Source organism: Eublepharis macularius, chromosome 5 (genome assembly GCF_028583425.1).
Source record: "Eublepharis macularius isolate TG4126 chromosome 5, MPM_Emac_v1.0, whole genome shotgun sequence".
NCBI lineage: Eukaryota > Metazoa > Chordata > Lepidosauria > Squamata > Eublepharidae > Eublepharis > Eublepharis macularius.
In genome coordinates this window covers 112,261,910-112,550,267 of record NC_072794.1, presented here as the reverse complement: position 1 = coordinate 112,550,267, position 288,358 = coordinate 112,261,910, and the positions used below count along the sequence as shown (strand labels likewise).

Genomic DNA, 288,358 nt, shown 5'->3' with positions numbered 1-288,358 from the left:
GCCTACCCACCTAGCATCCCATCCTCATCACCGGTATTACGTACTGAGCTTGGTACTCAGAATGATTTCAGCCCAGAGTGCTTTCAGCTCAACACAACATGCTTTATTGCAAGCCAGAACAGACAGATGACAGCAGTCTGACTCAGATGCTCAATGTGAGCCAATATATACACACAAACTCCGCCCTGATAATAACCAGTAACCAATAGAAACGCGCACTCTACAATCCTATCATTTGCATGAACTATGTACAATGTATTAGATTGGCAGGCCAGTGATTGGTCTTCATTAGAGAGGACCGATTGGCTGCTGCCTACAGAATGTAACCAATGAGAGTAAGAACATTAGGAACCATGACTCAACCTGAAGCTCTACACAGTGCATAACACTCAATACTTTCAGAGGCTTTGCTAAGCCCTATTCTAACCCAATACATAACAGTAAGAATCCAATACAGAGTTGATTATACCACACTGGCTAAATTTACTCTAACTCTCAAATTAGAATCAGTGGTTTAGCTTCTATTTAATGAAGTAGTCTTGCAGTTGTGTAGCGGACTGTTTATCCTCCTCACTCCTTGAGTATTTATTTTCTAAGGTTATGGCCAACTGGTCTAATCCCTGCTGCTTCTACACATCCTGTATTTACTGAGAACATGAAGGAGGGAAGGATCTGTCTTCTGGATTTAGAACCAGAGAGTAAGCAAACATGAAGACAAATATAATATAAAAAGTAAACTCACAACATGTTCCTCAGTTATGGAATGGTTTTCTTTGACCTTCACAATTTAAGCGACAGACGTGCCAGTGAATTCGGCATGGGTTCTGCCATCTTTCCCCCATGCTTCAGGCAATCTGTCTGCTTTAAGCATTTTTGTTTAAAGAAGAACATTTTAAAAAGTACTAAGCTGATGTAGGGATTAGGGGAATGTCTTAGGGCCAAGCTACACATGACGAATGACACTTGAACGGCAAGTGTATTTCTCCCTGTTCACTTGCCCTCCACTCAATCCACTTGCCGTTCAAGTGTCATTCGTCATGTGTAGCTTGGCCCTGAGTAACATCTCAGGCATTAACCAGTCAAGTTTATGCACAAGTGACTTCTCCAGCAAACTTGCAGAACTATTTTTTCTAGAATTCCTCTCCAGAGAATTTGAACTGATTAGTTAACCCCACCACTCTATACCTTTTACAACTTTAACTATTCTCCCAATTTTTTTGTTTGTCATTTGGCAAGGCTTGAATACTCCTCCCCTTAATTTATGGGCAATTCAAAGTAAAAAAGTTTAAGACCTCCTACTCTAGAGCTGTAGAAAATATCACAATAGTATTGTACAGTACTATTTACAATTGTACAATACTGTTGTACAACACTTTTTTAAAAGCATAGATCTGGAATGGAACAAACAAACGACCTCTAAGCCGATTACTTCCTATGAAGAAGGGCTGCCTAGCTACCCTGCCATCAACCTACACTATGCAAGCCACAGAGTGCTACAGAGAACAAGTACACTGCAGAAAATGAAAGGTAGGGCTGAAGTTTGGCGTCATAGGGAATAATCCTATGTATGTCTACTTAGAAGAAAGTCCCATTTTATTCAGTGGGTTGTACTCCAAGTAAAATGTTCTTAGGATTGTGAAATACCATCTTTCCTTGTTGTCCTGCCTTCTGATTCTAGATATGTTGAGACAGGTTCTGGTTATTCATTTGTGAGAGGAAAAGGCCCTCTGGAAATGTTCAGAAGTCCTTTTGTTACTTCTTCACATGGCCCTTGAAATTATTTATTTATTTATTTATTGTCCACTTTTCTCACTGATATCCAAGGTGGATTACACAGTGCAAATTAAATACAATACAATCAACAGGTAGGACATTCACTGAGTAAGTACAATAATAAGCATTCAGTGAAACAGATTCAGTAGGGTACAGTAGCAGAAAATTTGAAAATAAGCATAAAGTTGAGCATAAAGATGAAATCTTCCTGAAATAACTCATAACTAATTTACATGGCATGTTAAGTAACATGGAAACTCCCTAGTATCAAATAGCGTAACGCTTAGTCCCTGTCCCTACCAAAGCATCCTTCTGACCAATTTCTTATGACAGCCCTATAATCTGGGTAGAAAGGCCTCCTGAATAATTCAACTTGGCATAGTTTGTGGAAAGCCAGGAGAGTGGGAGCTTTCCTGACCTCCCCAGACAGGCTATTCCATAAGGTGGGGGCCACCACCGAGAAAGCATATGTGTGGGCAGCTGTAGATTTTGCCCAACTGCAGGGTGGTATCAGATGAGCAAAGCTGCCATAGCAGAACATAGGAGGAGAGGCGGTCACACTGATATGAGGGTCCAAGTCCATTAAGGGCTTTGAAAGTGATAGTCATGATGACCTTGAATGGACCCTGGTAACTAATGGGAAGCCAATGGATGGACTGCAGAATGGAAGTGATATGCATGCCCCATCTAGCTCCTGAGAGTAAATAAGTTGCAATGTTCTGCACCAGCTGGAGTCTCTTGAGTTGACTTTGAGGGGAGACCAATATAAAGTGCATTACAGTAATCTAGTCACAATGTTACTGTGGCATGAACCCAGGGGGCCATATAGGGGGCCGTATAGCCATGCCAACGTAGAGGGCCATCTTCCAAGCTAGACTGAGTTGGGAGAAGGCCTTGTTTGCAGCTGCATTTACTTGCTCCTCTCGCAGCAGAGCTGGATCCAATGTAACCCCTAGGCTTTCACTGAGGGCCAAGCTACAAGCGATGAATGACGCTTGAACGGCAAGTGCACAGACTCACATGTATTCCTCCCTGTTCACTTGCGCTCCACTTGCACTCCACTTGATCACATCAATTGACCCTATATCAGCCAGGGTCAATTGAACCCCATCAAAGGTCAGGAGCACAATGTCCTTCCAAGATCTCTTCTTTCCCAACCAGCATCACCTTCGTCTTGTCCAGAGGATGTGTCCCTGCTCAGTTCGAGCCCAATCGTAGCATCAGTCATTGCCACAGCCTATAAATATCCAGAATGCAAATGAAATCTATTACAAGAATTGGCGTATTTGTTTGTAAGGTGGCTGTGTTCCTTTGTATTATTAGAATTGATTGATTTAAATTAATTTTTAAAGGGATCTTGTTAAGAGATGGAGTATGCATGCACATTTCCATATCTTCTCCTTTAAATAAAAAATTTCAGTGCCAATACAGATGAGATAACCTCACAGTTGATAACAAGGTCAATAGAAGATGCTTTCCTCATAGGGTTGCAAATTGGAATTAATCAGACTTATTGGAAAGCTTTCCTCTAGAGGATTATTTGTATACAATAAATACAATGTTGTATTACCTGTTAGTTGCAGAGAGTTCAGATTTACTCTCAGAAGAGGGCACTCAAAACACAGTATCTTTTTTTTTTTTTGTGATACCTGTTCCTCAAAACACAGTATCTGGTTGCTGGGACAGTACAGCACAATACTAGCTGGTTAGCATTCGTGTTGCTCTTGCAATTGACTTGTGTGATATTTGGTTATTCAAGTTTGTCATTATTGGCTATGAATGATGCTACTCACCTCAAGACATGTAGCAGTTGTGACCTTTTCCTTAGGGCACCTCATTTGTATCACATGGATCACTTTTTAAATACAGTGAATGCCAGCGCAGCTGCCTTTTTTCCATGCGGCTACATTTTGCATTTCGTGAGGCTATTCCTTTTTTAAAAACTGGGGAGAAGGCAGGAATATTTGCTGTTTGGTTTTTGAGGGCTGGGTGTTCTGGTCCCCCTTCCATGGCTTCCCTCCAACCTCTCAGCAAGGTTTCTCCTTCCCACTTCCTACTCCCGTTCCGTTCTACCATAAGCAGAATAATGTGCTATTAGCCATATAATGCCAAGGACAAAATTGTGTGTGAGAGAGAGCTCTGACACTTTTTAATGAATGAATTTTCATTTCAAATTTAATTTAACTCAGTTCTTCTTACATTTGATTGGTTTGATTGTTATGAATGCAAAAACTGAGTCCAGTGCGTTTGCAATGGACTCAGTCTTTAGTAAGGCATATCTGAGGTAATAACTATTTAAGTAAACATATTTATAACTGTGATGTGTTTAGTCTTTGATATGGATTTCAAGGATCTAATTTTTGTCTTGTGTGTAGCACTCTGATATCCGAAAAGAAAGGTTACTAAACATATTTTTAAAGTGTAAGATAAATGCAGTGTAAGTTGAGGAATGAAGTATAATATACTGCAGGAATTCTCAGCTTTGAGTTAGCAGAACTTAAGTGGATTTGTGGGATCCTGAACTATTTTCTTGGTCAGTCTTAGGAGTCTTGAAGTTTGGTGATGTACAGTGAGATCAAATGCATCTGTATTTAGAAGCAAGTCCTACTTGAGCTCAGGGGGTTGGGTCCTACAAGATTTTCCACCTGATCTCACCTGATTCACCTGTATGCTACAGCCCCCCTCTCATTTTTTTGTCCACATTGGTCCCATGATCATCTCCACGTCCATGGGTGTTCTCTCGGCGCGTATATGATGCAACTGTGTACGGAAATAGCTGGATGCCCCTGAGGAAGTCCTTATGGACGAAGAACTATAGGAAAATCTGCCGGTCTTAGTTCTGGGCACCACTGGGCTTTCCAACTTAGATCTTTGGACCAGCCACGTACTTTTCCATCTTGGCTTTTGAAAAATTTGAAAAAAGAAAAAAGAAAAAAGCTAAAGAAGACACGTTATTTTGAGTCTTTAAAGACTTTTCCTGCTGCATTGCCGTCACACCCTTAGGTCCTCTTGCAGAGGACTCTTGTTTCTATGTATTATGAATAAGATTGCTGAAAAATGTTGAAAAAGGATATGATATGTAATATGATGTAATTATGTATTATTGTTAAAATCACTTGAAAAGATTTATAAACTGTTGCACTATAGTATTGTAGAATTTTCCTTCCCGATGGTCTTTTGACCACTTTTATTTAGTCCATGTATTACAGCATCCTGTCTCACACAGTGGCCAACCAGTTGCTATGGAGGGCCAACAACAGGGCAAAGTTGCCTAGGCCTTCCCCTGATGTTGCCTCCTGTTATTCAGAGATTTATTGGATCTGTAGGTGGAAGTTCCCTTTAGTTGCCATGGTTAATAGTCATTGATAGGACTATCCTCCATGAATGTGTCTCATCCTCTTTTAAAACTGCCTATACCTGTGGCTGTCACTACATCCTTGGCAGCAAATGCCATTTTAATCTCTCGTTGAATAAAGAAGTATTTCCTTTTGTCCATCTTGGGTCTACTGCCCATCAGCTTCATTGGATGCCTTCAAATTCTAGTATTTTGGGAGAGGGAGAAAAAGCCTTTCCTGTCCACTCTGTCCAATGCATAGTTTTATACATCTCGATCATGTCTCTCCCTTAGTTGTGTCTTTGCTAAACTGAAAAGCCCCCGACTCTTCAGCCTTTCATCATATGAAAGGTGCTCTGTCTCTAACCCTCTAATCTTGGTTGCCCTCTTCTTTACTTTTTAAACTTTTTCCAGCTCTGCAATGTCCTTCTTGAGATACAATGACCAGAACTGTACACAGTATTCTAAATGAGGATGCACCATAGATTTATACAGGGTTATTATAATAGCATAGAATTTGCCTTTTCACTGTTGGGGCACGTTGGGTTGATGTTTTCATTGACCTATCCACTACGACTTGAGGTCTCTTTTCCTCTCAGTCTTAGCAACTTCAGACTCCATTAGCATATACCTGAAGTTGGGATTTTTCTTCCAATGTGTATCACCTTACAATGTTCATGAATATATTGGTTAATTTACAAGACGACGGCCAGATTTTTTTTTTTTGGTTTGTTTTATCCCCAGCCAGCATAAAATGTTTCTTACTCTGTGGAACTTAATAAAAGGCTCCTTATTCTCAGAATCTTTCAGGATGGGTGGGTAATTGTTGCTGATCTCTGCTCGTAGGTCTTTACTATATTTTCTAGCATGTTTTATTTCTGGTAAACACTGTTTAGGTTTTGTTGGGTTGGCTCCTGTGGAAGATTTCCACTGATGGAAGGAAGGGTGATTTTTGCTGGTTTTCCCTCTTGCTACTGAGCTCCAACTTGCCCATATGTTGGTTCTTGCAGGGCAGGGGGTCCCCTGTCCTTCGGGAAGAACATGGCGGTGCTTTGGGCTGCAGTGAAAAGGTGAGAGGCAAGGATGTCACACTCTGCTGATGGAAACCATTCTGTCACTGGCAATTTTCAGCCGGATCCAGCCATTGAACAAATACGTTCAGAATTTTTTCCCCAGGTCCAGTAGCTCCATAATGACCAACTAGATTTCCAATGCATGAGCTTCTGAGAGTCTGAGTGGCTTTACAAAACCACCGTGAAATCACAAAGCAATGGGTGTGATAAGATTAAAAGTTTGAGGGGGAAAGGCCAACACTCAGAATCCTACACAATTCTGTTCAGTAGAGCTGGACTCCTCAGGTGCACATAGCATTAAACTGCCTATTTGTTTTTTTTTGTTTTTTTAAATTAGTAATCAGACTCCCAATATTGCTCAATAAACTGTTGTGGTGAGCAATTTAAGGGAGAACATTAGCACCACTTGACATTGAAGATGCATTAGTGAAAGAAGGCAGGAAAAATAAATAAATGTGGTTGAGTGCCCCGAATCAAGACAATTTTTCCAAAGAAGCCATGTACTCTTTATAGAAAATAATATTAAGAAAATTTGGTTGCACTTCTTAGCCTTTTTTATTTACAGAGCATCCGATTTCCCTGACTCGCAACACGCAGTTCCACTGAGAAAGTAAGCAATGACCTACAAAATCTCATGCTCTGCAAATAAAAATAATAATTAATCTGAAGGCTGTAACAGAAATCTACTCAATGTGCTTGTAGCTTCTTTCTATTTTATACCATATTTTCAGTCTAATCGTTTACTTTTTTAAAAGTTCTCTAACCCACACTGGATTCCTAGGGAGAGGATAAGATGGGAATCCAAATAAAGGCATTGCTTAGTAGACTCTCTCTACTTGACAGGCCGGTCTATTTATGTGCATCTTTGCAGCAGTGTTTGTAAGGCAGGGAGGATCAGTTAGAGAAAGTTTCCTAGCACTGTAGAAAGAAGTATAGTGGAAGACAATGGCAGGGTTCCCTAGTTTTCATTTTCTGTCTTTATAAAAAGCCCTCGCTCCTGAAGTACTGCGGTCAGGTTAAAACCTAATTTTTCTCCAGCTGCACCTTCTTTCTTTTTCACCAAACATTTGGACGCATATCGATACCCATATACCCTTCACCTTTCTCTCCTTAGCGGAACTGAGCTCAAAAGCTGTCCTCCCTCCCTCCCTCCACCTTTGCCATGCCTGCTGGCTGCTGTTATTGCTGCATGTGAGGCTGAGAGCATTGTTTGAATGATGAGGCTGGACTAGGTTAGAGAGACCCTGGTGCCTCGAGAGAGGGAGAGAGCTGCCGCCTCTCTCTCCCTCTCTCTCTTGCTTGCCCAGAAATCAGAACAGAAAAGCAGAACGCAGCTGCTATCGACACTGAACTCAAGGGGGTAAGGGAAGTTGAAAATGAGGAGGCACATAGGACCACCAGTGCAAGACATTCTGCTGTGGCATACTTCCTAATGCCACGGAGGCACCGGCAGTGTTCCAGGAGGACATACCGTTCACCCACCTTTTCAGGGACATGGTTGTGATCCAGGATTGCAGCTGAGACCTGCTACCATGCTAAAGTTTCGAGCAGACCGCCGAGTCAGGTAGGATTTCCCAGGTGATGATGCAAAACTGTAGGGGGAAGCAGCGGATTGTGGCCTTGTCCTTTCTGCTTTAGGGGCTTCTGTATTTTTTTTTTTCATATAAAAGCTTGGGGAATTTCATTTTAGTTGGTGTCTGCTGCATTGCAGTGCTTGGGGTAGCAGATGCTTAACTCAGGAGTTTGTGGAACAAGACCAGGCAAGGCAGCTGCTTGTGAGGAAATATTTAGGGAGGTTCTGGGGAAATTGGCTTTTTTCTAGTGCCTGAACCCTGAAAACTAGAATGGGGGGGGGGGGAGATAGAGACAATTGGACAAATGCCAGTAGGAGCTGCAGAAGCCACATACAACTACAAAGGATGCTGGAGGGAGGAGGAAGGAGTCTGAGAATAAAGGGCAGCCTGCTTCGAGTTGAACTGATTAAAGAAAGCTTCCAGATTGAGGGCTGCAAAGCAAAGCAGTGCAGTGGCTGAGGAGCATTGCCCCAGCTGTCTCTGCCTGGGACTAGCACTCTTGATGGTTTCAGCAGCTCCATGAAAGTTGGGGGCTTGTCATGTTCACAGTCTCTACCTATTTCTCCAGTTTAGAAATTTAGCTTTCAGTGTTGGTTGCCTCTCCTGTTGTGACACAATAATAGGAAATGGATGGTAAATTCTAAACATACACACTGGTATATTGCAAAATAGCTGCTGTGGAATGTTAATTGCACATGGAAGACTAGTGCTCATCCCCATCATCTTCATCCCATGCACCAGGTCTGTTCTTCAGTCAGCCTCCCCCTTACGGTGGCCTCCCTTAGGATTGCATGTTCAAGTACTGTGAGATGATGGGCCTTTTCTGTGGTGGTCCTTTAGAAGGGCCTGCCGAGTGGGTGAGGAGGGCACCTTCACATGCTACATTTAGGAAGGCATGCCAGGTAGTCTTATTTCAGAGAGCATTTAGAAGAGGGTGAATTGTTCCAGAAAATCTGGCTGGGAGTTTTTAATTCTTGTGTGTTCTATATCTGAGGGCTTTTAAATTTGTAATTTCTGTCTTTCATCTACTTCAGTGTTGTTAATTGGACTGTTATTTATGTCCTTGTAACTTGGTCGCTGTGTTGTTCACGGCTTTGAGTCCAAGGAGATACGGTGCGATCAGAGTTGCCAACTGCCAGGTGGGGTCTGGGGTTCTCCCAGAGTTACAACAGATCTTCAGACCACAGAGATCAGTTCCCTTCACGAAAATGGCAGCTTCAGAGAGTGAACTCCATGGCATCACATCTCTGTTGAGCTCCCTCTCCTCCCCAAACTCCACCCTCCCCAGGCTCCACTGCCCAATCTCCAGGGATTTTTCAAGCTGGAGCTGACAACCCTAGGGGGGATGAAAATGTTTGGATAAATAAATAACATTATTATAGGTGTTGCATTTGCATCATCAGCATGCGCAGCTCTTTCCAGAACAATAAAAAAGACCTTTTCCTGACACAAGGACCTTATATTTTAATATTTGACAGGGGTGGGGAGGTGGGAATGCATGAGCATAGGGAAGGGTAGGGTATCAAAGGCAAGGGAGGCAAATGATGAATGTAAGCAAGTAGAATGAGAAGAATGTAAACTTGGTTGTGTTTGGGGGTGAAGCCCGGGGCTTTTGATCTGATATTTTTATTGCAGAACACAGTGTTCATGGGTGCAAACCCAAATCTCTGTCTGATCTTCATGCTGGGTAGCAGTGCTAAAGTTTGTGCCACTCTTTCCATTTGAAATGTTTTCTTTATCCTGGCTTGACTCTGCAGTTAAGTGATAACTTGGCTGGCTATGCCTCATTGTCAACCTGGCAGAGCCCGCTGGTCTCAGCGTAATTCTTTTTTTGAAATGCAGTAAGAGAAGCACTACTTTCCTCTTTTTATTTATTTGTATTGAAAATTATTTGGGCATTGGCGGGTGTTCACTTGTTTCTGATTTGAAATACAATGTTTAAAATATAACAGGCTCAGTCTTGGGCAGAGGAGAACCCTATTTCCTTGGGGGAAGCGAGCTAGTAAAAGTTCCTTACCCTAATTGACAGGAACAAAGAATGAAATGAACTGGCTAATTTTTTTCCCAGGGGGAAAAAATTAATAAATTTGCTGGTGCTATTGTGCACTTTCAAGTGGATATTTGTTGTAATTTGAAGGCCAGAGTTTAGTCACATCGGCTATTTGTCTTGACTCAGATCTTGAGTGTTCCACTGACACTACACAGTTGCAGTGTGTTGGTTGCTTGCTGTCATTTGAGGTGCTGGTATGGGATATGGAAGGATTCAAAACAGAACATTTTAGTGTCCTTGGGCATGGTATTTATTCTCTCTGGGCTTCTTTGCCTGTTCTTTAGCTTAATGTGGACATTTTAAATCCAGAATTGACATCCAATGTCTGTATTTTTATTCCATCCTTCCTCCAAGGAGATTGGGACAGAATACATGGCTTTCCCTCTTTTCTCCTTACAACAACTCTGTAAGGTTACATTGAGAGAAGGCGACTGTTCCAAGGTTATCCAGAGTTTCATGGCAGATTTGAATCGGGGTCATCCAGGTCCTAGCCCAGCATTCTAACCACTATACTGGCTGTCATTACAGATATGTTTTGAATTATAGAGTACTGGGTTGTTTGTGTATTCTTGTGAAAATGGCAGAGGCGAAACTAGAATTGATTTGTTGAAGAAGCATTAGTTTTTATAGATCTGTATAATGTGTGAAGTTAAGAATATCTACTTGTAAACAAAAGAAAAAGATCACAGTCCCAAGTCTTCAGCATGCATAGTCACAAATCCCCACAGCTCTGCTTTCCTGAGATATCTTAACCCAGCTACAACTGCTCCCCCCTCACTTTCTAAGTCATCAGTGTCTTGAACCTCACTAGTCCTAGTGTCCCAGGTTGTAACTCCTTTTTTCTCTTTCTTTAAGCATGGCTAAAATTGCTTCATATCTGCCCCAGTTTTTCAGATCTAATAATCATGCCATGACCCAAGACCTGGATCCAGAACCTCTGCATTGGAGAAGTCCTTGGACATCATGGATTCCCATCATCAGGAAGCAGCTACTAGGGGCTCCCTTTAACTTGCTGTTCTTCTCTAGCAGGAATATTTCAGCTTTCAGTGGGCTTTTGACCAGTACTAGAGCAGTAATAATTTAGAGTACCCTGCCTCCTAGCCTTACCCTTGTCCCTGGCACAGGTGGGTTCTGTCCAGGGTCCTGATGCTTTAACTCCCACACACTCTCTTGGATTGCACAGCATAATCATTATTTATTTATTTATTTATTTATTTATTTATTTATTTAATGTCATTTATAGTCCACCTTTCTCACTGAGACTCAAGGCAGGTTACACAGGATGAGATTAGTACAATCAGTATCAAGTACATTTCAATACAGTATCAAGGACATTTCCATAAACAATGCCATAGGGTAAATAGAGACAAGTTTAAAAGACATAGTATTAGCAAGAAGCCAATACAGAGTAGAAAAAATACTGATGCGGAACATAATCAATTCTAGGACTAACATTAGACAACATGGAGCACTGGTGGTACATAGAAGTACATGTTTAAAGCATCAGATAATATCTAAGGCAATATAGTGATTATGGTCCCTAACTCATTAGCAAAACATCTGAGACCCCATCCCTACAATACAGCCCTCCCATTTGAGTAAAAAGCCTTTTTGAATAGTTCAGTTTTGCTTGCCTATCCCCCTCCCCAAACACCTAGTTCTGGGGCTTTGCCCTCCACTACTCTACCACCTCTATAGGTCTCTGTGTTGATCAGAAGATGTATTTCAGGAGACCATGACCAGGTCTGCTACAGGCCCCTAGTAGCTGCTTCCTAAGCAGGATGACATGATTATTTCCTTCCTTTGTCATCTCCTATTTCCCACAATTCCTTATATTAGGAGCTGAGTAGCCCACCCAATACATTTTTCTGTATTATTCAATGTCTTAACATCATCTGTCTAAGTTACATATTATCATTCAACTGAAAGTAAGATGAGACACTTATAGCATGTGCCTTTCGTCTGCTCCAGGCAATTGCTCCTGGTCTCTGTCCTTGAATCCAGCTGAATCTCCTTGATTGCAATGGTCTTTGTCTTTGCCCCTCTTTGTGCCCATACTAAGAATATCTTTCTGCCACTACCAAGGAGTTAACAGATCTTGCAGTGCCAATTTTGCTATAATGAAATGGAATCTGTATTGCTTTGGAGATGGGGGTGGGTTCCAAAAGTATACTGATTGCTTTTGGAGGAGTTGATAATGTATTAAAGGTTAATTCAGCTTTTATATATCTATTTCATAACTGCACCATAGAGCATATGATAGCTAGAGCTGCAAAATGGTGCTAGGGTCAGACCAGAGGGGTTTCAGAAGAAAGTCCCGAGATTGCAGACAAATCTAAATTTTTTAAAAAATGCATCAGGGTTTTAAATCTCCCCAAAGTAACAGAAACAATACCTGTAGCTTTCAGAAAAGAACACCCACTAAACTCTCAATGGCTATTGGAAGTTGCTAAGTAAGCACAACAGTATTGCCAATCCTTCCAAAAGTTTGTTTTGTTAAAGCAAAGTTGTGAGGGAAGGGGGGGGGGGAGCAGGAGTGAACTAGGAGACCATAACAGTCCTGTAAAAATTCCCATTCCCCTCCATCACCACCACTGTCATGATGACCCCTGATGGATGTGGGCATGCAAAGACAGGCCCGGTGGAAACTACTGGAGATGCACTGCCCACACAACTAATACTAATACTGCCCACACAACCTATACTATGCCAGCTGCATTGGTTGCCGATTGAGTACCAGGTCTGGTTCAAGGTTTTGGTGTTGACCTATAAAGCCCTATGTGAACTGGGCCCAGCATATCTGCAGGACCTCCTCTCCCCATATGTACCCCAGAGGATGCTTCATTCAACAAATAAACAACTGTTGTTGGTCCCTGGCCCAAGGGAGGACCGCCTGGCCTCGACCAGAGCCGGGGCCTTTTCGGTCCTGGCACCGACCTGGTGGAACTCTCTGTCTGAGGAAACCAGGGCCCAGCGGGATTTGTTATCTTTTTGCTGGGCCTGCAAGACAGGGATGTTCTGCCAGGCTTATGGTGGCGGCTAGGTTGGGCCCCCACCGGCCACACTAAAGATCTGTCCACCATCCTATATATGAGCCTATATATGAGCAAGGCCCTGAAATGTAGTATTTTATTGTCACCATCTGAAGAGAAGCTGTATTGTATTTATTGTATAAAGTTGTTTTAATGTTATTTGTATAATGTTTTATCTGTTTTTAACTGTTATTTATGTAAATTGAAATGTTGTACTCCACCCTGAGCCCACCTGGCAGGGAGGGAGGACTAAAAATCTAATATAATAAATAAATAATAATAATGCTTTGGAAAGTGAGACACATGAAACAAAGCTTTTTCCACACATTGAAAGTGGTTTGGAAACTTTGATAAGCTCAGTTTAGTCTTTTAGCCTATTGATTCCATGTAACCACAGTTGTGGTTTGGGAAGAGAAGGCTTTGTGTGTGAGTCTGTGCATATGTGTACGCTTGTGGTTGACCCTGTACAGCGATGTGAAGCAGAATTTTTTCCAAAATGGAAAATTCTCCCATAATTTTCTTTGACAGGTTTTCCACCCCACATACGTATAGTTGTTGGGGCTATTATGCTGCAAATGAATCATGTTAGATGGGCTAAATGTGGGATATGAGGCTTGGACAAACTTCAGTGCTTGCACATGGTTCAGGCTTGTACATCGTGTATTTACCTTTTTTTGCTAACTTTATTTAACTGTTTAAATTATTTATCTCCAAAAAATTTTCCCATTCATATCTCTCTAGAAAATCCACATCACTGAACCAGTATAAGTCTCCTGGGTTTAAGAATTAGGCTTTAGTTGGAAGAGATTTTAAAGCCTCTATCATCTGACAAGGAAGAATGTGTTTTGTACATCAGTGATGATGCAGAGGCAATTATCCTGAGGCAACTGGCTTTCCCCATCAGGAGGGGCACCTGTGAGAAACGTTTTCCAGGTCCGGCATCTTAGAGGGTTAGATTTTACATGGCACAACTCAGGACCATCATCACTAAGGGTTTTGACCCCTAAGCCTCTTGGCTAGGGAAATGTTTTCAACACAGCCCGAAATAGTTGATTGTCACGTTTCTATGGCATCAGGTGATGTCATTTGCATACACAAACCATCTCTTGCAGGACTTGGTGAGCAGACTTTGCTTACACAAGAATGCTGTATCTGTCTTTTTTCTTCCTGTGGATCTAAATGCAAGTGTATGAGAGGGGGGGGGGGCATTAAAGTGTGGTAAAAGCATGGAAGGAGAAGGTTAAATACTCCCATCCCACATTACCCTTCTCAGATCTTCAACACTACTAAATGAGGTGAATGATTGTTTAATGGGAGAATCCAGTCGTGGATCTCCCACTCATGTCTAATTTGTCCCAAGCCTACCTGATTCATCTGTTTGGGACTGGGAGGGAATTTTCCAGCAGGCCTCCATTGGCTAAGGTCTCTGGCATCCTTTGCCATTCCTGTAGTATCTGGGATGAGTCAACTTCTCTTACTTGCTGGTGAAACTAGCTAATTGCTTTGAGGAACTTTTCTTTAGTGTATTTGTTCTCTGGTGTGGTCTTTGCTTTAAGATGGTATCTGTCTCAGACTAGTCACCAAAAGAACGTGACCAGCTGCATTTCCTGTCTTACTTCTTTCCTGGCCCACCCTTCTGACTGTTCAGCAGTAGCACAAAACTGAAGACTAGTTTCAGTGGAGGGTGGGAAAGGTACATTGATGAAGGGACTGCAGTATGGTGGAAGGACAGCTACATCTTCTCTCACTTCCTCAGAGTGTTTAGAGGAAGAGGCGTCATCTTTGGGTAAAGAGCAGGCAGCCTTGCTCTGCTGGCATTCTGGATCAAATAGATTTATGGGTAACTGTCGTCCCACTTTTGGACAGAAGGTGAACTGATTAACTACTTTTGTAGTATCAAGGGGGTTGCATGGGATTAAAAACCATGGAAGATCATGTATTCGAGTCACAGGGTGAATTATTCCTCCTTATCAAAGCAGTCAGTTCCCCCTCCACAACTACATGTATGTGGCAAGCATCTGAATCAGTCTCTATGAACCTTTGGGTATCATGTGTGTTATACTGGGTGGGATCAATCTCTTCCCACTCCCCACCAATGAACACATGACAAGTAAATTGGTGGCTTTTGTTTTTACTTTTGCAATTCACACAACATTATTATGGTGTGTGTTTTCTGTACATGGTAAGGATAAAGACAACTACTCTGATTGAAGGGAGCACAGAAGGGGGGGCTTATTTTTCCTCCAATAGAAAAAATAAAAACCCATGTTTTGTGAACAGGCACAGAAGTAATCAAGCCCTGTAGACCAAGATAACATAATTTGTTCTAATTAAAACCTGTGTCCGGAAAAGCACATCCCAGAACTCTGCTGCCTTGATTTATTTTGGCTTCGGTAATTTAATATTTTCTTCTGTATCCAGTGTGCTGCAACAGCATTTGTAAAAGAACAAAAAGCTTATGGTAAGATCTGTTGCAGATCTCTGTTGTTCACACTGAGAGCTGTTCTATATAGAATGCAGACTCAGATGGCGGACTTCTGGACCGTTCCCCTTCAGACTTGGGTTTGTGATAGCCAGTTTGGTGTAGTGGTTAAGAGTGATTAAGAATGTTTATATCCTACTTTTCCTCATGGCTCTATATGCAAGACTGTAGTCCTGTGCAGTTTGATGCAGTGGGTAACAGCTGCAGGACTCTAATCTGGAGAGCCAGGTTTGATTCCCCACTCCTCCACTTGAAGCCAGCTGGGTGACCTTGGGCTAGTCATGGCTCTCTGGAGCTCTCTCAGCCCCACCCACCTCACAGGATGTTTGTTGTTGTGGGGATAATAATAGCATACTTTGTAAACCACTCTGAGTGGGTGTTAAGTCATCCTGAAGGGTGGTATATAAATTGAATGTTATTGTTAATTTTATTATTTGCGTGTCTTGTTTTTAATGCTTCATTAGGTAAAAAATATTCCCCAAAAGTAGTGATTTAGCTCATCAGGGATGGGACTATACTAAATTTTTCTCTTTTGAGTTCACTACATGCATGAAATGTTTACATGGGGGAATGTTTGCAAATAACCCTCTTCCTATCTGCCATCTGAAGTGGCACTATCCAGCAGCATTTGTAGTCTGGCTCTTGTTAGCCTTGCAGTAGGCATTCTTTTCTTACTAAATATTCTTTGAGACAAGTAGAAAAACAAAGGTTAGCCTGAAGTATCTTAACTGTGCACTGCAATTCATGTGGTGCTTTCAGAAATGATAGATACTCTCTTTTGAAATTAGCGGTGCAGTCCTGTCCAGAGTATTCCATTCTAAGACCATTGATTCAGTGGGTTTAGAGACCAGAGTAGCTCTGTGTAGCTCTGCCTAATTGTGAACAGGAAATTAGGAATATGAAAACCTGTGTTAGAAGGTTAACAAGGTAGTTGACATCCTTAGGGAGATACATGAAATGAGAAAAAGCACATTCTGAAAGCTCCAGTCATCTTTGGCATGTGCTCTAAATTATTGACATGCTCCTGTAATTAGTATGTTCTAACTGCCTACTTCTCAAAGTGTTTATTGGACAAGGTATGTGGAAGTTTCCAAAGTATGTTTCCACACTTCTGCAAACAAACCATACAACTGCTATAACCATACAACTGCAGTAAAAACAGTATGTGTGTTTCCTGTTAACTTCATCAATGCACATTCATGGAAAGGACTCTTTTTCATAAAACACTGTAAGGTGATTGGTGTTCCATGCAGAGCTGGATCTAGGTTGCCCGGTGCCTGGGACAACCCAAGTTCGCGCACGCATGCTCCCGGCACTGTGTGATGACATCACAAAGTGCTGCTTGCCCTGCAGGACAGGGAGTATGCAGCAAGCTGGCCGCCCCCTCAGCTGGGCAGGCAAATGGCACGTAGGGCTGGGAGGCCACCCGCACCATTCGCCTGCCCCACAGGACAGGGAGCACAGCAAGCCGGCTGCCCCCTCAGCCGGGCAGGCGAATGGTGCGGGCGGCCTCCCAGCCCTCTGTGCCATTCGCCTGCCCGGCTGATGGGGCGGCCAGCTTGCCTCATGCTCCCTGTCCTGCTGGGCAGGCAAATGGCACGGGTGGCCACTTAGCCGCCTGCGCTGCTGCCAGCGCACTCCTGGTGGCTGGCAGCTGTGCCTGGCACCCCCTCTTTGGCAGCGCCAGGGGCAGACTACCCTCCTGCCCCCCTTGATCCAGCCCTGGTTCCATGGATTGAATGGTGATGCCTACACCACATCAGAGTTATCCAAAAGTAATGACAGTGACTAGGGTGTGTTTATTTGTGTACGTGTACAGTTAGAGAACGGCAAATGAACTAGGACTTTGAACAAGGCTTTGGTCTGATAAGCAGGATAAAATTGTTGAATTCATAGTTTATTTTCTGATGCTCGCAGGAGTCCTTTGTTGAGGTATTATATATGTGATATAATACCTTTGATGAGGTATTATATATGCAATTTACTTTTCGGTATAAGGCATCCATGTCGAAGCTTCTTATTTACTAGTGGAGACAGATAAAGAGGGAAAAAATCCACAAAAACTGAGATTGAAGAAGCTAATGGTAGGGTTGCTAGGTAGTATGATAACTTGTTGAAAGTGAGCAGTTATATCTAACCCTTCTCTAAGTATATATACTTTGTTGATTCCAGGGAAGCATCCTGTACCATAATTTAGATAGGGATAATAAGATGAAGCCTTGACATGTATAGTAGATTCTTATTTCTGAGCTAAGCACAACCGAGTGAAATTTCGTCTTGGACAAGTACATGGGGGGTGAAGTGCAAATATTTGTGCTATTTGCTGTAAAGTGGCTGTGATCACCAGGCAATATGATGGCTTGAGATTAAAAATGAAGGGCCTCACATATACCAAACTTTGGAAATCTAGGACAGGTCATAAAGAAGAAATATTTAATTAGAATTTGCCAAATAGGAGAAATGACCCATGTGGGCTGTTAGAATAACCAATTAAGTTAGATACCACAATGTGTGTTTGATGTTTGGAAAAGGTTAGATAATTAGCACTGCTCTGTTAAGAACATTTTCCTGTGAGTAAGGCCCATTGAGTAAGCTTGAGTAGGATTTTAAGTATAATTGCTTAGGATTTCACTGTAAGTAGTTTAGATAGGTTTATTAATATAACATTGGTATTTATGAGTGGTTTGACAACAAAAATGGAATACCTGTCCATGCATTATTTTAAGTGTTCAGTGGGCAGTGCAATCCTAAGGCCTGAGTCAATGCCCCCTCCTGCACGGCAACGTAAAAGTGGCACTGCTCCACCACTCTCTATGGACTTTTGCAGGAGAACCATACCAGCGCCAGAGTTCGGCAAGGCAAGGCACAGCTGCCACCAAGAGCACCCGCCTGCCATTCTCCTGACAACCCCACCCACACCAGCCAATGGCCACACTGCTCCACTAACAGGTGGGTGAGGGGCACAGCCAATGGGGAGGCCACGATCCCCGCTGCCCACCAACACCCCCCCCCCCATTAGGGAGCAGGCATCCCTGCCGGGGAGGGGAAGCAGAGGTAACACTGAAGGTGCAGATTAGGCAACCACACTCTCACCCGTCCAACCCCCATGAGGAGCCAGGCTGATGGCTGCTGCTCCACATGCCTATTTATCCCTCCGCCATCACTGCCACCATGAGAAACAGGTTCCCCCTCCCTAAAAAGGTGGGACCAGAAAGGCAGCCGGACCCAGCAAGCCTTGCACTTGCAGCCTGTAGCACTTGGGATCAGCCCCCGGGTTCTGGAGAAGCAGGTGCGGGGGCAGTTCTTCAGTGAGTGACAGGAATGCCCATTGGAAACCACACAAGAGGCCAGAAGGCCCATTGGAGGTGATGGGAGTGAAAAATGCCCACAGACTGGGGGCAGCGCCATTTGAACACATCACTGTATCACAAAGATGCAAGAATGCGGGTTGGACCATGAGAACCATGCTCCGGTCCTGCAGTGATGCCCCCCAGAGTGGAGTGATGGCCTACGCAAGCAGAGAAACTGCTCTGGGGGCTGTCATGCACCTCCTCCCTGCGCCAGATTTCCCTAGTCCTTTCCTGCCTCCATAAACAGTGAAAAGGAGGGTGGTCCTTCCTCCTGGAGGTGAAGCCCTGGAGATCCCAAGATGTCACTCCACATCCCCCACCTCCCAGCAGCAACTTACCCCTTCCCCTCACATGCAGCAGTCGTCTGCCTGGCTTATCAGATCCCAGCAGCTCTATCTGTCAGAGAATGAAAGTCCTCCGTGGTGCCCCCTCACCCCACCAGACATTTATGGGCCACACTTCAATTCCCACCCCACTGTCTGCAGTTACATTGAGGGGGGGAAGGGGGCAGGGGAGCTAGACCAGGCCCCAAGGCACAACTTGACACCAGCTCCTTCTGGCAGCAGAGCCCATCCCAGCCCTGAGCCAGGAAACATTTATGGGGATGTGTGAAAAGACATCCTGATGGGGAATTGTGGGGGGGGGGGGGCGCTACTGTCTTTGTCAGGAAGCAAGCAAACAGACAGGCAATTTGTTGTTTTTTCAACACATATTTTATTAAACTGGAGAAGGTGAAGAGGTTCTCTGGATGTGTTTCTTGCCAATGTTCCCTCAACTGGAAAGGGAGCAAAGGCAGTTTGAGCAGCAGTCAGAGCAGCAAAAACCATCCCTCATCCTGCCCTTGCAGGGGCAAGGGTGAGATGCGGGCTGCTGTGGGAAACTGCTCCTTGGGCTGGATCTGAACGGCACTTGAGGAGGATCATCAGGGGCTGGAACAGCCATGCTCCTTGATCTCCCTGATGAGTTGAGACCTGCCTGCAAGGGAAAGAGACATGTGTGGCAAGAGACCCAGCCCTGTCTGAGTCCCAGCCCAGTCTGCCACGTCCTGGGAAGGTGTCCATGGGTGAGAGCGGTTGCAGCCGTTCCAGTATCACAGATCCAGCCCACAACCCAATGATGCATGACCCTCTGGTGAGAAAGCGCTGTGCATCAGAATGGACTTATCCTGTGAGGGAGAAAGTCAAGGGGATGAGCACCCTCAATCAACACAGAGTTACGAACACCTTGTCAACCTGACCTGCGGCTGCACTTCCTCCTCTGCTGGGAGGGGCCTTGGCTGAGGGAGTCTGAACAGAGCCCCCAAATGGGTAGCTGCCCCCCCCCAAATGGCTGCATCAAGAGCAGTTTTCTGCACAACTGTCTCTGTGGTAGGCAGCCGCTGCTGCTGAGCCCCCCACCAGCAAACCTCATCTGCAGAGGCTGGCATTTGGGAGGACTCAGGTGAGGAGGGCAGCTGGCACAAATCAGCAAGCCGGGGTAGCCACTACCCCACCTCCTTACCTGTCAGTGCTCTCTCACCTCGTCTGGAGCTGGGATTCCACAGAGTCAGATAACCTGCAAGGGGACTTCGGTGGTTGTTGTTAGTCAGACATTCTGGACTTTGCTCTTCTTCCCTTGAGCGAGTGCAAAGTGCTCCCAATTCTTCACTAAGTCTCCCCAGTGCACTTGTGACCCACCACCATGTGTACCCACTCTCCTGCCTTGTGCACAAAGTCCCCGTGGCAAAAGGCTGCTGGGCAGAGCCTCCAGCCACCACCCACTTACCTGAGTTCATGAGCGGCACAGTTGGAGGTTATGTAGGGTGTGTGGACAGCCGATTGGGCATGGGGAGGGGGACTCACCCACCCCAGAAGCACATGCAGATTGGTCCCCATGGTAGATGCCATCCTATGCCCCATTCGAGCTGTGTGCATGAAGCTGGGTGCTGGGAGGATGGCCCAAATTTTCTCATTCAATGGGCGCCTATGGGCTACTCCTTTTTTCATGGCATAACTTTCTGCCGCTGCAGGAGGTGTTCGTGGGCCTGGAGTGGCTTTGGAAGCCAACTAGCTTGCAGCCCGCTCCCCACACCACCCCCTCTGCTGCTGTGCAGGACCTTGCGTCACACTTACATCTCCACTGGGCTGCCCAGCGTGCCCGCTGGTGGTGACCCCTCTGCGGTAGTGTGCCTTGGACTGCTGCTGGCAAACAGCGGGTTATGCCCACGTAAGTGCCATTTATGCCTGCACAAGCCTTAGTTCTCTCCCTGTGCACTTTTCACACCTCCCCTTAGGATTGCACAGTAAGAGTTTAAAGTTTGCACTTAACAATGTACAGTGTGAATTCAGGCAAACATATAATATAGGTGCGCTTCTCCAAGAACCAGAATATGCTGTGGCATATGGCATAAAAACTGGGGTTGCTGCTATGTAATGTATAAAATGGACTGGCCCAAAATTGTAGAACTAATCATTCCTGTCTCTGCTATAGATTTTCTCATGTCACTGGGAATGCCATTAACATTTTGAGCTTCAGTTATCCCTGTATGAAATAGATAGAACAGTACTGTCTTGTTTTACACAGTAATTATGAGGGAAATGTCTTAAACTCTGTGTGATGCCCAGAGACTTTAAGGTATTAGATTACAGCCTTGTGCAAATTGTCTTCTATCCATCCAGAGCAATCTTTATGCTTGTACTAACCCCAGTCTGGCAGCAACAGCATCACAGATTTACAAACATAAAGATGTACGCATGGGTGTTCACTTTAGTGCAACGGAAAAGGCTTTCCCCTCTCTTTAAGGAGAGGTGTTTTATTTATTTATTATTATTTTTAACTCTGTCTTTCCTTCAAGGGTAACTTACAAATTTTCTCTATGCTAGAGAAGAGGAATCTATAAACTTCAAAACAATTATTAAATTTGTGAGGCATTGTTAACAATCAGCCTTTTTCTTTCTTATATTCTTCTTGGGGAAGAGGGCAATGGGTCAGTGACAGAGAATCTCAAAGAATCTCCAGCAGAAAAACTTCTCTCTGCTTGATACCCTGGAGAGCTCCAGTCGGAGCAGACAATGGTTATCTTAATGAAAGGCAGCATCATATAGCTGTGTGCGCTCATGTAATATATTTATGTAATACAGTGAGAAAGTGCTGTCCTTTTAACCAAGTAGTATTTTTACCAACCCTTTAAACTGCACGTACATGGAAGGATATAGTAGAGGAAGTTTCTTGTCTTAGGTGATGCCACCAGCACAGACATTCACTGCCTCCAAATAGTGCTGTGTGTGATTTGGGGGGAAATGAACAAGACTTAATTCTGTGATCTATATTGAATTCTTGGTCCACAGGTATTGTGTGCTTTAGCCTGTGCCATCTAATTAATGCATAGTTTATCTCTTTTTATGTTTCCACAGCCATAATGAAAGGCAGAACACTTTTCTTCACCCAGTGACTGGCCAAATTCCAGAAGAAAACAACCAATTTGATCTGCAAAAGTAGGTTTACCTTAGTTATCTGCCATTTGGGGCCTAGAACTATGGTTCAGGAAATCTCTGAATCAAATGAGCCAACTGAAAACCAGCAACATTCATTCCACAAACCCAGCTCAAGAGATAATGGCAGGGATTTCCTATGAAGCAAAAGACAGGCAATTGTGTGTATACAGGAAAATTTCCAGAATATAGAGCCATATCCCACTGCAGCTGATTCCTTCATTGCTTTCAATGAATCTTGTCGAGCATGTATACACTGTGTGATCCGTCTTCTCTGTGAGAAAGGTGGACCATAAATAATGTAAATTTAAAAAATTAAATATGCATAAGATTGTGCACACGACAATATTATAGGTAATATGTACAGGTGCTGGAATAGTATTATTTAGTATATACGCATCTAACCTTGCCTCTCTCCATTCTAGTTCTGCCTTGGACATGTCAAACAAAACTGGCAGCAAGCGGCCGGCACCAGTCAGTAGTGAATCTTCCAATCACACCATGGTTTCAGAAACTCCTCAGGAACGACCCAATGGCCGGGTATGTTTAGCAGAGTAATATGGCCTCTCATGGCTTTGATTCCTGCTTTTCTGTGTATCATGGGGACAGCTGTATTGACCTGCCATTGTGGCTGGAGATATAGAACAAAAATAGATTATAGTTAACCATAAACATAACAAATATGATTTGTTATAATGACCATCCATAGAGAGCCCACTGATAATAGAATTGTATTTAACATAAGTGGCCCAGTGGAGGAAAAAAGACAAAGATAGGAGCTGGTTTAAATGCAATAAAAAAGATAAATAACATCTGCAGTTGTAATTGCTGGAGAAAATTTACCAGTCTCTACTTGTTGTATACCCAAACCAATGATTGCTTGTAGTGTTTGGAGAACCACTGTGATGTAGAGGCTAGAGTGATGGACTAGGATCAGAGAGACCCAGGTTCAAATCCCCTCTCTTCTATGGAAGCTTGTTGGGAGACCTTGGGCCAGTCACACACTTTCACAGAACAGTTGTAAGGACAAAAAAAGAGTAGAGGAGAATGATGTAAGCCATCTTGGGTTCCCTTTGGGGAGAAAGGCAATGAAATGAAATGAAATAAATGAAATAAAATAAATAACAGTGTTGTCTGGGGGGATTCTTCATTAGCTGCTGTTTATTTAGAGGAAGATGTGTTCAGCCATCTATTTCCCATAACGTTTTCTCTTTCATTTTCCTGAAGGCTTCACGCTCTTCCAGGAAGGGGATTGCATTTGGGAAACGTTCCAATTCGATGAAGAGGAATCCCAATGCTGCAGTGACTAAGAGTGGCTGGCTTTTCAAGCAGGTGAAGCTCCCACCTTCATCTGCACTGTGATCTGACCTTATTCCTTCCCAACCTTTCCTTTTCCTTTGAACATCACAACTCACCCTGCCCCTTGCAAGTCAATGTCATTTCTCCCTCCACCATGATCCTCCTTACAACATTGTGGAATGAGCTGTTTATTGGATACTCAGTAGTATCTATCCATCTGTGTAACCCAGCTTCCCCACCCCCCACCCCCCACCCTCAAAGATCTCTAGGTAGAAACCTAGCCTAAGTGGACTTGCATCCTATGTGGATTCTTATTCAGTATATTCCGTGGAGTTGTAATTGTAAGTACTGGGCATCATTGTCCCCATCTTGCACCTTGACAAGCTCTCCATATGACTTCAAACATCCTGCTGCACTGTTTTCTCTGGAAGTCCCCTTACTGTATTCAGGGCCACATCTATGGAGTTCTGTTGGAGGCAGCTGAAGAATTACACTTTTCCATCAATTCTGTAGGGAACTGTCATACTCTCTTTTCATGGGAAGTGTTTGGAGCATTGCTGTGGATGATGTGCATAATGATATAATACTTGTTTTTGTTTTTTAATGTCTCTTTTCAGGCCAGCTCAGGGGTGAAACAATGGAATAAGCGTTGGTTTGTTCTGGTGGATCGCTGCCTCTTCTACTATAAAGGTATGCAGCAGAAAACATCTGAACATTATGCATATGAATATTCATTAAGAGCAAGTCCTGATGCCCACAAATAGTTTCAAAGCAAACTCAGGAATATATGCTGTAGTTCTAATCAAGCACAACAGCTGGAACATTTCCATCCATTATTAGTGTCTGGGTCTCTCTTTCCCATGGGAGTAAATCTACATTCTCTCAGAATTCTTCTGGCATTATCCTCTTAAGCAATATTTCCACATCCACATAATGGATGGAGACAGGGTGACCCTTGGACATACAGGAATACATGGATATATGCCTTATACCATGTCATACCATTGGTCCATCTTGCTCATATGGTCTACTCTGACTGGAATTGTTCTCCAGCCTCTTAGGCAGAGAAAAGGGTTTCAAACACCTCTTGCCTGAGAGATTTTTTATGAAGTGGGATTAAATTGTGGTGGAAATACATGTGATACTACTGGTACAGACAGAAGGATGCCTATCATATAGTTTGAATATATTGGTCTGTGTGCTCAAATATTGTCTAGTCTGAGTGGCAGTAATTCTCCAAGGACTCTGGCATAGAAAATGCTTGCTCTCTGAGATCCTTTAACTAGAGATAGCAAGGTCTAAATCTGGACCTTGTAAACACATGCTCTCCTATTTGCTCTTGGGAGATATTTGAACACAAAAAGCTTCCTTCTACTGAGTCAGACCACTGGTTTATCAAATATTGTCTGCTCTGACCAGAAGTGCCTGTCTGAGATCTCAGGCTGAGGTCTATTGCCTGATCCTTTTTTAAATGAGAGCTGCTTTTCTTTCTTTTTAACTCCTGAAATAACATATTGGCCCAACTATAAACTAAAGAAAGAGTGTGCTTATGTGGTGAAAACAGTGAACATGCAGAAGAGAAAAGGAAAATAGAAATATATTTAGAATTGTATTCAAAGTGCTTGCATGGAGAAACGAAAAGATGTTGTAGGCAACCCAATAGGTGCTGCAATTCTTGCACAACCACACAATCAAGTTCACTGCCCGCCCCCCAAATATAGCTTACTAGCAAGTTGAGCTCATGATTTGAGAACTCTCTCCACAAAGCTCTTTCCACACAATGGGAATATTCATCAAGTTGTTTGGAAGATGACTGCATAATCTGAGTGAACCACAATATTTAGAAGGACTCTATCTTTCAACATCCTGTCAATCCTTCATCTCTGAATAAAAGATTAGCCCTTGCCATTCAGGCCCAAGTCTAGTTGAATGAGCTGATAATGATAGTGCAAAAAGGTAGGGGAGCTAAGAAAGAGTTCATGAGGGCAACACATGCAAGATGGTGGCTTCCAGTCTATTGGGTAAGTGGCATATTCTGTTCTTCAGATGTGTACAGAAAGCATGATAAGAATCCAGATGTTAGTAAATTCCAGCTAAGCAAATGCCAATCATATTTTCTTTCCATGCTCCTTTTGCCAAGTTATGACCCCCCTCCCCAACCCTGAGTGGTAGAAAGACTCTACACCTGTTTGCTTGATACCCCCAATATCATTTTCATGTCTGTCATTTTCTTTATATATTTATGGACACCTCACAATCTTTAGTTCTCAGAGTCCTTCTGTGTGATCCTTCTTCCTGACAGTGTATCTGGAGAGTGAGCATGAATAATTAAGTGGACAGTATTGTGAGCTATAAATGTAACTGATACGTTCTGGAGTGTATAAGTGAGCTTGCCAGTCTGAGTTAGAGGGAATACAAGGCACACAAAGAAGTTGTCTTCTGCAGGTAGAAATTGTTGCTCTCAGGACTCTGTCCCTTATTTTGGCAGTCCCTGGTTGTTTCTTGCTCTGCACTGGGAATGAAAGAGCATGCTTGAATGAGATGCTCTATCTCCACATCTCTGATGTGGTAGCTGAGAGAAGTGGATGTTCTTACATGCCTAATTCTTTGGTCTCCGGCCTTCCTTCATGCAGATGAGAAGGAGGAAAGCATCTTGGGCAGCATCCCACTTCTCAGCTTCCGGGTTGCAGCTGTCCAGCCATCAGATAACATCAGCAGGAAATACACCTTTAAGGTCAGTACATGACTGAAGTAGCATGGCGTTCCTTCTCATTCAGTGATTGAGGTCATTGGATGTGTAAATCCAAGTGTGTGATAGAATCATAAATAGATCTTAGGCAGTAACACTACTCTGCTATTCTTGTGCTCCTGCTCTTAGTCTCCTGTGGCGTGGCCAGTTGTCTGGAAACTGCATAGAATTCTGTACTGAAAGTCTAAACTCAGCAGTTAGGTCAATATTGTGCCACAGGGACGCTGTGTTTGTAACAGTTCTACTGCAAGGGTTAAATTCTATGTTTGTAAGTTGCCTTGAGTAGATCTCTGGTGAAGCAGGATATAAAGGTACTAAATAAATAAATAGAATAAGTTGCTTTAGCACCAGAAAATAAATGTTTAAATGATTATCCAAGCAACATGAACCACTGCTTCATTAAGGGTTACTAAGTTTTTGAGCTAAGGCTCCTGTGTCTTTAATAGCTGCATGATAGTAAAACAAACAAAACAAACTGCATCTGCAAAACTTTCATTAGTCCACTCAAAATTGGGGTCAAGGCGTTTGGGAAATCTCCAGGTGAACTAACAGATAGAATCCCAGATAGGATGGGGGGAAATAGGATCACAAGATATTAATGGGCCATGCTCCAGAAAGATAAGGTTCTGAGGAACGCAGATGGAAAGCAACAGGACTGTGAGGGCCAAGTTGTATAATGATAATTACCATTCAGACAGCAGGAGTGGGATACATGTTTGAGTGTTTCTGCATGTTAAGTACTCTCTGTCTGAGGAAAGCAAATGTGACAAGGAGAAGGGATGAGCCTAGCTTTCTTTCTGAAGCTTTCTTTTTGTTGCTTTCATGGAGAACTATTCAAAGATGCAATCCTGCAACTTCATCTTTGAAGTATTATGGTAGAAGCACACATAAAGTTTTGCTTCTTGATTCTGGAGGTTGTATGAAGTAGCTTGAAGGTACTAGTAGGCAATGGATGCAAGGAATAGGTAACAAGGACCCAGTAGATCCCACCTGGGGACCAAAATCTGCAGCCCAGTATCACTGGACTGGAGGCTTCTAGAAATGGCTGGATTTGCTAAAGCCAGCCCAGCTGATGAGATTTGTGACCGGGCCACTCATGGCAGGCAGGCTGAAGCACTGGGATTCTCAAGGACATAAAAGTCGGCTAAGGGATTGTTCTGATATCATCACAAATGACAGAGAATATGCTTAAGATTTCTTTACAATTGTCATCCCAACGACAATCCACAATGCCAACCACCCATTTGTAAAGAATTCAGTTATTCATATTCTTTCTCTAATATAAACTAACAGAGTAAATGTTTTTTGAAGGATCATGATATCCCAACATTTTAGACCCAGATGTGTTGTACATTTTTGGCAGTCCATGTCTGTAGTCCAGTTCATGTCTCATCACAGATATCACAACAAGGAGACAACGTTACAAAGTGCATGAACACAATTTATTGCCATGCTTGTGACTTCATATCACAGAGCATGGTGAAGATCCTTTTTGATACCAAGTATTCTTACCCTGATGCTGGCATGTGGGTTAGCTGGAGTTACGCACCCCCCTTCAAACTGAGGTTTATTTAAAGTTGGACTAAACTGTAGCTTAGAATCCATGCACCTACACTCAGGGAACTGAACATAATTTCTTGCAGTGATTCCTTAATCATGCTGTCCAAGAGAAGTGAGGAGAGATAAGGGAGGAATGAAGCCGACCTGCAAACTCAGCTATAAACCACGTTTGTTCACATTTTGTCTTAATGTTGCTTGGTTATATTGTTGTTGAATGCAGCCAAGGGGGCCTCAGGCAACCCATTATTCTCTCAGCATCATCCTCTTCCATCTGCAATATGGAAATATTATCACTGATCTGCCTTGCAGGGTTGCTGTAAGAATTACTGAGACAATGAATATGAAATGCTTTAAAGACTGTAAAGCTCCATATAATTCATCATTCGTAGTAGCAGTAGCTGAGCACTAGTTGATAATGATGGTGATGGTAATGCCAGGGATGATAGGATGTCAGGGAGGGAGAAATTATTAACCCATCAGGAGATCATTAGCTTCAGGTCTACCCTAGTTCTTCAGTTCCTCATAATGTTCAAGGATATGTGCAGCTAAAGAGATTACAGTCCCTTTTCTATTTCCCATTGGAAGCAATGCTGCTATAGAAGCCTGGCAGGCAAACCCCCATTGGTCTTTAGACTGGCAATAGAATTGCCACTGGCATTTTTGCCACCTTATGTAATGTCCATATTTTCCCTGCAAAGCTGTGTGGGAATGCTCTTCACACTTTCTGAATAATGGCATTGGAGTCTTGCCGAGAAGGGAGGGCTGGCCAAAAGGGAAGACAGTAGCAGCTAAAGTGCGTTATTTCTGGTTGCTTGACCACAGTCCCTCAAGCTTGTTGCAGGGACTCTGAGACTTTTTCTGAACCTAGGCCTCTGAGGGAAAACATGTCTTGTTGGCTGAGGCATTTACTATAAAGACTCTTTACCAACTATAAAATATTAAGAGCCATGAGAGCACTTCCTGTTCCTATAAATCAAATCTTGACTGGCTCCTCAGTCGTAATTGGCTCAGTAAGGCAAAAGGGTCAGGGTGGAGTCTTGCTCTACAGGAGACAATCTAGCTGCTGAAAAGACCTTTGTGTATTATGGTGAAGGGTGTGGGGGAAGATATCACTTTCTATCAATCATTTATTTACTTATACCTGGCCAGCCTTCCAGTGAACACAGGGTAGCACACCCAAAGTCCTCCATTTTAATCTCCTGTGAGGAATAGTGACGTCGATAGCCATTTATGGGAGAGGGAGACGTTGAACCCAGGAAGTAATAAATGAAATCATACTGGGAATCCCATGAGTAGCCGCAGTTTCCTCATTACTGAGGATGATTCCATCCATCTCTGCTTTGCATTCTTATTCCTTCTTCTAAATAAAGACAGCAACCTTAGGAAAGCCAACAATGTTCCAGAACTGCCCCTGTGGCAATGCTATAATTAGGTTGCCCTAAGCTTCAGATGTGCCTCTTTCTGACTTTCTCTGACTAGTTTCAACTAGAGTGTTAACGAAAGGCATTGCAATTTGCTTAGCACATAATTAGTTTCTACTTGTCAAATTTCCCTGGAAGGGGTGTGACTCTAAAGGAGCAATGAACTAAGCTGTGAAATGCAAACACCAGGAGATGGGGCAAAGGTAAGGTTTCCCCCCTGTGAGAATAAACAACCTTTCTAAGTCAGTGCCAAGTGAGGAAACACATAAGTTACAACTCTACTGTTAGTGTCACTCCTTCACAATCCACCCAGACATTTTTATCTGTAACTTGGTTGGCACAGACACTTTCACAACCTGAGTACTTGCGAATGTGTTCACACCCACCCACACTTACATTGCTGTAGTATGTTGCATCACAGCAACTGAGTACAATACTGATCAGTCACCTCCAAACACAGACACAAAGAGAAACCTGGGCTACACTGACATGCCATTGGATATTGTTATGTTATACAAATCACTTGCAACTGGATTCTCCTGTGTGCACAAGAAAATCCAGCAGATGCATAGCTGCTATGGGTGCAGTGATAGTGCAATATCCAGTGATGTCTGGGGGCAGCCCTTGTCTCCTTTCTTCTGCACTGGTTATTTGGTGCTGCCTCTTATGTCAATAGCAGCTTTCTGTCCTGCTATGCCAGCTCTAGGAAGAAACCCAAATGCGTGGTTTATAGCTTGCATATGGTTTATAGCTTATTTTTGAGAGCAAGTGGAACAGAGCCGAAAAGCTTTCCCTCTTCTAGTGGTGAAGGAGGGTTGCTTTTTCTATCACAGCCCAAGTTTTCGCCCATGAAGCCCGATCAGGCTGCCAACACACTACTAAGATATAGATCCAGAGAAATTAGTCATGTTAGTCTGCAGTGCAAAATTGCAAAGAGTCCAGTAGCACCTTTAAGACTAACCAACTTTATTGTAGCATAAGCTTTCGAGAGCCACAGCTCTCTTTGTCAGATGCATCTGACGAAGAGAGCTGTGGCTCTTGAAAGCTTATGCTACAATAAAGTTGGTTAGTCTTAAAGGTGCTACTGGACTCTACTAAGATATGTAATAGTCTCATCGAGGCATACCTGACTATGCAAGTGTTGCAGGCCTTTCCTGTGCAATAAAATTAATGGTAATGTTTATTAATGAATGTAGATATTCTCCTAAATGGACCTTAATGGCTCTGGTCAAGCAACCTCCCCCCCCCCCAGGCTTATGGAAGGTGACCACCCCTCTCAGCTGAAGACAGCAAGCAGGCATGTGTGTGCATTAAAAAAGGCATGCATAAATTCTGGCGGAGATAGAACGAAGAGCAGACAGACTACTGTGAGTTAACTGAATTTCCTGGAAGATGCAAAAACATTCTCTGTATGGGGATCTGATGTGAATAGTGCATCTGTTCCCGTGTAGCAGTGCCTCTGTGCCTTCACTTGTGTTCTACCTGTATATTTTTAAATGAATAAAATACCACTAAACACTATGAGCCTCCAGTGCTCTCTCCTCCATATGGAACCAACCTCGGTATGTGCTCTCTCCTGGAACTTCTCACCATTCAGAGTGGGGGACACATAACAATATGTATCCCAGAAACATACTGTCTATATTCATATGTGCACAAATATATTCATTTCTAAAAAAAATCAAATAGGAACTTGTCTATACTCTAATAGTTAAGTAATACAGAGCCAACTCATTTGTATGCCTATAGTTTTCGTTTGCAAACATATGCTTCCTTTCCCCTGTAAATGAGGAACTATCAGGAACAAATAACGTAATTGTGTTAAGAATCAGGGGCACAGCAAGGGAAACAAAGATCAGATAAAAAGTATACTGAAATTAGAGATGCCTCCGGCTATGAGGGTACTTGAAAGGTGTTCTTTCCTATGCAGACACATCCCAGCACACTTAATAAAGTTCATGATGTACATGCACACAAGCAAATCCATAAGTTACCCATATACATTGTTTTCTTTATGAACATCTACTCAAAATGTCCTTCCATTATATTGCATATAAATTCATAAACTGCCTGCTGCTTCTTGAAATGGCATCATAAAGCTTTTTTTCCAGTGAGATTCCTCAAGGGTATGTCATAGTCTTTTTGTCCTATTTAATGGATTCCCAACTGCTATCAACATTCTGTATCTCTTGGAGCATAATCTGTCTAGTTTGTGGAAGGGGGTCATGGGGGACCTTTAGTTACTTTACAGTCATAATTTGCTGCTTATTTTTACCATGCCTGTAATCCTTCAGGTGCCAAGCAAAGACATGATTATTTTCTCAAGCTTTTGGATGAGTGACTTTTACTGCTGTGATGTCTTCTGCCTGAGCCTCATTATTTTAATGCAACATTTTAAGTGGATGCTGTTTTAATATAACTATTTTTGTTTTTAAGTGGTATGGTTTTATATCCTCTTGGTTTTAATCTGTTGTGGTTTTAATCCTTTGGCTGGCAGTGCTGTTGTATGTTTTATGCTGCTAGTTGTTTGTATTTGTTTTTTATTATTTTTATTGTGTGGATTTTTAATATTGTAAGTTGCCACAGACATACAATCTTTATGAAAAGGTGGGGAATAAATATTTTATTTTCCAGAGAAGAGGGAATTTGTGTGAGAGGCTCACCTCTGGAGATACTGACAAGAACCTAATATTCCCATTTGGTGTTGAACTGAAGATATCATTGTTCATGATTAATCATAGTTTCATAGAAGATGTAGGGTAATCTACAGAAGGGAATCTTATAGTTGGCTCATAATCATGCTTATTCAGAAGCAAGTTCCCCCAAATTTAATGGACCTTACTGCCCCATAAGTATAATAATAATAACATTTGATTTATTTACCACCCTTCAGGACAACATAATGCCCACTCAGAGCAGTTTACAAAGTATGTTATTATTATCCTCATGGCAATCACCCTGTGAGGTGGGTGTGGCTGAGAGAGCTCTGAAAGAGCTGTGACTGACCCAAGGTCACTCAGCTGGCTACAAGTGGAAGAGTGGGGAATCAAACCTGGCTTTCCAGATTAGAGTCCTGTAGCTCTTAACCACTGCACCAAACTGCACAGGGCTATAGTCTTGCATATAAAGCCATGAGGAAAAGTAGGATATAAACATTTTAATAAATAAGCACAGAGCTCTGAAATTTGGTACTTTCCCCAACTTCCGGCAAGCATTGGGCAGCAATACAAGGAAGCATTTTATCCTGTTGCCTGTAGATTTTGTTCCTCCATGTGTTAAAAACAAGAATGGGACAATGAACCAACTTTTAAGAGGAAAATCTGTCGTTAAATGGATAACCCACCATAGCAATGCATGGCCTCTTTGTACATGTGTGCTGTGGGTTCTCCTTGATTCTGGTGTGTTCAGTAGTGGATCAGGACAGTGGTGCTTCAGCCTTCTCCCAGCCAGGAACAGTTCCAGTGGAAGCACCATTTGCTTCCACTGGAAACCCAGGGTTTCATGCGTACTATCCTGCTCCTAATCAGGCACCACGTGAAAGGGAATTTAGAAGAAGCTGCTGCTCATGTGTGATCATGTTATGACTCCAAATCTAACCTGTGTACTGGCTGAACCATGGGAGGTGCAAATTCTCATAGATTATTTTAAGGTTAGATAGGGATGATTCTCTAGTTTTGAGAAACCATTAAACATGTCCACAGTTCTGCTTCAGCTACGCTTCCATGGTGACCAACTCTACTCCTGCTGCCACTTTGCTTGCTTCATACTCCTCCCCATTGAATTGCTCATTGGGTGTGGCTGACCTGTTCTCTATCTTCCCTCTTTTTCCGTGAGAGGATCCCTCGGACAGGAGATCTCTTCTGATACCCCGTCTGCAATGCCATCACCCAGGCACCAAATAGGTAGTATTTTCCTTCCATTTCCAAATGCATGCATGCCACAGAGAAAAGATAAAGACTGATGAGTGCAAATTATCCTGCATGCTTTATTCACCTCCAATCATTCCTAAAGGAAGGTGTGATGGGGAAATCCTGGATTTGTTTTGTCAGTCTAGTTAAAAACCTAGACACCCCTAAAAATGGAGACTGGTGGGAATACAGAAATATGTATGTGCAACATTACAGGGAAATGTTTTGCTCTGGTTTTATTAGGTTTAGGCATGGAAAGTATTTTCCTTTGAACGGTGCAATTGGGTGCCATACAGGATACCACTGTTGAATGCTTTCAAGCACATCTCACTCTAGATAAAAGTTTATAGGTGACTTTACTGAATGAAGTTCTTCAACATTTGTACATCTATAGTCAGAGATGAGGAAAATGCAATTTGTATCACCATATCTAAAGATCAGTTTTCTAGGTTCTGTCACATTTTAGCAGGACCAATAAATGGTCTGTGCATATAGAGAAGTAGGCCCAGATATTAGTGAGTCTCACTGACTTCTGTAGGGCTAATAAAACGGACTGCAATCTGGGTTACAGTTGCTCAAAACCTGTACTCACCCCAGACTCTGAAATCATCAAGGATGGGGTTAGGTTTCAGTATCCAACCCAGTGATGTCCTCGAGTTAACCTCCTTTAATGCACTGAGACAGTGGGCAGTGTTGCAGTAAAAGCAGAATCCCAGAGGGATCCTGCAAGCAGGTGCAATATCTTTCTGTGCTGAGGTGTCAACACAGGTGCTGCAGTGAACCAATTCCTCAGGGGATTTGGGCAACAGCATGGCTCTTTTGCCCCCCTCTCTCTACTCACACATCCTTGCCTATAACAATGAAGGCGTGTTTGCTAGTATCAAATGCACTGCAGTGCAAACATATTCCAAGTAAATCTAAAACATTTGGAAAGGAATTAGGAATGTTCAAAATGTTCGGGGTGGAGGCAGATTTAAATATCCAAGAACCGCTTCACATGTTGTGGATCAGTGCGAGAGGAAAATTTGCCTCTTTTAACTCACCAGAAGGTTTTTTATTGACCTTGAGTCTCTACATGTTCATTTTTTTTAAAGTTTGGTTTGTCTTTCTCATACTACAGGTTTCACTATTAAACAAGACAATGGATTTACTATTTTCCTAATGTGTGAAGCAGCCTAACATTAAAGGGAAGGGGGAGACCTCCCCACCTGACCCCCATTTTGCATTACAGTTAGGACAGTTGACATCACGAGTTTAACAGCTACTCCAGGGAATACGCTGTTCTATTATATATGTATATTGTACAATAGCGTGCATATACACACACCTGCTCCCCAGTCCGACAATGATGATCCATGTACTGAACCAGATTTTTGCATGCTTTCACCCTCTAGATATGGGCTTGTGCATGCAGAAGTGTGCTGCTGGGGGAAGGATTGCCATCCAGCATTCAATGATGCATGCAAGTGGCTTCTCTGTCTTTCTGGATCAAGGCCTTGGGCTGCAGTGTCATTTGCATGACTGAGCTGCTTAAGAAATAAGAACTTGCTTCATCTCCTTGACAATTGCTGCACTTCCAAATTTATGTTGGAACAGAAGTTTAAAATGTCAAAAGACAAAATCCCCACATGGTCGGTCTGTAATCTGAAACAGTCTAAAAGGAAAATCAAGCATTTTTACAGAAATGTTTCAAACACATATTCTCCCCTCACCCAAAAGTATATTCATTTTGATGTATGACCTGAAAAGAAATTTTTCATTCCAATTTTCCCTAGACATAAAGTTGATTAAAATTGTCATAGGCTATGCTTCCATGTAGAAATGAGGCTACAGGAAAGAAAGTCCAGTTTCACCTATGATCCCTTGTAATCTTAATTAATGATACTGAGACTAATTTGTGACCTCTCTTTCTGTGCACTTCTTCCTACTGCTCAACAGGTGACTGTGTGCTGGATGGAAGAGACAAGAGGGAATAACAAGAAGTCACTTTCTCCCCAGGCTGAGCACGCTGGCATCCGGACTTACTTCTTCAGTGCTGAGAACAACGAGGAGCAGGAGTGTTGGATCCAAGCCATGGGCGAGGCTGCTCGGGTGCAAATCCCACCCACTCAGAGGTCAGCTCTCCAAGGAAAAAACTGACACCATGGGATGTGACCTAGTACTGTTGGTGTTCTTGTATTTGACTGTAGGATGGGTCACAGGTAGTATTAGTGGAGAGTGAGAGAGCAAGATTGTGCCCACTGTCTGCACTTCCCATTGCTGCATGTAGTCAGCAGAATTATGGGCATACCCTAATGAACATACAAGTGTATGCATGTAGGCTTAGTGTACGGGATCAGGCTTTGCCAGATTTCCCAATTGCATGGACAAAGCCTATATGTTTCAGCTCTGTTCATAAGCTATGCAGAGGGATTGTAGTGTGGCCAGTGGATGCAGTCCTACCTTGCGTTCTCATTCTTCCTTAATGTAATTTATGAACATCCTTGGTGTCTTTGGATTCCCCACCTTGGCAGTAAAGTGCAACTTTGCATCCCAGGTGAAATCAGCAGATACAAGCAGAAGCAAATGGCTGTTAGTCCAACAGCTTGGCATTCTGAAAATCTGATTTTCATCCTCTGCTCTTTTGTTGATACTCTGATCAAATAACATGGCATTGCTATCCCTCCAATGATAGTTTTAATGTTTCCCCCCAAACTTTTTCAAAAACTGTGGGAACAAATGATTGGAAATAAGACGTGCAGATCTTGCAGCAGTAGAAAAGTGATAAAGTTCTCTAAAGTAGATAATGTTCAAAAAACATTGACAGCCCTCAAATGAGATGTGGGGAACAAAAGTTGGAGGCTTTTCAGAATCCTGAAATGCAGGTCTCTTAGGAGGATACAGCAACCTATAATTTAAGGAATCTAAACTGCAAGGTTAGTAGTGAAAAGGTTTTGGGAGAATCACCAAATCAACCCTTCCCTGGGATGGAGTGGCACACCCGGGTTGTTAGTGACCCTTTTTCATGCTTACCAGGCATGAGAAGGCTGATTCTGAAAATATCCCCCCCAGCAAGAACCACCAGCACCAGCACCAGCACCATCGCAGTGTTCCAGCCAGGGAGACTGCCAAAGCTGAGCCAGAAGCCAAAACCAGAGGTGAAGGTGATGGGCGCGGCTCAGAAAAGATCGAAAGGAAACTGGAGAGAGCAGAGAGCAAGAAAGAGCCACTGGTGAAGGCCAATGGCATTGTGAGTCAAGAAATGCCCTCAGAGCCTGGAAGCCCTTATCCTGAAGCCTCCCATGTACCAGCTGGAGTGGAGAGGCCAACACAGCCAAATGGCTGGCAATATACCTCTCCTAGCCGGCCTGGCAGCATGGCCTACCCACAACATGATGGTGAGACTGCTATGCCTCATCGGGGCTTTGCTCCCCGCACCAATCCTGAGAAGATTGCCCAGAGGAAGAGCTCCATGACACAACTGCAGCAGTGGGTGAACCTGCGCCGTGGGACTGTACCTCCTGAAGATCTCCATAGGTAATATGACGGAAGATAGCTTCTCTCTGAGAATGCAATAAAATTAGGAGCCTCACAAAATATAGTGAGAAAAGGATGTGTATGCTACAAACTTAAACCAATATCGCTGCCACAGTTCCCTTGCCTTTCATCTCCCCTTGGGGAGTTCTAGGAACAAATAATTTCTGTGAGGTATAATTTCTGAAGGCTGATTCAGACCTTACTGTTTCCATGTGGAGCCTACTGTAAGCAGCTTACCATATGTATTGGCCTGATTGTGTGGAGTCTCCCTCACAGCAGTAGTATAAATTCACAGCAGTATAAATTCATGCTGGCATGAAGACATTTCAGAGGATCAAAATGATCAATATGGTTAGCAGCTTTAAAGGTTACAATTCCTATGTCCAACTATTTCCATGTAGATGCATTTTTCATGACCTTGACATGGAGCAGAATAACATTAACCTGCCCGAACAAAGGCTTTTCAGTACTTCCCCCGCCTGCTTTGTTGGGAGCGTGCCTATTAAACAATTGTTTTCAGTTGAGTGTGGCCATGCCCAGAGAAAAAGAGAGTGGCCTTTACTTTCTGACTGAAGAAATAGGCTTACTGACTGAGGTAAAAAAGTGGAGTACTACCTCGCTTGCAGTTACACTCTGACTGAGTCTTAAGGCAGCTGATTAGTTTCAAGGTTATGTTTTTAACATCAGCCTTAATGATAGACAAATGAGTAGTTTAAAAATTAAGATTCATTTACACAATTGGTTCCTCCCCCATCCCTAGTATAGGCTGCAGTCCTAAACACTTTTGTGGTATGTAGCCCCATTGAATAAAATGGGACTGACTTCTGAGTAGACCTGGGCCATTTCCACAAACCCTTAAAGGGACAGTCCCTTCACAGAATGCTGGTGACGTCTCCATTTGCAAAACATTTGCAGGCTGTTTGGCTTCCGGTTTTTTTGGCGCCTTTCTGTGACAGTGGAAAGTGCATTCCCAGAAAAGGCGCTGGAAAAAATAGAAGACAAATGGCACGCAACCATTTTGCAAATGGAGATGTCTGGATTCCTGGGGGAAAGCTGCCAGAGTTCAGTGAGTGGGCCATCCCTTTAAGGGCATGTAGAAATGGCCCTGCTTAGGACTGGCGTGTAACAACTCCATTCTCAGCTGTCCTGTTTTTCTGATTAATGAACTGAAAGCACTCCTAATTCATCTATTTTATTCCACTATTAATATTCACCCAGCTGACATCTCTAGCTACAATACACATTGTATCCCACAGTCCTAGTCTTCTTCTTTCCTTTTCTGAAAGATGGATAGAAGGCTGAGCATCAGTAAGCAGGTGCAGTTGGAGTTACAAGCCCTTGCTTCCTAGGCAGTGGGAGGTATCTAAAGATGTGTGCCAGAGTTGTAGCATGGATTTCTGCAGAACTGAATCGCTTAAGTTTTATAGATAAAAACAGGTTAATCATGTTAATCAAGTTTGCAATCCAATAAAGAGAACATTGTAGACCTATTATTAAATAAGGTATAATTCAGAACATATCAATATACATGCCTTAAAAATGGGCATTGTATCTATCATTTTAATCACCACCTTTAGAAAGCGTCCCAAAAGCTCTAATTACAAACTAGATTATGTAGTAGATTGATATCCTCCTTGGACATAGTCCAGTGTCCAGCAGATAGGTTGGGGTGAGGCAGAAGAGTTGGTCAGAACATTTACAGGTTCTTCTTTGAAAGCTTCAGAATTTAATTTCTTCTCATTCTTTCCTTTGGGGTTTCTAGCCCCACCAGGTTCTACCCAATGTCCCGAAGAGTTCCTGACTACTATCCCCCATACTCACCCCAGTTCTCTGAGGATTACCAGTATTACCCTCCTGGTGTGCGTCCTGACAGCATCTGTTCTATGCCTACCTATGAGCGGGTGAGCCCTCAGTGGTCTGTGGATGACAAGCGGCACTCCTTCCGTAACAGTGGCACATACCAGCTGCGTGACTGGAAGGAACAGCCTGGCTATGGCAGACAGGATGTGCCTGTCTGGATCCCAGGCCCCACACGACAGTCAGTGTATTATGATGAAATGGATGCTGCCTCAGGCTCTCTACGCAGGATGTCACTCCAACCTCGCTCCCGGTCGGTCCCCCGCTCGCCAAGCCAAGGTTCCTACAACAGAACCAGGGTATACTCCCCAGTCAGGTCACCCAGCACCCGCTTTGACAGAATGCCCGCCCGGAGTGAGGAGATTTATGCTGAGCCAACAGCCTACATGATGAGGCGATCAGTCAGTTCCCCAAAGGTAACCCCATCATGACTCCATTCCTTCCCTCAATGTTTTCAATCATCTTTCAGCTGAAGGACAGTAATAGATTATCAAAGAGATCCTGTGCCAACCGACTAATACAGTCCTGATGACCAAATTCTTACTTATGTCAGCATGTTTGCTGCCTATTGAAACTGAAGAATATTGATAAAGATGAGTAAAATTACTGTTGCTAGTTATGGGATGTTCACTAGTTCATGATAGCCTCAATCAGAGAAGCAATCCTGGGCTGGAACATCAGGGTCAGTTGTGTACAGGGATGGCAGGGATGGGATTAACCAATGCTTAATTTCTAAAATGAAAATTGTTAGGGCTAACAAATTTGATCTAGAAGTCTTTCCCTCTAATCCCACACATGTAGGGGTTATTCTGGTCACTGTGTTGTAAAGGAATTACAAATCTGTACATGTTTAAACACAATCTATTATTTATTTCACATGACCCAGGAAGTGGAAAACAAGTGATTTGTACTAAACCATAATAAACATTCATTCAGATTAAATACTAGCTACAAGTGGTTCCAAACTCTCAACAGTTTCCAGAAGACATAGTAAGACTGAAAGGAACTGGTGTTAGCTGTGTGAGGGATATAAAATGTAGAATACTGAAAATGTTGATGATGAGGATTAAAATACCATTCATCGCTATTAGACCTGTGGGTTTAATAAGCATGAACTGCGGGTTAATATTGAGGGATATCATCAGAATCAAGGGGGAAGGCAGCCCAAGAACTGAGTGGTAATAGAAATTTTGAGGACAGGAGCCCAAGGTAAACTTGCCCTTTCTTTTCTTCCTCTGCTATGTTTAGATCCCACTTGCAGAACCAGTTACTCTTTCCAAGAAATATCTTTGTCTCACATCCAGGACACAATTCATTGATATTCCTAATTGGCCTTATCCACCAAAACTTTCCCAGTGACTCTGTCTAGCCACCTGTTCTTTCCATTTCTGTACTGCTGATCATAACAGTTTTGTATCCTGGGAAAAGTGGGTGGAATTACAGTAACTGCAGACAACAGTTTTATTGAGAGATATAAAGCACTCATGCACATGTATGGTTTCTTCTCTTTCCTCAGTATGATTATCTGGGTGACAGGAGGCCTGTCCCTGCAGGAGTGTTCCCCTTCAACTATCCAGCATCCCCTACAGTCCACGACAAAATGGTACGTGCCAACTGGCATCTCAGCATTCCACTAGAGATGTTAAGTTCCCTAGGCGGGGATTAATTCAGAGGCTGGGATAAAGGAGGTTGTCGTGTGATGGAAGGTTGATTATGGGACACGGAAAAACTTATGATTTCCCAGAACATTCCCTGGTATGAGACCAAGCAAGAATACTTCTGTCTTTGGTATGCAAGGTACCAACTATGCAAACTGACAGAGACATGAATTATTGGCCTCATCTATTGTAGATGGATTAAGTAGATGCCCTTGATTGGAGAGAAACAATTAAGTGCCTTTTTATGGATGAGAAAAAATCATAGTTCGAGTTCATACTTACAGCCACTGCTGATGTGTTCAGCAGTGATGGGAGAGGGCACTGTAATACCATGATGGAGAAGTAGTGCATGTGTCTCCCATTTCCCACACAGATACCATGCAGTGTGAAATAGACCTTCTAGATGAGCACTCAGTCATAAAGATGAACAATTCATAAGATTTTTTTCTCTCGTAATGGAAACAACAGAACGTCTCACAAACCAGACCTTTGTGTGACTGGAAGGCCTATTTCCCACATCCGGCTCTCTAGATGTGACAGACGATGGGCTTATGCCTTTTCTCCTTTGTGCTCCTTCAACATAGGAACTGGGCACATAGCTCACTGTTGTTGTACATGTAACCCAGAAATCCCCCCTTTTAAAAGTGATTAAAGGTTGCTGTTCAGAATTTGTTCTGGCATGTAGACTGCATCCATAATCAATAAGGTTGCCAGCCTCCAGGTGGGGCCTGCCGATCTCCTGGAATTACAGTTGATCTCCAGGCAACAGAGATCAGTTCCCCTGGAGAAAATGGCTTCTTTGGAGGGTGGACTCTCTGGCATTATACCCTAATGACGTTCTTCCCCTCCCCAAACCCTGCCCTTCCTAGGATCCACCCCCAAATCTCCAGGAATCTTCCAACCCAGAGTTGGCAACCCTAATAATCAATGGTGCCATTTTGCCCCTAAAAAATGAACATGTGGTCCCAATTACTCGGTAGTGAGCCTATGTTATCTCCAAGATTACATACCTTCCCTATCTCAAGGACAAGCCATTTAACAGCCCATGAAGAAAAACGTAGGAAGAAAAAACCTGGAGGGTGGCTTTACTGTTGATCTTTGTAATACTCTGATGCAGTATAGGAATGAATCGACAAAGGGTCATGTAAAAATTGTAAAAACTCCCGTTCCTTGTTCTTGGCTGTAGTTTCTTTGCTGCTTTTCCTCACTAGTTTTACTTCTTTCTTTGTTTGGATATTTCACTGCGGGGGAGGATCCATGTGGTGGGGGCAGAAACCACTGTCAGTGGGACTCTGTCAAGTGAAACTGCCAACTTCATTTGCTCCATGCCAAGGTTCTTGATCCTGCCTGACACCTTTCACCTGTGAGAGATGCCAGTAGATCCTGGACTGGATTAAGGTGCCCTGTGGAACAGACTCCAGTTGCACGCCTGTTGCACGCAGCTTCTTCCCTCACTCCCTCCCTCCTCCCCTCCTTCTCACCAGCTATATATAAAAGCAGATGCATGTGGCTGAACTAGAAATGCAATGAGATGATCCTGGTATCACTGCACAGATCAGGAACGGTGCTCAGTCCCCATCCCCAACTGCTTTGGGTAAAATGAATGAAAGCAATACATGTGGAGAGAAACAGCGGGATTCTCTTCTTAAAGAGCACTTAGGGTCTGGATAGTTTCACCTCCTGCTTACACATGAACATACAGCCTAGACTGCCCAGTAATGACCTTGAAGTTATCTTTTTTTGAGAGAAATTCTTTCCAAACTTCTTTCCAAAATTGACCAAGATCAACTTTATACTTACTAGAAGAAGTAGTTTAACTGGACACAAGGTTGTGATATTATAGATTCCATTTTGCCTAACAGGAGAATACTATAGGAGTGTTAGCTTTGTAAAAGAATAGCACTTCCCATTCACCTGTTTTCTAGCAGGTGATACTGTAGACAAGGAATTGCAAAATCTTAGCCATCTGGAATGGGGCTTGTACACTGTAATGATTTGGGGGAACTCACAGTTTTTCCAGTGGACATCCATACACAGGTTATGAAAAGGATGCGTAAGGACCAATTTGTACGCCCAAACTGGGGTGCTGAGAATGTGGGTTGCATGGATTGTGCAGAATTCAGTATGTGCTACTGAATTCCGGTAAATAATTCAGCACACTCCCAGTTTTCATTGCAGTCTTCTTTTAATCCATAACTGCAAAGCTACTGAACATGGACTGAGGTGAAGGGTGGTATGAAAAATGTGGGCAGAACCAGTCACATCAAAACTTACCCAATCTGTGAACTCTGCATGAATGCACTGAGCCCGCATTCCCAACATGCCTTTGAAATCATAAAGATTGACATTTGGGACAGAGCAGTACTGGAGAAGGGGGAAATTCCACCTACTCCCAGACTTTCAAAGCAAGATGTCTTGCAGTGAATAATGTAGAATTGCTAGCAGTGCAGACACACTTCTTTATACCAAAATTAGCCTCAGTAGGAGGAGTGGATTAACAATTTTTGAGCCCTGCACCTCACACCAACCTAATGATGACAATGACTCCACAGGTACACCGGAACTATCAAAGTAATTACATTCACATACTCAAATAGCACTCAAACCAAATTCACACGTGACTCTTAAGATGGTATTTATTACATGGGGGAGCGTTCTTATTTTTAGCAGCCTGATAAAACACCTGCGTGCCCTGACTTAGATAGCCCAGGCAAGCCCAATCTTGTCAGATCTCAGAACCTAAGCAGGGTCAGCCTTGGTTAGTAATTGGATGGGAGACCTCCAATGAAGACCAGGGTTGCTGTGCAGAGGCAGGCAATGGCAAACCACCTCTGTTAGTCTCCTGCCTTGGAAACCCAGCAAGGATCACCATAACTCAGCTATGACTTGAGGGTACTTTCTACCACCATCCAAACAACTAGGTAGTCCTCTTTTGCCAGGCATAATGAAAGAATCTGACCCTTTCTAGTGGAGGAGAGTATGGCTAGACTGTTAACCCACACCTGCCCAGCAGGAGGTGATGCATATTACTTGGGGACAGAGCACTGACTACACAGGGAGCTACCAGGATCTCCCATTGAGAGTCCCTGTAGGGGATGTGGAACTACATCTTGTCCTGAAAGGGCTGCTGATCAGCGACCATCCACCCACCACCCCTCTCTTTACAAATGCTTGTGAGGCTGAACGTTCCCTTTTCTGTTTGGGGAGCTCTCTGCTGTCTCTAGCTAAGTTGCACCTAACTGCTTTTGCTTCTTCTTTGTGTTTGTTTGTTTGTGTTTCCATTTTGCCGCATGCCTAATGGCTCCTAATAGGATGAACTTTTAGACCTTCAGTTGCAAAGAAACCTAGAATATTTGGACCAGCAGGTAGGCTCAGCTGCCTGTGTTGCTCTTTCTGCTCCCCCCTTCTCCCCTGCCTCTTGCCCTGCTACCCTCCTACCCTAAACCCTGCTGTCAGGTCAGTGTTATTCCCCTCCCTCTCCTCCCCCCCCCCTTACACCCATCCTACTACTTTTCTTGGCATTGTGGCAGCAAGAGGTGGTCTTTGGTTTGTTTCTCTCATCTTTTTCCTTTGACAGGGATGCCTGTGTTTAGGGGGGTGGGGAGGTGGTGCTTGGAAACCTAAATGTTGTCTTCACTTGGAAGTCTGTGGTTTCTGCAGTGCTCACAGAGGGAGGGGGGGACCCTTTCCATTGGTCTGTCTGCCACCTATCAGCCCATCAGTGGCCAGACATTTCAGCATGAGAGGAAGAAAGAGAAAGCCAGGTTTCTTCCTTTAGCTTGCTGCCACCCATGTGTATTTCACATTTCTGGCTTCAGTTTTTCATTTAGAAAGGAAAAGGCATATACATAAATTGTAGACGTTTTATTTACATTCGGGCCACCACACAACTGTTTAATAAAAAAAAGAGATCAGTGGTACCTTACAACTAGCAAAATGAATTCCAGCATAAACTTTTGTGAGTCAGAGCTTTTAAAATTTGTTTTTAAATGTGTTACTCTAAAGTTGCCCCTGGAGTCTGCTTTCATTTTACTACTACAGACTAACTACCATCTGACATTATGCACAACTGTTGGTTTGGATTTGGATTTTTGGAGTTCACACACAAGAGCAATTTGTCAAGGTACATAAGAAGAGACCTCTGATAGAGTTCACATTGCAGAGTGAGTGGATAAGAGGCCATTGGATTGGATCAAACCAGTTTTTCCATTGGTGAAAAAAGGGAGGAAGGGGTCCTCTTTAAGAACTAAAAAGGCTAAGCTTGTCTGGGTTTAGTCAGTGACTGGATGGGGAACCTCTTAAGAACCTTATGAATTTTGTGATGGAAGAAAGGTGGGGGGTCCTTGGGAGTGACAGCTATGATGGGAGCCAGATGCAAACCTCTGGCATCAGGTTGAGCCTTGGGTTTGCCAGCTGCCTCTCTCTACACATCAGAATGACTGGAGGACCTGACCCTCATTGATGTCTAAGAGTAGCAGCAACATCTGAATTCATTCTTGATCTTTTCCTTTAAGGGCTAGCTCCTTGTCAAGCCCTGGATTTTTCATCTTTCCAGAATAGCTTTAAGTACACACTGTCCACACTCACCCCAGCTGCTGCCAAGAACTGTCATATTCTGCCCCAAAAGAAACCATCTTACTTAATCGCCTGATTTCAAGCTAGAGGCTAGAGAGAAGGAAGCCAGAGGAAATCTGCTCAGAATATGTTACAGTTCTCTGTACAAAGGATGCTCCAACTGCTGTCTTTGTCCAACACAGCAAGCACTGTTATGTCCTAGATTTGTCCATTGTGAGCTGAAAGGCAAGAAGCATGGCACCAAAACCTCCTTGCTTGCATTCCTGCCAGCCAGCTTTGGCCTTTCAAAATGACATCGGGAGCTTTACCATGTCAGCACCCACTCCTCCTCTGTGGGGAAAATTTCCTAACACCAAAGACTCTGGCCATTTAATATGTGGAAAGTTCCTTATAGGCCGCTGCCCTGGAGGACACTGAGCGGCAGAAGCATGCTCAGCCAAGCGGCCACTGTGGCTCTTGCTATACTCCAGCCTGAGCCATAGCAACAGTGCATGCCCAGACCTGACTTCCATTGCAGCTATCGCTGCCAGGGTCACTTGGCTCAGCTTGCTGCAGGGCTGTTTAAACATCCCAGTCCACTTTTGCAATCTGCCTAGATAGGGAGAGAAAAGGGACATATTGTTTGCACTTTCCCTGCCTGTTCTTAAGAATCTGATTAATCAGTTGAAAATGTACAGATCAAAGACCAGGAGCAAAAGTTAGACCCTGCTCCACCAGGTCCATGCTGATCTACTACGTAGCCTCAGAATGTGATTGTTCATAGGAACGCTTTTGGCACAGGAAATAGTCAGAGGCTGAGAAATAGTTGGAGGTCTATGCATGAATATGAGCATAAAAGAGAAAATAATAACTTTCCTGTGCAAATTCATGTTTTGAATGTGACATCATTTCTATGTTTTTATGAATGTTTTTACATGTTGTGAACAAATCTAGCTATCTAATTTTCTTTAGATATATCTACGCTACTCAGACAACTCAAGGTTTTGGGAAGTCAAAACCGGCTGTTAAGTGCAGACAGTACTTACCATTCAGATATTAAGGGCAAGAATAGATGGCTAAGTTGAGGTTTCTCATAGCCAAGCGGTGAATACACAGAACAAAATTGTGCAGCATATATACATGTGACTCTGGCCAAATCCACACGTCTCAAGTTTTCTGCTTTTTTCCCGCCCATTATTCGCTTCTCAGAGGGCTGTTCACATACTCTTACCTCAATCCCGCCATTCTCTCGCATCTTTCGCGTTGCACCTCAGATGAATTTGTCATGCATTCAAACGCTTCTCTTGCGCGGTTCTCACCGTGGATGTGGACAAATAGAAGCGTTTCACAAGGAGACCGCCCCCTTCAAACCACCCCACTTCCGGGTTTGCAACCTTTCTGGAACACCATCCCTCTTTGCCGTGCAATTATCAAGCTTTTCCACTCTCTCCACATCATGCCTGCCTGCCCGCCCTTTCCATTTTTTTTTTTATAAAGGGGACTTTCCCAGCATTGTTGCACAATCCCGGCCATAAATCTTAATCGGGGTGCTCCAAAATCCCTGCGGAGACATCAAGGGGTGGCGTCATTTCCATTTCTGTGTCATTTTTAGGATGCCGAATAGTCGGAAATATCGGTGGCTGTTAAAAAAAAATTTTTTAACTGTTGAAATTACCATTATAGCGGAAATACATCATTACATTCAAGCATCAAATAATTAGTCTGCCTGTTTAGAGAGTTTGGATCACCCCCACCTTAAATATCAGTTCAAATTAGCCTGCCAGAATAATGGTCCAATGGATTTCAAAGAAGAAGGCATAGAATAACATTAACCAATCACAGGCATCATAGGGGTGTGGCCTCACCATAGCAATTTAGCAAAAAAACGCTATAGTGGAAATCTGATGAAAAAATGGGGGGAAAATGAACATGATGTCGTCATCGGCGACGTCGGATCTAAACCTGCCCCATATCGTGTGATTCTACCAGGGATGTGGACGAAGTATAGCGCAAGGCAGCAGCAGTAAGAGAAGGGATATGAACACAGACTGGGACATTGCAGAATAGAATCAAGCATGATTAATGCACATGAAAAGCGGAAGGTAGGGAAGTGTGGATTCAGCCTCTATGTTAAACAGAATGTTTTGTCATATCTGTAAAAGGGGGGGATTTCAGATGTCAAGAAAGTGGCTAGTATATAAAGCAGCCTTACCATAAGAATTTTGTTCAAAGACTCCAGGAAAGTGAAGATTCCAAATTAATCATGATACTAATACACTAAGCAACCAATTCAAACAACCTCCCTCATAAGCCCTAAATAGAGCTGAATCATCCTTGCTCAGTACACTGGAAGATAGTATCGTGTAGAGGTACCTATGATCCAGGAGGTACCTGGTTCTAATCTTGCCTCTGCCACCAACTTTGTAAATGGCCTTAGGCAAGCCACTCCCTCTCACCCTCACCCCTCACCCTCCACACAGTTGTTGCAAGATAGTGCCTGTGAAGTGCTTGAACACGGAAAGCATTATATAAATGCTATGTATTGTTATCACTGCACAAGCAGATGGTTGGTGACCAAGCCCCTCAGAAAAGCAGAAAAGAACAAGAATTTTAAGAAAACATCAGCAGATATAATTAAGTTGTAGGGAAGAAATGTAAAATCCCATTGCAAGAGCTGATGGGTGATGCTGGCCTGCCAAAGTCTGCATTTCAATAAGCAAGCCTACTCCAGAGACAATCTCATGAGGGCTTTGGAAGCAGTAAATCTCCCATCAGTGGAGTCATCATGGAGATGCCTGTGTCTGTCTTGGAATGAAGCCAAAGATGAAAGGGGGGAGAAGTTCTCCAGATTGCATTACCATCATTGACAGCAGGGTTTTCTCTTCCTGTCCTTCTAAACATTTTATTTTGAGGCTTTCTACTCTTTCTCTTCTCTTTCTGACCTTCTGAGAGGCAGGCTTTATAGTGCAGCCCCTTCCTAGCCCTGTTTGTTTGTTCTGCGCTGTGATTTATGTTTGGGTCTTGGAAAGAGAGTGTATTGAATCAAGTCTTCAGTGCAAATGATGGCGATATAAGCCAGAAGAGTCCCGTGGCACAGAGTGGCAAGCTGCAGTACTGCAGCCCAAGCTCTGCTCACGACCTGAGTTCAATCCTGGTGGAAGCCGGGTTTCAATAGCCGGCTCAAGGTTGACTCAGCCTTCCATCTTTCCGAAGTTGGTAAAATGAGTACCCAGTTTCCTGGGGGTAAAGTGTAGATGACTGGGGAAGGCAATGGCAAACCACCCCATAACAAATAGTCTGCCAAGAAAACGTTGTGAAGTGATATCCCCCCCATGGGTCAGTAATAACTTGGTGCTTGCACAGGGGACTACCTTTACCTCACCTTAAGCCAGAAGAAGAGCTGACTTTTGGGATGTTTAAACAACTGTTGATTTCTTGTATAGATGTCTTGTTGCTCTGTCTCAAATGGAAAGGGATCAAATCCCCTTCCCCTGACTTACAAGACAGGATATTCAAACATCAGCCTCTACATTTTTCATAATAGTTCTATGTAACCTAGATAAACCCAGAGCAGGGATCCAGTCGAAATGCACCTTAAACACAAGGAACTTCAGATAACACAAGCAAGCAAACAAACTGAGGCACAACCCCCCACCCCCATTCACTAGCTAACCAGAATAGGAGGAATATTCTTTGCTGAACTGAGATATGGCTTGAGGCAGACGTGAATTAACAAAAAAAACCCAAACCTATACATTCACTGCTATGTGCATCCTAATAAGGAAATCCCTCTGCCGGAGCCCTCCTCTGCCTGTTTTAGAATGCTTAGGCGTACTCTCCTTGACAGTCATCAGAGTGTAAGAGGGACTTACGCAGACTGGTTGATCCTAATTTTGCTCCTGCATTGCTTGGGAGAAATCTCCCCTCCACACCTTGGCCAGTCCTGATCTTCAGCAGCAGCAGCAGCAGCAGCAGCAGCTAGTAGTTGCGTCTTGTTTACACTGGCAAGAACCGTGCTGTCCTTAAGCTAAAGTGGCTCATGCTGGGATAGGCAAGATATTGTGACTTTTACAAAATCGAGAAGGTGCTGCTACAAAGAAGGTTCTGCTACACCCTCCTCTTCCTTTCCACATCCATGAGGCAAGGTAAAAGGGGGCAAGCCAATTCCTCAAAAGCCTCTCTTGTTCTCACTGCTTGTTTTGGCCATTGGTAAAAGAGGGTGTGATCTCTTAGGGCCAAACTACAAGAGGCATCATACATGTGGCCTTCATGTGTTGGGTCTCGCGAGCTTACCTGGGAGGAGTAGTCTTAAAAAACTCCCAGCTGCTCAATGTGATTCTCAGCCGAGCAGAATTGCAACCAGAGGGATTCTCTCTCTCTCTCTCTCTCTCTCTCTCTCTCTCTCTCTCTCTCTCTCTCTCTCTCTCTCTCTCTTTCAAGAATCCTCCAGGAGCTTGGGATGGGGAGGAGACAGAAGGCCAGTCCCTCCCATTGTTTTTCTCCCAGAAAGGAATCGCTCCACTGATTTTTTTCTTGCAGGTTTTTTCTTGCTGCCTCCTGTTACTCCCCCACCCCCCACTCCTGAAGGAAAACTGAGCCAAGTGGATTTTTGAAAGAGAGGATCTCTCCAATCGAGTGGCTGTTCTTTGTAAGAAAATCCACTCGGCTCCGTTTTCCTTCAGGAGCTTGGAGATGTGTGTGTGTGTGTGTGTGTGTGTGTGTGTGTGTGTATAAAAGGAAGCAGCAGGGAAAAAACTGTGCAGAGAGAAAATCAGTGGTGCAATGGGAGGGACTGGCCTCCTGTCCCCTCCCCATCCCAAGCTCCTGGAGGATTTTTGAAAAAGAGAGAGAAAAACAGAGACAGAGAGAGTCCCTCCAGTTGCGATTCTGCCCAGCTGAGAATCATATTGAGTGGCTGGGTTTTTTAAAAATTACGCTTCTCAGAAATCCTTTCAGGGTCTGACACGCACCCCTGCGTCTCATGTAGTTCCACCCTTGGTTAGGGCTCTGGAAGAGGCAGAGGGGAACCAAGCAAGTGTTCCAACAGGAGAAATACATACCATAAATAATAGAGTACTACTCTCCACTGCCCATTATCTTAATTCTAATTGTTTTTGATGCCCCAGAAAAAGAAGGATTAGAATATCATTGTCAGCTTTGGGGGGGGGGTGACCCAATGGGCCAAGACTTGTGTGATTTGTGTCTGAGATTTATGTGTGTAAGAGAGACAGGAGGGATTTGGTGTAGTGGTTAAGAGCACGGGACTCTAATCTGGAGAGCCGGGTTTGATTCCCCACTCCTCCACTTGAAGCCAGCTGGGTGACCTTGGGCTAGTCACGGCTCTCTGGAGCTCTCTCAGCCCCACCCACCTCACAGGGTGTTTTGTTGGGATAATAATGACATACTTTGTAAACTGCTCTGAGTGGGCATTAAGTTGTCCTGAAGGACGGTATATAAATTGAATGTTATTATTATTATTTATCTGCTAAGATTTGTTCCTCCCCAGTTGTAACTCCAGAGTTTCAGTGACAAATCTGTATGTATGAAAATAGGACAGCTCCAAGAGGATCTATGGCATCTTGCTTTGGGTCTGTGTGTTTCCCTTTAGAATATGGTACTAAGCCAAGGCACTGATCCAGATGTTTCCCAGCTGATGTCAATAGTCACACATGTTCAAGACTGAACAGAGGTGACCGTCTCTCCGCTAGTATCTTGACTTTTCCTTCCTTATCTGCCACAGATGAGCGAGAGCGAGACTTTGATCAGTATGGTGAACAGAATGGTGGAGAGCTCCTCCCCTAGGGCTCAGCTGTACATGCAAGTAAGAAATCACAGCAGCTCGGCCACCCACCATGCCATTCCAGCTGCTTTTGCATGGCAGAACCATTCCCAGTATCATCCCATGTACACTTTGTCCATATTCATCTGTGAGATGCCCATTCAACATCTCATCCTACAGTAGCACTGCTATTTGAAGTCTCACAAAGCACCAATGCTTTAGGGAACTAGTGGTTCTATTGCAGACTCCTTGAAGCCACTTACAGTCCCCAAAAGTACATTATCTTACAGGATGGCAACAGCTAGAGCTTGGGAAATATGCTGATTTTCAGCTATACCAACAGCTCTGTGTTGCGTGTTGCCCAGTTCTTTTTCTCTCTCTCTCTTGTTACAGAGCTATCCTAAGAACAGTTTCTGGCAGTAAGCTTCTTTGAGTAGACCTGCTTAGGATGGCACTGGTAGTCTCTTCATACATTTGTGGAAAGCCTAAGTGAAAAGGCCAGAGTTTTCACCCATGTTCATATGTTTTGCATTTTGTCAAAAAAGCAGAATTCTATCTGTTGGTGAGGGGAAGTTGGCAGGGGGGGAACAAAATTATTTTCCTCATTGTTGTCAGTTATAAAATTTGCACAAATAAGTTCACTTCTGGACAATGCTTAGATATTATAATTAGCCTCTGTTATTATTTACTGCCTTTAACCCACTCAGGGTTCTGAGCCAGGATTCTCTTCTGTTTTCTGTTGGCAGTGCTTAACACTGGAGCATATGAAATGGAATCCTATGACTTTTGAGTTGGTATCTCTTGCTAAAGGAGAAGAGGCTCATGGCCTCTAACTAACAGCTATCCTAGACAATCAGTTAATTGAAAATCTAGTGCCTACATGTCCTCCAACTAGGTATGGATGATAGCTCACTTGCACAGATGAAGCAAGCATGTCAATGCTTAATTTCACTCAAGGCTCACCTCTATGGAGCCCTGGAATCTGATTCATAAATCAGTCTTGACTAGTCTTGAAACTAGAATATGTCATGCATTAAGAGTGACTTATTTGTGCCTTCATATCCAAATTAGCAAAGGAAGAGAATTCCTTTAAACATATTGAGCGTGCCATTCCCGAGCCTCTGAATCACCATAACTAGCACCTTCCATGAAGGGGTAGTGGTGTGTGCTAAAAACCCTTAGTTTTTTCAGATTTGGGTATCAGGAAGGCTGAAAATATCAGTTTTCCCAATATCTGGGTTAAAAAAATACTGGTTTTGTATTCATATCTAGCTTTTTCAGGATTCTGAAATTAACTGGGTCCATTATTCCTTATGGGGGAATCTTGCTAAGGGTCTGTTTCTAGAGCAAATGACACCAAAATTGCAGTGGTCTGAGGGGTGCCTGCCCTCTAAAGACCCTCCAAGTTTCAAGAAGATTGGGTCAAGGGATCAAATTCTACAAGTTCCTAAACAAGGTGCCCTCCAACCACACTCCATTGTTTCCAGTGGAGAAAACAAAATCCAATGCTTTCTCTAGGGAACAGAAGACTTAGACAAAGTAAGTAAACAGATCCAAAGTAAACAGATCCAAAAAAATTCCAACAGAGCCAATGCCAAACCAGAAAATCCCAGTAGAACCGACCTGGCAGCAGCAGGCACTCACTCTAAAAACTGCTCTGGTTTGGCAGCAGGTTGCAGCAGCTTTTACCATTTGCAGTTTTCCCATGCAAAAGGAGAATGGGGGTCGGTGACTCTCACAAGTGAATGGTATTACACATCAGGGAGAGCTCAACTGTTTCTCCAGTCACAATGATTTTCTGATAGACCACATGAAAGAATCGTTGTGATTGAACAGACCCGTTGAGCTCTCCCTAATGGGCAATTCTATTCTCTTGTGAGAATTGTCCCCCCCCCCTTTATTGCCCAGGAAGTACTGCAAACAGTTTTTTTAAAAAAGCTGTGAGCTTTAAAATGTTGGCCCTGATTATTTCTGAATATTTTTGAGATTGATCAGAGCCAGCAATACAGCTTTACCCAAGAATTCCAATACTGATCATATTGATCAGGATTCCATAATGTACCTGAAAAATACCGAAAAGATATTTGGGGGGTATATATATTTTTTTAATGAATCAAATCACATTCCACTAGTTATGGGTTCAGGATTACAAGTTTAAGAACTTCTTTCTGTCATATTTGGCACTACAGATTTTATAAATTAAGCAGTACAGCCATTAGTATCCTGAGTTACAGCTGCATTTCATTGTGATTTCAGCCAGGCAACCACCATCCATTTATGTTTTCATTATCACATTAAAATAATGTCTTGCAACTTGCAACTCTGTATTTTATCAAGTCAGAATGCAAATGCTTATAATTGCTGGTCTCTTGCATAGGTTTGGAGTAGATTCACCACAGCTTTTTTGAATGAGACAATAGATTTCTCTGTATCCAATGGAACATTCTAGGTGCTATCTCCAGCTGGGACTTTATGCATATTACTGTGCTAGATTACCTCTGAATTAAAGAACATCTTGACTGAGAAGCGTCACAAATCCAGATCTGATCTAGTTATACCAATAGGTTTCTTACTCTTGGCCCAGGGTAACTTTCAACATTTGAGACAATAGCCTAACTCCATTTCATACTGGTGCTTCACCACTCCAATTAAAATTTATATCCAAGTAGATAGGTTTTGGCAGTATTCAGATATTCATATTTAAGAAAATGGACAGTCTGCTAGCTATGTAGTGGTGAAGAGTGCTATCCAGTTATAGCTGAGAGCAAGTTTGGTGTAGTGGTTAAGAGCAGCAGGACTCTAATCTGGAGAACCTGGTTTGATTCCCCACTCCTCCACTTGAAGCCAGCTGGGTGGCCTTGGGTCAGTCACAGCTCTTTCAGAGCCTTCTCAGCCCCACCCACCTCATAGGGTGATTGTTGTGAGGATAATAATAATACACTTTGTAAACCACTTTGAGTGGGCGTGAAGTTGTCCTGAAGGGCAGTATATTGATCAAATGTTATTAGTTATTTATAAGTTATGGCAACCCCTGATAGGGTTTTCATGGGAAGAGACTGACATTCCTCAGCAAAATAGGCCACTGTCATATTCACAGCATCTGACAAAACGAAGTATCTACTCATTTCCCAACTGCTGTCCACCATAAAAATAATCTTTCCATTTTATAGGAGGAAAATATTCAGGTATAGTTAGTGCTAATCCAATTGCATTTATATCAGGAAAAAAATAAATGTACAAATTTGATCCCACCTGAAAACTAGAAGAGGAGATGGGTAGATGTATTGTCGAAGGCTTTCACGGCCGGAGAACGATGGTTGTTGTGGGTTTTCCGGGCTGTATTGCCGTGGTCTTGGCATTGTAGTTCCTGACGTTTCGCCAGCAGCTGTGGCTGGCATCTTCAGAGGTGTAGCACCAAAAGACAGAGATCTCTCAGTGTCACAGTGAGACTTCTGTCTTTTGGTGCTACACCTCTGAAGATGCCAGCCACAGCTGCTGGCGAAACATCAGGAACTACAATGCCAAGACCACGGCAATACAGCCCGGAAAACCCACAACAACCAGAGATAGGTAGAATTAATAAGATTTCCAAAGAATCCAGAATCTGCCTGATAACACAAAATGACATTAAATATTATCAAAGGCTTTAGTCTGAATAGTTCCCATATATAAAGGCAAAATACCTGTTGTACTTTGGTCAAGAGTTGTTATAATCATAATTTAGAATCAGTTGTTTCTCATAACCAGGGCTTTTTTCCAGCTGGAATGCAGTGGAACAGAGTTCCAGCACTTCTTGAAAATGGTCACATGGCCGGTGGTCCCGCCCCCTGATCTCAAGACAGACGGGAGTTTAGATTGCCCGCGGAGGGCAATCTAAACTCCCATCTGTCTGGAGGTCTGGGGGCGGGGCCACCAGCCATGTGACCATTTTTGCTGAGGGCGATTTAAACTTTAAAAAACTCCCCCCCCTTGTTCCAGCTGACCCAAAGTGACGTCATTGTGCGGTCCTGAGTTCCACCACTGAGTTCCACCACCTCTTTTCCCAGAAAAAAAGCCCTGCTCATCATAACCCCCTATACGAAGAAAACAACAACAAACCACCCTGTTTGAATCCTCATGGGGGAAACAGAATTGTGCTCTCTTACCCACCCTGACCTATTTGTTTATGGCCAAACTAGCCTATACATGCATCTATACAAACTGAGGATCCTCCAACCAAGCTTGAAGTCTCACTTAACATCAGTAAATAACATTCCCAAGCACTCCAAGGCCTAATTCAGCTCAGGAGTGTGGTGTGGAAGGAGGAGGGGCTTCAGCTGTCACCAATAATAGGCTTATCAAGTTGCTTGCTACAGTGGGCAACCTCCCACTGCCACACTTTGTCTCCTGCATTGGATTGATGGTGCAATGGGGGAAAGGGGGGATACAGCAATATGAATGCCATGATGTCACATCTGGGTATGCACCTGGAAGTGACATCATGTTGTCCTCAGTGCTCTAGGATCTCCCCCAATCTCTCTAATAATGACCATAGAGATGGGGGCATTCCTACAGCATTGCAAATGCCCTCACATAATTTCTGGGTGTGCCTTTGAAACACTAGCTGTGGGGCACCATGGAAAATGGTGCAGAAGTGAAGCTGAAGCCGCTCCTCCACATATGTATTCCCAAGCCAAATTGAGCCTTGTAGTGCTTGTAAACTTTAGTTCCTCAGTGTTGTCTGTGACTGCAAGCTGGGTTGGGGGACTTCCAACCTAACTTGTGTCACACATATCATCTACATGAGCCTTTAACTAAAAGAAAGAATAGAGACCTGCATGCATGAAAATGTATGCATGTATGCTTTATATAAATGATTGGGACCCTGTTTTTTGCATAATCCCTGATTGCATTGAAGAATCTACATGCATATGACTGTTCAGCTGAACATGTAGAAGTTGGGGGATGGGCCCAGCAAGCACAATCCTCACCTTATATTCATGCAGCTTACATGTGTCTGATGGTAGGAACAGGGCTAACATTATAGGCAGTACTTACATAGAGTATGGCACTTTGTTTTCATGGGTAAGATTTCTCCCATATCTGTATTCTTGCATTAGAAAAGGTGCCCTTTCTTAGTTCATACAAGCAATCAAGAACTTATTTGCTCCTATTGTGTTATATACTGCACTGTTTGCTTTGTAACGATAAACGTTGGTTCTGATGCAGTGCCTTTCTTCTGTGCTGCAGCATTCCTATTCCAGAGGAAAATGATGCCCTCTTCAGTTTTAGTTTTAGCAATTCACACCAAAGGCGAATGCAGATGAGCGCCAGACTCAAGTAATCTTTGAGCCTGGCTTTCTCTCTGCGTTAGTTTTCCTGTGTGTAAAATGGAGATCACTAATAAGCTGAGGAGCTGGATATTGTGTGAAGAACCTCAAATCCAACCACAACTTGGCTGCATCTTGTGAAGCACCAGCCTGTGGAGGCCTGATTTTGCAACCTTAAAAGACCTTCTTCTTTGGGGTTTCAGTGCAATGTCTCATGTTGGAAAGGATATTTGTTCCTTCTCATTTAGCCCGGCCTTCCACTGATCATCCTGTTTTGACCCCTTGAGCCTGACAACTTGTTCATCAGCCACCTTCTTATACCGGCATCTTGGATATTTAATTCTTGTTTGGCCCGTAAGGAGTTGCACCTAGGGCTGTACTCCATATGCACTATAACCACTGCAATATTAGACCTAGAAAGTCCACCAGACATTTCTCGAGGTCTTGCGTTCTCCACGATATTAATTTTGTATATTGAATAATTGTGTGTATGATAATAAACCTACTATCTACATCTACATGGTATAGCCTATTTTAAACAATAGTGACTCTCACATTTTAAGGACTTTCCTGGATTTGGGGGGGGGACAAGAAGTCATGCCTTTAAAACTATTCAAATTGCTGCCACTGTGGTTGTGAATTTAAATGGCTATGATGGTATGATTGGGTTATATAACTGCCTGTCAAGCTGTAATGACAGTTGCACGTCTAATATGCATGTACTATTTTGTTCATAAATTTGACCAGTTGCCCTTTATTTAAATGCTTATTTCTTATCAGCTTGACTGCTCCCATTTATGCAGATAGCAAAGGAGCAGTTTTTTTGCTGGAAGAGCTGCCTCTCTTGATAAGGTACAAGATAGCTAATTTAAAAAGACAGCAAGTAGACTGCTTGAGATCCATGGGAACTATGGAGTAGGATTGTGAGAGTTGCAAGACCATGTATGTCTTTCTTTCAGTGATTCCACCCTGCAAATGTTGCTCAATAGAAGAAATTAGGTGCTTGAGTTGTAAGACCGGAAAACCTTTTTTTTTACACAAAGTAATTTTCCCCAGGGGGTTGTTATGCTGTGTTAAAAAAGAGAGAGCAGTAGTGACTTGTTTCTGTTTTTGCAGGTGTCTCATTTCCCTGACGCTTATCGAGAAGCACTGCACACCTACAAGATAAGCGAGCAAGATACAGATGTAAGAGCACTTCTCATTCGCTGTTGCCTACCTGCCCACTCCATCTCCCCTCCTGCCGCCCACCTCTCCATCCTCCACTCCTTGGAGGTTACGCCTTTTACCATTTTTCTTACTATCATTAGAGGAGCATCTTTTCTGCTAGTGAAGCTGCCAGGGTCCTTTGGTCATGCTGCTGATCACCAGTCCTGTACTGTGTTTCCTGTCACATCCTTCCCTTATACTCAGATATGTACGTTTCATGCTGGTGTCATTGTTTGTGAGTCAACCACCTCACCTGCTATTCTGATGGTGGAATGCCAGAAGCCATGAGTCTTGATTGAGCTTCATTATGGCGGGACCTCTTTGCTAGGCACCCAGTGAATGTCATCCCTCCTGTTTTATTTCTCTTCTTACTCCATGGCAGAAGCTCCTGGGAAAGCTGTGTGAGCAAAACAAAGTGATGAGGGAACAGGAGAGGCTGGTGCAGCAACTTCGTGCAGAGAAGGTAAGAGGCAGAAAGCACAGGACAGGCTAACATGATATTCAAAACATTTTCTGCTACCCTAAATAAGCCCAAATTCCTAAAATCCTTCTGCTATGGAAACTTGTCACATGGCTGGAAAATGCATTTGTCCAGCTGTGGCCTTTGTAATGAAGTTGTCATTTTTGAGGCAAATGTTTCCAGGAGGCAGAGGCTAAAATAGATTCTTCAGCACAGATAGAGTATAGAGCTTTCAGATCTCACAGCAGTGTCTCAATGCAGGGCCATTAGGGATGTGCGTTTCGGCATTCAGAATGCCGAAAGAATGCCGAAACAAAAGTGTTTCGGCTTCTTTCGGGGAATGCCGAAACGTTTCGGGGAATGCCGAAACGTTTCGGGTAGCCGAAAGAAAAAAGCCGAAACGTTTCGGGATTCTTTCGGCTTTCTTTCGGCTTTTCTATGGGAAAATGCCTCCGTCTTCCAGGACGCCTGGAGGAGGCATTTTCCCACCGAATAAGCCCAAAATTGGTGGGGACCTTCCTCTAACCCTTCTCTAACAACCACCCAAGTTTCAGACAGATTGGACTTTGGGGGGCCATGTTATGGCCCCCCAAAGCAGGTCCCCCCATCCTCCCATAAGAAAGCGAAGGAGCAGCATATTGTTAGCATGCTGCTGCTGATCTTTCTTCATTATTTCCTATGGGGAAAAAATGAAGAGGCAGGCTTCCTTTGCCAGGGGTGGCATTTTGCATGCAAAATGCCCCCCAGCCCTCAGGGGCCCTTCTCCCACCCCTCCTCCCACCCCCCACCAAGGCTCAGCCTGCTCCCACTTGGGGGGGCCATTTCATGGCCTCCCCAAGTAGGTGCTCTAATCTCTACCACTGACAGCTGGGGGAGGCTTGTGTTGCCAGGGGTGGCCCCAACCCTCTGGGGCCCTTCTCCCACCCCTTCTCCCACCCCCCACCAAGGCTCAGCCTGCTCCCACTTGGGGGGGGCATTTCATGGCCTCCCCAAGTAGGTGCTCTGCTCTCATCTCTACCACTGACAGCTGGGGGAGGCTTGTGTTGCCAGGGGTGGCATTTTGCATACAAAATGCCCCCCAGCCCTCTGGGGCCCTTCTCCCACCCTTCCTCCCACCCCCCACCAAGGCTCAGACTGCTCCCACTTGGGGGGGCCATTTCATGGCCTCCCCAAGTAGGTCCTCTCAGCCCCTAAAGTCCACCCCTTACAGCCCCACACAAACCCAATTCCCCCCCAGCTGCCACACACAGACCCAAATCCCCACATTAGCCCCTCACAGACCCAAATCCACCCCCACCTGCCCCACACCCATAACCCCAGGAACAGGCTGGCAAAGGCCAGCCCTCTCCCTTTGTTCCCTATGCTGGGAACTTCTAAACTCTCTTTCCCTGGGCAATTCTGCACAGCCCAGGGGTGCCACAATGGTGGGCACACTTCTGAGTGCCAGCTGGTCCCTGTGAAAGAGCACCTGAACCACAGACACCCTCCCTCAAATTCCCCCACCACCTACAGAGATGGCTGGCCAGCCAGCCCCATTGTTCCCTATGATGGGAACCAACTGCACAACAAAGAATAAAACAAGAACAACACAAAATAAAGTTTAAAAAAAATTATTTTCTCCCTTCCAAAGTACAAGTAGGCAAAGCATTATGACACATTACACCAGCAGTCCCCCACACAGAAAAATTAAAACAAAACTCACTTAACATCAGAGAATCACAAAGCATGATTCCTGTCAAAAACACTTTATTTCTTGAACAGCTTTAGGTTACACAGCAGGGGGGAACACCAAAGGGCATGGCAGCACTATCTTACACAAAAATAACACAACTCACTTAACATCAGAGAATCACAAAGCACAATTCCTGTCAAAAACACTTTATTTCTTGAACAGCTTTAGGCTACACAGCAGGGGGGGAACACCAAAGGGCATGGCAGCACTATCTTACACAAAAATAACACAACTCACTTAACATCAGAGAATCACAAAAACACAATTCCTGGCAAAAACACTTTATTTCTTGAACAGCTTTAGGTTACACAGTAGGAGGGCACAACAGGGCATGATAGCAATGTACTACAAAAAATAATACAACCCACTTCACCGTTTTTGACAGCAATTGTGTTTGTGTGATTCTCTGATGTGAAGTGAGTTGTGTTATTTTTTGTGTAGTACACTGCTTTCCTGCTCTGTGGTGCCTTCCTACTGTGTAACCTAAAGCAGTTAAAGAAATAAAGTGCTTTTGACAGCAATTTTTTGGGGTGATTCTTTAATGTGAAGTGAGTTGTGTTATTTTTGTGTAAGATAGTGCTGCCATGCCCTTTGGTGTTCCCCCCTGCTGTGTAACCTAAAGCTGTTCAAGAAATAAAGTGTTTTTGACAGGAATCATGCTTTGTGATTCTCTGATGTTAAGTGAGTTTTGTTTTAATTTTTCTGTGTGGGGGACTGCTGGTGTAATGTGTCATAATGCTTTGCCTACTTGTACTTTGGAAGGGAGAATATAATTTTTTTAAAACTTTATTTTGTGTTGTTCTTGTTTTATTCTTTGTTGTGCAGTTGGTTCCCATCATAGGGAACAATGGGGCTGGCTGGCCAGCCATCTCTGTAGGTGGTGGGGGAATTTGAGGGAGGGTGTCTGTGGTTCAGGTGCTCTTTCACAGGGACCAGCTGGCACTCAGAAGTGTGCCCACCATTGTGGCACCCCTGGGCTGTGCAGAATTGCCCAGGGAAAGAGAGTTTAGAAGTTCCCAGCATAGGGAACAAAGGGAGAGGGCTGGCCTTTGCCAGCCTGTTCCTGGGGTTATGGGTGTGGGGCAGGTGGGGGTGGATTTGGGTCTGTGAGGGGCTAATGTGGGGATTTGGGTCTGTGTGTGGCAGCTGGGGGGGAATTGGGTTTGTGTGGGGCTGTAAGGGGTGGACTTTAGGGGCTGAGAGGACCTACTTGGGGATGCCATGAAATGGCCCCCCCAAGTGGGAGCAGTCTGAGCCTTGGTGGGGGGTGGGAGGAAGGGTGGGAGAAGGGCCCCAGAGGGCTGGGGGGCATTTTGTATGCAAAATGCCACCCCTGGCAACACAAGCCTCCCCCAGCTGTCAGTGGTAGAGATGAGAGCAGAGCACCTACTTGGGGAGGCCATGAAATGCCCCCCCAAGTGGGAGCAGGCTGAGCCTTGGTGGGGGGTGGGAGGAGGGGTGGGAGAAGGGCCCCAGAGGGTTGGGGGGCATTTTGCATGCAAAATGCCACCCCTGGCAACACAAGCCTCCCCCAGCTGTCAGTGGTAGAGATTAGAGCACCTACTTGGGGAGGCCATGAAATGGCCCCCCCCAAGTGGGAGCAGGCTGAGCCTTGGTGGGGGGTGGGAGGAGGGGTGGGAGAAGGGCCCCTGAGGGCTGGGGGGCATTTTGCATGCAAAATGCCACCCCTGGCAAAGGAAGCCTGCCTCTTCATTTTTTCCCCATAGGAAATAATGAAGAAAGATCAGCAGCAGCATGCTAACAATATGCTGCTCCTTCGCTTTCTTATGGGAGGATGGGGGGACCTGCTTTGGGGGGCCATAACATGGCCCCCCAAAGTCCAATCTGTCTGAAACTTGGGTGGTTGTTAGAGAAGGGTTAGAGGAAGGTCCCCACCAATTTTGGGCTTATTCGGTGGGAAAATGCCTCCTCCAGGCGTCCTGGAAGACGGAGGCATTTTCCCATAGAAAAAAGCCGAAAGAATGCCGAAATAATGCCGAAAGAATCCCGAAAGCCGAAAGAGATTCTTGTTTCGGCTTTCGGCTTTAACGATAGAGAATCTTCTTTCGGCTTTCTACTTTCGGCTATAGCCGAAAATTTTTGGCTTGCACACCCCTAAGGGCCATACTCCTGAGCATTCAGTTCTGGTGGCTGTGGATGAAGACTGCTTTGTATTTCTGGATGGATGTATAAATTTAGTTCTGACTGTTGTTTTAGCCCTGTCATATATTTAAAAATTTAGAAACTTTCCCTGCTTTCCTTTGGGCAGGGCAGGGAAAGGGATAATCCCCACATTTTAAAAATAAAGATGTGGGGATTGAGACCCTGAAATTAAAATATGAAAGCAAAGACTTTTGAGTCCTGGGTTAGCTTCTGAATCAGCATTTTAAGAAAAAAATGTTTCCTGTTCTTAATGCTTAGGAGAGTCTAGAGAGTGCACTGATGGGGACACACCAGGAACTAGAAATGTTTGGGAGCCAACCCGCCTACCCTGAAAAGCTGCTGCACAAGAAGGAATCCCTCCAAAACCAACTGATCAATATCCGGGTGGAGTTGTCCCAAGCCAGCACGGTAATAAAAAAGCCACCCATCTCGAAGGCATTCCCCCGCTTTCTCTCACAAAGACCAAGACACCTTCAGGGATCAAAGACAATTGCTGGAAGGGTGGGGAAGGGATGCATAGGGGACACTTGGCCCTTATAGCCTCTGTAGATTTGATCCATTCAATCATCCATTTCCATGCTAAGCTGTGCCCAGTAAGTTGGTTTTTTAATGGAGCAAAGAGTGCAACTTAGTCACTGAAGCCTATGGCAGAAGAGTGTGAGCATGACCTCCCATCAGGCTGTGCATGGGATTTGACCCACCATATTTAGTGCTTCTGCAGCAGCATGAGCTGTACCTCTGGAGCTCTGTGCTTCCAGCTGAGCCTGCATGGGCTGCCTGCTCTTATGGTGTTGCCAGCACAGGCACTGCATGTGCCAATGTGGAGTTGGTATGGAAGAGAGGCATGTTTGCTGGTTTGGCATTATCAAATAAACCTCTTTTTTTGCCTCTGTCTGAGGGTAAGAGAAAAGGAAATTTCCTTCAATCCCATGGGAAGGCACCAAAGCAATATGCCCAAAGTAAGCTTCTCAGCTCTATGAGTGCATGGAGTGAAATTGCTGTGTGTTCAACATCACAGTAAGAGGATTGCTCAAAGTTTCTTGTTTATTCACTTTGAATTAATTCCTATTTCTATTGCTTCTCCGTTAGCTTTTCCTGGCACTCAGATTTCATGCCAATTTGAACTAAACCTGGTTTTCCCCCAACAGACACATTGTGCAACAAGACATTTCAGCAAAGGGGGTATTAAAGGGCTTTTCCTTCCCAAATTCAATGATTAAGAGACAACAGCTTTCACCAACATAGCTCTCACTTCTGCTGTAATGTTTTACCCAGTGCCATAGTGCACACCCACTGGGCTGGTATCCTAATGGATGATTGGATAGATCAGTTGTATATCAGTTAATTCTTCTGCACTCCAGGGACACACAGAGGAGGAGTTTGTGAGTGTGTTGGTATCTTGATGGGACTGTTTGCAAATCCCCACAGGCATTGGCCAACAGCACCATAGAATATGAAAACCTGGAGGGTGAGGTGTCAGCCTTGCATGATGACCTGTGGGAACAGCTGAACTTGGACATCCAGGTGAGAGAATGGGGCCACCAAACTAGCACAGTCTGAAAGGAATGCTAGAGAATCCTGAGTGGAACTGGTCACACTCATGGGGAAGACTAAGTATTTTGGGTTGTCAGACGGGCAAGCAGAGGAGCACATTCTACTTCACTATTCTTGTCTCTTTGTTGACAAAGAATAAGACCCTCTGTGCCCAGTACAGTTGCCCCTGTGTAAATTAAACCATTGAGTGCAAACATCATAACATCATGCTGTAGGAACTCTCATCAGTGGGTTGTGTTTATTTTATGGATTCAAGAAAAGTGTTAGACCCTGGTTCAGAGAACATGCATGTGAACATTCTGTTTTGGGCACTGCTGTCATGACCAATCACACTTGTTATGCATGCACCTAACAGTGGTTTGCAGAGTTGGTCACTTGCATGTCTGACTGGGCTCTCATGCAACCTCTCACTTAATTACTTCTACAAATCATAAGTAATGACATGCAGGAAGAAGTGCAACAAGTCTATGCTGCTGTCTTTTTACAGCCAGTCCTAATAGAGAAGCCCTGCATTGGCTTTAGTAGTGTTGTTTATCACTGATATGTATTTCCATATACCACAACTGAGTTGGGCCTTGATACTTTTACTTGATACTGTTGGAAGATTGAACATTTTTAATACAGCCCTATACTGGAATCTTATACCCCCCCCCAAAAAAAAACTGGATTCAATATGCAGCTTCTTTCCCCTTTACACTTTGCGGCTATCACAGAATAAGTTCCACTCTGCTTAATTCAAACTCTACCTCCAAGCTCTGCCAGGCATTTATGAACTCTCCCCACCTGTCCCCGCCACCCTGCACACGTGCAACAATCTGAGTTTTAAAGCAGCCAGAGCAATTCTGCAGTCACACTGTAGGCTGTAGCCTCTTTTTAAAATTCCACTGTAGTTCTTATTGTAGTCAACCATGCTGACTGGGAGGTGAATCCAGTGAAAACTGCTAGTTCTGGAGAGCAGGCTACTGATCATGCAACAGATGTAAATAGCTAAAGTGATGCTTTACTAGCCATGGAAACCTTGCAAAGATTTTGTAAACATTGTCCAGTTCAACTTCCAGCCTCTCTGAGTGCCTCTGGTACTATGTTGCAAAGGCAGTTTGTGAGATATAGAGGAGATTCCAATAAAACTTGAGCACAGAGTTTGGTCCTCCTGGACAGGATATCTGTGTCCTGTCATGTATCATTGACACCAGACAGAATAACAACGTCTAATCCTTGCTTTCCTTCCTATGTAAATGACACTTGACCTTCTTGCTGCCTCAGTGAATGAAGCCATTGTTTTCTTTAGCTGCTGTGAGGTCGGCTTAGTCTCCAGACTCCACATATTCAAGCAACTCTTGGGTTTCTGTGAGACTCTTTTGTGTGTGTGTGTTTAGTGTGAAAAGAAAACTTCTGTTCTTGCTATTTATTTACCAAGTTAAATTAGGCAGAAGCAACTGGCTCTTTCCTTCATGTTGTCTTCTACACACACACTGTCAACTTGGGTCAACAGGGTCTCTTTGGTCCTTAGGGCTTGTCTAAACAACTCTCTGTCCTCAGCAGAGTGTTCTAATATACAAAGTCCTCCAGTATATACCAGTCCTTGTAAGTTATGCAGTCTGTGTGGCTGGTGTTTGGCACACTCATTGTGCAAGGGTATCCCTGGAAAGGGGAAGTCATGCTCCCCACTGAACCATGAATGGAGGATGCTTCCGTCTGGATTAACTCTTAAAGCCAATTCAAGCACTGAGTAGGGCACATGGTACAGGTTGCACCACATCAGGTATGTGCAAAAGCAATTGTTTGAAGGAGTCCTCACATGCAAAGCTAGCACTTCAGAAAGGCAGAAAGCTTTTCCCAAGTGTGCTACCTTTGCATATACTTGAAGATTTTGACACAGCTGTCTGGGCTTTTATTCAGCACTCCCCTTGTGCATATCCGAAATACAACAGTCACATGAGGAATGTACCACATGCTCTGTTGATTTGTTTTTAAAAACACCTGGACTATCTGATCACAGATCTCCTAGCATCTTACCTAGTTATGCCTAGGGATGCTTGAACATCCACCTGTTCAGCTCATCTCCTATTCACCAATCATGATCAAGCAAACCATTTTTCAATTGACTTTTTGTTTGTCAACCTGTCCCTGGGTGTTTGGCAGGTTACTTCAATATATTCCTTCCTAACCATACATCACAGTGCAATCAGCTTTTTGTGCATGCCCAGTGGAGTTCTGCTCCCTCCATCTTTGCTTTCAGATAGGTAGCAGAGTTGGTCTACCGTAGAACAACAGAATTTGAGTCCAGTGGCACCTAAGAGACCAACAAGATTTTCAAAGCTTTCAAGAATTAAATCTCCCTTCTTCAGATACATGGAGAAGTAGAGATTCCAGTCTGGGGGTGGAAGGATTGAAAGAAAGAAAGAAGTCAGGATGTGAAGGTACAATGCAGCTGATTAGAGCAGAAATTGGCATCTGTAGTGAGATAAGAATTATATGTCTCTATTCAGCCCCAGGGATTCCATTCTTCTGAACTTGCAAATGAACTCATATTCAGCAATCTCATGTTGTAATCTGCCCTGGAAACTTCTTTGTTTGAGGACAGCCATTTTGTGGTCAACAGCGGCATGTCCTGGAAGATTAAAATTTTCTCCCACTGGTTTTTGAGTGCTGAGATTCTTTAAGTCAGATTTATGTCCATTTATTCTTTTGCATAGGACCTGTTCGTCCAACATAGAGAGTGTGCACCCAAAAAGATTTGGGTTTCTCGCTTCAAGTTTACCCGAAGCGGGAAAACAATTCAGAAGAACCCAATTCGGAAGAACCCAGTTCAGAATAACCCAATTTGGAATAACCCAAATCCTGAAGCAGCAAGCCACCTCAGGATTCGGGTGTTTATACCGCTCTGGTATGCTCTGTAAAGATTCAGTAATCTTTAAGGAGCACACCGAATCTCAAAGCCACCCTTTTCTTGCCACTTGAAAGTGGCATGAAAAGGGTGACTTTAAGTTTCAAACACCCTGCTGATTTCTTCACCCAATGGGAGAGGGACTCTCATCCCTCTCCTATCGGGTGAAGAAAGCAGTAGGCCATTTGGTACTTAAGGCCACCCTTTTCTTGCTATTTGCAATGCAAACAGCTAGAAAAGTGCTGTAGGCACGGCTGTTGCTGCTTTACTCGATGCTTCCCAAAGCAATACGAATCACTTCAGAAAGCTTTGCTTCAGGATTCCCGAATCGACTCAGCAATGCTGGGGCAGATTCAGGAATCCCAAATCTTTCCAAATTGGGCCTGATTCAGGTTAAAAACCTGAATCCGAAACCAAAGCACATATCCCTAATAGAGGGTGAAAGGGCATTGTTGACACGTGATTATCTTATATAACATTGCAAGATGAACAAGTTAATGAACCTGAGATGATATAACTGGTGTTGTTAGGTCCAGTGATTATGTTGTTGGAGTATATATGGGGACAGAGTTGGTATCTTGGTTTATTGCAGGCTCTGGTCCCACAGTCTATGTCTGTGTTAGCAAGTACATTATTGTGAGTGAGAAGTTGTTTAAGACTTAGGAGTCTGTTTGCGGGCAAAAAGAGGTTTTCCCCTGTTCTTTTCCAATTTTTATTTTTTTTTAAAATTAAGCCCTTATGTTGATATAATGTTATAAATAGGCACAAAAAACCTCTTTTTGCCCGCAAACAGACTCCTAAGTCTTAAACAACTTCTCACTCACAATAATGTACTTGCTAACACAGACATAGACTGTGGGACCAGAGCCTGCAATAAACCAAGATACCAACTCTGTCCCCATATATACTCCAACAACATAATCACTGGACCTAACAACACCAGTTATATCATCTCAGGTTCATTAACTTGTTCATCTTGCAATGTTATATAAGATAATCAGAGGTTATAAGAGGATATAAGAGGTTTTCCCCTGTTCTTTTCCAATTTTTATTTTTTTTAAAAATTAAGCCCTTATGTTGATATAATGTTATAAATAGGCACAAAAAATAAAGGGGGAGGGGTTTGCCGTAACATCACTGATGCTGCTGCCAATGATGACAGTGCCCTCACCTGAAAATCCTGATTATTTAAGGCACGTGCAGAACAAAATAAACCAACTCCACAACTGTAAAAATGCAGATGAAGGGCAGATGTGCAGAAAAACGGTATCCAAACCATTTGAGGACTGACTGCTAAAAAAATCAGGAACAAGTAGAGGGTGTGGGAAAGCCTCTGGAGTATTATAAAAGAGATTACTCTTCATTGAGAAGAATCCACTGTTTGGCTAGCAATTGCATGTTAGGTTCAATTCTGTTTAAAGACTGTAGTTCTGGCATAACTGCAGACAGAAATCTGGCATAGATGAAAAGGTGAATCTCAAGGTATGTTCTTGCATTGTCGCAGCATCTGAAATCTTCTACTGCTGGAGAATATCCAGCATCTGTTCCTAACTGGTATAAACATCCAGTTCAGGACGTTTGAGTGACTCCATCAAATGGAGGGCATTTGTGTAGCTCCTGATGGAACTGATTATAATAGTAGAAGGCATAGGCTGTGGTTGTGCTTTAGCAGGAAAGATGATGGGCTCAGTTTGTTCACATATTTTAAATAATGATAAGGCCATGCTTGTATGTACCCTTGTCCACTGAGTAATTCCAATAGATTTTAACTCACGTTGTAACTATCCCTCTTCTGATTTGTCCATTTATTTTTATTTATTTTCTTCATTTATAGCCTGACTTTTTCCACAATGTGACACAGTTTACATCCTTCTCCTGTCCTCCATTTTATCCTAATTAAACTCTGTGAGGTAGGTGTCGGGGGGGGCGCTGGTCAGCACAGGCAGGATAGTCTGAGTCCGGTCCAAGGTCAGTGCACGAGTCCAAAGCCAGCAGAGAGTTCCAAGTCCGAAGTCCAGAGTCTGAAAGCCAAGTCAGTGGTCTGTAAGTCAATTACCAGTCAGAACAAGGGCTATCCAGAAGCAGAGTCAAGGCACAGTCCGGAGGTCACACAGCAAGGCAAGAGCAAGACATGGTTCAGCAGAGTGGTCACAGCAAGAACAAGATTCTGATGTGTTGCTTCCACGCCTCCTGGCTGCCTGTGGCCAGGTTTTATAGAGAGTCTGGGCTTGCAGCCAGCTGCTTGGGAGCTATCCTGTGCTCCTGATCACTCTCCACAAGCAGCTGGCGTCTGGCCAGGAGGCATACACTTTGCCGCCTCTCCTGCAGCTCCATGCATTGCTTCTGTCTGTGCTTCTCCCTGTGGGGAGCGGGCTTTTTTGGTGTCCTGGGTTGTGCTTCACCAGAGGTGCTAGAGCTGAAGGGCAATAGTGTCTCTGGCTCAGCTGCCGGCTGGGCTTTACTGGTGGTGCTGCTGCTTGAGGGAGTCAGGGATTCTGGCTCAGCTGCCGGCTGTACACCCTGATCTGTCAGCAGCTGTTCCTCCTGATTGCCGGCTTCTGCTGCACCAGAGCTAGCTCGGCTAGTTACCCAAGGCCCTTCTTCCTCCGAGGAGTCCTCAGCCTCACTGTGCCCCGTGACACCAGATTAGGCTGAGAATGGATGACTGCCAAGCCCAAGATCACCCAGCATGGCAGAGTGAGAATCTGAACTTGGGTCCCCTAGTTTCTTGTCTGACATGCTAACCACTATGCAATGCTAGCTCTCTGCACATATTTCCAGTCTGATTCAACTAATCTTGCTTTGAATAGCTGTCTCCATGCCTGAATAAAAACAACATGGTTATGGCTGGAAGTCTTATGAGCAGAGTATCTCCTAGACTTTGTAAGATGCAACAGAACAGCTGCATCTGCATATGATTCTCTTGAAAAGTAGAACACAAAAGACACTGCTTGTTTGTTTATTCTGTGCTATGGATTAGACACAGACAGGACTGTGCTAAAAAGAAAAAAAATCAAATTCTGCACTCAATAGTAATTTATGCAAAATAGCGTACTTTTGCATAAACTGGCCATGTTGCATGCTTTGCTCTTAATTACTTTTTGTAAGATTTGGTGTACTGGGGCAGGACAAAGTAGGAAGGGACAAAGTAGTTTTGTAGCATACAGTCCTACCACCTTAACACTAGTGCATTTTGTGTAAGCTACCTACACAAGAAATCTGTTTTCAAAATCCATATTTTGCAGCTCAAATCAGTTTTGATATGGAATTTCTATACTTGGGATGCTAAGAAGCATTCTCATTGTTAAGAAAACTCTAATTTCTAAGTCAACAGCATTGTTTTCCTGGATCCATCTTCTGATTTGTAAAGTTGTTGAGCTGGTTGTGCATGCTAGTTGGTTCCTTTTTTTTCTCCATCTGTTCCTGGGTAGGAGATCACTTGGAGAAATGTAATGTGTGAGCTGTAATGTGTGAGCAGGAGCAGTGAACTCTGGGACTATATGGATCTGCATTGCACTGCTGTGACTGCAGAAAGTATTGCTGTAACTTTAGGAACCACAGCAGAATACATCCATGCTCTACCTTAGATTCACACAAAATATTTCTCCTTGTAATCCTGCATCCAGAGACAGCCAGGAGACCATTTTCAGAGAACTCCACCAGGGTACATAGCCACAAAAGCGTATGTTTCTGGGTCCTTCCTTTAAAATCCCCACATCCACTGGTATCTGCAGGTAATACTTCTATTTAAAACTGCTTCACTGAAGGATTCTTTGCTGCTGATCAGTTTCCCTGGTAACTGCCCAGCGTTGAATGGCACAGTCTCTTTGGAGACCATGGGTCAAACCTGGAGAAAAGACCACACAGGATATAGGTTACGAATGCATAAAAATCACTCTAAGTGTCTCTCTTACAACTTTTATTAATTTAAGATGGCTGCATCACTACATTAATAACAGGAAATCAATTTTGTTCCAGTTTTAACCTTTTTCAGTAAATCTGCCTTTCTTTTTGCACTTTTAAAAATCATAACCAACCTCCCCGAATTTAGAATTTTTTTGCTTCTCATTCTATGCCACACTTTCTTCTCTTTCTTTATCTCTCTGCACTTCCAGAAGTTTGCACCCCTATCTCTTATTTCCTTTTTCTGTTTTCTTGCCTACAGTTTTCACTGCCCCCCTATTCTCTGTTCGCCGCCTTTTCTTCCTTCAAGGGTCCTTGTTTCCTCTATTTTGACCCCCTTCTCCTTCCTGAATTACGTTTCTCTGGGCATAGTTTAAAGGACATATGTAAACACAAGATAACCCTACCTCAGGAGCAACAACAGGGAGCACTGGTTTCCTTTAAAAAGTGTAGAGCTGCCATAACTTCAGGTGCCTTGGACCTTTCAGAATGAAATGCTCAATCGGCAAATCCAGAAGGAGATCTGGCGGATTCAAGATGTGATGGAGGGGCTGAGGAAGAACAACCCTTCTCGGGGCACAGACACTGCAAAGCACAGAGGTAAGGCCCTCTCCTCACTTATGGCCTTGGGGGTTTGCTCTTATCTTTATACTGTGAGTTGGAAACAGAAAGCTTAACTGTTATTTCAATATCTGCCGCTTCTTCCATGTACACCCATAATTTGTTATCTGCCATCTGAAGATATTTTCTTCTTTCTGCTGTCCTCCATTTGATTGTTATTTCACACCAGAACTTTGGTGTCAGGGTTTCCACACTGGCCAGATATTGCCCAGATTTAAGATATACAGTGAGGTTCCTGAACTATGTAGATTTTGAAGGGGATGGGGGAAGAAGGATGAAAGAAACCCTAATATTCATGGGAGCTTCTGAGCCCTGAGACACAGAATGATAAATGTACCTGAGTTTCTCAGATATTATTTCAGAAAGTGTTCAGTTGCAACACCTATTGTTGTGAAAGATGACTTTCCTTGCTGCGTCCCAGAGCGTCTAAGCAAGACAGTGTTTTTAACAATCTGCACAAAGAACTTTAAACTTCCATTTAGCAGATGTCTTAGCACTGTGTAACTTTTGGAGTCTGCTGGAATGTTTTAAAAATAGACTCAATCACATGAAATCAACAAACATCTTTACTGACTGTGTAGGTACTCTAGTAACTTGAAAATTCAATAGCTACAGAGGGACAGGTTGAATGGCTGCTTACAGGCAAACTGTAGCATAACATACAGTACAACTATCTAGTTAAGGTGTGGACTGTTCATGTTAGAAATCTAGATTCTAATCTGATCTGTGATGCAATGTTTCTAATAGCTGTTAGAAAGATGCCCTGATGTGCGCCTAGGCTTAGGATCAAGTCTCACATCTGTCAGTTATGGGGATACTGACATTCTCCTTTCTGTTCATCCCTGATTGAATTGACTCTACTAAGGATAGTGAAGGCTTTACACACTAACACTAAAGATTTATGGAAACAGATAAGTTCCACCTGCACACATGAAATTCTTTCTTTGCTAGTAATTGTGTAGAAGGAAGTTTGAAAACCCAGGGCTGTTGGTGCAGGCAAAGTAGAGGTAGTGGTGAGTCATGGTAGTTTGTCTTGTACACAAATATACATTATTAGAGAAGAATGTGGGAGTGGGAATGGAGGCTCTCTTCAGTCATAAAAAGGGGGGAAATGACCTCTTTTGCTTAGCAGGAACAGAGATAAAGTGCCTACTACAAATTACAAATTAGATGTTCTGATTTAGTGACCTCTCCAATTTGCATAATTAGTACATCTGTTTAATCATAGCACCTGGGTTTGTGAAGCTTGGAACATATCACCCCTAACCTATAATTTCTGGAAAGCCTATAATCTGCTTCTGGTGTTCAGTGTTACCTCCTCTGAACAGATGTACCAGGCATGGATACCTGACACTGACATGGAATCAGGTTGAAGCCTCTGCTGTAGTACCCTACAAGCACAAGGAAGACACAAAAGTGTAATTTGGCCCTAAGATTCTCTAGGATTCTCTAAGAGCCAAGCTACAAATGACGCCTTACACAGGTTGGACACTTGTCAGCTTACCTCAAGTTTTGATGGGAAATGTAGGCGTCCTGGTTTTACAGCTTGGCTCTCCATTACAGCTACAAGACCAGGATGCCTACATTTCCCATCAAAACTTGAGGGAAGCTGACAAGTGTCCAACCTGTGTCAGGCGTCACTTGTAGCTTGGCTCTAAGTCCCCTTTTTAAAGCCACCTTAGTCAATGGTCATCACCATAAATTGTTCTGGTGAATTCTATAAATTTCCTTTGCACAGAAATGTTTTTTGTATATACTGAATTTCTGCCACACAATTTCATTGAATGACTGAATTCTAGTGTTATGAGAAGGAGAAACAGTTCTCTCTATCTACTTTTTCGATGTTACCCTTTATCATGTTCCCTGGCTTACTTTTTCTAAACTAAAAAAAGCCCCTTCTAAATACAATGATTGTTCCTTGTAAGGAAGGTGCTCCAACCCCTTAATTGTTTTAGTTAACCTCTTCTGAACCTTTCCAGCTCTCTGATAGCCTTTTGGTGGAGGAATGGGGTGATCTGAACACAGTACTTCAGACATCGCCAACATTTCCTGAGCAGTGTGTGGCCTTGTATCTTCTGCATCAGTGGATGAAACTCTTAAACGCCTCCAGTAAATTCCATCTCACAAAACTGAGGGTATTCCTTTAAACATTGATATTTCAATAGTTTTCATGAGACAGTATACGCTGATATATGCTTTCCCCCTCTACACCCATAGGGGGAAAATGTCAGTGTCTTGTTAAAAGTTCCAGAGCTCCAGTTCCAGCAATGATGCTGCTCATGCGTACCGTGGCAAGTCTGTGCAAATCCAAGACAGTTAGGAAGGATACTTAACATATTCCCCAACTTGCCTAGAAAGGTGCATCAATGCATGATAAAACAGAGAAGGGAGCAATCCTAGGCAAGGCTACTCAGAAATTAAGTCCCGAGTTAATCAGTGGGGCTTATTTCCAAGCCCAAATGATCCAAAAGTGTTGTAGAAAACCAGTTTTATTTCAAAATAGTCGGATGCATTTTGAGATTTTCCAGGCTCTTTTTAAAGTATATTTTCTTTTTCATCTCTTTCTAACAAAAGACTGTTTATTTGTTTACATGGATTTTCACCATGAGCTTTCGGCTGTTTCAAAATGATAAAAAATTACCAGCATTAGTAAAATCAGTCAGTTTGTTAAAATAGTAGTATAGCAGCAGTACTCCTAAATTGAAAGGGGGGAAAGGAACATAAAGACATGAAGCTAACTGTAGCAGCAAATAAATAAATAAGCAAATAAAAAAAATATTAAAACAGCCAAGAAACAGTAGATGAATAAATACTTAAATACCTAGGTACTAAAACTGTTAAAACTGTGGCCAAAATACAAAGCTAACAAAGAGCCTGGATACACAACAAAGGCCATAGCATGGAACCAGAAACTTTTAAGGCTCAGTCAGCTGAATAGGTGCGAGGGTGTGGGCTGTCCACGACTGAAAGAGACGGCTCTGTCTCCATCATCCACTTCACCAATCAAGAGCCCTCAGAGCATGGTTCTCAGAAGATTGTCTTAGTAAGAAGGCCTTTCCTTTTCCCACTTACTTTTCTGTCTAGTTCCCCCTCCTGATCCATCCAGCAATGAAAAAAAAAATGGGTTATTCATCCAGGCCCTTTTCTTGTATTCTTCTGCAGTGACCCTTGGTCCAACAGGAACCTACAGCTCCAACAGCCCAGCCAGCCCTTTGAGCTCAGCCAGCCTCACAAGTCCACTGAGCCCTTTCTCCCTTGTGTCAGGTTCTCAGAGCTCCCCTACCAAGCAAGGCAGTAATGAGGTGAGTGAATCTGTCATTGTCCAGCATGAGGAGATGAAGCAAAATGGCAGAAATGGTATAGGGAGCAATACAAGACAGTTATGTGAGTAAGATGGCTTCTAGCACTTGTTGTCAATATCATCATTCCACCAGCAGATGGCAACACACACCTTGTTCTGGTATGGATAGTGGAGGAAGCGGCGATAATTTTTATGGCTGAAACTCAAAAGACCATTATTTATTTGTTTACTTAATCTGTACCCTGCCTTTCTCCCCACTGGGGATCCAACATTAAAGTATTCTGAAACTGGCTAAAAACTCTTGAGGGTTTGAACTCTTCTAGACATCAGTTCCAGTGAAAACAGTAGTGCTGATGCTGAACTAAAAAGTACATCAGTATTTCCTGTTGTGTAGCATGTGAAAATACTGTTGCTGTTTTGATGTAACAGTAGTACCTGTGCTTCTTCCATTATGCTTGAGCATTGGTTGTGAGGCACCTAGTGCATGGGGGTTCCATGGTAATATTAATGGAGAGTCGTCCCTATTCAGAAATGATTTGGGTGAAGCTTTGCCGAGCCATTAATTTTATTTATTTTATGTTATTCATAGTTGTGTGATTTTCTCTACAGCACAGAAAATGCATAAACAGAATCTGTGGTGGCATAGAGAGAAACTTCCATGTAAATAGTTCACCATATGGTGACAGCTGCCACATGGTATGATTGAAAGTGGATTTCCATGTAAACTGATGGTTGGAGTTTATAAAGGATTTAGATATTGTCACAATAGGCATGTGGGTGTAAAAGCATTGTGGGAGCAGTTCAAGCACTCTAAAACCTTTGGAATTATTTGAACGTGATTGCTGAGCAACGTGACTCTTGAATCCTGGTCTTTTCTACACCAGGTAGCTGGAAGCCTGGTCCAATGGATTAGGCCACAAGGCAAAGGTATGGTGCTCCCATACCATATGCCATCAGATCCAGACTTCTGCCTCCAAACAACCGCTAACTTTGGTCCTACTCACTTTTCATCCCTATGCATGTGTGGAGACATCACTTCCTGTGCTGCTAAAACCTTTTGGTATCACTGCATACAGAACCCTCATTGGGTCTTTCCAGTGTACAGGAGTTATGTCACAGATATCAGCCTACATTGTATGGTGCACAGCAGAGTGCTTGGATATACTTTATCTACATTCTGAATAAGGTACCTTGAAAAATACGCATTTTTATTTGAGGGGGCAAAAGTCAAATCTCCTCTGACATTTTTATTGCATACGTGATTCAGTAATATTGGGCTAATAATAGGCTTGCATGGCTAAGCAGGGAAAGCAGCCACTTATAAGATCTCTGGGTTTTTTGGGTGCTCAGCCGCAGCTGTCCTCTTCTGAGTTTAACATCTGTCTCTGTGTTTATGTCTCACTAATTCTCTTTTCCTTCCCATTCTCACAGTTTCTGTGCTCTTACTCCTAACACTTCTTGGCTTCCTCTCCACTTCAGGAGCCTGGTCCACCTCGACCTCCCCTCCCCAAATCATATGTGCCCTTGGAATCTCCTCCGACTGTCCCTCCGCTTCCTACCGAAAGCCGTCTCTGGCCGTATCCTAATTCCCCTTCCTGGCAGCAAAGCAGTGAGGCGAAGAGGGGACAGGTATCAAAATAGTTTGAGAGCTAGAGGCATGCTCTATCCCTTACCACACTCCGCAGGAATTGGGGAAGGACGTGGAACGAATTGAGTTACAAAGTGTCTGTCTTGGTCAAACTTTGTCTCCCTAAGCCTATTGTGAATAAAGTCAGATTCATGGTTGACATTTTTCCTGTGGTAGATTATATCCAGGGATAAAAAATGTCATGTATGAAGTTGACCTCCAGCAATGGCTTCTGGGGCAGTCAATTCTTTGGATACTGTCATGAGCTAAACTCTGTAAATGGCTGCTTGTGAACCACTCTAATCATGGATGGGGCTAGAAGGCAGGAATGGGGCTCAGATTTCAAATTAGAGGCCTAGGCTAGAGACATACAATAGTGTTTTTCAGAGAGCTGATGTTGGACTGAACATGTCCCTCACTTTTGTCTCTGGTAAACTGGTTTTTGCAATAGTACAGAAACCTGCAAAATCTGTTCAACAATGACAATAATGGAAGCCAAAAGAAAAAGTGTATTCATGGAAATGCCTCTCTAGTCCCACAGTTCATTTAAAACTATTGTTTGCCTCCAGTTCTTGGTTGCAATGCTATAATTATACTGATGCTCAAGTTTTCTGTGCTTCCACTACCACCTCTGCCCAGTAGAAGAGTGATATATAAAACATGTCCATCATAGATATTATCACCAAGAATATCATGGACAAAAAATATTTTTCCCAATTCAATTTATAACACAATTTTGAATTGACATTCACAATGAATACGATATATCCGTTTACCTCTCAAAAAGGTAGTTGAAACATGTTGAATTGGCTTTTCATCTCAATGTTGAGATGGGATATCATGTCATAAGAACCTTGGAGGTGCAACCATTATTGGCTATGAGCAATAGGAGAGGTAGAAGAAAACCTCCAGACCTTCTGCCATTATGTATTGTCGAAGGCTTTCACGGCCGGAGAACGATGGTTGTTGGGGGTTTTCCGGGCTGTCTTGCCGTGGTCTTGGCATTGTAGTTCCTGACGTTTCGCCAGCAGCTGTGGCTGGCATCTTCAGAGGTGTAGCACCAAAAGACAGAGATCTCTCAGTGTCACAGTGTGGAAAAGATGTAGGTCATTTGTATCTACTCAGGAGGGGTGGGGTTGAGCTGAGTCATTCTGTAAGAGTTTCCCAGGGCGTGGAATGCTAATGGCGGGAGGCTTCACTGTATCCTGAGGCGGTTCTTTTGCATATGGATTGGTGCTTGATGTGCTAATCTTCTCTGCAGGGCTATTGTCGGGTGTGGAGTGTTTTGTTGGCCTGGTGTTTTTCAGAACTGGAGCCCATGCTCTGTTCATTCTTAAGGTTTCTTCTTTCCTGTTGAAGTTTTGCTTATGCTTGTGAATTTCAATGGCTTCCCTGTGCAGTCTGACAAAGTAGTTGGAAGTGTTGTCCAGTATTTTGGTGTCCTGGAATAAGATACTGTGCCCTGTTTGAGTTAGGCTATGTTCAGCCACTGCTGATTTTTCAGGCTGTCCAAGTCTGCAGTGTCTTTCATGTTCTTTTATTCTTGTCTGGATGCTACGCTTTGTGGTCCCAATGTAAACTTGTCCACAGCTGCAGGGTATACGGTATACTCCTGCAGAGGTGAGGGGATCTCTGCTGTCTTTTGCTGATCGTAGCATCTGTTGTATTTTTCGGGTGGGTCTGAATACTGCTTGAAGGTTATGCTTTTTCATAAGCTTTCCCATCTGATCAGTAATTCCTTTGATATATGGCAAAAACACTTTTCCTGTGGGAGACTGTTTTTCTTTGGTTGTTTGATTCATCCTGGGTTTGATTGCTCTTCGGATTTCATTTCTGGAGTAGCCATTTGCCTGAAGTGCGTGGTTTAGATGATTAATTTCCTCATTGAGAAAGCGCGGCTCACATATCCGTCTTGCACGATCCACTAATGTTTTCATTATGCCTCTTTTCTGTCGGGGGTGGTGATTGGAGTTTTTGTGTAAGTACCGATCAGTGTGAGTTGGTTTCCTGTAGACCTTGTGACCTAACTGAAAGTTTGCTTTGCGGATGACCAAGGTATCCAGGAATGAGAGTTTTCCCTCACTTTCTTTCTCCATTGTGAATTGTATGTTCAGGTGGATGTTGTTGAGATGATTCAAAAACTCCATCAATTCTTCCTCCCCATGGCTCCAAATGATGAATGTATCATCCACAAACCGGAACCATACACTGGGTTTGTGGGGTGCTGATTCTAGAGCTGTTTTTTCAAAATGTTCCATGTAGAAGTTTGCTATAACTGGGCTGAGTGGGCTCCCCATGGCCACCCCATCCATCTGTTCATAGAATTCGTTGTCCCATTGGAAGTAACTGGTTGTCAGACAATGATGGAATAAGGCTGTTACATCCTCTGGGAAAATCTGATTAATCAGTGCAATAGTGTCTTTTACTGGAACCTTGGTAAACAGGGATACAACATCAAAACTGACAAGTATGTCTTGTGGATTGAGTTTCAGAGAACTGATTTTGTTGATGAAATCTGCTGAATCTTTGATGTAAGACGAGGTTTTCCCGATGTGGTCCTGCAGGAGATCTGCCAGATGTCTAGCTAATTCATATGTCGGTGAACCAATGGCACTCACAATGGGTCGGAGTGGGACTGAATCTTTATGTATTTTGGGGAGTCCATATAGTCTAGGTGGCTGTGCTTCTGTCTTGCATAGTTTGCTGTGCGTGTCGGGATGTAGTGAGGAATTCTTGATCAGCGCATTTGTTAGCCTGGTGATTTTGCAAGTGGGATCTCGTTTTAGTTTTTTGTAGGTGGAGGGGTCCAGGAGTTCCTTAATCTTCTTTTTGTATTCCTCCGTTTTCATTATCACTGTAGCATTGCCTTTATCAGCTGGTAGAATGATGATGTCTGGATCTGCATTGAGGGTCTTGATGGCACTTCTCTCCTTGCGTGTTATATTGCTGGTGGGAAGCTTTGCCTTTCGTAGAATCCTGGCTGTCTCTCCTCTTATTTCCTCAGCTTCCTCTTCAGGTAGATGACGGATGGCAGCTTCTACATTTGCAATGATGTCTTCCACAGGAATTCTGGTGGGGGTGACTGCAAAGTTTCCTCCCTTTGCCAAGATGGAGGTTTCTTCTGGTGAGAGTTGACGGTCTGTCAGATTGATGACAATGCGTGCATTGTCGAGCATTGGGCTTGTCTGTCTTTTTTCCTGTAGTTTGTTAAACTTTCATTAAAGATTTCGTTAAAGATTTCATCAACAAAATCAGTTCTCTGAAACTCAATCCACAAGACATACTTGTCAGTTTTGATGTTGTATCCCTGTTTACCAAGGTTCCAGTAAAAGACACTATTGCACTGATTAATCAGATTTTCCCAGAGGATGTAACAGCCTTATTCCATCATTGTCTGACAACCAGTTACTTCCAATGGGACAACGAATTCTATGAACAGATGGATGGGGTGGCCATGGGGAGCCCACTCAGCCCAGTTATAGCAAACTTCTACATGGAACATTTTGAAAAAACAGCTCTAGAATCAGCACCCCACAAACCCAGTGTATGGTTCCGGTTTGTGGATGATACATTCATCATTTGGAGCCATGGGGAGGAAGAATTGATGGAGTTTTTGAATCATCTCAACAACATCCACCTGAACATACAATTCACAATGGAGAAAGAAAGTGAGGGAAAACTCTCATTCCTGGATACCTTGGTCATCCGCAAAGCAAACTTTCAGTTAGGTCACAAGGTCTACAGGAAACCAACTCACACTGATCGGTACTTACACAAAAACTCCAATCACCACCCCCGACAGAAAAGAGGCATAATGAAAACATTAGTGGATCGTGCAAGACGGATATGTGAGCCGCGCTTTCTCAATGAGGAAATTAATCATCTAAACCACGCACTTCAGGCAAATGGCTACTCCAGAAATGAAATCCGAAGAGCAATCAAACCCAGGATGAATCAAACAACCAAAGAAAAACAGTCTCCCACAGGAAAAGTGTTTTTGCCATATATCAAAGGAATTACTGATCAGATGGGAAAGCTTATGAAAAAGCATAACCTTCAAGCAGTATTCAGACCCACCCGAAAAATACAACAGATGCTACGATCAGCAAAAGACAGCAGAGATCCCCTCACCTCTGCAGGAGTATACCGTATACCCTGCAGCTGTGGACAAGTTTACATTGGGACCACAAAGCGTAGCATCCAGACAAGAATAAAAGAACATGAAAGACACTGCAGACTTGGACAGCCTGAAAAATCAGCAGTGGCTGAACATAGCCTAACTCAAACAGGGCACAGTATCTTATTCCAGGACACCAAAATACTGGACAACACTTCCAACTACTTTGTCAGACTGCACAGGGAAGCCATTGAAATTCACAAGCATAAGCAAAACTTCAACAGGAAAGAAGAAACCTTAAGAATGAACAGAGCATGGGCTCCAGTTCTGAAAAACACCAGGCCAACAAAACACTCCACACCCGACAATAGCCCTGCAGAGAAGATTAGCACATCAAGCACCAATCCATATGCAAAAGAACCGCCTCAGGATACAGTGAAGCCTCCCGCCATTAGCATTCCACGCCCTGGGAAACTCTTACAGAATGACTCAGCTCAACCCCACCCCTCCTGAGTAGATACAAATGACCTACATCTTTTCCACACTGTGACACTGAGAGATCTCTGTCTTTTGGTGCTACACCTCTGAAGATGCCAGCCACAGCTGCTGGCGAAACGTCAGGAACTACAATGCCAAGACCACGGCAAGACAGCCCGGAAAACCCCCAACAACCATCCTTCTGCCATTATTTTTTTAAACTACATCTTATGACAGCTCTGAGTTACCCTTTTATTTCTCATAACAGAGAAGTAGGTTAGGCTGAGAAATGATGACTAACATTGCTTATTCCAGGGGAATTCCACATCAGAGAGAACAGTAGCAACCAAGTTTAGGGAATTCAGGGGAAGTCTAGAAAAAAGTCAGAGGAAAGGATTGTTTTAATAAGGGTGGAATTGAAATCGATTTTTCAAACCACAAAGGGTCCGTCCCCCCCCAGTCAATGGGTTGGATCCTATCTAAAACTTTTATGCATGGAAGAACTTTTGTGCAGATAAACACAATCCCTGCCCCCTCCCCCCACTGCAGCCAAAAATGCAGCCTGAAAATCTGCTCTTGGGAAATGGGGAACCTCCAGTATCAGCCTCAGGGGCAGGGCTTTTTTTCGGAGAAAAGAGGTGGTGGAACTCAGTGGTGTAGCATGGGTTGCCAGCATCCAGGGCAACTCCTGGCAAGAAGTGGCACCCTAGCACTGCATACATGCTCCTGGGACTGTGCAATGACATCACTTCCGGGAAGTGATGTCATCGCACAGGGCGCAGCCACCCCCAGGAGTGCTCCCATGATTTGAGCTCACTTGCCTACTCACCTGTTACCTGGCAGTCCTCTGCCACAGTCGCCCATCCCCTAGAAGTGCTCCCACAATTCAGGCCTGCTCACCTCCCTGCCCCTTATCTGGCAGCTGTTCGTTGCAGCTGCCTGTGCTGCCACCACCAGCTTGGTGCGCTCCTCAGCCAGCAGCTGCTGAAGGAGGGCCAGCTCAGTGCCCAGCAAGCTAGCCACCCCGTTGGTGTGGCAGGTGGCATGGGCAGCCTCCTGCAGACGCAGCACAGGCTCTCCTTGGCATGGTCCCCCCTAAAAATGTTGTGCCTGGGGCAATTGCCCCTCTGCCCCCCCCACACACACACACTATGCCACTGGCCCAAGCAAGCCCATGAGCTTGGGTTGCCTGGGTGCAGGACTGAAGCAGAGGAGTGCCGGGAAAGGAAAGCACCAGCGCCTGATCTCCATGCCCAGGACAGGAAATCTCCTGTGCCGACTGGCCACGCCTGCTGCTTTACTGCCTGGCACGTTTTTGGGAGTGGAGAGGCTCCCTTCTACTTCCTGCCAGTGGAAAGCACTCAAGGAAGCTAAGGCAGAGGCAAACTGGGGCATGGGGTCCACTCCTGTTTTGCCGCTGCTGAGGCTCAGTGTGCCGTGAAACAGCCGAGCACCTTGGGCTGTGCATGGGGAAGAAATGGGATCGGGGGCGGGACCATCAGACATGTGATTACTTTTGAGAGGTGCCGGAACTGTGTTCCGGCTGGAAAAAAGCCGATTCAGGGGGAAATTGGAAGGTTGCTGTGGGAGGGGGAAACTGGCAAAAATCAAACACTTCCATACACCTTGTTTTGATGAGTTCCAACCCATAATGTGTATTTTAGTGAATACAATATTTTTATTAGTATCAATAATACTGAGTTCCTTTAAAGGATTTGGTAATTCTCATGAAGTGAGCAGAAGTAACAGAGGGAAGATGTGGGTCAAATACTCATTATGGACTGAATCCACAAAGAGCCTTTGAGCCAACTATAATCTGGAAAGTATAGTCTGGAAAGACAGCTCATGCATACAGAGGCTCCTATCTTGGTGCTGTAGGTTAATTTTCTAGATGGCACAAGAAGCGGAGCAGGTGATGATGTACAAAATGATTGCCTGGCAGAGAGAGCGCAAGGTCCAAGTGGGCAGTGTAATGGTTGCAGCTCTGTTTCCTGTGACCCATTTTTGGCAGCACATTCTATGCAATCCATCCTTGTGGCTTTCATTCTAGTGTCCTTTTCCATTCCTCCGCTCATTCCCTGCACTAGCCTTCCATGTTTTGGCAGAGATTGCCCTCAGAGATGCTATGAGAGATGAAGCAGAAGGAGAGGGACTTGAGCAGGTTTTGTTGCAGACATTTGATGAGCGCACGACTTTCCCAGCAGAGAAATACCTCTTTGCAGAAAATGCCTTTCCCAGCTGTTGCCGTTTTCAGCTCAAGAGCACAATATTCTTCCAAAGCTTCATTGCTCTTCTACAGACTTTTTGCCTCCATTTGCAGGTGGAGGTTCCTGTCATAACCTTCCTCCCTAAATAGAGTCCTAAACTACTAAATGATTTGTGATTCTTTCACATTAGGAACTGGTGCAGGGTGGAGGCAGATTATCTGTCATACCTGGGCCTTGTGCTTACCAGGGTTTGAGCTTTCATTGAACTAAAAGCAGTGGAAATCTTTCTACAGAGTGTAATGGAGTCTGGATTTTGACTGTAGGAGATGCAACTGTATGACGCACCCAGCTGTTAGCATCTGCAAGGAACTGAGCACCTCCCTCTGCCAATGTGAGCTTAAACCTTTGCAACCTTGTTTTGCTTTGAAATAGGAATAAGAAAGTGTTGCCGATCTTCCCAGTTACAAATAGTGGTGATTTGGATGCAGCTGACTCTGAACCCTTTGGCTTGGGTTCTGATTCTACAAACATGAGTCGAGCATGAATTTGGTCCACCCTGCCTCTGAATGTATTGATTTTTTCTGAATTGAGCATTTGTTGATTTAATTTGGAAGGGAAAGAAAACCTGCACAGGTGCATCTTCATGTTACTGTTTCTTCTCCTCGTTGTGTGTGGGCATTTCTGTTCCTTTTTGGTTTTGCATGTGTGTTTGTCTGTGTCCGAATCTGAGGTCTGTGTGCTTAAGGAAAATGGCAGCTGTCCTGAGGCAGGGCCTCCCTTCAGCTATCCCTTCAGTTCCTCACAGGAAATGTATTTGCTCCCTCAGTCCAAGTCCAGCTTCGAGCACAGCAAGAAAGACCACCATCGGACAACAGCCTCCAACGCAACAATGGAGGCAGGGCTTTTGCAGACGCGGCAAGAGCAGGAAGCTGACAAGCAAGTAGCTCTCAACAAAGGTGCATATCAACAGTGTGACTTCTGTGAAAGGACTTCACTTTTTCTGTTACTTTTAACCTTTCCGACTGCTCAGGTTCAGTGAAATGATTCAGTGGAAGAGCACATGACTTGCATGTAGAAGGTCCCAGGTTCCAACCTTGTCCAATAAAAGGATCTCAGGTAGCAATCTGAGATCTGACTTGGCGTAAGACAGCTTCATGTATTCATCAGATGATAACAGTTTCGAAATACATAAAGACAAAGAAAATGTTTATGGATCATGCAACTAAAATGCCACATCCTCTTATCCTTAAACTAGGGTTATTACCAGTTAAACAAAATCTTAGCTGACTAATTTATGAATTTTACTCTATTGACTGGTCAATTCTCTTAGCATAAATTGACATACAAGTTAAAAAATAGTTCTAAAGCTCAGTATGATATGTTGTATTTTGTAGTAGGCATCACCTTAGAAAAGGTATTCCCTCCTGTGTGAAACGAAAGGGAAGTGCCACTTCTGAGGGGGGGGCTTGCCATCTGCAGGGTTTAAAATATATGTATATATCATATTAAAAATAACATTTTTACATAAATTGATGCCTGTTGACTTGGGACACATTTATAGTTGATCAACTGTCTTATAGTCAGCTAATCTAAAGATGATTTTATTATTTCAGAAACTTGTGTCTTGTCTTTCTATCATTGATGATGCACAAGGTAGCTAACAGCAGTGAAAAGTATTTTGTTAGCAAACTTAAGCTACAATAGAACCTTTGCATGAATGATAAGGTAATACCAATGTTCAATGTGGCAGCCATGTAATAAGGATGCCTTGAGTCGCTGCGAGAAACCTGCCGGACCTCAAGTTTCTCAGTGGGACTAAAGAGGGTAAGCATGGCAGTTTAGTGTTCCAAAGGGAAGAAGCTGCCCCTGTAGACTGGGTCCAGAGCTTTTTTACCGCAGTACATTTTCAGTTGAAGCTGCTGCTAGAATCTGGAAGGATATAGAACATGGATCCAGCCAAAGCTATTGGCACTGATTTGCTATGTCCACATGACAGTTTTAATTGTCAAATTCTGCTGCCCCGACTTTTAAAATGAAAAGCAGTGTAGCTTTGCATTGGAAAAAAAACATGGAGAATGTTAGGATGGTAGTGGAAGGGGACATCCTGCCTCTATTTGGAATATGGTGGTTTCTATTTATTCCTGACAGAAACCTGACTTTTTTGCTTCTTGCCAATTAAATTTCTTTTTGCCCTCTGTATTTGCTTAGTTGGCATTGTTCCTCCAAGGACCAAATCACCCCTGGATGAAGAGACCATACCCACATCAGGTGTGATAAGGAGAAGTGCAAGCAACCTGCCCAATGGACTGAATTCCCGGGTAAGGTGAAATTCTGAGCTCATTTCAAGGAAAATGTGTCATTAAGGATACTTAAATCCCTGGGTGATTATGGGCCAGTCAATCTTTCTCAGCCTAACTTCCCCACAAGATTGTTGTGATGACAAAAAGGGAGTGGAGAACAATGTATGCTCCCCTCACCTGCTTGGAAAGGTGGGATAAAAATCAACACTAATCGACACCAGCTCCCTGCCCTTCCTGACTAGAAGCAGCATTGCCAGGGCAGGTCAGCGGGATTTAAGTTAATTAGTGCTTAACCTTTTGTTGCAATGCTTAAGAAAATTTCCCTAAAATGTTGGTGTTGATCTGAATGCCTGAACTCAAATCCAGCATCTGCTCCTCATGCTTCCCTTCTTATTTCTGTCAGTAACACCCAGCTCCAGTTTTGCTCCTGAATAGCACACAGGGTGTCATAAACCCACAGTGCACAGTGTTACCAATGTTTTTCATTACCAATATTCCCTGTTGTGTTCTGTTTCCAAATCCCTCATTCTTAATGAGACGGCCTGCCAACAGAACTCTGGCGGGCTCTCTCACTCATTACACATGTCATCGTTTCCCATGCACGAGCAGGTCATAATGATCCTGGTTTTTAAGTGTTTTTTGTGAGACCTGTTTTATTCTGTTTTCATTTCTGATGCTGCTTTTTCTGCGTGATTATCTACCGTATCAATGCATGTGGAGGCTTATTTGTGCTTTTGAAGTCCCCTCCCACAAACCTCCAACCCCTCATCTCACCATTACCCCTCTCACACGTGTCTAGCTTGCATGTGCAATTGTATAATCCTCCCTTTTTTACATGTGTCTGGCTATTATGATATCTATGTATACAACGGGAATCATACTGCAGTGCTTGCTACACTGGATTGCTCAGCCATCGGAGTATCAGTCTAGGATCAATACAGAAAATAGAATGCCATTTCTGATTTTATTTCAAACTATCAATAAGGTCCGTTGTTTGGGAAAATACCATGGGCCCTAGCAGCGCTTCCTCCGCCCCCGCATCTCCCCGCAACATCAGTCAAGGGGGGATCGGGGAAGAGAGCAGGAGCTCTGTCCTCTGACCCCTCTTATAAAATGTTAAAAAATTGATAAAGTTAGCTTAATTTTTGGTCTTATATTGTACATTTAGCGCTACTTCCGGTAGGGTTTCCCTTTGTGTTTAGTGTGCAGTTTGATTCTGGAGGTTCCCTTTGTTTTCTTTTTGACTTGACAGGGCTAGTTTAACAGCTGCTGTTTCTTTGTCCCACATGGACCAGTTTCTCTCAGTCAGAAAACTTGCAAGAGTCATAAGCACAGAGGTGTAACTGTCCGTCCTCCCCCTACTGTTTCCCATGGCTGTATCGCTGGCATCCACCTGCACAATGAACTTTTTGTTTTCGTCTGGGTGACACAGGATGACACAGGATAGAGCTTTTAATTTCTCAAATGTCTGTTGTCATTCATACAGCCAGGTCAGTTTGGCACTCAGCTTCACACTGTCTAAGTCCTTCCCCCTGGTTTTCAGCAGGTCAGTCAATGGCAGTGCAGTCTGGGCTTCAGGAAACAGTTCGCTAAGTTCAATAGATGAGCAGCAGAACAAAGCAGAGATGATGTGTTGGAAACTCCAAGGCCATGAGGCCCAGTTTTCCAAGCAACAGGGAAACCAAACAGATAACAGCAGGATCTCACATTTCAGGCAGAGAACAGCAAGCACATTCCAGGCAGCTTCAGCTTCTAACACCAGAGTCAAACAGAATCAAACAGTACACAGGCCTTGCAGAGTACAAGCAATACACAGGACCTTGTAGACTATGACAGAAGACATCCTGACATGTGTCTTATACTCGGATTTATAATCCAATCAGTTATCCAAACCAATGCTGCTGCCTGGTGGTACAGTTTAATATTTGGTACTGCAAATCCTCCTCGGTTTTTTTTCCATCTTGTAATACTTTAAATCTTATTTTTGGTTTCTTCCCTTTTCATATAAAATCATTTATTACTTTCTGCCACTTATTTAAAATCTTTTGATCTATGTGAATTGGCACCATTTGAAACAAAACAAACAATTATCTGATCTATGTAATGGAACAAATATTAAAATTTGGACTGCACTCCAGATATAAATTGAATAAAAAGAAAAAAAAAGAAATGTTACTTTCAGCAACGACAGAAGAACAAGAAGAGATTGGGAAAATAACGGACTGTGCTATTACTACAAAGCCTGTAAAATACTTAGGAATAAATGTATTGGCATGAAATGAGAATCTATATAAGGACAATTATCAGAAAATGTGGACAAGCATTACTGAAGACTTGCAAAGATGGGAAAAACTGACTATTTCATGGCTAGGAAGAATTTCTGCTGTTAATATACTACGAAAATTGAACTTTTTGTTTCAAATGGTGTCCACATAGGTCCTTTGACCTCAAGAATAAACTTTCTCAGAAGTCAGAAAAGACTTCTGGGGGGAGGGAAACATGGGAAATATTCATGAAGCTTGCATCCATGGATTGCTGGATCCAGCCACATCTCAGTTCTCTTGCTATTCCAGAGCTCTTTCTCCTAGCAGAAACCAAAACTGATTTCTATAGGACTGTTTTTCTTAAGAATGAAATAGGGGAAAAAATGGTTTCTAGCAGTTAGGACCTGGTCCTTATCTGTATATACCCCCAATTCCCAGTCCAGGTGCAAGAAATGTCCCAAGGTTGTAGATAACCGCAAGCATCCTGTGTTTCCCTCCTAGGACAGGCCAAAGAGCGCAGTGTTCGCCAATGAGATGAAGGCAAAGATGAGCGTAGAGGAACAGATTGATCGTATGAAGCGCCACCAAAGTGGTTCCATGAAGGAGAAGAGGCGAAGCTTGCAGCTTCCAGCCAATCAGCAACAGATAGAGAGCTCTGTCTCCAAAACTCCTTCTTACAAAGTGGTAACATCCGTATATTGAACCAATATCAATTTTGCTAGATTTATCTACCAGGCCTACTCTGACAAGCATTTCTATGACTATTTTTTGATCCCAAATGCTTCTTAGGGTCTGTCTAGCAATAGGGATGGTTTTGTGTTTCAAGGGCTGTTGTCAAGATACTATCTCTCAGGACCACACCCTGTCTTAACCATAACACAGAGAGCAGGCAAGAGAAACACTGAGACCACTTCCACTCAGTCTTCTTGCATACTTAGTGATAAATTTCCTGTTTTTGTTAGAAGCTCCGCCATTTCAGTTTTGAGTTCTTTAAGAACTCTTGGGAGTTATACCATTTGAACCTGTTGATTGCTTAACTCTCAGCCATTCGGTCATACAGGCCCCCTCCTGTAATCTATAGTGATATAATCCAGACACAGGATTACCACCTCATCTACAGTCTGTGCAGCTTTATTTAAACAGAGTCTGGTGAGACAAAGTTTTAAATGTCTCATTGAAATTGTGTTGCACTATGAGGAAGGGATGGAAGCAAAATGGGAGGAAGAAGTACTGGCCAGGTTTTATGGGGTGTAATCTGTACCTCCTGTTGCCATCTGACTCTAAAGTCAGATGATCTTGATATGTTCTAGGTTCGCAGACACCGCAGCATCCATGAGGTAGACATATCTGATCTGGAGGCGGCATTACGCTCGGAAGACTCTGGCAAGATGTATGAGACCCCCCGGGAAGAGATTGCTCGGCTGCGTAAAATGGAGCTGGAACCAGAGCATTATGATGTAGATATCAGCAAAGAGGTGAAATCTGATGTTCATCTACACTACAGCCTGCCTAGAATAGGATGTCACTCCTTCTCTCTCTCCCTAGAATTTACATTGGGTAGTGAATTCCATGTTTGGAGGCCACATTGGTGTCCCCATGAGTTACCATCATTTTGTATATGATGTCGGCCAGGCTAGATGGTCATCATGTGTGACTGAACTAAAGTTTAGTCTATAAACCTATGTCTGTTATTCGGTGCTGGGACCCAGGACAATCTACAAATGGTAACATCACAGAAATAGGTTAGGTTTGAGCCAGGGTGCTTTGTAATGTACAACATCAAGCCAGGTATTAGAAACCTTTGCCTGAATTAAGATCATTTACAAGAAGTCCCTTTTTTTTTACTTTTTATTTTTGAGGATTTTTTTAATAACAATAATAATCATAACATCTCAAACACAACATTTCAACACGAGAAACAAATTATCAACTATATACAAAGGCAAATGTGCATAAGGTAATTGCATTAATGAATGTCCACTGATAGACCAAAGGTTTTTGATGGTTATTCTTTATATTGATATCGGTTTTCAAATACTAAAAGGATCAATTGGATATGGTTTGCAGGGTTTTATGTTGTATCTGGTCATATAGTCCAAGACAGGTGGCCAGTTCTCCAAGAAGTGTGATTGGAGATTCTCTGCATCTTCTTGTTTAAGTTGGTAGGTGATCTTCTCCATGAAGAAATAATCTCATAATTTATTATGCCATAATGCAATTGATGAAGGTTTGGGATTCTTCCACAAGGTGGCCTTAGCCGCAGCTAGTAGAGAAGCTATAAAGTCCCTTAGTCCTCCTGGTAGATCATGTTCTGACCAGAGATTGAGTAAAATTAGCTCAGGTTTCAAAGGAATGTCACACCCTGTAATTTGCTTAATATGCATTAGTACATTTAACCAAAAGTTTTTTATGAACTTGTAAGTCCACCAGCAATGAGAAAAGGAACCCGTTTCCCCATATAATTTCCAACACCTAGGGGAAGTTGATTTGCTAATGTAATGGAGTTTGGGGGGAATGAGATGCCACCTTGTCAATATCTTAATTGTGTTTTAATGTTTATTCATCTGGTTTTGAAGATTGTTGAATTCCAAATATTAGACCACTGGGAATCAGAGATAGACAGGTTACAATCTAGTTCCCAAGCTGTCTGGTAGGAGAAAAGTTTAGATTTTTTATTAAGAAGCAGTATTTTGTATATTTTTGAAACAAAATCTTTGCTATTATTGTTTTCAAGTTTTAATAAATTTCAAATTCAGTTGCTGCCTAGGCCAATGCAAGAACTCCCTCTTAATTGCCATGTTTTGAACTCACAACCTGCCTCTGCCTGGTCTTCAGCTTTCCACTCCAGACAAAGTCCTCATCCCAGAAAGGTACATCGAGATGGAACCTGATACCCCGTTGAGTCCTGAGGAGATGAAGGAGAAGCAAAAGAAAGTGGAAAGGATAAAGACTCTCATTGCCAAATCCAGGTGCAAATGCAAGCTAGAGCTGTCTTTTTCATATTTCATACATTTCTGGCTGCTCCCACACGACGAGGATTCTCCATGTTGCCTTTGTTACCGCTGCTAATGCAGAGGCATGCATGTTGGCAGTGGAACTTCCATACATGATAGTTTTTGGCACACTTTCCATTGCCTTTGCCTCCAACTTTTCCCTTCCACATGTGTTCTGCAGTGGTTTCTCATTGGCTGTTTAGGGCATGGTTGTCATGACGACTGACAGCCACACTTTTTTGTTCTTTTTGGTGTAGAGAGCCAGTTTGGTATAGTGGTTAAGAGTGCTAGGACTCTAATCTGGAGAACCGGGTTTGATTCCCCACTCCTCCTCTTGAAGCCAGCTGGGTGACCTTGAGAGTCACAGCTCTCTAGAGCTCTCTCAGCCCCACCCACCTCACAGGGTGATTGTTGTGGGGATAATAATAACATACTTTGTAAACCACTCTGAGTGAATGTTGTCTTGAAGGGCAGTATATAAATCAAATGTTATTTTTGACATACATGCGCTATAGCAATTCTATTAATATTTAAAATAGAAAAGTGGCAAAAGATTGTTGTATTGCTGTAGTGCAATATCAATTACCATTTTTTTAAAACCTCAGAAAGCCCATGGCAAGAAAAAACTGGAAAAATTGTGCCCATGAGGTGAGCAAATGGTGCCAGTGTGCACAGGCAGAGCAGGAAAATGAACACCTTTCCTTCTAGATGGCATGCTGAGGTGTTTGGACTGAGTTCTTTCCAAAAATATCTGAGTAAAGCACGTTTGAGGCAGATATTGAGCGAGGACCAGGAAAATGTGTAAACAGAACAATTACAACAAAATGTTGTGCGGAAGCCTCAACATTTCTGGTTTTTAAAATTTTTGAATGCTAGGAAATGCTAGACTAGGAAATTGACTTTATTTATATATTTGTTAATTTATTAATTCAATTTTTAGCCCACCCTCCCCACGAAAGGGCTCAGGGCAGACTAAAACTTATAGTTTTAGAACGTGCTGTTGGGGCATTGTTTTTAATTTTTAATTGGTTGTCTGTAAGTTTCAATGTTCACTAAAATGTCATTTTATCTTTGAGAAACTATCTTGGTCATCTTACCTGCCACTGAAAATGCAATATAAAGCATGTTCTACATTTAAACATGATGTATAGAGAAATGGGACTGGGGTCATATTTTGAACAGCTATCTTCCAAAAATTAATGGTCTTTCATCTGGATCCCAGCATCCCAAGTTCCAAACAAACGGTTTAAACTGAAAGTCTGCTGTTTCATAATATCTCTGCTGTTCTCCTGACCCACTGACCTGTGAGCCGTGCAACTGTTCTGTTCGTCAGGCATGTTCTGGGACAGTCACTTTCTGGAAGTAATGCCAAGATTCTTCTCCCACAGCCTGCAGAATGTGGTCCCCCTCAACGAGGGAGAGGTGGACTTGCCCCAGGACCCAGAGACCCAGCTACAGGAGCAGGAAAAGCGAATAGAGATCTCCTGTGCATTGGCAGCAGAAGCCTCCAGACGGGGCCGCATGCTATCTGGTAAGATATACTCAAAGAGTAGGCAAGGGAGTATTGCATCCTTCCAAGAGGCAGAAGCTTCCACTCTCTTCTCTGAGTTTTGCCAATCACCGCGCACACTGCGTTGAATTGTTAGTTGAATTTGTATTTGATAAAACAGCTGACAACAGCCATAAGTTCTAATGAGTGTAAATTGCAAGATTGCAGGTTTAAATGAGCTGATAGCAATCGATGAGTGCCAAAAAAATATTCTGCAAAGCAAAATGTGATGCTAAACTGTGCTGGTTTTGTATTGATGTCAAAAGGGGCATGTTTTGCATATCACAGTAATTGGTCTGGGCAATCAAATGGCCTTGTGCAGTGGTCAGCATTGTAAGTGGTAGGTACTTTGCTACCCTCTCTCATGATTCATGGCCTATAAAAAGATCAGTCAATGAAGCATAGGCAAGATCATTTGTGTGTGTATATATAGTCTTACCAATGTCAAATGGGACATTGGCTGGCTAAAAATGGCTTGGAAACATGCTAGCCACATGTGTTTGATCATTGGTAGCTTTTCCATCCTCTGTAGCCTTGCAGAAATAAATTTCCAGATGGTGGACATTTGCTGCCGCTGCCACTACTCGAGTTTTATGAAGAAGCTGCTGTGTATGACAGTCTCTACTTTGCTGCCAGTTGTGTGCAGGAGACCAGATGAGATCATTTTTGTTCATGGCACATCTAGATTCAGAATCTATTATGAATATCTTCACATTTTAGGGTTGCACTGTGGATATTCCAGTTCCTTTTAATATTAATGCTGACAATTGTTGCTGAAGAAACGCTGAGCAGAAAAAAATCCGTCTTGGCAGGCTGTGATTTATGGTGACTGTCCATCCTATCTGATGCAAGTGCTGTGCATGTTTTCTCCTTGCCACATTCCATGATGTTCGCTGTGCAGCATGCAGTGCCCATGAGGCATACCATGTGCACACCATGGAGGAGCTCTTATGTACTACTCTTTTGTTCCTAATCATGTTCCTTGTCCCTTATATTAACTTCCGTGGCTCTATACAATGTGTGCCTTTGCCTTTGTTTTCCTTTTCCTTCTTTCTGGCTGAAGCATCATGTTCTTCAGGCACTTTCTTCATTTCTTGTTTCCAGCTCAATGTGCCACCCCGAGCCCTCCCACCTCCCCAGCCTCCCTGACTCCACCGACCAAGTCCCTCTCGTCTGACTCATCCCAGGGCACCGACAGCCATTTTATGCGTGTCTGAGCCATAAAGTAAGCACATTTTCTATTATTCTCCATCTCATTCTCTGTTTACCTCAGTCTCTTGGAGAAAAGAGTTGGTAAGCCTCTTTTTCAAGAGTTTCCTTCCTCCACCAACCAATCCATCCATCGATTTCCACTAAGCTAACATTTCTTGCTTTTCCATATAAGCCTGGTCTCCTTTCATGGAGACAGCAGAAGATTGCTTCAGCAATGAACCAAGCTATCACCTATTTTCCCTGGACAAGGTTTCCATATTAGAACATCAAATTGTTTTCCATGCAAAATTTGTTGTACAGTATTGTGGAATAGGTTTTCTTGAATGTCTTGTCTCCAAGAATTATAATTCACTTGTTGCTAGGCCTGCAAGCACGGAAGAAGTGGGGTGGGAGAAATCAAAATATTCTTCAGTCAGCTATAACTGCATTATCAGAAGACAGGCATCAACCATTCAGGACTCAAATTACATGATCTTTAATATTTATTTAAGGAATGAATTGATTTTAAAAATCAATTGAAGTGATATATGCAAACAAACCATTAAAACATGTTGAGAACTTGGATAATTTGTACTTTTAGAGGGAGTCTATGTAACCTAGCAAAATTAACCGCTAAAACCTTGGCCATGTTACACCTCAGCCAGGGGAACTTCATGTAATAATGGTGTTGAGCTTCATAAATCATTCATTCTATGCCAGATCAATTAAATTTGGCACATAATAGCATCGTGGTATTGATTTTGTTAAAAATTTGCAAGTTGTTATACATGTTGAAATGTATGTGTGGACATTTTTTAAAAAGAATCACTGGGAGCAGGGCCACCCCTTCAAAAATCTGTCCAAGGTAACATTTCCCATAAAGCACATGTCCATTCTTGTTGCCATACACTAAGACATATTCTATGTACAACAGTCAGGACGGTCTTAGTTGAACCACAAATGCAGTGTGTGGCATGTTAACATTCACAGAATTGCCACAGTATTTATGACCAAACATTAAGGAAATGTCAACATTTTCATGAATGCCTATGCCTGTTATCTTCTGCATGCATGCAACTAGGTCCATAATGGATCTGGTTAAGTAAATGTACCCCCATCAATCAGTTCACCCAGCACATTTCACTGTAATCTTTTCATGTACACATGTTGTATGGGTCTGCTGAATTTCTGATTAATGCAAAATAATAACAACAATAATAATCTCCCAACTTTGCTCCCTTGAAATCAGCATGTGTGGAAGGTACTAGTTCAAAGTGTACTTGTCTGGGATGTGTTTAGCAACTCCAAGAAAAATCTTTATATTCCAATCCATCTTATGTGCCATTGCTAAACAGAGCAATTTTTCTCCAAAAATACAGAAATTTGTGCAGAATTTTAGAAAAGCATTGTCCTGAAATGCACATCTCACCACTGTAATACATACACATTACACCTAGTGTTGAAATATATTTAAATAGAATCATAGGGTTGGAAGGCACCTGTAGGGTCATCTAGTCCAACCCCCTGCAAAATGCAGGAAATTCCCAAATACTTGCCCCCCCTACACACATTGACCCTTACTCCATGCCTAGAAGATGGCAAAACTCCATCAGGATCCCTAGCCAAACTGGCCTGGGGAAAATTGCTACTTGACCCCAAGGTGGCGATTGGCCTTACCCTGGGCATGTAAGAAGGGGCTGCGAGAACTAAGCACTGATGTAACCCTTCCTGCCCTTCCTCTCATGATCTGCCTAGGTTCACAGAATAAGCATTGCTGTCAGATGGCCTCTGCTTAAAAACCTCCAAAGAAAGAGAGCCCACCACCTCTCGAGGAAGCCTGTTCCACTGAGGGACTGCTCTAACTGTCAGGAAGTTCTTCCTAATGTTTAACTGAAAACTCTTTTGATTTAATTTCAACCCATTGGTTCTGGTCTGACCTTCTGGGACAGTAGAAAACAAGTTCACACCATCCTCTATATGACAGCCCTTCAAGTACTTGAAGATGGTTATCATATCACCTCTCAGTAGTCTCCTCTCCAAGCTAAACATACTGAGCTCCTTCAACCTTTTCTCATAGGACTTGGTCTCCAGACCATTCACCGTCTTCATTGCCCTCCTCTGGACACGTTCCAGCTTGTCTATATCCTTCTTAAATTGTGGTGCCCAAAACTGAACACAATACTCTAGGTGAGGTCTATCCAGAGCAGGGTAGAGTGATACCATCACTTCACATGATCTGGACACCATGCTTCCTGGAAATATGTTGCTTTCTTCTGGGGAGGGTGGGGTTTGAGGAGGGGAGGGAGCTCAGTGGAGTATAATGCCATAGAGTCTACTCTTAAGTGCAGCCATTTCCTCCAGAGAAACTGACTTCTGTCATCTGGAGATCAGCTGTAATACTTGGAGGTTGGCAACCCTAACATGGAATGATATGATGGTGCAAAGCCTTGAGGTAGTACAATGGACCTTACCACTTCAGACTTCCAGTGGACAATCATATAATAGCTTATTTTGAAATGCTTCTCAGTGTTATAGCTCCCTGCAAATAGAAAACCAATACAGCAAGCAAACTGTAGTAATGTGTACATCAGGGAGGAGGGAACAGAGTCACATGACATTAGGCTTGCCTTTTGCCTGAGGGTGGTGGACAAGCTCCCACCTTCTGGGCTCCATTCCCGTGGCAGCAAAAAGTGTGGGCAGGGAGCAATATCACGACATCACTTATGAGTTGTACTCTATGTTAAAAACCACAGAGATGGGGCCATTGCTACAGCATTGTGCCATCACTACCAGGTACAAACCATGTAGTAATACTGCACATTGTCCTGCAAAGTTGTTCCCTGCCCCCAAAATACTCCCCAGGACTTTCAGCACTTGGCTGGCAACCCCATACAATGACACTGCCATTTCTGGTTAAAAACCCACAAGGGATGTCACCACGTTGCAGAGTGCTCCAAGAATTCCCTAGATCTCTCTGGTTTTTACCATAGAGACCTAGGAAATTCCTAGAGTGTTCCACAACTCAGAGCCAAGCTACAAGTGACGCCTGACACAGGTTGGACGCTTGTCAGCTTCCCTCAAGTTTTGATGGGAAATGTAGGAGTCCTGGTCTTACAGCTTGGCTCTCTATTTAATTGAAGTTTACAGAAACTGCCCCCACACACCCAGCAGAGGGGAAGGGGGGCTCCTGGAAAGACCCTGATGCCTGCACTCCCCTCCCAACCATATGTTCTCCCTCCCATAGACTGCCGCTCTGCAAACTTCAATTAAATGGAGAGCCAAGCTGCAAGACCGGACGCCTACATTTCCCATCAAAACTTGAGGGAAGCTGACAAGTGTCCAACCTGTGTCAGGCGTCACTTGTAGTTTGGCTCTAAGTGATGTAACTTTCAGGTTTTTGACTGGAAATGACTTTGTGGCGCTGTGTGACATCATTTATGCCGCCGCGCCGCCCGCCCCCGTCCCTCCAAGGCTCATCTCATTGCCAGTGACTGGCTGGCAACCCTAATTTTTATGGTGTGTATTGAGAAGGAATATTCGAAGCTGGAATTCACACAACTGAGGTGGAACAGTCCATTCTACCACCTCACTGCCACCTCACTCTTCGGTATGTATGAACTGCATGTAAGGCATGCCTGTCACATGTATAGCCTCCGCAAATTTTGCAACTCTGCAAGGAACAATGGAAAAGGTCTATAAGGTAGGCTACTTCCTGTGGCTTCCATTACTGCCCCTGACTGTTTTCTCCTCTCCTTCCAGCACAAGCCCTGGCTGCTGTGAATGCTGTGAAGTTCCATGGAGCCACCTATTAACACACAAGTGTGCATCCCAATGCAACCACGTAACAATGTGCTCATTGTTGTCGTGGTTCTCTCTGAACCCCTCCTTTGGCTGAGCTGTAATAACATTCAGGAAGGAAAAGCTGCCTCTGAGAAGAACAGGGATGCCTCTCTCCTGCCCCCCGTTTCGTCCCTGTGCCCCCTACCCACTGCCCAAGCAAGCCCGTGGAAACAGCAAGGGGCGCTGCACACGGGAACTGTTTCATTGTCCAAGACCTGTCTGAGTCAGCAGCATAAACTCCAAGGCAACGACCAGCAGCTAAAGACCAACCGTTCACTCCACTGCACTGGAAAAGGGTGGCAGTGACATCAGAAGATGTGAGTGAAGCTGCATCCTGGAGCTCAACCCCCTTTTACCATTCTGGAGGGGGGCAAGAGGGGGAGAGGAGGAAGTTGTGTGAAGAATGACTTGTCATGCAGCCGGGGGGGGGTCAGAACCCTTTAATGAAGTGAGCACCCAGTTTTTCACTCCACTGCACTGGAAAAGGGTGGCGGTGACATCAGAAGATGTGAGTGAAGCTGCATCCTGGAGCTCAACCCCCTTTTACCATTCTGGAGGGGGGCAAGAGGGAGAGAGGAGGAAGTTGTGTGAAGAATGACTTGTCATGCAGCCGGGGGTGGGGGGCGGGTTCAGAACCCTTCAATGAAGTGAGCACCCAGTTTTTTCTCCCTCACACACCTTTGATCTTCTCCAACTAGAATGGCTTTTAGTATCCTTAATCTCTGGAGCTGAGCAACCCATGAAGTCTTGCACGGCCATGCTTCTCTGCATATGCTCACAACCATTCACGAGAAAGGAAGACATATGAGTGGCCAAATAGAATGTTAATGGAAGCGGTAGGTGAACAGAAGGCTGTTAGTGTGGGAGGGAAAAAAGCAGAAGATGCTTGGGAAGCAGCTGGCTTGCAGGAATATTGCTGCAGCTGTGATTAGGATGGCTTTTCCTTCTTCAAAGCTCTGGGTGGGGTGGACCAGCAGGTGTGTTCAGTGTATGTGGGTGAAAGGTGCACAGGACAGGGGTGTGTGGTGAAAGCTCTGTTGGCTGAGAGTGGCCACTGGTGAAGCTTTAATGCTTTCTGCATCCCAGTGATGTCTATTTGCCAGTAGACACATTGGGACTAGGTGGGTGACATTTCTTTCTCGCATCGAAGCCAATATACAATAGCGTCGCTGAGCATTTTCCTTCTGATTGCTCCAGGGCATGAATCAATCTCAAAATAATGGGGCCAGAAAGAGAACTGTATGCTAGACACATCACTGCATTGACCATGCTTTTAAGAGTCTCTTGTACCATTCCTTGAAACAGCTGGTACTGCTCAAGGAGAGAGGCTATTGAATTAGTGTTGCACCCACATATATATAACTTGAGCAAAGCTCATTAGGAAAGCACACGCACTGTGCTTTGTACAGAGATACGGTTTTCTCTTGAACATAGGAAGCCTCCTTACACTGAGTCAAACCATTGATTCTTCTGGTTAAGTATTGTCTGCTCCAGTTGGCAGCAGCATTCCAGGTAAAGAATGTTCTTTCCCACTGCCTGAGATCTTTTAACTGGAGATGCCAGTGATTGAACATGGGACTTTCTGCATGCAAAGCAGGTGCGTTGTCACCAAGCAAGCTGCAGGTTCTTGTCAGGGTTGGCATCAATGGAAAACATTTCCTCCTGTTTGCAACAGAAGCCAGCCGTGCAGAGCATCAGTTGGATGAATCCTCTGATCTAATAAGATATTTCCCCTTTCCTGGAGCTACTTTCTAAAAAGTGGGGGGGGGGATTATGTTGTAGGCTTAAAAAGACACGTAATCAGTGCCCCAGTCTCTAAATGCTGTGCTTTAAAATAATTCTAAAGGTGGACAGCATACTTGAAACATAATAGGAAGGACAATATAAGCCTTTGATTCATTGAACTGTACGTTTGCAAATGGGTTGTCAAGGCAGAGGAAAGCCAGGCTCATGATGTCAGAGGAAATGGAGCAGCAACCTGTGGCTTCATGGTATGGTGGAATAAGGAGTCTGAATTAGATGAGATGAATCATAAGTCAGTTCCTATGATGTACATGAAGCAATCTTTCCCTGGTTTTTATGGGTTAGACCTGATAGCTCTCTGCCCTTCGGAATGTCTGCATTCTTACTGAATCCCTTCCATACATCATGTTCTCTGCTGTGCCCTTGCAATGAAATGGAACTCCTGTGACAACCGTGTAGGGCCACTGCTGCGCCTGCTCCAGCCTCATAATACCATCTCAAATGAGCCGGCTCTCCCAGATGAGTCCTCATTGTTTTCTCAATAGGAGACATATAGACCTGAAGAGTGGGGACACATAGGCGGCTTGGGAGATTTGCTTACCCTCAAGTAAGTACAAAGAGGCTTTTTAAAAAATTCAAATACCTCTGGCCCTGTTGTCATGCCCTGAATTGATCCAGGAATCTTACCAAATCACAGGTCTAATTTAGAAATTCTTTCACAGGGGTCAGATGTGAACTGCTAGATCAAACCCATGATCCATCTCTTCTACTGTCTTGCTTCCTGCAATAGCTGACCAGGTGCCCCATCACAAAGCCTGTCTGAGTATCCTCTGGAATAAGTATACTCCGCCTCTCTCTAGATCCTCGCTCAGGGGCAATCACTGCACAGTGATCCAAGGGCTGGAAATATATGGTGCCTGATGCTTTCAGAAGTGGTCAGGCTCCGTTCTACAGGTCTACAGCACAACACTTGAGCATGGATGGGGCGTTATATACAAAACATATACATTGGAATCTCTCACACGCAAATTCTGAAAACCAGTGCTTTGGACAAATTTTTTACCATTAAAATTTAACAGGGCCACTGGAAGGAGTGGCAAATAAAATTGCTTCAGAGGTTCCAACCAGCTTGCAGATCATGAACTGGCCATACCCAAACTGGAAAAGTCTTCCCCAGCTAGTTTCCACATTTCTTCTCAGCATACATCTGCATGGCATTAACCATGATGAGGGGCCCTGCTGTCAGGCTCAGGACAAAAAGTGCAGGCCTTTGCAAAGAGCTACTTCCCCTCCATTCCATGGAGTGGGATTTTCTGGAGGGCTCATGGCCAGCTTCTCAGAAGAAGACATCCCCGCCTAGACCTGCCTTCTGCATTCTTCACTGTTACAACATAGAAGATATGAGGGGTGCTGGTCCTTCAAACTGACTTCTCAGTGGTACTTTAGTTCTCTTGAAATGCTGGTGTGGGACAGTCAAATAAATTAGTGTCAGGGCCTATTTGTGGTGCAAGCATTTTAGTCACTGATTTTATTCAAATCTGCATTACAGCTAGCCATTCTGCCTCCATACTGTTAGTTAAGATAGCACCACTTCAGCTCATGAATTCTGCCATCCTTAAGCCACATTAATCAAGGCTATTTAGGACTGAATATGAGTTCCCAAACAGTGTCATTTCTAAGTAAGGCACTGAATAACTCTGGTTGAATGAAAAGCTTGTTAAGATTTGAATTTGAATCAGAAAAGCCTTGATAAGTGAGGGTTATGAATGTCAGGGGACTGTCTCTGACCTTTTGCCTATAAATTGTCACCAACTTCTCTGTGGTAGCCAGTTAACTGTGGCAAGGCCCAAGGACCTCCAGTTTTTTGTTTCTGATTCTTTTCTCACCATGCAACAACCAGGAGCAAGTTCAGTATCTGTAAAGTGGTCAAATAAGTAGACAGAAAGTCCATTTTAAATCACAGGCACAACTAGTGTGACAGCAACGGACCCGCTCTTCATACGAGGGTTTTCCCCAAGCACATGTGAAGCCAGGAGGGGATTACGTGCAAGAGGAGCATGCAGGTGAGGGCTGCTGAGGCCTCCCCCACTCTCTACACAGTTCTTCCCTTTCCCCCAAGGGGCTTTTGTCCAGTCAAGAGGAAGGTGGCAGTGGGGAACAAACTGCAGGGATGGAACTATGACAGGGAGACAACTCCATGTATACAACCTTTTGCTCTTTGGCATGGACCCCAGTCTGTTTTATATGTGACAGAGGCAGTCAAGAGACAGATTGATCACCCACATGTCTAGTTTGGCCTGAAAGACTCAGTGAACTCCCGTCATGAAACAAAAAAAGGATAACTGCAGAATCTCCAAGTAATCTCTTCCAAAGGTAAAGAATTTATAATTGATCTTTGCCAAGACTGGAGATTGGGTTTTTATGTAGTTCTAGTTTAAGGGCTTGTCTGTGGGATGGGGCTGACTCAGTCAAATCTCTGCAAGCCAACCAGCAGTTGTTCTGAACGAGTCTGCTGGTCTTAGTCATACTAGAGAATTGTGAAGTGTGCTGGAACAGCACAGTTTCCTGCACGTTTGTTTTAGCACCAAAGTAGCAAGGGGGGCGGGGGTAGCGCACACTTGGACACTTCTGTGATCCCCCTTCATTAGAAGCCAATAGGAATGATAGATCTTAGTACCTAACTAACCTTCTCACATATCACAATGGAGAATTGTTGGCTGGGTGCCTTTAAATGGGGAATTCTTCCTTCTTGCTGTCCAGTAGAAAGTATGAATCTCTTTTTTAAATTACTGTTATTATCATTATTATTATTATTACCCTTTCGGCAATATACAAAACACTCCAGGAATCATTCTTTTCCATTCTTTGTTCTCCTTTAGCAATATATGTGACATTCCAAGATTTTAAACAATTGCTTGGCTCTGCTTCAAAAGTAACACTTTTTAGCTCTTTAAAGCTGCCCCTTCATTATCCTCTACATGCCTTAATATATGTTTTATGGAATTTATACAGTGGTATGTGTTTATATGTGCGTGTTTGTGTGTGTGTGTGTTTTCTTTTTTCAGCATACTGTTTTGTTTTGTGCTTTCGTTCTCTGTGTACAGGGCCACTGAAGTCAGCCCTGCCACTGAGTTAAACAGAGTCACTTTGGGCAGTTTATCAGAATAATTAAAAAGAAGACATATTTAAATAAATATATATTTTTTCTGCTTTTATTGAAAAGCAAATTTATTTAAAATAAATAAAAGCTGTCCATTTTAAGGAGCAATGTGTTTATTTCCCTGTTGTTGGAGATGATGGTAATTTGTATGTTTGGGCCCACTCCTCAACTGATGCTACTTAGCATAGTTCATTTAACTCTAATGATGCTAAGTTCATGCCTGAGGTGCTGGCCTGGAAGTTATGTGATATGAAGACTGTATAGGACTGTAGCATATCAGGGACCACAAAGATTGTCTGGCTGGTACACAGCTCTCCCACTGGGGATTCTTGCAATAGAGGTGGCTTTTTTTTAATGCCAATGCCACTTTGTTTTTACCTCCCTTTTGTTCACGTGAATGTGTTTTGATGTGGTTAGTGGAGAGGTTCCCGCTGCAAAGCAACTGAGATTTTCTCCTTTTCTTCACTGCTATCACTCTCCTATCTGCTATCCTTACCTCAGCACACCCTGTGTTATCAGGGAGAGGTGCACCTTTCAGATGGGGCGTGCATTTTTCCTTGATGTGAAGGCTTCCTTGAAATATTCTGAAACAGTTGTAGCTCAGTAGACTGGGAAGGAAAGAGCTTGACGTTAGCCTCCTGAAAAGACTGTCCACTTAGGCTTGATCCTTGCCTCCCCTTTCCCCAAGTCACTGAAAGGCCTCCCCATTCTACCTCTTCTGAGGACTCTGAGATTAGTGGTCTTATTTGTTTGCATCTTTGAGAAAGGTAAAGCAATCACCTTGAGAGGACACAGTAAATTAGTGGAACCACTTTACCAGTGTTTAAATTTCAGGGAGTAAAGCAAGGACTGTATTATTTTTGCAGACTCTTTTTCGTTCAGTCATGAAAGTGTTGGGACATAGTCCTACTCTCCCAGCAATTCTAGTACTTCTCTCAGTCACTAAGGAAGGTTGAAATAAATGGCACAAAGGACATCAAGGAATGTTCTCCATCACCTCTCACCAGCCCTCTGCTCAATAGCTAGATAGAATCTGTGACCAATTATTGCTAATGTCACTTTAAGCATTTTGAGGTTACAAGCTCTGAGCTCTCAGCACAGTACATTTAGGGTCACAGTTTTGCAGTATTGTGAAATATGTTTTAAACTATTTTGGTTTAAGATTTTTTTTCCTTTTAATAACACTTTCATATGCCAATGGCCTCACCTGTAATCATTATTTATGCACATTATTTGGAGAAAAATTTTGCTAGTTTTAAATACTATCAAAGAAGCAATGTGATGTTGGTGTCTATTTTTTGTATAAAAGTGACCTTAGATTATGACAATATTAAGATTAGCAATCTGTTATTTAAAAAGAAACAAACCTATGTCAGTGGCTTGGGGTTCCTCCCACCAAACCAAGGGATAATCTTTCCAGTAATTAAAATCTACCACGGCTTGCTTAATATTCCCTCTCAACAGCATTCATTCTACATGTAGCTACTTTAAAAGGTCAAATCTCACACAAGGAAAACAAAAAATGCATTTGTACCTTGCAAGTTTGTATAAGGCAAACAAAATAAAAATTGATGTTTTGTAAATACATTGTATGTTCCTCTTATTCTTCTTGGTATGTGCATGTTGGGAAAGGAGAAGGGTAGCAGCAAGGTGCCCCAGAGTTCTCTTCCTTGTGTCCTTTTCTTCTCTCTCTCTCTCTTCCTCTCTTTCCCTAACCCCAGCTGCTACACATAGGAAGCAACAGTGGTTATTTTAATGGCAAGACACTTGGAGAGTGCCTTGTCCCTTTCCTCCCCCCAAATAGCTTATTGATAGGACCATGTACACAGAAGGAAGAACCTGGGCTCCTTGGAGAAAGGGAAGGATAAAAATGCACTAGGTAGAGAGTGAGTACTTTGCCTCTGATGCCACAATAATCTCTAATAAACCAAAGTTCATTTCAAAGTTGGATTTTGGAATGCAAACTCCTTTGTACAGTTCAAACATGCCAAACTAGCATAAGTATTGGGAGGGGGGTGCATAAAGTATACTGCATGTGGAGCAGAGGAGGAGGATGCCTCATGCATTAAACAGAAAGGGGGCTATTTCTCTTATGGCAATGTAACTCTTATATACCATGTGATTATAGGGTTGCCAGCCCAGTACTGGGAAGGAAGAAACAACTCTGTGAGTTAAGATTGCCATCTTCGGGTTGAGAAATTCATAGAGACTTGGGGGAAGGGAGCTGGAGGAGCATGGGAAGGGAACTCAGTGGGGTATACAGTCCACCCTCCAGTGCTGACAGTAAAAAACAATTCATCCTTCAAAGCAGCCATTTTCTCCAGAGGAACTGATCTCCGTAATCTGGATATCAGATGTACAGGCCCCACCTGGAGACTGGCAATCCTACTTTCTGATCAGGGGGTTAAGGCCATTTTAGTGAAGTCTATCCTACAATTGCTGTTAAAGTGCATGAATTGTAGCTTATGGTGCAAAAGACTAGGAGTAATATTACCAGCACCACAGTCAACCATCTTTCTGTTTCCCAACCCAATGGTCCAAGATAATAAAGTCTTGAAATAATATGGGCCCATTTAAGTCTCCTATTCCATTGTCTTTCCTATACAGAACCAGTGTACTTTCTTCTAAATATATGCAGAACTACACTCAACTACACTGAAGAGAAACCTTCAAGTGATGCCCTTGTTAAAGATCATCATCCACACTGGGAGGATTATTTGTTAAAGTGCAAGTCTGTTCACCCATCATAATTGTATGTATTCCATGGTTCAGTTTCCTCTGGAACACATGGAAGATCAATACATAAAACAGTCTCAAGAATTTGTGAAAGAAATGGCCAAGATGACAGGCTGAGTCATAGAAAACTTGAGAATAAACCTCAAAGGGTGGCATGATTTATTTACTGCAAAAGATTCCCTTGCCTTGCCATTTGCTAGGAATCAATGGGCGCAATGTCTCTAGTGACTCAGGCAGTAATAAAGCTTATGGTTCAGCCTTTCTAATTAGTCTCCTACATTGGAATTTCTCCACTAGTGACTTGCAAAAGAACTGAGCATTCACTCTCTGTACAGGAATAGGTCTATGCCCTCAAAGAACCCGATTTTGCTAAGAATGTATCAAAGAAAACATTTACTGAAATGAATGGGCAAGGCGTGTGTGAAGCAGCGTGCCTGACTAGGCTGAGAGAGTTTGGGCCTCAGCCATGATTCTCACTGGGCAGCTTTGGAGCAGTCAGCCTAACCTAACTCATAGGATTGTTAGAGAAAAGCAAAACCATTTTTTTCGCACAAAATTCATTGCAGGGAGACAAGAAGATGCCACGTAATATGGGAATGACTAAATACATGTCTTTTGGGGGGCAATCATCATGTACCACCCTGTCCTCTGGATGTTCTCAGTGCTCTAAAGCTTTTCAACTATGTTCCCTCCCAACTGCAAGTGGGGAAGTAGAACGTGAAAGAGCTCTTGGGGGTAGTGCTCTCAATGTCCAAGTGCAATCTGATATTCTCATTTATGTCCATGCTACAGAGGAAATGGCAGCATCAAGGGGTGGACTCACACTACAGTATCACATCACCACTGAGCACCTTCCCTCCCCAAACTCTGCTTTCGCTAGGTAGCACCTGCCCCCCAAACTCTTCAGGAATGTCCTGAGCTGGAGTTGGTAACCCTGACTGGAGAGCAGAGCAAAGAATTAGTGATGCTGACCATCTCTTTGACACAACTGTACTTTCCTTATCCTCAGGAATTGTCACCTGTCCCCTTCTGTCATTGTCTTTGGCCAGTGGGTAACAACCTTGTTTGTTTCATCCGCAATGATCTTGCCCTATGTTTTAATTGCAGTTTTATGTGCTTTTAGTAGCTATTTTAGTTTTGTTTTTATGAATAATTTGTATGTTCTATTGTTTTAATTGTTAGTCGCCTTGGTGGTTCTGATTGGGCAGAGATTCTGTAAATAAAAAAAAAACTTCCCAATTTTGATTGCAATTACTTCTGCCAGCCATGAAGAAATGCCCTGCCCAGAGTGACTTTTTCCCCCTTGATAAAAACATATGACCTGCTGATGTTTAGGAGTCTTTCAGGAAAACAGAAAGTACAAACCAAGTCATTGCAATAGAACCCCAACACACTCCCACAAAGAGCGACTCCTCACAGTGCTAACAGTAAATGACATCTTCACTACTAAGAGGTTAATGATTTGCAGGGTGACGCGGAGAGGCTAAAGGTCTTTCCAAGGTTCACCAGCCAGGTAGCCTGTGGAAATGCACCCCGCTCTTCCAAGCTCTACCCTGTCCTGACACTCAACACAGACAAATGAGCATCTAGCAATCCCCCTCTAGGCCTGCAGCAGCGAAGGTGATGGAGATCACGGAGCTCCAGAGTGAGTAGGAACATACCCCACAGACTAGGGAGAGGAGTTCCTCATTTATTCACATAACAGTGGTGGCAAGTTAACCATGCAAGTGTAATTGGGTCTAATCAGGGCTTGTCTTTGCCAGCTCAGTTTATCTTTCAGAATATGCCACCATAACCTTACATTGATGAGTGCTTGGCTAGCACTAATTTTTTTTAACTGAAGATTAGAGACAGTGCAAAGGGTTTTGGTTTGCTCCCACATGAGAGAAGTTGGATCTCTTCAGCTTTTTCTAATCAGCCTTTGTGAGTACCCCATTGTACTTATGGCTCGATATAACACACAGGGCACCTTCAGGAAAGGCCAGCAGGGGGTGCTGTAGGGTCACACCATGATCAGACTACACATCTCCACTAGCCAGAACTGAAGCAAGCTGGGGGGGCGGGGGGGGCGGGGAGGCAGACAGAGTGGGGAGGAACTTGATCTTAGTAGCTCAGTTCTGAATCTGGCTGAAGTCTCCTCCAGGGCAAGGACCGCCGCCCCCAGTAGCTGAATACTAGGCTCTACCCTTCAGGGCAGTACTAAGATCATGATCTGGGATTTGCTAGTTCCAAGTTGACAGGTTTAACAAGGTCTCACCAGCCCCTATGAACTGGGTGAACCAACAAGGCCTGCTAATTTGTCCAGGGCTTAAATGCCCTGGAAGGAAGAGCAGCCCCACCTGTTCCTGGGTTTCATGCCGCTAGAGCTGGTTTAAGACATGATCCTGCAAGGAACTACATATAACAGAGCCATGATCAGGCTCAACAGCAGGAGCAAGGGCCACAAGCCTGGTACTTCTTCAACTCTGTGCTGGCTCTTCACAGGCCCACTACTCTCCACTGCTCCTGCTGGTTGGGGGGAGGCCCTGGGGGGAGGCCCTGGGGGAGGCCCTGGGGGGGTGATGGTCTAGGGTCTTGCCTACAGGGAGGGGGGCTGGCTCAGAGTCCCCCCTCCCTGTATTCAGGAACATGACCCATAGTCAAGGACCTGGAGTCCAGGGGTTCAGGGTCCAACCTGCTGATGCTGGGCATCGCTGGAGTTCCCCGATCCTCCCCTAGTTCCTTCTGTTTCTCCTCTCAGGACTCTGTTCCTGGCCCAGGAGGGGTCACAACAGAGACCTGCTCACTATTCGTCTCTTGGTCAGTGGGTGTCTACGATCACTATTCTCTTCGTCAGATGCACGGAGGGCAAGAAGAAACTGGTCAGATATTGGTTCGTCTTAACCAGAAACTGGTTAGTCTTAAAGGTGCAACTGGACTCTTTTTGATTTTGCTACTACAGACTAACACGGCTAACTCCTCTGCATCTATGATCACTATGCAAAGTAAATATACTCAACGGGTGAGGGAAGAGCATTTGAGCATTGTTTAGATGCTGGGGTCAGTTTTCTGCTGAACACAATTAGCCCCCTCCGTTCCTCACTGCTCTTTATCTATATGCTGGTAACTTTAGTGTCCACTGGAGGGGAAAAATCTGTGGGTTATGAATAGATCCATGCTTGAAGCTGAGAAATGGATAAACAGATGCTGTTTTGTAGAGGGGTACCTAAAATAAAAAATATCAATGTTCAAGAAAGACAACTTATTCCAAGAGCTGGCTGTTAAATTTAGCTCATTTTGGCTCAGTAGTCGGAGGTTGGATCAGGTAAGTCTGTTGTTCTCACCCCAAGGGGCTAGTAGTGAAGCTGGGACAGGAGGCAGCCTTGACTTTCATGTTCCATAGTTGCCATGCTAATGGAAGAATACACAGATGGCTCTATAATAGTGGTTACCCAGACTACAGCTGATGGCATTAGAACATGGGGGTGAACAAGGTGACCCATTCTTACGGATGACAAAACAATCTGCCAAATCTGTTGCACAGAATGAAACTAACTCAGACTTGCTGCACACCTTTAGTCTGGTCTAAAAGTATGAAGGCCCTGCTGAGAGTGAAGCACTACATGCCAAGCAGCTGAAGTGGCTCCAAATGGGCATTGCCTGCCCAGATTTGTCCCTTCAGACTGCTGCAATTCTGATTATGTGCATTTCATCTGTTGCAGAGATTGGTGTGGGACTTGTAGGCTTTGGGGCATTTTTCCTTCTTTTTGGAATGATGTTGTACATGGACTCAGTGCTTCTGGCATTTGGAAACGTAAGTTCTTGTAAAGTTACAGACTTTTTTTTTCCCTCCAAGGGCAGTTAAGAAGGTTTTATATACAGTCAAATAAATACTAAGTCCTTTTCTATTGCAGATCTCAGAACTTCATTAAGAACGAACTTAAGAATCATTAAACCCACTATATAGTGAATTACACACCAAAACCAAATTCCATTTAAATCAAAAGGGACTTTCCTCCAAGCAGATGTGTTTAGGTTTGGGCTTTTAATTGCATAACCTGAGCTAAAAGTCTTAGCAAAGTGCAGAATTATGTTCTGTGTGCAGACCAGTATATACAGTGCACAACGCAAGGAGAAGGGTACAGGAAACTACATGAGAGGAGGAAAGTGATGTTGCCAAAACATGATATTAGCATGTGGTCAGAAACTGCCTATGTCAACAACTGTCTGGATGAAGAATTCCACCTAGGCAAAGGAGAGGGAGGCAGCAGAACTAACATTCTCTGCCAGTGAGAGGGAAAGCAGAACTATTGAGAGGGATATAAAGGTAATACATATGCAACTCGCCGCATTCCTATTTAACCCTACTACCCCAAACCCATGGAAGATTATATTACATACATTCGGTTGTCTGTAATGCATCTTAACAAACTGTGAAGATTGTTCCTTTCCTCCCTAGATCCTGTTCTTGTCTGGACTGGCCATTATTATTGGACTAAGGAGGACCTTTGGCTTCTTCTTCCAGAGACAAAAGCTTAAGGGGTCTTCTTTCTTTTTGGGTGGCATTCTCATTGTCTTGCTTAGATGGCCTGTCCTGGGCATGCTGCTGGAGACCTATGGCTTCATTAACCTCTTCAGGTGACTCATCCACTAAAGCTTCCATGGGAAACTGCATTGAGCCAGGGTGGGACATTCATGCCCTCTCCCAGCCTAACCTACCATAGGAAGATTTTGAAGATAAAGTGGAAGAGGAGGAGAGAACCACGTGAGCTACACTGAGCTCCGAGGACAGACAGCAATGGAGAGAGGTCCGGGCCTGGCCAGGATCATGGATGGTTTGATCTGAATCCAACCGTTCTAAGACCTGAATTCACTGTCTTGAGCTGGGAGCAGGAACTTACCACCAATCAGAACATTGTATTCAGTTGACAGGCAGAATGCCTGGCCAATCCAGAGCTTCATTCTCAGAAATAAGGCTGATGTTACAGACCTCTTGCTTCAAGCACTAAGCATGCAGAGTTCATGAGCCAATGAGTCTATCACCATTGAAAATAATGCCCCTTTAAAGTTTAAAGGGCGGGTGCACCACCAAATGGTTGGAGAGCATACTAAATAATGATTGGAAGTCATGCCCCTCTGACCTGCAGTGGCCAGGTCTACTCTCCACTGTTTCATATGGATGGCAAACCTAGGGCTGCCAGCTTCCAGGTGGTGGCTGGAGATCTCCAGGAATTGCAACAGATCTCCAGGCCACATAGTTCAGTTGCCCTGGAGAAAATGGCTACTTGGAAAGGTGGACTCTATGGCATTATAGCATGTTGAGGGGCCTACTCTCCCCAAACCCTGACTTCTCCAGGCTCCACCCCCGCAAATCTCCAGGAATTTCACAACCTGGAGCTGGCAACCCTAGGCAGACCTGGCCTTCAAAATCCAAAGGCCAGGCCTATGGCCCATACTAAAAAGATTTGTAACTAGCCTCAGGTCTGGACTTACCTGTTGAATGAGAGCCTGCCCAATTTATGGCCCTGGTGGGTGCTCTGGGGCCACATTGTGCCCTGCTGGTGCCCCTGGAGCTGAATTCTAGGCCACCTCCTTTGATGCTGAGCCTGCCCCCAAACAGTTGACTTACAGCAAACATATTCATCTAACAAATTCCAGAGAGGGGGCCATGCTACCAAGTCACACATGACAAGAGCCATGTGCCTGCAATGTGGCAGCCACAAGGACTTTCCATCAGAAAAATGCTTGAAGTTTTGTGCTGGGAGGGGGGCTTAATTTGGAGCAGGACTGCAGCTCACTGGCAAAAGGGGCTTAAGCTTTCCTGTTTTCCCAACCTACAACGGCTTCAGTGAGCTGCTGCTGGGAATGCTTAGATGCAGCCATCTGTACATGTAAGTTTCCCAAACTGGGTAAATAATGGCTCCCCATGAAAATTTCAGGTCAGGGAAAAAAAGCAGGGGGTGGGGTGAATACCCTTCTCCATGTTTCGCAGTTCTGGTCAGAATCAGGCTCACGTGCACCTGGGAATTGTTCCGAGTTTGGAACTCCCAGACCACATCTGTCAACAGTCCACATGGAGATATTAAAAGGAAGTTTAGCTGAAGTGTGAATTGGCCCAATTTAAGTCTTGGGCAGCAAAACCAAATAGAGTCTTGTGGCATCCTAAAGTCAAACAAGTCTTTATTTCAGCATAAGCTTTTGTGGAGTAAAGCCCATCTCCTCAAAAGCAACATAAAATGCAACATAGTCAAGCTGACAGTCATCATGCGTGAAAGAGTCAGCTACTTAGGTCTACGTCCCTGCAATACTTTTCTCTCGTCCAGGTCAATTCCAGTCTTGTCTGAAGGAAAAGTGGAGGGAAAGGAGAAGGGCCTTGAGGAAATGAGCTGCAGGCAAGAGAAGGGTCATGCATTTCTCTTATGTGCTACCTATTTGCTTTTAAGATCAGATCCAATATCCTTCTTCCACGTAACAAGCACTGGAAGAATTTGAGAGCCAAACTAAATGTTTCTGCAGCAATCCTAATTTTTCAGCAGTCACTAATGAAGCCTTCTGTGTTACCAGGAACTTCTTCCCAATTGCCTTTGGATTTCTGGGATCATTGGTGAATATTCCATTTTTGAGCAAGGTAAATCAAATGCATCCTCCTGGGGGAAGGGAAACATTCTGGCTAAGGGGGTTAGGGTTAGGAAGGTTCTGATGAAAGATGAAAGTGTAAAAGTGACTTGGATTTTGTAAGCTACTGGAAAGAGCTTTCTGTGATGATGAACTATTTGTGCAAGGAACACATTTCTGTATCTGGTGCTATGATTACCACCAGTCCAGCACTAGACTGATCTGGGCATGTCAGACAATAGCTGCTTCTACAAAGGATGGTTTTCTGCCTCAAAGGGGGGACCTCCAGCCGCCGTGCAAGTCTTGCTGGGATTGTGAAAGCTAAGGCAGTGGGGACAGCCAATATCCTGTCTCGTGGTTCCTGGGGAGAGAGTTCTTCTGGGCAGCCAGCACAGTGCTTACTTCTCACTGTTCTCTTTCTTCTTTTCCCTGTGTATTATGTGTGCTTCAGGACTGAAGTGCTTGAATACATAGTAAAGAACACATTTTAAGAAAGAAAGAACGTATGAAATGGTGGTGCAGTGGTTTGGCAGGGAATGTGGCCATACTTATCCCTCCTCCAAAGATTGGTTTTTCTTCTAAAAACGTAAAAGACTACACGATCACTTATGGATGTGTGCAGCAGCTAGCTCTTTGCTTAGAAAAATGATTCTCAATAGCGTAGCAGAACGAAGAAGTGTCATGCTGGTCACCAGTGACAGATACAAGCTGACAAGCATCTGCAGCACATAACCTCTGGCTGCACAGTATTCCAATGGCACTCAAAGTCTTAGCTGTGGGTATGTTACATTTACATAGCAACTTGCAGTACAAATACTGGGAAAATGTGATTTTCCCATAAGTAAAGCACTAACTGGGGAAAAGACATTTAAATTCCATTTCTTAAGTATGGAGAATGTCAAGGACCCAATCACAGCATTAGCACAGTGCAATCTATCGTTGTGTGAGCCCACTGTTGTCCCATCTCAGAACGGGCTTGGGCAAACCAACTCTCTCAAGCCTGATTTCAATCACTTCTATCGCTGGGGGAACCGTGGCATTCTCAATGGTGTCACTGGGAGTGCCACAGGGTTCCTGAATTCTCCACACACACACTCGCAGCATTAGGATCCCATTCTCAGAATGCATCCCATGTGTCAGGGTTAGGGAGAAGATATATAGTTCCCAGGGTCAATTATATGCTGCTGTAGAGCACCCCAAGAACTATCTGGCACATGGTAAACTGTGTGTCCAAGGCATCCAGGGATGAGGGGAAGGAAGGGGAACTCCTCTGGGCAGCTTTCTGGCCCATCTGCCAATGTCCTCCACCCCCTTTTTCTAAAGCAATAGATCATGATGTAAAGAGGGGGATGGGGGAAGTCTTCTCTCCCAGGTGCTTCAACCATCACAAAGAAAAATTCAAGGGGTTGTAACTTGTAATTCTGACTTCACACTGATGGTAAGCATTGTAAGCAACTGAAAGCAGATGGAGTCTAGGGAATGCAAATTTCAGTCACTGCAGCCATCTCAGCAGTTTCCTAGTTGGGGGGGGGGTGCACACACAAATCCTCCTCACGTAAGACACCAATAGAGTTCAGTTGTCATCTGTGTTATCCTAACATATTTATGGTTATACTTTACATGCTTGCCCTGATGTTATTTTAAATCCATTGTTCCATTCATTAGACAAGAGCTGTTGGTAAGAATGACTTCTTGTTACAGCTGTTCCAGAAACTTGGAGACACCAGCTCCCTGGTGTAGCCTAGATGAACAGCCTTCAGTGAAGGACAACATCACTTTCTACAAGCAAACTGGTCTCTTTTATACAACTTCGTGCATTCACAATGATTTATCCCTTGGCCTGCTGAGAACTACCATAGCACCCCAGACAAAGATGCCCTCTGGAAGCCCCTCCCAATCCAAACATCACATGAAAGTAAATCACATGATATTCTCAGCTCTATAAGCCCCTCCCAGAGTGACTATGGTGTCCCCCCCCCGGTCGCCCTGGTCCCCCCTCTTGGCAGCCCTGGCCATTTCATACATTTAAAAGCCCTGTGTGATCAGCCAGTAGATACATGTGGGACCACTGAATGGCTCATAGCCCAGTGGGAATTACAAGGAGATATTAATTGTATGAGCAGTCACGATTGCACAAACAGTGAAGGCCACATTAACAGCCCCACATACACTACAAATGAGCATAGCTGAAAAAGCATCAGAAGAGGGCATGCCCCCTAGTGGTATAACAGTCTCCTAAAGATAAACCCAGTTTTCAGGAGTATCTTGTCCAACTGATCCCAGTCTCCAGATGGCCACCTCATTTTGGGTTAGCAGTAATATAATTTTTAAAAATTGAAATTGCAAGGACTAACGTAATTTTCCCAATATCCAGTTCAAGGGACAAGGCAACCCATGCAGAGATACTTTCACAATTTGACTTCCTTCTCCAGGCAAATTCAGTCATAGCCTTGGCTACAAAATCACCTGAAAGAATACAAAATAAAATAAATTCCCAACAAAGATTGGATCTGTCAAAAACAATGCTTGAGGGAGGGGGAGATAATGGGAAACCTTTTCACAATGACTTGTAGTTTTAAGACACTGTACTTTGGATCAGTGTCTGTTTCAGAACAACAACCACCTACAGTATGATAATGATCCATCACTGCAACTATTTTTGTGTATTTTTTATTTAACAAAACCTAGACATGTTTAATATATAAAATAAACTCTGTTTATCAAAATTTCATCTTTGTTTAAAAAACGTTTAGATAAAATTAAAGACAGTTGTTGCAAAATTAGAGGAAACGAATCTTTTACTTGTTTTCATGGGAAGGGGTGGGGCCATGCAGAATTTTGTTGTGTGTGGGGAGTCCCTTCCAAGGATCCTCCAGCCCATGGAATAAAAGAGAAGGAGATTTACAGTGCAAAACATTTCAGAGAAACGTGTGAAACTTGGAGAGAGGTATACAAATCAAACCCAAGCTAGGAATGACACCAAGGACATGGAGTTATGCTAATATCCATCCTACACAGATAGCAAAATGGGAGGCACCTCCAGAAAAAGGACTCAACAACTAGGTGGACAAGCCACAACTGGAGGGAAACAATAGAGAAATACAACAATCAAAATACATAAAGTGGATTCAAGTGCTAGTGCTTTTACATAAATACTTATATAAATAGGAATAATTCAGAAATATAAATACAGATATAAAATCCGATATACAAAATAGTTGTCACAAAGTTGTATCCAGATAGTGCTGGCTGCATATAAATCACAGTTTCTGAGGTAAGTTTCTTTTTCAATATAAAAGCTGCAGCTGAAAGAAGTTGCTTCCGACAAAACTCGAATTTCACAAGTAAGTATATCAAGGGTTAACTGATGCTCTTTGTGTGTTTGCTGTCATTAACAATTGAAAAGGGAGGACAAAAAAGACCTCCTTAATTCGTTAGGGAACAGGTAGAAATTCCACAGGTGATCCCTCAGTAACTCAAAATGCTATTCTTATTCACTCTTACTATATTCAGATAAAGAATCCACTGGCCACTAGGACCCCGTTGGTGGATTTCCTTAGGCACACTGAGAGAATGTGTTCGAAGTTAACAGTCTAATGTATTTTGCTTATTGGTGAACCGATTTTGCTGGACCCTGATGATGTACATATTATGAAACAAGTTAGAATATCTAGCCAGCCACTTGTCGGGCAACAGGGTCCTAGTGGCCTCTTTTTTCCGTTCTGGTTTTCACCTGAAATGAAAAAGAATACACAGCATTAGAAGTTTTGAATTTCTTTATACATTTACCTGAATTTTCTCTTCTTTGGTATCGTTGGATCCTTTTGGTTCCTTTTACCAGCAGGCTTTGAATTTTCCCCTGAAATGAGACAGAATATACAGTATTAGCATTTTTGGAACTGCCAGAATTATTGTAGACTTACTTGTGGAATTCCTACTTTTTCAGTACCATGGGACCCTTCTGGTTCTCTATACCAGTGGATTCTTTATCTAATTAATGTTTTATTTATGATTTGTTATTATATGTAACCAACAGTATCTTGATACAATTTTGTGACAACTATTTTGTATATTGGATTTTATATCTGTATTTATATTTCTGAATTATTACTATTTATATAAGTATTTATGTAAAAGCACTAGTACTTTGCATTTGAATACACTTTCTATTTTGACTTTTGTATTTCTGTACTGTTTCCCTCCAGTTATAACATCCATCCTGCAGGTAGAAAAAGACTTTTAAAAATGGAACAAAAGCAGAAAGTGATTACCAGCATTTACAGGGATTGCATATTTCTGCTGGAGGACAGTGGGTCCAGCTACAGATGGGAAATTTATTAGCCTAAACAATGTTGTTGTTTATATTTATTTAAGATTTTAGATCCCTCTTTTCAACATCAACTACAACATCAGAAGCACAACTAGATGGATCTATTAGAGGTCTCTCTATGCCCCGGTCAGATGATCGATTTCTGAATCAAGACTGCCAGAGGCACAGTGTGCTTCCCCTCGCACTGTTCACAGTCCTAATACAAATGTTCATGCTGTATATCCCCAACAAGGTGAGTAAGATGAGCTGGTGGTATATCATTTGCAACAGTGGCCACCCCACCACAGCAAATATGCATCAGCCCAGGCTTGATTGTGTTACAGAGCTTTAGTTCAAGCCTCTGCCATAAGATGCAACAGATGGGTGGCTATCTGCGCAGTAACTAAGATACTGGCCGTTTTCACATGCCCGGAGCCTCTGGAAAATCACCAAAAACTCACGGCATGAAGTGTCTTCCTGGCGCGATTTCCCATCATGATCCCATTTAATGGCACGATTTCTGGTGTCATTGTGCTAGGAAGACGCTTCATGCTGTGAGTTTTGCGCGATTTTCTGGAGGCTACGGGCATGTGAAAACGGCCATTGTTATTAAGATTTATATCCCACTTTACTAGAAATTACCATTCAAAATAGCTCACATTATTTAAAAGAATAACATTAAATCAACTTACCTAGTTTATGTTGGCAGAGTTTAGGAAATAATTCAATTCACGCTTTGGAATTTGCTTTCAATAAATTTACTGCAACAAGGCTTTTACAAAACACAATAACTGTCTGCAGGCCATTAATGCAACTTGTGCCCTCAGAGCACAAGCACTAACCCATACTAGGGTTGCCAGTTTCAGGCTGGGAAATTCCTGGAGATTTGGGGGGTGTAGCCTGGAGATGGTGGGGTTTAGGGAGGGAAGGAACCTTATGATATAATGCCATAAAGTCCACCCTCCAAAGCAGCCATTTTCTCCAGGGGAACTGATGTTGGTCAGCTGCAGTCTGGAGATGAGTTGTAATTACGGGAGGTCTCCAGCTACCACCTGGAGTCTGGCAACCCTAACCCATACTAACACACACCCCAGAGAGAAAAACAAGAAGAGGCAGGCTGAACTGCAAGAGAAAGCATTCAATAAACCCTAAACACTAGAGAATGTTCCACAGCTCCCCCTAGGGTACAACTGGACGAAACTACTTTTTCAGCCGTATTTACAGTAACTAGACTTTTAGCAAACTGTCACTTCTCCAACAGACTACACAAATAAAGCAAGCAAAGCAATAACTGTAAGTCAAATTCCCTCAGATGAATTTTGACTATAGTGGGCCAGTAATCAAAATTCATCCAAAGCAAACTGAAATAAACGGTCTTCTGCCTGGCACCAAAAAGCCAGCCATAAAGAAGACAGCGGACAAAATTACCTTAAGAGGAGACAGTTACACAGATATGGCTCCTCCACCTGCTTTATTCAAGAGGTAGAGCAGAACCACAAGTGACAAAAGGCACAGATTGGACACTTGTCAGCTTCCCTCAAGTTTTGATGGGAAATGTAGGCAGCTTGGCGGAATGTTGGACAAGTGACAGTTGAAAAGTCCATCGGACAGCAGTCAGAGAGTGAAGCTGCGAGACCAGGATGCCTACATTTCCCATCAAAACTTGAGGGAAGCTGACAAGTGTCCAATCTGTGCCTTTTGTCACTTGTGGTTCTGCTCGAAGACTTCCAGAATCCAAGAGAATTGGAAGGTTCATATGGTACTAAAGGGATGCTTGTGACAGAAACAGCTCTTAGGGAGGAGCATATTAGGGCCTGAGGAAGAGAAGTCCTTTGGATGGAGGTGCAGCGGATTACCCACATCCTCTTTACTGTTTTGGCAGGCACCAAATACTGCCAACTCTGGCTTCCTGTGATGTACAAATGCAGGCATGTGGCTTAACAAGAATTAGTTTCCCCTAGGGTTCCCAGGTCCCCTGTCCCCCTGGGCGGGAGAGCAGAGGCCCAGTACTTACCTTATTGTTGCCCCATCGTGTGCATGCACTCCCAGCCTGCACAATAACATCACTTCCAGGAAGTAATGTCATTGCATGGGTCACATGCCACCCAGGGAGCGCTCCTGTGCTCTGCAGCGGCCCAATTCAGGCCAAATCGGGCCTGAATTGGCATGAATCTGGCCACTGGAGCACGGGAATGCTCCCGTGCTCCACAGTGGCCCAGTTCAGGCCAAATCAGGCCCAAATCCAGCCAAATTGGACTCAATTCTGCCCCAGTCCAGCTTGAATTGGGCTGTTGCGTTATGCTGGAGTATACTGTTCCAGCAGCAAGCTGACTATATTACTCAGTATGTACTATTTATTTATTTTATTCAATTTATACCCCGCCCTCCCCACAAATGGGCTCACTAGACTAGAGTGTATGCCTATAGTTTTAAGAGAAGTGCATCAAGGTTTCAGTTCCTGGGGCATTCAGAGCCCGCCAAAACTTATTAGGGCCATTTCCTCCTTTGTTCAATCACACCTCGGCAGGGAGAGGAGCAAGTCATCTCTTTTGTTCACTACATTCACTGGGTCTACAAAACTCTACCATGGACCTTTATTCATGAAAGATGCACTCTCTCCTTTCTTATTTAGTAGAACTGTGAGTAGAGATTCCTCTCTCCTTTCTTATTTAGTAGAACTGTGAGTAGAGATTCTTTGCATGGCATGAAGAAGTTAAATAAAAACCATTTAAGTTTGTAACCCATGCGTGTGTGTTGACACTTGATGACAAAGGGCTGGGATTCCCTCCTTGCTCTGGAATGAGGAGTGTACCGTGAGTGGGAGCGTGCCATGCTGCCTGGAAGCATGCCCCAGGAGGTACATCCCCCCTGCACCGGCCATGTAAGCTGGGGCACAGATAGAGGATAGGAGCAGGGGATCCCCTGCCCTCAGCAGGGGACTGGCATCCCCAGTTCTTCCTCACAAACTGAGATTCTAAACCAAAGCTTCATCCAAGTTTAAAATCCCAGTTTGTATGTTTATGGGGAAACTAACTGCTATGAATCCGCACACCTGCATTCATATATCATGGGTGACCAGAATAGTTTTGTCAGGTCTTGCCAGATAAATCCCCAGGCACTTCACTGCAGACCCTCAGGTGTATGAGTTAAAGTAAATTTATTGAAGAGACATATCAGTATCAAGATACTTAGACAGGAGCATTGGCAGAAGTGACATAAGGGGGGTGAGCAATGTTAGTTATAGGGGGACATTCCCGCCCCGGGAAAGGGAGACCGTTAGGGGTTTGGCACAAAGTGTCCAGAGCCTGGGAGAGTTGGGGGAAGAGGGGAGTGAGCTCATCACAGTTCTCAGGGAGGACTGGCTCCGGCCAGTACTCCAAGGCCATGTTCTCAAGCTGGCCAGGAAAGTGAAAGCAAAACACCTGCAAGATAAGCAGCTAACAGCCAAGTGGTATCTCTGTTCCCCTTACACACTTTCAGAGGTTCAGAACATTAGACATACAGACAATCATGGCAAATATGCAGGGGTGTGTCTGACAAGTTTCTGACCGGGATTCCTTCCTTGTACTCCAGGTGAGAAGGGAGGCAATACGCTGGGCCTATACTTGTGTTGGTTAAAAGTGACCTCTGAATGCAGCCAGAAAAGTATGGTATGAGAGGCGTCTGGTTCTAAAGCTGTTATTATCACTGCTACCAGCCAGTGCCATGCAGACAGCGTCAATGGCTAAAGGGCATCTGTAGAAAGCCTGACATGTTATTAGGTCAGAGCATTACTACACATCTGAAATCATGGAGAGGAGACGAGCCATGTGTTTGGAAAAACACTGCCGGAAAGTGTTAATCCTGCAGAAAGTTCAAATCCTGGTGCTGCCATCCTCATCTTCAGAGCAGATGCCAGAAGAAAAGGGGTTCACATCTTTATACAGACATGCCTGTAGGTGACATCTCACTGCGGGGCTGGGCAGAGGATTCCAGGAATCCCTTTTAAATGCCAAATCCTCATCTCTCCTGTGTAATTCTATGGCTTTAATTCAATTATGAAGTCTATTGTGAGAGCCAATGTGAACATGAACAGAGATTCAGCCTTGCTTAAGCCTTGCTTACTTGTGTATGCAAATTAGTTTTCTTTCAGGCTAATTAAAATCAAAGGACACCCTGTGCAACACCAGCTTCAACAAAGCTAAGCATAAACCCATCAATTTGAATGAGAGTCTAAGGGAGTATTAAGCACATGAAAAGTGCCAAGAAAAAGTTTTAAAATCTGAGTAAGTATGATAATGGCATATTGGCAAGCTGTTGGCAATGTCTCATCTGTATCAGAGCTGATGGTATCCCACCAATTTTCACTAACAGATCTGGTTCAGTTGGAGGGGTGTGGGGCAAGATTCTTTTGTCTAGTTAGTGCCCTGCATGTTAGCCAAGGGAAACAGATATGCTGTTTCTTTCTAAAGTGGAATCATTTAAGGAGGGGGGATTACAAAGATGAAAGGCAGAGGAGGGTCCAGCTTTTCTGATGTCATCAGCAGGTCATACAATAAACAGAGGAGTTATACAGCACTTGAAAGAGACCTGAATTGTGGAGCAGAGCAGAGCAGTTTTCTCACTTTCCCAGAGATCAAACAACAGCAGCAGAAGACTCTTGGCAACAATTCCCAAAAGAATCAAGGTTAGTAGAGGGCAAGAACTATTATAATTAAGGCTGTGATTCTATACACATGTATTTGGGAGCATATCACATTAAGTTCAGTGGTGTTTACTTCTAAGCAAGGTTTGGACTGCACAGGTCCTTGTTTTTTTATTCTGAAAGATAACATGTTGCTTTTATGATCAAAGAAAATCATTTTAATTACATGCATTTTAACTGTACAGAAAGATTTTTTTATAGTGCATAGTAAGGGTTACTGAGCTGCCAGGTAAAGGCTGAAGATAGGGCAAAGGGAGAGGTGACTAGCTAGAGGCAAAAATCATTTCACTTGGTATATATAATATACAGCTCACTTCTTCACATGAGCTGAGACTCATGAAACCTCATACCCTACCACACATTTTGTTAGTCTTATAGGTGCCGTTGGACTCTTGCTGAGAGGTATAAAGGGAGGAATTTGACACGGTGTAAAGGGAGGTCTCTGTCCTTCATTTCATGAGATTTTGGCTGTTGGGCAATGGTGGGTTCTGCATAATAAATAGAGAAGTTGGAGACAATGCAGGAAGACAACTTAACTTTGGGATGGAAATGGTTTAAGCATGTGAGAAACTTGTATGAAGAAGCTTTAGGAATGGGTGGAAAAGAGAGAGACTGAAACAAGACCTGAAACAGAAGTCTGTACGATTGTTATGATACCTTTTAATTCACTACCATAAAGGATAAGTTTTAGATCTAGGGACTGGGGCGGGGTAATTTTATTTTATTTGTCATTTATAGTCCACCTTTCTCACTAAGACTCAAGGCAGATTACAGTGTCAATCAATATGTTCAATGGCTGGGACATTCAATATGGTATGGACTGCAGAAATTTGAAAACAAGTATAATTCTGATTACATAGATGAAACATTGCTGAAACAAAGCATAAGTAATTTGACATGACACATTATATTAAATGATGCTGAAATTACTCAGTAGGAGCATGTCTATTTTCCCATTGCTCAGTAGTTGCTATACTTTTTTTTGCTTAACTATTTTCCTTCTGGTAATCAATTACTGCAAAAAGAAAAGGTAGTGTTTTTTTCCTTTTCTGACTTTAGTGTTATGGTGGTTGGACTGCGCTCATGTAAAAGCCAAATGGCTCATACTTACCAAAGTACAAAGAGAAGGTGGGTATATGCCTGGCATCATCTGAATTACTCTAACAGGTGATATTCTGTAAGGCTTCCCTTACAGCCATGGTAATTTGAGGCAGATGGCAAAGAAAAGTCTGGGAGATCTCAATTTGTAGAACAGCCTTACTAAAGACATGAACAGTGAGTCTACCGAGTACAGAATAGACATGGGCACGAATCGAAATATGAAACAAATTTTGTCATGAAATGGGCCGTTTCGTGTGTTGCAAAACAGCATTTTGTTGGGGCGTGGTTATCACGAAATTCACGGCTTTTGGGCCTGTTTCATTAGCTTTGTGAATTATTCATAATTGCAGACAGGCTGGTGCTGATCCATTGATTCCCTAGGCAACAATATGCCTAGACCTTTTGTTGCCATTGGAAATCCCAATCATAGCCCACTTACCCTTGATTGGCAGCTCTCCTAGCCATCTGGAGAGCTTCCATTCTGCCCTAAACAGCCAGGAGCTGCGAGTCAATCCCCTAGGCAACCAAGGAGGTAGCCATGGGCACACCAATCTCACCCCTCCAAACCCTGTTAGGCCGGTCTGTCAGCCAACCACAGACCTCCTGTTCTGCTCTATGTCAGTGTTTTTTTTTTAAAAGGTACCTCTCTCTGCCTTGTATTTCAGTCCCAATAGACAGAGGGAGAGGGAGGAGGACCTGTTGCTGGGATTGGAGTGGGAGAGTGTGTGGAAGGATTTGGGATTGTGCTTTTGGCTGTTCCTGCTTTAAAGAGACTGAAAGAAGCCTGTTATTTCCAGCTCTTGGCCTTGCTGTGGGAAGGTCTTTGGGTGAGGGTGCCTTTTTTCCTCCACCCCACCCCACCCCTCACTCTACCTTCCTGGTCCAGCTCCACCACAGCCAGTCCTTCATCCTCCTCTGATCCATCCACTCCTGGTCCCTGTTTCAGTCATGCACTCCGGCAGTACTTCCCTTCCCACCCGTCCTATTGACCTTCCCGATTAACATATTGCAAACTAGGAGGGTGGGTGGAGGAGAGCCTGCTGAAGTCTCCCTGTGAGTTTGGCATCTCCAGGTATGAAAGGGGCTGTTGAAATGCCCCAGGTTCTGACAAATCACGAAACTAACTAATCGTTTCAGCAAACATGGCAATCTCATGAAGTTTCGTGATTTGCGATTCATAGATTGCAATGAAACACGAAACTCTTGTTTCGAGCTTTTTCCATTTTGTGCCCATGTCTAGTACAGAATCCTAGAAAGACATATCTTTAATTCATATTCCAGTGGGGGCAGCAAAAGGATGGTGAGATGGAATAAAGCTGAAGATGTGAATTCCTCTTTAGGGAGTAGAAGCTTGGACCTCCCGGGCTTGCTGGTTAAATGCCTGTGGGACCCACTTTGCCAGTGTCTTCACATGGCAAGCCCTTCTGCCTTCTCTTCCTTTTGCTCTCACAATGTGTGAAAGTGAAAGAGACGGGCTACCTCAGTGGTGATGTTTTTCAACCATCAAAGACATCGATGTGCTCCCCCAGTGACTGCACATGGAAAAAGACTGATGAAACAATCTATATTGGGATAAAGTGGATGTGACTTCTGATTTCATCTTAACTCTTTGCTCAAAAGTCCTACCACAAGTGGTCTGATAGCAGTCTCCTGGAGCCATCCAACAAACGGCCTGGTTGTGGCTAGGACAGAGATGAATGGATCACCTTGGACATTATAGAACAGTATTCTCCAAAACACTTGTGCTATTGGTTATCCTAATGAAGTACAGATGTAGTTCAATGTTAAGTATATCAATGGGTCTTAGTGTGCTGAGGATCATTACATTATCACAAGTAATGCATTGTTCAGTGATCCACACCATGATAATAACAAGACTAGACTACTGAAATGCACTCTACATAGGCTTCTCCTTGAAGTCAATGTGGAGATTCCAGTTGGTACAGTATGCCACAGCTCAATTATTATCAAGAGCTAGAAGGAGCATGCATATCCCACTCTGCCGTCACTCCATTAACTACCCATTTACGGAGCTCAATTCAAAGTACTGGCTATCATGTACATAGCCTTGGCCCCTCTCATCTGTGGGACTGCCCCTCCCTACACTCCATTGAGACAATTCCACTCATCTGAACGGAGTCTTCTGGAGGTGCCACCCTGCAAATTGGCAAAATCAACACATGCATTCTCTGTTGTGCTGCTCGTTCATGGCCTGCCTGATGAGATTAGGAGGGCTCCTACTCACCTGGCTATGCTCAAACTATGCAAAACAGAATTATTTAGGAGGGCTTTTTTTACACAGGTAGGAGAGCTGTAGTGCAAGAAAATGGTTCAGAAAGGTGCTTTGGTATAGGAATAGGGACTGTAGACTATACTACTGTGTATTGTAAGTTGCTGTAAGTATGCTCCGAATGGACAGCTTCTGCATCATTTAATATGTCATGTTCAATTGCTTAGGCTGTGTTTCAGTGTTGCTTTTTCAGCTCTGTGTCACATTTCTGCTTGTTTTCCAATTTCTGCAATCCATACCCTATTGCATTGTTTATTGAATGTCCCAGCCATTGATTGTATGACATTGTGTAATCTGCCTTGTGAGAAAGGCATACTATAAATAACATAAATAAATAAATTTAATTTTACAGTCATTAGGTGGTATGCAAGGACTGTACATGAGGACATATGGACACACCACTAGAAGAACACAGAGGACTGAAGCACATAGGGGAGGAGAGGCATGAACACATGCCTGGGTAGCCATGTGTACCAGACCTCTGCAGATACCTGCAACTAAATAGGTAAACAACATCTCATACATTTTGTCCTTCAGTTAATCACTCCATTTCATAGAATCATAGGGCTGGAAGGGACCTCTAGGGACAGCTAGTCCAACCCCCTGCACAATACAGGAAATTCACAACTACCCTCCCACCCACCCCCAACTGCCCCTGCTCCATGCCCAGAAGATGGCAAAGCACCTCCAGGATCCCTAGCCAAATGGCCTGGGGAAAATTGCTACCTGACCCCAAGGTGGCGATTGGCATTACCCTGGGCATGTAAGAAGGGTCACGAGAACTAAGCACTGATGTAACCCTTCCAGCCCTCCCCCTCATGATCTGCTTAGGTTCACAGAATTAGCATTGCTGTCAGATGACTATCTAGCCTCTGCTTAAAAACCTCCAAAGAAGGAGAGCCCACCACCTCCCAAGGAAGCCTGTTCAACTGAGGAACCGCTCTAACTGTCAGGAAGTTCTTCCTAATGTTTAGCTGAAAGCTCTTTTGATTTAATTTCAACCCACTGGTTCTGGTCCAACCTTCTGGGGCAGCGGAAAACAACTCTGCACCATCCTCTATATGACAGCCTTTCAAGTACTTGAAGATGGTTATCATATCACCTCTCAGTTGTCTCCTCTCCAAGCTAAACATTCCAAGCTCCTTCAACCTTTCCTCATAGGACTTGGTCTCCATACCCCTCACCATCTTCATTGCCCTCCTCTGGACATGTTTCAGTTTGTCTATATCCTTCTTAAATTGTGGTGCCCAAAACTAAACACAATACTCTAGTTGAGATCTAACCAGAGCAGAGTAGAGCGATACCATCATTTCGCATGATCTGGACACTGTGCTTCTGTTGATATAGCCCAAAACTGCATCTGCCTTTTTAGCTACCATATCACACTGCTGACTCATGTTCGGCGTATGGTCTACTAAGACCTGTAGATCCTTTTTGCACATGCTACTGTCAAGACAACTCCCCCATCCTATAATTATGCATTTGATTTTTCCTTCCTAAATGCAGAACTTTGCGTTTATCTCTGTTGAAATTCATTTTATTTGTTTTAGCCCAGTTTTCTAGCCTGTCAAGATCATCCTGTATCCTTCCTCTGTCTTTGAACATATTTGCTACCTCTCCCAATTTAGTATCATCTGCAAATTTAATAAGCATTTAAAATTGTCACTGATGCTGTATTTTGAGTTCAGCACATGCAAATTACTGAAGAAGTAGGCTCCTGAGCAGACCACATTTAGATCTTGGGGTTGGGGTATGAACATTCTGTGAATCTACTGCAGAATATAATACTGGGAGATCAAAATTTGGCTCCGAATTCTTATCTATCAAATGGTTTTACTTAACAGACAGAATTCATAGTATGTTCATGGAGGCTTAAATCAGATCGTCTATAATGTGAATGTGAAAACCTACATTGGCTAGAATTGTACATTCAATCTCTCATCTGAAATTTAGCCTTTATTTATATGTGGCACCAACAGCATGAGTGAAATAAAAGTGGACTTTTCAGTGTCATGAGTAAGAATGGCTGTTAGAGAATAACACCTTACCTTCCCACCTTTAGCTGATAGTTTCTTACAGCATTTCCACCATCTTTTCATGTGATTTCAGATCTCACCCACTCCAGAATGAGCTTGTTCAGTTCCATGCTGCTGCTCCTGTTCCTGGTCAGGGCTCATTTTGGAAAGCCTGCAAACAGCTTTTCTCTTCTTAAAGACACCTGGCATGAAGGTATCAAGTGGGATCAGTTCTTATAGCTCTAGCATTAAATCGTTCAGGTTCAAGGGGAAAAAATCCATTTCACATGCACACATACACTGCAGGAGCTTGTACAGATGTAGGTGAGGGTCTATGCATGGAACTGGTAGTGGCTGGTAATTTTCTAGCACGCTAACAGTATAGTCCTAAACAGATCAGTTTAGAGCCCTACTTAAATCTATTCAATGGGAAAGCATTCTTAGTATTGCACTGTTGATGTGCACTTTCTCAAGGCATATTAGTCAGATTCCCACTAGCAGGGAGCTGCCAGATGCTGAATAAAAAAGGGGGGCCACCACAAGCCCAGGGGTCATGTGAATGGGTCTGACAAGACGGAATGCCCTCAAGGAACATGCCCAGATGAATTCTAGGATCAGGAGTGTATCCTGGCATGTAAGTTGCTTTACTTTGCACCGGGGGGACTCCACCATCCCACTAATGTGATATCTATAGTCCACACTGCTGGTTCGCAGGAGAGAGTATATGACTGTCTGAGACATATCTTTTTAATTTACTAGAGTACTTTTTGTGCTCCTCATTATTTTCTAGCGTTCCTGATGAGAAGATATTTTATTTGAGAAATACATCTGTTTCCCTTAAAAGTGAGCCTCCAAAAGTCCAGTAAAGTGTCTTTCTGTCTCTTTAGATGAACTTGCCAAAAACTTTGTCATCCCAATCCATTGGGCTAATGCCATGCCATGTCCTGAAAGGCAGTCTAGCTCTGGGACACCAAGTCTGAAATCCGCACCACCCCTTCTGTGCAAGCGGCAGGAACACCAAATGCAATCATGGCAAGGGATGCATCCGGTGAAGAGCAGAGTGATCTCCATCCCACAGGAGGCATTGCTGGTGGAACGGGAGAAAGACCTCTCCACCTATAACTGGAATTCATTTGGCTTAAGATATGGCAAACGGCAAGCAGTGAAAGCCAAGATGAAAATATGAAGATATGGAAGAGATCTACCAAAAGATGGCAAGGAGAGGGGGGAATGAAGAGCAGAAGAAAGTATCCATTGGCTAAGTAATGTTGTAGGTTTGTTCTTTAGAGTTCCAAAAGAATGGCTGCAGTGGAAGACTATGCCGCCAGCCTGGGGCACTTGATTATTTGAAGCTCATACTAGAATTTCAGTAGTGATGAAACACATTTTTGATTTAAAATATGAATGTGTAGAGAGAGGGTCATTGTTTATTTTCAAAATGTCAGTTATCATATTAAAACTAGTTGTGTTTTCACAAATTTCAGTATTATGTCTTTTTGCTAAAAAAAAAAAATCAATCCAACAGCAAAGTTCAAATTACGAATGCACAGAGCACAGTGTAAGTTTTAGTAAATTTTTATTTATTTATTTAGAAAAAATTATACCACCTCTCCAGGGAACCTGGCCAAATAACAGAATGAAATTTAATTCTAAGTGTTGAGTTTCAAGTTTGTGACTTGTATTCTGGGATACTTTTGTCTGGCATATCAGAAAAAAGAATCTTGAGCTGGATTTTGACCATATCAAATGATTTTCATTAGTTTCAAGGCCATAGCTATACACATTTATGAAATTGGTTGGATTTCAAATTTATGCAATTCGGGGGGTTTTAGCATTATTTCAGAGATACCAAGTATTGATATAGAAAACAACTGTATGAAACAAATAGCCTTTATAAGCATTGACAGATTGTGATAATGTACGATAATTCATTTGAAGCATCACATCTCCCCTAGAAAATACTTGTGTAATTGGTTTCTATTTTAAATGGATTACCACTTGTCAGAAAAATCAGAATATGTCCAAAACATTTATTGGGTGATTTTTTAAAAAAACATTACACCTAACATTCCAGTCTTACATTCCGATCTCATACCCTACCACAAATTTTGTTAGTCTAATAGGTGCTACTGGACTCTTGCTCCAATCTTACATTATATTTTAAAAGGTAAGCCAATCTATTTATTACCCTTTGCTCTCTTCACTGGAAATTCCATCACATAAGCATAATTGTCATGTTGGTCTGCAGTAACTGAGGAGGCCCCTCGGCAGACAAGAAGTCCTCCAGGGCTATTTCAATTTAGGAAAATGGCACAAAGGGAAGGCATAAGCCTGTTTCCCTATGTGATGTGGTCTCAATTTGTATTTGATCATTTGTCTGAGAACTGAGTTCCCAGCAAGGAAATCACAGGCATGTCTGATAGAAAGTCCTTGGGGTGTTCTTGGACATGACAGACAGGCTGCAGAATGTGTAGTCAGGGCCTCATGAGTGGCAGTAACTCTCCCGGGTCTCAGCACATGAGACAAAATATACTTGAATCACATGGTTAATTCGAGTGTATTTTGTAATTTGAGTTTATTTGAGTGTAATTCAAGTGTAATTCAAGTGTATTTTGTCTCATGCAGGGCCTGAGGCGGCCGCCTCAGGGTGCTAAGGCGCCGGAGGGGCACTGACCTGGGGGCGGGGGTGCACGCCACGGAGCTGCTGCCGCCGCCACCAGCCAGGAGCGCATGCTGGCAGCGGCAGCGTGGGGCAGCTGAGCAGTTCAGTTGCTCTGCTGGCCAGGCACAGCCGGTGGCCAGGGCGGCTGGCTGCGCCTGGCCCACAGAGCAACTGAATGGGAGGGCTGGAAGGCTCCCCGTGCGCGTGCCAGCCCCTGCGTGATGATGTCACATGCAGTGACGTCATCACACAGTCCAGTGATGTCATCACGCACGTGCACACACAGAGGCAACATTAAGCTGCCTCGGGTGCCGGCAACACTGGAGCCGGCCCTGGTCTCGTGTGGTTTGACCCACAGGCAGTTGAGGAATCCTCAGCATCTGCTCATTGTGGTCCTTTCATTGGAAGAATCAGGGATCAAACCTGGAGTGTTCTGCATGCAAAGCACTTGTTCAACCGCTGAGGCAGTTTCTCCCCTCACTACAGACTTTCCCCTTGTCAGTGTGGTCATAAGCACACCTGACCCTTGGGTGACAGTTCTTGAACAAAAACATGTGGACTAGTTAAAAAAAGTAATGCTGGCAAATAGGCCATAGAAGTATAAGCTTGAACTTCTTACCATGCCATAACTACCAGCTTCAGAGGGCTGAGGCACAACGAACTCTATGAAGTCTTACATCACTGCATGTCAAGACCCATTACTTCTTGCCTCGGAGGTTGTGCTGATTGGATCTCTTTCCTCTGATACAGCCGAGGACTAGAAAAGAAAAAGAAACACTATAGTGTGGATGCGGGGAGACCTATCTGGAATGGGTGCAGATGGATAGCGCAGTTTTATACTTAAAAATTAAAGACGTTTATTACGAAAAAGGGAAAACACACATTTACATGGCATTTAAAAAAGCAGACAGCAGAAAACATATTAAAATGTCAAACAGTATTATATACAACTGTTTATATGCTGATCGGTACCAGATATAAAGTAGATTTCAGACCTTACATATACAATCTTTTATTCTCTGATTTTTTTTCAAGTTGGTGTCTTAACCACTGTACTTCTCCAGCCTGGAGAAGAAGAAGCAAGTTAGTTATGCTAGCTAGATTCTCTAAATAATTTTAAGCACATTTGTTGTAACCAACCACTCATTCCAGCCTTCTTCCTCTAACAAGAAGCTGCAAACTGCATGCATTTTGAGTGAATTACAATTTGGAATGACTGTCAAGTGTGCCTTTTGTTAGACAATGAAGTACAGAGTTAAGGCTCTAGATGCAAAGGAGTTAGCCGTGTTAGTCTGTGGTAGCAAAATCAAAAAGAGTCCAGTAGCACCTTTAAGACTAACCAATTTTATTGTAGCATAAGCTTTCGAGAATCAAGTTCTCTTCGTCAGATGCATCTGACGAAGAGAACTTGATTCTCGAAAGCTTATGCTACAATAAAATTGGTTAGTCTTAAAGGTGCTACTGGACTATGTATTGTCGAAGGCTTTCACGGCCGGAGAACGATGGTTGTTGGGGGTTTTCCGGGCTGTATTGCCGTGGTCTTGGCATTGTAGTTCCTGAAGGAACTATCAGGAACTACAATGCCAAGACCACGGCAATACAGCCCGGAAAACCCCCAACAACCATCGTGCTACTGGACTCTTTTAGAGTTAAGGCTGAAAATCACTGGGAGTAATGCAAAAGAAGGTAATTCAAATCAAACATCTATGAATGGCTAGATCATCAACTAGAAGAACGCAGTTTATTGGCTTTTTGCACGTACAGATTGTCCAGCTGGAAAAAACCATCCTTCCAGCAGTTTTCACATGTAACTAAGAAAGACTGCTGAAAACATTAAATACAGGAAATTCCACATTTCACATATCAGACAAACATAATAGAAGATGCTTTTTGGCCTCCCTTATAAATGAAGCTTCAAGAACTTGATTGAACCTAAAGCACACAGTCTGTGACAGATATCATTGGCTTTAAAACCAAAAGGACACCTAAAGACGATACCAATATACATTAAGATTGCCTGAATTTTTAGTGATGGGATAAAGCTGTTGCTGCTGCTGCTGCTGCTACTGCTTTCACTACTTTTGAGCTGCTCAACTGTATTTGCAATACCTATTTCCTCCAGAGAGCAGATAGTGATGCACTGCATATAAGTCAGTTTCCCATCCAGGCAGCTGACAGTACTGCCATGCTGAGTTTCATCAGTAGAACCTCTATCAGTTGTCTTCAGACTATCAGCCCCAAGTCAGAGGTCAGTTTTTCAGTTACATGAATGGACTACAGACTCAATAACTCCAGTTCACATAGATGGAGGCTGCTGCCTTGTCACTGCTCCAGATTCTCCTACTGTGGACCAAGATCATTTTAACAAAGTTTTCAACTTTTTTTCAAGCAAGATCTCATGTACCTTGTCTTTAGGTTTCTCCACAGAAATATGATGTGAAGGGCAAGAATAGCTGGCATTACTTGTTAGGCTCAAATCCTGACAGTAGTTTCCATCGTAAAGGTTTGAATTGCTCACAAATTGTCCAAATAAACTTTCAGTTTTTGTTATGTTCTGAATTTCCACTAAAACTGATACGCCTTGCCCAAACCATGGTGCATAAACAGGACTTAATCACACTCTCACACACACAAACCATGAAGGTATTGTACTGCCTGCCCTTTTGAGTTAAGATTGGAAATACACATTACAAATTTCCTGGGAACACTCACGTGCAGGATTCTATGTATGGTCCTTAATTCTTGCTGGGCGCATGTGCATACTACTTTCATAGGAGCTCCCTTTGTGTAATTGCATTTGCAAGTGTATCCAAAGTGCAGATCAGTGCAAATCGCTGTGAGAACAAGTTCTGTAGGCTCCTTTAACTTGCCAATTTGCATTTCTTTAAGGTGTGAGAAAGTGTCAAGATCTGCATTTCAATGAATTGAAGTAGGAGGTGGGGGAAACTGGGATACTTTTAGCAGTTTAGGAGGAATTGACATCATGGAGCAAACTGAAGTGTGACTGTGTGAGTGAGTGTGTGGAAAGTTGGAGGGAGACCACGTGAAATTTGAGTGTACATTTGTTCATTTGAGTGTACTAAGTAACATATATTTCCACTCAAAGAGGGTCCATTCGGACTCTCTTGCCTTCCAAGGTTTCCCCTTCCCTTTCTGGACTGCTTGCTCTCATCAGTACAGTATCATTTCCTTGCTCATTAATTAGCTACTGAGTTTGCATAGTGAGAAGCACAATGCTGACCTTGCTTCAGACTCTTTCAATTTCCCCTTAGGCCCCAGCTGCTAATTTCTACAAAGGGGGTTTGGCCATTGGAAGACGTAATTGAAAAATTCCTCCAACGGACCTGCACAGCTGCCTCTCCTTGTTGTCTGGATGGTAAGATATAAGCTTAAGGAACAAAGTACTTCAAGGTTGCTTTTACATGGAGCTCTTCCTCTCTGTTTCCCTCCCAAATTGTCATGGCTGGGGTGGGATGGAGGGCTTCCACACATCACGATGCAGTCATCCACCTTCCAGGTTTTAACCAGTTTCTTTCGGATGTTGTCTGAAAGATTGTACTCAAAGCCGGTTTGGTTCTAGTGTCGATGGAAGGTGTGGATTTCTGAACCTCCTTGACCACATAGAGCACCATTTCCTTTCCAAGTCCACTTGGAAAGGAAATGGTGCCCACCATTTCTTCTAATAATATAATAATAACAACATTCGATTTGTATACCACCCTTCAGGGCAACTTAACACCCACTCAGAATGGTTTACCAAATGTTATTATTATCCCCACAACAAACACCCTGTGAGGTGGATGGGGCTGAGAGAGCTCCAGGAAGCTGTGACTGACCTAAGGTCACCCAGCTGGCTACAAGTGGAGTAGTGGGGAATCAAACACTGTTCTCCAGATTAGAGTCCTGGCACTCTTAACCGCTACACCAAACTGGCTCTCCCCAGCTGGCTTCAAAAGCCATTTGAAGGCTTTTGTCCATTTTTAAAAAATATTAATAGTAGGTATACCAAAGACCCAGCAAAAAGCCTGCCAGAAGTAAGGGGGAGAAAGACAGAGCAAGCAGAGATTGCTCCAGAGGCATAGGTGTAAACTATGGGGGGGGGGCTGAGGGGCTCAAGCCCCCCTGGATTTGTCCAGGGGGGGCTCAGCCCCCCTGGGCAACCGGTGAACCACATGGGGGCTGAGGGGCTCAAGCCCCCTTGGATTTGGCCAGGGGGAGCAAGCAGTGACAGACTTACATGAGGGACTCAGTTATAATGGCAGATGAAACACAGGACTGTGTCGACCCTTTCTGTTGTATCATATTACAATTTCCATGTTTCTTTGGGATATGTATTTCTGTGTTTATTAAGAATTTATAATTTTAAAAGGAGTTGCAATTTATATAAACAATTTACAAATAAATGTTACAGAAGAATTAAGAGACTGTGATGGAAAATATATGATTTTGAAAATCAGACTCCTGGAAGTCAAGATTTACACACTAGCAACAATATATGTGCCAAACAATGCAAGAGAAAAAAATTATGAAAATGTTTTCCAATCCATTTTTGATCTTCAAAAAGATAAGGATCTTTGGAAATATGAATGGGGCAATGGAACTAAAAAAGAAAGATAGGTGGGGGAAAAACCAAAGAAGGCAAACTTCCCAAAAAATGTGTTTAATTATATGGAAATGTTACAATTGGAAGATGCTTGCAGGATCAAAAATCTGAATACTGGAGACTATACTTTCTTTTCTAACAGAGACCAAACACATTCAAGGATTGATATACGCTGGATATATAAAAAAACACCTGAGTTATTTACATTATTATGTTTACTCTTTCTTTTCTTTTTCTTTTGATGTAATTATAATTGCGCTATCATTTTTATTTTGTTTCTGTTCAGCTTACATTAATAAAAATAAATTTTATATAAAAAAAGAATTTATACACTGCCTTAAAATATGGCTATGGCCCACATTAAGTAGCGTAGTCCTTAACCGTGGCTGGCTGCACCCACTATCAATGTAGCAACAGTCAGATTGCAAAGCCTCTGTTGGACATAATTGCAACATAATTGCTTGGCTCCAATTTACATTTGGAAAACAAAGCAATGGCCCGTAGACTGGAAACACTCAGTCTACATTACAATTTCCCCAAAAGGGGATGCCAAAGAGTGCAGCAACTATCGAACTATCGCGTTAATTTCCCATGCAAGCAAAGTGATGCTCAAAATTCTAAAGCAAAAACTCTTACCATATATGGAACAAGAAATACCAAATTTCAAGCTGGATTCATAAAAGGAAGAGGCACCAGAGATCACATTGCAAATTTACGATGGCTAATGGAACATATCAGGTAATTTCAGAAGCAAATCAGCCTGTGTTTTATAGATTACAGCAAAGCTTTTGTCTGTGTGGATCATGAAAAGCTAAGGAGACTGTTAAAAGAAATGGGGGTCCCACAACATCTGATTGTTTTGATGCACAACCTGTACTCTGGACAAGAGGCTACTATCAGGACAGAACATGGGAAACCAGAATGGTTTCCAATTGGCAAAGGTGTCAGACAAGGATTCATATTATCTCCCTATCTGTTCAACCTCTATGCAGAGTATATCATAAGGAAAGCTGGATCTGATCTAGAAGAAGGTGGAATGAAAATTGATGGAAGGAACATTAACAATTTGAGATATGCAGATGGCGCAACGTTACTGGCAGAAAATAGTGAAGACTTGAAATGACTACTAATGAAGGTTAAAGGAGAAAACTCTGAAGCAGGATTACAGCTGAACATCAAGAAGACAAAAGTAATGACTACTGAGGAATTACACAATTTTAAAGTTGACAATGAGGAAATTGAAATTGTCCAAAATTTTCTATTCCTTGGCTCAATCATCAACCAAAAGAGAGACTGCAATGAAGAAATCAGAAGAAGACTGAGACTTAGAAGAGCAGCTGTGAGGGAGCTAGATAAGATCCCTAAAGATAAAGATGTCTCTCTGGAAACCAAGATCAAGATAAACCAAACGGTGGTATTCCCCATTACTTTGTATGGATGTGAAAGTTGGAGAGTGAAGAAAGCTGACAGGAAGAAAATGGATTCATTTGAAATGTGGTGCTGGAGGAGAGTTTTGCAGGTACCATGGACAGCCAGAAAGACAAATAAGTGGGTACTAGATCAAATTGAGCCTGAATTCTTCCTAGAAGCTTAAAATGACAACACAGAGGCTATCGTACTTTGGTCACATCATGAGAAGACAAGATTCTCTAGAAAAGTCAATGCTAGGAAAAGTAGAAGGTGATAGGAAAAGAGGAAGACCTAAAATGAGATGGCTTAATTCAAAAGAAGCCATGTCCTCCAGTTTGCAGGATTTGAGCAAATCTGTTAATGATAGGACGTTTTGGAGATCTTTCATTCATAGGGTCGCCATAGGATGGAGGCAATTTGATGGCACATAACAACAACCAGACTTCACTGCTAACACTGTCCCTTTCCTCAGGTTTCAGAACAGGAGAAACCAGAGAGTTAGAAAGATAGGACAGGTCGGGGCATCTGTTTACTCCTTTACTGCCCTGAACTATCCTTTGATGTGTCTGTGTTTTTAAGATGGAGTTTTTAAGCAGTGTGCTAAGAAAGCAAGGTATATACAATCCTAGGTAGTATAACTGAGTTTTCTTTGGGGTCACTAGCACTGTTCTGAACTGCCTCAAAATGTGCTTGTACTCACTTATAGGATATGAGTTTGAAATAAGAAAGAGATTGCTACTACTCTGAACTCTGTACATTGCTCAGAAATAGAGTGCACTGCAACTGTTCTGTATTCTGCACTGGTTCAGATTTCAACCACACATTTACCAAATGAAGGCAGCTGTGATGCCACAATTTAGTAAATTTCAGAACTAAGTCACTCTTATGAATAAGGCAGAATCAAGACTCATGTAAATGAATGTCCAGGAAAACTTTAAAAAATGTTCCACTACAGGCTTTTCTGTGTTGCCTTTCTTAGTGTCAAATTTGTGACCATTAGTTTGTCCTATACACATGGTATGTATATTTGTAGATCTTAAAGTGACTATCCTAAAAGTGAATTTTAAAAACAGGACACAGCAGAAGATCGCTGAGATACCACTATAACCACTGGCCAACTCCCACCTTTTCCTAGGTTTGGACCAGCCCAGGGGCATTGTTAGGGAGGTCCCCATGGGTGCCCAGGTCCCCCTAAATTTGTGGGGAGCCCCTCCCTAAATCCCCCATGGCCCCACCTCCATAGATGGTGACAATGGAAGCCCCTCCCTGTGATGTCATTGGCTCCTCCCTATGATGTCACTGCACCTCCAGTTCTTTTAAGGACTGAATATACAATGCCTCTGGCCCAGCCCTAGCCCCCTCCCCCAGGAAATTGGAAAGTCTACGCCCCTGTCCAGAGGGGACAGATTCTCTCACAGCCCTCCACTGTCTCTGACATGCCAGACTGTCTCCCCTTCTGGAGCTTTTACCCTGCTGCTCTCACTGCTTAAACCTTTGGATTAGCCAAGTCTTGGCAAGGAAAAGGCTCTGGAAGGGGAGATGTCAGAGGCAGGCTGTGAGAGAATCCATCCCCTCCAGAGCAATCTCCACCGGTTCTGTCATTAAAAACTATGCTTCCCAGCTAACATTGTGTCTCCTGACATGTGAAGAACAGGAGTCAAAAGTATTGTGTAGAAAGACTCAAGGTGAAGTAGACAGATAAGTCTTACTAACCAGCTGTCAAAGAAAGATCTGGGGGATCAGTTTCCCAGCAGAAAATAAAACACAAAGCCATTAGGAGATGTTGGCTGTATTAGGCCAAGTTGGGCAGCGGTTCTCTCTCGCCATCGTGGTTTTACTGCGGCAGAGCCCTCAGATACAACGCTTGCTCTTGTGGGAGTGGGATTCAAAAGGACAGTCACATTTTCATTGTCCTGTGAAAATGTTGTCAGTGTCAGGGCTGGGGCACATAATTGTGCTTGTTTTTAAAAACAATGTGTATTGACATTTTTAATATGAGATATCACAGTTAGAAAAAGAGCAATGTGAATAGCAGAGATACTCACAAAATTCTCTGTGTCTGAATTTCTCCATCATATTCAAACTGTGTATTCACTGGCACTACAAAACATGTCAGACTGACTCTGGACTCCCCTCCACTTGTCTCAATTTACTTCTTGCTAAATTATTGATGAATACATATTTAGACATTTGTTTACATGTGGTGATACCGGAATGCACAGAAGCCCTTAGCTCTTGCCAGATGGGAAGATGCAGCTGATCTCAGTGTTTCATGCCTTCCATCTCCCTCAGGCCCTAAACACCCTCACACAACCTTGGGCCACAGGGTTCAACTTCATTCTGTTATCTTGTGTGATCAAGAAGATACATGTGTAATTAGACAACCACGTAACTCCGTGCTCTTTCCGAGCATGACCTGTGCTGTTCCTGGGGCTTTCCCCTTTAATCCAGAGAAAAAGAAACCTTTTCCTCTGGTTTCAACTGCACCCATCCTTTTAGTCTTTTAAAGAATTGATGGAGATCGCTCTGGAGGGAATGGATTCTTTCAACTTTATCTCTTTCTCTCAGCTCAGTAGGGAAAGTGAAGGGAAGAGGGGGGGGGGGTCCTGGGGAATGTCCTGACAAAATCACTGTCACATCTGCACTTTTGCACAGGCACACAAGAGGGGGAAAGGAGGAAGGAACAGGGGCTGAGGGGCAGCAGTAGCAACTAGTGCAAGAACAAGATGCCATTCCCATCCCTTGCCCCATGCCACTTGCTGCTGCTGCCACAGCAGGGGTGTGCTTTCATGCTCCCATCTGAAAGCAACCTGACATAGTTTATCTGAGTAGGATATAAAACACAGAAAGTGGATGGAATAATATCAGCCACACGTTTAGCACAAAGTATTGGAATGCTTTTGGTACAGTAGACCTTCAAAATGCCCACACATACTTTGAGGAAGATGGAGAGAGAAAACAGCAGGGAACAGCAGGTTAGATTTCCTCTCCTGAGATGGAGTTTGTCCAGAGGATTGGCAAGCATTTGGGCAGCAGATAGTCATCCACCAAGTGGGAAGTTTGGTGTTCCCTGATAAGAACATAAGAAGAACCCTGCTGGGCCACACTAGTGGTCAATCTAGTTTAGCATCCTATTTCACAAAACAGCCAGCCAGTTGCCCTGGAGAACCAACAAACAGGGCACAAAGGCCGACACCCTCCCCTGCTGCTGCCTCCTTGCTCTGGGGTTTACTCCCTCTGAATATGGAAGTTATGTTTATGGCTAGTAGCCACTGATGGACCCATCTTCCACGAATCTGTCCAACCTCCCCTCCCTTTAAAGCAATCTGTGCTTCAGACCATTTCTATCTCCCCTGGCAGTGAATTCTACAATTCAATTACTCATTGAGTGAGGAAGTGTTTCCTTTTGTCTGTCCTTTCTGATAAGAGCTTGTGAGATCCGTATAAAAACCTATAAGCAAAAGGTCAGATAAAATGCCAGGAAAAGATCTGGGTAGGACTCCAGGGAAAAGCACATAGAAGAGCCATACCGGAGGGGCTGAGTGTAGCAAGGAACTGGGGGCTCATCAAAACAAGAACACCTCAGACTCAATTAGTAAACACAAATGTGGAGAGCTGTTGAAACTGCTGATATACGTGAAGGAGGATAATGCAAAGAGAGGGAGAAAAGAGGACAAATGAACAAATGAAGCCAAAGCCTGGACTAATAAATGTGTCTTCACCTGGTAATGAAAGTTCAACCAAACTGATGCTAAGCAAATGACTGCATTTTTGAAATTATTTACAATGTCACATCTATTGATATTTTTTTCCTTTGACTACCAGATTTAAGATTTTTCTCCAGATGTACAGGTATGGTGAGGCTGAAGTATGTCTACCACAGCACCCAAAGTTTGGGGTCTTGTATTTACACATATTTAAATGTATACACAAGGGCAAATCACCATTCACATTTTGACCGTACTTCAAGCTGCTGTATTCCAAATCCCGTTCCTTGCTTTCTCAACTGTCTGTCTCCTTCCTTTAATCTATTCAGGAGACCCCTTTATTCCTTAGTGCTTTTTTTAAAAAGCATATTACCAGGACTCTATAAATATTAGAGGCAAGAAGTTCCTGTTCGGCTGAAGAATCCTTCATCTACTTCCTTCTTCATGTGAGCAACTGAAAGATAAGTGCAATGTGCCTGTTGCTACTGATACTGAAGGCCAGACTACATGTTATGAGGGGATCCTTTAAAAGCAGTGCAAGGGACTGTGGTACTAGAAATGGGGGCTACTCTTTACTCCTGTGTCATTTCCATAATCTAACCTGGACCCATCAGGTGGCTTTCAGACCCAGCAGTTCAAAAAGAATGGCAAAGAGGGCTTAAACATAGCAGGGAATTTCACTGCGGTATCTTAAGCATGAAACATTCTGCTCTCTCTAAGTCATTAACTTAAAGCAATCCCTATATTTTGAAGTTACATGAAAGATATTGATGACGTTCTCTGGTTCAGTTTAAGCTTTGAGTGTAAACAAGTCCTGTGGGATGACCTGGAAGGGGACTCATATCTGCAATCTCTTTTCCTGGCTTCCTCATGTCCCCATTCCAGCTAGGATATACAAGCAGGGCTAATGATTTTTGACCCTCTGGCTAGAACGTCTTGCATCAAGGGCACCAGGCTGACCAGCGTGACGCAGCCCACAGACTGGGGGGGAGTGGGAGTCTCCCTGTTCCAGTGTGGGAAAAGGAAGTCCTGATGTATGCAATGGAGGTGGGTTAGCACTGACTTCGTAGTGCAAAGTCACAGAGGAGCAGACCAGGAAGCCAGAAAAATAAATAGAATGAAATAAAGATCAGAGATTTTGGTCATGAGAGCTACACTGGCATAGGTATGTCCTAACCAGATAGAGAGGCCAACCTCCAAATGGAAGCTGGAGATCTCCTAGGATTACAACTGATCTCCAGACTACAGAGATCAAACCTGCCCTCCCCAATCTCCACACCCAAGCCTCCAGAAATTTCTCAACCCAGAGTTGGCAACTTTATAAACAGAGCAAAAATCTGCATCCAGGAAGCTCTGTAGTTTCCTGACTGGTGGAATTCACAAGATCAAATTTGTCTTTTGACAATGAAGGTTCAGTGGCTCTATGAAGAGCTCAGCAACTGGTAGCTGTGATTGCTTTAAGCAACTGCTCAGTGGCAATGAGCATCTCTGCATTCTCTTACATGCAACCCACTTCCCCAAGTGGTGAAAGTTTCAGGGTTAGTGCTTTCCTGGGTTGGTTCCCTTTGGAGAAGAAATCTCTGCAGACCTATGGCATTTTTGGCAGTGTTTTCTTTATTTACAAATGTATAACTGATGGAGGCAAAGAGGCAGCAGAGCTGCAATCCCGCATGAGATCCAAGAGAGAGAGATCCGGCACCCACAAGGGGCTTCAAACAACTCACAGCAGCATCTGCCTGCTTACCCCCATCTTAACTGCCCCTCCTTTTCACACAGTCATAGATCTGCCTACTCCCCTTAGCTCAGACGGGGACTCACCTGTTCATTACGGGCACATAGGCACATTGTTAAGATGCACCATTATTCCTTTTGTCATATAAGACAGGCTTTCTGATCCACTCTAATCAGAATCCAAGACTTAACGTTTAATTATACTATTGGACAATTAACTTTAGATACCTTGTTGTAGCAAATTAAGTGAGCTCGGGAAACCAATGGAAAGGCAGATGGGGCAGAAATGAGCAAGTGATGTCATCTTGCTGGGAGAGGGTGAGGAAGACTCACTGCAGGTCCTTTGCCAGGTAGGAAGGATTTTATATTATTTGTTTGGGACTTACCGAAGCTAAACCTGCTTTCTGTGTTGTTGGTTCATGACACTAAGCACATAGCGAGACATGTGAAAATGGTACGTACCCATGCACATTCTCTGGACAGCTTTTGTGTGCTCACTGTATTGCATACAGATGAACAAGCTCAGATGAACCAGCTCAGGGAAAACAGACTCTGCCAGTTTAATGCAGAAGTCAGCTGTGCACAGTGCTGCTGCTTGGCTGGTGTCTTCAACATTTATCTTTACCCCACAAGACTACACGAGCTAAGAAACCACACCAGATAGCTGCAGATCTTTGTGCTTAAATCCAGATCAGCTACAGTCAAGTCAAAGGTGGTTTGTGCTGAAACAGCAGTAGTGGGTGAAGAATGCAGAACCCTCCCCTCAACCAAAGCGCCTTTCTCTGCAGCCTGGTCCCCCAGAAAATTTTCCCCACCCCAAATTTATCTGGGGAGAAGGACTGCAGGGGGGTACCTAGAAGGGGGAAAGTGCTACTTCCCCACCCCCACTGCATTTTGCTCCTTAAAATCAGATCATCCCCCAACCTCCTGCATCATAGATGATTACAGTAAATCCTAGTTAAATGCATGGATCTTCTTCAGTCATGTCTAACCTGTCCCTTAAAAAAAATATCTTTGAATTTCTTGCATGCTAATTATGGCACATGAGAATGTTAATACAAATCCACATTTTGGCACCATAGCATATGATTCTGAACTCCTCCTGTCTATGGAGGGCCAGATCGTGGCTGTGGTTCGGGCAGCATTTTTCCACCTTCAGCAGGCCTGGCAACTCGTGCCCTACCTCTTGGCCCAGGACCTAACAACAGTGATCCATGCAATGATCACCTCCAGGTTGGACTACTGTAATTCGCTCTACGCAGGGCTACCCTTGGGCTTGATCCGGAGACTTCAACGGGTTCAGAATGCTGCTGCATGTGTCCTAACTGGAGCTTTGTGTAGGAACACAGTACGCCTATCTTGCAGCAGCTTCACTGGCTCCCAGTAGAATTCTGGATCCGATTCAAGGTGTTGGTCTATAAAGCCCTAAACGGACTGGGACCAGCATATCTAAGGGACCGTTTCTCCCTGTATGTGCCCCAGAGAGCGCTTTGTTCAACCGGAAAACATCTACTCGTGATCCCTGGCCCTAGGGAGGCTTGGCTGGCCTCTACCAGGGCCAGGGCCTTTTCAATCCTGGCCCCAACCTTCTGGAACTCTCTGTCTGAGGACACTCAGGCCCCCCAGAATCTTGTATCGTTTAGGATGTTCCGCCAGGCATATGGTGGAGGCTAATTTTAGTCCGTCATTGCAAGGCCTTCCACCAGTCTCCCTCTATGAGGGGTTATGGAGAGTCCACTGCTGGCTGTCCTGAAAAGGGGTACAGTATTCTATCTGTCCACTACTATCTCCCCTTTTTGTATGCTGATGGACAGGAGTGCAGTACTGCCCTGTCTTGGAATGGTTCTATTGATTGCTTTTTTTATTGTTATTGTGATTATTGTTTTTATGTTGTATTTTAATCAATGTTGTACCTCGTCCTGAGCCCGCTTGCGGGGAGGGCAGGTTAAAAATATGATTAATAAATAATAAATAAATCAATAAAGTCATGTGCATAAAGAATGAGAGGACATAAGCCTTGTGTGTGTTGTATGTTTCCCATGCCTCTCCATGTCATATAACAAGTCTCACCCAAAGATTACAACAAGCCTCTGTTGTGATCTGGCGGAGCTTGTTCGTCCATTGGTCTATTCCTCTCGTCATAGCCCTTTTGGCCTTTAACCTGGTTAAAAAAAGAGAAGAGTTTGGGAAAATCCCTGCTCACAAGCTTTGCATCCATGGCAGGGTGTGGGAAAATAAATACAACCTATTCAAAAGAGTCATAAACTCTCCGTACATGCTTTTACTCCAGAGACCTGATAATTGCTTCCAGAGGTGGAAGGTTGCCTTGACTAAATGAAAGGAGGACCTATTTGTTGTTTCCTTTACATAATGCAATGTAAGTGTAAGTCCAAAAACTATCAAAATCCCAAAGCTTGTATCACAAACTCCATTCGAATAATCAAAATCTGATTTGAACCTCATTGCTTCTCCCATAACAAGCTCCTCCAACATGTCTTCTGACATCTCATTACACATAAGTTGATCATCTTCATCCAATTTCTGTAGCAATCTTGAGCAACAATATCTACTTGTACGGGTTCCACAGCAGAACTTCAGACAAAATTTTTGTCAATATAGACAGACATCACAATCTATGTATGCCGTACAATTTTCACAGAAACATTTTCTTCCTAGAAAACAGATCTTGGCCTTGAAGGATAATTGCTCCAATTGTGAATATTTTCCTCCATCTTCACTTATAAAATTCTGTAATTATCACTGAATATAGGCCTCATAAGTATTTGCTATCAAGCAATAAATCAGTCGGGTCTCCAAGTCCATACAGCAAGCTGTGTGGCCACAGAACGCCACAAATTGTATACCTTGGACTTGCAGGAGGCCAGTCTACATAGGAAACTGGAGTCCCATAATTTGACCCTAAAAAGCAACTGCAGGGGACCGTGACCTGGATCAAGGCCATGGCTTTGAAACAGGGTTGCCAACTCAGGGTGTGGGAAATTCCTGGAGATTTGGGGCTAGAGCCTGGGAAGGGTGGGGCTTAAGGAGGGGAGGGACTTCAGTGGGGTATGATGCCATTGATTCCACCTTCCAAAGCTGCCATTTTCTTCATACTATCTCTGTAGCCTAGAGATAAGTTGTAATTCCAGGAGATATCCGGGCCTCACTTGGAGGCTGACAACTCTGAAAGCAAAGGACAGTGTCAGCATTTAGATGCACATCCCAATTTAGTTCTGTAGTTCCTAAATTCCAGGATATCCAAGATATTCTGTGGTATTTTTATGGCTATCCAGCACCACAAGGTGCAGAATGATAGAAATAAAAGGATAGGTTTCACACATTCCTAGAAAAACTGCTATATTTGATCAAGCAATTCTACTATCCCAGATCTTTCTTTTCAAAGGGCTTATCCATAAAGACAACCCTCAGACCCATTTTTATGGTACAGTATTATAGTGACCAAATTTTATGGAAATTGTGCCACAAGATAAGTCCAAAAAACAAACAAGTGCCTTTCTCATCTATGCTACATGCGGATGCTTAAGGAGGGTTTGCAGGCAGTGCAGGTGACCCTGCAAAGTGCACAGGCATGACAGGGAGCAGTAGAGGGGGAGGCAGCAGCAAGCGGTATGGGAAGGGGCCATGTGGGTGCTCGTTCTTGATCTTATTGCTGCTGGTGCTACGGGAGGGGTGCATTTGCGCGTGCCCATCTGGAAGTAGTCATTCATTGCAAAGCTGAGTCCAGACAGAGTGGAATCTCTAATCCTTTAAGAAAAGGGAGAAAAGTCCTTAAACCACCTTTTTTTACTTCCTGCTTATTACAGGGCAGAAGTATTCCCCTAAAGGAGATTCCTGCTCAGTGCAGACCCACTGATAGCAGTTTTTTCATTGTAGCTTTATTGAAGTTAGGCTTCCACAGGAGTCTATATTCCAAGTGTAATCTGTAGAGCTATTTTCTAAGAAATGCTATTAGATTAAAAGAGTAATACTGACCTCCTTGAGGGTATATTTTGAAACATATTCCACAATATGCCTAGTGGGATCTTGATTTGTCTCACTGAGCAAAGTACTTTAAGCTAATGTGAGAGAGCATGTTGCACCCATGTATATGCATATGCCAATGAAGCTGCCCTTTGCCAGGAAGTAAGGTCAAGGTTACCACCTTAAAAGTGTCCCCCTTCTGATGGGCAAGATTTATTTCCTCCTTCCTACCAATCAAAATCCAGCTGAAGCCTAATTCAGATGCAGAAAGTTCTGCTATAAAAACACACTGTTTTTTGCTTCTTTCGTGATACAAGCAAAAAACACAGCTCTGGAGCGAAGTTTCCCACAACAAACGCAGCAGCAGAATGCAGCGCTGGTGCACCATTGCAGTAGTCGCCTGTATCCTGTTCTTATCCAGCAATGCCTTCCGAAGGTAATGTTATTTCTTTTTACATGATAGGCAAGACCTAGGAGAAATTCACAGGTACCACTTCAAGCACTTTTGAGCCCTTCTTCCATTGCAGCTGTGCATGTGTAAGAAACAAAAAAGGCAGTTTAAAATGAAGAAGGAAGAAGGTTGATTTATAAATGAATTTTAACTTTCATGATGCACGGTGATTTTAATCCTTGTGAGTGATATGCTAGAGGAGAAGATTAAGGCTTTTGCTAAGTATTCTGCTATGCTAGGGGTTGCCAACCTTTGTTTAATGATCTCTACTTCTAAGTAATGAAAAATATCCCAGGCTAACCTCCCCTCCCACTTGTTACCAAGTAGCTCATGCATCCCTAGAAGACTCAGGAAAAGATCATGAAAAGATCTTCTCTGGGCTTTTGGAGAAAAGCTTTTTTAAATCAGATTTTTCTCTGTGCTGCTTTGCTGCTAGCTTCATTTCTAATGTTCTTTGCAGTCTGTGCTCTGTTTCTAAGCCAAAACAAAACTTGGTAACAAGTGGGAGGGGAGGTTAGCCTGGGATATTTTTCATTACTCAGAAGTAGAGTAATAAGTAAAGGCAGACTTATTTCTTTACAAATGAAAGCTGGAGATTCAGAGAACCTGCTGCATCTATTATTGCAATGGTGTATCAGTAAAGCTATATAAAATAACATTTTTAAAAAAAAAACTGTAAAAGCCCTGTTGGCTCAGGGGAGATGATGGCCACTTCCAGCATCAGAAAAAGCCGTGTGGTTTGAAAGGAACAATGCTGCTGATGCTCTGGGCTCCATCCCTACAGAGGCTGATTTACCGCATAGGTGCAACCTCCACCTCCTCACTCTGGGTTAGACCAAGTGAGGTGCCCTGGCTTGGACCATGGTGGGGGGCGGGGTGACTTAGGGATGGGTGGTAGAGCTGCTCCCCTTTTAGGCTTCCTCATGCAAAGACAGGCAGCATGTTCATATTCAATCTTTTTTTAAAAATTCAGCCTTTATATCAATATATTAATATAAGCATGTGCAAAAAGGTTAAAGGGGAGTGCTGTGGCACCACATGATGCCACCGATAATAACACCCTTGCTTTAAAATCCTGATTATTTAAGACAAGTGCAGAACAAAATGAACTGACTCCACAACAGAAAAATGCAAAGGGGGAGAAGATGTGCAAAAGAACTGTACCAAAACTTTACAGTACTTGTTGCTCGACTGCTAAGAAAATCAGAAATAAGTCAAACATGCGGAACAGCTCTGAGGCAAAAAATGTAATTGGTATATTTTTACCATATCACCATCAATACTGCTCTTGTTTACTTTGAATTTTTTTTGTATGAAGACAAAGAAGCTGATCAGCAATGCTGTTTTGGCCGCCCAAGCATTTTTATGTTTGTTTTGTTCTCATTTGGGGGTTTCCTCAATGTATATTTGAGCATTACTTTTAAAAAAAATCTGAATCCCCTCTCCAGTTTCTGCTTACTTATGTGTTTCCTGAACTCCTGCTAAACCTCATCTTTATCAGGTAAAACAGAAAGAGTAATTAAATTAGGCTTGAAGAAAGGCGAGCCCCCCCCCAAATTACCGGGGGCCCCGTTTTGCTGCCAATGGGGCCAGGCAGGAGACTCGCAGCGGGCTTCCTGGTTGCGGGTGTCCTTCCAACTCCCGGCGGGGCCCGCGACCAATTGCTTTGAATCGCAGGCGCCCAATCACGGGCGCCCGGATTCGTTGCAAGGGGCGGGGCCGGCGTCGGACCGCAGTCATGCAGTCTTCCTTCTGGTCCGGCTGGGAGGTATAAATTGCGCCACCTCCCCACCTTGCCTCCAGTCTGCACCGGCCTTCTCTCACCCTCAGACGATCACCCTCCCTCCTCTCCCTAATTTTAGTTGTTTCTTGTCACAACTTTTGTGGTGGGCATTGGATCAGATCCCATTTGTTGGGGAGGCTGGGGCCTGTGCGCTCAGGCCCCCCATTAAGGGGATTCCCTCATGGAGTCTTGGGGGTGAGCGGTGAGGGGCACGCCCAGCTCGGGGGCTGCCAGAGCACGCCACTCCCAGGTCGCATGGGAGTCACCAAGGGGTGTACACCGGGTGATCTCCCCCTTCATGCCACTCCTGGTTTCCTCCCTCGGCCTGGGGTCCGAGGGGGATGTGATTCATCGGCTGACAGGTGGGTCACCCGATGCTGGGATCTGATCCAGATGCTACGCCAATACTCCTTACTTGCTGTTTTAATAAAGTTGTGGCCTTGTTTGCTCCAGTTCTGTGTATGTCTGCTTTGTCCCGCGCCACACACTTTCCCTACGGCCGTCACCCATAGGCGGCAATGCCCCCTCCCTCTTCTTGTCTTACAATTTCACCTTCCTTTCTCTTACATGCATAAGAATAATTTCCATGAACAAAATTGTTAAGAAACAAAACTCAGATATTCTGTGGAGCTTCTCAACAAAAACTTTTCATTGACTAATTTGTGAACAATGTAGTTGGTCACTAGTAGCCAACAGCTTACTTGCTTCCATCGCTAAACAGGCAGAATAAGAACATCAGTTTTGTATCCAGGTCCTGGTGAGATTTAGTGGAGGAATGGTGAGTGTAATATATGTGTGTTTCTAGTAACTTCTTTCCTCCTACTGATAACATATTGGCACAAAATGAAGTCTGAAACTAATTTGAAAGAAGCATTTCCTGTGTTGCTGGTGGCTTATGTAATCAAATGTGGTGAATAGAGATGGGCACGAAATGGGGGGGGGAACAAATCCTGAGTTTCATGGTTCGTCAAGTTTCATGAACTACGAACCACAAACTGTCAAGAAATTGTCCTGTTTCATGAAACAATTTGCTAGGTTCGTGATTCATCAGATCCCGGGACCCTGCAACAGCCCCCTTCATACCCAGAGATGCCAAACTCGCAGGGAGACTTCAGCAGGGTCTCCTCCAGCCACCCTCCAAGTTTGATGAAAATTGCAATATGTTGACTGGGAGATCGCCTCCCTTCTGTCCTCCCGGGTGCTATGGGCTCGGGGTGGTGGTGGGTGGCCTCTGTCAAGCTAGGCCCCAGAGCCAGGTGATGCCCTGAGGCTGGGGTGGGGTGTTGGGAAAAAGGCACCCTCACCCAACAACCTTTCCAGCAAGGACAAGAGCAGAAATAAGAATTGAATGAACTGGCCTCAAAAGTTGTGGATTTCGTGAAAAACGCAACCCCATGAAACGTGTTTTCGCAATACACAAATTGGCCTGATTCATCACAAAATTTGATTTGTGTTTCAATTCATGCCCATGTCTAGCGGTGAATATTTAAGGAGTTCCCTGCAAATTACCATTATTTGATTTCTGACTGCCACTGATGACCCTGCAATGTTTGTGGACTTCTGCCCATGTTACAATATAGTATTGTGTATGATTGATGTTCAAGTTTTATCTTCCTCATGCTTCTCAGGATTTCCCTCAAGAAAATGCCCTCCATCCGACAGACCATGCAGGAGATGGGTGTGAAAGCATCAGATGTCGTCTTGTCACTGAACCATAATGAACGCTCTTTTGGCATTAGGCCCCATAACAAAACAGCACCTACCATCCTCACCAACTACCAGGACGTGAGTGTTTGATATAACTATGAGCCAGCAAATGAACAAGGCCAAAACTACTTTGTATCTCTGGCATGTGCTGTGATGAAATCTGAATCAACAGCAATACCATGATTTACCCCATGTGGCCAAAGGATCTGTCCATGTGGGCTTCAGGCTCCTGAAACCATAACATGCTTTTTCTCTTCATGCATATTCTATGGTAGCTTAAGAGCTCTCCTGATAACTCCTTTTCCTGTAACACTCCCTGACAGTTCAGATTATTATCACATACTTAATCCCCTGTCTGGGAATGAAATTTGTACGACACTGGCTGTTACTAAATATATTTCAGCTGCTCTTAAAATTTGAACCATCACCATTAATTCAGCATCAGGACAATCAAACCTGATAATTTTTCAGCGTATTTTATTTATTTTACTTATTTTTATATGTACAATTTATTTATTTAGCTTATATTATGTGTGCATTTTTCTTCTTTTAAATTCAAGAATAATATTCTGTGCCTTTGTATTTTAACTCGGTATTTTTGGTCTAAAAGCCAATGTGCTATATAGACTTTTCTGGGGGGAAGTGTCATGAATGATTTCTGTCAAATACAATGTGTCTTTCAGGTGCAGTATTATGGTGAAATCCTCATTGGTACACCAGCCCAAACCTTTAAAGTAGTCTTTGACACTGGTTCTGCTAACCTTTGGGTGCCGTCATACAAATGTTCCCCATTGTTCAGCGCTTGTGGTAAGTTGTGTAGAACATCACTGCAGTCTCCTGATACACTTGTAAAATAGTATGGATTCCTTGATCCACATATATTTACAATGAACTACTTTTAATCATTCCTAATATAATAGGAGCATCAAAACATCAGCACATTTAATTTTTATTTATAGTCCACCTTTTCTTGCTGGATTACACAGCATAGGTCAAAAAATAATATCAACTCTGTATCAGATTTCTGCTTGATTTTCTGCAATCTTTATCCTACTATATTATTTATAGGATAGGGTTTGCAGAAAAACAGGCAGAAATCTGATACAGAGTGGATTCCACATCCATTCTATATATGTTTTCTCTATATTTCGGATTACTAAAACAAAAATCCCCATCCAGAGAAATGTGAAAGCAGTGGAAGGTGATGCGATTGTTGCTGTGCTTGAGCAGGAATAGTATACAACAAGTGGGGGACCCGCAAGGATTTGCAGCGGGGCTCTCATTTTCCCCTCCCCCACCATGTCCCCTTTCCCTCTCTTCTTTTCCTGCTTCCCTGTCTCTTTCCCACCCACGTTTGTCTGCCCTCCCATCTTTACCTTTCCCCCTCCCCAAGCCTTTTCCCTATGGCCTAGTTGCGTGGTGCCTGCTGTGCTGGACTGTTACATGGAGGGGAACCTGCAAGGACTTGTGAGGGATACTTTACTTTTCCCTGTATCTCCTTCCCCACACTATTTCCTCTTTCCCTCCTCCTGGTAGCCTCCATATGCTCACCTTTCCTTAGGCCCTTCTCTCCTCCAAACCCACTAAACAACTTACCTTTTATCTGTCCCCCATCTTCATCTATATTTATTAATTAACTTCATTTATATACTCCCTTTCTCCACAATCAGGATCTAGAGCAGCTTACATCTTTCTTCTTGCCTCCATATTATCCTCACAACAACTCTGAGTGGTAGGTTAGGCTGAGAGTGTGTAACTGGATCAGAGTCTCCTAGTGAGCTCCGGTGGTGATTAAAATCTGGGTCTCTCCACATCCAACTCTGAAACTATAACCACTATAGAACACTGCTTTTATAAGAGGGAGCTGCCCTTGAAGCAGTCAGGGCTGGGTGTGTCATGCAAGTCATGTGGTAATAGTACCAAGTCACCTGGTGTCCGCTTCTGGGACAGGCCTCAATGAGTCCTCTCTCAAAGGTCAAAACAGCCTTGTAAAGGACTCTGCCCCCTCCCACTACCTTTTATTGAGAGAAACTAAGCCTGGAATACTGGCTAAACTGTTATAGTTGCCTAGCAACAGCCACTGAGGACATCTGATTAAGGTCAAATCCACATTCACCCATTACCCGCATGTTTATCGGATATCTTCCGTTTGCCTCCAATCTGTGATTTTTTCCTCTTCATTCACATTCCTGCTTCCAATCCGTCTTTCTCGCACGTCCCTCTGGTCACATGGCCGCTCGAAAACCACTTTTTTGGGCGGGACCTTTTTTCCTGCCCATTTTTTTTAATTTTTTGAGCGCACTTTTCCGTTATTTCGATCTTGCCTTATAAAGAAACATCATTGAAGATAATGATGCCTCTCTTTCCCCCACTGACAGCACTGATGGCTCTCTCCCGTTTCTTTTTTGGAAATTTGGAAGCATGTGGGAAGCTTTCGTGGGCATTTCCTATGCAGGACAGTTCAGTGCCTGAATTTTACTGAAGTTTCACTTCCTTGGAGTGTCATTATTTCAATATTTCGTAATTTCGATATTACAGTAATATAAAATAAAAAAAAAAAAAACAGTTAAAAAGGAAGTTTTGCGAGTCCGTTCTGAGGATGGAATCACCCCAAAATGATTTTTCAAACTACCAGATTTGATTCAGAAACAGCATAATCAATCAAACCAATGCTATGAAGTCAAAAACAGTCTTTTGCAGACTACGGAGCACTTGCAAGTTGAATCAGCCAATAGGAACTCTCGGAACGAACGGAGAGACAGGAAGGGGGGTGTTTTTTTAAAAAACCACGTAAATTGCGCATTGGCCCATTCACGGCCACTGTGAAACTCCCGTTGAAAACCTGTGACCACATATTCGGGAGAAATGCAAATGAAATGCGTCTGTTTAATGAGGTAATGTGACCGGCACTCGGGATTGCGCGAGGAATGCGGGGAACATGCGACTTAGAATGAGTAATGTGGATTTGACCTAAAGCTACAGAAGCTCCTTTTATCATTTGGGATTTTATAAACACCCAATATATTTTTTTCTTTTAGATTTCAGATTTTTCTGCAAACCTGGGGCATTTTTTGGTTGTATAGGAAGATCTTTCTTATCCATTCACAGCTCCGATCTCTAAATTTAAGTATCCTCAGATCAGGACCTCTTGGCTATTACTATATAAGATCTTGGCCACTTGCTAATATATATGGACATGTACAGGGGAGGAAGAAATACTTATGTTCCAGTTGCATTATTGCAGTATTATTAGACAAAGTATACCCACTGCCTGTCATGCACAGCTGTTCTGTATGAAAAAATCTAACTCTACATGTAGTTTGTGTTCATGCAATTTCAGCAATTATCAGCAAGCTGCAGTCAGTGAGAGGACAGTTTAACACAATGGTGAATAGCCATACATTGGAACTAGAGTAACCTCAACTGGCAACTCTGGGAAGATTTTAGGGGGCACAGACTCACCATACCAGCATCCTGCAATGTCATGACACTGTTACTGGCCTTATAACCCGAAGTGGCATCACCACATCACTGGACATTTTGATATACACTTAAAACTCTAGGGTAACCACAGAGTTTTGGATTAATGCTAGAGTATTCAGTGATGCAGTGGTATCATTCCCAGTTATGCAGCCAGAAGTGATGTCACAGCCCCTCTGGCCCCTACATTTCCCCCATCACTTGCTGAAGCAAGGGCAGGGAACAAAAGGTCCTCAAATCCCACCTGGAAAATGGCAACCCTAACCAGGTCCAGGGTCGCCAGGTCTGTGGGGGCCAGACTGGGGGAACCAAGGTGCAATGGGGGGCTGTCAAGGCAGCAGGTACTTAACTTAGTGTTTGTGGCTGATTTTTAGAGAATTGGCCCCCAGCGTGTTCCAGCACTTCTGCATCACACTGAAAATTACATCTTTGGTTGGTGATGCAGGAGTACATGCATCCATTTTGGCAACAAACCTACTGGTTCCCTGCAGCATTCCATGTGCCTTTTCCTTCTGTCACCCAAGTGAGCAATGGGAGGGGGGAAGCTGGAAACAGGAAATCCCCTGCCCCTAGCAGGGAACTGTCTGAGAGGAAAAGGGAAAAGTCCTATTAGTTCTTCTGCTGGCAGAAGAACTAATGGGACTTTTCCCTTTTCCTCTCAGACAGTTTGTTGCATAGTCCCTCTCCCTAGACGGAGTTTGCCTAATGACTTTATCATTGTAATTATGAATTTCCTTTAAACAGCGTTAATTGCTGATAGCCTTTGAATTTGGGTTTTGTGACTTTTTTGCACTTCTCTATTGAATTCATATGATTTGTATTGTATCCCGGTTATAGCCCTCTTCCTTGTATTGCTGGTTGTTTCTTTTGAGCGAGGAAGTGGGTCCCCTTCTTTTTGGCCTAGCAGGGAATTGGCAACCCCTTCTGGGGCCTTCAGGTGGGATGCAAAGCCTAACTTGCTGGATCACAAGCCCCTCCAGAGCCACCATTTTCCCCGTCTTTCAAAGGACCTGCTGTTGCGCACATATATAGACAGCAATGGTGCCAAAGCTTCTGCCTTTCTTTGCAGACACACTGAGAGAAAAGGCAGCCGGGCAGTGAGATTAGATCACTTGCAGTGCAATCTTAAACAGAGTTATACCCTTCTAAAGCCGTTGACGTCAATAGGCTTACAAGGGCATAATTCAGTTTAGGATTGCGCTGTAAATGGTGGAAAGGAAAGCTCTGGGCTTGTTCCTCACTATGTGTATCTTGTTCCTGGCTAACAAGGCTAACACTAGTTTTAAGGTCCTAGCCTTAAAACTAGTAAGGTCATAATTCTGACTCCTCTTTCTGGCACACAATTCTGATGTCACATTACTTCCTGTCATGTGGTTGCAGCTCAGTGGGTTCCAAGTCTGGAAAGGTTAAACAAACTTGTTTTAGAATATCAGGCTACAAACAATGTGATGATTTGGACCGCTAAATAAAAACTAGAATTGAGCAAACTGGCCACTTTGACTTTTCAGTGTCATAGTATTAATATTCTCTAGGAAATACATAAATTCCAAAGGTTAAAGTAATTAAGTTCACAGTTTCTAGCACTTTGACCTTTGGATATTTTATACTACAGCACTGAATTATTTATTACATCACGCAGTTAGATTACCCAATCAAGTAAAGACCTTCAAAGAGAACCAACCAACAGTAATGATTAATCAAAAGGGAGACTATTATCCAACTACCAAAATTTAATTGATTAATCATCTGCCTGATTAATAATCAGTTACATTTGTATCTTAACAGAACCTCAGATTAGAAAAGATCTATTTTTGAGAAATTAGAGCATAAGAGGATGTAACCATTTGAAACATATTTACCACTCATTCATATATTTTGAAATTCCTTAAAATATTACAAGCAAGAACGAAACTAACCTCAGAAATTAAAAAGTTCCCTTGACTTGTGTGGCTCTGATTAAAACTGGTCCTACTAATTTTCACTAAGAGCCAAAACACACGTTAAGAAAAACCTAGGTTCAGCACGTGTTCTCTTACCTCAAGGTTTGCCGGGATCTGTAGGAGTCCTGGAAGCTTAAAGTTTAGCATTTACAGAGCAGCAAAAAGGGAAAGGGAAATACAGGCGCCTGTATTTTAAGCTTTAAGCTTCCAGGACGCCTTTAAGCTTCCAGGACGCTTCCAGATCCTTTAAGCTTCCAGGACTTTAAGCTTCCAGGACCCCTACAGATCTTTAAGCTTCCAGGACGCCTACTTTAAGCTTCCAGGACTCCTACAGATCCCGGCAAACCTTGAGGTAAGAGAACACGTGCTGAACCTAGGTTTTTCTTAACGTGTGTTTTGGCTCTAATTTACTAATTAAATCTTTATAGCCTTAATCAAATGAAGAAATACCACATTTGCACTTACTTTAACTAAATTAATGTCTGAATGGTATTCATTTGCTGTTTTCAGATTTAAAGGAAAGTTTGGGTATCATACCAGGTGGGCTTCATATTAAACAATTTGCTTCCATACTAATTACGTATATCATGCATTCATTGCTGATTTGTGAACTATTTGTACCACTCTGATTAATGTAACCTTAATGTGTAGGATTCCATTTCTTTTGCCAGTTTCACACAACCGCTATGACTCCTCAAAATCAAGCACATACCTTGAAAACGGAACCAAAATTGCAATCCAGTATGGACAAGGAAACATGAGGGGTTTCCTTAGCCAGGACATTGTCACAGTAAGTGTTACAAAGGGACAGAGGTTCGCTCTTCCTTCAGCTTACCTGCCTTCTTACTTCTGAAGAAAGAAAATTGATGCAAAGCTTTCCTCTTGTCTGATTTTCAGGTTCTTTTGTACCATGACAAATTAATTAAATTAATTATCTAATTTAAGCTATAAATTGTAACTACTGATGCCATAATCTTTGCAAATAATATACTTGAAAATTGAATTTAAACCTGCTTTCAGTGTCTGTTTTCCCTGAAGGCAAGCACCCCATACACTTGAACTGCTGATTAGTCTACAGTTTACAAGCAGTATTTGTATGGTTGGCAACCAACCAGTACCTTCTATTAACATGCACTCAGAAAGTACTGGTTTTCCAGGGTCAATGCAGATCTTCATTTTCTCGGCCTCCAAAGTCATTTTGGGAAGCTGCAGAAACTACTGTTCTTATCCATTCTATCAGGTAGTAATGCAAGGGAAGACAAGGGAACAGTAATTTACAGGACAAACAGGCTCTGGTTTAAAGAGCCATCCTACAGCAAATTACTTCCCCACATTCTGAAAGGTACATTATAGTTTGGAGGGGGCTTGCAGGAAGACATGTTATCCATCATCCTGAAGGGTCTAAAAATACATACCATGATTGCCATGGTGACTGTTCTCTTCCTATCGCCCCCCATTCAAAGGAGCATCTTTCCTTCATCTCTGATTTCACATTACACTTCATTATCTGCCCTGAGCCTGCGAAAGTGGGGAGGGCGGAATATAAATATAATAAATTAAATTAAATTAAATTAAAGGCACGCAGAGCTCCTAAAGGGCACTGTGATTGACCTCTCCTCTCCCCTAAATCTGGAACTTTGGTAAGAGGCAGGTTCTCCTCTCTGATATTGCTCTGCAGTTTAGAGGCCTCTGAAAAGTGCTGGATATCAGAGGCGAAATCCCACCTATGCTTCTCCCATGACTGGAACTCTGGTAGGATTATTTCTACCTTTATCATGTCTCAGCCTAATAATATCAAATATAATTATGGTCACATTTCATTTTGGAAGCCCAAACAATATTTCAAAAGCACAAGGACTGACTCAGAGTCAAAGACTTACTTGAGCTCTAAATTAAGGCAAAAGGTGGGATCAGTTTCTGACACCTGCGTTTGAAGACATTTGGGGCATTTCCAAAACACAGTGTGAAGTCAGAGATTAGATACTCTCCCCTTTCTGAATCTTCTATACACACCAAAGGACTTGGAGGTGGGGGGAATGATGACTATAAATAATGATCAACTACTAAAGATTTTTATTTTTAAAAGATTATAAGAGAAAAGCATGTACTGTTCTGCCTGGTTTTTTTTTTCTTAAAAGGAAAAACAAAACAGGCTAGCTGCTCACAAAGCCTCTTCATGATGTCCTTTTTCTGTAAGAAAAAGTTGTACCATGATAAAAGTAGAAAAGTTCTACCCCAGTAAAATGCACATACTTTGTAGATATTTTCATTCATCTTGCCAGAGGTTCTCATATGCAGTTTCACCAAACATACAAGTAATTTCTAGTATTCCTTGCGGACTGCACTCACACTTTCCAGATATTGTCTGGGTGCTAAGCTTGTATGTAGGCAAAGCTTGGATCAAGCCAGCAACAGCCAAAGTGCAAGATCCTATTGTATCATCCTGCCTTCCTCATGGAAGACAGCAGGAGGTGTGCTGAGCTCCTAGAATACCTACATACTGCCACCTCCATATCCCTTCTCAAAACCCACTTCGTCAATGAAGTCTTTGATATGAAGACTTCCTGGAGTTCTAGATTAAGACAAAAAGTGGAATCACCTTTTCTGACTTCAGAAATCCCTTAGGCCTAATCTACTGCTGAAACTAACAACTAAATGTTCATATCTGAGCTCATATTCTTCCCATTTACTGTCACTATCTTCCTATTCTTCCAATACTGCCTTTCTTCTGGGGCATTTTCAATTGAGTTAAAGCCTGTGACTCAGTCCCAGTCCAAATCATATCCTGAGCATCCCCCAATATCATGATGTCACTTTTCACTGGAAGTGAAGTCAGCAAGTCATCATGATGCCAGTGCATGCCGATTTCTCCCACCTCATCCCACCAGAACCAGTGGGCAATAAACAAGTTTGCCAGGAGACCTGGCAACCCTATGTTTGATGTAGCCCTCATTTGCTCTCTTTCAGTAACAACTTCTTCTTTTATTCTTCTATCAAGGTTGCTGATATTCCTGTCTTCCAAGAGTTTGCAGAAGCCACAGCACTAACCAACGATCCTTTCATCTATGCCAAGTTTGATGGGGTGCTTGGTATGGGATATCCCAGCCAAGCTGTAGATGGTGTTATTCCAGTGTTTGACCGGATTATTTCTCAGAAGGTTCTGAAGGAGGAAGTGTTCTCGGTCTACTACAGCAGGTGGATATTGTTAGGAGAAAAAAAGCCCACACTGCCGATAACTAACAGGACATTCCTAAAAAGAGTGACACTCTTCTATGTCCATTGAAATCAATGGGCTTAGAAGCATGTAACTCTGCTTAGGATTGCACTGTGGGAGCAGTACATAACAATTATTCAGATCAGTCCATGTGTATGCTTTGGATTCAGTGACAAAGGCTACACATCAACAATATATGTGAGAGTATCTTACACATCTAGAATTTCCACTTACCTAGTAATGGGGATGTTTCCTGTCCCTCATTTTCACTCAATGGGCAGTGTGAGGGGAACAGGGAAAAAACAGCATATGGAAGTCGCTTCCTGATTCAAAAGTGGCAACTTGATGCTCTAGGAATTTTTAAAAAATCTCTATGGTAAATCCATAGAGATTTTTGAAATTCTAAGAGTCTCATGACTTCACTTCCTGTTTTGAAACAGGAAGTGACTTTCATGTGCTGGAATTCATAATAATAGATAATAAAATAATAAATAAATAATAAAAGCAGGAATTAATTTGAGCCAGAACGCAGAGCTAGCCTTTAATGTCAGCGCTCTAATGAGAGCCTTCATCCATGTGCAGGGTGCATTTCCCTCAACCTCCGCAGCAAGTGCACTGGGATCAGGGGTTACAGCTTCCAGACCAGGAAACGAGTCTTCTAAGCACACTTGAGCCCCAGCACTTCGCTTTTGCAGCAAATAAAAGTGCTTTTAGGGCATTTATGTTTGGAAAAGTGTGTGAAACTGAGAAGTGTGGGGACTCAAAAGGCATTGGAAAATATTTTACCCTCAAAGTGGTATAATTAGGGGACAGCCAGGAAGAATTTGGATGGGGGCAGGCAATCGCAGAGCTGTATGGAAATCCCAAGGCTGAAAAAAAGACACTGTTCTAGCATCTCACCCTGACAAGGCTTCCATGTGACAGGGGCTGCCTTTTCAATGCCAGAGTGCAGCACAAAAACAAGCAACACTGAAATAAATGTAAACAGACAAGGAAAAGCAGGTTTAGAAAGGTTCACCCCTGCAGACTTGATTAGCTAGCGTTTACTGCCCCCTACAGTAAACGCAAGACATTGCTTACTCTAACAGAGAGAACTGAAAAGAATAATTTATTAACCAAATACTGTATCTCTGTATCAGGCATCTGACGAAGAGAACTTGATTCTCGAAAGCTTATGATAAAATAAAATTGGTTAGTCTTAAAGGTGCTACTGGACTCTTTTTGATTTTTTTAACCAAATACTGTAACAATTGGCTAAATAAGAGGACAGTTATGAAATGGAAAAGAATTAATGCAAGGTATGCTATAAACATGCAAAACTGTTAAAACTGCTGAGCATAGATGGATTTCAAAGGGGGTTAGAAATGGAGAAGTCCATCAATAGCTACTACTAGCCATAGTTCAAGATGGGTCACCGCGTTAGAGCCAAGCTACAAGTGATGCCTGACACAGGTCGGACACTTGTCAGCTTCCCTCAAGTTTTGATGGGAAATGTAGGCATCCTGGTTTTACAGGTTGGCAGCAAGACCATTACAGCTGCAAGACCAGAATGCCTACATTTCCCATCAAAACTTGAGGGAAGCTGACAAGTGTCCAACCTGTGTCAGGCGTCACTTGTAGCTTGGCTCTTAGTCTGTCTGTAGCAGGAAAAAAGAGCAAAAATCCAGTAGCACCTATAAGGCTAACAAAATTTGTGGTAGGGTATGAGCTTTCATGAGCCACAACTCACTTCTTCAGATGAAAGCTCATACCCTACCACAAACTTTGTTAGCCTTATAGGTGCTACAGGACTCTTGCCCTTTTCTACTAGTCATTATGTCCCCCTTTTCAGAGTCAGTACTTGTTCTGGGAAGCAGCATCAGATGGGCCACTAGTCTGATCCAATCGGGCTCATCCTGTGTTCCTGTGTTCTTAAACAGGCCAATGTTAGCCCATTGTTACAGAAGAGAACCGAGGATTAAATTAGAAGTGTCTGGTCTGGACTTGAGGTTCTCCTCATATATGAAATAGGAGTAGGGAGTGGGAGAAAAGTGCTTAACTTGCCCCCTGCGACTGTTGTCAAAAGCCTCCCTTACTCTCTTATTTTTTACAGAGTGTTCAAGTAAGTCCAGCTCTTTCTGAAACACAACCACCTCACTAACAATCCCACTTGCAATCCCATTTTAGGTGGTAACTTCTGCTGGCAGTAGTGGTTGCTTTATCAGCCTAGTACAAGCTAGTTTACTAGCCCAGTCTTTGAAGAGTGGCACTGATATAGACACCCTTGGACAGGGCTCTGCTTCGCCTTCGTTCCCATCTAGTCACTGGCGCAGAGTTCCACGTGGATCAACTTCTCTACTCACCACACTGTGCACTTCCCCATTCAGAGCAGCGTCCTCTCTTCCTGCTATTCTGTACTTGCCTTCCCTCATATTATTGAGCGTACAAGTTTCCTCAGCCGTGCCAAAAACAATCTAGCAGAACCAGAAGTATATCTTGTTTCCCCCAGAAATATCAGAAAAGGCAGAATAGAGAAACTTATTCTGTTTTGATTTCTTCCCCACTCCCTAGAAATTCTCAGCTGAACACTGGTGGAGAAATCATCCTAGGAGGCAGTGACCCATCTTACTATACCGGAGAGTTCCACTACCATACCATTAGTAGGAAAGGCTACTGGCACATTGATCTTCAAGGGTGAGTAACACCCCCTCACATTCTCTTGCCTTTCACATGTTTTTTCTCATGTCTAGTTCTTCTACCAGTTTGAAACATCCAACATGAGCATTGTTACTAGGATGTGGAACTTTTTATCTTACCAATGTAAAATCTTTATTGGCCAAAATGTACATTTAATTCCTCTTTGGTGTATGGTCTGTTAACATATAGATAGAATAAACAGAACAAGAGATATTTAAATGTAATGTTTAGACTCTCATGTGACTAATCTAATCAATATTTTGGATGCTATTCAATATATTATCAAACATCTAGTTCTCAAGTCTCTCTGTTGCAGGATACATTTTTTAGCTTGGGACACACTAAAATATGTTTTGTTTGTTAGGAACTATTTTTTTCTTAAAGAACAATTTTTAGCTCTAACACATCCTTTCTATATAAATTTGTTTTTGCAGATTTAGTTAGTTCTCATTTATCAAATTGTTCAGAGTAATTTGAGGGTGGGAGGAGGGCTATGGGTTTTCTTTAAATTAGACACCTTTTTAAAAAGTTAAGAATATAAGGGAAGTAGTCTGCTGTAATGGTTAGACTAGGACTGGAAAAATCTGGGTTCAAAGTGCATCGTTTGGTAGTGGGGGAATTTTCCACTATGCCCTTGTCATGGACCACTACCTGGTGAGATTTTGACTCATGGATTCCTAGAACCTCCACAAGGCTGGAGGGCTAATTAGGATGGTCTGCCTAGGAATATGATGGATCTGGAGGGTTTCCTGACATGTCTTGGGGATTTTCCAGTCATCGGGGTTGATTATCATTGGTAGGTATTTGGAATGTGGAGATGATCCGTGTTGTGCACACGATTGCATCTGAGTGCCCTTCTCCCTCCTGCAGAGCTCCCAATGCTCCCAAGTTCATTAAGGAGCTTAGGGTGATAAAGGAACTGGGCAGATGGTTACAGCACAAGTGGAGGAAAACTCACAGTGAATATGACCAAACACAAGTTAGAGCAATGTATTGTCGAAGGCTTTCACGGCTGGAGAACGATGGTTGTTGGGGGTTTTCCGGGCTGTATTGCCGTGGTCTTGGCATTGTAGTTCCTGACGTTTCGCCAGCAGCTGTGGCTGGCATCTTCAGAGGTGTAGCACCAAAAGACAGAGATCTCTCAGTGTCACAGTGTGGAAAAGATGTAGGTCATTTGTATCTACTCAGGAGGGGTGGGGTTGAGCTGAGTCATTCTGTAAGAGTTTCCCAGGGTGTGGAATGCTAATGGTGGGAGGCTTCACTGTCTCCTGAGGAGGTTCTTTTGCATATGGATTGGTGCTTGATGTGCTAATCTTCTCTGCAGGGCTATTGTCGGGTGTGGAGTGTTTTGTTGGCCTGGTGTTTTTCAGAACCGGAGCCCATGCTCTGTTCATTCTTAAGGTTTCTTCTTTCCTGTTGAAGTTTTGCTTATGCTTGTGAATTTCAATGGCTTCCCTGTGCAGTCTGACAAAGTAGTTGGAAGTGTTGTCCAGTATTTTGGTGTCCTGGAATAAGATACTGTGCCCTGTTTGAGTTAGGCTATGTTCAGCCTGAAAAAAAATCAGCTGTGGCTGAACATAGCCTAACTCAAACAGGGCACAGTATCTTATTCCAGGACACCAAAATACTGGACAACACTTCCAACTACTTTGTCAGACTGCACAGGGAAGCCATTGAAATTCACAAGCATAAGCAAAACTTCAACAGGAAAGAAGAAACCTTAAGAATGAACAGAGCATGGGCTCCGGTTCTGAAAAACACCAGGCCAACAAAACACTCCACACCCGACAATAGCCCTGCAGAGAAGATTAGCACATCAAGCACCAATCCATATGCAAAAGAACCTCCTCAGGAGACAGTGAAGCCTCCCGCCATTAGCATTCCACACCCTGGGAAACTCTTACAGAATGACTCAGCTCAACCCCACCCCTCCTGAGTAGATACAAATGACCTACATCTTTTCCACACTGTGACACTGAGAGATCTCTGTCTTTTGGTGCTACACCTCTGAAGATGCCAGCCACAGCTGCTGGCGAAACGTCAGGAACTACAATGCCAAGACCACGGCAATACAGCCCGGAAAACCCCCAACAACCACAAGTTAGAGCACATTATCATGCCTAATCTGTGGTGGTGATATTAGTAAAACAAGCTCACTCTCCCATTACCATTGCATCTGTGCAATGCCATCTAGCAGAGCTTTTCTGGGTTGTGATTGTGAAGGGGGCTCTTGAGAATATAGACTTGGAAAACATTCAGGCTGAACACATGAGATCCTTCTGCAATGCATTTTGTGGATAAAATGACTTGTATCTGCCATGAACTGGATTCTGCAGATGGACGACTTAGAGTGCAGTTTTTTCCTGATGTATGTATGACTTTCAGTTTTATTTATTTAATTAATTACATTATTTATAATCTGCCTTTCTCACTGAGACTAAAGGCAGATTGAACACTATATGTCAGTCAGTACAGTTAATTTCAAAGACATTTCAATAAATATGTAATATATACACACAAATTTGTAAATATTTAAAAGGCAAAGGTGTGCAAGCACTGAGTCATTACTTACCCATGGGGGGACGTCGCATCACAGCATTTTCTTGGCAGACTTTTTGTTATGGGGTGGTTTGTCATTGCCTTCCCCAGTCATCTACACTTTACCCCCAGGAAACTGGGTACTCATTTTACTGACCTTGGAAGGATGGAAGGATGAGTCAACCTTGAGCCGGCTATCCAAACCTGGCTTTCACCAGGATCGAACTCAGGTTGTGAGTAGAGCTTGAGCTGCAGTACTGTAGCATACCACCAATACAGAGTTGAAGAAATGCTGGAACAGAGCATAAACAATTCTGACATATTAAAGATGATAGTAACTGCCTACTAGGATCATACTTACGGCAATAGTAGTAATTAAAGTTTATTGTCTATCATACAGCATGATTTTTGCCCTTCATGGCTGTGGGTAGCAAGCTGAGCAGGGTTGGTTGAGTGGGTTCAGGAGGTAATAAGTGCCTCTCTGCAGGAAGATGTAATACCAGTTGCCTTAAAGGAATGGACATGAGACTCCCTTCTAAAGAAGGTATCCCTTGACCCACTGATCTAAACAACTACCTCCCAGTGGCTAACATTCCAGTTTTGGTCAAGGTGCTTGAGGGGTGGCTGCTACAGAGAGTTTCAGAGTTTCAGAGAGTCTTGGAGGAGATGTATTGCCTAGGCCCATTTCAATCTGGATTCATGCCTGGACTTGGGATGGAAATGACTGATGATCTATGCTAGAAGACGGACTGGGGGAGGGCATCCCTGTTGATTCTCATGGACCATTCCACTGCATTTGATACTATCTACCATGGTATCCTCCTGGAAAAGCTGGCTTGGTTTGGAGTGGGGGTACCATGCTTCAGTGATACCACACTTACTTGACTGGCCAGTTCCAGGAGGTCAGCTGCTCTGCCCCATGACATTTATGTGATGGGGTCCTTCAGGGTTCTATCTTGTCCTCTATGCTGTCTAACATCTACATGAAACCATTGGGAGAGATCATTAGGGGATTTGGAATTAAGTGCCGCCAAATTACAGATGACACTCAGCTCTACTTCTCATTAACAGTTGAGTCAAGTATAGGGTTGCCAGGTCTCCCAGAGCTGAAAGTGGGGATGTTGGAAGGTGCTCTTGCGAGGCCTTACCTCACACATGCATGCAGCATGCGTGCACTCTGGACACATTGCACTAGGAATGATGTCATTCCAAGTGCAACATAGAAGCAATGGGTCACGCCAGTGACCAGTTCAGTAAAAATTGGCCCCAAGTTTACTGTTTCGGGCCAATTTTTACCAAATCAGCCCTGGTACAATCTGCTACTTCCACATCACACTAGGAATGACACCATTCCCAGCGCAACACAGGAGTGTTCCAGAGCTCACACCCACCACTTTCCTGCATCTTCAGTGCCCCCATCAGTCAGGTGAGAGGTGGCAGAGGTAGAAGGTTGGGAGAGGGGGATCCTTTGCCCTCACTGCAGGGCTGATAAGTGGACTCCTGGCCTTTACCTGTCATGGATGGCAGGGAGTGTGAAAGGTTTGTGTGCGAGAGAGAGGGATCTACCTGCAACTTGCCATAACTATATTTAAGTTCAGTTTAAAAAATTATCACTTTTGGTTCAGGTTTTCCTGAGTTGTGTATCCATCACATATTTATCCCGCCCTTTCTCTGACATGCTCAAGGCAAGATGGTTCTCTGCCCCCCCTCCCCTCTTCACAGAAATTCTGTCTCCATTTGTGTTATTCTGGAAGTGTTCACAGCCTTTTCATATGTGTAGCTTGCAAAATGAAGAAGAATCCATCATGTTTATCTATGAGGCATTTCACTTAGTTTTAGATATAGCTTTAATTGTTTCAGTCATAGTGTAATTATCATTATTTTGGGGGTTTAGAAAGATGCATATATAGAAAAAAAGATAGGGAGTTGTTTGGAACCTGAACAGAGTTCCAACAGGGTTTTTTTTTTCTTGCCTTCTCCACAGGGTATCTGTAGGAAGTGAAATGTTGTTCTGTCAAGATGGTTGTACAGCAGCTGTCGACACTGGGACTTCTTTTATTACTGGCCCAGCTAGTTCTGTGTCAGTCCTGATGAAAGCTATTGGAGCTACTTTGATTTCAGAAAAAGATGTAAGTAAACTGAAGACTTTCTTCCACTAGCTCATCTTCTGCTGCAACGGTGGGGCAAAGAAACAAAGGTCCAACACACCATTAAAAAAAAAACAGAGGTTTATTTGCCTTCCCATGAATGCAAAGAGTTTCTTGCTGTCTCAGAACTTTAAGAACTAAAAAGTACGGTCTCAAGAGTCTTAAACTGGCAACTCTTATACTTCCCTTTCTCCTTATGAGTAATTTGCTAGTTTACTAAAAAAAAATGCTGGATAGCTTTTAGTAAGAGGTTATGTGAGTGAAATCTTGGTGCGTTAAAATCTGAACAGGAAGTACAGTGTTCCTCTGAAATTGGAAAAATAAGCTTCTCCTTCTTTCCGAAATGTGAAACTTTAGATCTCTTGCCTCATGGGGGATAAGGCCTAAAACAACTTCTTTTTCTTTGTAACTCCTTTCTTCTCTCACAGTATGTCGTTGAATGCAGCAAAGTCCAGTTGCTGCCTGATATTTCCTTTGTCTTCGAAAGCAGACCCTACACTCTCAGCGGTTCTGCCTATGTCCTCCAGGTGAGATGTTTTATAATAATTTGAAATAAGTGGGAAAGACATGGGAAAAGCAGGCATTGTAGGAGCTAGGCTAGATGTGTTTATTTGTTCTTGATCTTTAATATTTATTGCATGCATCACGGAATTGAGAAATGTTATATGGGTACAGATATATGTACCATATATCAAAGGACAATTACAGACTAATTCTGCTTCTTAAGAACATCATAAGAAAGGTTTCTCCCATAGTTTACTGCTATACTGCACTCATTGCACAGACCTTCTGTCCATTTAAAAGTGGCAATTACACACATACCTAAATAGTAACACCTAGGATGATAAGTGACCTAGCCATCAGAACCAGTGCTTCACATAGGCACTGGGATATGCAGGAATAAGAAGTTAAGGAGAAAGAGACATGTCTCAGTTGATGTTTTTTCATCATGATCCAACAGTCTACAAAAATGGGATGCTTCAATTTGCAACAGTCTTGTCTGGAACATATGGCTGCCAGAATAACTCGTCAGCAGTTAATGTACAAGGAAAGAATATGGTTGACAACTTTTTTGTGGCGGGGTCTGCACCAACCAGAACAACTATGTAATTGAGGAGAGGGGAGAATTTTCTGGAAAGCAAATGCGATGATGGGAGATGCTTAACTTTCTGACTTTCTGCTTGTCAACTGCTGTTAAAAGCACAGGAGCCCTGTAAGAAGAAAATGTTGGGGACTCCTACAAAAGGATGATTTCCACAAACTTTTAAATACTTTCTTATGGGCATAGTGAGAATTACAAACAGTTTAAGAAGGTTGGGGCAGGGGTGTAAACATTATTTAAATGACATACTTGCAAGAAAAGGGTTTAGAATCCAAGCATTGCTCAACCGAAGCTAATATTTGAATAATCGCTTCTGCCAAAATGTCAGTCCTAGGGTGTCAGACCCTGGCAGCTAGGTCCCCAAGTCCCTCACAGCAAGCACTCCAGTGCATTGGTTGAAGAAACTTTATTTAGAGATCCATACTGTACAGGTATTCACTCAAAGGTATAAGTTGGCAGAAGTGATTATTCAAACATTGGCACTAGTAGTTATAGGGAGTATTCTTCCACCCATTGGGCTGATTACATTTAGGCGCGAAAACCCAGAAAAGTACATGGGAATGAGGCAGTTTAGTCTAGACAAATTACAGAGTGAAATCATTCCCTTCTGTGAAAAGATACAGTTCATTCAGCACACAGCTGCAGCTTCGGCCTCTCAAGGCCGCTCAGAAACGAAAGCACATATTTCTTAGAGATAACAATCAATGAGGCCCCCGGCCTCCCTGGAAATTAGTATTAGCAGTTTAGACACTCTCAGGTGACCTGTATAAAATGCATAGGATACAATATACAACTTAGGCATATAAAATTCAGTACAGAATGTAGAACACAGTAATGGCATGGAGGCTGACATACATGACAGGTAGTAATGATCATGGAGAAATTAATCTGAAAGTGGAGTATTTACTGGCAGAAAAGAGGGGTAGCAAGGAAGTTTCTCCAATATTGTACTTTGGCCTTACTCCAAAAACTAAAACACCATGTATGTTTCTGAAATAAATGTGAGCTACAGTCATAAATCAGGGGTACAAGTTGATCCCTGGAAAGTGAGCAGGAATCAGACAGATGTCTGTGAAAAACAGAGATGCAAGTACTTGGATCCATGAGAACTGATCCCCACAAATTCTGTTGGTAATTTAGAGACATGGAGATCCAGCAATTAGAGCAAATGTTGGAAGCAGTTCACAGCTGTTGTTAGGTCCTGAAACTATCCTATTGATTCACATCTTTGTTTGGATGGGCAATTCTCTCTGCAGCATTCCAGTTATGGGAACGGTCTATGTGTTGTGGCCTTCTCAGCTTTTGACATCGCTCCTCCACTGGGCCCTCTATGGGTTCTGGGTGCCAGTTTCATCGGAGAGTACTACACTGAATTTGACCGGAAGCACCACCGGATTGGCTTTGCTAAATCCCTCTGACACCAGGAGAATCCTAATTTGGATGATTTTGTATTTAGAAGAGAGACTACTTAAACTGTGAAAAAGGATAGCTTAATAATATATTTTCTGCAAATACATGAAGAAATTGTGTCAATATGTATGGAAAACCTTTTTCATTGATCTGCTATACAAGCAGCAATTACATCTTTCTGTCACAAAACCCTCAGAATTCACTGTCCCCTTTCCCTCTTGTCCACTCAAGTCAGTTGAAAGGTTGTGCACGCTATCTTGTAACTTGATAAACTCTACCCTGCAAACAGAATATCTATTGAATATTTATTACTCTCTTGCAAAAAAGAGCAAGTTGCCAAGAAGTGGCCATTTTCCATGATTTTTTAATAATTTCCTTGCATTTTTGTGGTTATTTACATCAATATAGAAGTCTCAATGCGAGGTTAACACTACATACCACACCTGGCAAAGTCTCACCAGTTTCCAGCGGTGGTAGGATCAGGCTAGATACTGTCTACAGATGAAGGCAACCTCCCAAAAATAAAGCTTTGAAAAATAGTCACATCTACATGATACAATTTTAAACATTTATGAAACCCTTTTCTCCTGGCCATCAGGCTTTCTCCTAAAAGACTGGGGGATTAGTTCTGTGAAGGTGCTGATGAAAGATACACCTTTTCACAGCATACAGTTTCCAGAGTTCTTGACCAGTCATGTCTCCTCGTTATACAAAGTTAAAACTGATTTGTGTTTGTTGTATTTCACATTTGAGGGGTTCAATACACAGTGCTTATGAGTATGACCATCCTGTTTTGCCACAAATGTTGGGATAAAGGCATAGAAGACCTTGAGTTACTGTTGGGAGAAAATGGTTTCCTCCTGTACTGTTACATCACTGCTTTATCATTAAGCCAGAGAAGTGGAAAAAACAGATATCTTTACCTTCATGTCAGCGCTGAATCCTGCTGTGTGGACTATATAACCTCCGATTGGTCTTACAGTCTGAGCATTCTGTAGCATAGCAGTGCAAGTTGCTTGCCAAATGGACTTGTGCTTCAAAATAAAGTTTACAGCAATGCATCCTTGTGGAAGTTCTTTGCATACCAGTTGTGATGGGTGGCGGGGGGTGGGTGGGGCGGCAGGGGGGGGATCAGTCATTATCAGCACCTTAACAAAATCAGTCAGGCTTCATCAGCAGCTCCTTCAGAGCAATGATTTTTCCATCTTGACTTTGCTCCTACCACCACAAGCAACAAATATTTTTACTTCTTTCTAAGGGCCACAACTGAGTAATTGATGCTTCTGTTTTTTGGTGTGGTTTTTTTGTTTGTTTTGTTGAGGAAACATTTAGAACTCCCATGTGACTGAGATGCTTAATGTTGTTTGGTAGTAGTAATCTGTTTGTACCCACCCCCTTCCCTTCCCTCCACACACAACACACACAGAGCAAACAAACAGCCTATTTGTTTTCATTGTTTCCTTGCTCTGTGCTGCCTGTTACTGTACAGTTCAGTCTCATGACTGTGTTCCCCCCTGCCCCCAGTCATCTGAGCAATCCCAGCTAGTTGGGAATCACATAGCTAATGGGATTACTTAAGAACACTATGTAACCAATCAGATTTGCCAATAGGCTGATGACACCGGAGGCAATGCTGCTACCAAAATATGTTTCTAAAAAGTACTCCCACAGCTCAGTCTTAGATAAAATACCAACCCCTGCAGACTTCATGTTAATCCATAAAAGTTGTCATCGAGAGTAACGTTCTGGGTTCAGTCAGAAAGAGCAAAAACACAGTCGTACTCATACAATGTTTTATCTGCTAAAATAAAATGTCCTGATCCAGTTGTTTTTGCCAGTTGTACTGGCAAAAAAAAAATCTTTATCCATTTCCAGATGACTTTCATCAACTACAGTAACTAAAGTGGTCTTTGTCCCCTTGTCTAAGCTAAAGGAGACAAAACATTTCATCTAGGAAAAATTGATTTGCTTTGTGAACACATGGTGAAACTTCAACAAAAATGGGAGATTTGTTTACTTAACGCAAACTCCTCTTTTCACCCCAGTGAGAACCTAAAGTGGCTAGCAATATTCTCTCCTTCTCCTTTTTATCTTCACAAGCCTGTGAGAGAGGTTGGGCTGAGACTGTGTGACCAACCCAAGGTCACCCAGTAAACTTCCATGGCAAAGTGGGGATTTGAACTTGAGTCTCCCAGATCCTAGTCCAATACTCTAAACACTACAACCACACTGGCTTTTACAGATTACACACTGGCGTGTAATTTATGGGATCAAGTATAAGGAAGAGCTCGATCAGCACTAAAGAGAAAAATAGCAGCCTCACACCATGGAGTATTGATTATTCCAACTCATAGTCAACCCAGTTCCTCCTTGCTTTGATCTTCACCACCCAAGAGACTGATGTGGGTCCAAAACGCCAAACTACACATGCAAGCTATACATGGTTGCTTTAACAATCCCAAGAGATATAGGGTTTAATTTTCCTCTAAAATTAAATAACATTCAAGTATTTCTCTTAGCTAAAGCAGCAGAATGAATCTGAGCCCAGCCTATTAACACCTCCACTAGGAAGTGACAGGACAATTTCCGGACTGCTGTTGTATAGAAGGAGAAGAGAGCTGCTAGTGACCTGCAACTGGCAGATATTAGCACTTCAGACTGTAACTAACAAGGCAATTAAACTAAATTGAGCCCAGCAAAGAAGCAAGGACAATTATAGCCATCCTGATTAAAATAATGAGTCATTCTACTCCATCAGGAAAAGGGTAATAATCATTCCCTGTAGCTCAGTATTGCTTATTCAGTTACCCATTTAGCTAGCTGAATGTTTGGGGAAGAAGTACTTTCTCCCCAGTTAGAAATCAGCATTACTTGATTTGAAAAGCAAGTCCATGAAATTTAAATGTCTCCTTCCAAAATGTTTCTAATATTTTATCATCTATTTTGTTGCAATGATTAACGAAGGGCACCTGCTTCTGATAAACTACAGATTTGAAGGTAAACTTGTTTCTTACCACTTCAGATTACAAGTGGGGCTCACTGGATAGACATTTTCCCCATAAAAACCAACTCTCCCCACCCAAACATATAATTAATGTGCCAGGGAGAAGGGTCAGTTAGCCCAGATTTTTCAAAAAATTTCCTGTCTTTCTCATTGAGTTTAAAATATTTATATACTTTTATGTGCCAATAAGTTGCTTCTAATTTATGGTGACCCTATGAATTAACAACCTCCAAAACATCCTATCCTTAATAGTCTTGCTTAGATCTAGCAAACGAGGCTGTGGCTTTCTTTATTGAACCAAGCCATCTCATTCTGGGTCTTCTTTTCCTATTGCCTTCCACCTTTCCTAGCATAATTGTCTTTTGCAGTGAGTCTTGTCTTCTCATGATGTGACTAAAGTACAATAGTTTCAGCTTTTTCATTTTAGCTTCTACGGAGAATTGGTGGCAAATTACATTGTAAGCAATGCAATACAATGCAATAGAATACAGTCAATGTGAGCAACAATGGGAACAGCAAACTGGTTAAGGCACAAGGTATTGTGTGAGCAATGTAGACTGTGAGATTACATGGTGTAAAACAATGCAGTAAAATCCAGATGAGACTTATAACACTAGAGTTGCCAACTTTATTTATTTATGTCATTTATATTCTGCCTTTCTCACTGAGACTCAAGGCGGATTACATAGTGTGAGATTAGTGCAATCAGTAGCAAGGACAACGGCAGGCATTTGAGTTGGGAAATGCCTGGAGATTTGGGGGATGGAGGTCTGGGGAGGGAAGGGATCTCAGTAGGGTATAATGCCATAGCGTCACCCTCTAAAGTAGCCATTTTCTCCAGAGGAACTGATCTCTTGTTGTCTGGAGATCAGTTGCAGTTCCAGGAGATCTCCAGGACCCCACCTGGAGGTTGACAATCCTAATAACAGATGTTATCAACAATCATTGCAGTGGTCTTGACTTGCTGCTGTACTGGTTGTTCAAATCTAATGTTGCTGGTTGTAATGTTTGTGGTATAATCTGAATATTTGGAAACTACTTCATATGACAGAAAAGCAGTACATACACAAACAATGATATAAATAGCTTTTGCAGAGTAGAATTGGGAGGGCCCAGAACCCCCACTCAAACAACTTTTGTTTCATTTTTTCCAGTGGAAAAATTGGGAAACTTCATGGAGCAACAAGTGAGGGGTTTTTTAAAGATAAGGTTAAAATGCATAACGTAACGTAGCACTAAAATATGCAGCAATTTTAATGTAAAACAATTTACATAAGATAATGACAATTCCCAAACAAACTGTAGACATAGCTGCTATAGCATAGTGGTTAAGTGGTCAGGCTGTAAATAAGAACTTTGATTATTTGAATCCCACAACTGTTAAAAGCTTTTCAGGTGTCCTTGGGTAAGCCACAACTCTCAGCCCCAGCTCCACAGCTGCATTTTAGGGATAATAATACACTGACTTTGTTCACTTCTCTGAGTGGGGTACTAATATGTCTAGAAGAGCAGTATATAAGCACTATTGCTATTGTTGTTATATAACATATTTTCAAGGGTAGGTTTATTGTTTAAATATGAATGTGTCATAATTTGTTTTATGATAATAAATTATTTAAGACTTCAGTGTTTTCAATGTGATAAAGTTTTATTTGATATTCAAATATGCTAGTAGTCATATGGTGACTGTATGAGACATGTTTTATCCAAATAATACACTCTTTTGTTTGTTTTTTCTACCTATCATGGCAAAAAAATTATGATACATGTGGTAAGGCAGCATAGGGTGACACAGTTTGCAGCTCTCTTTTAGGTATTGGGTTTATTAGCAATTTGCCTTGTAGAAAACCAACAGCACAATCCAAAATGGAGTTATACCTTTCTAATTCAATTGCAGTCAATATACTTGTTGGGGTTGTAATGTGAGGCTGCAATCCTACAATACCTTCCTGGGAGTAAGCGTCACTGAATAAAATGAAAGTTACTTCCAAGTCATTTATACTTTTAAATTCCATAAATATGCCAAATTTTATATGCTAGATATGTTATAAATGATGCATTTTATGTCGATAAAGCAATAAAACAAGTTTAGGTTTGATACAAAAGTATTGAATTTCCCCCAAAACTTTTCTGAAAGGAAAGTTGTTCTCCATCTGGAAATTAAAAAGAAAAAAAAGTATTAGTGCAAAACAAAAAAACCCCCAAAACTAGAAAAACAATGCTAGTAATAAAAACACTGTTGGCAAATCTATACATACACTTCCATAGGTTTCCAAATATCTAAAAATAAGTCCATATGCAATTGCTGTCTATATGTGATATGTTCAAATGCTTGTATGTTTATAAGGTCCTCAATCCAATGAGTTACAGGAAGTGGGCCTTTGTTTTTCCAGTGTTGTAGTATAAGTCTTTTAGCGATTGTAAGGACACAGTGGATCCATTTCTGTCCACCATCAGTTAGGTTCCAAGAGACAGGCAAACAGATTAAAAGTACATTAATATCCTCAACAATAAATGTATATTCAAATACAAAGTTAATATGAGTAATTACTTCTTCCCAAAAGGGCCAAACAATTGGACATGCCTAAAGCACATGCTTAAGAGACACATCTTGTAAGTTAGACCACCAAGAATTAGATACTGGGCTTTAGTAAAAAGACACTATGGTATCCAATATACCCTAAACATAATTTTTTGCTGAATAAGTCACAGCTTAAGATCCATAGCAGCAACAGGTATAAGGCTTCAAGTCTTACCTCATTGCTGTAGCAGAATTGGATGCTCGAGCTCACTATTCCTTTAATCTCTGAGACTCTGTGTATCATATTTATTGACCAACATCTGGAAACGTTTTATCTCTTGTCTAGAGTCTCCTTGTAGGCTACATTATTATTATATATTGTTTTATCCCAACTACCCTGGATGCAGTTAAAGAAGATCCAGCAGCTGTCCTGAGCATCATAAATAATTGTGACATTAAAGTAAAATACAAACCAATACTATAGCCATTATCATAATGGAGTGTGTTACATATCCCCATATTTCCATAAGAGAAATAAAGGAACTGGCTTAGAAAAAATGACAGAGCCTCCCAGGAAACTTCATGGCTAAGCAGGAATTTGAGCCTTCAACACCTGTGTCAACCCCAAAGAAGCCACAGTTCAAGGGGAAAGAATCCTTGGCTTACTTACACAGCAAGAGACTCATCCCTACCCGTGTTAACCTCTATAATGCTCATGACAGCATTATGCCTCAGCTATGTCTTCAGCATACCAGTATCCATTGACCGGGCTCCCAAAGGCCTCTGTCTGGTTCAAAACATAGATGGACTTTGGTCTGAACCAGAATGGCAGTTCATATGTGGCCTTTCTCATATTGCTGGTTTATTTAATCGTTGCTTTGGGGGAAAACTGACCAACTAGAAATGTGGAAAATGGAACTAAAGCATCTACTTTTTCTTGCAAGTGACTGCCACACCAAGATTGTATGGCCTGTGCTCAGAATTGTTGCCTCACCCTGTCGTGCAAAGAAGATAAATATTTTATAAAGTGGCTGATGTATGCAACCTAAGAGGATAGATGTACGTGGCATGTTCTCCTTCACAACTGCCTTGGAGACACATTCTGTTGATTAGAGTTGTCTACTGCAGACAGATCCTTTGCACCTTAAAAGCTACATACTTGAGAGGGGCTGTAGTTCAGTAGTACAGCACCTGCACATAGAAGGCTCCAGGTTAATCTTAAAGAATCCCGAGTAGCAGGAGTCACATAAGGCAATACTGAGTTAGATGGAGCTATGGTCTAACTAGCCTCTTCATAGGCCAGACAGAACCTCAACAGTGCAGCTTTCCCATTATAAACAAATCTTCTTCTGTCTTATTGCTGCTTGTCAAAGCTGCTACAGGCATAGAAATTATTTGAAAAAAGTGAATGCTGAACTAAAAATCGTTCAGATGTTCTGGAAGAACAATATGAATGGCAGAAATATGTAGTAGCATTCCATATGACTTGCCTTAATCAAGATAATTATTCATAAGGCTAGCACTCTTTATTCTGTGCCTTTATTCTGTGCCTTTAACAGTTGTATGAGAGCCAGTGATTAGACAGGTACTGGTTCACCCATCACTGCTAGGATAAGCTGCACCTGTTGAAGCCCTGTCTATCATAACTGGTATTTAGCTATTTTGTGTTATTTGGGCTGATCCTAATACAAAAATATTTCCTGGGTTTTGTTTTTGATCCGAAACCTGTTCAGCTTTAGCTGAACAAGATGAGACCTTCAGCAGGACTTCCACAGCAGCATATTAAAAGACATAGCATGAAAAATATACAGCTTCCCCTCTCTCGCCCCCCGCCTATCATTCATCAAAGACTCTTCCTTAAACACTCAGGCGTCGCTGATGGGTCACTCCCCCCCCCCGAGGGAGGAAAGTCGGCCTCGCGTGTGTTTAGGGATCCCAGGCTGCTGCTGCGTAGGAAGCCTCACGCTTGGTCCCCAGCCGGCTGACAGCAGCAGCATCCTTGATGACTGGAGCATCTTTCTCCGATATATAGTAAGTCCTGCCTTCCAAGGATAGGTTGGCTTCTCGGCTGCTGTGGCCACTGAGAACACTTCCTCCCCCTGACGTCACAATCCGGGCCGTCCTGAAGGTTCCAATAAGATCCTTCTGCTCTAGAAAAGGAGGCGATGAGAGAGTGACTCATGGATTCCTCTCGGGGCTGGCTCCTCCCTCCCAGCCCCTTTCCAGCCCCTGCACATGGGCGCCTTTGCAAGCCTCCCGTTGCTGAGGGGGTGGAGTTGCTGGCTGAGGCAGTTCTGCCGTGCCTTCCTTTCCCCTAACTCGGTGCCGCATCTGGAGGGAGCCGAATTGTACTCGGACTGCCCATGGGGCATGGAGGAGGAAGAAGCGGAGGAGCAGCGGCACGGCTTCGCGAGCTATCTTGCCATCCCGAGCATCAGCATTGCGGTGGATGAGACGAACGTCCAGCCGGGGGCCCTGCAGCTGATCGGCAGGCTGAGACCACAATGGGAGACGGCGCAAGTTAAAACCAAGGTACAAACACAGCACGGAGTTTCGTTGCCGGCTGTTGCAACTCCACTCCTGGCGTTAGCCGGGTGGGAGGCCGGACTCCAGGCGTGTATGAAATCCAAAGAAACGAATTAGAACAGGCAGGGTGGAAGGGATCTTGGTAGGAAGGGCAAGGCATGGAGAACATTCAACAAGTCTAGACTGGGCTTGATGTTAGTGGACCCTGCACCTAATATGGATGCATCGTACAGAAGATCGTTTCATGGAGATTAGGTACTGCCAATAGCAGCATCATACCTATACAGCCCGGGTGGATCTTTTCCACCCTTCAGTGCATGTTTATAGATCAGGCTGGAACTGAACTGAGTGATTCAGTGGTTAGAAGTAGGGAACAAGATGACTGATGAATTTGAATGGCTTGTAAGGGTTAGAAGGCCCGCAGCTTACAAGGCCCACACATTCTATCCCATGTGGTTCCCAAACACAACATTCAGCTCCTCTATCACTTCCCCCCAAAGATACTGAAGAGGTTGTAAGGAATTGATTCACAAGCAAATAGTTTATATGCTCAGCATTGTGCTGTTTAAGCAAGGAGCCCATTTAGTAGGAGGTTTATGCATGAGGCAGCATAAACCAGGGCTTAGAGTAGAAGGATTTGGCAGTTGCAGCCAAAGTTCTCTTTTCTGTGCTTCAGTTTTCACATTTGTAAAATGGAATCAACATGTCTTTCTCTTTCCCATCAACTGATGCATCTTAAGGTGTTTCCTTCACATCTGGAGGCACACTCAGTATTCCAGTATTCCAGAATGGGATGCAGTCTATCCACCTGTCAGCTTGGCTGTAATGGGGCATAACAAGAATTTTGTGGCCCATTAAAGATAGACTTTTGTTCTTCATGGACTACAGCCCATATTGTCAGATGCCTGAAGAATATCTGCATTTCCTGGCATTTTAACCCTACTGTAGACACGTCTCTTTTTCTCCACCTATATATAATTTGGTAAATGAGGTCACTCTTTATGCATCTGATAAAGTAGGTTTTGTCCACTGCAATAAAATGTTTAGTCTTTTAGAAGTAACAGAATTCCTTTTTTGATCTTGGAATAATTTGAGTTTTGTATAGATGTCCACAGATTGTGCATCTTGAATCTGCGCCTTTTGGCCCAGTTACTATCTGGAGATAACTCTCTATATGCATCTCATCAAGTTCCCAAAAGTTTATCCCCCAGTAAATCTTTTAGTCTTTAAGAAGCCACAGGACTCCTTTTTGGTTTTGCTTTAACAAACTATAGTACAGGTAGATCCCTGTGGAATAATAAGCTCTCTATGGCCAAAGCAGTATAAATAAAGGGGGGGAAATGGCACAATGAATGTTGTGCTGTATTCTAACACATTTTTGTAGATACTGTTTCCTGTACTTCCAAATGCATGAAAGCAAACCCAAGAAGAGAGCAGGAAGCTGCCATGAAATCATTCCTATAGATTGCTTAGAGATTCCAAAAAGTTAGCTTCTGTAGAAGTGCAGGTCTTGGAAGATTCCTGTTTTTATTTCACATCAAGCTACTGTAACAAAAAGAGAGTTTGCTGTAAATAGTGCATATGGAGCCATGCACTACTTCTGTGTGGCAGCATTTTGCATTGTATAATCAGTGCAAATCTCAGAAATGTATTTGCCATTACTGTTTAGTCTGTGGCAGGCACAGAGTTGTGGATGAATGAAAGCCCCCTTTTGTTACACACAGCACACACAGTCCCTGGCTCAAGGGATTTAGTGGCGCATTCTTGCACTGAGTTACAGAGTGCAACTTTGCTTAGATGGGCAGAGAGTCTGAAGTCGCAGCATGTCAGATCCCTAAATAAAACTGGGATGCTGAGCAATCTGTTCAGTTAAGATGGGGGAAACAGTCTTCAGCGTGCTGATGAGACCAGGGAAATGTTCCATTTGGATCCTGCTCTGAAATCAGGGCCAGAAATATTCCTTTTTGTCCTTGAATCAATGAAGCTGATAGCTACTAGATTCAGGACAGACAAAATGAAATACTTCACTAAGATGTGGAATCCTCTGCTAGAGGATATAGTGATTGCCACAGGCATAGACAGCTTTAGAAGGGGACTAGACAGATTCACAGGGGATAGATCTATCAGTGTCTCCTTGCAATGGTGACTAAAGGGAGCCTCCCCATTCAGAGGCAGTAAACCTCTGAATTCCAGTACCAAGAGGCAACTTCAGGGGAAGGCCTCGGCCTCTATGTCCTGTTGTTGGTTCTCCATGGTAACTGGAAGGGTCACTGTGTGAGGCAGGATACTGGACTAGACGGGCCACTGATCTAAACCAGCAGAGCTGCTCTTATGGTTAAGAAGACTTGCTGAAGACTTAATCTACATCAAGTTTAAAAAGCCCAATGGTATTAAGAAAAAAATGGTAATTTGGAGGGGGATGTATTTCAAGGCCCTCATAATCTGAGGCCCTCAATTGTAGCTTATCTTCTGAGAGCCAAGCTACAAGAGACAAGTTACACAAGGAGGAGCATGTGAAGGGAGCTGGAAGGCTTTGTCAATTTCCTCTCTCTACAGAGCCAGGGAGATCCCTGCTCAGAAGGTTTGTTTATTTCCTCTTTGCCTCTTAGAAGGGGAGGTGAAACAGACCGAGCCTTGGGAGGCAAAGAGGAAATTAAATCCTCTGAGGCGCATCTCCCAGGCTCCGTAGAGAGGGGAAATTGACAAAGCCTTCAGATCTCTTTTAAAACTCAGCTTCCCGGCTAACATTGCGACTCACTTCACGTGCTCTTCTTTGTGTAATTTGTCTCTTGTAGCTTGGCTCTGAGTAAATCCAACTCTGTCTGGAATACTTTCACAGTGGCTTTGATTATGCTTGACTTTAACATCTGGCAGTGCTATCCTAAGCAGACTTTAATGAATTTACAAGGGTGTAACTCTGCTTAGGATGGCAGTATCAGTTCCTAGGAGGCTTAGTCCTTACATAACTTCAAGAGGTGTTCACAAATACCTTTTAAAACAGCAATAGTTTATTCCTTTATTAAACAGGTGAAGTACTTTTACAATTGAATCCAGCCTGCATCACCATTTGAGAGACGGATGAAGAATTGCTGTTTTACTGGAGCCATAACTTTATTTATTTATTTGGTTGTTTCACTTATAGCCTGCCTTTACCCCTCCAAAGGGAACCAAAGCAGCTTCTGTCATTCTCCTCTCCATTTTATCCTCACAAGAACTCTGTAAGGTAGCTTTGGCTGAGAGTTTGTGACTGGCCGAGGGGGTCACCTAGTGGGCTTCCATGGCAGAGTGCAGAACTGAACCTGAGTTGCCTAGTCCATCACTCTCGCCACTACACCTCACTAGCTCTCTAACTACCTGTAAGGGAATTCAGAGGTTGCATAGAAATAGTACTGTGAATGAGCTGAATTGGTTATATTTTGAGCTCTTCCAATTTGGCTTGATGCCCTGAGCAAGTGGATTCTCAGCAAGCGTGAGGAGTTGGTGGCAGAAGGATCATTACAAATTTATAAATTGTCAAATATAATTAGACAGAAAAAGCAGAGTGAAAATAAATGGTAAAGGTCATCTGCAAAGAGCCAGGAAAGAAGGGGCTAAAATTAGACCATAAGGTCTTTCAGGCAAAGATGCTGCCCGTCTATTCTGTGCATGCCCAAGGCTTCGTGTCTTTGTGTATGTATAAAACAGCCAGTCGTCAGCATTGTCAGACTCAAAGAAACTGAAGGCATGTCTTGCTTTGCTTTCCTCTTTCTTCCCCATAACAACCTGGAGCTTAGCTTTGGAATGGAGTAGGGTGATGCTTTGCCCCCAGTCCAGGAGCTGGGATAGAAGCAATGTGTCATCAGTCTCTTGCTTCTTGTCAACTGTATTTCCAACAAACTGCTGCTCTCATGAGCAGGGCCAGGCTTGCAAGCGGCCTCAACGTCTCGCCTTTCCTTCCATCACTGACATTGTTACAGAAGGTATGCTACAAGAGACAAGCCTATTTTTCCAGCTCTGGCCCAGCCCTATGCTTGCCAGGATGGTGAATGTGTGGTGATGTAGGGTGTGATTGAGGGTACTAAAGCAAGGGAGGAGGAAACTGGAAAGAGAGAGGCTGAATCCCCCAGTCAAGGTTCACAGGCCTAAACTTGTAACAAAGAATGCCATACCTGTAACTTGACCGTGTACCAAGTTTCTATTCTGATTGCCTTTCAGATGTAATCAAGGCACAACAGTTTTGTGACAATTAATGGATATGAAAGTGGTAGCAGGTACCACGTTTGACAGCCCAACCCTGTGGATCATCTTCCCCACTTACAGCTGTGTCAGTTAATGGTCCATCACCAGGGGTCAGATAAAACTAGACTCTTGAACCTCTAACCTTCAGGCATATTGTCTTCTTCTTATTCTAGTATTCAGGCCTCCTGTTTCACACCAGACTATATGAAGAAAAGGATGAGGTCCTTTTGCAACATAAAACTAGGAGGCAATGGACTAGTCAACATTCTGTCTCCCATGGAAGGGAAAAAAGAAATAGAAACCCATAGGAGATTAAGCAGCCCTAATTGCCAGAGCCCAACATAACTGTAGCTCTGATAGCTTCAAATCTGAACTTTCCAGTGGCTAGAAGGAAGAGGGATTTTATAATAGACAAAGGAAGATGCTTGTAAATTTGAAGGGAGGACAGAAGTTATGTACAATGATTAGTAACAAAATGTGATCTCCAAGTACTGGAAGTTGCACACTTTTTTTTGTTTCTAAAAATGTTATAGCACTTTCCACCAACTTTCCATAGTCCTGAGACTTAAAAAAATGCAGTTGTCTTGGGGGCGGGGGGAGAAATCTGAAAGGTCAAAATTTAAAGATTCTGCAGCAGCTATTGAGATTATAATAGCTATGATGCAATTTCCAACCATACAACTATCTAGATCTAGAGGGCTGTTTCATAGAGTTTCTCTACATGAAACATCTGATTCATGAAGAAGATGTGTTAGGAGGTGCAATGTTAGCCAGGAAGGGTAGTTTAAAAAGACAATGCTGGCGACACGTTAAAAGCTTTACTATACACTGGAGCTGTGTGAAGGGTGTGTGAAATGCCAGAAGGGAAACTTCAGTCCATTATAACCTCCAGGTCTACACCTGGCTCTGGAAGACAGCTCCAGCCCATTCCCATTCCTGGCTTCCCTCTGGTTGCAATCCCACACAGTTTTAGACTGGAGGGATGAAATTGACAGAGCCTTCTTGGAGGAGAAAATGAAATTAACAAACCCTCTGAGGAGCTGTCTCTACTGGCTCTGTCTTTTTAAACTATGCTTCCCGGCTAACATTGCATCTCCCTACACTTGACAAACATGCCAAGGCGCCTCATGTAGAGAGACTCATAATCAGCCAACTATTTCAGCATTGGAATAAAAGGTGGAAATGAAACAGTATGGAAATATTGGTTGAAAATTGGGTGTCACCCTGTGAGAATGAACACTCTTCCAGGATGGCAGGATGAGGAGAATCATATTTACCTAGGGCAATTGGGGTTTCATTGTTAAGCTGCTAAAATTCATGTCTTGGCATGCAAGAGGGATAAATATCAGTAATCCTATTAAGGTCCACAGGAAAAACTCTTGGCAAGTTTAAAACAAAGCCAACACTCAGATCATCAAAATGGAGGTATTGCAGGAGTGTGTGTGTGTGTGTGTGTGTGTGTGTGTGTGCGCCTGTGTAAAGTGCCATCAAGTTGCAGCCAACGTATGGTGACCCCATAATGTTTTCAAAGCAAGAGATGAATAGTGATGATTTGCTGTTGTCTACCTCTGTGTAGCAACCCGGTCTTCGATAGTGGTCTGCCATCCAAATACTAACTGGGGCCGACCCTGTTCAGCTTCTAAGACTTAGTGAGATCAGGCTAGCCCAGGCCATCCAAGGCATGGTGCAGAAATGCATTTAAAGGGCATAATTTAATTTATTGTGCATAGCCCTGTCTGTTATCCTGTCCAGGGGGAGGAGCTGTGGCTCAGTAGCAGAGCGCCTGCTTGGCATGCAGAAGGTCCCAGATTCAATCCACGGCATCTCCAGTTAAAGGATCTAGCAGTCGGTGAAGCAAAGTCTTCTGCCTGAGTCCCTGGGAAACCACTACCAGTCTGAGTAGACCATAGTGACTGTGATGGACTACTGGGGTATGGTTCAGTATAAAGCAGCTTCATGTGTCCATAACAGCAACACTGACCTTGTTCACTGCTTTGAGTGGGGTGCTAATCAGTCTAGAAAAGCAGTATATATTCACAGTTTATTATTATTACTACTACTACTACTTCTACTACTACCTGGGATGGTTAGGGAAGACGGGAAACTAGGATAATGTATTTCTTAGGAAAGCCCAGTTACCTCATGTGTTAGTACCTATATTTGAGTGTGTGCTGGCATTAAAACAAGGGTCTCAGATGAGCCCTGAGAAGTTCAGGTTTCAATGGAGGAAACAGATTTGCAGTGTGAACTTTTAGACACTATTTAAATACACACTGTTTTGTTAGCAGCAGAGTCAGAAATGGAGCAGCAACAAGAAGAAATGGGATGCTCAAGCCATCCCATTTAGCAGGGCTGAATGCAAAGTCGGGTTTTATAAGGTCATGCTAGTACATTTTTGCCTTCACAGAGAAAACAAGAGCCTAATTCTAATGTAAGAAATGCAGGGACCTACAAAACGAGAATCTAAGGGCCAAGCTACAAGTGACGAATGACACTTGAACGGCAAGTGTATTTCTCCCTGTTCACTTGCTCTCCACTCAATCCACTTGCCATTCAAGTGTCATTCGTCACTTGTAGCTTGGCCCCAAGTTAAAAAAAACCTCTTGTAATCCAGTCTGGTGTTAGAACATTCCAGTGATATTCCACCTAGACAACATTTTAAAACTAATCATAAGTTCTGGGAAAGAAAAATATGTGGGGAAAAATTACCGGTGTGCACATGAAGAATTATTTTAAAAACAACAAATTTTTATGAGCTCCATGAAATCAGAACATGAAAGCAAAGCACTTGATCAAGTGTGTGCATTCTGCAATGAGGGAGAGTATTATGGGAGGATGTAGGGGAAGGTAATTCAAAGACCTGGCTCTGCTATATCTCTACAGGCTGCTTCATGTATTACATTTTTGATGTGTGAAGAAGAGTACTACAGTGTTTATGGAAAAATAAACACCCATCATATTTCATAAATATTGATATGTGGGAGTTTTGCTACATTGAGATTATAAAAGAGTATAGCATTCACTAAATTTAAACAGAGTCTACTTTTAAAGTATTCAAAGTATTTCATATACTATTTTAGTAATCCTCACAACAACCCTGTAAACTAGGTCAATATTGTTTACCCTCATTTTGCAGCCAAAAGCTACTGGCTTGACTAAGACCCTTTGAACCTTTGGTAGATGTGAGGTCTGACCAAGTGATGGTGGATCATTGAACCCAAAATGTTGTGTGCGGAGCAGACTTGAGGTGCAACATCTTCATACTACAGCCAAGGCATGTCCTCTTGTTCAGCAATGGTTGTTACATTGTGGTTCCTTTATGGCTTTAGCAGCCATTCTGGCAGTGCAGGAGCTGGATGACTCATGCGTTGTCATGCCGGGTGCATGCAGTCAAGCCTCTCTGTTATTGCTGTCCAGCTTAGTTTCGTGGAGCACAGCTTCATTTTGCCTTAACAGTATACTTTCAATTGCCATAGTATCCTATTTCCCCATATTTTCCAGCCCTGAAGTCTGTGGGGCAAATACAAGAGTAACGAGGTCACTGCTACATTCCCTATTACAACGTGGAATGGGCAGATTTCCCCTTTTTAAATCTGGAATATTTTCTTGGACTTCTTAAATAAACCTCCTCCATGACAGCAACAGTGTTTGCCACAGCACTCTCATCTAACTATTTTCTGTTTCTTCATTCCTCACCCAAGCTCTTCACTGATGGTATCACCAACAAGCTCATGGCTTGTTACACGGATGAGAACATGAGGGATGCAGTCCTGGTACGGGTCTATGGCAGGAAGACGGAACTTATTGTGGACCGAGCTAGTGAGCTGAGGAATTTCCAAGTGCTTCAAGATCATGGTTGTGCCCCCAGTCTCTACTGCACCTTCGAAAATGGCTATTGCTATGAATTTGTTCAGGGGAAGGCTCTTGGACCCGAACATGTGCGTCAGCCACAGATATTCAGGTGTGTGTGGAATGGAAGGGGTTTGTGTACCTTATTTCTTCTCCTAAACAGGTGAATAATTTGGATCAATATCAAAACAGAGGGTAGTTTAAAATATTCTATCCAGGACTTCCCAATCCCCCAGTTTTGCTTTGTTATGCTAATCTGGGAGTCTGACTGAAGTCTTCAGATGCCATGACTCCACCCCACCCCCAAAAACCTCAGTTATGATACAGAATTAATTCTGCTAATGGCAGGGCATTCTTCTGATTCAAGAGAATCTCCTTAATCAGTCCAGCAACATATCTCTGCATATCCAATTTAGGCTCAGCACAAATGTGATGTCTTTATTTTAAATTAAAAATGAAGCTTCAGTAAATGAATACAGAGGTAAAATTTAGGGGGGTTGTTGTTTATCTTTATTTGTACTTTTCTGTCTTACTCAGGATGGGGTAGCCCACCCTTCTCCATTGCAACAATCCTGTGAGATAAATTAGATTGAGAGCAGCTAATTCAAGGACACTCAATATAATCCACGGCAGTCCTATCTGGCACTTTAACTATTACACCATGCTGGTTCCCACATTAGAAGGAAATCTACAGAATTAGCAAGGCATGTTCTTTCTTTGATTTGATGTAAGAAATTCTCCATTATAAGGAACTCCCACACATTGTGTAACTATTTTCATCCTACAGATTTTCAGACTTTGGTTTTGTGAGGTCTGCTTTTGCTGCTGTGAGTACAAATTATGCTGAGTTTGGTAAACAAATTACAGCCAAGAACTGAAATGAGCATTAATGTTTTGGCATATTTGAGATGCGATGCTTTCACACACTTGCTGCCAAATGACTTAAATCCTTGAGTAGCTGCATCAGACATGTTTTTACAAAAATCTCTTTGGGGCCACAAATATAAGCTATCTCCTAATTTACACATCATTTTTAACTTTGCAAGTGTTAAGTGCCACTGACTAATAATCTTGAAGAGTGCATCCTTAACATTAATGCATAATCGATTGAAGCCTCATTGTTCAAATTCTAACCCTTTGTAAAAAGAATACTTTTGGTCAAACAAATTTGTCATTCTGCCTGCCGATAACCTTTAAAACATCTGTACAAAGTAAAGATTAACAGTGCAATCTAGGGCAGCATTGGCAAAATGTTTAGGGAGCTGTCTAGCCACTGTCCCAGTATATCTCCAAGGTACACTCACATAATCAGGAGTTGCACTGCCCCATCAGTCACTGGCTGCTGATGTTGCCCCACCATGGCCACCTACCATGGGTGCCACTGTAAATCCCTGCAACCACTGTGGAGCTGAGTGGGGTGGGGTGGGGGAGAAGTTGGTCTGCTCCCTAAGCCACTGCAATCCAGGAACCCACCCACCCCATCTCCAGCAGAAAGTTATATCAGCAAAAAACATAGTGTAACTCTCAGACACTCATGCACTGGGAAATGCCAGGTGCACCCCCCCCCCCAACATGGCCCTGCCCCAAAGCCCCAGAAAAGCACATGCCAACTACTGCTAGGCACATACCTCCTCCACAGAGCCAAAACCCCTTCCTGGTACCCAGTCATCCTGCCTCCCCTGCACTACATAAAATCAGCCAAGACCCCTCTAAAAATAATTAGGTATGGTATATGGTATGGGACTTTGCCTCAAAGCTCTCTGCCATGCAGACTCAGAGCATGCAGCATAGCATTTCAATGGCAGGAGAGGCACAAAGTGCCTGAGTACTACTGGGGGAGCACTTGGCACTAACACCCAAGGGGGAGAACCAAGTCTTGCTCCAGAAACTTAATAGTTACCTCATCCCTGAAGCCTTAAGCCAAAGGTGTGACCATGAACTGACAAGTAAGCAGGGGTGGGAATCCAGCTGCCCCACAAGTCCTCACATGCCTCCTTGTAGGAGGCGGGACACCACCTCAACAGTGATGGCTCTCACAAGCAAGACCAGTATGAGAAGCCAAGCCAGGCCATCATGCAATGGGGTACACCATTGTAGAAATATCCCTGGGAAAGTTGCGTATAATGTGAGGGGCGGGGAAAGCAGGGATGCTTGCAGCCCTGCACTGGCCTGTTAGAGCACTCCCTTACCAGGGATTCTTCTGCCCCAGGCAGGGGACAGGGCACATCTGAGGTTTGGGGTGACTGGCAGCTGTCCCGCTGTGCTCTGTAGATCAGCTAGCCAAGCAACCTTGGGACCCATTGCCTTGCAGAATTGAGCCCTATGCAGTAGCACTGAATTGATTAGGTGCTGTAGCAAAGCAATTCCTTACAGGTTTGGAAAGTGTCATTTAGATGGCAACAGCATGCATCTCAGGGGGATCTCCTGGCAAATGCCCTCTCGTGGGGTAGGACTGTGAACCCTGCCAGCCGTAGGCATGGCTGTGGCCAGCATGATGTCTGCGCTGTTTGCCGTCACTGCATGTCTTTTGCTTCTGTGCAGTGATTCAAAAGGTAGAGCTGGGAGCATGACTGTTGCTATTTCTGCCACTCTGCTCAGTCACTGGTCCCAGCCCATTTCCTGGAACATCCTCCTTGGCAGCTTTTTAACCGGGAAGTCTGCCTCACTCGGATGCATGCTGTGTTAAGCGCATCTCGGTTTGCCTCCCCATGTTACAAAGGCACAGGTGCCATACTGGAGAGAGGAAGTTGGCAATACAAATCATTAGGCCCCATCATGGTTTGCTGTTCAATGAAGTTTGGGGTGTTCTACAACTCTATGCCTGTTTGTTTGTGAGTGGAGGAGACTAGCTCCTTGTTTCTCCTTGCTTCACCTCCTCTCCCTTCCTTGTCACTTTCTCACAGGGCTGCCACACGTCCAAGAGGGAGAGTGCACCTCGGAGGCAGACCCCAAACTTAGGTCCCTCCCCCCACATTCTGCTGGCTGCTGTGTGTAGCGCGCATGGAGAATGGGCTGCTGGGTGGTCCAGGGTGTTGTGGCTCCTTTGGAAAGGGGAGTCTCTGGGTCCCTCACTCTCTCGCAGCACTGTTGGCATCAGATAAGCCAGGCAGCTTGTCAGTGCAGCGGTGAAGGGACCCATGGTGGATGTAAGGGACCTGCTACCATGGGTGCAGCGGAGGGGGCATTGTGGATCAGTGTCCCAGGCAAACCAATGGATCTCTGGGGTAGCCCATGACTAGGCCATTCTATCCCCCTTTTGCCAATTGCGGGAGCAAAACAACAGCTCTGGCGCATTTGCCTGCTTCTCACCTCTCCCCATGTGAGGACTGAATGGGGAGCCCTGGCCATGCTTTCCCAGTGCTTTCCCGCTGAACTGTGCCTGCCTGTGCAAATATTCTCTGCCAGGCACCATGTGGCTGGTGCTCAAGTCAGGGCTTCTGTAGGGTGCCTACTTCCTGTGGGTATGCTCCCTTTGAATCTCTGCTCTTGGGTGTAAGGGAGGGCTGTGGGCTCCAAGCTGATCTCTTTTTTTTTTTTTGGTATCCCTATTTTTACTTTGATGTGTGTGCAGGGATATTTGCTTGTGGGCTATGCTTTTGCTGCCAGGCAGGCTCTTGTTGGGGAAGGGGTGGGCATCCCCTATGGACTGAGGAGCGGGCATCTTGGGCCATTTCACTCTGTTGGGTTGCACTGTTACTGGGTCTTTCCTCCCTGTCTGCTAGTTCTCCATGGGAGGGGGTAACATCAAGGGGCAGTGGCTGGATCAGCAGCTAATGATTGATTGGGCCTGTGTGCGCCACTTCTGGAGCATCATTGTCTGCTGTTGCCTGATTGGTGCATGTTGCCATGGTTGCTGTGAGCTCTGGCATGCTTGCTATGTCATCTGCGCCCTCTGAAAGGGTATAGATTGTTTCCCCTGCAGTATGTCTATAGAGAATGGACAGGTACTGCTGAATTTTTGTAGACAGTCAACTGCTTGTGCCACAATGGCCCTTGGGATTGCACTGACAATGTCTGATTCTTGACTTCCAGGAACATAAAAAAGTGTCAAATCTCATATTATTTTGGACCAGACAAATGTCTGAATAATAAGTTCATAGACCTGTTAATATTGATTCTGTTCCATTTTATTTCTATTTATTTCTTGCTTATAATCAACTGGCCACAAATCAAGTGCCACAATTTGTGCCTTCTATATTGTACTGATGTGTTAAATATATGATCTGCTCAATTTAAAATAGAAGCTGCAATTTTTCCAGTCCAGTTAAATAATAGTTTTTATTGTTATCATTTGGATCATAATGCTTGTTCAAATCTCAACAGCTCATTAGCAGAAGGATTGGTTAATAGAAGCTGGGCACTTGAGAGATTAGGTCCAAGCATCCTGTTTCCATGGTTCCAATTGGCCCAACATACTTCTGGGCCGTAAAGGACAGTTCTTGGAACAGGTGACAGGAAGGCAACAGTGATACATTGCTGCTTTAGAGAGAATAGCAGCACTTCCTTCTGCTTGGTCCATGCTTTCCAAATGAACTCCATCCAGGAATTTCAGGGATACTGACCTACCCAACTCTGGTCTGGTCTGCTGGTATTCCTGTTGAGCAGAGAGAGAGAGAGAGAGAGAGAGATGTAGCAGTGGGATCAATGACCTGAGATCAATGGCCCCTCGATTGCTGTGTGTCCTTTGGCTGCTTTTACTGATAGAGGACAAGAAAAAAATGACCTTTGATATATTGGTATTCTGGCTTCTGTCACTTTTGTTGGGATATGCCAAGCTTCAGTATTAGCTGAGCATATTCTAACAAGCAAATGTTTTGCTTTCAAGGAACGAAACCTGAACCAGCAGGACACTAACAGTGCAGTCCTAAGAAAAGTTATACCATTCTCAAGTCAAGTGAAGTCTGTGATCTTAGAAAGGCACAATTCTATTTTGGATAGCAGTGCTTCTTCTGCGTGCCACAGTCAGTAAAGTCTTGTGTTTTGCTGATAGTTAAACCACTTTAGATTCCAAATCCCCATGATAATTATCCCACCTTACCTGTACTCTTACTTTATAATAGGAAAAGCAATTCCAACAGCACCCACACATGACTGAAGGCATCATGGAAATGTCAGGTTTGGCAATGTTAATGGTAGTTCCACATTATTAACAAAAGGCTCCACGTACACATTTCCTATAGTGAGGAAAGCAATCAAATGTTGTTGGCTTAATGATCTACTGAAAAATGATTTTTCTTCCATCTATCCAATGAGCCCAGAGTCCAGTAAACTGGAATCCTACCCAAAGGTGCTGCCAATTGGCAGAATTTTTATAGTATCATAACCAGAGTGGCACTGTCATATTTCAATGGCATCTTTCCTTCGTTTGCCCACTTGGAATGGAATCTCAAGTTCCTGTGTACCAAACTCAGGAGCTGCCTTTCTTTTCCAGAATGGCTTTTCTTTTGACAAAATTACTACAGCCCGCATTTCAGTGCAGTTCCCTGTTTCCAGAGTAATCTCCAGAATGGTATTCTTTGTTAGTTGCACGAGGGAAAACCGTTATCTCTTCACTGATATCTGTGGAGCAAATTTGTTTTACAGCCCAAACCATAAGAGCACTTGCGGGACAAAGTTCACATACAGCAGGATGGATTTTCAGAAGAGGTATTTAGTGGAAATGTACAATGTTGCTTTCAATTAAAACAATAGCAAAGAAGTTTTTTAAACAACTGACCACTGAACATCTGTATCATTGGTTCTCTTTTAGGCTAGTAGCCCAGGAAATGGCGAAGATGCACAGGATTCACACCAATGGGAGTCTCCGCAAGCCCTGCCTGTGGCACCGATTGTACAAGTATTTTAACGTTGTGAAAACCGAGTTTTCCAGAAAGACACTGAATTCCTGGTAAAGAAAGCCAAATGCTAATCTCTGTTACCCAACAGCTTTTGTCAGTCTTGTTTAGTTTTATGTATATATTACATTGGGTACAGGGCATCTTGTCCAACTGTAAGTAAGAGAGAAAACTCATTCTCATTAAGGAGAAAACCATGTGAATGGAAAAGCCATTTGGGACCCTTCTTCATCTTTGCTACTGAAAGTGCAGAAAGTCATGCCTTTTCAAGATGATTGTCATTCTTCCAGCCAAACTGTGGCAGGGTCATTCTGCCTAATGCCAAAAGCTAGGGCTAACTTTGTTTTTGCTTTGAAACCATGTGATTTAGCAATTCAAGCTTAAAACAATTGATGGTTTGAGGGCTGGGACGGAGGTACAGTTAGGTTAATGGTTAGCATATAAATCTCAAAACTGAAGTGTCTACAAATCATGGCTTTTTAAAAAGCATGAATATTTGTTTAGGGAAAGTTTAAAATATGTACCAGTGTTTGGGGGAGAAGCTTTCCACAAGCATCTCCTGCATCTGTGAAATAGATACACATCGTGCACTTCTAACATGGCCCTCCAGATGCCTATTGACCTTATCACAGACACCCAGAAGTGCATCTCTGTCCTTTCCATGGTCTTGACACAGGTTCAGCATTTTGTACTTTTAAAATAACTTATCTAGCACATTCTCTAATGTATGCTGTAGTAAACAAACTTAATTTGGAACATTATTTATTCTTACCTAGGACTTATTTACATTGTTTTATAAAAATGCAATACATCCATCTGTTTCAATTCTGCTGTTGGCTGTTCTACTCTCTATATATCATGGGTGGGGGATGGGAGGTCAAAACACAGCGTTGTTCAATGCACAATAAATGTATTCAGAGAAATCAGTAAAAATAGATGGGTCCCAGTAATCCATGAAAATAGGTTGAACATAATGTTTAGGTACAAAGGTTTATTAGTCTGTTGGTTGCATTCTGTAACAGGATCAAGACCTTAAACATTTTCTTTTAGTAGTCCCATGGCCACTCTTTAGAGAAAGAAAGGGGAGAGAGGGAAAGAGTGATCTAGATTGTGTGAGAGAGAACTAATTTAAACTTAATTTACAAGATAGATACATTTCCTAGAAGATCTTGTCTTGTAACCATGAGGGGTTTTTTGTTTGTGTGTTGTTTGTTAGAAGGGGGAATATAGGTGTTGTAATAATACAGAGTGATCATTTCCATCCTAGAAAAATGACCTTTGCATTTTTTTAAAATTAGTAAGATTTGCAAAGCATCTTAAGGTCACTGCCCACAAATGAAAATAGTACCACTTTTTTTTCTTCCTTCCCAAGCCTCCATCAAGAAGGGCCCCTTCCCAGTCTAGAAGTGCTAGAAGAAGAGATTTGCTGGATGAAGGAACATCTCTCCCAACTTGGATCTCCAGTAGTCTTCTGCCACAATGATTTATTGAGCAAGAACATCATCTACAATGAGGCAGAAGGTTTGTTACTGTAGTATTGCTAAAACACCTAGTTCTTTATTCTGAAAGGAACATTTCAAGTATACAAGCAAACGGTACCCTCCTGTCCCTTTAAGGAGAATCCATTCCAACTCTCTCGACCTTGGTTTTTTCAGGTCATGTCCGCTTCATAGATTACGAATACACTGGTTACAACTATCAAGCGTATGATATTGGGAATCATTTTAATGAATTTGCAGGTGAGCAGATCTCCCTTTTCCTCCCTAGATGCAGAAAATGCCTACTCCTCCATCCCTTTTTATTGGTCTGAAGAGAGAATGAAACAGAATCTGTGCCCCTCCCTAATTGTACCAGGATGGTTTCAAATACAGGAGGGATCTTCACATGGACCCTGTAGGTCTGAGGCTGGTCTCTCTCCTAGGGTTACAACAGGCCTGGAGAAAAATGTCTTGTCTCTTTAACAGGCTATTGCAAAGCCATTTGGAAACTTATTTATTGTACAGGAGGTGATGAGACCTGGAGGGAAAAATTGGGAAATGGGCAGTAGGAGCATTTAATGGCCATGGAGGTAAATAACATGATCAGGTGAATGAATTCTGTTAAAGGGAGGGACATTTTTCTCCAGGACAGTTGACCACCCTGCCAATACTTTCCAGCTAATCGCAGATGAGAACGCCTTCCATTTCAGTCACTGCTCAGCAGCAGCAGCAGCCATTTTTTATTATGGCATCTATTCACTGGCCACTACTGTCTTTTTGCTGTTGATATTGTTGTAATTTCTCCCCTCCTCTTTTCTCCCTGGTAGTGGCTTTCATATATTTTAAACTAGCTTGACGCCCATGCTTCACTATGGTATTTAACAACTTTAAATCCAGTTATAATATTTATGAGTATGTAACATTTTTTTGGCTGTGGGCGTTTCAGTTGGTTTTGTAGTACAATAGCATAGTACCCGAGCTTCACAAAAGTATTTGAATAAATCGAAGCATGTTGATACCTGAAACTGATGAAGTGAATTTCAAAATGTAACATTTATTGAAAAGATTTTTAAAAGGAAAAGATTGTAGTGCAAGAAATAAAGTGAAAAATATGTACAACCTTTTTTTTTTCTACTGAAGGACATCTTTGTAGACCTCATTGGTTGTTTTCCTCCACTTTGGAGCCCCCATTTTGAAGAGAAGCTTGTGGGCTAGGAAGCTAGGAGGGTTGAGCATGTTGAGGAACTCCACAGGGTAGTGGACCGCATCATCCATTTGCATCACTGAGTCCACAGATCTGTACTCCATTTCTACTCCTTCAAGGGAGTTAGGTTGTGTTTCATTAATGGTGGCAACCTTGTCATTCTTGAGGGTCAGAATGGCAAACTTTCACAGTCCGTCCATGGTCTGTTCCCTGATAATGGCAATATCAGGGTATACTGAGACTGTTAGGTCTGCTAGGGTCATCAGTACTGTGCCCAGGCCTGCAGGGATGGTCATCTTTCCCTTGGACTCGGAACTTGCTGGTACTTGACCACTGCTGCTCAGTGTACTGCAGGAGTATGAGGTGCATATTTCTTTGCCGCATCTCTAAGTTGCTTCCTCCTTTTAGCATTCGTATATCTTACACAATGTCTGCCAGGAGGCTTCTTGGGGGTAGTAAGAGGTGATGGCTGCAAGAGGTGTGAGGTGGAGTTGGACTGAGGGAGGGGTGGTGTGGTGGGCACTTTGGCAGGTTCATGTGAGAGGTTCGCATTGAAATGGCCCCTAGAAAGGTTGTGCACCATCTCCCCATGAACATTTAAAAACTCAGTTGCCATACTGACTTTTATATAAAATCCCTTTTCAGGAGTCTTGTACTGTTTTTCTTCAACTGTATGCAGTTTCCTTGACCTAATTTTTACCTCAAAACACAGAATTCTACATCAGGCTGCTAGCCAGACAGGAAAGTCAAGCCCCACAGGGAGATTAGCAACCCTAGAGGGGCAGATTGGGAGGTGTATTTTTACCTCAGGACACATTCAGTGACTGGGAGTCATGGAATGTGTTCTGAGGTACTGCATGTGTCCTGCATACTGTTTAGAATGTTGGGATGATGACCAATCAAGGCCATATATGCAAATGACCTCAGGGAAGAGTGGCAGTTGTGGGGGGAGCACCCTGCTAGCCACACAGGGAAGCTGTATCCCTATGGGAAAACACATTTGACCCCTTTTTACCCCCTTAGTGGACGAATTTCTTAAAATCCCTTCTTAGTGAGCCTCTACATCACGAAAGGAACATTCTCCCCAGATTTCAGGTTTCTAGGTACAGGGGTTTGGGCTGGGTGTTGATGAGTCAGTCAGGACACTTGTCTTTATATATATAGATGGCAATTTAAATAAAACAGAATACAATTTAAAGAAAGGAAGAGAATAGAAAACACAAAGCTGCACTAAGAATCCTGTCAGTGCCTCACACAGTGGCCACAGGCTGTGGACTATGGACCAAGAACCCTGGGCTATGTGTGCCTGGCTACACTCAGACATTTCTGCCAGGGGGTAGAAGCTCAACTGGGTATCATGCAGCTGGTAAAATGTTGCTAACTTCTGGGCAAAAGGCAAATCTTCTACATGAATTTTGGAAAGTTAAACTTTTTTAATTCAAAGAACTGATGAGAAACAAGGGTACCCTTACCAATGCAGGGCAAAGTGAATGACTTTACAGTAAATAGTAATTTGAGTTTGTTGCAATATTATTTCTGTCCTCTGATTCCAGCTCAAACAGCAGACTAGAAGCCAGTGCCTTTAAAAGGGCCTGTAGGTAATTAAAATAGTCTCTGTGTTAATTCTGTTCCAACTGAGCTTCTATAATACAGGAAATCATTGTACCGCTAATCATGTCTGTTTCAATTCCTGCTTGTACCATCTTGTTCCTCATGGATCACAGAAGCTAATCAGGGTCAAACGGGAAGACTTCTAGAAAAGACCTGCAGGATTTGGTGCAGATGGTATTTCTGTGATATTTTTCCAGAACGAGAATGATGTGAGTTGGGTAGAAAACTGTCTTGTGATACGATCCTTGTGTGAAGCAGAAGGGAGAAAGGCATTGGGGGTGGATGGGAAAGGAGAGGGCACTCAAGTACGGGCTTATTCTACCAGCACTCAACATAATGGCTGGTTTTAAGGAACTGGCACCTTTTCTTCTCCAAACAGTTTTGCTGCTTACATTTTAGCCTCATACCTGCACATTTTAGAAGCTGTGCAACATGAACAATGCAAGTCAGTCCAATCAATTTCAGCTCAGCCTGGTGAACCAGTGGTGCAGACAAGCCTTAAAATGGTACCCATCATGACTCACAAGCCATCTTTGCTACCCATTCCATCTCATGTTCTGGCAACTGCCAACTTCTGCTCGCAGGGCTGAATGAAGTGGACTACAGCCTGTATCCCTGCAAGGAGATCCAGCTGCAGTGGTTGAAGTATTATCTGCAAGCTTTCAAGAAACTGAGTCAGGAGGAGCCTGGAGAGAAAGGAAAAAATAGAGGAGGGAGTGTTGTGTCTGAAGAAGAACTGGAGACCCTCTACGTGCAAGTGAACCAGTTTGCCTTAGTAAGTATCTGCACTGCATCATCAACAAAGGGTGGGTAAAAAAGAAAAAAAGTTTCCAACCGGCTGTAGGATTATTGGTGCACAACTTATGTCACCCTGAGGTTCCCTTATACCATTTTCTTAACTTAAGGGGTTGTATCACTATCTTGAGTATAGAAAAGCATTGTTATTGCAACTTGGCCTCTGTGATTTTTGTTTTAGCCTATTGTGCTAACTTTTTTTCTCAGCGCTTCATAGCACATGCTCACTTCTTTGTACCACTAGAGGCCTCTCAGAATCTGCATGTGCCCTCTTCCCTCTTCGTATGTACTACCACAAATCTGCACCCCTAGTTCTCAGTCCATGATCTTATCTATTGGTTCCTTCTATTCCTTATTGCACCCCCTGGTGGTCACTTCTCTCTCTGCATCATCACAGGTTGCTCTTCATCCAGTTCTTTTTCTTTCCTGCTCCATAGGTTTCTCTGGACCACCATTTTCCTCTTTTCACTTTTCCTTCCCTCTCCCATCTTGTTCTGTTCCTATTTCTTTTGCTCATCTCCATTCCTGCTTTCTGAAGCAGCACCAGTATCACTGAGTAATACATATACTGAGGAAGCCCCGGGTCCAGGGTTTCAGCACACATTGCATGTCTCAGGGATGTCCCCAGTTTGAGGCGGATGCTCTGGAGCTCAGCACTTCCCAGCCACACAAGTCCAAATGGGACTGGGACTTCAGCACACAGGGAGAAAGGCACCATTTTCCTGATTTGAGACTGCCCCAAGGAGCTACTGTTTGCCCCATTTGGGAAATATGTGTATCCTGTCAATACCATATGGAGCCCCAACAGGTCAAATAACATTTTTACAGGGTTTTCAGGTAAAGAAAATGGTGTGCGAGGAGGGTCTTAGTCCTCTCCCCATGCACCATCATTGTGATCTAAATTGGGACCGTGTATGCCTCGGAAATATGGAACTCCAGAACATGTGTCTTGGCCTGACCCAGGGACTTCCCCAGGGGAAATGTAATGTGTAGTTAGGCCTCAGATGCAGCTGGGATATGCAGTATGGTAGGCTGGAAAACTGGCACCGGTTCCATCTCAAGGAAGAAGAGGAGTAAAGCAGGTATTCTTCCATTCCCATTTTTGGAGGGTAATGACAAACAACCTTGAGCTGTTCAAACATGAAGGAGGGAAAGGGCTGGGAACCGGGATATGGAATTCAAAAGGACTCCAAATAGGGATCAATCTGTAGTCAGCCAGCATATTTTGTGTCTCTGTAGATGTGCTATACATCAAAGGTAGTTGGTGTCTTTAAGATCCTGGGGAAAGCAGATACATGTTACCCAACAAGCCATCTGTCCGGATACGTAGTATCAAGAATTTCTTAACTAATTGAATCCAGCTGTTTGTTGTTGTTTTTTTAAGAAAACTGATCAAGTATGTCACAAAGATTCCCAGTGAAAATACCTTTTGGAGGAAATCTGTGGTGTTTTCCCCACTGCAATATTACAGTAGTATGAAAAACTGTACCTACTCCAAATGTTTGCTGTCTAACTGATGGAGCTATTGTCTGTATGGACCCAGTAAGACAATCATCGTACCCTACTTGCAAAGTTCTAAGGAGTGCTATCAGTTAGTAAAATAAGCAGTTCCATGCAGAAGGAACAAGTGGAGACTAGTTAGGGCATCCCTAAGCTAAATTTTAAAATACAACTGACTCTCCAAGTCCTCATACTTCATATGGGCTGTCCACTTAAAGGAACATTTTGTTGCATGTTTTTATATATATGTATTCATACTTTAATTTAAAAATTTCAAGTATCAGGAAAACAGTGACTGTGCTTCAGTGAATGGAAGAAGGGACAGGTGTTGGTAATGCCACGGGCATTAGCCGATATTAGTCTTCGCAACTGTGTTTTTCCTCTGGTTCAAAAGAATGGGTCTTTGCCCTAGTTTCTCAGAGATCAGTTCAGGCCCAGAAAAGGAACTCTGGTGTTTAAATAGTTTGAGAGCACTTTCAAACCACCCATACTGCTCTTAAAATGTTACATTTATCTTCAACCAAGTTTTCACTTTGTCTGTCTCACTTACCCCACCTGTGTGTCCTTGATATTTTTGTCTTCTATTCTAGGCATCCCATTTTCTGTGGGCTTGCTGGGGCCTGATCCAAGCACAATTCTCTACCATAGACTTCAATTTTGCTAGGTGAGTGTGACTGTCTACATTGATGGAAACATTCTAAGGAGATGGAGGTAAACCTGTGAATGTCACTTCTCCATGTACAAAGCAGATTCAAGAACAGTATCCCAATGGCTGCTTTTATGCAGAAGGTGGCATCAATGAGAATCTGACCACCATATTGATTTGGGGACCTGATACCAGTGTAGTATCGTGAATGCTATTTAACTGTCTCAACATTATGGTTTAATCTGAGAGTAGCACCACAGTGGGTTTATCTAGCAATAAGTGTAGCACTTGACGGTCTTAAACTCTTTGTCAATGAGTGTCAGATGTCTGTGTACCATTTTTTTAAAATGTATATTTCAATCTCAGCCTGTATCCTCCTAATGTACAGCTTTGTTTTGCAGATATACTCTGTTTCTTCCTTTCCCATATGGGCACCATGTTGGGATCTTTACTGTGATTGTGAAGCTGACAGTGTGAAAAGTCATATTAAAACAAAGACATATAGATATGCTGAACAATAGCTGTTTTGCCAATGTGCCAAAAAAGGTATAGGTCTTTTTAATGCTAGATTCTTGGGGTGACCCTGCCATTGGTAGAACTGCTGTTGGCCTCGCTGTGATGGTAATCACATAGAGTGCTCATGGTCTTCCAATCATAGATTACATAGAACTTGTCCATGCATTACCTTCTCTGTCCTATCTACTTCCTCGTGATGATTTTTCTTCACTTTTCATAATGCCTAATATTGGTTATTTGCCCGTCTTGTTTGACTCCACCCTGTCTCATTGGCTAATGGTGGGGGTTTTAAATAGTTTCATTGAGTTTCCTTATACTATAATCCATTTTTTTATTATTATGCATTATCGCTGTATTATAGGGGAATGGGGGAAGGATATAGGATAGATAAGAAAGTTGGACTGGGTAAATTGAGTTTGCCCACCAGAACAAGAATCAGATGTGTGAGCAATTGATGAGAAGGGTTCATAGAGGCAATTGTAATTGTCAGTTGTTATGCTGAGGTGTACATGGTGTGTGGAGCAATGTGACAGGAATATGTGAGTATTGTGGGGTGTTGTGGGTATTGCAAATGAAGACTGTGGATTTTTGCAGGTTTTCATTGCTATATACCAATGATCACAAGGCATAGTAAAATAATGTTGAGAACAAGTGTTATGTAGTTAGGTATAGTAACAGTCTTCTTCTCTTTCTCTTGCTCTGCAGGTATGCAGACATAAGATTTAAACAGTACTTTAAAACGAAACCTATAGTGACAGCCCTCAAAATGTCAAAGTGAAGTGAAGAGAGCCTTCTGTTTCACAGGAGTCCAAACTTATTTTCTCCGATCTAGAGCACCTGTCACCCTATCCTCAGAGATCAGCCTCTCCTGCAGTTGCTTCAAGGTTGAGAGGTCAGACATCATGAAACTGGGACATAAAAGGAAATCACACCTGCAAAGCCAAAAATTAAACCAAGCCCCTGGACCATGGCTGTGCTATCTACAAATTACCTGCCAAATTTACTTTCAGAAGGTGACGTTAGGACATGGATTGAGCAAGAGATTTTATTCATGGATTCTGGTGTATTAAGGAATGTTTCAAGTGTGTCCAGGCTTAAAAAGTGGAGCTGAGAAATTTATGTAGCCTTAAAAGTCAGAGCTGAATGGAATCTTCTTTGTCCCATGGTTGAAGGAAAAACTGACAGCGGCTTAGGTTTTAAGCACATACAGGATACTGCTCCTGTGCTCTTGGGCTAACCAGAGGACTGCTAGCCTCTTCTTCTGCATGTATCAGAACTGTTTGAGTTCTCCTCACATCGACTCCCTGCACATATAGGGAGGATCCCCACCCCTCTTGTCTAGGTTTAAAAAAACTATCCAAAACAGGCCTAGAGCTGGTCTCTTTACACATATAAAAGATAAACCTTAAATATCTGGTGTAATAAGCTAGTGAAACAGCCCCCTGGACCATTAACTGGCAAAAGGGTTGCCTATGCTAATTCAGCATACTCTGTACATGCTTGAGAATCTAAGTAGACACCATATACAATTTGTACCACTGTGAAAAGGACAAATGTTTCAGTTGAAACCTAAGAATGAGGAAATGCCGACACAGAGACACCAGATATGCTCAATATTCAGCTACTGCCGTGTAAGGGACTAGTTTGTATAGGCTTTGCCCTCTCATCTGCTGTGTTTGTCACTGCTAAAAGGCACAAAAATGGTTGCATAACTGAAAGAACCTAGGTTTCTAGCTGGTGTGCAGTGTGTGGTTGGTCAGCCTGCTCCACACTGCAGTCAGAGTTTGTGTCCATGTGCTATTTCTAGACTTTGAGAATGTACAGCTATGCATTATGAGCAATTTTCAAAAGACAGTATAAAAGGATAATAAATGAAATGCTTGTCAATAAGGTAGAGGAAGCAAACAATACCAGCAAAGCTTAGGACCATAGGTTTTTTTGATCCAGGATTGCATACCGTTGGGTAAGCAGATGTGCGTGCCAAGTATTGTGGTAAACTGCAGTGCAGAAGAACTTGGAGAACCATGTGATCTTCTCTGACTATGGATAATCTCATGGTTCTTTTATTGTCCCTAGATCCTGAGGAACTGGAGTCAACTTGAAGCATTCCTTATGAACTGTGAACAATTCCCATGGTGCTTTGTTTCACAAGAAAACCATTTGGGGTGTTTTACGAATGAGGACCAAGTCTATACACAAACGAGCGCACATGCATGCACATGTGTGCACACACACACACAAACAAACCTTATAGTAGGTTCTCCAATCAATATGAGAACAGCATTTAGCTCACCAGTCCCAGCCTGCGCCACATCAGCTCTGCCTTCCTTAAGAGTGGAGGAAAATAAACAAGAGGAACGCGCTGGGAATTGGGGCAGGGTCTCTGGCTTGGGAAGTGCCCGCTCTGGGTCAAAAGGACTGAATCTGTGCTGTCGGAATCTACTAAATGTCATTTTACTATCTCTGTATTTTTCATGGGATTTTATTTTTTTTCTTTATTGTACTATTAATGGAATCAAAAGCACCCAGTCTTATAATGTCTCCATGGTTTGTTAGGGGTTTTAATATCCCCAGTGAGCAAATTTTCACTGAATATGTATTTTGAAGCAAAGATAGAAACAGCCTCCTGCAGTCTTTTAATTGCTGTGCTATTATAATTAACTTCCTTACTTTCAGGCTTAAGCTTTCAGGATCTGATTCCCTGTGGCTTTTCTATGTTGGTGTACTGATGGAGAACAGCTGTCAGGAAAGGCCATTAAGTGCCTCCTAGAAATTACCTCAGCCCAAGTAGGGGGCCGCCTCTGTTAGTCGCAAAAAACAGAAGGATGAGAAGCAGGGCAGTGACTGAAGTCTGACTATTCTAGTTTTAGGGCTCTCCAACTGTGATGTGAGCTGTTTCCATTCTCCCCATCAGTACTTAGTGCAAAGTAAATGTGAATGAGAGATGAAATTTAGGTTTCTGCCATACCTCTGATGGTCACTGGAATTTCAGTTATCCTACCAGCAAGAAATGCCCTCTAATCCTTTTTTCAAGTAGAACCTGATCTGGTAAAGCAGGCCAACCAAATAACTTGATTTTTTAAAGCAACAGTCCAGCAAAGGCCAGTTTGAAACCTTAGACTGAAACGGAAATCAGTCTTAAATTGGGAGTGTGACTCTTGCGCCGCCGCCCCCCCCCCCCCACTGCAGCCCAGGATCAGCATTTCTGGGAAAATTTGGGGCTGCAGGAAGAGAAAGTTGAGCTCTGTGGGCAGAAATTGTCCCATCTAATTCAAGCCAGTGTTAGCACTTCAAAAGGCAATGCTTAAGTTAGTGTAATGTCTAAGCATGTTTTGAGTGTGCAAGCTATTAGGAACTGCTCTCACCCCTTTCGGCACTATTGTGCTACTAAAATGTAAAATGGTCTCTCAAAATTTGGTTGTTCAATATATTTAGGCCAACCTTTGCAAATTCACATTCTGTGTGGCTTCTATGCTAGCGAGAGATCAAATGTAGTGGAAAGATTTATGATCTGTTTAGACGGTGGTACACAGGTATGATGTAATGTCCCAGCTCTTAACTGGAATCTTTTTTTTTAAAGGCTTGTCCTTACTCCTGAGTATTAAATGTTACATTTCATAATAACCATATTGTGTGTCCATTTCGCCTTTCAGTACAGGATGTCATAGTATGCAGAGGGCAACAGGAAAGCTTGTCAATTCCTTGTCTGCAACAATGAAGAAAGTGGCACTTACCTATAACTGTTGTTCACTGAGGTCTTCTGTGCAGGCCTGCTAACCAGAGGATTTTACAGCTTTTTCTCCTCTAAGAAGGGGCACTCTCCTCCCAGAGCACGTGTGGTGATTTCCTGCCAAAAACACGCTCTTAGGGGGTGCACCAGAAGTGAAGAGTATATAGCAGGACAGGAGGGAGGGTGTGTGTGCCTGCACAGAAGACATCAGTGATCAACACTCACAGGTAAGTGCAACTCTGTTTTTATTGTCCCACATGGGAGATTAGCAAGCCACTTACCAGGAGGAGGGTTGACTCTTCACTGGAATGACGATTGCAGAACTGCTTGACCCACTGCTGCTTCTTTCCTATTGAACACATCCAGAGCATAGTGCTTCACGAAAGTATCAGCAGATGCCCATGTTGCAGCTCTGCAGATCTCATGTAATGGAGCACATTTAAGAAGTGCTGCTGATGTCACCGGCACTATGTGCATGGATCCCCAACAAACAAGGCACCTCAGTGTTTTTATAACATAATTTGATGGCCTCTGCCACCCATCTTGCAATGTTCTGTGAAGATGTCCTTTCCCCCTTCTTAGGTCCCTCATAGCAAATGGATAGTTCGGAACCTGGCTGTCTGATCTAAATAGCACAAAAGGGCCCAGTGTATGAAGTGTTCTTTCTGTCGCCAAAGTAGGTGACGGGAAGAACACCGGCAGTACTCTCTCTTGTGTCATGTGGAATTTAGAAATCACTTTAGGAAGAAAGCCAAGACTTGGTCTGAGGACTATCTCTGGATGTATTTTAAGGAACGGTTGGTCCATCCTCAGAGCTGCTAGCTTGCTCACTCTTCTGGCGGATGTTATTGCCACTAAGACAGCTACTTTGTAAGACATCCTCAAGGAGCCTTTGGCTAAAGGTTCAAATGGTTTCTTCATCGACTTAGCTAGAACCAACTGTAGTGACCACTGTGGCACTATTTGAGTGGTTGGTGGAAACATGTTATACAGTGCCTTCAGGAATAGTTTAGACATGTAATGTAAAAATATAGTTTTCCCATCTACCATGGAATAGAAGGATGAAAGAGCCACCATGTGGACTTTAATAGAGGAGTTAGATAAAGATTCCTTTTTTAAAGAAACAAGGTATTCTAATAGTATACCCCGGGCACAAGTATAAGGATTAACTCCTTTAGCTCCTGCCCAAGTTTCAAACTTAAGACCATTTTCCAGTTATAAGATAATCTAGTGATAAGATAATCTAGTGTTATGCTTCCTAGCATTGAGTATAACTTCTGCCACCTCATCAGGCAGGTTATCTATTGAAGAATTAGCCATGCTGCCAGATTCAGTCTGGGGGATATCATGGTATTTGATCCCTTCGTAAGATAGGAGATCCGATACTTTGGGAAGCAGAATGTATTGCCCTTTGGCCCTCCACAATAGTCAATGAAACTTTGGTTGCTATGGCCAGAAAGGTGCTATTACAATACACGTGGTCCATTCTGCTTGCATTTTCCCCACCATACATGGTATCAGTGGGATAGGTGGGAATGCATAAAACTGGTGTCCTGACCACCTGATCTGGAAGGCATCCCCTAGGGAGGCTGTGTCCTGCCCCCCGCCCCCTGCAGCAGAACATGGGTGCCTTGCTGTTTTCCCTCATTGCAAAGAGGTCTACGTCTAGGAATCCCCACTGTAGGAAGATCAGCTGTAAGTACCGATTTGGAGCAACCATTTGTGAGTAGTAGAACCCCATCTGCTTAGTTTGTCTGCAACACTGTTGGAAACTTCTGGGATACATACAGCTTGGAGGATAACCTTGTGTCATACTACCCACTCCCATATGGAGAGAGCCTCCATGCAAAGCATCCTGGATGCTGTAGCCCCTTGCTTGTTGATATAAAATCTGCACATTTTTGTTCTCTAACATATCTGCAAAGGAGGTGTGTAACGAACCACCCTTAGTTCCAAAACACTGATGTATAACGTTCTTTCTTCCCTTAGCCATATGCCATGTACTTCAAAATTCTAGCAATGTGCCCCCCAGCCTTCTAAAGAAGCATTAGAGGTGACAGTGGTATCTACCAACCCGGAGCCAAACTCAGTTCCTTTAAAAAGATAAGAGTCAGAAAGCCACCATTTCAATGACTTTATGATTAACCTAGGTATGGAATGCTTTCTTTCCTGAGGATGCAGTGATTGGTTATGGACTGACAGAAACCAAGGCTGTAGGTGCCTCATACGCATTCTTGCCAGTGGTGTGACCACTGTAGTTGCTGCCATCAAGCCTAACAGTGTATGGATTTTTAATGCTGACCAAAATCTACATTTTAGAAAGGAATGTAGTATCATAAACTGTATCTTTCTTGCCCTCTCCAAGGGTTAAGAATGCTTTATTTTGCTCAGCTTCTAAAACAACCCCTATGAATTGTACCCTTTTTGCTAGGTTCAGTTGTGACATATTAAAAGTTAATAATGAGGCCCAAGCGTTATGTCCTCCTGACCATCAAACTAATATGACCCTCTAGAATGTGCAGCCCTCTAATATGTACCCTCTAGAATGTGCAGTGATTAGCCAATCGTCTAGATAAGGATAAATAGAACACCCTTGTGTTCCAGGAAATGCCACTACAACTGCCACACAGTTGTGCCACTACAACTGCCACACAGTGAATACTTTAGGAGCTGTTGCCAAACCAAAGGGCAAGACTTGATAGATCTTATCTCCCAATGGAAATCTCAAGAATTCCCTGTAATTCTCAGGAATTGAGAGATGAAAATGTGTGTCCTTTAGGTCAAGGACCACAAACCAAGAATCAGGTAGTAACTGTAGAATTAGGGGAAGAATTACCATCCTGAAGTTCCATACCCTGATGGACTTATTTAAATCTCTCAAGTCTAAGATGGGTCTGCATCCTCCATCTTTTTTTTATTCACTAGGCAAATCTTGAGAAGAATCCTACTCCAGACTATGATCATGGTACTTCTTGTACGGCCCCTTTTCCAATTAGTGCTAGCAGCTCCAGCACCAACTGTGGTGATGGGTGTGTTGCCTTACTAGGAAAATTCAGAGACGGGAAACTCTCAAACTCAATTTTATAACCACTCAAAACTATTTCCAGCACCCAAACATCAATAGTGATATACTCCCATTCGCAAATGTACTGAGTGAGTCTGTCTTCAAAAACCACAGTGGCATCACAGTCTAGCTAGAATTGCTTCTGACTCTGCAGCATGTCTTTGGAGCTGGAAGGTGGGTACCCTGCTGCTGCTTATGTGCGGTTTTATGTCTCTGATATTGTCCCTGATTAGTTGGGATTGGCTGAATTTGAGGATACTGGTGGTAAGGCTGGTATCGATATTGCCTTCCTAAATAATGCTGCTGCTGTCTGCTAAATGGCCTCGAGCTGAATTGCTGAAAGGAAAGAACACTATATGATCTGGCTATCTGAAGATCCTTCCATTTCTGTGAAAGGTAGCCATTGGTTTTAGCAGAAAACAAAGTCTGATCCTTGAAGGGTAGGTCCTCCACTCTGCTTCTGGTTTCTATAGGTAAGGCAGTAGACTGCAGCCATGTGCACCTCCTGGGAACCATTGCTGATGCCAGCGCTCTCGTTGAGGAATCAGCCACATTTTGACCTGCATTAACTTGCTACTTAGAAAGTCTGATCACCTCCTCTTGGATAACTTTAGCAAGCATCCTCTGATCCTCAGGTAAGAGCTCATCGTAAGCAGCAATTTGATTCCACAGGAATATCTAGTAGGCTCCCATAATAGCAGTGTAATTCTTTATTTTAATGTTTAAGGCTGACGAAGCATACTCTTTCCTACCCAGCGCATCCATCTTTTTGCCCTCTTTATCAGCGATGTAGAGTGCCCTCTTTTTCAGCAGGCATTTGCCTTGTTTGCATTTCCTCTGTAACTAGCAAAGAGAGTGGTGGATGGACAAAAAGGAAAGAACAATTTTCCTCCTTTGTCTTATACAATCCCTCAGTCTTTTTAGAGGTAGGTGGAACCGAAGCTGGTTTCTGAAGTAAAGTGCTCATCATACCCAGAAACCCTTCAATCATGGAGAAGGCGATGTTGGCTGGGTTGCCAGAGTATAGGTGCTGCAAAATGTTATCTTTGGGTTTAGGTTCAGTGGGAGATATATTGATATCTAAGGATTTTGCCATCCTCAGCATTTGCTCCACATAGAGGCGAAAATCATCTGTAAGATAAACAGGTCCCCTGTCCCCAACAGCTCCTTTCTATAGACTGTTGCAGCTCAGATTCTAACAGATGGAACGCCATTGCAGATTTGGGTATCACGTGAGGTTGCCGAGGTCCTGGAGCTAGAGATATGGTTATGCTCGGGCCCTTTCTGACCTTTGCTCCATCCCGAGCGATGCTGGTAGCTGGGCTAGGATTAAGAAGAGCCATCTCCTGACACTGCTGTTGTGCAATGCTAGCTCCAAAAATAATAAGACTGCAACACTCCAGCAATTTTTTGTAATGAAGGTGGACCTTGTATGTGTGACAGAGACCTGGGTATGGGAAGGCGAGACTGTTGCCTTGAAAAAGCTGCCCTCCCCAGGTTTCTCGGTCCTTCATCCGTCTCAGGATGGTGGCTGGGGGTGGTGGTGGTGGTGGTGGTGGTGGTGGTGGTGGCGGTGGCGGCGGTGCTCATTCGAGAGTCTCTGTCAGGACGCTCTCCACACCAAAGATTGCCGGCACCCAGCACACCGGCAGCTGTCTTGCCTGACCTGCTGGAGGTGGTAGCCAGCTGGGCTTTGGAACACCCTCGACTTTTGGCCTTAGGTGATTTGAATGTCCATGCCAATATGCTGCCTCCTTGCAGGCCATGGACTTAGCATCATCCATGGCGGCACTGGGGCTAGTTTGTTTCAGCTCCCACACATTAAGCAGGACACACGCTGGACTTGATTTTTGGGATACAGATGGATCTGGATGTGCAAATAGCAGTGCCATGGTCAGACCATTTCATCCTGACGTCCCGTCTGGGTACCTTGACCCCCCCTCCCCGTCTGGGCGACGAGCAGATTTATGCTTGCCCACAGAGTTTAATGGATCCAATTGGTTTCCAGAATGCCCTGAGGGTTCCAGTGCCCCCTGACGGCTCATTAGATGAGCTGGTCGAAGACTGGAATATCCGTCTCTCTGAAGCCATCGATGAGATTACTCCGTCGCCCTCTCCATGCCTGGACCAAAGTAACTCCCTGGTATAGCGAGGAGCTACGGCAGTTTAAACAGGAGCTGAGATGGCTAGAGCAAGTGTGGTGGCGGATTCGTGACAGAGCATCAAGAATATCTTATAGGATGTTTATGAAAGCCTATGAGATGGCAGTGAAAGCCACAAAAAGAGATTATTATGCGGCTTCCATTGTATCCGCAAGCTCCCACCAGGCACAGGGTAATCCCTCCCATCTAGGGTAATTTGGTCATTAACGTCCCTCTCGCAAGGGACATTTTTTTAATTCAGCATTAAGCTGTGAGGCATTTGAAAGCATTTTTGCAGGTAAGATCTTGTTGCTCCGCCTGGATCTGCCCGCAACGCTTGAGACAGTATGTGAACTAGAGGCCCCTTGGCTGCCTTCAGGGTTGATATTGGACTTCAGGTTACTCTCCCAGGATCTTACAGCAATGTTCGACACAGTTGACCACAATCTGTTGACTCACCGCCTTGCCGCTGTGGGGATCCATGGGACAGCCTTGCAATGGCTGAGCTCCTTTCTTCATGGTCAGGGACAGAGGGTGGTGCTTGGGGAACAGATGTCCACCCACCATTCTTTTGTGGGCAGCGTCCCTCAGGGGGCTATTCTTTCCCCGATGTTAACATCTATATATACCCTCTAGCCCAGGTGGTCCGTAGCAATTATTAGGCCGAGGGGAAAATGGCTCTTCTGCATATGCTCCCCCTCATACCATCTGCCTAGTGTTTGCCATCATCACCCATGCAGTTATTCCATGGCTTTCCTGTCATGTCTAAATTATTTGATTGTTTTACTTCACAGACTACTGGCTTGTTCTGGGAGAGTGGAAGCTGCAAGCAACCCAGCTCTGGGGGATAAGCAAGCTGTGTTTATGCCACACATCAAGGCAGGACTTGGGGCATCTTCCCCTTTTATCCTCCTACAGGCTTTGAGTGCCATTCATCTTGGTCAGCCTGTTGCCATAATTTTAATCTGCTAGAAAATGATTTCTCCACTCCAGGAGGGGGTGGGGTGTTTCCAAGCCAGTAAACAGGCATCCTCATTAACTTTGCACTAATATTTCAAGAAAGCAGTTAACTCTCTTGGGCATGCTACACTTGAGTATTTGCTACTGTGTTAACATGGTTTGAACCACTGAGGTTCAAAAATGCCAGTCACTGTTATTTTACCAGATGGAGCATGATTTTTGAACAGCTATACAACTGCAAAGAAAAATCTTATTCTGGCCTTTGCTTTTGGAAGGAAATGGGAAAGGTACTAATGGAGGCTACAAAAAATTATAGGAAACAAAGCAAGATTCTTTGAGCTGGGGGTGGTTGAGCTGGGACGGAGGCTGCCACGGTCTCAGGATGGTTATTTTAAATGATGGTTTAAATTAATCTTGATTTGAGATTATTCAGTGAAATACTGGGCTGGGGATACCCACCTTTTGGACATTTCTGCTGTATGAGATCAGCACTCAAAGCCAAGGAACCTCATGGCAGCAGACAGTAAATGAGTTTTGCTGGTGTGTGTAGTTTCAAAACCAGGTAAATCTGCTTAAGCAGAGGTACATGTGGGCTAAAACAAATGTGTACATGCTGTGGGAAATGATGTTCTCACCCTCACATACATGTGATATTTGGAGAATTGTGATCAGACTTCAAGGCTAAGCAACTGGGTGGGTGGGTGACTGGAGTGGGGGGGGGGGTCACATCATGCCCCTGTACAATTTCTCTGATCTTAATCACCTCTCCTTGGAGCTGAATGAGCAAAAGCAGCTGTGTTTTGCTCTGTGGAGCAAACAGCAACTCCAGAGGAGAGGAATTTGTAACAAGGGGGAGTGCAATGCAAAGTAACTCCTATTCAGATCTTGATTTAAGCCTCCACCCCCTTGTCCATGGCTGCTTTTAGAACAAGAACACACATACAAAGTCCTGGTCACCGATCACTTGCATCAAATGCAGTTGGCCCTGTGAAGAACCAGTGCCCCCCCCGCCCCCGTTCTCTTTATGGTTACTGTGGTTAATCGGTGTATAGAACAAGAAGCAGCCCCATTCTAATTCAAGTCCCTATAAAAGATTTTTCATTCAAATATTGGGGTGTGGGCTTGTTTATTCCTGCTTTGTAAAATGATAGGTCTTATAAATTAAGAGCCCTGAATCACTGAAATTCTGAGCATGCATTAAGAATACTAGTGCAAAGTTATTAAGGAGACGAGGGGCATATACACAAACCTATAGCCCAAACAAAACAAAGATACGTAAAAATAGTTCAGACTTTCACCCAAGAACTTCCTAGTCAGCTCCAATGTTTTCTGATAAAATATGGCTACATTACTGGTCCAGTATACTTCCAGAACTGAAAAGAATAGTCAGGACAAATCCCTAGGCTTCAACTACAGAAGAAATACAGCTAAAAGGTAGGAGGGGGGGTTTCAAATGAGTCTCACAGAACGAAGAAGAGCACAGATCTCCGCTCCAAAAACATCATCTTTATTGTACCAAGAAAAAAAAAGGAAAACGCATTATAAACAAGTATGTTGAAATATACAGATTAAGTTACTAGTCTTATTAACAAAATAAAGCTCTATCTATATGTACAGACATTTTAAAAAGAACAGCAGCCAGCTGACAGAGCATACTGGCAGGAGGCAGTAAGGACAAACAAGTCTGTAAAAAAAAAAGAAGAGGCAACAGTGACCCTTCCTTGTGGAGCGTCTGCCTATGCAAGAAATGGTCTTCCCCTTAAGTATGTACCAACAACCCCTTTGGTATTGCCTGCCCTCTGCTGCCTTTGCTCCAAAGTAGTTGTCTTGGGGGCCAGGTAGACAAGATGCTGGGAGTTCTACGTGTGGAGTTTTCATTGGGACTTTTTAAAAAGGAGCTGATCATAGGACCCTCATTCAGATCAGAGCTGTGACACAGATCAAGCTTTCCCCATGCTATTTCCTCAACCCCGGACAATGGATTGAGGCTGCCGTTCATTGCACTGGGGCAAATATCTGCCTAATGGGACAATCTGCAGCCCCACTTTGAGCAGGAAGTACAGCAGAGGGAGGGCCTCACTCCTCACCTGAACTACAGCCCTGCACAACAGTTATTCAAAAGGAAAAACAACTGTGGAACTCCCAGCATCTTGTCTTGTGCAACATAAATGAAAGTTGGGGAAGGATAAATTAACTGGAGAGGTAAAAAGAAACATCTAAACAGTCAGCGGGTGTTGAAGCAGCTGGAAGAGGTAACAAGATGGCAAAGAAGTCAAAATATGGAAGCATCGGGGTTAGTCTGCTGTAGCAAAGACAACAGAGGAACGCCCTGTCACTTTCAAAGTCTTAACAGATTCCATTTTTAGCATGCATCAACTTTGTCAGATGCAAGGATGGATGTTTTGCTGGGAGGGGGGGGGGGCTCTCCATACTGCTCCTTGCAACCAGCAGCTTGTTTTTTTAAATGGAGAACTATGAAATTTTGGTCCCAGGAATGGATCATATGGAAATAAATGGATGAGTTTTTCTTTAGTTTTGTCCAAAGAGCGTTCGGGATGCTTTTGCAACGGCTCTCAAATGAGCTGGAAAGCTTTTCTTAAAATAATCATCTTTCAAATTAATACTGAGAATGGGGGGGGGGGGTATTTTGGACTAGAAACCCTTCCCCCATCTTATTCTTTCGCTCTCACTTGTTCCATGCCAGAACAGTGCAGCTGCCAATAAACAATGCAGTGCGTGCTCACAGTACCACAGGAATTGTCTGAATTTTAAAGGGGGGAGATTCAAAAAAATCCTTCTCCATGTTGCATTAGGCTCTCTGTCCCTCTTTCCAACTGAGAATGAGTCTACCTACAAGAAAGGAGGCGATAAACCCATTCTTCTGCCATTTCAGTCATTTTGATGTAATTCCTACCATTTCAGTCCGCTTGATGTAATTCCACCTTCTGCCAGCAGAGAGTGCAAACTTTCCACACTGCAAGCTTTCAGCATGCTTATGAGCATTTCACTAGGATATTGTCACAGGACAATTTATATGTAGAAGGTTTAGAGGACCACCTACGTGTTATGAAATGTACTAGAGGCGGAGGCTTAAATCCAACAGAGCATTTCTGCACATGGAAGGACTTCCATCCACAGAACATGACTTTCTCACCTTCCCCTGCTGCTGTAGCCCCAAAGGCCCTTCAGATGCTGCTCCTGGAGAACAGAGGGTCACCAAGGACAGCATTTCAGAGCACAGTGGGTGTGGGGAGGCAAGCAAGCCATGCTCCAGGGACAGAAATCCTTCCATCTGCAGAAATGCTCCATTGGATCAACCCAAGTACAGGAAGGGACAGTGTCAAATGCAAACACGCACACATTTTATAATGTCCTTGTACTTTTTAAAAGCTGTGACCCTCTCCCAGACCTCACCCCTCTTTTCACGTGTGGTTAATAAGCACCCTCCAATGACTGGTCAACAATTCAGCTGATTCAAACTACTGACACAAAGTGCTGGCTGTTTCAAGCAGATCACAAAGGGAGTGACTGCAAGGGTAGGCATGATTGAGATTGTGGAGGGACACAAGCTGAACCATCACAGTGCATTATCCATCCAATGCAGGAGAATCTGCATATGGTAAGCACTCAAGGAACTTACACAAGCAACAGCTAATAAGTCTTGGGCTCGGGGAGGGAGGGAGGGAGGGAGGGAGGCATGAGTTTTCAAAGATCATTGAGACGCACCACCCATTCACATAACCAGTGTGGCATAATGAGAACTACACAGTAAGCACGCTGGATGCAAGTGAGCGCTCAACTTCTCCTCTAGAGGTCCCTTAAGGCTCTAAGCCAGCTTGCTGCTGCTGGGTGCCCCCTCTTACTTCATACACTGAGAACTGGCAAGCAAACAAGTGCAGGATGGAAATGGGTAGTGGCTTAATTTACAAACTGGGCTTGGGCTGCCAAGGGTATAGAGGGCCCCTCGGAGACCTCTGCTGTTATTCATTGAAGTCCAGAGCTAAAAATGGCTCCATGGGAATTTACTGGCAGGGCCAGTGGGAGTAGAAAGAAACAAACACAGGACAAAGTGAAGTGGGGGGGGAGAGAGAGGCAGAACTGGCCGACATCCGGAATGAACAGTGAACAAGTGTTCCACCCAGACGTTTGGTTACAGCCGGCTGAAAAGCCCCAGAGAAGTCAGCTGAATGGTGGTGACTGTGTGACTACTGTAGAGTGATGCAGCTGGCCAGGCTGCCAACAGGTGAGGGCTCTCTTCAGCTGGCTGGGTACCAAATATTTGGGGAAAGGGTGGGGGGGGGAGAGAGAGAGAGATCAGAAGTCATGGACTTTAGCCAGACCCTCTTCCACTCCTGGAAGCAGAAAAGGCTGACATCAAACCACCCTGAAGACCGGAAGGTTGCTTCAGAGACAGTAGTCTCTGGCTCTACTGGTCTCCATTCCAAATCACACTCCCTCGTGAGTCACAAATGGATTTGTTTCCACATTTTACTCCAAGGTTTTGGGACAGCTCTGTGCTTTCATCTTGAGCACAGGACTCTGCCCAGCCACAGAAATAGACCTGTTGGATCCAAGGCCATCTGTATAAAGGCTTGAGTCAAGCCTCCAGGTTTGGTGGCTGCCCTTCCCAGGAATTCATGAAGTGTCCCCTCCCTTCTCCGAGTCAGAGAACCTTAATGACCACCCCCCGCAAGCCTCCTGCCAATCAAGCTAATTTTTTAATGCTTGAAAGAAGACAAAGGCTGATGTCTTCCCCTCAAATGCCACTGGCTTAGTCTGTGAGAACCACCAACTCGCCATCGCTCTTGTCCTCGCCCTCTGAATCCTCATCTTCACTGTAGTGGTACATCTCCCCATCAGGCACCGAATGACTGTCTTCAGCCCCATCCCCTTCTTCTGGCTTCAGGCTGCGTGTGTTGACTATGACGGGCATGTTTGGCTCCATGCCGCGGGGCAAGTAGTGATCCATCAGTGGTGAGGCCAGCTGCATCCCAACTGAACGCTGGTACATGAGATCTGAGGATGAAGGTGGCACTTGAGTGCCTTGGGGCCTAGAAAACAACATAGTAACATCAGGAGGATTGCCCCCTCATCTGTTCCTTCCAAGCCACCCTCCCTGCCATTTATAGTTAGCCCTCTGAAGCATGCACTACCTCCCCACATGGAAATAGGATAGGCCAATGGGCCAACGTGTTTTGTGAAATGCTGTCCTCCACTGGAGAGAAGGGGAATAGATTAGCTGCCTGCCAGGACCCCCAAACCAAGCATTGCTAGAAGTCCTGTTGACATTCAGGAAGGCTTTCAGGGCTGCTTGTCTCCTCTATAGTGCCAATTATTCCAATGTGATCTAGTAAGGCATTTAATCACACGTGTGCTCCCTTCAAAGCCAGTGAGGCTATGGAGATGCCTGAAGTCAATTCTCCTGGTTTAACTGTTCGCCTGGGTCAGCATTACACATTTCTGTCTTTGCCATCAAGATGAAATTGTTTAAGAACTCAATTTTGGACTGAAGTCATGGGCCTCAGCAATGCCATACCATATCACGCTTTCCTCCATTTCAGCAACATGGAGCTACTGGCTCCACTGCCATGCTTGGGAGCAAATGGGAGAAAGGGACAGGGAGCCTCACGCAATCAGGTAGCCCTGCCTGGCGTCCTGGCGTCGGTTCCTCATCAGGGCCTTGTACTCGCCAACACGGAGCCGCTTCCCTTCCACAATGCAGGTGCGCTTGGGGCGGGGCTTGTATTTGTAATTGGGGTACTTTTCCAAGTGCTGCCGGCTGAGTCGTGCCTGCTCCTCATAATACGGCTGCTTCTCCTGGTTTGACATTGATTTCCACCGGGAGCCTACAAAGAGCACAAAAAGATGAGAAAAAGTTGAATAAACACTTGAATCACTGGCAACACAGTATTCGTCGATCTTGCACCAATGAGGTGCAACCCACCGAGCCAAATTCAGACACCAGCCATGTACCAAGAACTCCAAGGACCTCTTTTGCTGACTTCCTGGAACTTCAAAAAAGGGGACTGAGAAGCACCTGGCCACATGTTTAAAATGCAGCAAGCTGTAATCAGCTCAGTGGATCACAAGTTTGCAGGGCTGGATTAGGCAAATAGCAGACCGGATGGGTCCAAGCGTCAAAATGTCTTGTTGTTGTTGTTTTTAATTTACTTTCCAAACTTCTATGTCTAACGACTTCAGCTAGGAACAAGGACCATAGAATTTTCCAGATGTACAATGTACAATCTGTACCTGTTTAAATAACACAGATGTGAATGCAAATTTATAAATGAGCATATGAACTGTCTGGCAGGAAAGTTTTATTTGAGACTAATAGCAAATTAAGTCTAAATAGGTCATTTGTGTTACGATATTTTATTACAGCAATGAACTGCATGCTTCAAATACTGCATTCAGTTTGACTGATAGGTGGTAAGGAATCTACAAGACTGAAACACTAGTGGGGAGACACAGAAATATGACAGGCCATAGGACCTTCCCTTTGTCCTTCCACATTAACTGGGGGATCCAAGGCCACGGTCAGCTGGCTACCCACCTAACGCTAATTAGGATCCCTCCCTCTTGCTGACCTTTTCTGTCCCCTTCCTACACTGCTCTTTGAATTCTTCCAAGCACAAGGTATAGTGAGCAGGTGCAATGGCTAAAATAGGCTGCCCTGCTGTGCAACAAGTTGCATTCCCTGGGCTGGGTGACCTTTACCGTCGTTCTCACCAGGGAGGGTGCAAAGAATGCAGGCTGGAGAGATAGGGATGGTTCCGCCCGGCAGCCCAGCAGTAGATACAGGAAGGAAGCAGAGAGAGAAGTGCTCTAAGATTACCTTGGCTGATGAAGCTCAAAAACATGAATCAATCCCACTGGTTCATGCAGAACTTGCAATGGTTACACAACCATCACAAGGCCCTTCAACACTCATGGTCAACATGGGTTGCTATAAACACCAGACCTGAGCCTAACACCACAGTCCTTGAAAGAGGGAGTCCCACGTTATTTCAGCAATGAAACATGAACTTAAATTAAATATGCTAAGAGTAACCCACAACCCCCAGTTGTGAAAGCATTGTGTGTTCACTCCCAGCAAAATGAACAAGCGCTTCAAAAACCACACCAGTTTCTTTAAATAACTTGCCACAGGCAACACTAGCTATGATGAAGCAACCACTCAGCTTTAGGCCACACTGTAAGAAATGTGCATGTGAGCATATTTGATAAAAAAGAAAGACAATTCTGGGAAGGGTTATTTTTGATCAACATTAGCAGAACATGAAATCCACATTACAACTGCAAAATTTATCAACATCTAACTGGTGTACAAAACGAAAGTACCCAAAGCCAGAGATCGACAAAGTAAGTTTTTGCATTTTCTTCTGGGTTAAAATAGAAGTGTACATTAGGAAACAGACTTCACAATCTTCTACTTACTTACGGAGTTTTACTTCAGGTTACAAAATATAATATGACCTCCTAAAATAAACTTAGAGAACAGTCTTCAAAGTATACTTCCCCCAGGAGACTCATGGCTCTATTTTGCTCTGCAAATGTATGCTTAACATAATTGGGTTCTTTGTCCACTGTATCTCCAATTTAGAGTAGATTCAATAAAAGATTACAAGGTATTTAGTCTCACGCCAACTTTTGCTCCATGGTTTACATCTATGAAATGCTTTCCCTGCTGGAAAGATTATTTAACAGAGCTCACAGTCACTTCATTGGGGCAGGAGGACATTTCTCCTTTTATTATCCTTCCTTTGTCAACTCCTGCACTGTTAAAATTTAGATAGCAATGCTCCTTTGGGCAAGAGTCTATCGTTTTTTGTTGATTTTTATTGCATCAGACTAACAGTGCCATCCTAAGAATACTTACCTGGGAGTAAGCTCCATTGAACAAACCTGAGTAGGATTTCTCTTGAACAAAGCTAGCTTCAGGAATTTTTTGCTTATACTATTCTGACCAGCACCATGATGTGCAGTGGTGGTGCTGGTGATAACAACAACTACAACAACAACAACAACGCCCTTGGCTTTGGAACCATGAAAAATACGGCTACTGAAAGTCAGAGTGCCTGGGCTGCCCCACAATTTGCAATCCACGGTACAAATGAAAACAGACACTCTGTCAGATTATTCATTGTTTTGTCCTTTATAAGCAAGCCTCAGAAAGGGCTTTCTAGCCCCTGTGCCTAACAGACTTGCTAACAGGGATAATGACCATTCGCTGGAGGCAATAACTCATAAAGTGGCTCGGGTTGCTGCAGCCACTGCAAAAACCCAATGCTATGTTGTGTGTTGTCATGGCAATGCTTTATAAGAGATCGAGATTTGGACAGTGCCTTTGGATGATCATTTTTAGGCTAAATCCACTTTATTATCAACAAGCATTTTGTATGCCTCAGTAATAGATACTTTTTGCAGATGATGGAACTTGTTTTTTTGCACAAAAATGGCTGTTCCAGACTTTTGGCTGAAACAATAAAATGGATTGGCTGCTATCGCGTTTTAAATTGTTGTCGTCTATGACAGTGGGTGGAAATAAGAGAAAAGCATCAGCTGTAAAAGACTACAGTATTCTATACTATTGAGTTGGGGTAATCAAGACACGAAACTATTTAACTTGCCCATCTTGAAATGTGCAAATTGACTGAAAGTAGTAGTTCTCAAACTGTAGATGAAGCACCTGGTATGATATTCTGAGATAATATTTCTACAGGATGCCTTAGTAATGACAATCAGTTAACTTGGGGCTCTATCCCTACTACATACAGTGGTAAATAAGTGCTGCTGATTTTAATGGCGCTGACTCCCAAGTGGGCGTGGCTTGGAATTTTAAACCCCACCCTTGGCCTGTTGAGAGGGCATTGGCTCTGCTGTTCTCTGAGTGGATTCTGGCGGCCCGATTACTTGAACATGAAATACACGCTTAATGGAGGAAAACGCCAACCAAACTTCAAATTTACTCACTTTCAAAATGGTTGGGGGGCGGGGGGAGGGATGAGCGCATGAGCAAGCACCAGGAGGAAGGAGAGGCTTTGTCAGTCCCTGTGTGCTTTTGCAGACCCGAGAGCAGTGGGGGACAGCTGTTTCTCTGACCACTTTTTAATGTGTCTGCACAGGAGAACAGCCTACCTCACACAGCTCTTTTGTATCAGCAAAAGTGCCCTGGGTAGAAAGCAGAGTAGGAAGCCTCTCCTTCCTCCAAGCCTATGCTGGCAAGCTCATTTCCACTGCACAAACCATTTTGAAGGTGAGTCGGTCACATGTAAAACTTGAGTTCAGTTGGGTTCCCCCCCCCCATTAAACACATGTTTAGCACATGAGTTATCAGTCCCTGGATTTTCATATATGATTTTGGTTTAAGCATGTGCTGCTCAGGTGAGTCCAATGCAGCATTGCCAGCATCAGAAACATTTTAGGTTGGTCTTAGGGATTTTTTCAGAAGCTTCAAACAATATACAAGCCTTGATTTCACTGTGCATAGAGAGGGAGCGGGGAATGGGCACCCTGGCCCCTCCTTGCACACAATTGCTGGAACATGAGCACACGTTTTGTGTGATTACGAAATGTATGTGCATAGGCTTCCTTTCCCTGTGGTCAGGAACACTGTGTTCCCTTATCATAGGGACAGAGGCAATGCATGCAGAGTTTGCACCCCCTTGGATGCTGTGCTCACATTTCAGCAATTGCATACAGGTGGAGGGAAGGGCCCACACACTCCTTTCTGCTCCCCTTCTGTGTGCATTGAAATCAATGGGCATATGTCATCTGAACAGGTCGAGAGAGAACTGTATAGATGGCTTAGTGCCTGCCACAGCGATTCAGATATAGATTCTAGAGAGATAAAAGAAAGTTGCCTGTCATCATTCCCCACTAGTTCATCTCACATCAATTCTCTTTTAGATAGAAGCAATCCTCCCATACCGTTTCATCAAATCCCTACATCCTTTATCTGCTAGATATTTCGCTGCCTTATCACTGTGGCTGGTTTGATAATGAACAAGCTCCTTTTTGCCAAGTCACTAAAGGTTCTGCAGATAATCATGCCATTTGATAAAAATGGGCGTAGGCAGATTCTACCTTCTGCAGACTCACACCCGATTAGCACCCAGTAAACCTGACTGGCACCTCACTGGATCTATTCTTGATGGCTAGGATCAGCTGCTACTTGCCAAACTGGCTTTTGAAGCTCATATACTGGGCATATTTAGACTTGGACGGTGCTTGGAATAGGAAGTGTTCCCTCCTAGAGTTTCCTGTTCAGCCGCTGGTTCCTTGGATTGTCATAGTCCAAAGACTACTTTCCACCAGTCCTCAGCAACTGATCCACCCTCAGCAGCGCTCCCTGGCACGAGTCCTTATTTCCTTCTTCCTCCAGAAGCAAGCAAAGTCTCTGAGCAGTAAGATGCTGAAGAAACTTGCTGCTCACTACTGGTCCAAACAAAGAGCCTGGCTACCAAGTCATGTTGCAATCCACTGGGCAGATAATGTGCCTAACGTCACAAGTTGTGCCTGGGGTCAAAAATGTTAAGCGGTTCTTCTCTAGGCTGGTGTTGAGCCTCATGCTGCTATCTTAAGAAGAGGCCCACAACCACAGCTGTATCTACAGCTCCTGCAGAAGCGCTTGCCTTCACTTCCTCTCTTCATGTGGATTTATCATTATCTTCTTTTTTGGGCCTTCCTTTTTTTAAAGGAAGGGGTCAGCCTTTTCTAAATCAACTTTTACATCGGTTTGTGTGTTCAGGTGTCAGCTCTAAAGAACCCGTCAGTTGGGACAGATGGTCACCAGGAAGAGGGAAGGATCTGCTTTTGTGCTTTTATCCCAGCACACAGCCTGCTTGTAATCTGCACATGATTAACAGTAATTCCTTGCCTGAAGGTGCACGGGCCAGACAGAAATACCAAAAGCTATTTGGGAACAACACTGAAGGAAATCTCTGGGCACCTGCTTACCTAAAATCTTGCTGATGCTCGAGTTGTGCATATCTGGGAAGGCCTGCAAGATCTTGCGTCTCTCATCCTTGGCCCACACCATGAAGGCATTCATGGGACGCTTGATGTGGTTGTTGTTCCTGGATTCAGGGAAGTGCCGTGAGCCTGTCAGGGGAGGATCACCAGTGAAGAGAAGAGCGCTTATAAAATGCAGCTGAATAGCAGGACAACAGCTCTTATATTCCCTCAGACCTTTACTGTGCTCCAAGTCCTCTTATCTATGCAATGCCCTGCTCATGTGCTCTTTATGACTGTCTCCATCTTTCCTTTGTCAAAGGCATCTTCGCTACTGCTGTTCTTGCTGTTGTAGCATTCAGCACAGGTGTAGCTTCTCACATACTGCAGTGTTATCATGAGACAAAAAGTATGTCCATTGTACTCTCATAGCTGGGTGTACAGATATCATAATAGTGTCTCCTAATAGTACTGTGAAATGCTGAACCAGACAGAGTGATTCCGCAGACGTTGGATAATGCACTTCCAGTCCTCTTTACAGATCATTTGGAACGGATTTTTTTGTGCGCGGAACAAAAAATCCACCTCAAACGATTGATAAAGTGCATTGAAAGTGCATTATCCAACGTGTGCAAAATCAGTAATTACATTTACATGAGGAGAGAACATTCAATGTTAAAGGAAAGCTGGAATACTGGATATTTTGTTAACATTCTGTTTTTGTTAACATTCTGTGCCCCTTGCCCTTTCCCACTGCTTGAGAACTTATGGACCAGTTGATAAAAAGACCCAGAGATCATTTCAGTACACATGATAACAACTTCTTGGGTTTTCTGAAAACATAAAAAACAAGGAACAAGACAATGTTGATTTCACCTATCAGCTGAGAATTTGTGGTACCAGTCATAAGCACTTGACATGTCTGCAAAGAAGCATCCATTTATCCAAACTGAATGGATATGGTGCAAAAGGTTTTGCCCTTTTTTCTCTTATTGAGCTACGGAGTCAAGGAGAAACTGTCATTACCATCCCCATCACAGGTTAACATGGACTCATCCAGTCTCTGCAAAGAAGACTCTTCCATTTGTTCTTTTGCTGGAGAAGAATCCAAGCTGATATGGTCCTGAAAGCATACAGCAAGGTGGGTTACAATAAGTTAACAAGGGCAAGAATGACTGAAGAACAGAGTAGCCATGAAACCTTCCAGAGAAGTATTTAATAAGATTTATGTCATATCTAATACCTTACATTAGGCGAGGTCAGAAGAGAATGGCTCCATCTAACCTTCCAGTAATGAATCCCCAATGCAATGCAGTCCAGCCCCAAAGATGCCAATTAGATAGCCCAGGATCAAACAGGAAGCAGCATGCATTACAATGTGCAGGGCAAGAAGGTTCCATACTCAATGAGTTCAGAGGAATATCAAAATTTTCCTAGGGAAGTCCCACTAAAAGTATAAGGAAGACACCAACAAGCAATCTAGGTTGGCATTTCTCTCATTTCCTTAAGAAATGGAATCTTCCTACAAGGACTTCTGGAACTGCTTTACTGAATTCCAAAACAAGACAAGAATTTTATCATATAAGATAATTTGGAACAGGTCCCCAACATGGTGTCCATAGTGCCTGCTTCTTGGCATCCACCAAGTGCTTTTAGAAAATGGGCAGGGGCAGATGGGGGTTTTGTTCAGCAGAGCTTCTGAGTGGCTACTGGAGAACTAACGGGCTGCACAGACTTTTTTTTTTTAAAGAACATCAATTTGGCATTAGCTGCCACCACAAGCACAAACATCTTCACTCTGTGATTGAAGGTAAGCTGTGTGCATGCAAAATAAAAAACTTTTTAAAACAATATGTTAATTTTAAATAAATGGCATCCTGTTAAACAGAGCTTCTTCCTGAAATGTTGATGGTTATACTATTAGAGTTATACATAATCTCACTCCCTAACATTTTGTGGTTGCCTCTGCCTCATTTGGCAGATATTCTGTGGTTGTGTCAGAATTCCAAAGGTTCCTACAGGTTTTAAAAGGCTGGAGACCCCTGATTTAGAAAAGGCTGTATCTTTCTTTTCAGATGACAGAACTATTTTAATAGATTCCACTTTAGAATTGCTCAGAAACCTAAAGGGGTTTCTGGCCCAACTGTGGCACTCACCTTCCTATAGGGGTGATTTGGAGGGCCATCTATTGCTCTGCTTTGGTTGTGTAGAAGCTGCCGAGCATCTTGGATTGCTTTGGTTATAGCATCTCCCTCTCCGAGAAACCCTGAACATTAAAAAATAAAACTGGTATCATGTAGTCAAGTACCAATGGCAAATGCCCGCCCATGCAAAAAGTCCCTAAGATCTAAGGAAGTTACTTGAAGAAGAAAATTATTCTCCACACAGGAACTCCTCAGCTTTAGTAACCCAGTGTCTGGTTTTTAGAAAGTACCCAGTTAATCCTTCTTTAGAGTCATCAGGAGATTTTCTGTTACTCATCAAAAAAGAAAGGTTCAGTTATCATGGGACTGCAGTTATCTTGAAGCTGCAACGCAAGCTCCCCTCTGAAGGAACATACATTGGATCACAGTCTCTACATCAATTTATCTGGACATATTAATACCTCATGGTTCTGTACTTACAATCCGAACACAGACTAAAATCCTCATTTTGAACATAAGGATGCCTTTTTAAAGGATTTTGAGTTAAACAACTAATTAACATTTAGTGGTCTTGAACATGTGCCTATAGAACAAAAATAGCAGCTTTCCCATGGTATTTTAAATCCAGAACCAACATTTCTATACACAGGTAGGACTGCATCTCCAGTACAACAATATGAATTCAAGAAAATGATCCCATACAGAACCATTAAGGGTGTCCTATTTGAGCCCTTCCTAAATGCAGAAGGGAGTGAAATTCTTTTCCCACAACCAAGAGAATCAAATGATATTTTGCAATGAACTTGCAGCTGTTAGTCGTCTACATGAGGAACGGCTGAGGGCACAGAGCATGGGAAATCTCCATGTGCTTACCCAAAGGCAGGCTGGGAGGACTGGTCTGCAGCTCCCGAGAAACTCCATGGCCGGGAGTGAGAGACTGACAGTTGCTGATCTTTAAATTAGGTGAGCAGGAGGCACTGGGGAGCTCAGAGCCTTTGGGCTTAGCTGTTAGGTTCAGCGGCTGGGAGGATTCCTGAAAAAGGAAGGGGTTAGGAGCACAAGTAGAAATGTAATGCCATTGGGGTTGGGAGCCAACAAGCAAGGCAACTGAGGGACTGTACCTGGATCTGCAAGTGGCCTGAGCTGGCAGGTCTCTTCAATGCTGAAGGAGGTGGGCTGTGCAGCAGCTGCATGGGGTACTCCACTGCAGATGGCACAGAAACAGAAGCGCTGGAGATTACAAACAGAACCAAGCAAGGACCCAGAGATCTGTCTCTCTGAAGCAAGTCTCAAAATTTCTGCATTAAAAACTAGGAAACCCAGATTGCATTCTCAGAAATATGCAACTCTAACATGCATGCAAAATTAATTTGTTTTGCACCAATCACATTTCCCCAATGAATTCCCTGAATATTCAGGAACAGTCATGCCCCCTTTGCACTTTATATATGTTTACCTGAGCAAATGCTAGTGTTCCTTTCAATAAACATGTAGCTGTTCATAGTTCCATTAAACTAAAGTGCTATTGGCCTCCTTGGATTGAAGCCTACAAGAACAATATATCTGATGACATGGAATCGTGCAATCCCATGGACAATTGGCCTCTTCATACCTGGTTTACAAGGGATTGGCTGAATAGGAAGTGCCATTTGAGTATCAGGGGTGACCGGAATAGGCTGGTGGCTGGGAGGAAAAGCTGGAATCATTACATAGGGCATGTTGACCTGCTGAAGAGAAGACAAGAAAAGAAGGAAGTGGGGGGATAGACAGACAGCCAAATACAACATTACCTCAGTTCAAGCTATCCAGACAGGCCCATCAGCAACCAGCTGGAGAGTATTGCGGAGGGATCTAATGACCATCCTACTTTTCACCCCATTAGTGCACTATCAAAGCATTAGATCATTAGTTCATGTACTTTTCCAACCTTTTGAACATGGAGGGCCAAGCATTGTTTACGCTGCAATGGGAAGGAAAGGGGACACTCATGATCAGAAAATGTGTGTGCTTGAAGTACATTTAATTTTACCTAGGGACATGGAACTGAACACAAATATGTTTTATTTATTTATTTAATTTATAGTCCACTCTCCCCGCAAGCGAGCTCAGAGCAGATTTACAACATAAATACATAAGAACAATTAAAAACATTGCTAACGATCATAAAAGTACAGCATTAAACATAAAAGGCAGCTCGTATTGCACCCTACATCTCAGCACCTCAAGCCCACAGGCCAGTGCAGCTAAAATTCAATCAGTATAGGTTTGGGCACAAATCCCATCCCCACTGGGAGGGGCCGGTTGGACGATTTGTCTGCCTCAACACCCATAAGCCTGGTGGAACATCTCCGTCTTACAGGCTTGGCAAAATGATAGCAGATCTTTTTGAGGCCGGGACTCCACAGATAGAGGGTTCCACCAGGTAGGTGTCTGGTTAAGGCAAGACAAATCTCCTTGGGACCAGGAATCACCAGTAGTTGTTTATCTCCTGATCAAAGCAGTCTCTGGGGAATATAGGCTGCTCTTCATATGTACAAATTAGGGGTATCTCTACACAACTGGTTGGATCCTGAGATCTGCTCATGCAAAGATCTTTCCCACTTTCTCTTCTTATCCTGGGTAAGTTGATTCCCAAAGTTACAGGACCTGAGTGGAAAAATAGCTACATAGGTCTCTGGGCTATAGTGAGGAAGGAGCAAAATCATCCAATTAACAACTTGATCCCAGCTTAATCACCATAGCTCCTAACTAAGGAAACCCAGTGACTGTGGTTCTCTGAAGGGACTACAAACTCTTACAAAGAATTCTGAACATCTTTACAACATCGCAACTCTTAAAACTCTTTGAGAAAAGCCCACACGGTTAAATTAATGTCATATCAGTTTAAAATTCATAGATGGACATATCCTAAACATATCATTCTTAACTGCTTTGCTGATTGAAACTTCCTTCATTTTTTATAAGGCTTGTGCCTTCATGGTATCCTACAGCTCAGTGTGTAAGGCACCCCAGTCCTAAAATCATAAATCCAACTGGGAGGTTGTCCCAGTGATTTCAATGAAATTTTCTTCACCCTGCTGGATGACAGTAAAGGTCCATCTATCCCAACATCCTGTTTGCCACAGTGGACAAGCAGGTGCTAGCCAGGTGATGTCCTCATCAACTTACGTTCAGAGATACACAGATTCTGAACATGGAGGTTTCATTCAACCACCATGTTGATAGAACTATACTAGTCTTGTCTAGGGGACTATACTAGTCTTGTCTAGTCCCCTTTAAAGGCCACAGACCTGTTATTGTTCAGTCTTGTCCTCTGTCCTCTAAGAAATAGGACACCAAACACTTGGAGATTACGTAACTACCTGGCAGGTCAAAGGCTCGTTCATTATTCAAATTAAACAGGTAAACTGCTCTGCTAAGAACCAACATGCACCCTCCCACACAGAGAGACTCAAAGGACTAACTATTTGTCAATCCTTTCTGTGTTTGGGCTGGGGAAAGATTCCCATGTTGCCACACTGAATGCATAATTTTTAAGTAACATGCAACCACATATCTAAAACTACCATTTTAATTTTTCTAATCTTCCTGTGGCACAACTACCCCGATCCCCAAGGGAATCAGAGGCAAAGCACTTCATCAAACTCCTGTCTCTGGATTTTCAAACTAACTTTTAATTGAGCCAATCTTCCTTGCTAATGCTTTGAGCTAAGCCCAGCGGGAAAATAATTCCCTTTTACCTGAATCTGCTGCTGCAACAGGTTGATTTTGTGTTGCTGCTGGATAAGCTGCTGCTGTTGCTTGGCAATCTGCAAGAAGGAAAGGGGATGAAGAAAGACTCTTAGCCACAGAGCTGTCTCTCCAGTGGAGGGTCCTCCAAGCAAAATGGCTCCTCTCTAAGAGAAGGTCATCTGGTTAGCAGCAAAGCAAAGCAGAAGCCACGTTTGTTTATTTAGCACAAGAGTATCTCTCGTCACATGTAGTCTGGTCCCAAATATGTGTAGTAAGAGGCCTTTGAGCACACATGCAAATAAATCTGGTATGTAAACAGAATTGTTCAGGAAAGCATTTTTATAAAAGTAACAAGGCTCTATTATAACACAATGGTGTTTTACAAAGAGCACTGGACCATGGATTCTACCACTGTGTATCGTGCACGTTATCCTGCTCTCACTCCACTGTTTTCTACTTATGTGATACCTTTTCTGCGCTGTTTTAACATATAATACCTACATGCTTTAGGTTTTGTTTCAGTTGTAATCCTTTCCTTATTACATTGCTTTTTGGGTATCTCATCCTATTGACTGCTTTGACTTATGTTATCTGCCTTGAGTCTCAGTGAAAGGGTGGACTATAAAAAAGTAAATAAATAAAAATTGTCATAAAAAATAAGAATGCCATGCAGCACAGTGTTGCATCAGAAATGGGGCTGCAAAATGCTAAGAGTGCCATCTTGTTCAGGACTCTAGTACCTAATTCTAATGTCTTAATTTCTGACATCTGTTTTAAATTAAGGATGTTTGCTATTCTTTTCTTCAGATTTCTTAGCACTTTCTACATAATCACATTTGTTGAAGCTAACTTTTGCTCTTGTTTTAAAAGACTTATGCTGTAATAAACTAGATTGTCTTTAAGATGTCACAGGCTTCTTTGTCTTTTTTTATTTTTTGCCACTACCAACTTAGCATAGCCATTCCTCTGGAAACTTGGCATTTTGTTGTCTTGTTCTTATTAAGATAATGAATTCTAAAGTCTGATTCAGGTGCAGACAGCATATTCAGTGCTGATCGCTATGCTGAGCATACAATAAACAAGAGGCAGCAGTTAACTTGTATACGCACAATTAGCAATAGTTTGCTTAACATTTCCGGAAATATGGCAGCTGTCACCATACACTTGCCCTTATTCTTCTACATAGCTATTATGAAGTGTTCAACTTAAAAATGAAAAAGTGATCTTTTTAAAAAAGTTAGATTTATGGAACCTAAATCATATAGGGAGCAGAGCTATGCATTTGGATCCTTTCCCCTTATTTCATATTTGTGCATAAGTTCTCTTCATATTCTCATCTCATGAGAACTAGAACCCGATTTTTTTTTATGAGGATGTCAAAATTTCAGAACACTGCCATGTAGCTCACAGAGATCTCTGCAGGCATGAAGAGATTCCCCAAATAACTTAATGTGGCTATATTTGCACAAACCATTATAATTAATAGAGATTCATTTATGGAATTCATATAGACCATCAGTACGTAGTTTAATGTCTGCATGTGTGTCTGGGATGGGTGGGTGGTATATTTATTTATATCTGGAAAATAAACACTTTTTCATGGTGTTAGTGAGAAAATGTAAGTTGATCCTAAACATGTGGAAACGTCAAGATCTGTATTTATAGTAACTAACCAAACTGAACTCTAGCCTGTATTTTTAGAGCCTGATTTAGGCTATCAATTGGAACCCTAGTTCTACATATCCCTGCAACTCCGTAACACATTGGTACATGTCATCTTATTTATTTTATGTTGGTCAGTGTTTCCCATGCTAAATACTGATTTGGCTTTGTAGTAATGCAGTCAGTGCTTAAGGTCATTAGGATAGCACTTAATCAAATTTACCACAGAATAAATAGAAATTCAATGTTTAAATTGGTTGTCTTTGCTCTGTCTCTTCTGCTAAACCCTTTCCACGACCACATAAAACGTCCAAAGTTCTAACCTAGTATCCCAGTCACCTTCCAAAGAGATATTCCAAAGGCTTGGGGAGAGAAAGGCAATCTCAAAGTCGGGCCCTGCTGCCTACCTGTTCCTGCTGCTGCCTGGCCAGCTCCATCTGTTGCTGCTGCTTCTCAAAAAGCATAGCTGCCATGTTCTTCTGCTCCGAATGGGCTGTCAGCAGCTGGTCCCGCAGGGTGGACAGCTGGTTAATCATGACCAACAGCTGCAGTTCCTTCTCTGCCAGGCTTTCTTGGGTTCCTAAGGCAAGCAAGAGACCAAGCAGCAGAGACAGTTGGTAAAATCTAGGGCTGCAATGGTTAATTGATTGTTTAGTTTAAAAAGATTAAAGAGTTTGGTCTGGCCATTTAAAAGTGTTTTGTATGACATCCTTATGTGCATTGTTATTATCCTGTTCATTATTTGTACTACACAAGGGGAAGGTGCCATACTTGGGTGCTATACATATAGCCATTGTTGTAATTGTTTTATGGCCTTGGTCTAGCAGATATATACGGGACTGCCTCTCTCCCTATGTTACATCACAGCAGCTTCGGTCATCTGAAAGGGGCCTTCTGTGGGTGCTGCCGTGCACATAGGCAAAAACAACAGCTGCCTCACATACATGCATTCTCTGTGGTGGCATCCACCATATGAACGGTCTACCTGAAGAGATCAGGAAAGCTTCCACTCTCCTGGCTTTCCACAGATGATGTAAAACTGAATTATTCAAGAGGGCTCTTTACTCATATAGGAGGACTGTACTGTAAGAAAGTGGTTTCAAACAGATGCATCAGTAAAGAGATGGGGACCACAGACTTTACTACTACGTACTATCTGTTGCTTTAAGTATGATCCTACTGGGTAGTTCTATGTTGTTTATCATGTCAGTTTGAGAATTGCTTATACTTCAGCATTTCTTCAACTCTGTTCTGGATTTCTGCTGGTTCTAAATCTTTGCAAATTTGCATTAATATATCCTATTACATTGTTTATTGATATGTCCTGAAACTGACAGTATAGCTCACACAGTGTAATCTGCCTTGAGTCTCAAGGAGAAACATGGACTTTAAATAACATAAATAAATAAAAAATAATTTGCCAATTTTATTATTCTATTTTTGAATTAGTTTTTCACTTTCTGCAATGACTTTTGTATTTTGTTCATTTTGGTTTATTTTTCTCAACCATTAGGTTACTTTATATATTTAGAGTTGGGTCTTTTTCCCTCAATTTTTTTCTTCTTGTTTATATTTGGGGATTCCTAGTAGAATCCCATATGACCCAGTCTATGAATCATAACTAGCTAGTGCTAGAAGGGCTGGTGCTTATTAAATACTAAACCACAAACTCACAAGATATAGTGGTAAATAATGAAATGCTACATTTTATATTTCACTGCTTTTGCACCTTTAGTAATAAGACTAAACTAACTGGACTCTGATGACATGCATATTTATTAGGACTTCTTATTTACTTAAATGGAGTAGGGAAGAGAGAAGCTATCTGATGTACCAAATCAGATCCACTATTTATGCATGGCCTGGACTGGCCCTTGAGCAGTCTCAGGCAAACTATTATACAAACAGCTTACCTTTCACTTCTTTGGACTCCCCAGGACTTTTCCCCAGAAGCCTCTCTTTCCAGTCACTTGACAGTAACTTCTCAATGGTTGGCATTACTGTTGCGATGTTATGATGGCATGTGCAGGTAGGTTTGAAATTTGGAAAGAGAGAGTAAAAATAATAATATTAAATACTACATCAATAAAATGGTACAGCACAAATATTAGAGAAGGAGAAAAACCAAGGATAAATCTCACAGTGGCCAAAATGGTCATGGTAATTAATAACTTAATTCTCAAGGTATTCCTAAGCATTTGATTGCCAAAAGCAGAGAATGAACACACAACAGGTCACTTGATAAATTCTCCTGCATATCTCCTATAGAAGTGCCAACATTTTTCACTTTTAAAGACATGACGCTTTACTAAATGGACTGCCTGTTTTGATTCAGTATGAACATTCTAAAATAATTGCACATGTGGAGATTTGTCAGCACAACCATATTAATCTAGAGCAGCTTTGAATCCAGTCCAATAAGACCGGAGTATAAGAATATATGAACATCTGCCTCATGCATACTTAGACCAGTGGTCTGTCAAGCCCAGGCCCTCTCCACATAGGTTATTTGCCCCAGGTTTGATAACGCTGGGAAATATTTTTTCCCTTGATTCTCCACAGCATCATGGTGCATTTGTGCATCCTAGGGTTTCCCCAGCTTTTCTCCAATACTTCCCAAACCTCCATTGCTGCAAAGTTTTGGGATGGCTACTGTGTGAGTGGGATTTTCCCAGTCTTGTCCCCACAGAGACCATTTCCTCTCCACGTCACCAGGGGATATTTTTCTTTGTAAGTCTCTGCAGAGATATACAGGGAAAGGCATAACCCTGCAATGAAAAGGAACTTATTTTTTTAAAGAAAGCTGATAATTCAAAGAACCTGATACACAGGTTGTTATATCATTATAATGATATAATAAATACTGAATTGTCAATTTTAAAAAAAAATGGAAAAGCACTGGAGATGGGGATGATGTCCACTGCCAGGGAGCTGGGGAGGAAAATTATTGGGAAATCTGCCATGTAGAAGCCCAGTTGCTGCTTCGCTTTAACAGCAACTGCAGGAGCAATGGGGAAATTATACAAGCTTGTTCCCCATGTGGAAAGCATCCACATTTGCAACAGCATTCCAAGGAACCTAAAGCAGGATCTTTCCCAGCCTTGCATATTGAGAACCTTTAACTTGAGATATCAGGAACTGAATTTTGGGGGCTGGAAATGCAAAGCATAACTTCTTCCACAGACAGTGGCTCTGGCAAGAAAAGAACTGAAAGGAGGAAGGCTGGGGTGAGATAGGGCAGGCCTATAACAAAAGTCCTTCCTACCTTCTTTCAGGTTCTTATTGAAATCCAATTTTTCCCGATTGCTGATTATTGGCTCAAATGCAGGGTTCCTGGAATCTAATACCCTGTCTGCTGGAGATCCAGATTCCTGAAAGATGGAGAGCTGTTATCAATTATCAAAAGTTTTCAGAAACATATTAAGAATGACAACATATACTTTGATCTCAAAGTCTGTTTTTTATGTTGAACCTTTCTGGCATCTTCTAGGGACTCAGTGGTTGATCTATTCACAGAATCATTTAAGCGCTAAGGAAATGAATGAAAAAAGTTTCACTTTTCACCTCAAAATAAAACTTTTCCCAACAAGTAAAACTGCTGTAATGAGATGCAAGCCAGCCCTTAAACTATGAGGGAAGAAATCATATTAATAGGTTATGAGAAAGTTACTTGGTTATTGTTTGTTTGTTTTTTTTAAAAGGGATACACCGAATTATGGCAACATATGTAGGAAATAATACAGACCTTTCCCCATACTGCCTACTCTGATTAGCAGTGGCTCTCTAGAGTTTCAAACAGAGACATTTACCAAGCCTTTGAGAGAGCTAAGCTACAAGAGACGAATTACATGAGGAGGAGCACCTGAAGGGAGTCGCAATGTTAGCTAGGAAGCTGAGTTTTAAAAGAGATCTGAAGGCTTTGTCAATTTCCCCAGGGATCTCTCTGCTCAGAGGGATTGCTTATTTCCTCTTTGCCTCTTAGAGAAGAGATGAAACTGACAGAGCCTTCAAGAGGCAGAGAGAAAATTAACAAACCCTCTGAGCAGCTATCTCCCTGACTCTGTAGAGAGGGGAAATTAACAAAGCCTTCCGATCTCTTTTAAAACTCATCTTCCTGGCTAACACTGCGACTCTCTTCATGTGCTCCTCCTCGTGTAATTCGTCTCTTGTAGCTTGGCTCTGAGTCATAGCTCAGTTCTTCAGATACAGCTAAAATGTGAGTCCATCTGTCCTTATATCTTGGAGAGTGGAGTGATTTCAGATGCTGAATGACAATAACAGGTAAATGATAACAGCAGGCATGATTGGATAAGGTGGGGTATGCAGAGTGGTAGTGAGTGTGGAGAAATCAGCATTGGTAATGAGACAGGAAGCCTAGGTTTCAGTTCAGTCCAGGTGAATGCATTGGTTTGAGCTTCATTATCCGTTGCAATTCAGCAGACTACTACCCCTCCGCATATCCCACCTAATCCAATCACATCTGCTATTGTCATTCACCAGCTATTGTCATTTACCTGCTATTGTCATTCGGTATCTGAAATCATTCCACTCTCCAAGATATAAGAACAGATGGACTCCAGCTGTATCTGAAGAACTAAGCTGTGACTCACGAAAGCTCATACCCCACCACAAATTTTGTTAGTCTTATAGGTGCTACTGGATTCTTGCTCTTTTCTACTGCTAGACAGACTAACACAGCTACTCAACTTGATCTATTTGCCAAGCCTGCTACTTATAATCCTTAAAGTGCCAGAAACTGAATCTCTGTCCTTATCCATGCCAAGCATGTGCTCATCTACTGGGCTCATTTGTTTACATAACAATTCCCAAATTATTTTTTTCCAACCCTTTTAACTTTTCTTGACATAGGACTTAATATACTAAAAACATAGCAGCCAGGTTATTTTGTAACGCAGTAACACTTTTTTACTAAGACAAATCTAAGACCCATATTTATAGACACATCTGTGTGGAACACTGAAGCCTCAGGGGGGCTATATAAAGGGCCAGGGTCAAGCTGCAAAATAAATAAACAAATTTAAAGACCTTTAAAGACAGAAAAAGTGAAGATGCCTGTCCAAGTGCCAGAAAGGGACCCAGGGGACTTTGCCTCACCTGTGGGAGGGTCTGAGGATCTATGCCTTCACTCGGTGGCAGTGGTGATCTGCGTGGCTTTTCAGAACCAGGCGTAGTGCTAATTGCCTCTTCCTGTGTGGACAGGTAGCAGTTCTCGTTCTTCTCTTCTATTTTAACAGTGCAGTTCACCATGTTCCCAGCTCCATTGAGCTCCAGCTGAGGAGAGGCAGGGCTCCTCATGGACATCCTGCAAAGGGAGCATGGGAGGGAGAATGGAGGTTGGTTGACATGATAAAAAAGGTAGGCCAGTCACATTGACCTAAAGAGTAATTTCTGCTTTCCAATAAATCCCCACTTTATAATTTATTTAAAACTAATTTCCACCTTATCAACATTAAAAAGAAATGAAGCTACAACAAAATTATAGATCTAAAAAACAACAACACCCATCACCAAAGTAAAACCAGCATTTAAAAATCATATTAGCCTTCCCCTAGTTAATTTAAAATGTGCTTTTAATTCATGTTCTTGGGAGTTAAAAGGGAAGCATTCCTGTGCACCTTCTCAGAGACTTCATTCTATGAACATTATGGTAAGTCCATGTGCCTTCCCACCACTAATATAATTCCTCCAACAGAAAATAAGGAATAGATCTTTTCCCCAAATGTCTATGGGTGGTGACCTGAGGTGATTGTAAGAGGAGATTTTATGCACTATGTACGGTACGGTAAGAAGGTGCCTGATGCTGCAACACTGCTGAAGCTAGGGAGACCTTGTCAGTGCCACCATGGAAGAAAACCCACTGGGAACCCTCAGTACATTGTCCTGAGTCCCATGACAGAAAAAGGTGAGATGTAATCAATAAATAAAGGATTTAGGCCTGGAAATTAACCAGCACTGAGACAACTGCAGCAGAATTGGTTGAAGAGGTATAAGCCACCAACTCAGAGATACAGGGCAGCATTTTGCACCAGCTAGGTCCTCTTGAAATGCAACCACCAAAGGGTATCACATTGACTGGCATATAAAAATCCAAAGCATACAGAGAAATGGCCAGGAAAATGACTGAATCAGGTACAAGAGACAGACGAGCATTCTTTGCGTGTGCTGGCATCTCTATCTTATGCTGTGCGTGCTTTTTCCTCTGGGAGATGCTACCCAAATAGGAAAAATATCACTGGTGAACTGTGCCACTGGAGGTAACACACCTTGGGACTAGTCCACCAAGGACTAGGGCAACTGCATCAGAATCGCACAGCAATTTTTTGGTTCTGCTGAGATAGAACTGTAGGAGCAAGAGTACAAAGTGTTTGGGATAAAAACAGTCACTGCAACTGGCCAAACGCCACCATCACTGCCACTCGGAGCTCTGGAAAAGCGCAGGGCAGTAATTACATAACAAACAAAGCCTGTCTCAAGCTGTGAATTAATCAAACTGCTGAAAATAAAACCTTCCTCTCAGGAACTTCAGACAAAAGAAATGAAAACAACAAGGCTGGCTGGGTAATGAAAAGCCAGCGCACTGAATAGGGGACAAAAGGAAGTGGAACAATAGGGTGTTGGACAAAAGCAATAAAGTAAAGGGAAGTGTGACAGCTGAACAATGGGGTACTGTGCACGCCAGAGTTTCTGATCTTAGCAGGGCTTTTTTATCTTGGTTCCCTGCCCTTCTCTGAACAAATCATTGTGCTTTTCAGGTTATTGGGTTTCCTTTGCCGCTTGCTATTTGGCTCCTACAGCCATTCCAGTCAGAAACCTACGCCATTCCATTTTCAACCATGGCACCATCCTCTCTGTGCCACAGCCCACCAGAGACCAAATAGATTTGTCTTCTGGAGACAAAAGCCATCCATGTGTTGGGGAGGAATGCTGATAAGTGACAGCAACTAACCCTCACCCCAACAGAACATGCCAACTGCATTACGTCGCAAGTGCCCTCCCATCTGATGGCAACAAAGCAGAAGTCTCTCTGCTGCTGGCATGACAACTGGCCCAAGGAGAAAGTCTTTGGTCTCTATTTGAGCCAGTGGTTCCACTGCCTGTTCAAAGAGCTTGTCAAAGGTGTCCAGGCACCATGTTGGTAAAGATTTAAGTCCCTTGTCATTGCAGAGCCCTACTGCTGGAATTGTGTCTACTGACACCTACCTAGGCACTTGATAATATATTACAAGGGCACCTCCAGACAGAGGATTTTTCAAGCATCAAGCAGGCTGATTCAGTGCTCCTGATATAACAACTGTACTGACAGAACATTTGGCAAATAAAGGTCACAGGTGAGACACAAGCCAGGGATTTCCTGGTTCACAGCTTACTTTCTTAGCCCCTATACATCCCTGTCAACTGAAAGCAGAAGCTCCTGAGAGGTTCTTACACAACCCTATTGTGTAATGCTGTGTCTGTTTATTAAAGGCTGTGCAAGTCACACTTACAGTTGAGTGCTAAATCATAACACCAGCAGCAGCAAGGGAACCTTCCATACACAATAGCAAATTATATTAGTTGAGGGACAGGGCATTCCTTTACAGTAAGCGATGTAATACACTTCATTAAGAAATCTCTGGGCAACGTATTGTGTGTTTTCAGTTAGCATGCAAACGCTCTGAATGTGTTGTTGAATGCCAAATTCTTTCCTCTGATATATATAATAACCCCTTGCAAGACTTAAGAGTCATAATAGATAAAGATGTCCAGGGTCTGAGGCTCAGCCCCCGGACTTGCCGGGAGGAGGGGACGGGAGGCAGCTGGGAGACAGGTTTCCAGCCACCCCAACAAGACACCCAGGGCCAGAACCCACCAGCACCAGAGAGAGGAAAAGAAGCACCCAAGCCTCAGAGGGTTAGATGGGGCAGGTGGAAGCCAGCTAGCCCCACCCTCCGGTGGAAGGCCAAGAGCCCAGGCAGGGAGAGTGGGGGCAGCCAGGAGGGGATCAGACCAGAGGGAGAAAGCCCAGGAAGCAGGGACAGCCAGCTAGCAGCAGGACAGCCAACAACCTTACCTGCAGTAGAGGAAAGGCTAGAAGAAATCAGCCAGAACCAGGTGGGGCTGAAAGCAAAGCAGCCACAGGTGGGGCTGCCTGAGGCCCTCGGTAGAGAGAGTTTGGCAGCCAGCCAAGAGAGCACAGCTGTAGCCGCCCAAAGCAGCCAGACTAGCTACCCCAGATGCAGCTGTTTGAGGCAGCCAATGCCAAGGCTAGAGGGCAAAAGAGGGGTGTGGCTGGCAGGTGCAGCCAGGAATGAGGGACGGGATATAAGGGAAGTCCACGCACAGGGTGGGTTGTTTGTTGTGTAGGAGTGTGGTGGAATGGAGGAGAGCGTGCAGTGAGGAGGAGGAGGAAGAGGAAGACAGACAGCAGGATGGGGACAGCCAGGGGCGGTGCAAGGGTTTACCTTTTACCTGGCAATACCCAGATAACACTCTTCATTCTACTTAGGTTAAGGTGAAGACTTGTGGAAGATAACCACCCATAGACATTACCTAACATGATACATTTTTCTGAAGGCTTCTACATATGTGAGTGCTCACAGGCCTAATCAATGTACCAAGAAAGATCACACTCATCCTAAAGATCCACCATAACGCTAATCTTCCCTTCAGCCATGCATGGTTACATAGGAAGAAGAAAGGACATACCTTACTACCACCAGGGACAATGACATATACATACAGCAAATGTGTTAATACTTACTTCCCAAGAGGCTATGGCAACTAGAGTTGCCAACTCCAGGCTGAGAAATTCCTGGAGATTTTAGAGGGTGGAGCCTGAGGAGGGCAGCATATAATGCCATAAAATTCACCCTCCAAAGCAGCCATTTTCTCCAGGGAAACCAATCTTCCTAGTCTGGAGATCAACTGTTATTCTAGGAGATCCCCAGGCCCCACCTGGAGGTTGGTAAGCCTAATGGCAGCTCTAGTGTGATCCATCTAAAATCTGGCTAAAAGTTATTTCAGATCATGGTCAGAGGTCTTACCTATCAATCCCTAACATATGACCAACTCCCACAGGCCATGGGGTTTCCTGTTACTGCAGCTACTTTGTCATGACCCCCAACCAACCTTCACTGGCTTGCTTTGACTGTACAGAGTAGACCAAGGGTTCCCAATGTGGTACCCACAGGCACCATGGCACCTGCCAACAAGTGTTTTTAGAAAAGTAGGCTTGGTCAAGTGGGACTTGCTCAGCAAGGTTTCTGATTGGCTGTGCAGATTTTTTAAAAGTTGCTTCAGCAACAGCTGCCATCTCAGTACAAAGATCTTCACTGCGTGTGCACATTCAGGGAAATATTGTAAACAATATGTTCATTTTTAAAAGCATCCTGTTAAAACAGCTTCTGCTTGAAATGCTGGAAGAGTTACTATCAGAGTTATGCGCAACATCACTCCTTCATATTTTGCGGTTGGCTCCACCTCCTGTGGCAGCCATTTTTGTCGAATGGTTATACCTGACATAAGTACCAGTAGTTTGCCAACTGTGGCTTAGGAAATTCCTGATGATTTCAGGGCAGTGGTAGAGGAGGGCAGAGTTTGGGAAAGGAGCTCAACAGAGTAGTGATGCCATAGAGTCAACCCTTCAAAGTTGCCATTTACTCCAGTGGAACTGATCTCTGTAGCCTGGAGATTAGTGGTAATTCCAGAAGAACTCCACACCTCACTTCAAGGCTAGTAACCCTAAGTATCACGAGCCTGTTCTGCCCTTGCCTGGTTGACAGATCAGCAGCTCCTTCCGGCTGCATTTAAATCCCAGTTTATCCCATTCAAGACCCAGCAAATGACCTCAAGGACATAACAAGAATTCTACTGGGTGGACTGAATACACAGGGACCAACAACAACAACCCACCACCACCATCACCAATCAATGTATATACTGCCCTTCAGGACAACTTAACACCCACTCAGAATGGTTTACAAAGTGTGTTATTATTATCCTCACAACAATCACCCTGTGAGGCTGAGAGACCTAAGGTCACGCAGCTGCCTTCAAGTGAAGGAGTGAGGAATCAAACCCAATTCCCCAGACCAGAGTCCTGGCACTCTTAACCACTACACCAAACTGGCTCTCAACAAGATGCTTCTGGACACAGGAAACTGCTTCATACTGTGTTAGACCAGCCTCTAAAGACAGATTTCATTCACCTGGTATGGTTAAGTCTTTAGACGCTGCATACCCTTATTCTCTTCTGTACCAAAAGTGGCTCCAAAGTCCAAGCATGGCCAGTCTCAGGCTAGGTCCCAGTATCAGGTCTTGAAGTTCCCTGATCATCTAAGTCTATTGTCTAATCCAATTTTAAAGCTATTTAAGGGTCAGCCATTACATCTTGTAAAGCATAGTTAGGTGCTGAGTTGAAGCATATGCCCTTTAGACCAAAATTTAAGTAGGATGATCATAAATCAAGCTATGACTTGAGGACACTTTCTACTACCACTCATATTCTTAGTTTGGCCTCGACTAAGACTTGATTTCTCAATTGCAACTAACTGGGATACTGAAAGTAGAGTATGTGTGTATGTGTTCTTACTACTGATGTGTTGTCAGTATCTCCCTTACTACTTTTATATGAAACAAGAGGTCTACCTGTTGCTGAGGTGGTATCCACTTAGGGCTGTCAGGTCCCCCAGTGGGGGCAGGGGATTCTTCACTCCCACCCTCTGCCCCCGTCACCACTCACCTGGCTGGTGGGTGCCCTCCTGGTGTGGCACGACAATGTCATCGTGCAGGGCCCATGAGTGCTCCCACACTTCGCACCAAACCAATTTGGGAGAGAAGAAAGGTGGGTGAGTGCTGCCCTCCCACCGCCCACCATGAGGGTAAGAGGACCTGGCGACCCTAATAATCACTAATGAAGGGGTATCAGCCAACTCAGTAGCCATTGTACAATATGGAGATCTGAAGTTCACAGTAAATCAAGATCCCTGAAATTGCCATCTGCCTAATTTGACTACATACCATCTCTGTCTATTCCCATTGCCCACAAGAGAGAATCCTTCTAGCAAAGATCAGCTTTAGAAAATGGCCACTTTCTTTTTAGATGCAAAAGATGCTGGCAGGGGAAACAGCCCATGCTGCAGTATATCCTGTGTGGAAGACCTGAGGCCATCTTTCTCAAGTTGCCATACAATTCATTTCACAGAAGAGCTCAAAGAATTTGCAGAAGGTCAGAGTTAGAGAAATATAAAAAGGATCTTCAGGGCACCCTGTCCTGCAAAGATACAATAAGCAGAGATGAAAATGAACTGAGCAAAAAGAAATCTGTGCTTTCGTTCCAGTCCTTATTACTTCAGAAAGCCTGCTGAATGCATAACCCCATTATGCCGAGGGGGAAAGAAAGCCATATTCTTGTTGCAGGTCTCGCTCGCTTGCTTGCTGGTATGTAGCCATGTAAGAGGGCTGCATTGTCATCCGGACAATGGGGGAATCAAGAACAATCAGTTGGTGGCGGGCTGAAAATGTATTCGTTTTAAAAGAGCACACAAAGGGAAAGTTCCAATCCTCCAGCGGGTCAGATTCCTATTGTACTTAACCTTTTGGTACCACTGGAAGTTTACTCTCAAAATGGGTCTGTTACTTTAATAGGTGTCTATTTGAAAAGGACTCATTGTATTTTTATTACATGGTTTGCTGAACAAAAATACAGCCAGTTATCTTGTTACAAGGCTTGTTCCAGCAATGGGCCTGGTCCCCATTCTAATAGTCACAGGTAGTTACCTCAAGGAGGAATGCTCCAAAGAGCAAACAATGGAAACTGGAACAATTGGCCTGGTACAGGGAAAATGTCTTCCTGTAATGGGGTTTTTCTTTTAATGTTTCCTTTTCTTGCATTGTGGGGGAGGGCTGAGCAGAGCCTGCAGCCTTCTAATGTGAAAGACAAGGGGAACGGATATGGCTGAGGTCAAGGATTTTAGCAAGATTCCAAGAGAGACTGGCATCTTTTTGAACTGTTCTAAAGATACATCGCTGAGACTTCAAAGCATCGGCCATTATTATTTAGATATCATTTAGATAACATACAAAATGGTTCGTAATAAATCACGTTTTGCCATCCTGTGAGGTGAACTGTTATACATACATTGTAGCTTAACTATGAGGTGAGACCTTCATAAAGATAGGAATATACTACATGGGTTCACTCAGGGATTCCTGCTGAAGCATTTCTCTTAAACATGGATTAAGACCACTGTTGGTAATTAGACATGTGCCATTTTCATTTTTGCATTCTGTGGCTAGCTGGGAATATGAAATGCTCAAACCTCTCACCATTCTGAAGTATATATATATATCATGTCCCACGTTGTTACTATTTCCACTGTCGATGATCTTGCCAAAGGCAAATTTTTGGATGCAAATTATAAACACAATTAATATTATTTTAGAGGTTAACAAAGGCCTAGAGAATTGTTTACCTACATTTTTAAAGGGATCACTTCCCAAAGAGAAAGAGTATCTTTTATTCTTTATAACAGAGTTACAGTGAGAATTTGTTTGCTCACGACTGGAAATTCAAAGACGTCCCCAATCTGCAAGAATGGCAATTTAAATTTTGGTAATTGGCTAAGATCAGTAAATATTATATGTATGGGTTAAAGAAGAGGAAAATACATTTGAGGATATCTGGAAATGCTTTAGAAATTGTTGGCATCATGCTGTTTTGTCACAGGAAGTAATTTTGCTCTTGTTGGTCTTTCAGGTACCTGTTTTGTTTTGCTATAAAATACTGTACATTGGCAAGGAATTTACAGCTGTCGGTTTGTTTCTGTCGTTATATAGGAATGTTCTCTGTTTGAGATTGATTTGGGGATTTCTAACAATTTGTTGTTGTAAATATGCTTGTCATGATCATACAAGCACATTTGTTTTTAATATTTAATATTAACAAATTATGTTTTAATATTTTGACTCTTTATATCGTTTTGATTTTTAATACATATTAAAGCTGTTTCTGCCTGAAGATTTCTATACATTGGTAAAGCTTCTTCAGGAACTTTAAATAGTACAGGGGCTTCTAACAACGTTGCTAATAATACTGCTAATGTTACAATTAATATGTATTTATGATGCATTGGTAATATACATTTTATGTATTTTTTAAATTAAACTTAATAATTATAGAATTGTTAATAGTGATAAGTGATTAAAGAAAAAGGACTTTTCAACATCTCAATCTGAAAATTCTCAAGTCACTCCTTCAGTCTGGACGCAGGACTGGGCTGACTGGATGCTTTGCTACTGCTTGCCAACAGCCAGTTCCGAAAGGCCAGCCTATACCTTATTGAAAGTATATTGTCATAACTACCTGCTCACTCAACACAGAGCACCAGGATTATTAACAGATTGCTAAGGTCTTGCTATCTCAGAAAACTTTGGATGTGGATCTACACATTTGGTTGGAATAACTACAGAGAATAATCAAAGGTGGCTAATCATCTGTAAACCCAAAAACTAAAATCTTGCAATGGCGCCAGACTCTCTCAACAGTGACTATGCAACTTTCCCCCCTACCATTGTTATTTCTTTGTGGCATACATCCTGCTATTCTCCCTCTCTGCACTGCCACCCTTCCTGGCTGAAACCTGACCCTATCTCTCTTGTTTATTCTACCCGGGGTGGCTCCAGCATTAAAAAATAGCTGCCCTGGGACTGGCACCATGTGAAAATTTTGCAGCACTGAAATCAGGAAATGGCACCTTCTTGGATAAGGTGAAACCTGTAATAAGCCTATGATGTTGCCTGATATTAAGGCAAATAGAGGTAATGGCTGCAGCCATGACACAGGAAGCTATAATGGTCTATATTACACACACACACACACACACCATTATAGCTGTGTGTGTGTGTATGTATACACACACACACACACACACACATAAACACACACACACACACCATAATGACATAGGAAGCTATAATGGTCTTTATATATATATAATGGTATTATATATACACATACACATACACACACATATATATATACACATATATATATACACACACCCCATTATAGCTTCCTATGTCATGATATCTAAGGAGAAAACAAACATTGCTCTCAACCTGCAATCACTTTGCAATTAGATCTCTCTGCTTCTATAGCTACTGTGTTATTTTATTTATTTATTTAGATATTTATACCTTACTTTTCTCCCCAAGGCAGACCCAAACATTGCACCAGTCTCCTATCCTCCATTTTATCCTTGCAACCACCCTGTGAAGTAGGTTAAGCTAAAAAGATAGTTACTGGTACTAGGTTACCAGCAAGTTTCCATGGCAGAGTAGGGAATTGAACCTGGGTCTCCCAGATCATAGTCTGACACTCTAACCAGGATCCCATATTGACTCTATAGCTCAATCAATCTCTTGCTTTGCTCCTGTCATAAGGACTATCATGTATTCTCTACTTCTTATCTGTCTTACAAGAATCCATGAGTTCTGATTAGTGTCAGAGTCAGATTTGCCTAGATGCTGGTTTTGTTTTTGCAATTTCAGAGGTTCTTCATTGCTTCTGTGTCCCAACATGCCTCAGTATAACCCGAGATATTTTACACGACACCCAGTTCTAACCTAATCAGCATATAGAGGGCTTTCTCTATTACCAAAGTCAATACTCAAACATAATGCAGAAAGAGTTTATCACTATGCCCTCAATAATACATAATTACACATATACTTCCTAAATAAAATGTGTGTTTTTGCCAATGAACTTCCATGATCTTAGCTAAGTACCATGCTTATAAAGAAGAGAAGGAATATTCAACATGGATTTGTGCATTTTAGAAAATCTGAAATCCTACTGTATAAATTACAAATAAGATCCTACCAACTGACAAATTTGGGATGACCTAGAGCATTGAAAATTGCCTGTGCTGCCTTCCAGTAAAAGGGGGGGGGGGGAGTGTCACATGGTTAAGTAAACATCTTGTCTACAAAAAAAACCCTCTAGTGACCTTGCAGGTGCATAGGTCGCAGAGAGCATAAAGAGGTGATATAGCATCACATAGGTAGAACTGTGCCAAACGTGGCATGATGTTTTAAGCATATGACTTAAGGCCTACTTTATACAGTCAGCAGAATGAGGTGGAAATGAGACCTCAAAAGTGCTGAGATAGAATGGGCCACACCCCTTCAGATTACAGGAGAGGGATTACATTTTCCAAAGTTATCTACATGGGCTGCCCTTGGAGACAACTTGGAAGCTTTAATTGGTGCAGAAAATAACTTGCAGAATTTATGCAGATATAACACCAGTTTTGAAGCAGTAGCAGTGGTTTCTTTTTTGCTTACGAGTTCAGTTTAGGGAGCCTTTCTTACCTTAAAAGTCTCTCATGACCTACATATTGCAAGGACCACCTTTCCCTCTATCAACCTCTGTCCCAACTGCATGCCTCACAGCGGTTTCTCTTTCGGTTCCTTCCTCTGGTATGGCACATTCTGCCTCTATTCCTGAGCCTTTTCACTTGCAGCTGCAATATCATTAAGTGGATTAAAAGTTCAGAAGGCAGCCACAATGATGGCCTTTCATAAATCCTACTAGACCTTTATCTCTTGAAGGGCTCCCTCATGCAGGGCAGATTTTAATCTAAAGGTAACCTTTTCTAGCAGGTGATTAATTGGATATAGTTTTCATTGAAATATTTGTGATTTTATAACGTGGATTTGTATTATTTTTAACTTAGTTATTTGGTCTACAGTCATACTTATAAAACCACCGTGGCCTGAACAGGAAAGGTGAGCTTGTAAATGTTTTAAATACAATAATAAATGTTCACACATTAAACATTCTCACAGTTTCAGAGGGATAGCTGTGTTGGTCTGTAGTAGAAGAGCAAAATTCAGGTCCAGTAGAACCTTAAAGATTAACCAGATTTCCAGGGTATGAGATTTTGAGAGTCAAGCTCCCTTTTGACTCTCAAAAGCTCATACCCTGGAAATCTAATTGGTCTTTAAGGTGCCACTGGACCCGAATCTTGCTCCTCTAATAATTCTCTGTAACTGAAAAATTAGTATTCATGCAAACAGTTAGACTAGAACATTTCTCCTTTTTAAAAATGTTTTTATTACATTTTAATACTTATAAACTTAATGCTTTTAAAGATCAGTACAAGTATAACAATAAATTCAAGATATGATAGGAAAAGGACACTTGATACATAGCTCAACATAAGTTTCTCTCTGTTATACCAGACTAAGAAAACAAGAAACAAGCAAAGTGAAAACTTAATAATATAGTAATATTTTGTGGATAATATGATTATTACAATAATTTGGCTCAATTATATTGGATGCCATTTTCTCAATTAGAGGAGAGCATTTTTCAGAGAAATTAGAACAAGGTTTGTGATTTTCAGTCCCTGTCAAGGTATCTGAGATTTTTTCCAATGCCATATATTCCCATAGCTTGTTATACCATTTAATTAGAAGTGGTGGCTTAGGCTCTTTCCAATCAGAAGCTATCACTATCTTGGATACAGAGGAGGCTAGCTATGAGTAGAACGTTTCTCCTCGATGTGATTTTTTAAAAAATTGCATGGAATTTTTGCAAGGAGGAAGCATGAAATATGTAACCCTCCTTTCCCAAGCTGAAGTGGTACTGCCATCAGGATTCTACTGCCTCTTTCTCTCGCAGTTTCCATTCAGTTCATGCATAAAGCTTTTATTCTATCATCGATCCGGTTCCTTTCATTCCCAAAGTTTAAAAAGAGACCAGCCAGTCAACTGCTTTTAAAAACATAAGCAAGCTACAAATGTAGGACTTGTCCCAGAAATAAAATTAAACTGACTTGGTGGAGGTTAGACATCTATGCAAGCACCAAAAATATGTTGCCATTCAAGCAATACATGTTTAACAATAAGGAGACCATTTCAAGACACACACATAGGCAAGACCTCTCAATTAATTTTGTTTTTACCACAACCTTCCTCCAAGGAATTCAGGAGTACCTGGTCCTCCCCTTCTCCACTTTATCTGCACAACAACCCCAGGAGGTACGCTAATCTGAGAGTGCTGACTGGGGCAAGTTAGCTTCATAGCTGAGCAGGATTTGAATCAGGGTTCTCCCTAGTTCTGGACCATCAATCACATCACAGTGGATGGATTATGGTCAATTTTGTCCTCTGCCTATGGCTCTTAAGGGACAAATGGGACCAGGATCCAGAGTACTGGCTTGAGCTATAACATACTGAAGGAGCAGCTTCCATTTTCCCCTACCCCTGCACTGACTTCACTGAAACCAGTCTACGATTCCAAAGTGTCTATATACTGTATACACACCGTATTTTGGTCCTGTACTTCTTACTTTAATCCCAATAAGCAACAAGATCAGCTCCAAATGAAATAAAAATCACTCAAAATATTAATGTGTTCCATTCAGTCCACCTGCTAATAAGTCAAAGTGAAACAGAAATATGTGGCATTATGAGGGTGGTATGCATACTGGAGAAGGTGTGGTCCTACTGTCTCCAAAGGTCATTTCAACGACAGCCTCATAACTACCATTTATAGACAGGAGCAATTGATTCTTTTCTTACATTACTGTGCACCCTGTCATTTCCATTTCCTGTACACATTTGGAATCCACACAGATGAGAGACTGGCAGTGCAGTCCTAAGGAGAGTTACACACTTCTACGTGCACTGAAGACAATGAGCTTAGACGGGTGTGAATCTGCTTAGCATTGTACTGTTGGAGGCCCAAACTGGACATTGCACTCTATATTATTTTTCAGATTGACCTTCATTGCAATTATGATGCATTGAGTATAACCCTGCCATACCCCAATCACCAAAACTGAAATGGGATTTTCATTTGCTTTTTGGCTAAATGGTAGAGTGATTCTATGCAGAGTTACTGTAAACTAAGTCCACTGCAATCAATGGGCTCAGTACATAGGATTACAATTTTTATGTACCAACTCAAGAAAATACTGTAACAGATCTTAAGAAGCTACGGTAGACAACGGAGATCCTCTGCTGCTATCTCTTGGTATGTTACAACTGATCTATGGGAAAAGGAACATTATTCACATTAGAGGGCTAAAATAATTATTCAATATAAAGAGTTGGAAAGCATATATAAACATGATAAATATAAACTACTCAGTGTTCAACGGAATACATGCTCTTAAAACAGGGAGATTCAAATAGGTAAAATGATAGAACATGACTAAACAAGCATATGAAAGCCACCTTGTTTTGTCTCTGGTTTCTCAAAGAGAAATCAGCAGGTGTACTCAGAATTTTCCCAAGGTCTAGTTAACACAGCTTACTCCCAGGAAAGCATCCTTAGGATTGCACCATTATGCACCAATTTCTAATTCTAGACACATCTCACCAATCAGTAAAACAAATCAGAAGTAGAACCAACTTTAAAATAACTCTCTAAAGGAGGGGGGAGAAAATCTTAAGTCCTTGCTTAAATAGCAAAACAAAACATTAAGATATTTTTATGCAATATTTAAAATGCAAAGTCAACATTTAAACATTTGAGCTGAAGGCTGATTAATAATTTGAAAGATAAAAACATTTGGGAAAACTCATCACTCAGAAATGCTGAAAATTTAACTATCAACATGTTTAAATTAAAATCTTTGGGTAGGTTTTACTTGGGTTCAAGTAAACAACAAACACAGTCCTCAAACTGAAATTACTCCAGGCCAGTCACATTAATATTAATGTAGGTATTTTGGAACAAGTGGCTTGCTGAGAACAAATATTCTCGCCTCTTACATATGCTAGAAGCCCTCTATTAAATATAGTGCATGTCTAAATAAACTTTAACTCCTAGATCTGTACATTTTTATACAGCAGATTCTATTGACACCAAAAGTAGAACAAAAGTAGATTGTTCAATTTTCATATTGTAAACTGAGGATTTAGGCATTTTACAAAGATTGCTCTTAATAAGAACAGTAAACATTTTTGCTGTATAACAGAGTGCTGGTAAAAACATTATGGGTTGTTTTGGATTTGCATATACTTTTAGAAAGATAATAAATGTATGAACAGGTAAGGTCATCAGTTACTCATAACACTAATCTTGGTAATCAGCCAAAGGTTTGTTTAGTCAATCAGAGGTTGGCCTGCGCACTCACTGGGCCCAATCTCCATGTGTGTAAAGTCCCACCTCCACTGGAGCTTGCACATATATACCACCAGGGCTTTTTTTCTGGGAAAAGAGGTGGTGGAACTCAGTGGTGCAACTCAAGACCACACAATGACATCACTTTGGGTCAGCTGGAACAAGGGGGGAGTTTTTTAAAGTTTAAATTGCCCTCGGCAAAAATGGTCACATGGTCGGTGGCCCCACCCCCTGATCTCCAGGCAGAGGGGAGTTTAGATTGCCCTCCGTGCTGCTCAGAGGCGCAGACGGAAATCTAAACTCCCCTCTGTCTGGCGATCAGGGGGCGGGGCCACTGACCATGTGACCATTTATAAGAGGTGCTGGAACTCTGTTCCACCACATTCCCGCTGAAAAAAAGCCCCGTATACCACAATGTATGCAGGCTCCAAACATGTGATCAAGCTCTGAACATGTGATCTATATACCCTGGAATGGGACAGGGTACAGTGTGCACATACAAAGTCTGCGCATGCTGCAGCATACATATATAATGCCTTAAGTAGGTGGGGCACTGAATGCACCAAGCTCAGGTGCAGTCACAGGGTGTGGGCTATAGGGCATGATACTGACCTTTGTTATCAACCTACATCCTTTGATCATCTACTGGAGTACTGTTTTCAACGCAGCAGATAAATCTTTTCTTCTCTTTACCAGGGTTGCCTTCACACCAGCATTTTAATCACAGTAAGTCACAAGAAAAGCTGAGGCAGATAATTCCACCTTTCAGAGAAGAAAACTGACTAGGGTTCCACTTCCAGGGGTTTGCTTCTGCAATGCGAGTACCTCACTGGAGAGAGGTGGATTTCCCCACAATGTTACTCACAATATCTATCCAAACATGATGAGGATGAAACACGGTGCACATCTTTGGGAGCAGATAACGTTGGGAGCTCTTCTCAGCCTGCAGATCTGTCTCAGAAAAAGATCTCAACCTTGCCTAGTAAAGCAGCAGACTGAAGCCCCCATTACCAGCAGATCTACTCATTAGCAAACATGCCAGCTGTGAATTCTGGAGCTAAATACAACCTGTAAAGTACATATGACATCATCTAGTCCTTCCCTATGCTATCAGAGGTATCTGCGTACACATACTTCAGCACAGTATAGTTACCCTCAACATATGTTACATTTGGGTGGCCAAATGTCCACAGAGGGTGGTCCAAGGTGAATTTCCCCTCACCTTTCACTGCATAAATATAGCAAACTAGGGAGATTTTATGCCAAACAATGTTAACTTATTCCAAATTAACAAATAAATGCAGAATGCAAGTATTTGATCTCTCTCTCTCTCTCTCACACACACACACACACACACACACACAAGCTTTATTCACAACTGGTCCATGTCTGGATTTTTAAAAAACAAAACAATTTACAGCAGAAAAAAAGAAAAGTCCAAGCAATCAAGAACAAATGAACATTTACCCACGGTAACAGAAACCACATCTAATGATATTGTGCAATAGCAAAGATGCAGCTTGGGAGATAAACCTTTTCATTGATAATGCTTGCATTTTGGGTTTGCTTCTAGCATCCTGTTGTTTATAAAGGGGCCCAGAATATTTGACCTCTGGCCACTTCTCTGCGCTGCAAGAGAGCAATTAAGTCAAGCTTGTCATCCCTTTAAAACATAGGTGCAGAAGTTAAGTGTGTTTCTCATCTAGAGTGTAAGAACGTGGTTGCCTGAACCTGCACATCAGGAGAAATTTGTTTTGTATCTACCAGCAGAGTTGTGGTCCAACTACAAGACAGCCTGTAGATAGTAACAAGGGTAACATATGCTTTTATTCAGTCCCAGAGAGCTGTGGACTGACTGTATGCACTCTGCACATAAGAAAAAATCTGTCCCTAATACCACCAAGTCAGCCCAATAATTCTGCAAGCTATGTATTGATTTGTAATACTAAAGGTTATTTCACATAACTTGTCACGAGAAAGGACTACACAGGACATTAAGCCCCATTCCTTGTACCCACACCATCAAATCCAGCTTTATCTACATACTTGCCAATCTGTTCTCATAGTGTTAGGAGCTTTGGTACTACACTTTACAACCAAAGTATGAGTTTCTGCAAGCACAATGTGGAATCATAGAATACACACACTCCTGTTCAGACCTGATATTCAACTGCTACTGGAAATTATTTTAAGGAATGAAGATTCTAAAACACAAGATCAAAGGAGATGAGCCCTGGTTTAAAGGGCCTCCAGTGCTTGCCCCAATGTCAATCATTACCACCCACTGTTCTGCTTCCATTCAAGTGGCCGTTGTCACTTGGTGAATGATTGGATTAGTTCACTTCCAGTCTTGCCCTCATGACTAATAGTGTTAAGTCTCACAATTAAGCTGAAGACTTTGACATGCTTCTAATATGAAGGCATGAGTTCTTCTTACAGGTTACATTCTGGGTACTAATTGTTCCAAAATTATCTGCTTGCTACATCACACAGATAGTTAACCGGTACAAAGACAAATGAGCGATCCTTGTTCAGGCAAGACAAGGGCTGGTTTATAAGAGAGATAGCATGGTGTAGTGATTAAAGTATTAGTCTAGGATCTGGGAAACCAACGTTCGAATCCCCACTCTGCCATGGAAGCTTTCTGGGTCACATTGGGCCAGGCACACCCTCTCAGCCTAAGCTACCTTACATTGTTGTTGTAAGGCTAAAATAAAGAAGGAAGAATGCTGTAAAACACTTTGGGACCCCCACCCCACCTCTGGGAAGAAATGTGGGGTATAAATGAAGTAAATAAATTAAATAATCACCATGCCTATCACCTGACTGTGCAAAATGTGCTGATTTACAGCTCAGCATGTAAAAGCATTATTTTCACCATGAAAAGCATTGTGGGGTTATATGTCTGCTGTCTGACCTGTGATGGCTCATTCACACATGCAAATGACCAGCAACTGCTGCTGCAACTATCAAATAACGCATATACATGTGTGAACAAGCCCTTAATGTCTGTCTGGTTGAGAGTTGCCAGCTAGAAATAAATATAGTGATATTTAAGCATTACACAGCTGTAAAAAGTTGTCCAAATTTTATTTTTCCTTGTGAGAAAAGTGCTCCTTTAAATCAGCTATTCGTATTTATTAAACAGTACTATTTTGATTGCATTGGGCTATAAAGACTTGGGAAAGTGATAACATTCCAAGATTTTTACAAAAGTTACATGGCAGCCCAACCTGGACTACTGGACATGGGCAGATGACATAAAGTGGGATACAAAACCACACGGTGGTTCAATGGTTTGCATGCAGGCAGCTCCTAGTTCAAATCTTGACCTGAGATCCTGGAGAAGCGCTGTCAGTCTGAGTAGACAATACTGACTTTGATGGTGGAAATAAGAACAATGTAAGCTGCTCTGAATCCCACAAAGGAGAAAAGCGGGGGGGGGGGGGGATAATAAAGATAGGTCTATGGTCTCTCAGTATAAAGTAACTTCATGAGTTCAGATATTCCTCAACTGCTGCTTTAACCAAATGCACTACTAACTAGAAATGATCAGACTGCCTCCATTTAACTGAGAGCAGCTACTCTAAAAATGCAAACACTAATTTACCTGAATAAAGAGAGTTGTCTTCCCTGTAGTTCTGTCTGTACTCTTTTAATGCACTTTAAACACTGCAGAACAGTTTGCAAAGGGCTCTACTCATCTCCATAGTTAGAGGTGGAGAAGGATAAAAAGAACCCAAAAACCAAGCTCATCCTCAACAGCTGCAGGCATTAAGACAGGCCACAGCTTCTGAAAGAGTCACTACAAGTTTGCCATTGATACTAATGTTGTGTGCCAGCTGTTGTATGTGCTTGACAATCTAACAATAGATTTTGATTGATCTGAAAGAAGCAGCTCCAGAGTATATTTTCTGAAAAATCAGATATTGCAACAAATGCCTACGTATGCACACAGACTCACTGGCACGTGTACTCACAAAGACCTTAAGACCAGGAGGAACTGACTCAAAGTGCAAGAAGCTTTATGTCATTTTTTCATCAAAAATGAAAGAAAAACTCCAATTGTCTCCACTAGAATGATCTAACATTATGTCCGTATTAAATTCAGTCCTCCTGATCATGGTGTTCATTCTCAGAGCATCAGTACTGACTTAAAAGTTCCAATTTTACTTTGAAATATAAGCTAGACTTACCCACAACTCAGCCCTGGCAACAACTGTTTCAAGCTTAAGCAGGTTTGAGCAGCTTCACTCATAACCTAGAAAGGTTCACTGGTTTATCCAATTCTGACCAGTGCTATTTTCTCTTATTTTGCCACTTGTGAAAGCCACTTCCCTCTCAGCCTCTCCCTCCACAGTGACAGAACAAGACTACCTGTAATGATTTTGAGGCAGAAGCAATCCTAGTCAATAACATCGAGAGAGAGATCAGCTCCATTATCATCACCCTGTACCTTGCCCGCTTCTTGTGGCACTCTACAGCATAGACATGAAAAAACAATTAAAGATGTGCATTAAAAAGGCAGGAAACACAACAGGAAGTAACTCATAATATAGGAACTTCCTCTTGCAGAGATAACAGTTCGGGTTCTCTAATCCTTACAATCCTGCCAGGAGGATGCAATGTCAGGGGGAGGCTTTGGACTCAGTGTCCTGTTTGCTGGTTAGGGCAGCTAGTTAGGCACTGTGTAAAGCAGGATGCTAGACTAGATGGACTACTGGTCAGATGCTTTCAAAACTTTCAGAGATATACAAAGATCTCCTGCAGGCCGGAGATCCATTTACTTAAAAACACTTAGAGCTGAATACTATGGTTGCCAACTTTGAGATGGGGCTGAATAGGCTTACCAGTTGCCTGCCAGTGGTGGGCAATCTCCCGTGGGTTTGCCATTAGCGCAACACAGGAAAGTGCACACTAGGCACACTCCTGGCAGAGTGTGACGATGTCACTTCCTGAAGTGACATCATCACGCCAGCCACAGGCATGCTCCTGCATTTCATTGGGGCCAATTTTGGCTGTGAACAGGCCAGAATTAGCTCCACACAAAGTGTGGGAGCATGCCAGTGGCTGGCATGATGACATCACTTCCCAGTAAGTCCCAGGGTCCCCCATAGGGTTGCCAGGGACCTGGAGTCCCTCAACAAGGGACCCTCAGGTCCCTGTAGTCTCCAGGCGGGGGATTGGGAGCCGGTACTCCCAGCTCGTGTGATGATGTCACTTCTGTGAATGACATCATCATGCAGAGTGAAAGGGCGCCCCAAGGTCAAAGGGGGCCCTTGTTGCTGCTGCTGCCACTGCCGGCTCTTGCTGCGAGTGTGGTGGCTTGCCGCTGCTGCCGCCACCCGCTCGCTCACTCTCATTTGGCATACAGGGGCTGTGGCAGCAAGAAGCAGCAGGAACAGCGGTGAGAGCCGGTGGCAGCAGTGGCGGTGAGAATGAGTGGCTGCTCTTGCTGCAGCCACTGCCGTCCACTCTCGTGGTGCAGGAGCACGCCACCTGCCCGGAGGCGCTCCACACCGCCTGGGGAGGGGGCTCCCCAGGGAGCGCACCCCCCACTAGCCAGGTAAGTCAGCACGGGGGGGGGGGAGGATGGGATCTGGGGATCCCCCACCCTGGCGGGAGAGTGGCAACCCTAGTTCCCCCACCTCCCACCGGGAGAGTATAGGGACCTGGGAACCTTAGGGCTGAAGACCTAATATCCCATTGAAAGTAAACCTTATGTTGACTTTGGATGCATTTATTTTGATTTAACACTTTGGCCTTAGAAAAAGATAAAGTAATACAAAAAAAGATGGTGAAAATGCTGCACTTTTTTTCTTACAATGTATATGACGTGAGTGAGCGAGTAAGAGAGAGAAAGAGAGGGAGACCAGATCTTTATATATAAATTTTCTTGACAATAATTTAGCAGTAATTGAATTGTGCTTCCCATCATCAATTTTTTCTGGACTATAAATGTTTTCATAGGTAGGAGTTCCTAGGGATAATCAAGCCTACCCTGTATTGTTCTTCATCAGGGGTGTATCATCTCTCTATCAATTTGTCTTTAAAAGTTGCTTGTGGTATTCTTTACAAAGCATACACTTCATTTATTATCATTTTGGACAATAAATATTCAGAGTATGCCACCCCCCCCCACCATTTGCCTGTAGAATTACACCACCTGGGTGTGTCACTCACCATTTGTATCTGTCCATCCTAAGTAAGGGTCTTTCCTTTGTTTTAGTGCACTAGAGATAACTGAGAAAGTGCCCGAAGGTTTTAGTGGACAAAGAAGTTTCTTTTATTGCAGAGCAATAAAACTGCAAAGCTACAAGGGAGAACTTTTTTCTCTGCATTAGTTTGCTGTGGGCTTTCAATTCTCCTTGACCCACCCTAAAGTTTAGGAAGAATGGCATTTGTTTTGTTCTCCAACTCTGGACAACAGACAAGAGACTCTTTGTGTCTCTCAGACTCCTGAGGCACCTGTTCCCACATCACTCCCTTCCTCACAGTGTGCCCTTATTTATCCCAGCATGTCCTGCTGTCTGCTGTCTCCAGCAAACAGCTTTGGCAGCCCCTTGCTACACCTGCCTTAATCTGGCACCCAGTCCAAGCAGAGGCTGTGGGCAAAGCACAGTTGCTCTGCATGCACAGAGTTATGTTTATGTCAGGCATTTGCTATGGGGAGCGCAAGGCACTAGGGCACAGAACAGAAAGGGAGGTGAGCAACTGAAAGCATTCAACACTGGCCTGGCAAATCGGCACTTAGCTGAGAGACCTCTAAAAGATGCACAGTTGCCATGGTCCAGAACAACTCTGAGACCAAGAAGGCACACTCTGAAGTTGCCAACAAGCTGGAGAAAAATGTTCTGTCTCTGTAGGAGAGCCTTAATGTGCAGAAATGAGCAGCTGAAGCTTTTCATGGAATGGTGGTAAGTAATATCACCTGATAAATAGCACACCATTAAGCCTTTTTAAAGGGACAGAATACCTCTTCCTCAAGCTATTGGTAACTATATCTGACAATGTGTATCCTGTTGACACAATCAAGCTTCAAAAGCCGTTATCCTGAGATCGATATAATGGCTAAGAGTCTGATTTATGGCTATGGAAGTCCCCCGTTCAAATGCTGCCTCTGCCATGGACTTGCTAGGGGGCTTTTGGAAAGCTGTTTCCTCTCACTCCTCCATACACCCCAGCACCACATAATGATTAGCAGGTAAGACTAGAATCTGGAAAACTCACATTCAAATCCCCGCTCTAACATGCAATGCACTGGGAATGTTACACCACTAACTCATTCTCAGTTTAACCTACCTCACTAGATTGTTGTGAGGATAAAATAGAAGAGGGGAAAAAACAAATGCCATCCTGACCTTTTTGGAGCAGAATGGGATAAAAAAATGGACGAAATAAATAAATATTGACCTATCCTACCAGACTGTTGTACATATACAGGAAAAGTACTTTGGTTGCTACTCTACAAAATGTGAATTATTCCAAAGCTTCCAGAAATATGGCAATTGGAACACTGCTGCATAATCACATACTAAAATCCTGAAGCGAAAGTATCTAAGAAGCTGTAATCCCAAGAAAAAAACACATATAGTTTTTAAATCTCTCAATCCTGTCACCCTGGATACTAGCAAATAAAGCAAATCTTCAAGTAGATAGTTGTGCTGGTTTACAGCAGAACAACAAGATTTGAGTCCAGTGGCACCTTAGAGACCAACAAGATTTTCAGGATATGAACTTCCAAGAGTCAGAGCTCCCTTCTTCAGATACCTATAGGAAACTATGAGCCAAACTACAAGTGACACCTGACACAGGTTGGACACTTGTCAGCTTCCCTCAAGTTTTGATGGGAAATGTAGGCAGCTTGGAGGAATGCTGGACAAGTGACAGTTGAAAAGTCCATTGGACAGCAGTCGGAGAGCCAAGCTGCAAGACCAGGACGGGACCATTTCCCATCAAAACTTGAGGGAAGCTGACAAGTGTCCAACCTGAGTCAAGCATCACTTGTAGCTTGGCTCTGTATCATGTTAGAGAGAGCTTGTAAATCTCTAAGGTGCCACTGGACTCAAATCCAAGTAAATATGTAGAGCAGTGAGAGACTGCTGTCACTTTGGTGCAAAATTTCAGCATATTAAACTGTGACACTACTGTGAGATAACTCAGAATGTTGCAGTACAGTGTATTACACTGGGCCAGAACCATCACAGCCAGGAAAAGTTACTAGGACCTAACAGTGGCATCATACGAAGTTATTAAACAGCACAGAAATAAGCAATTACAAGGGACATCATAATGATAGACCACCTTCCTAATGGCATTCTGCTACTAGAGAGTTATAAAACGACTCATCTAGTATTAGGTAGCAAGCTGTTGATAATTGCAATGGGCACTCAGTATAGAGGAACAGACCTGCCTAGGAGTGGTAGTTGACATCATTTATTTCAGAACATGAGAGTCCCATAAAAAAAAAACCTACCACTACTGCCACAGTTCTTTAAAACACGTTTATAATCTGTTTTCAACACCAATACTCAAATGCTTTCTCTTCTAGAAATTCTTCTAGAAAAATTACTCCTTCTATCCCACGCTGTCCACTTAATGATGTAAGACTTTTCCTTGCTGGAGGTGGGGGGTGGGGGTGAGGAGAAGTCCTCATTAAAGCATGTTCTGCAACAGATCCAAGAGTTGGTACAATGGTTTGCTTCAAACATTGCTAAAAGATGGTAAGCACTGGTAGCTATAGAACGTTCCTGCATTGAAGGGGCAAGGGTCAGGCACTCAAGGTGCTAGAGCAGTGTTTCCCAACCAGGGTTCCTGCTTCACGGGACATCATCAGGGATTTCACAAGAAATTGTGGAATAAATAAATTAAAATGTAAACCATCTAGTGACTTTGGATATGAAATTTATTTTGACGTTTAAGTAAACTTTGTTTTGATACTTTGATATTTTAAAAAAGGCAATATAAAACAGAATGTTGCTTAACTTTTCTTAGGATGTAAGCCGACACACATACCAGCTCTTTACAAATAAATTTTCTTGACAATAATTTAGCAAAACTGAATTGCACTCCCCACCACCAACTTTTTCTGGTCTGTACATGTTTCATGTTTCATGGGGGGGGGGTCCTTGGGATTTGAAAAATTAATTTAAGGACTCCTCCATGGAAAAAAGGTTGGGAAACAATGTGCTAGAGATCAAAAGCAGAACAAAATTCCTGCTCCCCCCCTCTCCTTGTCTCTGAGCAGGAAGGATTTATCCATTATAAGCCAGGATAGCTAGCAAATAGAGTTGTAAACTCTTAATGACTTTACACTACCAAGCACCATATTGTCCATGTCCCCATGAATCAATCTCCCCTCTCACCAATTCAAAGGGAGGGGGGTACCCCAGCCTTTTCTGGCTATGTATGAAAAGTCATGCAGTTCCTTAAAGGTGATACTTACTTTAAGTGCACTTAGCTGGGGCTGCTGTCTTCTGCAGACTGGTGCTTTTTACTGCCTGAAACCAGGTTGGGTTCAGAATCATGCTGTGTGTTTTAAAAAGTCATGTCAATTGCAGCGTCTCTTCTACAGCTCATATTCATGAGTAGAAAAGGAGGTTAAAAGTATCTATGGGACATTTGCCCTGCAGTGCTGTATTCTAGTTCCTGGTCCTATCAGAAGCTTCCCAGAATGAGCCACCTCAAGCCTGTTCTGGAGAGACAGCATATGAATTTTCGAAATAAATAATGAACCAATCTTCCCAGTAGAGTTGCAGTCAATTGTTTTAGGAGAATTAATGCCACAAATCATCTTTAGCCATTTTCAGTGCTACAAACAACAGGGAGTGTCAAGGGTAGTCAAACATATTGCTCAGAAGGCTGTTCTAAACACAGCTTTTTAGCACGCAACCAAGGGCTACTTCACTTCTGACATTTTTTACATCCTGCAAGTGTGATGAATATACATTTGTGTTTCATTACACGTACTCATCCTGAGTACGTGCACAATATACACGTATTCCAATATGGGAGTGCCATCTCTTCAAGAAAATGGATGTATGGGAAGCAGGTCCAAAATCAGCAGGTTAGATTCCAAATGCTGCAACAGACAGTAATCTGTATGTTGTTTTACCACACAGTGAGGAAAAACAAGGACACGCCAAAAGACCGCTGCTGCAATCCAAAGCTTTATTTACAAATGCCGAGGGTCAAATCAAGAATAGGGGAGCGCCCACACTCTCCGGCTGCTCCCGGCGGGAGATTGGCAACGGGTTTGCCTGGTTAATTTTCCCCGTTTCGCAAGGCTTACAGCTTCATCAAAAGCCACAAATGAATTCTTAGTATGAAACGTATTTATTTTACTGAGAAATAACCTGCTGAACAGGAATCAAGTTTCTTCTTAGTTTTAGTTGGACAGAATTTCCTCTCTTGACAAGTTAGCATCAATCCCGGGTCTCTCCCTCCTTTGGGGTGTCTCCTTTTCTCAGAAGTGCTGCATGCTTATTGATCTGGGGGCATCCTGTTAGCAGTGGCTATTATTACCGAATCTGGTGGCAGTGAATTCCACCAATTACTTTGGACTGGTGTGAACACATGCTTCCATTTGTGTTTTCTGATCCTATTGCTAATATAATATTTTATGTCTGAGTTCTATATTAACTGGATTGAGGGAGCGCTCCGGGGGTGGCTGTCACTTCCAGAAGCTATGTCACTTCCTGGAAGTGACATCATCGTGCATTTCCAGCAACGTGCGCATGAGATAATAGAGAGATCCACCACCTCTTTTCCCAGAAAAAAAGTCCTGTGCAAAACCTGTAAGACACAAGAGGGCTGAAGCTTGTCTTCTCCTGCCAGTCTGATTTAAAAAAAAAAAAACCTCACCAGTCAACACATATTCGTGGTAATTTAAAGCAACAGGAACTGTAACTCCAATTTAAAGTAATAGGACCTGTAACTCCAAACAGAAATATGGTATTGAGATTCCCTAAAGTTTATTATCAGAGGAACTAATTATGGATATGATCCCTTATAGGATTCAGTGGTAATTTACTGTACATATAACGCTATACCCTTACCATGGATTTTTTAAAAATAATTTATTTCATTTATGCCCTGCCTTTCTCCAAAGTGGGTCACATTTTCACAGCAATCCTGTGAGATGAGGATGTGTGTGACTGGCCCAAGGTCACCCAAGCAAGCTTTCATGGCAGAGTGGGGATTCAAACCTGGGTCTCCATGATCCTAGTCTCTAACTCTATCCCATAATATTGCATAATATTGCTTGCGTAATATTCTCATATCACAGTAGTTACCAAATGCTGTACTGTATTGTGCTCCTAATAAAAACTAACAACAGTTAGGGTTAACAACCCAGGGGGGCTGTGCAATTTCTCTTACTGCTGTCCCTTATCCAAACATCTGGAAGTTGCCCTCAGAATCTCCCAGAAAATCTGAAATATCCAGAGTTCTCTTCGATATAGCTCTTGTAATATTTTAAAACAACAGATCTGGATCAAATCAATACAAGTCCATCCAACCCTGACTCTGAGAAAACATGGAAATGTTCTGTTCACCCACCCATCCAACTGCCATCTTTCCATATATTTACCAAATCCAGGGCTTTGGAACACGATGGAACGGAGTTCCAGAACCTCTTGAAAATGGACACGTGGCTGGTGGCCCCACCCCCTGATCTCCAGACAGAGGAGTTTAGATTGCCCTCCCCACGGCGCGGAGGGCAATCTAAACTCCCCTCTGTCTGGAGATCAGGGGTGGGGGCACCAGCCATGTGATCATTTTCATGGAGGGCAATTTATTTATTTTATCATATTTATATTCCGCCCTCCCCGCAAGCAGGCTCAACTTTTACAAACTCCCCCCTTGTTCCAGCGGACCCAAAGTGACATCATTGGCCCTGGGAGCATGCACACACTTTGCAGGCACACATGTGGTACCAGGGGCACCACCTCCCGCCAAGAGTTGCCCCCTGTGCTGGCAACCCACTGAGTTCCACCACCTCTTTTCCCAGAAAAAAAGCCCTGACCAACTCTATCAGAACAAAATCAACCTTAAGGTGGTCCATTGCTAGAAAATGAAGTACTTAAGCCCTAGAAAATACTCTTGTGTAGAAAAGGCAACTTCTGTTTAGCAGTGGCCACCAAAAATCTCTGACTACATATTTAGCATTCTCTAACGCAATGGAACTCTGTAATCTATGAGTATAGCTTATGCTTTTTTAAAGCATTGCTTTTAGTTCTGTATCAGATTTCTGCTGCCTTATGCTTTGTTTCAGCACTGTTTTAGTTCTGTATCAGATTTCTGCTTGCTTTCAAATTTTCTGCTGTCTAATACCCTATTGCATTGTTTATTGAATGTCCCAGCTGTAGCTCATACTAACTTACACTGCATAATCCACTTTGAGTTTCAGTGAGAAAGGCGGACTATAAATAACATAAATGTTCACATATAGCCATCTGCCCATTGTCCAGAAAACTTCATAGGATTCTACCATAACTTCTTTGGTAACTGTTTTGCTCACCTATGTTAACTATTTCAAATATGCATCATTTTCTTTCTTCCTATGCATTACGAAAAATGGCAATTCCATACTGCCCTGCAAAGAACAAGGAAATTTTTATGGAGGTTGCTGAGCTTTGAAAAAGATGTTCAAGATTACTATTTCTGTTCAGAAACCACCATTACAGTTCCTCTAGCACTGGTTTCACTAAGATGAATGAAGTATCTGTTTTTGTCTATTTAATTTCCTATTAAAAACTAAACAGGTGGGTTAAATCTGAACTACAAGCTTCAGATAAGATTTAAACTAGAATTCTAGAGAGCACTATCAGTGAAATCCTAAGCAGAGTTACTCCAGTCCAGGCCCTATGAGGGGGGGGGGTCAGCAGGTGCATCGCACCAGGGCCCAGAGGGGGCCCAAAGAGGCCAAAAGGTGGCCCAAGAGTTTCCTGCACTTTGCATATGAAGACTAGAATTTATATATTATGTTGTTCGCCTACATAGCACAGTTTTATCCTTTACATTCCACTAGGGGCAGCACGTGCCAGTTAGAAGATCATGTGACTCTCCACTCTCCAGCCAGGCAGACAGAATGTTTAGGCCAATGGCCACTGTTGTAGTGGACGTGTTGGTGTACATAGGTGTAAACTACAGGGGGGGGGGGGCTGAGGGGCTCAAGCCTCCCCCCAGATTTGGCCAGGGGGGCTGAGCCCCCCCAGTCAACCAGTGAACTACATGGGGACTGAGGGGCTCAAAACCCCTTGGATTTGGCTGTGGGGGGCAAGCAGTGACAAGCTCACATGAGGGACTCAGTTACAATGGCAGACGAAGCACAGGCCTGTCCACCCCTCCTGTTGTATCATGTTTCAATTTCCATGATTCTTTGGGGCTTTGTTCCTGTTTTTTGCTCATATGTATTTGTGTGTTTATTAGGAATTTATAATTTAAATTAGTTTTCTAAAATGAAAACTTTTCTAAAATTTTCACACTCACACCAGCCAGCATGGTCCAACCACCCATCATCACATTTTCTCTGCAATCAATGCTACTCTGTTCAGGACCCAGTTTCTGTTCCTTTTGATAGGGGAAAATGTATTTTACTTTTCAGTTACATTATCAGTACATTGTATTTTGGAAGTGGAAAACTGAGTTTTCCTATGTTTCCCTGTTGAAATAGCTTTCAACAAGGTTGTTGCTGCGTTTTTGAGGGGGGGGGTCCTTTTGCCCTGTGTACAGCCTGGAGAGGACATTGGCAAGGAATGTGCACTCTGTACGTGTTCATGCTCTCCATTTTCCTGGTACCTAAAATGGTGTGGTCCAGTTTCAAAGAGGTGACCAACTAGCTAATGCCTAGAGAAGAATTTTTTTTAAGAAGTAGCACTTTCAAAACTACAGCAATGTATTGCTATAGGATTTGGGGATTCTTTCAATAGATAGATATTTTGTGTTTTCTTCGAAAGGACTGGAAATGCATGTGGAATGAAGCCAAAATTGTTGCACCTACCCTTAAGATAGAAATAAAATTATCTTGTGGATGGGGTGGAGTTAAGCACAAGAGGGCGAGGCTGCATGATAACAGACTTGATGCTAACTTGCTGGAAATAAATGGCACAGGTGATTCACCAGAAGAAGCCTACTTCAGAAAGTCTGTGTTTTGTTTTGGTAGACAGTGGTATAGCAGGATTAAATGTAAGATTCAATGCTGTGAAGCAGCTGGCTGAAAAGTTCAGTTTCTTACGGAAATACCTCGCCATGTCTGAAAGTGACTTGAAAGAAAAAGCTTTATTTTTATCAAAACAATATCCTAATGACCTTAATGATGAGGATTTTTTGACAGAAATGCAGCATTTGCCTTCAGTACATAAGGCAAATTTTGGAAATGCACAGTTAAAACCACTGGATCTGTTGAACGTACTAACAGAATACAGACTTGGTGACCTGTTTCCAAATGTTTGTGTCAGCTTATGAATTCTTTTAACAGTTCCAGCAACAGTAGCTTCTGCAGAGGCATCATTTAGCAAACTCAAGCTGATTAAGAATTTTATAAGGTCTACAATGTCTCAAGAACGTCTTGTGGATTTGGCTGAGTATTGAATCAAACATTGCCAGAATAATTAATTTTGATGCTATCATTAGAATTTTTTCACAAAAAAAGGCAAGGAAAGCTCATTTTTAAGTAAATACAAAGCCTATTTTTTAACCTTTTTTGACCTTATGCTTAAAACCATTATGGATTAAAAAAAGATGGCTAATGGAGCAGGAAAGGGGTCCTCAAATTTTTTTGCACTGCCTCATAAAATTCCTCTCAGAGGCCCTGCTCCAGTCTAAGCGCATTGATTTCAACAGGCTTAGACTGAGGAACTCTGCTTAGGATTTTACTAAAGAGTCCAGTAGCACCTTTAAGACTAACCAACTTTATAGTAGTATAGGTAAAGGTAGTCCCCTGTGCAAGCACCGAGTCATTACTGACCCATGGGGGGGATGTCACATCACGACATTTTCTTGGCAGACTTTTTTACGGAGTGGTTTGCCATTGCCTTCCCCAGTCATCTACACTTTACCCCCAGGAAACTGGGTACTCATTTTACCGACCTCGGAAGGATGGAAGGCTGAGTCAACCTTGAGCCGGCTGCCTGAACCCAGCTTCCACCGGGATCGAACTTAGGTCGTGAGTAGAGCGTGGACGGCAGTACTGCAGCTTACCACTCTCTGCCACGGGGCTCTTTATAGTAGCATACGCTTTCAAAAACAACAATTCTCTTTGTCAGCTGCAAGAGAACTTTTCAAGAGCTGTGGTTCTCAAAAGTTTATGCTACTATAACGTTGGTTAGTCTTAAAGGTGCTACTGGACTCTTTACTATTTCGCAACTACAGACTAACACGGCTAACTCCTCTGGATCTTAGGATTTTACTGTATCAGTAATAACTTAGCACAGCAGTGAAGAACTAGAATTGAGACCAGTATTGTTTGCAGTGAAGAAAAATGAGTCTCTCTTTTCAAATAACTTTTTATTTTACTTACTTAGAATATTTTAACGTTGCCTCTCCCACAACCTGCCCAAGGTTACTTACAAAAAATTTAAAAATTAAATATTATTTAACATCCAGCTTTAAAAAACAACAACAGCCCAGCATAAAAACATAGGTCATATAAACAGAACACGGGCAGCTTAAAATAGCACTTTCCAGACAAAAATAGTGATAAAAATCAACCCTTTAATTAAACTATAATTATTGTAAACAATACTGTTCTCAACATCCTTCTCCTCTAGATTTTTTAATGCCAACAAGGTTGCATAGGACTTATTTCATCCTTTGTTATCAGAACATGCACAGTGATGAGCAATTTGCTTGTACTTCACACCTGTTGTTATTCAAGGGAAATCCTGTTTAGAGTTGCTTCTACAATCAGTTTAAGCCTAGATTATAGCAACTGAACCTATAGCCATTAAAGTTTACATCTATGTACTAAACTGACCAGTCTTAAGGAGAAAATGAAGATGCAGAAATACAGTAATTTAACTAAACCTATTTTTAAACTCTCTTACATTTCTGCAGTCTAATGTCAACAGGACCAATTTTAATATTCTTCAGTTTAATTTTTAAATTATTTTGTTTAAATAAGACAAACCTCTTTGCTGTTCTAACCAAACAACTGTTTAACTTATTAACTTTAACTTGTTAGCATTAACTACATCTCTCCTCCCCTCCACCCCTTCCAACTTTCCTGTGGAAATAAATACAAAAGGTAAATTTCTCTTCCACGTACTCTCATGGCTTTACAACTGGGTTAATCCGTTTGGTTTAATAGGGAGATCGAAAAGAGTACAAAGGAGATGTCTGGGTGTTCTCTGGTATAGGACTGTTTATCAAATATGACCATTCTGTGAAATCTTAAGCAGACATGAGATGTTCTCAGATAGGGATCTTTTTCGCATCTAATCAAGTGGACTTATGCTTCAATAAATGTTTAGTACCTTTAGTGCCAGCAGATACTTTTCCCACCACCACCACCACTCGTAATGATCAAATCTCCTAAGCGGAATATAGGGCATTTCTGCCTGAAAACAGGATCAGTTCATAGATTTCAGATCTATAAGTAAGCCATGTTTTATGCATTGTAATTATGGGCACTGTAGCCCACTGACTACTCGCTACTTGGTAATTTTTATCATAGTTACAATTTACCCAACAAGGATTAATTTCTAAAAGGCAAGAAGCAAGGGCTCCAGCCAGCCTAAAAGCCAAATCATTGCTCTGAAAGTCTTGCTCCTTAATCCAAAATGTGTTGGGGTGGGCTGCGGTTATACAGCCATGTGGGGAAGGCATTCTGCACACATCCGGAAGGCACTTTGCTTGGCTATTGCTTCCTTTATTCCTGGACTTGGACTGAGTATTGAAAACAGATTCCATGGCTGAGCACCAGCAAGCCCTGGCACAAATTAAGGCCCAACATGTTATGCTGGAAGGACTGAAGAGGAAAGTACCATAAATTATCAGAAAGGGATTAGATCTTACAACATGGCTTAACTTTGACATTTTGGCTAGTTTCCTAGATAAAATGTTAAATGGCACATACATTTTCTTCTGTTGTGGGCTCTTTGCCTTTGTCTCCCCGTATCTTTTCCAACCTGCCTGCCTCTGTAAATGGGGTCCCCAATCACTCAGCCTTGTTAATCAGCTGACAACTTCAGAGTTCCCCCAGCTCCTCTCTGCACATTCTGGGACTCAGGCCCAAATGGCTGTTGTTGCTCACTTGTATTCGCTCTATTTTTCTGTGCCTCGGCTATTCCTGAGCAGTAGGAAGCACACTGGAGGGAATTTTCTTCCATTTTCTCCTGCAGCAACAAATTTGCCGCCCACAATACTGTCCCACTTTGCATGGCCTATTGGTCAAGGTATTCCTAACAACAAATTACAATTTACTCTAACAGGTGTATTTGTGCTTTTCATTTTATTCGGATGCTAAAAACTAAACACTCATCCAACTAAAGAAATCACAGTTGATTCTTCTAAAAGTTTTGCTTGATCATTCAATTAATTGATTACACGGACATTCATCTGCACAGGAATAAGAAATACTTCTGGGGAAAAGCATGCTTTCCTTGTGTTTCTGAAGATGCAGCAGGCATCATGTTAAAAGAGTCATTTTCTCATACAGGAAGATTAGGAAATGCCTCTTCTAAGATGCCACCTCGCGCAGCCAGTCTTCGTAATTTAAAACAACTTTTTAAAAAAACTGCCTACTTAATCACCTTTTTAGTCACTCTTAAGGTTTTTAATCTATTAATCTAATTTACAATGGGCTAACAGTGCAATTTTAAACAGCTACACCTTTCCAATCCAATTGACTTTAGTGGATTTTGAAGGATGTAATTTTGCTTATGATTACACTATAAATGTTACAACCCTATTTAAAAAGGTAGACAAAACTGCAGTTGCCATTGCCAGCTATAAAAGAAATAGTTACCAGCTTTTGTCCAGTATAAGCAAGAGTAAGCATATGATACAGCTCATTGTAATATATGAAAAAATGGATTAATGGGACTTGTTAACAGCCATAAAGACCTCTGCAGATATTAGGTTGGCATTCCATTCACAGGAAGAGGTAGCCTTCCAGCTTCATGTATGTGTGTGCAGATACCTACACAATACACTGGTACATCCACTCAGGTAACATGTGAATTTGGAAGCACATGGTTTTTCCATACAAATATAGCTTCTATTCACATGATCATACAAATCGAGTTCACAAAACCCACAGCTGGTGAACTCTTGATGTAAATAGAACTCTACTGTAACATCAGAAAACTGTAGATGTCTGGAAATTAACCATATACTCCCGAGGATAAAATGGAAAAGAACAGAACCATGTGGGGTATATATGAAATAAATAAGTGCCTGTATATTCAGCTAAACTGTGGGTTAGCCAAAAGAAAAAGAAAAGAAAAAGGCCTTAGCTTCAGTTAGCTAGCTAGCTTCCAAAAATCAATTAAGACTGCTGGCCTACTGCCCAACAGCACTGATACAATATATGCACTGAAGACTGTGAGCTCTTCATATACTGTATTTTTACAGACGGCTGCCATGTATTTATCAGGGGGTGGCACACACATCACCAGCTACAATTGATGCATGTCATCCTAACTGAAGAAGTATCCCTGTTTGGTCATTGATATTTGGATACCAAAATAATGTAGAAAGGGTAGGTAGTAAAAGGCAGAATAAAAGAAGGCAGAATCCTTTGTGTCTGGGTAGAAGAAAGGTTTTGATTGGCTCTTTATTTTGATATTTCTCTCCCCTCCCCCCACAATACAGCCTGCTGAGCATTTTTGTCAATGAAAACAGACACTAATTTCAAACCCTAAAGTACTACTATCATCCTCATTCAGCCATGCATGCAAAATTCCAGTCAATTGCTTTTATCCCCTACCACTGTGCAAGTGAAACGCTGAAAGCTCCTTTCACAATTGCTGATCATCATAAAAGGTTATAGGCCAGTAGATTGCACAAAAAGACCAGTAAACATTCTTCACATTTCCTTCACCCGAGGCAATTCTAAACACAGTTTCATTTCATAGTGCAACCATGGAATACAGTGACGAGAAAAGGGAAGCTTGAAACGTGAGCATGATGGTAAGTGGGTATTAGTAAGTTTAGATCCACATCCAAATTTCAGATGCAGCTGAAAATCAAGGTTGGAACTGAAAATTGAGATCATATGGGCAACTGCAAGGGGAAAGCAGAGAGAAGGAAAAGATGGAACTCCTCCCTTGTTTCAATGAAAAATGAGGTTGGTCTTCAGCTAAAACGGGGTTTATCTGAGCCTTGTTACAAACTCAGTGGCATAAATCAGAAATCTTGTTCTGCATAATGTGTTGTTTGGTCCATAATCCAATAGTTCAGGCAAGCAAGATAAGGCACATGCTAAAGGAAGACCAATATTCTCTAGGTCACATCACCATCCCCACTTTAACATGTATTTATTAGAACAACTCTAACCCAACATTACTTGCGGTGGATAGAAGAAAGGTTTTGATTGGCTGCTGTGAATCAGTAAGACTCCAGGACAAGCCTGACCCAATCCATCAAACACTCCCCTAGGGTTTTCTTTTTATTTTAGCACCAGTTGGCCTGAACAGACCCCTTGTGAAATATTCAGTCCAATCATTCCATTCCTCTCTTTATGTCATCTTTATCACTAGAAGACCCAATTCAGACCAAAGGCCATTGTTTAGAGCTGGAGCTGTTCCAGTTTTAGACACATGGTGTTGAAACAGGTGTATTATACATAGAATATGAACACTGTCAGGGAACTGGGAGAAAAGGAAAAGTTTTCAAGGAACAATCAAAACTTTCCAACTCTCGCAGCCTCCAGCTAGGCCAACTTTCCTCCTGCTTGAAATAAAAGGAGGCTTTTGAACCCGACAGCTTCACAGCCAAGAATCCAATTATTAAAAAACTGATTAGCACAAAGGAAACAATCTGGCCAGAGGTGTACACAGCTTGCAGTGAAGTCAGCAGAAGCATACTTTCTCTTTGCACAGCAGGGAGTATATTTCAGTGAGATAGTCTTCAGAGTGGGGGAAGAGGGTAAAGAGAAACTATTGATTTCTTGCTATGTGAAGGAACCTATATTCAAGCAGCTGGGTGGTGAAGACAGCTCACATCTCTCACTCAAATTCTGTCAGGCATGGAACAAGGTAAATAAAACACCGCCACCTTTGGCTTCCATAAACATTTCCAAAGATCGAGAGGTTAGGAACCAAACCAAAAACCCATCCCCAGGTGTTTCAAGGGTATATAGGGGCTGGGAGATTTGACAAATGCTGATTCATCTGAGAAAAGGACAGTCCTGGAACAATATTAGTAGACTATTCAGGTGTTCATAAATTAAGGTGAAGCTCTGAAGTTAGAACAGAAGCAGCTCTTGAAGGGACACAGGTATGGGAGGGGACAGTGCTTTGTGTGACACCATGTGTACACCTTAATCCAACAGGGAGCCATACAAGGACTGTAACCTTCTCATTTGTAAAAACATAAAAATACTATGAATATCAGAAGAACAAATCAGATTGGAAGATATCTATGTCATGGTTTGCCACAGGTTTCTGAAGTGGGAAGCAGATACTTGCTGCTGCATTTCATGTGAAGTGACCCCAATCTTTTCACACTAGTTCTGAAATAACTCTTGACATCCCTCTTGGTCTTAGACAAAAACCTATTTCATGACCCTGCTAGGGCTGAAAAGCCAGGCCACTGCTGGGCAAGCAACCAAGATTTCTAGAACGGCAATTTACTTTCTGGCTTGACCTTTGGAAAAGTAGAACTTGCACATCTTCCTCCTTGCCTCAGGGACAGTGTCTTGGGTGAACATGAACTCAGCAAGGGAAAAGTTCACCAATATACAGGCCAGGAGGCCATAATGCCATGTAGCCACCTCCACCAGCCCCACAGATGGAGATCCAAACAGCCACTTAAATCCTGCTGGGTGTGTGACACACAGATGTAGCCCAGTGAGATTTTTTAAAACTTGTCTTTCAACAGCAGATCCATGCACCCCATGCCACGTTGCAGTCTGCTTCAGAAACTCTCCTGAGATTAATCAAGTAGTTTGCCACAAAGCATGGGGACTGCCATTGAGAAACAAATCCATCATGCACAAGTGCAGAATTGCACAGTTCTTTGGATCCTTCCTGACCTCAAGACAAATGTTACTGAAACCCTCATGCAGAAACCATGTCTGGAAATGAAACACAGGGACATTCAACCCAAGTACTTGCTGCTGCTAAATGATACATGCTACTACAAAAGTTGCACCAGCAGTCATTCTTTTAAGAGGGGCAACTGTGATGGTCTGTTGCAGAAAAAATAAACCAGAGTAGCACATAGAGTGGCATCGTAAAGACTAACACAACTTTTATTCTAGCTTACAGTTATCACAGACTGGAGCCTACTTCATCGGTTGATGAAGTGATCTCTAATGTTCCAAAGCTTATGTTAGTCTTTAAGATGGCACAAGATTCCTCTTGTCTTACAGTCACATAATGGCAACAGGAGGGCAGGACCGGCATTGCTCTGTATATACTAATTTGATTGGGTCGTGGATGTGAGTTATTCATGTGGTGACCATCCAGAAGGATACTTTTGCCTGATGAAGTCTTAACCACGAAACGGGTATTAGAAAATTTGCTGGCTGCAACCCGTAGCTGAGGAACAAGCCCAGCCATATATCTATGTCGTCTTCTGGATTTAAAGGCCACCCTTTGGGCCATTGTGCAATATGATTGAAGAAATATTATTCTATTGACTGATGAACTTTTCATATTTGAGGACTATATGATATGTACTAGATACTATATGTACTTTGGCTATGTTATTCATCTTCTGCACAATTTTGAGCACTTTTGCACTTTGAGTAAATATAGCAAGTAAAATATTTATACTTATATTTATTAGACTGAGTTATCGCTTTACACCGGTTTTTTTCTTGTGTTGTTGACAGTCTTACAGTCACATAATGGCAACAGGAGGGCAGTTTCTATAAGGTCATAATGTTGAAATTTTAATTGCCTGGGAAATTTTAGGTTGTTTCCTTTTACCTCCCTTTTCATACTGCATTGTATATTAGATGCATTATACTGTCTTTTTTTCTTAAATTGTGAAATTCATCTTATTGGATCATTGTTCTGTAATTGTGAAATCCAGTCTATTGGACGCATTATGTTGTCATTACTTCACTGTCCTTTAATTATGTACTCCAGTTTTATTGCATTGTTCATTGTATATATTATAATGATCTTGATTCCATTGTTTTTATAACTCTGTAATGTGCCCTGATTTTCAAGGACTACAGTGGCCAATAAATTAAACAACAAACAAAACAGCCTACTGGACTGAAACTACTCCTCTGTCTAACTACCAATTCCTAAATTGTACAGCCATTCCGTACCCATAACCCATTTTCAGTATTAAAGCTAACAAGTTTATTGCAGAACTCAAAGACGATGAAGCAGCTAGAAGTTTGGACAGTCGCCTGGGTAACCTCTTAAGCAACATAAAACTAAACTCACCCAAACTGCAGGTTTCCTATGATTGACATATCACACTTACAGCAAACCTTGTTGTTCAGCATCTCACAACACATGTTAAGCCTCAAATGAATCACACACAAACTTTTAGCATCTGTCTCATCTTAATTCACATCCTGCTACTAGATTACTCAGAGCTGTACATGTAAACTCATATACACTTTGGTTGGGAAAATGGTCTAAAAATGCTAAGTAAGTGCTTACATCCACTTAACAATATTTTTCTTAATTGACAAGAGCTGCTTCAGATGAATAGCAACATTCTATCCCTCACAAACATTTCACATCAAGGAAGCTTTTGTGGATCACATTGATCACATGTATTCAGTAGCTTCTGAACAGTTATGTTCAAGATATTTATACCTAAGCCTGTAAATTCCATTCGCTTAGTGATTTTTAAGTTTAGCTTGCAGACTAAAGAGACAGTGCTAAGCTTAAGTTGAAGCTATTGGAGAGCCAGTTTGGTGTCGTGGTTAAGAGCGGTGGGACTCTAATCTGGACAACTGGGTTTGATTCCTCACTCCTCCTCTTGAAGCCAGCTAGGTGATCTTGAGTCAGTCACAGCTCTCACAGAGCTCTCTCAGTCCCAACCACCTCACAGAGTGATTGTTGTGGGGATAAAAATAACATACTTTGTAAATCGCTCTGAGTGGGTGTTAAGTTGTCCTGAAGAGTGGTATATAAATGTTGTTGTTGTTGCATATGGCACACTATATTTCACAAGCCAGTTCTAACACGGTGTGTGGACTGTGTCGGAAATGATGCAACTGCAATGGAAAACCTCGATGCCTGTGTCAGGCACTCCTAGAAATACACATTATGGCTACCACTGTACTAGTGTTTCCAAGAACTTTCCAGGGCCGACATGCAAGCATTTCCACTGGCTTTCTAAATGGGGTTGCAACATGTCCATCAGCCCCTAAAGGATATTCTTTAAGCAGTCAACATTACAAATGACATGGGGCGGGGAAATTTACAACATGATGCCCTCATGTCATAATAACAATATAATAACCACACTTCTAGATAGGCTAGTATGGTGAACAAACTCAGTGTTGTTATTGTCTCCACAATACAGCTGGGGAGCTGGGGCTGAAAAGAGCAGCTTATACAAGGCTACCTACTGAGCTCATGGTAGTACTGGGATTCAAACCAGCAGAGTGCTGGTCTGCAGCCCAACAACTTAACCACTATGCTACAGCAACCCTCTTATGCTTAGTATCCATAAATGTTATAGTGAAAATAAAAGAAGAGGATATGAATCTGCTGTTTCAGCTGAAAAAGTCACCTCTGAAAAATATGGATCCTGTGGCCATTCTTATCACTACTGTGCACCTATAATTATTATGTGATATTTTAAAATACCTCAGAAAAATTCAATGGCAAAAGAAGCACATTGGGTGCTACTAAGACAAAAGTTTAAGATAATTTAAATGCCAAAAAACAAGACAATGAAAAACTGAGCAATTTTTGCCTACAGTGGGCTATATTTAAATTGCCCTAACCTTAAGTCTGATTTCTGTACACAACAGAGTTTGTAGCCATTGAATGAGTCTGACTGCACATATGGGTTGGCCCTGGGTCATTTCCACTGAACAGTTAAATGATTTTCTCCTTCTTAGGTGGAGTAACCTTTGCTTGTCAGAAAGCTGCTTTTAACTCTGTGTGCTGAAATACAGCATATGTACAAAAAAAATAGCATTCAAAATTATCACTATTCCATGGTAAAGGTAAAGCTGGGTTAGAGAATTTGTTTCAAAAAGAGAAAACTGTCATCCAAAGACAGCTCTACAATCATAGATAAGACTTGGAATCAGCATGTAACCCCAATGCCTCCAGATAGGTTTCACCATGTGAACTGGGCATAAACAGCCCCATCCAAATGGCCCCATCCTACTGGATGAGCCATCTGCTACAGCCGTCCTGAATACAGAGCAAAAGGGAGAAAAATGGTGCAGTGGAGAAAAGTAGTTTTATTCCATTATCATTTTTTTTCTGTCTTTGGGGAGGCCCTCTTCTCCTGCACACAAATTCTAAATATGACAGCTTGAATTCTCAGTCCATTTATTTATACCTGCCACCCTATCAAACAGCACAGTTGACAGTATATAGACTGGATCATACAGATCAAAAGAGCCTTGAGCGCCACATTTTTATGTATAGAAATATCTGATTATTGAAGAAAGATGCTTGTCTGAGATACACGGAAGTATCAAACTAGAGCAAGGCATAGGGGCAATTCACATTTGGCAAGGCAAATCCAGGTTGGCCACCAAGTGACCCTCAACAAGTGAATGCAGTCAACCACAGCTCCTCCTTGATGTTACAACTGTATGAAAAGTAAAGGCTGAGAACAGCTGCAGGCATCAGTGATGCTGTACAAAATACCCTCTAGTACTTGTGTATTAGAGGAGAGACAGAGCAACACAAGACAGGGTCATGTGAACCTAGGAGCTGCTTTACACTAAGTCAGAGTATCTAGCTCAGTACTGTCAAAGATCCCAGAGGAAAGCCTTGCCCAGTATCTGCTCCCTGAGACCCTCAAAGAGGGAACCTGGGCCCTTCTGCATGCCCTCCATCTCACAGCCCTTCCAGGGCAAACAAGTCACACAACTCTGTTTCAGATACACCTCAACCATGACCAATAGGGGACTCGGGCTTGTCTGTCCAAACTGCACCTGGACTCAGCAGCAATTTGGCAAGGAGCTGTTTATGCCACTACCGCTAAACTCTTTGTATGGAATCAAAACTTCAACCCTCTAATTATCTTCATTTACAACAGAACTAGCCCTAAGAATTATACCTCTGAGGCAGAAAGGAGGAAAATCAGCTGCCCTGATGTCAATTACCAAAGTTCCTGTGACTATGCTATGGATTTGTGTTTGGGGATGAATTTCACTCACTCATTTTGAAGTTGGCCATCAGTGCTGACTGACAATTGATCTCCACTGCTCCATCTGAAGAAGAAACAGGCTGAAAACAACTGGATTATTTTTGGTCTATATCATGGAACCTCTGTTACAGATGCACACAGTCCCAATCCCCATCCCCCTGTCGCAAGGAGACCAAGTTTGTCAGGCAAACCAAACACTGTGATCATAACAGTCATGATATACTTATTTTAAAAACCCATTCCTACCACAAAAGGAATTATGCTATCACAGAGAATAATACAGTTGCCCAAAGGGCATGAAAAGCCAAGATCAGAACCAAGCAGTGTGATCTCCAAATATAGGAAGGGAATCTTTCTCACATTATTTATCAACTATTATGCTCATCTGGCAAATAAGTGTAAAAGAACTGAGTGTGATCTGCAAAGAACAACTTTCTTCCCTCCCCACAAGAAATCAAATAAAATTGATCATTTAAAAGAAAAAATGGGAGGAAACGTGCAGGTTGAGGCGACCATCGGGCAGCTCTTCTTGCAAATGAAAACCTCTTAGCTGGTCGGTGTCTGGCTGCTTATTTTATAACATGCCTGGTGACCTCTGCTGGTGCCTACAACTGTAAGAGCTTCACCCTGCCTATCACCCATTGACTATGAAATCATTGTATTACAGAACCCCACAGACTGGCTGGCGAGACAGTGCCCCTAGTCAGTTATAAATATGCTGTTTTGTTTTGGCCAGGAGATGGAGGGGGCAGGAAATGGGAAGAGGAGAAAGTCGCTCTGATTCTCCCTGAATGGATCCCCCCCCACCTCCATCATTACCTCCCAACCCTGACCTATATGATTAAGTTAGCCACAAGTCTCTACCTAAATGAACGTCTGGCAAGTCGGAAGATCTGATAGGGGCCCTGTCCATGGACAGAGAAAGCCACGCTAAATAGGAAACATGGGAGATGGTGCAGAAACCTGATGGTCTGGTTTTATTTCAGGGGAAGGGGGGAGGAGGAGGAGAAGAAAGGCTTTAACCCCTTCCCTCCTGGGACATGCTAGGAAATGACAGGATCCCATCTTTTTAGCTTTATAGGCGCGAAACGTGTTCCTGAATATAAAGGTGCCCTTTGGGGCACTGAATTCACAAACTACTTGCTCCGGAGTAGGGAAATTACCGCCTCGGAAGTACGTGGGCTTTGAGAACTACAGCCCGTAGGCAAGAGTCATTAGGGCCCCTTTTACGTGGAGCGTAGATGGGTTTAACAAGATGCACAGAGTGCAAGTGGTTCGCTTACACTTGTGTTGTTCCATTGGTTTCAATAAGACGCGGACAGACGCGCCGCGCAAGTGGTCAACAAACAGAAAGAGCCATTTAAGGAGTTTGCAGGGAGAAACCGAAGGGGTTTCTTTTTTAAAAAAAAAATTAAATTCCCTCCACAAATTCATTTCCAGTTGAGAAGCCGCCCCTCCGAGGAAGACGGGAGGATGAATGAAGTTCAGACCTCATCGAAGGCAGGCAAATGGTTTTTAAATAAATCCGAGCAAGAAAAGAATCAAACCACGGGGGGCGGGGGGGGGGGGATGAGTTGGGAGCCGATTTCTGCCTCACAAACCCAAACAACCCACGAGCTACAAGTTCCTCGAAGCGCCCCGTAAGCCCAGCAAATCCCGGGGGAGGGAAGAGGCGCCCACCCACCCCCGACGCTCTCGCTCGGGACAGCGCGCAGCGGCATGCCGGTGGAGCACACCAGGAAGAGGCTCCGGGGGTGGAGGCGGGGGTAAGGCGCGCCTAGGGTTTCCGAGGAGTCCGCAGTAGGCACTTACGACGCGGCTTCGCCGGACTCGGCGCACGGCTCCCTCCGCTTGCGAGCGGCTCCTCTATCGGGCTCGGCTGTTGTCTTCCAAGCCGCCCCGCCCCGCCCCGGGGGCCGGCCGGCTCCTTTTCCCCTCCCTCTTTCTCTCCGTATGCAAGAGCCGGCTGGGCTGTCCGATCACACGCGGCTGCCGATGCAGGCGCAGACCCAAGCGGGCTCCGAGGGGAGGGGAGGGGAGGGAAGGGGGAGGGACGTTCGCTCGCTCCTCCGGCCGGCCAGCCCTGCCGTTTCCAAGGAAGCCCCTCGACCTCCCTCCCTCCCTCTTGTTCTCTTGCAATGAGACGGGTCAGGGAGGCCGAGCTGCCCTGGCCCCGGGGTCCCGGCTAAGCTGCTGCCGGCGACTCCCCCACCGCACCTCCAAACTTTCAGGGACCCCCACCTTCGGATGAAAAGTTGGCGGTTCTGAACTGAGGTCTGGAGAGTTGCTGCCTTGCTGGTTCAAAAGAGCAGGCAAGCGCGCGCATTACAGCGAGCGCTTTCTCACGCTGGATTTCTGCGTATGCGCCGCTGACCTCGCCTCTCTTTGACATCTCCTTTGAGCAGCGACGCACGAACCTGCAACCAGTTTGTGGTCGGGGCTGTTAGAGAGCCTTCTATTTTTAAACATTTGGGGATCTTCTCAGAACAGTTTGTCACTTCTTTGAGCCCTCAATTCTGTTGTCAAAACTTTGTTTTAAATTCAGATTGTGATCTAAAGCACAGTCACTTGAAGTTCTTTCAGTGGAACTTGCTACCAAGCATATCAGTTTAGAACCGCTGGGCAAATATCACCCGGACTGAGGTCCCTGACACCCTAGTAAGGAGTATGATTATTTGAAATCGATGTGCTTTATGTCCAAGTAAATTTCTTTGTATTGAGTTGTGAATGGTTTATCTCACCGTCTTTATATTTTGGGTATGATCCCGCTTAAGCCCCACTGATTTAAATGACAGAGATAAACACAGCCTTAGATCTTTGGCTGGATCCTGCCTATTGTGATGTTGATGAATCTCGCAGACACACATTAGAATTCAACAAAGGTTACTCTAGTTATTCCCTGCCATTCTCTTTTGTAAATCGGATCTGGCCTCTTTTTGAAGAATTTTCCTTATGATGCCAGAAAGAGGAAGACATTAACCTTTTAAAGTGCAGCTGCTTGCCCCAGACATGATGGGAAGGGACGCATTTGAAATCGAAATAATAAGTCGAAATAAATAAGCCCTTCACAAATCACTGATCAAATCATTCTTAAACACACCCCTTTAAAAAGTAATGCTCAAATGACTGTTGTCCATGATAACAATGTGTGTCTCCTCATCTTTTTACTTTAGCCAAACAGGACAGTCCTTATGTGAGAGAATACCTAAACATTAACTGGACAGTAAACATAAAACAGTGTGGGACATAGCAGGATTTTTTTCTTTACTATTGTCTCTTTACCCTGATAAGGTTGCTCTGGTGTAGTGTAGTAAAGAGTATTGGACTAGGATCTGAAAAACTCAGGTTTGAATCTCCAATTTGCCTTGGAAGCTTACTGGGTGACCTTGGGCAACTATCTCCCAGCCTAACCTACCTCACAGGATAGTTGTAAGAATAAAACACAAGAGGGAAGAATGATACTGAAAGCTGTTTTGGGTCCCCAGAGAGGAGGGAAACAAGGTTTATATAACTATATTTCTATCTATCGAAATTTGAAAGTGGAAAAGGTAATTGGCTATAATTTGATGGTACAACAGTCTTTTAGAATTTATCCTTTAATGTTCTAGCAAATGTTCAGATTGTGCATTATATTCATGTTTAGCATCCCAACAATTGGCATATATTTTTGTGTTCCTGTCAGCATGTCACTTCGATTTCTCTTCCTGCATATTTCAGAATCATGTGTTCATATACCTGCCCACCACTTTTTCAGTTTATGCATCTGTTGTAACAGGCTGCTGTCTATGAAAGCCTGTGCGAAATAAATCAACTCATTTTAAGGTGTTACAGAGCCCAGTAAATTCTGGGAGTGGACAGAACCTCATCATTAGCTCATCATTTTCTTTCCTAAGATCTTTGGAGCAGTTCCTGACTTCTGACACATGTGAATATGTATCTGTATGCTTTTTACTTTATTTCATGCTGGCACATGAAAGGAATCTGGAGATCCCAGGGGCCTCTAAGGAAATTGCAGTTAGTACACGGGGCTGTTGCTTTAAGGCTCCGTAGAGATACCCAGGATAACATGTTTAATGATGAACTGACTTATGACATTTACAGTGAAATCCTAAGCAGAGATACTCTAGTCTAAGCTCATTGAAATCAACGGACTTAGATTGGAGTAAACCTGTTTAGGATTTCATTTCTAGTCAAAGAGTCTTTTGAGGATAGTAAAATAAACACTTCTCAGGTGCAAAAAAATTGTTAAAATATGATGGTAAGGTTGTTTGTTTTTAAAGTATCACATGAAGTGAGATAAGCAGCCAGCTCCCTGTGAAGTGAAAGTGAAGATGGTTTCCTAATTTTATTTCATTAGAATCTGCAAGCCTTGAGAGGACTCTATGCATTTGCTGGAAGAGGTGACTCATTAAAATATACCCTTTGGGGCCAATAATCTGTTTATTGTTGTTGTAATTTATAGTCCTCCTTTTTCACTGAGATCTAAGGTGGATTACAACAGTACAAGTGAAAATAGAATATAATCGACAGCTAGGACATTCGGACATTCTATAAGGTGGGGGCCACCACAAAGAAAGCCATGTGAGGGGGGGCTGCTTTTGATTTTGCCCAAGATGAGCGACGCTCTCATGGCAGAACATAGGGGGAGAGGTGGTCGCACAGATATGAGGGGCTGAGGCCATGAAGGGCTTTGAATGTGATCGTCATCATGACCTTGAATTGCACCCAGTAACTGATGGGAAGCCAATGGAGTGACTGCAGAATGGCAGTAATATGCATGCTCCATCTAGCTCCTGAGAGAAAATGAGCTGCAGTGTTCTGCACCGACTGAAGTCTTCAAGTTGACTTTTAGGGGAGACCAATGTAGAGTGCATTAAAATAGTCTAGTCTTGATGTTACTGTGCCATAAATCCAGGCGGCAGATTGGCCGTGTTAAGATAGGCATCTTTGAGACTAGTCTAAGTTGGGAGAAGGACTTTTTTGCTGATGCATTTACTTGCTTCTCTAGCTGTAGTGCTGGGTCTAATATAACCCTTAGGCTTTTAACTGAGTCAGCCAGGGTCAACTAAACCCATCAAAGGTCAGAAGCAAAATGTCCTTCAAGATCTCTGCTTTTCCAGCCAGCATCACCTCTGTCTTGTCTGGGTTCAGTTTCAATTTGTTCGCTTTCAGCCAATTGACGAAGCTGTCAAGCATCGACTCAGTACCTCTGCTGTATCACCAGGGGATCTGGATAAAGAGATGTAGAGCTGGATATCATCTGCATATTGGTGGCATCCAATTCCATATCTATGAATGAGTTCTCCTAAAGGCTTTACATAGAGGTTGAATAACATGAAGGATAAGAACGCACCTTGTGGAACTCCACAAGATAATTCCCACTCTGAGGATAGCTGGTCTGCAATAACAACCCTTGAATCCCATGAAGAATGATTTAAACCAGTCCAAGGCACATCCCCTGATACCTTCTTCTGTCTCAACTCAACAAGATGACATGGTCTATTGTGTTGAAGGCTGCAGATAGATTTAGGAGGAATGATAATGAAACATGGCCTTCGTCTACATTTCGATGGAGATCATCAACTAGAGCCACTAGGGCAATCTCTGTCCCATTGCTGACCTAAAACCAGATTGAAACGGGTCCAAAGCACCAGAGTTATCCAAGAAGACCTGGGGTTGGTTGGCTACTGCTCTCTTGACCATTTTGCTCAGAAAGGGCAGATTAGAGACTGAGTGATAATTGGCTACATCATTTTTGCCTAAGCGTGCTTTTTCAAGTAGTGGATCTATGACTGCCTCTTTGAGAGGCTGAGGAAAGGTGCCTTGAGTTAGTGACTGATTTATAATGGACATCAAGAACTCCTTTATATGTTCTTTGCAAGATTTTAGGAGCCAGGATGGGCAATTCTTTTATTTACTTCATATATACTGCACTTTTCTCCTCAATGGGGACCCAAATCTTCTCTCCTCCAACACCCCTATGAGGTATGTTAGATTTAAGTGTGTGACTGGTCAAAGGTCACCAGCAAGTTTTCATAGCGGGATGCATATTCAAACACTAAGCACTACACCACACTGGCGCTCTCTTCATTAGTATCCTTTGTTGTGAAATGTATATATTCCAAACAAAACTTACGTAAATGCAATGTTTGAATTAGGTGCTATCCCACACACTTGAGCCAACATGATGCTTGATTCCAAGTTCTACTCCCACAACGTGATGCAATTAACCAAGGAAAGAAACATTTATTTCTCAGGTTAGCCCTTGGTGGTATGAGATGTAGCCATAAAAACAAAATATAGACACAAGTCATTAGGATGGTTAGGAATGATGACTTACATTACATTACAGTTTGGTTGAGGCCTTATGACATGTAACATTCAAAGTGAATGTGGGTAGTATGGTAGTAGCCCTCTCTCTTATGAAGAGAAAATAGCGCCAGAAAAAGTGACCATGGCTAGGGATCCTGATGGCGTTTTGACATCTTCTGAGTATGGAGCAAGGGTCACTGGCGGTATGGGGAGGGGAGATAGTTGTGAATGTCTTGCATTGTGCAGGGGGTTGGACTAGATGACCCTAGAAGTCCTTTCCAACCCTATGATTCTATGAGACACTTCATGTTTAAAAAGAGTTCTCTCTGCATCTTCACACCCTGCTAGAACACTCTTCTGTTTCAAGTTGAAAGGAATTGAGGAAGCCTCAACAGGCCAGTTTCAGATTTGCTGTTGGATTGTCACATGCTGATTGCTCTTGAATGGAGCCATTTCAGTGGTACTAAAGCTAGACAAATTGGATGTGCACCACAGAGAGGCAGAAGTAGAGTGATTCCTCCTATCTTCATCAAGGTCCTGCCATCCAAATGGCAGCTTCAGTTTGATTCTGGAAGTTCAAGGCTGTTTATAATTCTAGTACCAGTGCTGCAAATTAGCAGTTCAAATCTCAAAAACATAACTCTGAACCGCACAGTTTCCTTTTGTTCCCCCTGTACATTGGAGAAAGAAACAAAGAGGGATATTTTCTCCTTTCTTGGCTTCCAACATAAAAATGTTCTTCTGGGAAGTATGTAAACTAGGAACCCCAAACTGGGAACCTCAAGAGTAAAGGTATAGCCAAGGATAGATTTCTATGATCCTGCTGGAACATGCAATCATACAGGAACTCATTGGGGTTGTCAGCTCTGGCTTGAGAAATTCCTGGAGATTTTAAGATTGGAGCCTGGGGAGGGCAGGGTTTGGGGAAGGAAAGGACCTCAGTGTTGTATAATGCCATAGAGTCTACTTTCCAATTTCTCTGGGGGAACTAATCTTTGTCTCTTGGAGATCAGTCATAATTCTGCAAGATCTCCAGCCACCACCTGGAGGTTGGCACCTCTAGGACACATAGTAATCTTTTCCTCTCACACTCATGGCAAGCAGGATGCCACATGGAATGCACGGCTCCTTCTGGTCCCAGTCAGCCATTTGCAATATTGGCCCAGCAGCGTAAAGTATCCCAGACCAGATGTCTGAAATGAGGAGATCAAAACACAGAAACTATGGCCATGATTTACTATATAAATGCCACCTGCATTGGCCTTGATTCTAGTGCTGTGCTAAATTTTCATAAGGTTTATTTTTATGCAAAATTTTGTTTTAATTTGTTAAATATTTTTATATACATTTTAAATATTGATTTACTATTTTAAATATTCAATGCTACCTTGGGAATTCTATTTGGGTGGAAAGTAGAGTTGCCAGCCTCCAGGTGGTGGCTGGAGATCTCCTGGAATTACAACTGGTCTCCAGGCCACAGAGATCAGTTCCCCTGGAGAAAGTGGCTGCTTTGCAGGGCAGACTCTATGGCATTATACCCCATTGAGGCCCCTCCCCTCCCCAAACTACTCTTTCCAGGATCCACCCCCAAAATCTCCAGGAATTTCCCAACCTGGACCTGGCATCTCTAGACTGGAAAGGTAGCATGTAAACTTTTAAAATAAATAAATAAAATATTTTCAGGGTGAGAATCACAGAATCACAGAGTTGGAAGGGGCCATACAGACCTTCTAGTCCAACCCCCTGCCCAATGCAGGATGAGCCTAAAGCATTCCTGACAAATATTCGTCCAGCCTCTTCTTGAAAACTGCCTGTGAAGGGGAGCTCACCACCTCCCTAGGCAGCTGATTCCACCTTTGAACTACTCTGACCATGAAAAAGTTTCTCCTAATACCCAGCAAGTACCTTTCCGCATGTAATTTAAGCCCGTTGCTTCGAGTCCTCCGCTTCCAACTGGAACAGCTCCTTGCCCTCCTCCAAATGACAGCCTTTCAAATATTTAAAGAGAGCAATCATGTCCCCCCTCAATCTCCTCTTATCCAAACTAAACATTCCCAAGACTCTCAGCCTTTCCTCATAGGGCTCAGTCTCCAGACCCCTGATCATTCTCATCGCTCTCTTCTGCACCCTCTCAATTTTATCCACATCCTTTTTGAAATGAGGCCTCCAGAACTGCACACAGTACTCCAGGTGCGGCCTGACCAAGGTAGTATAGAGAGGGACTATGACCTCCTGCGATTTCGATGCAATGGCCCTTTTGATACAACCCAAGCCTGAGTTTGCCTTTATTTGCCACTGCATCACACTGATGGCTCATATTTAGTTTACAGTCCACTCTTACTCCAAGATCTCTTTCGCATACACTACCACCCAGAAGTGTATCCCCTATCCTGTATTTGTGCTCCACATTTTTGTGGCCCAGATGTAATACTGTGCACTTAGAAGGGAGGAGCTACAAAAAAATCTTCCAAATTAGTAAGATTTTTTGCACATTTGTTGTGCCTGTTCATTGCTATTATCTCCCCAGTCTTTGATCTATTTTTTTTAACTTGAAAGTGTTTCAGTGATCTACACAGAATCGTGCCTGTGCCACTGCTCCAACAGGGCTAATGAAGTCCCTGGGGACACTTCAGGCCAGGAAAACAGAAGGGGTATGGTGGGGGCCTTTAGCCCCTTCTCCACACATCCCATGGTCCCAATCCAAACTAAGCCTCAGGGGCACTTGGGAATTTAGTTCCCAGCAGCTGCCATCTGATTGTATCTTGGAGAACAGTTGTAATTCTGTGAGATCTCCAGCCAACACCTGAAAGGAACCCAAGCCTGACTCATGGGAAAACGTCACTTCTAGGTTATCTAGGGTTGCCAGGTCCAGGCTGGGAAATTCTGGAAGATTTTGTGAGCGGAGCCTGGAGAGGGTTTGGAGAGGGGAGGGCCCTCAGTGGGGTATAATTCCATAGAGTTCACCTGCCAGAGCAGCCATTTTCTCCAGGGGAACTGGTCTCTGTTGCCTGGAGATCAGTTGTAATTCCAGGAGATTTCCAGCTACCATCTGGAGGCTGGCAACCCTAGAGGTTGTCCCTCAAGGCAGTCAAAGATTGCATATTGAGCCAATGTCACCCTAGCCAACACCAATATGAAAAAACTCAGAAGCAGTGTAATATGTTTTTATCAATCTTAATCGAAGCAACACATGCACAATGGTTGCTTTTCCAGAACACTACATCAGACTGCACATAGAACATGCAAAACAGTCATATTCAAGAGGGAATAAAAAAAAAACAGATTAGACCTCTAGTAGAATCGATCAGTCTAGTAGAATCGATCAGTAGCCTTGAACCTTTATAGTAGAAAAGGAATATAGTCCACTACAATAATCGCTGTAGGGATCACTGGTTTTTATGGTATTGTCTTAATCCACTTTCTGTATTGTCTATACTATACCTTTGCCTTGATTTGTTGTTTGCGTTGTTCTCTAATTCTGTAATCTGACCCTGTTGCATTGTTCTTTGGTTATTTTACGCTGTCTGATTGCACTGCTTTATATCCTGTAATCTGTAGTCAGTCTAAGCAAGAAAGGTGGACTATAAACAAAGTAAATAAATAAATACAATAATGTTAAAGGCGGAGGGAATCACAAGACCTCTTTGTCAACTTTGAGAACTTAAGATCACAATCTGAAATATTATTTCTTCCCCCCTGCCTGTTTTTTTTTTTTTTTTACTGCCCGGCTGAAGAAATGTTTTGGAGAACACAAAGTTTGTACAAAGCGTTGGCTTATTTTGGTTGGTCTTTAAAAAGGTAACGTGGTTTTTATTGTTGGATTTTGTTAAGGACCAATGTGGCCACCTAAATTTGATCACACCAATAGTTATGTTCGCTACATGAGAAGATCATTATGGACCTATCATCCACCCCAGGGCAACTGTGCCAGTACTTCTGGTTTTGCTAAGCTATGCTGATAGTCTCTTATTGTTTGCTAGTGTTTCACAGCAATACTTTTTGCTCCAGCCCACCTCCAGTTAAATGTGATTTCACATAATTAGACAGAACAAAATGGGGCCTCTAATGCAACGCAAAAATGACCTCAGTATTTGGGTTCACTTTCCATGCAGATTGCAGATATCACCTATTATTACTGCATTACCTGCAACTGGATGTGTATTCAGGGACGCATCTGAATATTCATTCTGACCCATACCCATTGAGAGTTTTTGAGACCCAAATATCTAGCTATGCATGACTGGAATGGGGTAAGGCAGCATCATTCTGATTGTCCTGGAAACAAGAAAACATTGGCTTGGATTCACCAGGCATTTCCACTGGTGAATGGGATTTCCAACAGCAGAGTGTGATTGTCTTAGCTCCCAGTCCTGCTGCTACCCCCCCCCCCCCCATATTGCTCCTGGGAGAAAGAGGATCTTCAAGAACAGAAGGGGGGGTAATGAGGTCTGTCACCAGGGGATGGCGGAGACAGGAGAAAACCAGTTCTTCTGTCCTCAGAAATCCTCCATTGGAATCAGCAACCCACTCCCTGCCAAAATGTCCATAAAGGTGTGATTTAAAGACCGGAGAATGACTTTATCCAGATTTTATATCCAGGATTTGGCAAACCTTTCTAGTTTTATCATTGAGATGAAACAGCATATGTTATCTACTCAATTCAAAGATAAAAGGGAAAATGGATAAAAGAATATTTTGATATAAAGTGCAGAAAAATAGATTTTACATTTTATCTGCATATCTCTACAATGACCTGGTTTGTATATTATATGATCTAAAATCCCATTTAATAAATACAAGAAACTGTATTTGGAGGAAATACTAGAAAAAGTTTACTAATTCTAAGAACATTTTTGCAAGCCACTTAGCTTGCAAAATTACATCTTTTAGAGGTTTTCAAGCAAATATCAAGTAATCTATTGGCTTTTAGTTTCAGCAATGGGATTTCCTGTCTTGGGGATGGGAACTGAGTAGATGTTAATGGTTCTCTATAAATCCCATGATTTTAATGGAAACTTTACCAGTATCTGTCAGTAAGCCCAAAATGAGCTGATGTCATGTAATCAAAGCTTTGGAATTTGATATTGCAGATCTCGGTTCAGTTCCCACTCAGGCATGCAATTCATTCTTGTTTACTCAGAAGTAACTATTATTATTTATTATTATTATTTACATCATTTACAGTCCACCTTTCTCACTGAGACTCAAGGTGGATTACACAGTATGAGGTTAATACAAGCAGTATCAAGTAAGTACATTTCAATACAATACCATAAGGTAAACAGATACAAGTTTAAAGACATAGCATTAGCAAGGATCCAAGATATAGTAGAGATACTGAAGTAAAACATAATCAGTTCTAGGACTAACATTAGACAGCATGGAGTGACAGTTGTACATAGGAGTACATATTTAGAGCAGCAGATAATAAATGAGGCAAAAATGGTGATGAAGTCTATGATCCCCAACTTGTTAGTGAAGCACCTGAGACCCCATCCCTACAATGCAGCCCTCCCATTTGTGTAAAAAGCCTTTTTGAATAGTTCGGTTTTACAGAAAGCCAGGAGAGTGGGGGCTCTTCTGACTTCCTCAGGCAGGTCATTCCACAGGATAGGGGCCACCACAGAGAAAGCCCAACAGAACTTGCTCCCATGAGCATAGGATTGTAACCTCTCTCAATCTAATCCATATCACATCTGCAATGTCCTAAACTGCTTGAAGAAAGCCTGAACTAAAAACATAATAAATACATTGCATTTTGAACTCTGAAAAAATTGCCATACGCTTCTGATCAAGCTGTGTGAGAAACTCTTTCTACCAGTCATTAGCATAAGCTGCTTATCTTTTATAAGGTATATCTACACATACACAAATTCTACTTTCTCTAATCAGGTTTTTGATATCCATCCCAAACAAGAAAAAGTGTGTGGGGGGCGGGGGGCGGGGGGCATATTCATGCCTTTAATGTACATCTCCTGGACAGTGTGTACTCTGGCATTTTCAGGCAATAGGCCTCAGAAGCACTGCCAAACATGGCTTTGATCGATGCTGTTCTTATTCTCTGTGGACCTGTTCCAATAAGAGCACAAGTGTGGGAGATTTCCTGAGAGATGCCAGCACAATAGGCCAAGCTTAGCCGTGAGAGACAGGCCCTCAGAGGTCAAAGGCAGCCAATTGCATTGTTGCACCATTGCCTGCAAAGGCCTTTATCTCAAGGGTCTACCTCTCTATGCATTCTTGGGGTATCTTTTTTTTAAAAAAAAAAATAGCCCCCTTGCAAGAGAACACTGTTAATTACTTTACCACATTGCAGATCTTTTAAAAATGCCCCATTGGTTTCCTGATGGTATAAAATGAAAGAAGAGCACTGGTGGGGGAAGGGGGAGAGCAGGGGGCACACCCATCTAGAAACAACTGGACTATTTTTAAAAAAAGGGCCTGAGGGAAGAACAAAGACAATTAACAATCTCAAAAGAGGGAAAACCTGCTTTGTTCAAGTCACCATAGCAACAGCTGGGGCCAGAAGAGAAGGGAGGAGTTAGCCTCACCATTGAACACTTTCACTTTCCTTTCAACCATCCCATTCTTCCATCTACCCTCCAGTATTGACAGTGATGGCAGCAGTTTGCATGTCCTGGCGGCACATGTAGAATGGAAGTATAATGTGATAGTCTCATAAATGCACTCACTCAAGGCTCTGCTGAGAGACTGGCAGAGAAGGCTAATGTAGCATGTGCAGAGGAAGTGTTGTGAGAGAGGACCATGCTTCTTCTCATTTGTATGCATTATCACTCTTCCTCGGATCCTGAGGTTGAGTGACCCATGGGAGGACGTCGCATCCAGGATGTTTTCTTGGCAGACTCCTCCTGTTACGGGGTGGTTTGCCATTGCCTCTTCAAAACTGAAATATGAGGAAAATGCCCATGTGAGAAGCCTGCGGGGGACCCCTAATCTCCTTATCATGGAGAGGTGCTCAGATGGTATTACAGCTACACTGGGGCCCATGAGGCAAAGTTTCCCAGATTTAAAAAATCAGCCAGGGAGGTATGGGTTTGTTTTTTTAATGGCCATCTGAAGGTTATGAAAGAGCTCGCAAGGAAACTGATAGAGCATGCTACAGAACCCACTGGAGGACCTATGAAGCGGGAATGAAAGCGGCAAAGAAATGTTATTTCTCAGGAACCATTGCGTCAGCTAATTCATGCCCATCCCAGTTGTTTAAGATACCCAGACACCTTCTAACCCCTACATCTGAACGTTTACAGTCTCAAGAACAGACAATTAGCTATGAGGCCTTTGCTAAGTTTTTTGCTGATAAATTAGCAAGAATACGCTTTGATTTGGATGCTAGCCGTAATACAGATGAGATGGAAGAAATGCTTAATACACCTCCTGGCTCACATATGGACTGCCTTGAACCAGCCCTACTACTTGAACGCTGGATCCTTGCCCATTTTTGCTATTAAAATCAAGTAAGGACCACATAAGTGAACACTGAGCTCTATTGTAAATCAATTGCTAACTCAGGGTACCTTTCCCTGGCAGCTCAAACAGGCAGTTATCCATCTGCCACTTTTTAAAAAATCCCTAGACAAAAATGACGTGGCCAGTTATCACTAGAGATGGGCACAATCTGCATTACGATCCAAAAAAACCCACAATAATGGCGATCGCACGATCGTGACTCAGCGGATCGTGATCGGCCACGGCCAACGATCCAGCGATCAGGAGGGGGGTGGATCGGGGCTGGATTGTGCTCTGATTGGGAAGCAGGGCCGGATCAAGAGGAGGGGCAGGGGGGTAGTCTGCCCCCGGCGCTGCCAGGGAGGGGGTGCCGGAAGCAGCTCCCAGAGCGTGCAGGCAGCAGCATGGGCAGCCGTGCTGCCTTTTGCTTGCCCTGCAGGACAGGGGGCGGCTGGCTTGCCGCGCACCCCCTGTCCTGCAGGGCAGGAAAAGGGCAGTGCGGCTGCCCACGCCATTCACTTGCCCTGCAGGAGAGGGGGCAGCCGGCCGCCCCCTGTCCTGCGGGGCAGGTGCATGGCGCAGGCAGCATCACAGGCTCCTGCGCTGCCTTTTGCTTGCCTCGCGGGACAGGGGGCGGCTGGCTTGCAGCGCACCCCCTGTCTTGCAGGGCAGGCAAAGGGCAGCGCGGCCGCCCGTGCCACTCGATGCCCTGCAGGAGAGGGGGCAGCCGGCCGCCCCCTGTTCCACGGGGCAGGCGCATGGCACGGGCAGCCTCGCAGCCCCCCGCACTGCCTTTCGCTTGCCCCGCGGGACAGGGGGCGGCTGGCTTGCAGCGCACCCCCTGTCCTGCAGGGCAGGCAAAGGGCAGCGTGGCTGCCCATGCCACTCGCTTGCCCCGCAGGAGAGGGGGCCGCCGGCCGCCCCCTGTCCCGCGGAGCAGGAGCATGGCACGGGCAGCCTCGCAGCCCCCCGCACTGCCTTTTGCTTCCTCCGCAGGGCAGAGGGCGCGCGGCAAGCCAGTCGCCCCCTGTCCCACGGGGCAGGCGAACGACAGCATGGGGGGCTGCAAAGCCGACCGCGCCATTCGCTTCTGAAGCGAATGGCCCGGGCAGCTTCTCAGCCCCCCGCACTGCCTCCGGTGCACAGCGTGATGACGTCATCACGCCGCGTTAGGGGCGCGCGCGCGCTCTGCCGGCAAGCGTTGCCCCGGGCGTCGGGAGCACTAGATCCGGCCCTGTTGGGAAGCCAGACACTCAGGCGCCAGTAATCTATTCCTGGGGCAATGGAGCCAGGGGAATGCCTGAGCTGTGTTTCCCCTCCTTCTGTCGCCTTGGAAACCCGAATGGAAGCCCAGCTTTCCTTGATCAGCAAGGCTTCCTTCCAACCACGGAGCAGCAAAGCAGTCACCAGTTGGGAGAAGACAGCCAGGGGAGGGAGGGAGAAGGGGGTGTTCTGTAGCCATGGGCACTCCAATCTCATCCCTGCAAACCCTGATAGGCAGCTCTGACGGCCAAACACAGATGGCCAAACACAAACAGATGCCGCCGGCATCACCCACCATTCTTTTCTCGCCAGCGCGCTCCTTTTTGGCCTGGCGGGCGGGCACATGGGGGGTGCTGCCGGCGAGCGGCCAGACCCCCTGCCCCCTGAGGGGAGGTGGCTCATCACTGACTCCCTGTGCCCACTGGGCCCGGGGGCCGCTGCCAACACCCACCTTCCCACATAGCTGGGAATAGCAGCGCACCCCACTTTGGCCTCTACGATCCACGATCCACGGATCGGGAATGGGAGATGATCGGTGTGGATCGTTTAGTCGGGATCGTCACCAGCGCTGATCCACGATCAGCTGGATCGGCAATTTTTTTTGGATCATGCCCATCTCTAGTTATCACCCTGTCTCTAATCTGCCCATTCTGGGCAAAGTGATTGAGAGAGCAGTAGCTGACAAACCCCAGGTTTTCTTGGCTAACTCTAGTGCTCTGGACCCTTTTCAGTCTGGATTCAGACCAGGTCATGGGACAGAGACAGCACTAGTAGCATTAGTGGATGATCTCCGTCTGAATATAGACAAAGGCCATGCCTCCTTATTGCTTCTATTGGATCCATCTGCTGCCTCTGACACAGTAGACCATGCCATCCTGTTGAGGCCCTTAGAGACCGAAGCAGGCATCAAAGGACATGCCTTATACTGTTTTAAATCGTTTCTCATGGAATGGACTCAAAGAGTTGCTGTTGGAGATCAGCTGTTTTTTTTTATTGTACTGATGTATGCATTGATATTGCCTGCTGGAGATCAGCTGTCTCCAGAATGGGAACTAACTTGAGGGGTTCTGCAGGGTGCAGTCTTATCTCCCACGTTATTCAACCTCTACATAAAGCCTTTAGGAGAACTCATTCGCAGCTATGGAGTTGGATGTCATCAATATGCAGATGACACCCAACTCTATATCTCACTATCCATCCCCACAGGATGCAGTAGAAATCTTGGGTCACTACCTGACAGCTGTGGTGAAATGGCTGCAAATGAATTGAAATTGAACCCAAAGAAGATGGAAGTGATGCTTGTTGGGAAAACAGAGATCTTGAAGGATATTATACTTGCTACTTTCAATGGAGTTCATCTGAACCTTGCAGACTCCGGAGTCTAGGGGTTATACTGGATCCAGTGCTACTACTAGAAAAACACGTTAAGGCAGCCACATAAAATGCTTTCTACAACCTCACTGTAGCCTGGAAGATGGATTCCTTCTCGACATGGCCAATCTGGCCACCTGGATCCATGCTATGGTAACATCAAGACTTGACTATTGTAATACACTGTACATAGGTCTGTCTATGTCTAGGAGACTTCAACTGGTGTAAAACGCAGATGTTATAAAAAATGAGCAGGAGCATGGATATAATTCCCATCCTGCAGTCACTCCATTGGCTACCTATTAGTTACTGTGCTCAGTTCAAGGTACTGGATATCACATTCAAAGCTCTTCACAGCCTTGATCCAGTATATCTACAGGAGTGCCTCTCTCCCTATATTCCTCTACTGCACCTTCGCTCACCTGAACAGGGTCTCCTGCAAGTGCTACTCTGCACACGGGTGAAATCCACAGCTTCCTGTACATGTGCGTTCTCTGTGGTGGTCCCTGCCATATGGAATGGCCTGCCTGAGGAGATCAGGAGAGCCCCCACTCTCTGAATTATTTAAAAGGGCTTTCTTCTTTCTCCCCAGTATGGCTCCAATGTAGCTTACATCATTCTCCTCTCCTTCATTTTATTCTTACACCACCATGTGAAATAGGTTAGGCTGAGAGTAACTGGCCCAAGGTCACCCAGCAAGTATCCCTTCCAGAGTGGGCATTTAAACCTGGATCTCCCAGATCCTAGTCTGACCCTAATCATCACTAGTCCACACTAGCTCTCTCACACATCTTTCTGAATTTCTCCAAATTCCTTTGTAAAGTGAAGGCATGCTGGCTTTTTTTCTTACAAACAGATGTGCGCACATATGCACATGATGTATGTGCATTTGCTGTAACATGTGAACAGGGTTTCTGTGTTCACAATCCAGTGACTTTGCTAGAATTGCCAGCTCTGGGATGGGAAATACCTGGAGATTTTGGGGCTGGGAGTAGAGCTCAGCAGGTTATAAAGCACCCTTTTCCAAAGCACCCTTTTTCTCCGGGGGAGCTGATCTTTGTTGTCAGTTGATCAGTTGTAATTCCAGGAGATCTCCAGGCCCCACCTGGAGGCTGGCAAACCTAGACTGTGCGTAGCAGGAGAGTGGGGTCTGCGTGCTCATTCCTGTTCTCCCTCTATGGGCATTAAACATTATTTATTTAGAAAAAAATTACATCACCTCTACAGGAACCTACCTGAAGTAGCTTACAAAATAAAAATAATTAAAAATCAATAAAATATATTCATTAAAACCCAGCATTAATACAACACTCATAATGTGGTCTGTACAGGCTACTACAGCAGGGCATTCACTGTTCTGGTGTATATAGAGCTACAGTGATTGTGGGGCTAGAAGCTGCTTGTGCTAAACATTTCTTCTTCTCTGCTTCTTAGGCAACAGCAGAACTAGTCAGGGAGAGATGTAGCAAACGTGGCAAGCATAGCTGTGACTTCTCTCATTGGTCAGAATAATGGAAAGCAGGAGTGGACTTATTTCTCACAAAATCATTGGACAGAATATTGTTTGCACATTTTCTTTCATAGCTCTGGGTTGGAGCCCACCAGCTTTTCACTATTGGAAGCTAATTGGTTCCCATCTCCCCATTCCACCAGCAGATGATGCTGAGGATCATGGGAACTTCTGGGAGTTAGGAGCCTCAGAAAGAAGAGGAATTGAGTGAGGTTGCCCCTGCCCTCCTCTTTCTTCTGTTGGCGGGACATTGGCTGGAAACAACCTCATCCAGATCTGTAAGGGTGAGAAAGTTAGTGTTTATTTTCTTAGTGAAAACCAGGAATCTAGCCCTGCTAATGGCACCGGGGGCATGCCTAGAATCAAGGCAAAACACAGACAATTGTGCCATAGGGGAATCCTACTTGTGAGGTAGGGGTGGTTTATAATATTTAGAGAGAGGGGTAGAAGGTTTCCTTTTCTTCCTGTTTGAGGGCTGCACATGGCTGGTGCACTGATAAGGAACCTAGCCAGATATTTGCAGCTTTGCACAGAGAGTAGTCTTCTTGACAGACAAGGAGCTCTGTGGGGATCCAGCAGTTTTAGCACTCTATAAACTGCCTCATTTCTGTAGCTTCTGAAAGAGCCAGTACCCAGCAGGAAAGAGAAAGGAGAAAAGCTTCCATCGTAAAAAGGACGCCAAGCGTTGCTTCCACTTTGGGCCCTCAGCACAGCAATTATCCAGCATGGTGCCTGCTGTGGAAATCTGCCTGGCAAGTGCCTGGAGAGGGGGTGGTCCACCTATGGACCTCAAGGAGGAATTACATCTCACATAAAGAAGAGAGAGACGTTAGCTGCAACCATGGTGTGTTTGGGGAAGATGGTTGCATTTCACTCAAACTGGTAATCTTGGAATAGGTGTGTGGAATGTCTGGATAGCTCCTACAAAACCAACTGTGCCTCACAGTGAGCAAACTTGTACTGACTGTTCTACCTTTTGCTGCATAAGAGATCTTTCCACTCCAAAAGATACACAAGCAAGCCTCCTAGCCATGTTCCTGATGTGATAGAGATGATGTTAGAGTCCCCCACTTCCAGTGGGACCAGTCAGATCACTTCAGCACAGTAGTTCATAGATGCCCTTCCTAGCTTGCCTCTGGTTTGTTTTGTTTTCTGGTTTGTTTTCATCTTCTAAAACAAACTCAGCATATTACTTATCATTTACTTAATTTATACCCTGCCTTTTCCCTCAATGGGGGCCCAAAGTGGCTTACATCATTCTTTTCTCCTTACAACAAACCTGTGAGATAGGTGAGGCTCAGACTGGCCCAAGGTCACCCAGCAAGCTTCAGTGGCAGAGCAGGGATCTTAGTCTAGCTAACCATCATACCACACTGACATTTTTAAACAAAATGTTTATTTTAAGAGTTTTCCTGTTAAGTAGAGCTTCTGCCTGTTACTTTAGAGTTATGCATAACCTCACTCCCTGATGTTTTGTGGTTGGCTCCACCTCCTTTAGTTGCCATTTTGTGGTTGTGCCAACTACCCTATGTCAGAATTCCAAAGAAAGACTGGAGATTTCTGTTCTATATGGTACCTAAATTCAGGAGATACTGTATTCATTTTGGATCAAAGAGTCTCAAGATGAACTTGTGGCCAGTAATGTAAGTTTGTGCAGAATAACTGCATTCTACTGATGAGGTTAGGCAGCTGGCTCCATATAGCTAGTCATTCTATTAGTTAATTCATTATCTGCAATAGGCATGTTATTGACCTTTCACTAGCTGCAGTAGGACTTTATTGAGAAATGTAGTTTGCTACCTAAGGATTTATTAAGTATTGTGATTTCTGCTCATAGTGATTTCAGCTAATAAGGATTTCAGCTCATAATAACATCTTTATTGAAGACCAGAAGCAGACAGACAGCACAGGCTCCACAGGAGCAAATATATACACATAAACCCCACGCCCCTTTCGAACAGTAATAACAACACACACAACTAGAATCCTTAATTTGCATCAGCTATATACAATGTAACTGATTTGCAGCCCTTTAGTTGGTCTTTATTTCTGTGGACCGATTGGCTGCTGCCGATGAAAAGTAACCAATGAACAATAAGGCATTAGGAGGCTAACTTAGCTTGAAGCTCAGCCCAGTACATAACAGGATTAAATCTTCCAGCCTTCAGGAGATGCTGTGTGTATGTGCTGTTCTGGGGGTGGGAAGTAATTGGTAGTACAGTTGCTACCAAAAGGCTGTGGATATTCTCTTCTTGCTTGTAAACTAGTTAGCGTGCAGTGATCATTTGGTAGTCAGCTTAATCCTTAACCCTTAAAGCTAACAGGAACTTTCTTGTGTGCTACAATGGTTCCAGGGCCCAACCCACAAGTCTTTAGAGTATAATGGAATTTTGCTGGACTTCAGCTGTGAGTA

At 43.1% G+C, this 288,358-nt stretch overlaps 6 protein-coding genes across 7 annotated transcripts; 5 read left to right on the top strand and 1 right to left on the bottom strand.

Moving 5' to 3' along the window:
- Window positions 1–20,793: 20,793 nt before the first annotated feature.
- PLEKHA6 (pleckstrin homology domain containing A6) lies at window positions 20,794–96,703 on the top strand. The gene is made up of 26 exons (XM_054979260.1): window positions 20,794–20,873; window positions 22,061–22,141; window positions 22,564–22,678; window positions 23,366–23,470; window positions 24,055–24,127; window positions 26,071–26,171; window positions 35,014–35,189; window positions 36,091–36,591; window positions 38,354–38,864; window positions 39,965–40,051; window positions 43,418–43,471; window positions 50,401–50,481; window positions 56,865–56,933; window positions 57,337–57,417; window positions 61,568–61,717; window positions 62,738–62,833; window positions 70,142–70,253; window positions 73,437–73,576; window positions 82,830–82,959; window positions 84,212–84,321; window positions 87,069–87,251; window positions 87,878–88,042; window positions 89,403–89,536; window positions 90,949–91,091; window positions 92,214–92,334; window positions 96,060–96,703. The coding sequence occupies exons 1-25, from the start codon at window positions 20,866–20,868 to the stop codon at window positions 92,324–92,326; spliced, it is 3,519 nt and encodes a 1,172-aa protein (XP_054835235.1). The 5' UTR covers window positions 20,794–20,865; the 3' UTR covers window positions 92,327–92,334; window positions 96,060–96,703.
- Window positions 96,704–105,292: 8,589 nt separating this feature from the next.
- GOLT1A (golgi transport 1A) lies at window positions 105,293–113,156 on the top strand. Its single transcript, XM_054980971.1, has 5 exons — window positions 105,293–105,424; window positions 107,481–107,572; window positions 108,218–108,396; window positions 110,323–110,386; window positions 112,075–113,156. Exons 1-5 carry the CDS (start codon window positions 105,403–105,405, stop codon window positions 112,111–112,113), a joined length of 396 nt encoding a protein of 131 aa, XP_054836946.1. The 5' UTR covers window positions 105,293–105,402; the 3' UTR covers window positions 112,114–113,156.
- Window positions 113,157–119,311: 6,155 nt separating this feature from the next.
- On the top strand, window positions 119,312–126,040 carry KISS1 (KiSS-1 metastasis suppressor). The gene is made up of 3 exons (XM_054981957.1): window positions 119,312–119,348; window positions 124,867–124,986; window positions 125,660–126,040. The coding sequence occupies exons 2-3, from the start codon at window positions 124,884–124,886 to the stop codon at window positions 125,956–125,958; spliced, it is 402 nt and encodes a 133-aa protein (XP_054837932.1). The 5' UTR covers window positions 119,312–119,348; window positions 124,867–124,883; the 3' UTR covers window positions 125,959–126,040.
- A 17,184-nt stretch (window positions 126,041–143,224) lies between these two features.
- On the top strand, window positions 143,225–166,294 carry REN (renin). Its single transcript, XM_054981161.1, has 9 exons — window positions 143,225–143,302; window positions 146,729–146,885; window positions 147,491–147,614; window positions 152,899–153,017; window positions 155,226–155,422; window positions 157,992–158,114; window positions 162,640–162,784; window positions 163,231–163,329; window positions 165,161–166,294. Exons 1-9 carry the CDS (start codon window positions 143,235–143,237, stop codon window positions 165,320–165,322), a joined length of 1,194 nt encoding a protein of 397 aa, XP_054837136.1. The 5' UTR covers window positions 143,225–143,234; the 3' UTR covers window positions 165,323–166,294.
- A 6,771-nt stretch (window positions 166,295–173,065) lies between these two features.
- On the top strand, window positions 173,066–198,609 carry ETNK2 (ethanolamine kinase 2). Its single transcript, XM_054979176.1, has 8 exons — window positions 173,066–173,371; window positions 181,285–181,544; window positions 187,182–187,319; window positions 188,639–188,787; window positions 188,922–189,005; window positions 192,144–192,334; window positions 194,445–194,518; window positions 195,722–198,609. The coding sequence occupies exons 1-8, from the start codon at window positions 173,075–173,077 to the stop codon at window positions 195,792–195,794; spliced, it is 1,266 nt and encodes a 421-aa protein (XP_054835151.1). The 5' UTR covers window positions 173,066–173,074; the 3' UTR covers window positions 195,795–198,609.
- A 7,788-nt stretch (window positions 198,610–206,397) lies between these two features.
- On the bottom strand, window positions 206,398–269,898 carry SOX13 (SRY-box transcription factor 13). Of its 2 annotated transcripts, none has more exons than XM_054981936.1 (14): window positions 269,838–269,898; window positions 228,521–228,728; window positions 226,671–226,776; window positions 225,319–225,405; window positions 223,813–223,985; window positions 221,752–221,820; window positions 219,624–219,738; window positions 219,133–219,215; window positions 218,885–219,044; window positions 218,024–218,133; window positions 216,894–216,990; window positions 215,874–216,017; window positions 210,541–210,757; window positions 206,398–209,962 (listed from the first exon to the last, which is right to left on the bottom strand). In XM_054981936.1, exons 2-14 carry the CDS (start codon window positions 228,725–228,727, stop codon window positions 209,683–209,685), a joined length of 1,848 nt encoding a protein of 615 aa, XP_054837911.1. In that variant the 5' UTR covers window position 228,728; window positions 269,838–269,898; the 3' UTR covers window positions 206,398–209,682. The 2 variants fall into 2 exon arrangements, with proteins under 2 accessions (XP_054837911.1, XP_054837912.1); XM_054981937.1 differs by having other exon boundaries at window positions 219,624–219,735.
- Window positions 269,899–288,358: the final 18,460 nt, after the last annotated feature.

Excerpts from the sequence above, each read along its gene's own strand:
- PLEKHA6 (XM_054979260.1), top strand. Across the intron at positions 26,172-35,013 it reads GCAGGAAATACACCTTTAAG|GTGACTGTGTGCTGGATGGA; the intron begins GTCAGTACATGA and ends ACTGCTCAACAG. Across the intron at positions 73,577-82,829 it reads CCAAGCAAGGCAGTAATGAG|TCCAAGTCCAGCTTCGAGCA; the intron begins GTGAGTGAATCT and ends TTGCTCCCTCAG.
- GOLT1A (XM_054980971.1), top strand. The coding sequence starts at position 105,403 with ATGGAGATCACGGAGCTCCAGA. Across the intron at positions 105,425-107,480 it reads GGAGATCACGGAGCTCCAGA|AGATTGGTGTGGGACTTGTA; the intron begins GTGAGTAGGAAC and ends CATCTGTTGCAG. Across the intron at positions 108,397-110,322 it reads GGCTTCATTAACCTCTTCAG|GAACTTCTTCCCAATTGCCT; the intron begins GTGACTCATCCA and ends CTGTGTTACCAG.
- KISS1 (XM_054981957.1), top strand. The coding sequence starts at position 124,884 with ATGAGCTTGTTCAGTTCCATGCTGCTGCTCCTGTTCCTGGTCAGGGCT. Across the intron at positions 124,987-125,659 it reads TAAAGACACCTGGCATGAAG|ATGAACTTGCCAAAAACTTT; the intron begins GTATCAAGTGGG and ends CTGTCTCTTTAG.
- REN (XM_054981161.1), top strand. The coding sequence starts at position 143,235 with ATGCAGCGCTGGTGCACCATTGCAGTAGTCGCCTGTATCCTGTTCTTA. Across the intron at positions 146,886-147,490 it reads TCCTCACCAACTACCAGGAC|GTGCAGTATTATGGTGAAAT; the intron begins GTGAGTGTTTGA and ends TGTGTCTTTCAG. Across the intron at positions 158,115-162,639 it reads TGGCACATTGATCTTCAAGG|GGTATCTGTAGGAAGTGAAA; the intron begins GTGAGTAACACC and ends CCTTCTCCACAG.
- ETNK2 (XM_054979176.1), top strand. The coding sequence starts at position 173,075 with ATGGGCGCCTTTGCAAGCCTCCCGTTGCTGAGGGGGTGGAGTTGCTGG. Across the intron at positions 188,788-188,921 it reads CATCTACAATGAGGCAGAAG|GTCATGTCCGCTTCATAGAT; the intron begins GTTTGTTACTGT and ends TGGTTTTTTCAG. Across the intron at positions 192,335-194,444 it reads AAGTGAACCAGTTTGCCTTA|GCATCCCATTTTCTGTGGGC; the intron begins GTAAGTATCTGC and ends CTTCTATTCTAG.
- SOX13 (XM_054981936.1), bottom strand. The coding sequence starts at position 228,727 with ATGTCCATGAGGAGCCCTGCCTCTCCTCAGCTGGAGCTCAATGGAGCT. Across the intron at positions 219,045-219,132 it reads CAGGCCACTTGCAGATCCAG|GAATCCTCCCAGCCGCTGAA; the intron begins GTACAGTCCCTC and ends TTCCTTTTTCAG. Across the intron at positions 209,963-210,540 it reads AGGCAGGGCTACCTGATTGC|GCCCCAAGGCACTCAAGTGC; the intron begins GTGAGGCTCCCT and ends GTTGTTTTCTAG.